Source organism: Tamandua tetradactyla, chromosome 14 (assembly GCF_023851605.1).
Source record: "Tamandua tetradactyla isolate mTamTet1 chromosome 14, mTamTet1.pri, whole genome shotgun sequence".
Classification (NCBI taxonomy): Eukaryota; Metazoa; Chordata; class Mammalia; order Pilosa; family Myrmecophagidae; genus Tamandua; species Tamandua tetradactyla.
The window spans coordinates 19,248,036-19,527,946 of record NC_135340.1 but is presented as its reverse complement, the minus strand read 5'-3'; the positions used below and the strand labels follow the sequence as shown (position 1 = coordinate 19,527,946).

The following is a 279,911-nucleotide window of genomic DNA, read 5'->3' as shown; positions in this document are numbered from 1 at the left end:
GAGGTGGTGACCCAAAGCAGGGATTGGTGAACAGACCATGTGCCATGGAGTTTAGAGAGCTAGCACCAGCAAACTGCACCAGAAACCCAGGCTCTAGCCCCCACTGCCGCCCACCTCATGCCAGTGGGAAGGGGTCTGGGAGCTGCTGCAGGCAGGGGATGCTCACCGGTATTCATCACAATTTACCATCCTCTTCTGCCCACCCTTCCCTGGATGTCGTACAGTGTTCCCCTGGACTCCAAAGTTAGGGTCAACATCAACATGGTGACATAAAGCATCCTATTATGGAAAGGTCTCCCCTCAGGAACTACTGATAAGAGGACAAATCCCACTTGCTTAGAACTCTGGAGGATGACCAAGACTGGAAAAGGACTCCACAAGTGCTGAATCAATGAAAAAGAGGAGTAATCTCCAAGATAAGGGAGGTGGTTTTCCTCCCAGAACCACCATTCTGGACCCCTCCTCACTCAGTCCCGCACAGCTTGGGAGTCTCAAGGCAGCACAGCTTGGGTCCCTCCTGCCACAGATGCAGACCATAGAGCCATGCACAGCAGTTGAGTCAGAGCCCCACGCATGTCCAGGCATAGGGCCCCAAGGCCATGGAGGCCCAGGATGGAACACAAGCCACCGAGGAGTACCACATACAATGAGCACAGGGGGAAAAAGAGAGATACTGTGGGAACTGCTGGCAAGAGGTGCACATACCCAATCCAATCTCTGTGTGCTGAACCACTTAAACACAGACAGACCATTCTGGAGTGACCCCATCTGGATTCCCAGGTTGGGATACCCTAATGGGGAATTAACTGGAAGCAGAAAAGCCACATGGGGAAAAAGGGGGAAGACCTGAACTTCTTTAAGACAGGAGCGTCCCTGAACTGAAAAGTGTAAGGAAAAGGGGACACTAGAAAGGGAAAGAATTTAAACAAATGATAGGATCTTCTGGGGAGAAAATTTTGGACAGAAACCAAAAGGACAGACCAAGATTTCTAGAGAAGGAACAGAGAAAAGGAAGCTTTCTCCTGGAGGTGAAACAACATAGCACAAAAGTGAAATCTTAAATATTGTATTGTATATCCAGGGCAAGAAATGAGTGGGGAAGAGGTGAGAAAATCTGAACAGTTAAACATGGGTTGTTCTAAAGGCCCAGAGTAAGTTGGACCAAGCATGACAGAAGAGCCTTAACACACAACCAACCAACAATAAAACCCTAGACAGGACGGAGAAGCTGACCTTTAGCTAATACATCAAAATAATCAGATACCCAGACAGCAAAAAATTACAGGCCTAACTAAGAAATGGGACGATATGGCTCAGTCAAGGGAACAAATTAAAACTTCAGAGGAGACACAGAATTTGGAAAAACTAATCAAAGAAGTTTAAACAAATATCCTAATTCAATTCAAAGAGAGAAAGGAAAATATGGCTATAGAGGTAAACGATAGTAAGAAGACAATGTGTAACCATGAGGAAACCCAACAGAAACTATGGACGTGAAAGGCACAATAATGGAAATTTAAAATACACTAGATGCAGGGGTGCAAGGCTAGTACAGTGGTAGAATTCTCATCTGCCATGCAGGAGACCCGGATTTGACTCCTGGGTCCATGCACTCCTCCCCCCACCCCCCAAAAAAGCAAAACAAACGAACAAAAATTCAACAAATGGTGTTGGAATAATGGGGTATTCACATGGAAAAATAATGAAATGTGACCCTACCATTCAGCATACAGAAAAATATATACTAGATGCATACAAGAAATCTGAACAGGCAGAAGAAAGAACCAGTGAATTGTAATACAAGGCAACTGAAATCATACCGTCAGAATAGAGAGAAAAAGTAAAATCAAGTATTGAGCAGTGTTGCAGAGATCTGTGTGACAGCATGAAGTATACAAACATACATACCCACTGTGACGGTTTGAATCTTGTGTACCCCAGAAAAGCCAAGTTTTTTAATCATCGTTCAGTATTGCTGGATGGGAGCTCTTTGATTATTCATGGAGATGTGACCCATCCTATTGTGGCTGGTAACTTTTGATTAGATGGTTTCCATGGAGATGTGTCTCAACCCATTCAAGGTGGGGTTGCTTGCTGGAGCCCTTCAAGAGGGAACCATTTTGGAAAAAGCTACAGAGCCCATGCAGTCAGAGACCTTTGGAAATGAAGAAGGAAAATGCCCCCAGAGAAGCTTCATGAAACAGGAAGCCTGGAGAGAAAGCTAGCAGATGTCACCATGTTCACCAAGTGCCTTTCCAGTTGAGAGTGACATCCTGAACTTCATTGGCCTTCTTGAACCAAGATATCTTTCCCTGGATGCCTCAGATTGGACATTTCTGTAGACTTGCTTTAATTTTGACATTTTCATGGACTTAGAACATGTAAACTTGCAGCTTAATAAATTCCTCTTTTAAAAAGCAAAAAAAAAAAAAAAAATTCGCTTATGATCTTAGAAGACTGCTGTGAGCAGAGAAGCCTTTTTGTCTTCAAAAACCTTGGTGTAGTTGAACTGAAAGTTACTGTGTTGTGACCTGGAGTCACCCAATCAAACTTACAGAATTTCATTTGGTTATAAAAATTATTGTTGGTAAATCCTATGCAATATATCTAAATTGAATAATGGTACCAGATTAAAATTATAGAGGGGAAATGAAGCTTTTGTATCATCCATTATCATGTGTAATCAATAAACAACTTAATATCCTCTTGAAAACAAAAAGAAAGAGAATTGCAGTGATGAGGGTAAAGGCTTTTTGCATTACCTAAAGATGAAGATCATTCTTTTATTCGAAACACATTGGCTAAAGGCAGGTTGCATGCAAGTCTGGACCATCTGTGTAGACCACTCTTGGGATGCTCAGGTAAAAGCTACTGAAGGTGCAAGGTTTATTTCTAAATAAATATTATTTATCATAATATTGTAGAAAGGAAAGCTGCCTTTGCAATTGGTTATATTATGGTTACATTGCAGATACAGATTGTTAATAAGCCAGAAACTTTATATATGATTCAATAAATTAATTCTGAAACCAAAAGCTGATCGCTGAAAAGCTGAAGTTCTTTTATAAAACAGCTTATAACAGTAAAAGCAGAAAGGAGACCACTCTAGCTCTACTACCTCGACCCCTGCAAAAACTGACATTTCTATAAATGTCTAGGAATCCTGAAGGAAGCAGAAGCATACCAGCCTGGCAATTTAAAATCCTGGGAACAAGTAAGACTTAAGAAAAGCCACTTAGCTTGATAGCCTTGAAAAAATGATTCATGCTTACACTTGTTGCTATTCTATACTTGATACATCAACAAAGATGGATTATACATCAATGAAGGTGGGGGGGTTGTTGTTACTGTTGTTGTTGTTTTGTATGCTGTGTGATGGGGGTCACATTTCTTTTTACATGTGAATATCCCATCATCGCTGCACCATCTGTTGATTTTTTAATTTTTTTTTTTTTTGGAGTGCATGGGCCGGGTAGCGAAACCTGGAGTCCCTCATGGCAGGAAAGAATTCTACCACTGAACTGCCCGTGCACCCTGAAAGTAGTTTTAAGAGGCTAAAATTCATTTGCATTTGGTATTGCTTCTTTTAGACTCTGTGAAAACTGAAGTTGAGAAATCCATGACAATTACTTACCTGTTCACATCTTATTCAAGGAAATCCCACAGAGCATCAGCACATTTTCCCAACACGCCTCTTGCAAGGAGGTAGCCCTGAGAGCATACCTTCCAGAGTGAAAAGAGAGGCTTTGGTTTTAATGTCTGGGCCAGAGATTCTGCAAGAAGTTCAGGCGATGACTTCACACCTTACGTTCTGTGTGAAGCCTCAAATTAGCCAATTTTGACACATATGCAAGTAACCTCCCCTCCCCCCCCCCCACCATTCTCCCTCTTTCTGCTGACAAAGCAATAATATGAGCCCAAAGCTTTAACAGCCCTCCAAATTCTGATGACATGTTGGTCTGGTGACAGTTGGCGCTGGTTACCTCCATCTTTTATATGTTGAAACAATTGCAAATTGGGGGTGAATATCTCAATGGCTCAATATTGTGTGCAGGGACTGGCAATATGAAGAAACTTTTCAAAGCCTCAGCTCTCAAGAAGCCTACAATTCTGATAGTAAACAAAGGAATGCATGACCAACCACCAGCTTCACAAAGGAACATTCCTGCTTTACTGTAATATGAGCACTGAAAAAGTAATAGTTAGGTTGGACTAATAAAGTAAAAATTTCCCTGTCATTGATCAGACTAAGATAACAGACACAGATAAAGGCAGCTGTAAAATTAACCACAAAGTATCTCTCTCAAGGACACATTACCACCGTATAAGTTTGTAAATGTTTTCATTTATAACTTTCAAGCATGAGTTTATTGAATATTTTCCCCACTACCTATTTATAGTCATATCATAAATACTGTACTATATAAAATATGATCATAGTCAGCATTTTGGAACTCGACTGGACTTTCATATGTTACAACACTGTTCTAGCCTATCTATGCCATCTATTCCTAGCACCTGGCAAATCTCTTGTACATAGGGGATGCTCATTTAATGTTGACTAAATGAATCAATGAATGAAAGGAAATTAGAAGCAAGGAAAGCTATTGTCACTCTTCTAATGGTCTACAAGGTATGAAAATAACCTGAAATCAGTGTGGCTAAAAGGACAAGATAGATGTGCATGGGATGTTTGAAAGAAAGAATATGAAAAAAAAATTTTTAAGGTTTGATAACTAAGTGGAAGTGGAAACAAAGAATAAGGAATTAAAGAAAATTTTTAAAAATTTTAATCTAGGCAGCTAGGAAGAGGCTATACAGTTGGCATTAAAGGAATCCTAGAGTAGCTATTTTGTTCAGTTTTAGATAAGTAGGTCTTGAGAGGCCCTAGGGAAAATCCAATAAGCTTTTGGACACTCAGAATTGGAGTCAAGGCTCAAAACAGATTTGGAAATCATTAGCATTGAGGCTGAAACTTTTAAAAAGAAAAGGTGGATGCGCTTTCTGAGGAAGAGGCTATGTATTGAGTACCAGATGGAAGGATAACTTGGAGAATGAAAAGGTCTAGGAAAATTAGGAGGAAAAAGAATGCAACAAAGAAAAGAGAAGCATCCAGAAGTGATCATGGAGGAAGGCAGAGCATGTCCAGGATACGAAAAGGAAAAAGAAAGAATTTTTCTAGGCATAGTCCCAAAAGCAGAACCATAAGAAAATTATTAGTAGACGTAATTCTGAACAAACCTGATTCCTAGGGCCCAAGTTAAATCATGTCCCCCTCCAAAAGCAGGTTCAGATCCCTGGTCCTGTATGTGTGAATATATTTGTAAAAAGTAGCTTTGAAGATGTTATTAGTCAAGGAGGGCACAAACTGCATGAGGGCAGGCCTTAATCCAATATGGGTAAAGACCTTATAGCAAAGGAAATTGGACCCAAAAAGAAAAGCCACAAGGAGGGGCCAGAAGTTGGAAGTCAACAGAATCTGGAAGAGAAAGAAGACACCACCCTGTGCATTGCCATGTGATGGAAAAGCCAAAGAACCCCGAAGATTGCAGGCAAGCCAGAAGATACTGACCTTGGGAGGAAACAAGCCTTCTAACTGCTGAAAAACCAGAGCCAATATAAACTCCCTGTTGTTAAATCAACCCATTGTATGGTGTTTGTTTTAAGTAGCCAGGAAATTAATACACCACATACCCAGTCAGTCCTTAGGTCTGAGATAAGGCCTTCGTAGTTTTTCTCTCCCTTTATTAAGATATTTCCATCCCTTGTATGATAAGGGCCCTCATCTGTATTTGTTTATACCATCCCACAATGGCTGAATCCATACTCTAGATTCTCAAATTCCATGACTACTAAAAAGGCTTTGAATTCAGCAAGCTCTCAGCCCTGGCTGAAAAATAAGATCAAAAGAACAACCAGACCATGGCTGGTGCTGAGAAGTCAGAAGCCAAAATTCCACACAGTGAGCTTGTTTGGGGCTGGAGTTGTACCAGCCTTAGAAGTAGCAGCTCCACACACCCCTTAAGCAAAAGCAGTGACTACTGTTGCCTGCACCATCTCAGCCATCCTGCATAATCTCTGAGATCTGCTTCTTTCCAAATTATTTTTTTGCACACTGAAATTTGAGAAGTACTGCTCCAAGAGCTCCTTTCCACTCCCCCTCAGTCCAGAGGAGGCCAGTTGAAAAGCTGAGACTGCAGTTGGGTCATATTCCATAAGTATACAGCCTTGACAGAATGGGGGCGGGGCGGGGGTGGGATGGGACATAGCAACAGGTTTTTGCATTAGGAGGAAAGTTCTCTGGCTTGCTTTTTCCTCATTGTGCTTTAAAATAAAAATAAAAATAAAAATAAAACAGTCCTCCACCATGATTCTCAAACTTCAGCTTGCATCACAGTCACCTAGAGGGTTTCTTAAAAATATTGCTGGATGTATGTACTTGGAGGAACTAAGAATAGGGACATGAATGGCTATTTGCAGACTGCTGCTTATAGCAGGCAATGTTTGTGATTTGCTATGGATGAAGGTGGCCTAAGGGTACATCAACTGAGGAATGGAAGGGGGAACTGTGGTGTATTCATACAATGGACTACTGAGGGACTATGAAAACAAATGAAGTTGTGAGGCATGCAACTAGGTGAATGAATCTGAAGGACAATATGTTGAATAAAATGTCAGAAACAAAAAGACAAATATTATCATGCCTCACTCATATGGACTAACTATAATATACAATCTCAGAGAATTGAAATCAAGAACCTCAGGTTGAGGCCTACTGTAAAGGTTCGTAGATTGTAAACTGTTAACAGCCGTCACATCTGTTCTGGAGTTATAATGGTTACTCCTAAATTCTGAGATGCTAAGCTATTTGTGTATAACCTGGTTGTTCCCAGGAACTTCAGGTATTTGTGTGACACCTTAGACTCAGAAAATCAGCATTACCCCACACAGCAACTGTTTGAAAAGTTGAAAAGTGATCAGACTTGAAACTAGAGATATGAATGAAGCTGATCTGGATAGGACTAAGGTAAACCAGAATACAGGGTAAAGGATGATATGCCCCATATTTTCAGACTTCAACCTCTGTGTGAGACCAAAGAAAGAGATGTTTATTTGGTGCAAAAAATTATTTTTGGTAGCACACAATCTAATTTAATGTGTATGGTCAGTTTATTTGAACACTATAATTATATGTAATCTTGAATAGAGAGTGAGATCTTGTTGGTTTGTACAGGTTAGTGTGATGCCCTGATACATCCAGAGTAATTTGGGCAGAGAATAAAAAGTATTTGTAAAGTCCGTTGAGGGAATGGGAAGAAAGGAGGAAATAATGTTAATGTGCTATATTATATTGTGATGGTTTGAAAAAGTTTATTGCCCTAGAAAAGCCATGTTTTAATCCTAAGCAGCCTTGTGGGAGCAGCCATTTCTTCTAACCCTATTCAGTACTGTATGTTTGAAACTTTAATTAGATCATCTCCCTGGAGATGTGACTCAATCAAGAGTGGTTGTTAAACTGGATTAGGTGGAGACGTGTCTCCACCCATTCTAGTGGGTCTTCATTACTTTACTGGAATCCTACAAAAGAGAGATTTGGAGAGAGCGAAGAAGAAGGAAAGAGCCACAAGAGAGAACACTGCAGAACCACAAAGCAGAGAGTCTACCAGCCAGAGACTTTTGGAGATGAAGAAGGAAAACGCCTCCCAGGATGCTGGAGAAGAAACTAGCAGATGATGTTGTGCTCACCATGTGCCCTTCCAGTCAAGAGAGAAACCCTGACCATGTCCACCACGTGCCTTACCGGATGAGAGAGAATTCCTGAACTTCATTGGCCTTCTTGAACCAAGATATCTTTCCCTGGATGCCTTAGATTGGACATTTCTATAGACCTGCTTTAATTGGGACATTTCCACAGCCTAAAAACTGTTAACTTGCAACTTATTAAACTCCCCCTTTTTAAAAGCCATTCTGTTTCTGGTATATTGCATTCCGGCAGCAAACAGACTAGAACATACCTTAATTGCTTTTCTTGTGTTGAACCACTGTTGCATTCCTGGCATAAACCTTACTTGGTCATGATATATAATTCTTTTAATGTGTCATTGGATTTGATTTGCTAGTATTTTGTTAATAATTTTTGCATCTATGTTCATTAGGGAGATTGGTCTGTAGTTTTCCTTTCTTGTAGCATCGTTATCCAGTTTTGGTATTACTGTGTTGTTAGCATCATAAAATGAATTAGCTGGCATTCCTTTTTCCTCAATTCTTTGGAAATGTTTTGAGCAGGATTGGTATTAGTTCTTTTTAGAATGTTTCATAAAATTCACCTGTGATGACATCTGGTGCTGGGGTTATGTTGTGGAAAGATTTTTGATGACCAACTGAATTTCTTTACTTGTAATTGGTTTGTTGAGATCCTCTACTTCTTCTCAACTCAAATTTGTGTGTTTCTAGTAATTTGTCAATTTCATCTAAGTTGTCTAGTTTGTTGGTATATAGTTGTTCATAATATTCTCTTATGATTTTTTAAAAATTTCTACATAATCTGTGATAATGACCCTCCTCTCATTTCTGATTAGGTTTATTTGCATCCTCTCTCTTTTTTTATTTTCTAGCTAGGGGTCCTTTGATTTTATTGTTTTTCTCAAAGAACCAACTTTCAGCTTTGCTGATCCTTTCTGTTGTTTTATTGCTCTCCAGTTTGCTTATTTTTGCTTTAATCTTTGTTATTTCTTTTCTTTTATTTTGGGGTTAGCTTGCTATTCTTTCTCTAAATTCTCCGGGTGAGCAGTTAAATCCTCAAGTTTTGCTGTTCTTTATTTTTAATATAGAAATTTAGTGCAATAAATTTCCCTCTCAGCACAGCCTTTGCCACATCCCATAAGTTTTGATATGTTGTATTCTCATTATCATTCATCTCCAGATATTTACTGATTTCTCTAGCAATTTCTTTTTTTTGGCCCACTGATTATTTAAGAGTGTGTTGTTTAATCTCCATATATTTGTGAATACTCTGGGTCTTCAGTGACTATTAATTTCCAGCTTCATTTCATTGTGGCCAGAGAAACTGCTTTGGATAATTTCAATCTTATTAAATTCATAAAGACTTATTTTTTGTTCCAGTCTATGATCTATCCTGGAGAATGTTCTATGTGCAGTAGAGAAGAATGTACATCCTGGTGTTTTGGGATATGATGATCTATATATGTCTATTAGATCTAATTCATTTATACCATTATTTAAGTTCACTATTTACTTGTGGATCCTTTGTCTGGTTGTTCTGTCTATAAATGGAGAGTGGTGTATTGAAGTCTCCCACTATTACTGTTGAAATGTGTATAGCTCCCTTCAATTTTGCCAGTGTTTGCCTCATGAACTTTGGAGCTCCCTGATTGGGAACATAAACATTTATGAAAGCTATTTCCTCTTGGTGAGTTGTACCTTCTAGTATTATATAGTGTCCTTCTTTGTATCTTATGATGTCTTTACATTTACAGCCCATTTTATCTAATACTAGTATAGCTACTCCTGCTTTCTTTTGGTTACAACTTGCATAAATCTTTTCCATCCTTTCACTTTCACTCTAATTGTGCCCTTGAGTCTAAGATGTGTCTCCTATAAGCATATAGATGGATTCTGTTTTTTAATTCATTCTGCCAGTCTGTATCTTTTAACTGGTGAGTTTAGTCTATTAACCTTCAAAGTAATTACTGTAAAAGCAGTTCTTGACTCTACCATCATATGCTTTGGTTTTTGTCAGATCTATATTTTACTTCTCTCTCTTTTTATCCTTTAAATTACCATTACTCATATTCTTCAATTCTGTATTCTCCTCCAGACCTCCTCCTCCTGTCTTTTTTTTCAGCTAGTATTTCTTGTTGGGAAGGTCTCTTGTTGACTAGTTCTCTCAATCTTTGCTTGTCTTTGAAATTTTAATCTCTCCCTTAATTTTGAAGGTAACTTGGCTTTATAAAGAATTATTGGATGAAAGCCTTTCTCATTCAGGATCATAAAATATATCATACCACTGCCTTCTTGCTTCGATGTGCCTGATGAGTAGTCCAAAGTCAGCCTTACGTGTTTTCCCTTTTATGTAATAGATTGCTTTTCTCATTTTAATAGTGCTTTCAGAACTATTTCTCCTCAACATTTGACCATTTGATTAGTATGAATGTTGGAGTAGGCCTATCCAGATTTATTCTATTTGGAGTTCATTGGGGCCTCTTTGATTTGCATATTACATCTTTTATAAGGGTTTGGAAGTTTTTCCCCATTATATCTTCAGCTAAGTTTCCCAGCCCATTACTTCTCTCTTCTCCTTCTGGGACACCAATGATACTTTTATTTGTGTGCCTCTTATTGTCTATCATTTCCCTAAGATCCAGTTGCATTTTTTTTCTTTTTTCTTTTTTACATGGACAGGCACTGGGAAACAAATCTGGGTCCCCAGCATGGCAGGTGAGAATTCTGCCACTGAACAACTATTGCACACTTCAGTTGCATTTTTTTTTAAATCTTTTTTTGTGTGTGTTAGTTCAATTGTTCTGTCTTCTAACTCACTTATTCCTTCTTCTGCTTATTTGAATCTGCTATCATGTATCTTTAGTATATTTCTTATTTGGTCTACTGTATCTTTCAATTCTGTGAGATCTGCCATTTTTCTATTTAATCTTTTGAATTCTTCCTTATGCTCTTCTAGAGTCTTCCTGATATCCTTTATTTCTTTATAAATATCCTTGAGTAGTTGTTCCATATTCTGTGTCACCCCTAGAGTTCTGATTTCATCATTTGACTGGTTCATTTCTGCTTTGTGATTTTCTGTTGTGTTTGGGGCACTTGTTTATTTTAATATGGTTATTTTGCTAGTTGGTTTCCTTCACTCATCTAAAGTTTTGAAAAGTTCTTTTAACTTTTTTATTGTATAATATAACATATATACAAAGCAAAGAAAGAAAAATTTATTTTGAAATTTATTTATTTATTTATTTATTTGGCATGGGCAAGCTCTGGGAATCGAACCCAGGTCTTCAGTATGGCAGGCGAAAATTCTGCCACTGAACCACCATTGCACCACCCTGCTTTTTTTAGCATATGTTATTTTTCACAAAAAAGAAGAAGAAGAAGAAGAAGAAGAAAAAGGTAGACTGTAATGATAAAAAAAAAAATATATTTCTAGCCTCCAATGTTCTGGAGCAGCTAGAAAGAAAAATCTAAGAGGATGATATTGTAGCCCATGACAAACTCTGGGATCTGTCCTGAAACTACTTGTTGAAAAGAACTTTGAAAACTATTGCTTTTCTGTTTCTCTGCTTTGTACATGTTTTATTAAACAATTTAAAAAGTTAAAAAAAAATTGTCCCTTACTATAAAGCCGTCATGATAGTAAGAGTGTGGCACCAGCATGAAAACAGCATATAGACCAGTGGAATAGAACTGAGAGTTCAGAAATAAATCAATCTCTGTACAAATGATTCTTTACAAGGGTGCCAAGTACATTTGGAAGAAAAAACAATGTCTTCAACAAATGGTGCTAAAACCACTAGATTAACTCCAAATAGAAAAGGACCTAAACATAAGAGCTAAAACAATAAAATTCCTAGAATGGGGGGGGGGGATCATCATAACCTTGGATTTGGTTGTTACTTCTGGATAAGACACCAAAAGCATGAGTAACAACAATAACAAAAATAGATTAAATGGAATGGTGGGCCATGGTGGCTCAGCAGGCAGAGTTCTCACTAGTGCATCTCCTAATATAACTTATGTACATAGTTGATTGAACACCTTAAGTACATTGAACTTTGTATAGGACATGAAATTTTGTTGGTTTGTCCAGGTGATGCCCTGATGAATCCCAGAGTGATTTGATCAGTGAGTGGAAAAATATTTGTAAAGTCACCGAATGGTGAGAACGGGGGAAAACTCAACTTCCCCAAATTGAATTCTTGATATTCTCACAAGCAGTGTGGACAACCAAAGCTATAGGCTGAGCCCCCAGTCTTGGGGTTTGTTCATATGAAACTTAACCCCATAGGGGATAGGTCAAGCCTACTTAAAATTAAGCCTAAGAGTCACCCCCAAGAGAACCTCTTTTGTTGCTCAGATGGGGCCTCTCTCTCCAGCCAACACAGCAAGCAGACTTACCACCCTCCCCCTGTCTACGTGGGACATGACTACCAGGGGTGTGGATCTTCCTGGCAGCATGGGACAGAAATCCCAGAATGAGCTGAGATTCAGCATCAAGGGATTGAGAAAAACTCTAGAATGAGCTGAGACCCAGCATCAAGGGATTGAGAAAACCTTCTCGATCAAAAGGGGGAAAAGTGAAATGAGACAAAGTGTCAATGGCTGAGAGATTCCAAACAGAGTCGAGAGGTTATCCTGGAGGTTATTCTTATGCATTAAGTAGATATCACCTTGTTATCCAAGATGAAATTTTGAGGCTGGAGGGAACTGCCTGAAAATGTAGAGCTGTGTTCCAGTAGCCATGTTTCTTGGTGATGATTGTATAATGATATAGCTTTCACAATGTGACTGTGTGATTGTGAAAACTTTGTGTCCGGTGCTCCTTTTATCTACCTTGTCAACAGATGAGAGGAACATATGGAATAAAAATAAATAATAGGGGGAACAAATGTTAAAATAGATTTAGTTTGAAATGCTAGTGCTCAATGAAAGGGATTAGTAAGGGGTATGGCCTGTAAAATTTTTTTTCTGTTTGTTATATTTTTCTGTTGTCCTTTTATTTCTTTTTCTGAATTGATGCTAATGTTCTGGGAAATGATCATGATGATGAATATGCAACTATGTGATGATATTGTGAATTGCTGAGTGTATGTGTTGGGAATGTTTGTGTTTCTTGTAATTTTTTTTAATTAATACAAAATTAAAAAAAGATATTAAAATGTATGGTGTATAAGAAAAAAGTACAAGACAAGCAAACAAACAAACAAAAAAAACAGGAAATGATGGCCCCTCCAAAGGAAAAGGATATAAGTCCAGAAAACACCAAAGAAGAAGACCAGAATGTGGACATAAGGAACAAAGCCTTTAAAACAGTGATCTTAAAAATGTTAAAAAAAGGGACTTCCGGAGAAGATGGCAGCTTAGTAAGACACGCAGGTCTTAGTTCCTCCTCCAGAAAAGCAACTAAAGAAACAGAAACAATACGAAACAGCTCCCGGAGTCACGACAGAGACCAAAAAGACAGCATACCCCATTCTGGAACGGCTGAACGGGCAGGGAGAATCTGCTGCGGTGAGATACCCGAGGGGCGCGCGTTTTCCCGGCCGGGGCGGCTGGTGACTGGGGTCCCCTCCACGCACGTGGCTCCCCGGTCTGACTGGGAACGTTGGATAGCGGGGCCCTCCCGTCAGGCTTGGCGTTTCGGGCCAGCTGGGCAATTTGGACCGCCACTCCCCCAAGCTGCGGCCAGCGACCCCCGCCTCCACGCGCGGTTTCCCGGCCGACTGCCCCGCAGACAAACGACCGCCACGAGCGCCACCTACTGGGCAGGAAAAGAAAAACAGAGCCCAGAGATTCCACAGAAAAACCTTTCAACCAGCCGGGTCCCACACCCAGGGAAATCTGATCAAATGCCCAGACACCAGCAGAAAATAATGGACGACGTTCGGAAAATTGAAGATATGGCCCAATCAAAGGAACAAACCAATAGTTCAAATGAGATACAGGAGCTGAGACAACTAATGCTGAATATACGAACAGAAATGGAAAAACTCTTCAAAAACCAAATCAATAAATTGAGGGAGGACATGAAGAAGACATGGGCTGAACAAAAAGAAGAAATAGAAAATCTGAAAAAACAAATCACAGATCTTGTGGGAGTGAAGGACAAAGAAGAAAAAATGGAAAAAACAATGGATACCTACAATGGTAGCTCTAAAGAGACAGAAGCTACAATTAGTGAACTGGAGGATGGAACATCTGAATTCCAAAAAGAAACAGAAAGTATAGGGAAAAGAATGGAAAAACTTGAGCAGGGAATCAGGGAACTGAATGACAATATGAAGCGCACAAATATACGTGTTGTGGGTGTCCCAGAAGGAGAAGAGAAGGGAAAAGGAGGAGAAAAACTAATGGAAGAAATTATCACTGAAAATTTCCCAACTCTTATGAAAGACCTAAATATACAGATCCAAGAAGTACAGCGCACCCCAAAGAGAATAGACCCAAATAGGCGTTCTCCAAGACACTTACTAGTTAGAATGTCAAAGGTCAAAGAGAAAGAGAGGATCTTGAAAGCAGCAAGAGAAAAACAATCTGTCACATACAAGGGAAACCCAATAAGACTATGTGTAGATTTCTCAGCAGAAACCATGGAAGCTAGAAGACAGTGGGATGATATATTTAAATTACTAAAAGAGAAAAACTGCCAACCAAGACTCCTATATCCAGCAAAATTGTCCTTCAAAAATGAAGGAGAAATTAAAACATTTATAGACAAAAAGTCACTGAGAGAATTTGTGACCAAGAGACCAGCTCTGCAAGAAATACTAAAGGGAGCACTAGAGTCAGATACGAAAAGACAGAAGAGAGAGGTATGGAAAAGAGTGTAGAAAGAAGGAAAATCAGATATGATATATATAATACAAAAGCCAAAATGGTAGAGAAAAATATTATCCAAACAGTAATAACACTAAAAGTTAATGGACTGAATTTCCCAATCAAAAGACATAGAATGGCAGAATGGATTACGACCCAGCAATACCACTGCTAGGTATCTACTCAAAGGACTTAAGGGCAAAGACACAGATGGACATTTGCACACCAGTGTTTATAGCAGCATTATCTACAATTGCAAAGAGATGGAAACAGCCAAAATGTCTATCAACAGACGAGTGGCTAAACAAACTGTGGCGTATACCTACAATGGAATATTATGCAGCTTTAAGACAGACTAAACTTATGAAGCATGTAATAACATGGATGGACCTAGAGAACATTATGCTGAGTGAGTCTAGCCCAAAACTAAAGGACAAATACTGTATGGTCCCACTGATGTGAACCGACATTCGAGAATCAGCTTGGAATATATCATTGGTAACAGAGACCAGCAGGAGTTAGAAACAGGGTAAGATAATGGGTAATTGGAGCTGAAGGGATACAGACTGTGCAACAGGACTAGATACAAAAACTCAAAAATGGACAGCACAATAATACCTAAGTGTAATGTAACTAGGTTGGAACACTGAATGAAGCTGCACCTGAAATATGGTTTTTTGTTTGTTTGTTTGTGTGTTTGTATCTTTTGTTTTTGTTTTTTCTTTTTCCTTTATATATATATATATTTTATTAGTATTATTATTTTAATTCTCTTTTCTATATTAACATTCTATATCTTTTTCTGCTGTTTTGCTAGTTCTTTTCCTAAATCGATGCAAATGTACTAAGAAATGATGATCATACATCTATGTGATGATACTAAGAATTACTGAGTGCATGTGTAGAATGGAATGATTTCTAAATGTTGTGTTAATTTCTTTTCTTTTTTTTGATTAATAAAAAAAAATTTAAAAAAAAATGTTAAAAAAAGATGAAGGAATGTACAGAGAAAGAACTAAAAGGTATCAGGAAAACAATGAACGAGCAATGTGGGAATCTTAGTAAAGATAAATTTAAAAAGGGAACCAAATAGAACTATTGGAGTTGACCACAATAATGGAAGTGAAAAATTCTCAGAAGTGTTTCGACAGCAGATTGGATCTGGTAGAAGAAAGAATTAGTGAATTCAAAGACAAGATACATGAAAGGAGTCAAGCTGAGGAAGAAAAAGAAAAAAGAATTATAAAAAGTGGAAAAGGCCTAAGACACTTCTGGAACATATCAAATGTGCCAATGTACACATTATGGGAGTCCCAGAAGGAGAAGAAAGAAAGGGGCAGAAGGAATATTCAAAGAAACAATGACAAAGAAATAACGTCAACAAACTTGGCACACACACACAAAAAAAAAACTTGGCAAAAATGTGCACATCCAAGAAACCCAGAGAATGCCAAATAGGGTACACATAAAGAAAAATATGCCCCATCATATACTGATTACATTATTGATCAAATGCAAAGGACAAGAGAATTCTGAAAACTGCAAGAGAAAAGCCATGTATTATGTGCAAAAGAGTCTCAACTAGATTGAGTTCTGATTTATCTTTAGAAACCATGGAGGCAAGAAAGTAGTGGGTTGAAGGAAAAGAACTGCCAACCAAGAAAATGACACTTTCTTTTTCAAATGAGGGAGGATTAAGATATTCCCAGATAAACAAAACTTGAGGGAGTTCATCACCACTAGACCTGCCCTACATGCTATGTTAAAGGGAGTTCTTCAGACTGAAATGAAATGTCACTAGACCATGTTTCAAAGTAGCATAAAGAAATCAAGACCTGCAGTAAAAGTAACTATTTGGCTAATTATAAATCAGTTATTACTGTAGTGTATTATTTGGTATATAATTCCATGTCTCACTTCCTACAGGTGCTAAAATGCAAATGTATGAAAAATGATAAATTTATGGTTTTGGACATACAATGTACAAAGACAGAAATGGTAACAAGTACAAAACAAAAGGTGAGGGGCAGAGGGGTATAGGAAAAGTGTACCTATATACTATTGAAATTAAGTTGTTTTCAAACCAAATATGATTGTTATATATGTAGGATATTAAATTTTATTCCCGTGGTAACAAGGAAACAGATAAATGTATATATATTCAGACAGAAAGAAGCAGGCACTCAATATGGTATAACACAAAAAAATCATATGAATATAAAAGAAGGCATTAACAGAAGAATTGACGGACAAAAATGGTATAAGACATACAAAGGCTAATAGAAAAATGACAGAAGAGTTCTGCACAATCAGTAGTGATTTTAAATATAAATGGGTTAAACTCTCTAGTCAAAAGGCAGAGATTGGTAGAATGGATAAAAAAGAATGTCCCAACTATATACTATCTGCAAGAGACTCACCTAAAATTTATAGATACAAGGTCAAAAATGAAGGGATGGAAGAATATATACCTGTTCTAGTTTGCCAGCTGCCATGATGCAATATACCAGAAACAGAATGGCTTTTAAAAAGGGATTTAATAAGTTGCTAGTTCAGTTCTAAGTCTGAGAAAATGTCCCAATTAAAACAAGTCTATAGAAATGTCCAATTTAAGGCATCCAGGGAAAGATACCTTGGTTCAAGAAGGCCAATGACGTTCAACATTTCTCTCTCAGCTGGAAGGGCACATGGCAAACATGGTGGCATCTGCTGTCTTTCTCAAGGCTCTACCAAAAGGGACTCTCTCCAAAATGTTTCCTCTTTTAAAGTAAGCAACTCCACCTTCAATGGGTGGAGACACACCTCCATGGAAATCATCTAATCAAAAGTCACCACCCACAATTGGGTGGTCACATCTCCATGGAAACCATCAAAATGGTCCCACCCAGCAATATTGAATGAGGATTAAAGTACAGGGCTTTTCTTGGGTCCACCATAGATTCAAACTAGCACAATACCATACAAGTACTAACCAGAGAAGAACCAGGGTAGCTATACTAATGTCAGATAAAATAGACTATATAAGTCCAAAACAGATAAAAGGGACAAAGATGGTCATTATATACTGATAATAGGGACAATTCAACAAGTAACAGTTATAAATATACATGCACCTAACTCACAGCAGAGCCAAAAAATATATGAAGCAAATACCAACAGATTTGAAGGAAGAATTGATGGTTCCATGTTAATAGTAGCAGACTTTAACATATGACTCAATAATGGGGAGAACATCAAGTCAGAGGATCGATAGGGAAGTACCAGATTTGAATGATGCATTATGCCAACTAGATATAACAGACATGTATAGAACACCACACTGAATGAAAACAGAATACTAATTCTTATCAAGTACACATGGATCATTTGCCAGGACAGACCATATACTGGGTCACACACAAAATAAACTTCTCAATAAAATAAAAAATATTGAAATCATTTAATGTATATTGTCTGACCCCAAAGGAATGAAGCTAAAAATCAGTAACAGAGGGAGAAATGGAAAATTCACAAATATGTGGAAATTAAAGAACATGCTCTTAAGTAAAACCAATAGATAGAGAGGAAATCACAAGTGAAATTAGGAAATTTCTTGTGGCAAATGAAAATGGAAATACAACATACCAAAACTTATGGAATTCAGTAAAGGCAGTGCTGAGAGGTGAATTAATAACTCTAAATGCTTACATTAAGAAAGAGGGGCGGTTTCAAATCAGAAAGCTAACCTCAAAAAGGGAAGAACTAGAAAAAAGGAGACCAAACTATACCCAAAGCAAGCAGAAGGAAGGAAACACAAAGATTAGAGTGGAGATATATGAAAGAGAAAAATAAATAGAAAAAATTCAACAAAGCCAAAAGTTGGTTCTTTGAAAAGATCAATAAAATTGACAAGCCTTTATAGCTAGACTGACCAAGGGGAAAAAAGAAAGGATAGAAAAATCAGTAATGATAAAGGGGACATTAATACTGACACAGCGAAAATGAAAAGGACTATAAGAGGATACTATGAACAACTGTATGCCAGTAAATTAGATAACCTAGATGAAACGGATAAATTCTTAGAAGTACACAAACTACCTACACTGACTTAAGAAGAAATAGAAGATCTCAACAAACCAATCACTACTAAAGAGACTAAACCAGTAATCAAAAACCTTCCAACAAAGAAAAGCCCAGGCTAGATGGTTTCACAGGGGAATTCTAGCATTCCAAGAAAACTTAAATCCAGCTCTGCTCAAAGTCTTCAAAAAATTGAAGAAAAGGGAACATTTGCAAGTTCATTCTACTAAGCCAACATTTCCTTCATATTAAAGTCAGATAAAGATATCACAAGAAAAGAAAGATTTTATACTTTTAATTGGAAGAATTTGGGAAATAAGAGTCAGCTTACTGAAAAGTGCTTTGTAGTTAACTTTACCTATTTCATAAAATAAAGGACTGCAATCTAAATGAAAATGATGTTGCCTAGAATTTGCTTTAGTTACGAGAAAAATAATTCTTGCAGTTTCCTAAGTCCCATAAACCAATCTATTAATAGATAGTAAAATCTGTTACATTATTTAGAATTATTGAAATTGTTAATTATGAGTACAATAAGTTGGCAATCTGCTGCCAACCTTTCTCCCCGCCTTCTGTTATACTAAGTAGAATTGATTTATCCATTTGGCACTGTAGGCTGAGTGCCCAGCACCTACAAACTTTTCTAGAGCACAGGAAAAGATCTGAGATCATGGAAGGAAGAGGAGGGGGAGATGATGAGGAGGGGGAGATGGTGAAGTTCTAAAATAAGAAAATAAAACTACAAAATTAAAATTAAGAAATATTCAAGTAAATTCATACATAAACCATTATTTATTTATTTATTTATTTTTGTATGCTGTATGGCAGGTTCACATTTTCATTCTTTTTCCATGGGAGTATCCCATTATTGCAACACCATTTGTTGAATTTTTGTTGTTGCTTGTTTTTGTTGGTTTCTTTTGGGAAGTACAAGGGCTGGGAATCAAACCTGGGTCTCCCGCATAGCAGGCAAGAATTCTATCACTGAACTACCCTCGCACCCCAAACCATTAATTTTAAACTTAGAACATATACGAGTTTCATCACATTTGAAAACAATTAGGTTAGATTTTTTACATTTCTCAAGAATTCTCATGTATGTACAATGATAGCTAAGAAATCATAGCCAACCATAAATAAGTCATAATCAAATTACTTCAAAAAGAATCTTTTTAAAAATTTCACACACAAAAAAATCAACATTAGAAATGGGAGCATCTTAATATTTGATATGATACAGTCCCTAACAGCCTGTCTCCTTCAGTTCCAAATCATCAATAATGGTTCAGAGCCCAGGACAGTGGCTACTATAAGGAAGGACTGCAGGGTTGTAGATGTAAAGTTTCTAGGAGTTGAGAGGGGATCAGAGAAGCAAGCACAAACATTCCATGTATAATATACATAGAAACATACATCATATTACACTGATATAACTTGTACTCTGAAAACTTAAGGGAAAGATTTAATACTACATATATTTTCACATCTAGAGGTATAAATCAAACAACCTGTAGAATTTAGTTACCCAAGCCTTAAGGTAAGATGAAATTAAGCCATAGAGAAGTGGAGCAGATAGATCACTACTATGGCCCAAGGTGTCTCTCATGGTTTTACTCACGGCCTTATAACTCCACCCCTTGAGTATGGCAGTACCTGTGACTTAGTTCTAGCCCAAAGAATATGATAAAGTTAAAGAGACTTTACGGATGTAATTAAGGAACCAAATTCAAGTTACTCAAAAAAAAAAGATTACCCTAAGTAGGCCTACTTAATCAATGAAAATCTTAAAACCCTAAAAAGAGGCCCTCTCTGAAAGACTGTATTGCTGGCTTTGAAATAGTCATCTGCCACCTTACGAGAGAGCCTTTTGAGCATGGCCTCTAGGAGTAAAGAACAGCTACTGACTGACAACCAGCAAGAACACAGCAATCTCATAAGCAGGTGAATTCCGTGAATAACTTGAGGGAACATAGAAGTAGATTCTTCTCCAATCAAGTTTCCAGATAAGTGTGCAACCTGGATGGAGGGGCCAAGATGGCAGCTTAGCAAGGTGCGCATTTTAGTTCGTCCTCCAGAACAACTACTAAATAATCAGAAACAGTACAGAACAGCTCCCGGAGCCACGACAGTAACCAGACACACAGCGTACCCCAGTCTGGACCAGCTGGACCGGCTGCAAGCCCCACCAGAACCGTGAGTTCCCCAAACAACGGCAACCAGTGCCCAGCGCCCCTCCCCCACAGGCGGCTTCCCAGAGGGAAAGGAAAGACACTCTAACAGTAGCAGGGACTGAGTCCAACCAAACACCAATTGTGGCATTAATTAACAAATTCTGAATACTAAAAATAGGCTCACAATCAGGTGAACCTGGTCAAGGGGGAGGTCGCTGATTGGGCTAACCGAAAAAGAGGAAAAGGGACGAAATGGAGGTTTTTGTGGCTGTCTCTATGGAGGCTTGGCTGCCTCTGGATTCAGTGGCGGGACTACTCAGGCTGCAACTGCCCCAGGCATAGGCAGAAACGAACTGCTTTCAGGGCTGTCTCCAGCCTATGCCTTCCCCAGGGGAGGGGTGAAGCCCAACTCAGGTAGAATCCCTCTCTCAAGGAATTCAGAACCCAGGGCTCAGCAATTTGAAGCCATTAAAACCAGCCTACAACCTCTCCTCTGTCTCCACCATGCCCCCAGCAGGGAGAGCCTTCCAAACTTAAAGGTGCCACAACATCTTTTGCTGGTGGGACCCGCAGGCAAACAAGCACCACATACTGGGCAGGATAAGAAAAACAGAGCCCAGAGACCTCACAGGAAAGTCTTTTAACCTGCTGGGTCTCACCCTCAGGGAAAACTAGTGCAGGTGACTCCTTCCCCCTGATAGGAGTCCAGTTTAGTCCGGGAAAATGTGGCTGGAGTCTATATTACCTATGTAGACCCTCCTAAGGGTGGGGAGAGAAAAGGTACCTTACAAGCAGGGCAAGAAACAAGAAAACAAGAACTGAAAAATTATCCTCTGTTAAACAAAACCTAAGCTAGAGGTCCAGAAAAAGCTGAACTGAAGGTCAAAGAACAGATAGACAACAAACGTATCTAGCAAGAAAACCCTAGGTAAGATAAGTGAAAGAAATCTCCAGAATAAACTAATTAAGGTAATTAAATGTCTAGACGCCAACAAAAAATAACAAATCACACCAGGAAAATTTGAAGATATGCCCCAGTCAAAGGAACAAACCAATAGTTCAAATGAGATACAAGAGCTGAAACAATTAATTCAGAATATACAAGCAGACATGGAAAACCTCATCAAAAACCAAATCAATGAATTGAGGGAGGATATGAAGAAGGCAAGGAATGAACAAAAGAAGAAATGGAAAGTCTGAAAAAACAAATCACAGAACTTATGGGAATGAAAGGTACAGTAGAAGAGATGAAAAAAACAATGGAAACCTACAATGGTAGATTACAATAGACAGAAGATAGCATTAGTAAACTGGAGGATGGAACATCTGAAATCCAAAAAGAAACAGAAAATATAGGGAAAAGAATGAAAAAATATGAGCAGGGACTCTTGGAATTGAATGATAATATGAAGTGCACAAATATACGTGTTATGGGTATCCTGGAAGGAGAAGAGAAGGGAAAAGGAGGAGAAAAACTAATGGAAGAAATTATCACTGAAAATTTCCCAACTCTTATGAAAGACCTAAAATTACAGATCCAAGAAGTGCAGCGCACCCAAAAGAGAATAGATCCAAACAGACGTTCTCCAAGACACTTACTAGTCAGAATGTCAGAGGTCAAAGAGAAAGAGAGGATCTTGAAAGCAGCAAGAGAAAAGCAATCCATCACATACAAGGGAAACCCAATAAGACTATGTGTAGATTTCTCAGCAGAAACCATGGAGGCGAGAAGACAGTGGGATGATATATTTAAATTACCAGAAGAGAAAAACTGCCAACCAAGAATTCTATACCCAGCAAAATTGTCCTTCAAAAATGAGGGAGAAATTAAAACATTTTCAGACAAAAAATCACCAAGAGAATTTGTGACCAAGAGACCAGCTCTGCAAGAAATACTAAAGGGAGCACTAGAGACAGATATGAAAAACAGAAGAGAGAGGTGTGGAGAACAGTGTAGAAAGAAGGAAAATCAGATATGACATATAAAATACAAAAGGCAAAATGGTAGAAGAAAGTACTACCCAAACAGTAATCACACTAAATGTTAATGGATTGAACTCCCCAATCAAAAGACATAGACTGGCAGAATGGATTAAAAAACAGGATCCTTCTATACGCTGTCTACACGAAACACATCTTAGACCCAAAGATAAACATAGGATGAAAGTGAAGGGTTGGGAAAAGATATTTCATGCAAATAACAACCAGAAAAGAGCAGGAGTAGTTATACTAATATCCAACAAATTAGACTTCAAATATAAAACAGTTAAAAGAGACAAAGAAGGATATTATGTACTAATAAAAGGAACAATTCAACATGAAGACATCACAATCATAAATATTTATGCACCGAACCAGAATGCCCCAAAATACGTGAGGCAAACACTGCAAACACTGAAAAGGGAAATAGACACATCTACCATAATAGCTGGAGACTTCAATTCCCCACTCTCATCAATGGACAGAACATCTAGACAGAGGATCAATAAAGAAACAGAGAATTTGAATATTACAATAAATGAGCTAGACTTAACAGACATTTATAGGACATTACACCCCACAACAGCAGGATACACCTTTTTCTCAAGTGCTCATGGATCATTCTCAAAGATAGACCATATGCTGGGTCACAAAGCAAGTCTCAACAAATTTAAAAAGATTGAAATCATACAAAACACCTTCTCAGATCATAAGGGAATGCAGTTGGAAATCAATAATAGGCAGAGCGCCAGAAAATTCACAAATATGTGGAGGCTCAACAACACACTCTTAAACAACCAGTGGGTCAAGGAAGAAATTACAAGAGAAATCAGCAAATATCTCAAGGAGAATGAAAATGAAAACACAACATATCAAACTTATGGGATACAGCAAGGCAGTGCTAAGAGGGAAATTTATTGCCTTAAATGGCTATATCAGAAAAGAAGAAAAGGCAAAAATACAGGAATTAACTGTCCACTTGGAAGAACTGGAGAAAGAACAGCAAACTTACCCCAAAGCAAGCAAAAGGAAAGAAATAACAAAGATTAGAGCAGAAATAAATGGAATTGAGAACATGAAAACAATTGAGAAAATCAATAAAATCAGAAGTTGGTTCTATGAGAAAATCAATAAGATTGATGGGCCCTTAGCAAGATTGACAAAAAGAAGAAGAAAGAGGACACAAATAAATAAGATCAGAAATGGAAGAGGAGACATAACCACTGACCCCACAGAAATAAAGGAGGTAATAACAGGATACTATGAACAACTTTACGCTAATAAATACAACAATTTAGATGAAATGGACAACTTCCTAGAAAGGCATGAACAACCAACTTTGACTCAAGAAGAAATAGATGACCTCAACAAACCAATCACAAGTAAAGAAATTGAATCAGTCATTAAAAAGCTTCCCAAAAAGAAAAGTCCAGGACCAGATGGCTTCACATGTGAATTCTACCAAACATTCCAGAAAGAATTAATATGAACCCTGCTCAAACTCTTCAAAAAAATTGAAGTGGAGGGAAAACTACCTAATTCATTCTATGAAGCCAACATCACCCTCATACCAAAATCAGGCAAAGTTATTACAAAAAAAGAAAGCTACAGACCAATCTCTCTAATGAATATAGATGCAAAAATCCTCAACAAAATTCTAGCAAATCGAATCCAGCAACACATTAAAAGAATTATACAGACCATGTGTCGGGGCCAAGATGGCGGCTTAGTAAGGTACGTGCGTCTTAGTTCCTCCTCCAGAGCAACTACTAGGTGAACAGAAACAGTGCAGAACAGCTCCTGGGGCCACAGCAGGGAATGGACACACAGCGTACCCCAGTCTGGACTGGCTAGTCTGACTGCGAGACTCTGCTGCGGTGAGATCCCCGAGCAGCGCGCGATTCCCCGAGCAGCGGCAGCTGTGGCAGCCAGAGCTCCTCCCTCCCTCCTTCCTGGGCCGGCTGAGAGTCTCGGAGAGGCAAGTTTCCCAAGCCGCAGCGGCCGGCGCCCCTCTTTTGCGGGCGGCTTCCTGGACCGGCTACGAGTCTCGGATCAGAGGGCTACCCAAGCCGCAGTGGCCCTCCCCCGCGGGCGGCTTCCTGGTCCAGTGGCGAATTCCCCAGTCCACGGCGGCCGGCGACCGACGCCCCTCCCCCGCGGGCAGCTTCCTGGTCCAGTGGCGAATTCCCCGGGACCGCTGCGGCCGGCGACCGACACCCCTCCAGGGAGAGGACGGAATTTCCGACAGTGGCAGGGACTGGGTCCAACCAAACAACAATAGGGGAATTAATAAAGGAGCCACAGGGTACTCTCAAGCCGCGGCGGCTGACGCCCCCACCACACGCGGCCCCCCGGACCAACTGAGAGAATTGGATCGGAAATCCCCAGGCCGTGGAGAACGGTGACTGGGGGGATCCCTTCCAAACACGTGAGACAAACGTGTGCCACGAGTGCCACCTACTGGGCAGGATAAGAAAAACAGAACCCAGAGATTTCACAGAAAAATCTTACAACCTTGTTGGGTCCGACACCCAGGGAAATCTGACTAAATGCCCAGACGCCAGCAGAAGATAACGGTCCACGCTCAGAAGATTGAGAATATGGCCCAGTCAAAGGAACAAACCAATAGTTCAAATGAGATACAGGAGCTGAGACAACTAATGCTGAATATATGAACAGAAATGGGAAACCTCTTCAAAAATGAAATCGATAAATTGAGGGAGGACATGAAGAAGACATGGGCTGAACAAAAAGAAGAAATAGAAAAACTGAAAAAACAAATCACAGAACTTATGGAAGTGAAGGATAAAGTAGAAAAGATGGAAAAAACAATGGATACCTACAATGATAGATTTAAAGAGACAGAAGATAGAATTAGTGATTTGGAGGATGGAACATCTGAATTCCAAAAAGAAACAGAAACTATCGGGAAAAGAATGGAAAAATTTGAACAGGGTATCAGGGAACTCAAGGACAATATGAACCGCACAAATATACGTGTTGTGGGTGTCCCAGAAGGAGAAGAGAAGGGAAAAGGAGGAGAAAAACTAATGGAAAAAATTATCACTGAAAATTTCCCAACTCTTATGAAAGACCTAAAATTACAGATCCAAGAAGTGCAGTGCACCCCAAAGAGATTAGACCCAAATAGGCGTTCTCCAAGACATTTACTAGTTAGAATGTCAGAGGTCAAAGAGAAAGAGAGGATCTTGAAAGCAGCAAGAGAAAAACAATCCATCACATACAAGGGAAACCCAATAAGACTATGTGTAGATTTCTCAGCAGAAACCATGGAAGCTAGAAGACAGTGGGATGATATATTTAAATTACTAAAAGAGAAAAACTGCCAACCAAGACTCCTATATCCAGCAAAATTATCCTTCAAAAATGAGGGAGAAATTAAAACATTCTCAGACAAAAGAATTATACATCATGACCAAGTAGGATTCATCCCAGGTATGCAAGGATGGTTCAACATAAGAAAATCAATTAATGTAATACACCATATCAACAAATCAAAGCAGAAAAATCACATGATCATATCAATTGATGCAGAAAAGGCATTTGACAAAATTCAACATCCTTTCCTGTTGAAAATACTTCAAAGGATAGGAATACAAGGGAACTTCCTTAAAATGATAAAGGGAATATATGAAAAACCCACAGCTAATATCATTCTCAATGGAGAAAAACTGAAAACTTTCCCCCTAAGATCAGGAACAAGACAAGGATGTCCACTATCACCACTGTTATTTAACATTGTGTTGGAAGGTCCAGCCAGAGCAATTAGACAAGCAAAAGAAATACAAGGCATCAAAATTGGAAAGGAAGAAGTAAAACTCTCACTGTTTGCAGATGATATGATACTAAATGTCAAAAACCCTGAAAAATCCACAGCAAAACTACCAGAGCTAATGACTGAATACAGCAAAGTGGCAGGTTACAAGATCAACATTCAAAAACTTGTAGTGTTTCTATACACTAGTAATGAACAATCTGAGGGGGAAATCAAGAAACGAATTCCACTTACAATTGCAACTAAAAGAATAAAATACTTCGGAATAAATTTAACAAAAGAGACAAAAGACCTATACAAAGAAAACTACAAAAAACTGTTAAAAGAAATCACAGAAGACCTAAATAGATGGAAGGGCATACTGTGTTCATGGATTGGAAGACTAAATATAGTTGAGATGTCAATTCTACCAGATTGATCTACAGATTCAATGCCATACCAATCAAAATTCCAACAACTTACTTTTCAGGAATAGAAAAACCAATAAGCAAATTTATCTGGAAGGGCAGGGTGCCCCGAATTGCTAAAAGTATCTTGAGGGAAAAAAACGAAGCTGGAGGTCTCACACTACCTGACTTCAAGGCATATTATGAAGCCACAGTGGTCAAAACAGCATGGTACTGGCATAAAGATAGATATCTCAACCAATGGAATCGAATAGAGTACTCAGATATAGACCCTCTCATCTATGGACATTTGATATTTGATAAGGCAGTCAAGCCAACTCACCTGGGACAGAACAGTCTCTTCAATAAATGGTGCCTAGAGAACCAGATATCCATATGCAAAAGAATGAAAGAGGACCCATATCTCACACCCTATACGAAAGTTAACTCAAAATGGATCCAAGATCTAAACATTAGGTCAAGACCATAAAACAGTTTGAGGAAAATGTAGGGAAATATCTTATAAATCTTATCACTGGAGGCGGTTTTATAGACCTTATACCTAAAGCAAGAGCACTGAAGAAAGAAAGAAAGAAATGGGAACTCCTCAAAATTAAACACTTTTGTATATCAAAGAACTTCATCAAGAAAGTAAAAAGACAGCCTACACAATGGGAGACAATATTTGGAAACGACATATCAGATAAAGGTCTAGTATCCAGAATTTATAAAGAGATTGTTCAACTCAACAACAAAAAGACAGCCAATCCAATTACAAAATGGGAAAAAGACTTGAACAGACACTTCTCAGAAGAAGAAATACAAATGGCCAAAAGGCACATGAAGAGATGCTCAACGTCCCTAGCCATTAGAGAAATGCAAATCAAAACCACAATGAGATATCATCTCACACCCACCAGAATGGCCATTATCAACAAAACAGAAAATGACAAGTGCTGGAGAGGATGTGGAGAAAGAGGCACACTTATTCACTGTTGGTGGGAATGTCAAATTGTGCAACCACTGTGGAAGGCAGTCTGGTGGTTCCTCAAAAAGCTGAATATAGAATTGCCATATGACCCAGCAATACCACTGCTAGGTATCTACTCAGAGGATTTAAGGGCAAAGACACAAACGGACACTTGCACACCAATGTTTATAGCAGCATTATTTACAATTGCAAAGAGATGGAAACAGCCAAAATGTCCATCAACAGACAGTTGGCTAAATAAACTGTGACATTTACATACAATGGGATATTATGCAGTTTTAAGACAGAATAAACTTACGAAGTATGTAACAACATGGATGGACCTTGAGAACATTATGCTGAGTGAGACTAGCCAAAAACTGAAGGACAAATACTGTATGGTCTCACTGATATGAACTGACATTAGTGAATAAACTTGGAATATGTCGTTGGTAACAGAGATCATCAGGAGATAGAAATAGGGTAAGATAGTGGGTAATTGGAGCTGAAGGGATACAGACTGTGCAACAGGACTGGATACAAAAACTCAGATATGGACAGCACAATACTACCTAACTGTAATATAACTATGTTAAAACACTGAATGAAACTGCATTTGAGAATGATAGAGGGAGGAGGGCTGGGGATATAAATGAAATCCCAAAGAAAGATAGATGTTAAAGATTGAGATGGTATAATCTAGGAATGCCTCGAGTGTATAACAATAGTGAAATGTACAATGTACAAATTTTAAAAATGTTTTTGCATGAGGAAGAATAAAGGAATGTCATTATTGCAGGGTGCTGAAAATAGATGGTAATTAATATTTTAAAATGTCACCTTATGTGTGAGACTAAAGCAAAATATGTTTGTTTCAAAATTTATATTTTGACTAGAGCATTTCCTAATATAACTTATATAGTTTGATTGAACGTCATAAATACTTGGAATCTCAGGTAGGACATGAGATTTTGTTGGTTTGTCCAGAGTGATGCCCCCGATGAATCCCAGAGTGATTTGATCAGTGAGTGGAAAAGTACTTGCAAGCCCCCTTCGGGGAGTGGTGAGAGCGGGGAGAAATTCAACTTCCCCAAGTCGAATTCTTGATATTCTCACAAGCAGTGTGGACAACAAAAGCTACAGGCTGAGCCCCTAGTCTTGGGGTTTGTTCATATGAAACTTAACCCCACAAAGGATAGGTCAAGTCTACTTAAAATTTAGGCCTAAGAGTCACCCCCAAGAGAGCCTCTTTTGTTGCTCAGATGTGGCCTCTTCCTCCAGCCAACATGACGAGCAGTCTCACCACACTCCCCCTCTCTGCGTGGGACATGACTCCCAGGGGTATGGACCTTCCTGGTAACATGGGACAGAGATCCTGGAATGAGCTGAGACTCAGCATCAAGGGACTGAGAAAAACCCTAGAATGAGCTGAGAATTAACATCAAGGGATTGAGAGAACCTTCTCGACCAAAGGGGGAAGAGTGAAATGAGACTAAGGGTCAATGGCTGAGAGATTCCAAACAGAGTTGAGAGGTTATCCTGGAGGTTATTCTTATGCATTAAGTAGATATCACCTTGTTGTTCAAGATGTAGTGGAGAGGCTGGAGGGAATTGCCTGAAAATGTAGAGCTGTGTTCCAGTAGCCATGTTTCTTGATGATGATTGAACAATGATATAGCTTTCAGAATGTGACTCTGTGAATGTGAAAACCTTGTGTCTGATGCTCCTTTTATCTACCATATCAACAAAAGAGCATAACATCCATAAAAATAAATAATAGGGGGAACAAATGTTAAAATAAATTTAGTTTAAAATATTAGTGATAAATGAAAGCAAGGGGTAAGGGGTATGGTATGTATAACCTTTTTTTCTCTACTATCATTTTATTTCTTTTTCTGTTGTCTTTTTTATTTTTTTCTAAATCGATGCAAATGTTCTAAGAAATGATGAATACGCAACTATGTGATATTAAGAATCACTGATTATATATGTAGAATGGAATGATATCTTATTGTTCGGTTTGTTAATATTTTTTTTTAATTAATAAAAAAAAAATGCAACTTGACCAACAACTTAATATATAGCATTATGGGACCTGGAGTAGCGTACACTGCTAGGCTATGGCCAGAATCCTGACTCAAAAAAATTATAAGATAATAAATGTGCTTTGTTCTATCCTGCCAACTTTGTGGTCACGTATTATACAGCAATAGAAGAAAAAAAATACAATTGGTCAGGCTGATTAGGAAGGATTAGCTTCACTGGGATGGCCAAACCATAGCTGTAGGGCCACATGTTTATTTAAACCTTATTTAAATAGTAAATAATTTATGCTTCACTTAAACAGGAGTTGCGGCAGATTAGGGCCACAAGTGGTCCTTAAAAGGTTGATGCATAACTGTTTAACACTGAGAGAAAACATTTGCTATTACAAAACATGAGAAGGCTATACTGGAAAGCACTATGATTACTGAGTAATCTGAGATGCAATTACATTGTAGACAGCACCCTAAGAAAACAAAAGAACAGAAAAATACATTCAAAGCCATGAATTAAAATTGAGGTGGAAAAATTGTTGTAGCCCTCTCTGCTACAAACCCAAACAATATTCTCCACTAATTTTTCAATGATTAAAAATAAAAAGGTTAAAGGGACATAAAAATTAGTTGTACATAATTTTATTTTTTATTATTATTGTTTTTACATGGGCAGGCACTGGGAATCAAACCCGGGTCCTCGGGCTTGGCAGGCAAGCATTCTTACCTGCTGAGCCACCGTGGCCCACCTAATTTTATATTTTTTTATACTTAAATATATTATAGTCTAGTCTTGGGCCATTTTCAATTTTCCTCTTGTTACATCTTGATTTTCTACCTCACTTTTATTATTAAGTCATCTTCTCAGAGTAGAGTTCAAACAATGTGCTTTTGTAACATCTATTCTAGGTGATTTTTATGTTTAAGACTACTGAGAACTTCCCAAAAGAGATGGAGATGAGGGTGCAGTAGAGGTGGATTGTGGGATCTGGGAAGAAAGTGGGGTTTGCAATGATAGTAAGTCAGATGGACATCTTACAAAGCTACAAAATAGCAAAGACAGGGATAAAATAAACTGGAAGTGTTTTTCTATAACATAGAATACTAGAAGCATATATATTGCTTCCAATCAGATAGCTATCAACATGTTATAAAAATCATCAAATTTGCTAACTATGAAGATTTGGGGGATTCCCTAATACAGATTCTTTTCTCTGCCTCCAACCCATTCACAAACAACACACCACCACTAGTTCCAGTTCTCTCTACATGCAGCTTTTAGAAAGCACAGAAGGCAAGAAGGTGCTGAGAACATGTTTTCCCTAATGTGAACATGTTTTACTCTGATACGACACATATACGTATATGTATATGCATATGTCTATGCATATGACAATGTGTATATGTAAAGGCAAAATTCAAGCTTTCTTGAACTCTGACCTCTGGAGAATCATTTCATTTTATAAATTCATTTTATAAATGAGAAAAGAACAGCTGAAAGGAACAGATTCACCTGAGGTTAGTGTGGCAGAACATATATTAAAACACACTTCCCAGCTTCTTTCACTCTACCACTTCTTCTCCATTAGAGTAACAAGAGGACCCAAAGTTTTCTAATGTTGTTTCTGGGAATGGTCCAATCCTATCATTCTTAAAAAAACATAAAATGCAGAGATGCCTACATCACAATTTCCCCAAGCGACCACTAATGATTTTTATATTATCAATGCAAAAAGCAGCATACTTTTGTTGTGGCAACAGAAGACATATATGGTAGGCACAAGAAGTAGCAAAGATATTTTTAAACCTTAAACCAGTGAATGAGGTTGCTGTCCCTCACCATAAATTTCTAATTTTAAAATGTTAATTCATTAAGTTTAGAATACTGGTAAATTCAAGCCTTTTAGGGAAAGACCTGTAATTACTCAAGTAATCTGACAATACCAACTCCATGTAATTGTAACAGTTACTAAATACTGTTATCCATTCTAGGGAGTGGGGGAAATAAGGATACTTCTTAGCAAAAACAATACAGACAGAAGTTAGGAAACAGCTTCTAGTTTAATCACACCAAGGATTTCCAAAATAAAAATAACCTTCTGAAATAAAGAGTACTTATGACTCCAGAACTTCAATTCTAAAGGGCTTTAATAAATAAAAAGTCCCAGAGTTTCCAAACATCCATCAAAAGAGAATGAATAATCAGTCCCATCAGTGCTGGGGATAGTGGGCTAGGAGGAAACAGACGGAAGGTAAATAATCATCCTCTTTAATAAAGATGAAACACTGCTGCCTCAAATAACAACTCAAAACGTCACTTAATGGTATGAAAAGGCAGGAGAAAAATAACTGTCCATATTTGCCTTATATCCAGTTTTACACATTAAATGCCAACTGTGCTATTTAGGAATGGCTTGCTAAAACATTGAAAAAATGGAAGACTTCATCCTTATCGTAGACTGCCACTTCAGTAGAACATTCAGTGCACATGACTGGGTGATAGATTTCCTCCACTTCTGTCTCTGCCTGCTCTGTGGCATCTTCATGGCTGGATTTCATCTTCTTATGGCCCCGCCTCTTCTTCCTGTTCTCAGGGGTTTTGTATCTTAAAACCTCCTCTTTGTTTACAGAACAATTCATCACAAACATTGCTCTATATTGAGTTTTGTATGATTCATGCCTAAGAGGAAAATAAAATGGAGAATTTGGATTGTATGTTCTATTTTGGTATTTATTCAATTAGACAAAATTTGAGAACAAAAACTTACAGAAATATCAACCGAACTGAAGACACGGACAAGGTAGCAAATTTAAACAAATTTTAAGTGTTGTTTTTAAATATAGGAAAAAGTTTTCAAAGAATAATAGTATAGAGAATAAATGTATCTGCCTTTCTACTGGTATAAAAGTAATGTTCATCTCAGAAGAAAATATGATTTGCTCTTCAAACTTGGAAAAAGGAAAAAAAGTTGTTAGAAACCCGGCAGGTAATATTTAAATAATCTTTGACTATGTCTTTTCCTGTTATGGTCTGAGGCTCTGCCCTGCTCTCAATGCAGGTAGTTATAGTCTGGTTACCATTTTAGTAAATGCTACAGTTTTAAATGCTTAAAAAGCTTGATTTATAATATCTACTCTTGGCTTTACTCCACCAATCCAATAAATAAATAATGTTTTCTTTCCTCTCTTCTTACCTTTGTTATCTTCCTACCTCCTCACTTAGTACAGCACTCTTATTTCTTTGCTCTTAAACCTCATGCAACAGAAATCTGTATCTAGCTAAAAAGAGAGAACTTGGACTATCCATTCACTAGCTCCAAATTTAATCTCCAGCATCACAATTACCAGAAGTTTGGACTGTGCAGGCTGGCACTTCTCCAAGTACGACTACAATCCAACCTTTTAAAAATACATTCAATCATATTCTCCCATAGAGCCTCCAGAAGGAATGCAGCTCTGCTAGGCAGAATAGGCAAATCCATAAAGACAGAAAGTAGATTAGTGTTTGCCCAAGTTAGGGGCCGGGGTGGGAATGAAAAGAGAGTGACTGCTAATGGGTCTGGGTTTCTTCTGGAGGGGATGAAAATGCTCTAAAACTGCTTGTAGTGTTCATCACACAACTCTTTGAAAATTGAATATACTAAAAAACACTGGATTATTTACTTTAAATGGGTGAATTGTATGTGAATTATATATCAATACTCATTATATATTAAAAAAATATATTCAATCATAAATAGTTCTAGTTTCTTGTGCTTATGGTTTATGTACATGACTGTATCCATCTCATATCTATAAGCTCTTATCTCATGTTCACATGTGTATTTTCTTTTTTCTGTATTTCTTATGAATCAAAACAAATCATTTTTCTGAACTGTTTCCTTAAAGAATATTCCATTCTCCAGGATTTGTTTTTTCCTTATAAATCTTAAATCATTATTTCTCTAAACTTCAAAGTTTTGATTTAAGAAAAAAATTCACTTTCACTCCATCTTATTGAAATTCTGAATTAATATGAATACGATTATCACTGAGGTGAATTTCCACTGTCAGATCATAAAGCACTTCTTTTGGGTTGTAGGAAACCCACAATGTGGTTTAGTTGATAAGAGAAGCAACTTAAATACAAAGTCATTTTACTTTTTCCTTATTCTAGAAACATATTCCAGGTGTTACCTTATATGGAAAAAGCTTAAGAGTATATAAGGAGACCACAAAAATTAATTTCTATATATGGCCAGAAACCTCAAGCTAGCTAAAAAGAATAAACTAAAATTGGATTACCAATTAGTTCCCAGAATTAATCCACATCTATATCACTTAGTTTCAGTTAACTGCATTCAGAATATAGACTAAGCCAGGAACTTATAAGGCCACAAAAAAAGTGGGGGGGGAGGTAAGTCTGTATAGATTCGAAAGATTATGTCATTCACAGAATAGAAAAACTATTTATAACAAAACTATGTACAACCAAAATTAATTATATAAAGATTAGTCAGGTAGCACTAAGGATATGAGTACAAAACTTTATCAGGACTTCTGAATACTTCAAATTCTACTTCTAATTTAAATAAAGGCCATCAAGTTGTTCTTTGGTAGATATTACCTTTGGCAATCAAGGCATAGTGTGGTCATGCAGGCAGGGCAATTCAAGACAGCATCACTATTTGGAACAGGTTGTTGTTGATATGGCCGCTGTATTCCAAAACCATGGTAACTAGATCAAGAAAGAAAGGGAACATTAAAACCAGATCTTGTTTTTAATACCATTTTTCAATAAAAGGAATCAGTACTCCTGATTCTAGGGCTGGGACAGGGACTACACAAGATGAGCCTGGAGTATCATAGTGTAACAAAGTCACAAAGTAAGGAAGTGCTAAAAAAATTTAAAAGATGGGGCTATGTCAAACAGGCATAGCAATCAACCAAAGAGCTCTCAATGGCCAAAGGCGGCACAATTAAAGCAATCAAATAAAGTACTATTGAATTACAACCCAAAGTAAAAACAAATATCTTGAGTTCATGCCAATATAAATAAATGACTGAATAAGTGAGAGAGAACAGACAAATCTCCTACACAGAAGAATTCCAAATAAAGTATTTACATGCTCTACCCTCAAGGAGGTGGAGCATAACTGCCCACTCCTTAACTGTGAATTGCACATAATGACTTCCCTCCAGGATAGAGAGAGGGGAGGGAGTAACTTAACAGTGGAGAAAACTGACAAATGGTATCTCAGCCAGATCATTAAGGTCAACATTGTCACAAATCACATTGATAGTACATACTCTTGATATGAAATGATGAAAATGGTACTTTACCTCTGTGATCTTACTGACAAAAACTCATACCCCAATATAATCATGAGAAAAACAGCAGACAAATTCCAATAGAGGGATATCCTATAATAACTGACCAATACTCCTTTAAACCATTAAGATCATAAGAACAAGGAAAGTCTGAGAACAATCACAATCAAGTGTATGCCTCTAAGGAGTCTTAACAACTAAATGTAATATGGTATCCCGGATGGGATCCTGAATCAGAAAAAGACATTAGGTAAAACTAAAGAAATATAAATAAACTATAGCCTTTAGTTAATGTAATATATCAATATTGGTTCACTAATTGTAACAAATATACCATACTAATATAAGGTGTTAATATTAGAAGAAATTATGTATGTAAGGGGGTTAGGGGATTATATGGGAACTCTCTGTACTATCTGCTCAATTTTTTTGTTAATTTAAAACTGTTTTAAGAACATAAAGTCAATTAATTTTTTAAAACGAGCATTAAAGCCACATAAACAAAAAAGCATGTAAGCTCTAAGTGTATATGGATTTTTATTATACAAATTTTTCTTATTTCTCAATTCTAAGTGTCTGGCATATATAGTAAGTGTTCAAAAAAATATCAGAGATTGAAAGAATAAAGCATGAATCCAATTATAGAGGCATTAAAGTATTTAAAAAAAAAAAAGGCTTATGATAAACTCCTGAAAATACTGAACAACAAAAGCAAAGCATTAGGATTTAATTGACATTATATCCTAAACCCTTTCAATGTCTGCAGGGAAAATACTGAAAACATGTAGTACGGATTTTACAACTGTTGTTAAATACCTTGATATTTAACAAATTTCAAAGCCCAAACTCCAAAAAAGTACCTTATTCATTCACTCAACAGATATTTACTGTTTCCCCATTTAACGATATACAAGGTGCTAGGGATACAACATTGAAACATAATCACTCCCTTCATGGTACTTAAAATACAGTGAATTCATTATTAATCATCATTTAAAGTTGTTTTCTGTCATTTTAAAAAGCAACCATTCATGGGACATGACTCCCAGGGGTGTGGACCTTCCTGGAAACATCGGACAGAGATCCTGGAATGAGCTGAGACTCAGCATCAAGGGACTGAGAAAAACCCTAGAATGAGCTGAGAATTAACATCAAGGGATTGAGAGAACCTTCTCGACCAAAGGGGGAAGAGTGAAATGAGACAAAGTGTCAATGGCTGAGAGATTCCAAACAGAGTTGAGAGGTTATCCTGGAGGTTATTCTTATGCATTAAGTAGATATCACCTTGTTGTTCAAGATGTAGTGGAGAGGCTGGAGGGAACTACCTGAAAATGTAGAGCTGTGTTCCAGTAGCCATGTTTCTTGATGATGATTGAATGATATAGCTTTCACAATGAGACTCTGTGAATGTGAAAACCTTGTGTCTGATGCTCCTTTTAGCTACTATATCAACAGAAGAGTAGAACATATAGAATGAAAATAAATAATAGGGGGAACAAATGTTAAAATAAATTTAGTTTGAAATGCTAGTGATAAATGAAAGCAAGGGGTAAGGGGTATGGTATGTATAATCTTTTTTTTTCTCTATCATTTTATTTCTTTTTCTGTTGTCTTTTTTATTTTTTTCTAAATTGATGCAAATGTTCTAAGAAATGATGAATATGTAACTACGTCATGATATTAAGAATTACTGATTGTATATGTAGAATGGAATGATATCTTAATGTTTTGTTTGTTAATTTTTTTAATAAAAAAAGTTAAAAAAACAAAAACAAACAAAAAAAAGCAACCATTGCTTGAAGCACAAATGTAAGTAACAAATCAACAAAATTTATTTCTTCTCAAGTCTATGTAACAGCGAAAATACACCCCATCTTACTTCACCAACAAATTGTGTTACCAGTGTCAGCAGCTAGACTATGAGCTGCTTCACCATCTCATTATCACTTACAGCACTTATAATATTCATTTCACAAATGGGTGATAGAAAATATTTGCCAAATAAACGCAAGGAGCAGTTAGCTGGTGGAGGCAGTGAATGGGGGAAAGGAGAGGAGGTAAAAAAAGACAAGACGGGTAGTGGAGGTTAAAAGACAATATTCAAAGACTGCACAACAACATCAAAATTCCTCTGGGATTAATAAAAATACAGATTCTTGTATCATACTTGAAGCGAAAACCTCCTGGAGTAGGACCTAAGGGTCTGCATGTCAAACAATCTCCCCAGGTGATCCTGAAGCACACCAGGTTGGGAAAATACTGGGCAATGGTGATAAATTGCCTAGCTTTTTGTTTTATAATAAATCAGGCCCTAATTCAAAATCAAATTTGTTAAGAGCTAAAAAAAACAATTCAGGTGCTAATTAAACATTAACATTCAGTCTTCATCCACATAAATTCATAACCTCAAAATAATTTAAAATTTTGTCTATCTGAAAAAAAGTTAATTTTGTTTCTTGAATAGATTGATCACAGCAGTCTGAATTCAACAGAAGTTGTTTCAAAAATCAAATGTCTAACTGAAATTTGCTGATTATTTTCAAAACAAATGACTCAGCAGTTTTTCTCAAACTTCTGTGTTAATATGTGTGTTCATAAACAAATGTAAACATATACACATATATTCAAAATGTGAATGTTGTAAAAATCATGTTTTAGTCATTTTTTTCCTAAAGAATTTAAATATAACGTTTATAAGTTCTTACCCCCTTCTCTGTGCATCAACCCAGGCCTGATCTCTGTTATCTTTTTCGGGATCATAAAGTAATTCATCATTTGTTGGAATCCTGTGTTGTTTCTTTTTTTTCTTCTTAGTCACCTGTGCTAATTCTGAAAATGTTAAGGATATGGCTAAGTACCATGTCTAAAGTTAATATAGAACAAAGAATCTTCTTTAATACAGAACAAAGAATCCCATTTCCTAAATTACATATTTTTTCTTATTTATATTTTCCTAAAATTTTTTTAAAACCATTCCACCAAATAAAGTTCTTGTACATTAGTAAGACACTAATATGATATTGACAGAAGAGGCACAAAATATGTATTCACCAAACGTGGTAGGTATTTCAAGAACTGAGTTCAAATAATGAGAATTCAGAGTCTCAAAAAGCCAAGTATAGAAACTATTCTGAGATATCTAAGTTTCATATTGTAAAATGCTATTGAAATCTGAACAAAAATATTTGAAAACGAATGGAAAAAGAACTACAGCCATTCACACACTCAAATTTTTTAAATATATACTTTGGCAGATCAATATTTAGGTAATAATATAAAATATATAAAAATGTTACTTTACCATATAAATTTATCTTTGTATTCCAGTGTAATTACTGATAAAATGAAATTAGTTTTGGCTTGTATCATTTTGTTTGATTCCACTCGAATTTTATACTAATCAATTCTAAAGAACAGAGAAGCTGGTAGAAAATCAGCAAGTTAGGATTATTCTTCAGGACAGTAAAAACATAGAATGTACTTGCAAGAGTGAAAATAACTGTTGCTACTCTAAGGAACCTGAAGGAAGAAGCAGGCCCAGAGCCCTGGGGAGCAGAGGTACTGAATGAGGATGTAGGTTCCCTCTCTTCAAAGAGGCCCATGCAGGGCCCGTGTTGCTGCCCATGTCCTCACATGCCTGCATCAGCAACTAGTCTTAATTCTGCTTTTGCTTTCACATCAGTGATATGCAATTTCTTAGAAAGACAAAAGTCAGAGGGAATACTAATTTCAAATAATTATTAGGTAAATCTTTTCCATAAAATATAACTGCTAAATCTGATAAATACAAGTTATTTACCTGCTTTGTCTTCATCTTCAGAATCAGAATCAAAATATATATCATCATAGTACTTTGTAAGAGCGCCAACTTTCCCATTTCCTGAGGAAGGCCCTATTCAAATCAGAAGGGAAGTTTACAGACTAAACCATACATAATTCTTCCATTGCCTCCAAGTAGTAACAACTCCATCCCCAATCTCATTTGGATGAGAAATGCTTTCACAACAATGATTTATTGAATTCCTATGCTCTGTGCAATTATAAAGAACTCCATGTCCTTCCCTAAGTATTCCAAATCATGAGAAAACTATTCCCTCCCTTCCCATAAATCTAACAAAATAAATAGCCATACTTTCAGGTTACCGGCGTATCTCTACACTTCAGTCACGCAATGTGGAAATAGGGAATAAACATCTTGTTTTATGGGTCTTTAGGGAGAGAAGATTAGAACCCTACAGGAAGGCAGGAGAAATGAGTCAAAGGCACACTCTTCCTCTCCCCAGTTGTACCCAGCATCTAAACATTAAGTCATCACATGCCTAAATCCCCAATTATTCCTTGCAATTAACATCTGCTTTGGTTTTTTTGATGATGATAATGACGATGATTATGTATGTTTTCAGTTCTTAACAGTTAAGAACACACGGCGTATTAGGGGATGCAAGGGTAGTTCAGTGGTAGAATTCTCACCTGCCATGCAGGAACTCAGGTTCAATTCCCAGCCTATACACTTCCCAAAATCAAACAAACAAAAATTCAACAAATGGTGCTGAATTAACAGGATATTCACATGGAAAAAGAATGAAATGTGACCCCCGCCATACAACATACAAAAAATAATAATAATACACAGCATATTAACATGGAAACCAACACTGAGGCGTCTTACTTTCACATACCAGTTTTAGGGTCAGGTGTATTTTATATAAACACCAAGTATTAAAATAAAGCACTCATAGGTAAATCCACCAAACTACTCTTGAAGGAAATGCTCTACAGCCTGAAATGGAAGATGGCAACAACAGTATATAAGTTCCCCATGAGCACACAAATTTATAATAAAGTTAAATGCTAAGAACCAGCAACTGTGTGGCTTAATTCAGAAAGAATTTTTACTGGTTCTAGATTACCTAATGCCTTAAAATTCTAAATTATTTAAAAGTTGTTTCATTACTTACTAAAATGAGATAGGAATCTATGGTGACACATCATTAAATCTGCCATATCAGTGCTAGCTAACCCTAAAAATACTTCCATAAACTTGTATCTTTTTCATCCTGGAGTAAAAACTGCAAACAGATATTCTGTAAGTAAACAGTACAAAGCAGTTGCTTTCAAACAATACAGAAATTTTTTTTGCTAGTCATTCAAAGAAAATTCCAACTCAGACTGCCAAACTCAGTAAATATTTATGGAGGACTATGGTGATTTGGAACAGTATGTACCTCAGAAAATCATGTTCTTAAGGCTAATTCATTCCTGTGCGTGTAAACATATTCTAAGTAGAACCTTTTGTTTGTCTGTTTATTTGTTTGTTTTAGGGTGCATGCTCCGGGAATCGAACCCGGGTCTCCTGCATGGAAGGTAAGCATCTACCACTGAACCACCCATGCACACCCTTCTAAATAGAACCTTTTGATGAGGTTACTTCAGTTAAGGTATAGCCGAGAGTAGGTTTTAATCCTCTTACTGGAATCTTTATAAACCAGATGAATAAAGAGAGAGAGAGAAAGCCACAGAAGCAAGAAGCTAAAATTAACAAAACCCAGAGAAGGGAGAGACCGGCACACATCGCCATGTGACTTGCCATGTGACACAAGAGCCAAGAACTGCCAGCAGCCAATCTTTCAGAAAGAAAGCACTGCCTTGATGACACCTTGATTTGAACATTTTTCTCAGCCTCAAAACTGTAAGTTTGTGAGCTAATAAATTCCCATCATGAAAGCCATGCATTAGATGGTCTACTTTGAGCTGCCTAGCAAACTAAAACAAGCACCTACTAAAAGTGCTAGAGGTGCAACAGAGCACACATAGGCCCTGGTCTTCAATTAAATACATGAAGATTTGAAAATGTACCTGTTTCCAGGGAGGACAGCTTGTTCTCCATTGATTTTATGGTGGAATTTAATTCAGCTTCCATTTCTTTTTCAAATTCATCTTCACTAGATGATTCACTTTCTCCAGTGAGACATTCTCTGATAAGTTTTCGTTTCTGGTCAGGAGTTCCATGTAAAAGCACATCCACTTCATCTTCAGAACTAGTACACATTTAAATCAGAAGGAATATGAATATTAAAGAATTAAAATAATTTAAAACTCTCATAATCTCACTGCCCCATAATTTTAATATTTAAAAAATTACTAGGGCAGCACTAGCTTCCTATATTCTGGAGCAGCTAGAAGGAAAAATATGACAGGATTGTATGGTAGCCCATGACAAATTCTGGGATCTATCCTGTAACCACTTTTTGAAGAGTGCTTTGAAAACTACTGCTTTTTTTCTTTGTTTTGTATATACGTTATACTATACAATTAAAAAAAGTTTAAAAAAATAAGCCAGAAACAAAAAACAACAATGGTATGGTCACCTTTAGAAAACGCTTATAAGAAAACAGGGACCTAGATTGTAAGCTTTTAGAGCAGACAAATTAAGTCATTAAGTCCGGAGTGGTGATTATTATTTCTGGATTTTGAGGGCGTTTTATATATTTAACCTGATATTTAGAGATAAGAACGAAGCCAAACAGGTTGGGGTTAAAGTAATTCAGAACACAGGGATAAAGAAGACAGTGTTTATATTTTAGAACCACACATACTCTTTGAGACCAATGGAAGAAAGGTTTACTTGATCTGGAACTGAAATTTTCTGTAGTGCAGAAGCTAATTCAACCTATCTGCATAGCTCATTTGAACAACTGAAACACAGAGCACAGAATAAGAAAGAGGTCCTTTAATCCTGTATAGATTATTGTAATGCCTGGAAACATCCTAGAATATATTAAGCAAATACTCAAAAAGTACTGGCAAAGTCCCCTGAGGGAGGGAAGGAAGAATATGGAACTATTAAACCTTACCATCAGGGAATCCCCTGATATTGTATCAAACTTTAGGAATATCCAAATCAATAGGCCATGCCCTCCATCATGAAGCTACTCTTGTGAAGCTTATGTAGGTAGTGGAGAAGCTTAGACTACCTATAGGCATGCCTAGAGTTACTTCTGGAGGACCTCTGTTGTTGCTCAGATGTGGCCTCAGTCTCTCTAAGCTCAACTCTGCAAGTGAAATCATTGCCCGCCACCCTACATGGGACATGACATCCAGGGGTGAAAGTCACCCTGGCGACGTGAGAGATAACTTCCAGGGATGAATCCAGACCTGGCGCCATGGGATTAACAATTACATTCTGCCAAAAGGGGGACAAGAAGTGTAATTAATAAAGTATCAAGGGATTGAGAATGAGCTGAGACCAAGCATCAAGGGATTGAGAAAACCTTCTCGACCAAAAGGGGGAAGGGTGAAATGAGACAAAGTGTCAAGGGCTGAGAGATTCCAAACATAGCCAAGAGGTTATCCTGGAGGTTATTCCTACACATTAAGTAGATATCACCTTGTTATCCAAGATGTAATGGAGAGTCTGGAGGGAACTGCCTGAAAATGTAGAGCTGTGTTTCAGTAGCCATGTTTCTTGATGCTGACTGTATAAGGATATAGCTTTCACAATGTGACTGTGTGACTGTGCAAACCTTGTGTCTGATGCTCCTTTTATCCATCTTGTCAAAAGACGAGTAAAACAGATAGAATAAAAATAAATAATAGGGGGAACAAATGTTAAAATAAATTTAGTTTGAAATGCTAGTGATCAATGAAAGGGAGGGGCAAGGGGTATGGTATGTATAATTTTTTTTTCTGTTTTCATTTTATTTTTCTGTTGTTTTTTTACTTCTTTTTCTGAATTGATGCAAATGTTCTAAGAAATGATCATGATGATGAATATGTAACTATGTGATGATATTGTGAATTACTGATTATATATGCAGAACTGAATGAGCATATGTTAAGAATGTTTGTGTTTCTTTCTGGTAATATATTTTTTTAATTAATAAAAAAAAATTTATCTGGAAGGGCAGTGTGCCCCAAATAGCCAAAAATATCCTGAGAAAGAAAAATGAAGTTAGAGGTTTCCTACTGAAAACAAAATAAAATAAAATAAAGTATCAGTGGCATAGAGTTCAAATAGAGTCAAGAGGCTACTCTGGAGGTTGCTCTTACACAAGCTTCAGTTAGACCTTGCTACCTACCATAACATGCCAACCCCTAACTAGGACCATTCCAGCCAATCCTAAAGAACACCTAGGGCAATATATAAGATTCCACAAGGGTTCCAGACACTAGTGTAACTTCTCAGAAATCTACAACCTTCAGATGGGACCCTGCTGCAGATAAGTCCTGAAACCTAGCACAGCCTCTCCAGAACATCAGATAGTTCCATCTCCCTATCCCGTATTAGTGACAGACGCTTCCAAAATCAAAAATTTAGAATTGCCATAGCCCAAATACCCTAAGGAGAGGTATGGAAATTTCAAAGGTGATGGTGGAATTATATATAGAAGATAGGACTTAACAAATGAATATGAATGCTGAATCACTAAATTGATATCTCTTTTAGTCTGCAGTTATTTTAGAACAGCTAGAAGTAAAAACCTAAAATTGTGAAAGCGTAACCCACGTCAAAGTCTGAAATATGTTCTACAACTAATTGTGGTGCTGTGCTTGGAAATTTATAGTTTTGTACATATATTATTTTTCACAAAAAAAGAAGGAAAAAAGTCGACTGTGATGATAAAAAAAAGTATTAAGCCCTCTAACCTCCTATATTCTGGAGCAGCTAAAAGGAAAAATATGAAAGGATCATATGGAAGCCCATGACAAACTCTGGGATCTATCCTGTAACCACTTATTGAAGAGTGCTTTGAAAACTACTGCTTTTTTTATTTCTTTGCTTTGTATATATGTTACACTATACAAAAAAAAAAAGTTTAAAAAAATAATTACTAGGGCAGGCCATGTTTGCTCAGTGGCAGAGTTCTCGCCTGCCATACTGAAGACCAGGGTTCAATTTCTGGTGCCTGCCCATGCAAAAAAAAATTTACAAGATTGCATTTGATACATCTATCATACCACATGCAGCTTTTCTCACTTCATACAGCAACCATTTCTGCATATTTCAAAATATATTCTTTTTCCCTGTTCTTGAATTGTTTATACTCCTGTTAGACTAGCAGACTAGAAAAAATTTTAAACATAGTTTAAGGGAGGGTACCTAAAATATAGTTGTTTCATTCCACTCTTAACCTTGCTGCCAAAAATGTCCTTCCTAAAGAATTCTGATCATGTCATTATCCAACTTAGACCTTCAATTGGCCAAATCTCTGAGAATAGCATTGAAAACAGCCTTCCACAATCTGGCTCCAACTTATCTTTTCAACTTCACCTTTCACTATTATTCTTTCTCTACCCCAACTGGAGCAACTGGCAGAGATTGCAGCTAAATATTTCTCAATGCAAAGGACAGCCTCCCACAATCAAGAATTATCCAGACCAAATGTAAATGGAGTTAAAGTTCAGAAATTCTCACATGCCCTATACTGCAGTGTTTCCAAAGTGTTGGATGCAAGAGACAATTTTAAGCAGTACCAGGAACTAACAACTTACATGTTGATGGGAATGTAAAATGGTAGGCACTGTGGAAAACAGTTTGGTAGTTCTTTAAAAACTAACATGCAACTACCATACAACCCAGCAACTGCACCAACGGGCATTTATTCTAGTGAAATGAAACTTATGTTCACACAAAAAACTATTCATGGGCCTTGTGTGTGATGCTCCTTTTATCCAGGGTATGGGCAGATGAGTAAAAAAATAAGGGACACATAGATAACAGGGGAGACTGGGGGTAAAAAAAAAAATCAGATGGAAATACTAGTGGTCAATGAGAGGGAGGGGTAAGGGGTATGGGATGTATGGGTTTTTTTTCTTTTTATTCTTTTTCTGGAGTGATGTAAATGTTCTGAAAAGCTCTTTCGAGATACATATTTTGTCTTATTTTTTCTACCATACCCTAAGCCTGCAGAAGTTAAGGCTCTTGTGGCTGACCTCTGGAGTCAAGTAGTAAATAACAGGTACTCAAAGTCTGTGCAATATTCCTTATTCCCTCGTATTTCTTAATGGAAGTTTGGTCTTCAAGATGGGCATTTCATGCCCCGTGAACCTCACAACAAACTTACAACACAGTTACTGTATGTCCATTATACAGGTGAAAAACCGAGAATAAGTAACTTGCCTTAGGTCACTCCGCTAGCAAGCTGCAGAGACACGATTCGGTCTCACCGCTTTTGAAGATTTACACGTAGCCCCACCCCACCCCCCACCCCCACCCCCACCCCACCCCCACCGTGATTTCCGTAATATCGACCTGCCCCGCGGCGATATCGGCCCCGCCTCCCGGGGCTGCGCGATCCCCACCAGGAAGCTCCCTCAGTCTCCGACAGGAAACCGCTGGGCACGTCGGGCGACCGAACTCCAGGACCCAGAGTCCGCACAGGCCCAGCAGGCGCAGCAAGAGGAGGAGGAGGAGAAGGCCCGGCCGTGGTCGGAGCCTCGGGGACTGGGGCGGGACGGGGGCCCACCTGCTTAGAGCCGGCTCTTCGTCGCTGGGCTCTTCAACCGCATAGGGGTCATAATCATCCAAGAGCTTGTTCATGGTGGCCTCCACCCGCCGACACAGTCCACAGGCGGTGGGCAGAGGATGTTTACTCCGCCGTTCCCTTCCCTAAAGCGTCGCCGACTCCACTTCCGCCGCACGACCGCGTCCTTCCTGCGCACATGCGCAGACAGGCCCTGCGAGGGGAATCTGTCCCAGTGTAGCACGGTTATCCTCCGTGGGTTGTGCTTACAGGGAACTAACAATTCCCTTAATCCTCCCAAGATAGTCATTGGTACCCTCCTAAGTGGCAGTCTCTGAGGTAAACACTCGATATGTAGTGTCACATTTCACCTGCGTGAGGTGTCTTGAAGCAGAAATCTAGATGCTGAGGGATATGAACCCTGAAGCCAGTCGTCCCTAGATGCTGATACCCGATCTCTCTCTACACTCCTGGCCTCAAGCTCTTTCTTCTAGTTTGCTAACTGCCAGAATGCAACACACCAGAGGCAGATTGGCTTTGAATAAAAGGGGATTTATTTCATTAGTTCTTCAGAAGAAAGGCAGCTAACTTTCAACTGAGGTTCTTCCTTATGTGGGGGGCACATTTGATCTTGCTGGCCTTCTCTCCAGGCCTCCAGGCCAACAATTTACCCGGGATTGATTCCTTTCTGCATCTCCAAAGGCCTGGGCTGAGCTACGAGTGCTGAGATGAGGTATGCCAAGCTGCTTGGGCTGTGCTGCATTGTGCTCTCTCATTTAAGCACCAATTAATTAAGTCAAACATCATTCATTGCAGCAGGCATGCCTCCTAGCCGACTGCAGATATAATCAGCAGGTTCACCTACCATTGGCTCATGTCCACAGCAACAGAACTAGGTGCCTTCACCTGGCCAAGTTGACAGCTGAATCTAACTACCACACCCTTCTGCATTCTTTCACTGAGCAGCTTGCTGCCTCACTTTTACACTACTCACTCCTCTCTGTCTGACTTCAGCCCCAGCTGTCTACCAAAAAGTTGCTAGGCTGTCACCAGTCACCTCCATGGCCTTTTCTCAGTCCCAACCTTTTCTTAGCACTCATCGGATCCCATTCTGTACTTGAGAAGATGAGGCAGATGACAAACTCTTGATCATGAGATCACTTCCTTCTCTATGTCTGTACCAGCCTGTACTCAGTTTCCTGCCTTCTACCCAGACATTTCTCTTGCTCATGATCCCATCCAGATGACACATATCTTTGGTCCCTGTGCTCTCTTCTGATAATATCTTGGATTTTCAATTACCTGCTGCACCACTGGTAACTCAAAGTCCCATTCAAACCTGATTCAACATTTTCCACTCCATTCCAATTTCTCAGCCAAAAGTTACTTGTGACACATGATTTCTGCTCATGTCACTTCCTGCATCCTCACAACTACTATAAGCTGAAAGTCTTGAAATCGTGCTTGACTCCTTTCTCTGCCCCTTTATAGGTCCTCAATTCCCAAGTCTTGCAAATTTCTTTTCAGCCTGTCTCATCCACACCCCATTTCCCCACCCCTTACTGTGCTGGTTTGAAAGGATGTATGCCCCCTAAGAAAAGACAAGTTTTAATATAAATCCCATTTCCTAAAGGTAGAATAATCCCTATTCAATACTGTATGTTTGAAACTGTAATCAGATCATCTCCCTGAATGATGGGATTTAGTCAAGAGTGGTTGTTAAACTGGATTAAGGGACGACATGTCTCCACCCATTTGGGTGGGTCTTGATTGGTTTATTGGAGTCCTATAAAAGAGGAAATATTTTGGAGAATGAGAGATTCAGAGAGACTCAGAGAGAGCAGAGAATGCTGCAGCACCACGAAACAGAGAGTCCACCAACCAGTGACCGTTGGAGATGAAGAAGGGAGACACCTCCCGGGGAGCTTCATGAATTAGGAAGCCAGGAGAGAAAGCTAGCAGATGATGCCGTGTTCACCATGTGCCCTTCCAGCTGAGAGAGAAACCCTGACTGTGTTCGCCATGTGCCTTCTCACTTGAGAGAGAAACCCTGAACTTCATCGGCCTTCTTGAACCAAGGTATCTTTCCCTAGATGCCTTTGATTGGACATTTCTTTAGACTTGTTTTAACTGGGACATTTTCTCGGCCTTAGAACTATAAACTAGCAACTCATTAAATTCCCCTTTTAAAAGCCGTTCCGTTTCTGGTAATTGCATTCCAGCAGCTAGCAAACTAGAACACTTACCTTGACTGTTAATATAGTCTAATTGACAGCTTTGCTTTGTTCTTTTCCCCTCTACAATCCATGCTATTGTCCACTGGCAGAGTAATCCACAACACAGCTCTGCTCTGGCTGATTTCCCTCCTAAAAAGTCTTAATGTTTCACCTTTACCCGCTGAATCTGTTCACCTTAGCCTGCAGTATCCTCAGCCTTCCACTATATAGTTCAATTCATCCTGCCAAACTACCCACTACACCCCTATACATACCCAGTATGATTTTCTGATTCCAGAATATTTTATGCCTTTTCACCACTAAGTCTTTGCTAATGCTATTCCCTTGAAATACCACCCCTCCTACTTGTATTTTCAACTGTTCAAACCCTACCTGTCATCCAAGATCCACCTACAAGCACCAGATGGGTCAATAGTTGGATGGAATGACCATAAGGATACCTTCCACACTGTACCTCTTCTATGATGCCTTTTCAGATTCTCCTTCTACATGGGATCTTTTCCAGCTTTGAGCCTTTATAACATATTATACTACTCTCATGCCATGTATTTCTCTGGTTTTCAACTGTTGTTCCACCGAACTCTTTTGGGAGGTACAATATTCTCCCTTGAGTCACAGTGATGTGATGGAGCTACTTAGTGGGATGCCTTTTTTTTTTTCTGGGACTCCTGGCCCTATTTAGGGGCACATCCTTACGTTCTATAATGAATGAATCCATAAAAACGGGACCAGTTACATTCTTGCTCCCATCTAATTAAAATTAAGAGTTAGTGATTCTATATGACTGCTGTGTCATCATATTGATGTTTCTTTTAGTCTCTAGTGTCTTGGAGCAGCTAGAAAGAAAAACCTAAAATTGTGGAACTGTAACCCGTACCAAATTCTGAAATCTGTTCTGTAAAAATTTGGTACAATGTACCTTGAATTTTCTTTTTTTTTTTTTTTCACGTGGACAGGCACCGGGAATTGAACCCAGGTCTCGGGCATGGCAGGTGAGAGTTCTGCCGCTAAGGCACCGTCGCACTACCCTATACCTTGAATTTTATTGTTTTTTCTATATAGGTCATATTTCACAATAAAAAATGTTAAAAAAAAAAAGAGTTAGTGATTCTAGAGAATTGACTGGTGTTCCTAGGACTTGTAACAGGGCAAGTAAACTCAGGGGCTGAAGCTGCCATTTTGAGGTGGCTCTTTGGGGGTTATATGTGATAATGAGCAAGCAAAGAGAAGCAGGAAGATGGGACAGAGAGAAAAGCAGAGAGGTTTCCTGCAACTCCCTTGTCTAAAACAGTCCTTACCCCTAACTTCTACTCTGTAGCACATCTTCCAATCCCTTAATCTGCTTTTTTCCCCCTTTTACCTCATATTACTTATTTGTTTGCTTACTCTCTTGTCTTCTTGCTCTGCTGGTCTATTGCTACACAGAAAACCACACTGTAGATACCCAGGGCCAGAGCCCCTCCTCTGTATTGAGAATAAATCACTGAACATAGCTGCCTACATAATAACCAAGACAGAAATTAAGGCATCGACTCTCCTCGGGAGGAAGGGTGGAAAAATGTATACATGGTATCATAAACAAAGCATTAAAACTCCACTCCTTTGATCACTGTTTGTGTGAATATGTGATGATAAAAGAAAACCTTTTCATGCAATTTAGCTCTCCTGGCTTTCTTGGGTGATGTACGAATGGTGGAGGGGGTGGGCCCATTCAGAGAGTGAAGGGAGCACCCCCCAGGGAGCAGGAAGTGGAAACTCAGAAAAGGCCAGAGTGGAAGCAAGAGGAGAGATGTTCCAACTAGCTGATATTAAGTTTCCCTTTTACTTGATGGGGAGGGGGTCTTAGAAAGTGGGGAACAGATGTGCATTGATTACCATGGTCTGCTTATCTACTCTGATAAACTCTCTGGGACCCAAACTGGTTTATCCCCAGGTGTTGCCTGTCTGCAGTTCTGTAGGTGCCTCCCATTGTTCTGCCTTCTAAGAAAGACCTGCAGATCAACTGGTTTTGTCTTCTAGAAAAATCCTTCTTGGAAAGGGCTCTTCTCCCGGCAAAACTCTCCAGTGGCTACCACTGGTTTATTTTGTCAGGAGGGCTAGTAGCCTCCGTCAGTCATTTTGTTCCATTTTTTATTTTCATTTGTCTGGTGTTTCTTTTCGTGATTGCACTGAGGTTCATTGGGTAGCTGGCCCTTGGAGTGCAGTTACTCTCTCCAAGCTGGGATGTCCATTATTGTTACTTTCAGTCTCAGTTCACTAGAAAGAGCCCCACTGCTATCTTATTCTCCTTTCTTTGCTGACCTGTAAGGCTGGGAACCTGGAGCAGGCACCATTTGAGTTTTCTCCAGATGGTTCTTGTGCAGGTTTGAAAGGATGTATGTCCCCTAAAAAAGCCACATTTTAATCTAAATCCCATTTCAAAAAGCCAGAATAATCCCTATTCAATACTGTATGTTTGAAACTGTAATCAGATCATCTCCCTGGATGATGTGATTTAGTCAAGAGTGGTTGTTAAACTGGATTAGGTGACGACATGTCTCCACTCATTTCGGTGGGTCTTGATAAGTTTCTGGAGTCGTATAAAAGACGAAACATTTTGGAGAATGAAGGAGATTCGGAGAGAGCAAAGAATGCTGCAGCACCACGAAGTAGAGAGTCCACGAGCCAGCGACCTTTGGAGATAAAGAAGGAAAACTCCTCCCGGGGAGCTTCATGAAATTAGAAGCCAGGAGAGAAAGCTAGATGATGCCGTGTTCGCCATGTGCCCTTCCAGCTGAGGGAGAAGCCCTGACTGTGTTCACGGTGTGCCTTCTCACTTGAGAGAGAAAACTTGAACTTCACTGGCCTTCTTGAACCAAGGTATCTCTCCCTGGATACCTTTGATTGGACATTTCTATAGACTTGCTTTAATTGGGACATTATCTCAGCCTTAGAACTGCAAACTAGCAACTTATTAAATTCCTGTTTTTAAAAGCCATTCCATTTCTGGTATATTGCATTCCGGCAGCTAGAAAACTAGAACAGTTCTGTAAGTCTTGGCTCTGTAAGTCAACCTTAGTTCCCTAAAAGTGCCTGGTCACATCTGATTAAGTGAGCATCATTCTCCAGCATGGCCTTTCAGTCACAGCTTTGATTCTAGAACCCAGGTCTCCTGTTATGTCCTGTTAACTGGAAGGAAAGATTCTGACTAAACCTATGAGAATCATTATTTTGCCATAAAAATAAGAATATTCAATATGAGTTTCCAAATTCTGGAAGGTCCAGGAAGGGAGGAAAAGATGAACGTTTCATGAATTATAGACAGCCTCAGTGAAGAGAGTAAGGGATTCTGTGGATCTAGAAAATAAAATATCAACAATAATCCAAACAGAACTATAATCATGTTTTATCAGTTCCTTAGGTCCTGGGTAGTTAGTTCTCATTCCACTTGATCTTGTGTGAGTAATCTCATCACCCATCAACGTCTCCAAAGAATTCTGGAATCCTGGCTTAGCCCAGTGTTGGAGTCTCAGGTTATTTGAGTGAGGTCAGCAGAAGCCTGTGCCCAGAGTCCCTGGCATGGCCCTTCCCACGGGTCTCTGAGACAGTCCTTTTTCTTGAGACACCTGGCCTGCAGCTGATTGCTCATGTTGACAGGGAAGTATTAGAATGAAAACTGTCTGAAGGGCTTCCCAGCCCTGTGGAATTCCTTCAGGATGTGCTGCATGTCTGCACTGGCTTTACAGTCCTTTCCATCCATGGCGAGCATGCCCAGGTTTTTGGCCCTGAACTTGACAAGGTCTGTGATCTTGCCGTGGGCAATCCTTGCTGATTCAGACAAAATATTCCTGGTTTAGCTCTCTGAAGGCTGCCCCTTGGCGTTGTCAATCATGTGCATCTGAGCAATATCAGGAGCAAAGATCTCCACGTCCGCCCCTGCCGGCTCAGGCTGAGAAAGATGGCAGAGGTCTTGTGGATCTTGGTAGGATTGAAGACCCTGCAGCCGAACAGCACCAGCGTGACCCTGGGTCCCCGGATGAAATGGCGAAAAGAGTGCGTGGCCACTAGGTGGCAGCAGCCACAGGCAGCCGGGGAGCATCGCGAATGCAGAAGCCACCACCACCTGCAGCATCCGGTACGCCTTGACAGTCACCATGGCCACCCGGGAAAGCGGGATTGGGAGGTCACATGGCGGCGGAACCCTGCGCGATATGGGGCGGGTGCTTCTGAGTATCAGTGGGCCATTTGATCACTGTTTTTAACAAAACTTCTAACGTCTGTGTCAGGAGACCCTGCTGAAAACACCTTGTTCTAAAAACCTTTATAAGACCTTGCACTCCCCCCACACCTTAGGACGCATTAACTTTCATTTTCCATGGCCAGCTGCCACCGTGGAAGATCCTCTCCTGTTCCTAAGTCCTTATTCAAATTCACTTCTGACTCCGTACCTGAGTGTCCTTTGGTTTTCCGGCTGCCCTGACCTAAGCCCTCCCAAGAGCTGGATTGGAACAGTTGGCAAGCCAGCCAGGAGACCAAAGAGTGGTCGGCCGGTAGCATCTACGTGGAGAGGAGTAGTTATCTTTCTAACTTAGTACTCCTGCAGCAGGCTGCAGGGAAGTTAGGCTTTCATAAGAAAAAGGAGAGCCATTAGGCTGCCACAGCCACTGGACATCCCCTGTTAGGAGCTGCATGTACAGCCTTAGAAGAGGCCCTGGCCACTAAAGCTTCAGTTCACTGCCTAAAAGAGGAACTTACGTTAGAAAGGGACCGTCATATATGGTTGAATGAAAGGCTACGCTGTGTAGATGAGAGTTTAGAAATATTGGCATGCCAATATGCTAGAGTAAGAGGGTGTAGATTACCCAAGGGACAAGTGAGGTGTATTCTGACATTCCCTGACTGGGAACCGAAAATATGGGATCCTATTGATTTCTCTTCAGATGATGATAAGCCCCAGTCTGACTGGGGCACTGAAAATGCAAAAAGGAAGCTTGTTCATCCTCTGGGCCAACAAAAAGTTAAGTCAGAACATATTTAGTACCCTCACACCCCAGTCGGGGAAAGTGATGCTGAGGGTGCTGCTGTCGCTGTCACTGCCCCAGCACCCCCTTCTGACCAAAAGATCTTATTTACCATGCAGGACCATACCACCACTAAATTATGTGAAATTGGGAATCAGTACAGACCAAAGCCTAAGGGAGTCCTGCCAGATTGGCTACTACATCTTTTGGACACTGGTGCAGAGGGAGTGTTACTTTTAGGAAAAGAAATAAGCAAATTAGCCTCTTTACTACAAGGAATGAGCACTCGATTTTTTTTTTTTTTTAATTTAACTGTTTTCTTTAGTATTTCCTTACATAAGGCCAGTCAACCTGCTTTCACCTTCACCTGGGGGGAAAAAAAGGACTTTGTGCTCTTGCAAGGCTATTTACATAACCTATCTGCCATAGCCTGTTGGCAAAGGATTTGGTTAAGTGGAAAAATCTATTTCACTATATTGATGGCATCATGTTAACCAGTAACTCTCGGAACTAAAAGAAGCCTCAGGTTCACTGTTTTCTCCCCTTGACAGTTAGGGATAGGCAATCAATCACAACAACTTGCAATGCCTTGGCTGCCCTCTCAAATTATTAAGTGTTTGTATGATTGGGTAAGACAAAAATTATTCCTTCTGCAGTAATTAATAGGTAAAATGTTTTCCTATGCTGCATAGGCCAAAACAACTAATGGCTTTCATGGGACTGTTGGGGTACTGGAAATCTTGTGTTGCTCTTTAGACCCAAATGTTAAAACCTTTGTATATGCTAATTAGAAAATCTCATACTTGGAAATGGGATAACCGTATGTAGGCTGCTTTTGAAAAAAGGCAAACTGCGCAATAGCACAGGCACAAACACTGGGGCATAGCTCCAGACCTGCCCTGTGAATTGGATGCAGCCAGCACTGATAATCATTTTGGGTGGGGTCTATGGCAGAAGCAACATTTTAAAAAATGCCCCTCGGCTTTTGGTCACAATTATAGAAAGGGGCAGAACTGAGATTTGGTTGTCTCCAGTGCTCCCTTGCAAATCTATTTTCATTTATGCCTAAAATACTCTGAAAATCATCAGGGTATTACAGCAACTCATAACAGAATACTGACATCTCATTCCCTATTCTAGGTTCCATGTCAAATAAAGCTGAATTAGATTGTTTAAATAAACTAATCAGACAGGTAAAATCAGATAGTGTGCTCCAGAAAATTAAAATTTTGGACAAAATAAATCTCTCTTTCTTTGGCCTCACAAAGAAATTAAAGTCTTAAAATGCATACAATATTATCTTTTACCCTGTATTATGATTTACCTTAGTCCTAACCAGATCAGCCTCATTCACATCCCTAATTGAAATCTGATCTCTTCTTTTTTTTCAGTTTCTTTAGCATTTGCTACATGGAGTAATGTTATTCCTTCAGTACTTCCAGAGCTGGAGAACTCAGCAATACCCAAAGTTCCAGGGAGCTACCACGTTATATACAAAGAGCTAAGCATCTCAAAATTTAGAAATAACAGGTAAAGTTCAGGAATATTTAAATGCAATTGCTGTAATAACTTACAGTCTAGACCCTAATTTTCTTATAAACATTTTCTACATTAAGTTGTTTCCAGAAATAAAAACATTCATCAATTTTTATACTGGGTCATCAACTACAAATCATAGCAGACATTGTGTCCTAGCTCATCTATACACATTTACCAGTGTTACATTAACAGGTAGAATATAATTTATATAATGGCCTTGTTTCTCTTTTAAAGTTCCTTTTTGTTGAAGATGAAGTTCTGACTTATGGCTGACTACATGTACTTTGAATGAAGAATTAGAGCAAAGCATGTAGCTGTCAAGGACATCTGATCATTTCCGTGGTCTGTAATATTCTTCTAAGAATAATTAAATAAGTGTTTAGTTATATCATTTCCATGATCTGAACATTCTTCTAAGAGTAATTGAATAGACTAACACTTCACACTATTGTCTAACATCATGTAAATCAGTATCATATTATAACAGTGACAGTGAGAACATTGTCAAGTCTTTAGGAATTTTATGCAATCTCTAAATGTATGACTAACATTTTACCCATACACATTTAGCCAACAGAAAGTTTAAAAATCCCTTTTAATTTGGATAATACTTCCTGTATTAGTCAGGGTTCTGTGGAGAAACAGAACCAACAGGAAAGATCTATAAATATGAGATTTATAAAGGTATCTCATGCAACTGGGGTAATGGAAGAGCCCACTATCCATAGGAGAGGCAGTGAAGCTGGCAGCTCTGATGAAAGGTCTGGACGGACTTCACAGGAGAGGCTCGCTGACGGAAGAAGCAGTAAAAGAGTCTCTCTTCTTCCATAAAAGCCTTCAACTGATTGGATTATCTCATTGTGGGAGACACTCCTTAGTTGATCACAGATGTAATCGCCCACAGATGCAATCAACTGACTGATAAGCCAGCCTTCTGGTTTATCAGCCAGTCATGAAATATCCTTGCAGCAATGGTCAAGCCAGTGCTTGCCTGACCAGACTGTGGCAGGCAGGCCTTCCCCTCCTTCTAGTTCAGCTGTGCTCTCTGTGGAAAATCCCTAAACCCCCTCTCCTTGCAGGCAAGCGAGATAGGGCACATTTCCTGGTATAGAAACCCCCTCCCCTAGCCTTCAGGAACTGGTGAAGATGCACGTAGGCAAAAGAAGACATTCCTGGGGTGGGGGCCCCTCAACGGTTCAGCTCTGGGCCATTCTCAACTTAAATCAGCCAAATGTTTACCTTGTCTTTAACATGTCAAAAAGTCTATAAAAGCAAAGGTTGCCTTTTGTTCAGGGCTCAGACTTTCAGAGGCTACTCTCTGAGCCCTGTGGCCATAGCAAATAAAACCTGCTTCCTGAAACTACGGATCCTTAGTCTCAGCCTGTTCTAACTTCGCGGAGCGTTCCTGGACACCTGCGGTCTCATTCCTGGTTTTCACGCTACAAGACAACTGGGCATCATCACTTGGCCAAGCTGACACCAGAACCTAACCATCACCCTTCCTAAACACTGCTCATGTAATATATCAAACCAACTATAATTAGCACCTCACTTTTACAAGGTACAAAAACAAATCCTTTGCAACAGTTGAAATTGTTAGGTTGGGAGAACAGGGAAGGTCACCGTGACTCAAGCTGTGCAAAATGTGCCGCCCCTTCCGAATGTCACCTGACCCCCTTGCTTAAAAACTGCCCACATCAAGACCCAGGTGCGAACTCACCACCCACTACCTTGGGTTCTGTGAGCTCCACCAGACAGCGCAGGAATAAACCTCCTCACTCTAAGGTTTCTTTGTCTGCCTTTTCTCTCTTTCACCTCCTAAGCCTTTCAGAAGTAAAAAGATACCCTTTAGTGTTTGATTTTGGTAGGGCAAAATGACGAAAGTTGTTAGGTTTGAACATTATGTTAAACAGGAAAATGGGTTATTCTGAAACAATGTTTGGCTTCTTAATCAAAGTGACAAGAAAAAGCAAAATAGGAGTTAATATGATTGCAAGAAAAAGACTTAGTTTCTTTATGTGGTAGTTTGGAGCTATTATGTACCCCAGAAAAGACCATGTTCTTTTTTTTTTTTTAATGAAAATATCACTTTTATTGACAGTAAAAGCCACAATAGACAGTTTCACAGAATGGAAACGAGAGAGGCCCAAGACAACAGAGTGGATAAAATTGCAGCACACTGGTGCTTCACCCTCTTCCTCTCCCTCATCATTATCTGTTCCAACCTCCTAAAAATCCTTCTCAAGGGCAGCCATGTCCTCATGGACCTCAGAAACTCTCCTTTCTCCATCCCCTCACCCACGTACCAGTGAACAAAGGCATACATAAGGTCAAACTGGTGGTGCAGGCGAGCCCAGGCCTCAGCTGTGGTGGTGTTCAGCATGCACACAACTTGCTGGACCTTCACAAGGCCTCCACCAGGTACCACAGTGGGAGGCTGTTGCTTCCCACAGACCGGAACTCGAAGGATATTAAGGAATGACCAGAAAGAGACAGGATGAGGGGGTCTGACGATCAGTGATAACAGACAACAGACAACTTTATTCTTAACCAAATCCTGCTTATATACTGCAGGTGACAAAAGGCATGCATGCATTCTCTGAGGGAACAGAGTGCTTATCTTTCAGTGCTCTTCCTTCATACTTAAGATAACCATTTGGGGTAAACAAACATTCTCTTCCTCCCAGACTGTTCTACATAAAGCAGATAACAATCTCCACAGTTCACTGCTGCCACCATCCTGATGCCAGCTGCTCCCAACTAATTCCGGAGGTCTTGTTTTAACCCTAGCTCCTACAGGAGGCTAGAAATTAATGTTAACCTTGAAGCCAATGTGACACCAATCCACAAACTAGTCTTAATGGTAGCAATGGTGGCATTAACATCTTTGGGAACCACATTGCCACAATAAAACAGGCATCAAACCATGCATTTACCATGGCAAGGTTCACATTTTACCATCTGGTTGGCCAGCTCAAAGCAAGTGTTCTAATTTGCAAGCTTCTGGAATGTGCTATACCTGCTTTTTAAAAGGGGAATTTAATAAGTTGCAAGTTTACATTCTAAGGCCATGAAAATATCCAAATTAAGTCAAGGTTATAAGAATGTACAAATTAAGGCATCCAGGGAAAGATAACTGGGTTCAAGAAGGCTGATGAAGTTTGAGGTTTCTCTCAGCTAGAAAGGTACATGACAACATCAACTAGTTTTCTCTCCAGGAATCTTCAACAGCTTCCCCAGGGCCCCACCTGTTCTGTGGGCTGTATCAGTTCTAGTGGCTCTTTTGGTTCTGGTGGCTCTAAAGCTTTTTTCAAAATAGTTCCCTCTTAAAGGGCTCCAGTAAGCAACCCCTCCTTGAATGGGTGGAGACACATCACCATGGAAACTATCTAATCAAAAGTTACCACCCACAGTTGGGTGAATCACATTTCCATGGAAACAATCAGAAAGATTCCACCCAGCAATACTGAATGACAATTAAAGGACATGGCTTTTCCGGGATACATAACAGCTTCAGACCAACACAGCAAGCATCAGTAATCTCTGCTACAGTCGGCTATTCATGGTAGGCTTTCTCAGCAGAGATGACAAGGGCATATGTGGCCAAAGGAAAGTGGATGTAGGGATAGGGCAGCATATTGGTCTGGAATTCTGTAAGCTCAATATTCAGATCACCATCTACCCTGAGGGCAGCAGTAATGGAGGACATACTCTGGCTAAAAATACAGGTTAAAGTTGGTGTAAATTGAATGCTCAATATTGAGGTTCCTATGACAGAAGTGGCTGTCATCATCTACTATGAAGGCACAATCGGTGCTCTTGGGTGGTGTGGATGATGAGGATGAAACTGTAGGGCTTGACTACAGCTGTGGAAACCTGGGGGACTGGGTAAATGGAGAACTCCAGCTTGGACTTCTTGCCATAATCAAAAGAAAAACATTCCATCAGCAGGGAGGTGAACCCAGAACTGGTTCCCTCATCAAAGCTCTGGAAAACCAAGAAGCCCTGAAGACCTGTGCACTGGTTAGCCAGCTTGCAAATTCTGTTCAAAACCAGGTCAATGATCTCCTTGCCAATGGTGTAGTGCCCCCTTAGTTTTTGCCAGCATCTTCCTTGCCTGTGATGAACTGAGGGTGGAAGAGCTGGCAGTAGTGCCAGTGCGAACTTCATAAATGACTGTAGGTCACTGGGCATGTGATTGCCAGCACCTGTCTCACTGAAGAAAGTGTTGGAGGAGTCATCTCCTCCCCCAATGGTATTGTCACTTGGGTCTGGCCGTCAGGCTGCATGCTGTGTTCCAGGCAGCAGTACTCCTATCAGGCTTTGCCAATCTGGACACAAGCTGGCCAATGTGAATGGTGATGCACTCATGCATGATGAGGACTTGTAGGGGCAAGCAAAGCTGGAGAATACAAGGGGGTGGGCAACAAATCTCCCACTACCAAGAAGTCTGGGAGAAGTAATCAAGTTCATGTTCTTTTAATCCATTCCTGTGGGTGCAGACCTATTGTGGTTGGGACTTTTTGGTGAGGTTATTTCAAATGAGATATGACCCAGCCCATTCAAGGTGGGTCTTAATGCCTTTACTGGAGTCCTTTATGAGAAGAGAAAAGACACAGAAAAAAGCCAAGACAGCTCAGAGAGAAATACCCAGAGAAATCTGGAGAGGGGGAAAAAAAAAACCCTGGAGGAACTGAGAGAGGAAGCCACAGAAGCTAGAAGCTGAAAGCAATGAACCCTTGGAGAGAATGACCAGCAGATGTTGGCCATGTGCCTTCTCATGTGACAGAGGTGTTCCAGACGCCAGCAGCCTTTCTTTAGAGCAAGATATCATCCTATTGATACCTTAAATTAGACATTTTCATGGCCTTAGAACTATAAAATTGTAAGCCAATAATCCCCATTGTAAAAGCCAGTCCATTTCTGGTATATTGCATTCTGGCAGCTTTTAGCAGACTGAAATACTTTATAAGTGAGAAGACATGTCTTCTAAAATAGAGGATGATAAGATCAACATAAGCACTAACATGGATACTATTCTGAAATGACATAGAATCTTTGTCTTCTAGACAGAACAGACAGAACACTCAGATGGTTAAGAAAACTCTATAACTTTTCATTAAGTGCAAACCAATAATCTGCATTATTTTAACAGAGAGAAGACTAAACTTCAGCTTTGTATGAATACAGTGTGCTGGTTTGAAAGGATTTATGTACCCTAGAAGAGCCATGTTTTAATCCTAATCAATTTTGTGGGAGCAACTGTTTCTTCTAATACCTATTCAGTGCTATAGGTTGGAAACTTTATTAGGTTATCTCCATGGAGATGAGACTCATCAATTGTGGGTATTAAACTTGATTAGATGGAGATGTCTGCACCCATTCTACAGCAGGTCTTGATCAATTTACTGGAATCCTATAAAAGAAGTATGGAGAAGGCTTCAGAAAGCTACAGAACCATAAAGCAAGAAAGCCATCATCCAGTGACTTTTGGAGATGAAGAAGGAAAATGCCTCCCAGGTATCTTCATGAAGGAAGAAGCCTGGAGAGAAAGATAGCAGACACCACCATGTTCACCATGTGCCCTTCCAGCTGAGAGAGAAACGCTAAATGCCATCAGCCTTCTTGAACCAAGCTATCTTTCCCTAGATGCCTTAGATTGGACATTTCTATAGACTTGTTTTAACTGGGACATTTTCTGGACCTTAGAACTGTAAACTAGCAACTTATTAAACTCCCCTTTATAAAAGCCATTCCATTTCTGGTACATTGCATTTCAGCCGCTAGCAAACTAGAACACACAGTTTGACACAAAAGAATTATAAACAAACTGTTCTAGTTTGTAAGCTGCTGGAATGCAATACACCAGAAATGGAAAGGCTTTTAACAAGAGAAATTTATTAAGTTGCTAGTTGACAGTTCTAAGGCCATGAAAATGTCCAAATTAAGGCACCAACAAAAGATTACCTTCACTCAAGAAAGGCCAGTGAACTGTGATTGTGAAAACCTTGTGTCTGATGCTCCTTTTATCTACCATATCAATGGAAGAGTAGAACATATGGAATAAAAATAAATAATAGGGGGAACAGATGTTAAAATAAATTTCGTTTGAAATGCTAGTGATAAATGAAAGTGAGAGGTAAGGGGTATGGTATGTATAATCTTTTTTTTCTGTTATCATTTTATTTCTTTTTCTGCTGTCTTTTTATTTCTTTTTCTAAATTGATGCAAATGTTCTAAGAAATGATGAATATGCAACTATGTGATGATATTAAGAATTACTGATTATATGTAGAATGGAATGATATGTTAATGTTTTTGTTTGTTGTTAATTTTTTTTAATTAATAAAAAAAAAAAAAAGGCCAGTGAAGTTCGGTTCTCCCTCAGCAGGGAGGGCACATGGCGATGTCTGCAAAGTTTTCTCTCCTAGCTTCTTGTTTCATGAAGCTCCCCTGGGGACATTTTCATTCCTCAACTCCAAAGGTCTCTGGCTGTGTGGACTCTGTCCTGATTGCTGAACCATTCCAAAATGGTTCCTCCTTAAAGGGCTCCAGTAAGCAACCCCATTTTGACTGGGTAGAGACATATCTCCATGGAAACCATCTAATCAAAAGCTACCACTCACAATTGGTTGGGTCACATCTTCATAGAAACAATCAAAAAATTGCTAGTACCATCTAGCAATATTGAATGAGGATTAAAGGATGTAGCTTTTCTGGGGTACACAACAGATTCAAATCAGCACCCAAGCCTATCAAATTTTTGGTTAGCATTGGCTATAACAAACAAAACAAACCTTCACAAACTTACAACTTTCCATATCCACTCAGATCTTGTCTTCCACATTAAAACTAGCCATTTTACTTCAGGACAAAACTATCCTCCCTCAGACACGTTGATCAACTTTTAGTCAGCATTGATTATACAAAGAAATTTCATTTCCACAAACTTTCATAACTTCCCATACTCACCCAGGCTTTGTCATATGCATTCTTGAGAAGAAAACTACACACATTTCCTTAAAGCAAATCTTTAAAGCAATGGAGCCCAGAAGCAAGGGATCAGAAGATGCCAGTCACATGCCTTCTCAGCTGACAGAGGTGTTCCATTCTCACTGGCTTTTCTTGAAGTAAGGCATCTTTTCCTGGATGCCTTAGTTTGGACATTTTCATAGGCTTAGAACTGTAAACATATGACTTATTATTTTTGTTTTTTAACATGGGCAGGCACTGGGAATCGAACTCGGGTCCTCTGGCATGGCAGGCAAACATTCTTGCCTGCTGAGCCATTGTGGCCCGCCCAACATATGACTTATTAAGTTCCCTTTATAAAAGCTGCTCCAATTCTGGTATACTGCATTCCAGCAACTTAACAAACTAATAATACAAACCTCAAAAGCATCAAATCCTGGAAATATACTAAAATTGTTTAATTTGTCCCACAAGCAAAAACCCAGGAAAACTTTTCCATAACTCTTAAAGACATTTTCATTTACTTACTGAAAATTGGCAATTAACTTATTCAATGATCCCTATTCCAAGGCTATTTATATTTTAATAATGATTTGTTTATTGCAAAAGTATAAGATTACCATTGCAAAGGTATTATTGAAAACAAATAATTTTAAATTGGGAATTCTCACAGAACAAACATGGTCTATTCTGTAACATTTCCTCTGTGCCTACATTTCTAATCTCCAGGCCCAGTAGAAGGAATTCTAAACCAAGACCAAACCTACCCATCTTTCTGCAACCAAACTCTTCCTCTATAGCTGTTAGCTGATTCATTCATATTTGGCCAAGATTTAAGAGGACCCAGAGGCAGGAATGGGTGAGACTGAAAGAATGAGGTCTGGTCTGTTGAATTTGGTTTTAAAAGTTCTAACTGAGGGTGATGGGAGTTAAGACCTATAACGTGGTCTTAGCATTGATGACAGTTCCTATGCCTTTCTTTTAGTTGTTTCCAATTTTTAGATCTGTTTCACCTAACATGTGTCCCAGACATTTGGTAAAAGTTTTTGCCATTTTCTGAGGCAGCCCTCTGCTGCCTTTAGGAAATTCCAAGGGGGTGGTAGCAGTTTCTTTCTAAGGATCAGGTTTGTTTACAATACTTATAAATACAAAGGCTTTGAACCCTAGTACCTAGAGCAGTTCTTTTTTCTTTTGGGGGGGCAGGGACCCCCAGGAGTACACATACACACACATACATATACACACATGTACATATGTACTTATTTATCTTTAAGCAATTCAAACAGAACTCATTAGAGAATTTTTTTTTGTATGCTTCATGGCAGGGGTCACATTTCATTCTTTTTCCATGTGAGTATCCTGTTATTGTAGCACCATTTGTTGAATTTTTGTTTGGTTGTTTTTTTTGTTTGTTTACTTGCTTGTTTTTTGGGGAAGTGCATGGGCCAGGAATCGAGTCCAGGTCTCCCACATGGCACATGGCAGGCAAGAATTCTACCACTGAACTACCCTTGCATCCCCTCCTTTAAGGATTTTGTTTGTTAATTTTGCATTACCACTGAGGCAGTTTACAAGTTTTTACCTCAGTATTTTGTATCATTTAATTCATGTGTATCACCTCAATATTATTGTTGTATAACTTTATGAATTTATGTGTATTCCTGCATATCACCTTATGAATTTATGTATGAAATTATGTACTCCTAAAGTATGTAAAAAGCAGGGAGTAAAACAACATGTCTGCAGCAGCTGTCTGTCCTTGGTCACGTCCACAGAACCTGCCTTGGGTTATGTCCGCACACTCTGGTTCTGGTCATGTTTGCAGAACATGTCTGAGCATGTCCCATCTCAGAAAAAGAAATTCCGTACCTTTCCAGTGTTTACTGCCCATTCCCATAGTGACTTCTGCCTTGCTTATTAGTCTATATAACCTGGAAACTAAGAATATTCAGGGCTCAGACTTTGGATGGAGAGCTCTGCCAGTCTGCTGACAATAAAGTTTTGGCCACTTCTCAGAGGCTCAGGTGCTTTCTTGGGTGAATGGAGTTTTTACTACTTCACCATTGGGAGGCTAATATACACTGAGCAAACAGATACAAATAGAAAATTAGACACACAAGAAACAGAAACTGAAATGTAAAACTCACTAATTTGAACCCTACTTTTTCATTTACTTATTTTCTTCTCTGCTTGAATATTAGCCCAATTTGGGTTACAGGTTGGTAATATTGAAGTAACTAATCTACTTTCTTAAGGTCTTCTTTATAGAGTGGGGTATTATTTTCCCAATTATATAAATCTGATGTGGAGAATGGGGTATGCACATATACGAATCCTCTCAGGCATCCCTGTTTGTCTACTATAGGCACTTGCTGGACAGCTAGAAGTCTTGCAGGTGGCTTTGCTGCTGGTTTTAGAGAGCAGTCCTAGCCAAACTGAGTACCCTGGAGGGTATAGAAAGTGGAGACCATTTCTATCTCAGGCTCCCTTACCTCTGGTAATGGGGGATACAGAGAAGGAAGAGGAAGAGGTTGGGGAGTTTTCTTCTTTTCTGACCTATTGGCCCCTTGGTTATAGGGTGGAAGTGCTATACAGATGAAGGAGTTAATAAAGGTTCTATTGGATCTCTCAGATTTGAATCAAGGAAGACATTTTTTCTTTTCTCCACTAACATTCGCAGGTAAGATTTTATATATATTTTTATCAACATTGGCTTCTTCTTCTTCTTCTTCTTTTTTTTTTTTTTTTTTTGGTGGGATGGGCAGAGTCCAGTAATTGAACCTGCATCTCGCAACATTCGCTTTTGAGAGAAACTAATAAGGGATTAACTATACATCATCATATCCCACTTTGCTTTCTTTTGCAGAACAAATCTAATTGTAATACAGTGTTTTTTCTATAGAACCATTCTCAGGCCATTTCTTTCCTGATTCTAAATCATATTGAGGCCAGACTGTGTAACAGAAATAAACTATCTTTTGTATCTTCATAGGTTCATGGGCTGGTTTGAAAATATGATGTTCCTCAGAAAAGCCATGTTTTAGTTTTGATCCAATCTTATGGAGGCAGCCATTTATTTTTAATCCTGATTGAATACTATAGGATGGAAATGTTTGATTAGGTTATCTCCATGGAGAAGTGGCACACCAATTGTGGGCGTGACCCTTTGATTACAAGGAAATGTGACTCTATCCATTCCAGGCGGGTCTTAATCAATTTACTGGAATCCTTTAAAAGAGGGAACATTTTTCAGACAGTGAAAAATGACAGAAACAACAAAGCCAACAGAGAGGGAGCCAACAGAAACTTCAGAGCAAGGCCGACAGACGGAACACAGACACAGATGTCTGGAGATATTTGGAGCCCATCAGACATCACCATGAGATGTTGTGCTGGTTTGAAAGGATGTATGGACCCTAGAAAAGCCATGTTTTAATCAAAATCCCATTTTTGTAAAGGCAGAATAATCTCTATTCAATACTGTATGTTTGAAACTGTAAACAGATCATCTCCCTGGAGATGTGATTTAATCAAGTGTTTTGTTAAACTGGAATAGGTGACAACATGTCTCCGCCCATTTGGGTGGGTCTTGATAGTTTCTGGAGTCCTATAAAAGAGGAAACATTCTGGAAAATGAAAGAGATTCAGAGAGAGCCGAGCAGAACATCATAGCCATGAGAAGAAAAGCCCACCAGCCAGCAACCTTTGGAGATGAAGAAGGAAAATGCCTCCTGGGGTGCTTCATGAAACAGGAAGCCAGGAGAAGAAGCTAACAGATGACGCTATGCTTGCCATGTGCCCTTCCAGATGAGAGAGGAACCCTGACTGTGTTCACCATGTGCCTTCCAGATAAGAGAGAAACTCTGCCTGTGTTTGTTATGTGCCCTTCCACTTGAGAGAGAAACCCTGAACTTCATCGACCTTCTTGAACCAAGGTATCTTTCCCCCGATGCCTTTAATTGGAATTTTCTATAGACTTGTTTTAATTGGGACATTTTCTCAGCCTTAGAACTGTAAACTAGCAACTCATTAAATTCCCCTTGTTAAAAGCCATTCCGTTTCTGGTATATTGCATTCTGGCAGCTAGCAAACTAGAACAGGTGGGGAGGAAGGGGGCTGTGCTGTGTTAGAACAGGGGCCCATTAGGAATGCAGACAGTCTTAGTCCCTACCTTCGCAAGCTTCACTGAATTAGAACCTGCATTTTAACGAGATACCCCCTCCCTCCCCAATCGAGGAAAGTTTGAAAAGCACTGATGGAACATCCCACGTATGTTCTATCCCTGTGTTTCCACTACACCTGACTTTAAAAGACACGGCACAAAATAAAGTCAGAGCAGGTCTCATGGGCCTGGGTTAAGGTCCGGCGTCCAGGTGGCAGATAAATGTGTCCCCGCTGGCGACGTTGCGGCAGAGGCATGGCGTATGTAGATGAGCATGAAGCGCAGAGGCTGGTGGGGCCCACGCAGTCTGGGCTGCCGCATCTGGTGCTGTTGTGCAAAATCGAAATGTTCCCGAGGTGGCGCCAAGAGGGTCTTCTTTTTCTGGAGTGATGCGGCTGTTGAAAAGATGATCTTGGTGATGAATGCACAGCTATGTGATGATATTGTGAGTCATTGATTGTGCACCATGTATGGACTGTATGTGTGTGAAGATTTATCAACAAAAATATCTTTTTTAAAAAGGATACTTCAGCACAATTTCCTCTGCTCCTATATCCCCTAATTCTCTCTACTGCCCAGTTTTGCTCCACAGCACGGACGACCAGGAACGCACAATAGTTTAACCATTTTCCGTACATATGGGGAGGGTGCACACGTGACCACCGTTAATCTCTTCTCAGCCTGGAGAATGAATCCTCTTCGATGGTAGAGGAAAAGGCAAGTCCAGGTAACCCCCGGGGACAGAAACGTGGCACCTTCCGTTTCCGTTCACTTGATTTTCAGAGACTCTTCAACACCCCTCCTCGCTCCAGGATAGGGACTCTTTGCCCGGCTATTCTTCAAGTTTTCCTTTCACTGTTAATCGATTAGGTTACTACATAGTCTGAGTTTACAACATTCGAATTCAGGAAGATTCAGGAATGAGGGCTAAGAAAATTCCACGTTATGTTGGTGACGAAACTGATAGTAGTAGTTAACGTTTGACGCTCTGTTCGTGCGGATGAGTTTGAACTGACCAGAACGAATTGAGCTCAAGACTCTTTGCTGGACTGAAGACATTGCTAGGTCTCGGCGGGTCTTTCGTGGGCCTTAGTAGGTCGGGGTGGGAGAAAGACTGGAGCGTTGGGGTATCACGGCACGGGCGTGTCATATGTAGATGAGGAAAGCGCGCAGAGGCTGCTGGTCCCGTTCAGGTTGGGCCCATGCGCGGTGCTGCTGGGCAAGATCCGAATATTCCCGAGTTAGTGTTTCCGACTTCCGAGGTGAAAGAAAGGGGGGTTCGGCAAGTGGGGAGCGAAGGGCGCACATGTGAAGTGACCGTGTGTGCAGAGCGCGGCGGCCGCGATGGCGTGGAGCGGGGCGGGCGACTTAGTTTATACTTACCGGATAGCAGAAATATTGTCGTTATATAGGTTGTTCTTTTTTGGGTGAGATTTATCTATCGTACCTTGGGTATGTTGGTACTTGCAAATAACTGAAATGTAGGAAAATGGATTGCTCGATTAGTGCTACTGAGGCGCTGCGTTCGCGGTTTTTCCTGAGTTTGGTTACTTCAAGTGGGAGTAACACTCTAAGTTTATGAGGTGTTACCATACGTACGTTCTAGTAGGCGGTTTTCTACGCAGTGTTCAAGCGTTGCTCACTACGAAGTAGTTCTTCCTTGTTTGTTTTTATTTTGCCTGTTTTTTCGAGGCTTAAAAAGCTGTTTCTCACGGTGTTCCTTCAACTTCTATACGTTTTAATGGATTTTTTTGAAACGGCATCGGAAGAATACTCCACCTTTTCAGCGGGAATCCTGCCGGTTCCCACCTTACTGCCAAAATAATGGTCCTTGATCCATCGGCCATTTTAGTATTACGTGGTACTTGAGAATTCACTAGGCATGCTGATTTTTAGGCTTCATCCTTCTAAGGTACGTGTGTTCTTTTCTTGTACAAACATCTTAAACTACATGCTACAAAACGTCCGTTTGAATTCGAAAAGTTAGCGCAGCTCACAAAATTTTTCCTAAAGGACTGTTGGTCCCGGGGGAGGCAGACGGGCCGCCGTTGGGGGCAGTGCGGCAGGGGCGTGGAGTATGTAGATGAGCATATCGCGCAGAGGCGCCTGGTCCGGCTGCCACGTCTCGTGCTGAGGGCAAAATCCGAACGTTTCCGACATGGCGTTTCTGCCTTCTGGGACCGATGAAAGGGTGGTCGGGAACTTGGGGGCGCGGAGGGCACGCAGTTGAAGCGACCGCCTGTGTAGAGTGCGGCGGGGGCGAGGGTAAGGAGCAAGGCGAACACTGCAGTTCATACTTACCTGGCAGGAGAGATACTATGATCATGAAGGTGGTTTTCCTAGGGCGAGGCTTATTCATTGCACTCCGGATGTGTTGACCTCTGCGATTTCCCCAAATGTGGGAAACTCGACTGCATAATTTGTGGTAGTGGGGGACTGCGTTCGCGTTCTTCCCTGATTTTTCTGGTACTGCAACGTTAGACTTTACATTTTTTTCTGCTTTGGCTTTGAAAAGAAATCTGATTTCTTTTATTCTGGAAGTGTTGTTGGAGTTCGTGTTTTCTTGTGTTATGCAATGGCAGAAAGTTCTAAGCTGTGAAATACATTGCACTGGAAGTTAATTGTTGCAAGGAGAGTCATCTGCAGAGCGTTACGGTGAATTTAATCACTGGAAACTTTCAAAGGATTCGGAAGAAACAGGTTCTTGTTTTCCTGCTTTGGCTGGCAAGCCTTTCCTGTGGAGTTTGTCTAGAGCTTCCATAGGAATCATCGACTTCACAGCCTGCCCTGCAGGTTTTGGACTCTGCGTTCTCATGGTTGCGTGAGACACTTTTACAAGTTTTATATTTGCAAATGTTACCTGTTGATTCTGATTCTCTAGAGAACCGTAATACACACATGAGCCTTTCTTCTCCTTTCATTTGTTGTTCCTGCTCCCGTTTCACCTGCCTCATTTATTCCTTCCTACTTCAAGTTGATTCTGGGGAAAAGTAGGCAGTGATCTTTTGAACAGAGGGTTCTTTTGTTAGTTGAGTTCCCTCCAGGAGGAGACAAGAAACCTCTTTAGTAGGTAATGAATAACCTGCCCTGTTTGAGGACCCAGGTTTTTGTGTCTCCATCCTTGAGTCCACTTCACTTCCTGACTCAGCCCAGATTCCACCTCTGAGAGTCCCTTATCATACACACACCTTGAACTTACGAAAGCCGAAATGATACAGAGACATGATCAGGGAATAGCAATAACTGACAACTTGGATAAAAGCTTGTATCCTTTATGAAGGAAAAAGGGTCTAGAGTAACAGACACTAGGCACTTGAGAAAAGGCAAACAAAACCGTTATGCTAATACAGGGTTAAAAAAAAAAAAAACCAAAGTGTCACATAGTTCTACATCTTTCTTTTCTCAGTGGGAGAAAAATCAGTCCTTCTATTTGATTTGCTGGCTGAGCTGAGGCTATTGAGAAGGTACCCATATGCCCTAGGGCAAGCAAAGTAAGAATCCAGCTGCCCTTCTAACCACCTGATATTCATTTAAAGCCTTCTTTTCTTTTAAGCTGATATTTCCTGTCATACTCTTCAGTTTGTTTTGCACCTTCTGCTTCTTGGAACTCTGCAACCAGCAGACTTTGCTCTGTGATGGAGTAAGCACATGGAGGAAGATGACTGACGACATTGTGGGTGGGATCAGAGGAAGGGAAGCCAACTATCCATCACCTGCACAACTATGGGACAATTAAGAGCCCTAGAAACCCATTGAGAGGTGTTACTGAGGCCGTACTGAAGCCTTTCCACTAAAGATGAGCTAGGACAAATTGCTGCAATGTACCCAGAAAATGTGTGAGTCAGTCCCCCATTGAATTCCATCAGTGGTTTGAGGCTTTCTCAAGTTGTAATGGCATGGACCCCAAGGCAAATTGAAATCGTGCCAGTCTGGGCTTATCCACCTTTGTGTCTGCTCTCTTGCCAACTATCTAAACTGTAGTTAGAGAAAAAGTGCAAGATGGCAAGGGTTATTACCCAAATCTTAGCAGCAGCTATTCAGTTTTGGGACTGTCTAGAGAAAGACAAAGGAACAAATAAATTTAAAATGGCTGTGTTATCTTCTCTGTTAGAACTATTTACTAAAGAGATGATTGCTACCCTAGACCCTATGATGAAAGCAAAAGAAGGGAAAAATCATGTCATTGCAAGAAGCAATTGAAAAGGCTTCTTAGTCTCCAACTGCCCCAGGCAAGGGTGCAATTAAGCTTCTCTGAGACACAAAGTGGCTGGTCAAGTGAGAGGAGTTAATTCCCTGGAGGCTGTGCCTTCCCCTGGAGAGAGGTGGGGCACAACTCAGGTGGAATCCCTCCCTCAAGAGACCCCAGGGACTGGAAAACTACAGCAATTAAAGCCAGCCTATAATCTCTCTGTCTCAACCATGCCCACAGCATGGAGAGTCTGTTGACGTTAAAGGCACTGCATCACTTTATGCTTGGTGGGAAGCCACAGGTGGACAAGCACCACATACTGGGCAGGATAGGAAAAACACAGTCTAGAGGCTTCGTAGTAAACTCTGTCAACCTACTTGGCCTCACCCTCAAGGAAAACTGATGTAGGTGACTCCTGAGAGAAGGCCAGTCTGGTTTGGGAAAATCTGACTGGTGTCTATAATATCTGAGTAGACACTCCTAGAAAAAAAAAAAAAAAAAACTCCATGTTACCAGGGCAAGAAACAGAAAAACAAGAATTGAAAAATTTTGATCCATTAATCAAGACTTATGCTAGAGGTCTAGAATAAGCTGAACTGAATGTTAAAGAACAGAGAACAAAGGCATCCAGGAAGAAAATTCTAGGTAAAAGAGTGAAAACAATCTCCAGAATAAACTAATTAAGGAAATAAAATACCTAGATGCCAGCAAAAAATAATGAGTCATAATAGGAAAATTGAAGATATGGCCCAGTCAAAGGAACAAATCAACAGTTCAAATGAGATACAGGAGTTGACACAAGTAATTCAGGATGTTCAAACAGACTTGGACAATCTCATCAAAAATCAAATAATGAGTTGCAGAAGGATATAAAGAAGGCAATGGGTGAACAAAAAGAAGAAATCAAATGTCTGAAAAAATAATCACAGAACTTATGGGAATGAAAGGCAGAGGGGAAGAGGTGAAAAATAATGGAAACCTACAAGGATAGAGTTGAAGGGGTAAAAGAAAGGTTTAGTGAACTGGAGGACTGGACATCTGAAATCTGACACACAAAAGAAAATATAAGGAAAAGAATGGAAAGATTTGAGCAGGGTCTCAAGGAATTGAATGAAAACATGAAGTGCACGAGTATATGTGTTTTGGGTGTCCCGGAAGGAGAAGAGAATGGAAAAGAAGGAGAAAGACTAATGGAGGTAATTATTACTGAAAATTTCCCATCTCTTATGAAAGACATAAAATTACAGATCCAAGATACATAGCATACCCCAAACAGAATAGGTCCAAATAGACTTACTCCAAGACACTTATTACTCAGACTGTCAGATGTCAAAGAGAAAGAATTTTGAAAGCAGTAAGAGAAAAGCAATCCATCACATACAAGAGAAACCCAATAAGACTATGTGTGGATTTCTCAGCAGAAACCATGGGGGTGAGAAGGTGGTGGTATGATATATTTAAGATTCTAAAGGAGAAAAACTGCGGAACAAGAATTCTATATCCAGCAAAATTGCCCTTTAAAAATGAGGGTGAGGGGGGACTTCCAGGCCAAGATGGTAGCTTAACAATGTGCACATTTTAGTTCGTCCTCCAGAAAAACTATTAAATAACTAGAAACAGTACAGAACAGCTCCTGGGTCAAGTCAGTGACTGGACACACAGCATACCCCAGTCTGGACCAGCTGGACCGGCTGCGAGCCCCCCCAAAACTATGAGTTCCCAAAGCTGCTGCGGCTGGTGCCCCTCCCCCATAGACTGCTTCCCAGAGGGGACAGGAAAGAGAATTTACCAGCAGCAGGGGCTGAGCCCAACTAAACACCAATTGTGGAATTAATTAACAAGTTCTGACTACTAAAAATAGGACCTCAGCTCAGGTTAACCTGCTCAAAGCAGAAGTTGCTGATTTTTTGCCCCAGTGCCAAGGGGGCAGGGCTGATGGAAAAAGAAAAAAAAAGGAAACATAGGTTTTTGTGGCTGTGTTTCTACAAAGGCTTGACTGCCTCTGGATTCAGCGGCAGGACTTCTCAGGCTGCAACTGCCTCAGACATAGGCAGAAACAAGGTTTTTTGAGGGCTTGTCTGGAGACTATGCCTTTCCCAGTGGAGGGGGGCAGTCCAACTCAGGTGGAATCCCTCTCTCAAGGAATTGAGACCCCAGGGCTTGGTAATTTGAAGCCATTAAAAACAGCCTATAACCTCTCCTCCATCTCCACCACGTTCCCAGCAGGGAGAGTCTGCCAAAGTTAAAGGTACCACATCATCTTATGCTGGTGGGAGCTGTAGGCAGACAAGCATCACATACTGGGCAGGATAAGAAAAACAGAGTCCAGAGACTTCACAGGAAAGTCTTTCAACCTTCTGGGTCTCACCCTCAGGGAAAACCAATGCAGGTGACTCTTTCCTCCTGATAGGAGGCCAGTTTGGTCTGGGAAAATCTGGCCGGGGTCTATAATACCTAAGTACACCCTCCTAAGTGTGTGTGTGTGGGGGGGGAAGGCACCATACAAGCAGGGCAAGAAACAAGAAAACAAGAACTGAAAAAATCTTCTCTGTTAAATAAGACCTAAGCTAGAGGTCCAGATAAAGTTGAACTGAATGTCAAAGAACAGACAGACAACAAATTCATCCAGCAAGAAAACCCTAGGTAAAAGAAGTGAAAGCAATCTCCAGAATAAACTAATTAAGGTAATTAAATGCCTAGATGCCAGCAAAAAATAATAAATCACACTAGGAAAATTGAAGATATGGCCCAGTCAAAGGAACAAACCAACAATTCAAATGAGCTACAGGAGCTGAAACAATTCAGAATATACGAACAGATGTGGAAAACTCATCAAAAACCAAATCAATGAATTGAGAGAGGTTATAAAGAAGGCAAGGAATGAACAAAAAGAAGAAATCGAAAGTCTGAAAAAACAAATCACAGAACTTATGGGAATGAAAGGCATGGTAGAGGAGATGAAAAAAACAATGGAAACCTGCAATGGTAGATTTTGAGAGACAGAACATAGGATTTCTGAACTGGAGGATGGAATATCTGAAATTCAACAAGAAACAGAAAGTATAGGGGAAAAAATGGAAAAATATGAGCAGGGACTCGGAATTGAAGGACAATATGAAGTGCACAAATATACATGTTGTGGGTGTCCCAGAAGGAGAAGAGAAGGGGAAAGGAGGAGAAAAACTAATGGAGAAAATTATCACTGAAAATTTCCCAACTCTTATGAAAGACTTAAAATTACAGATCACCAAGTGCAGCATACCACATACAGAAAAGATCCAAATAGACATACTCCAAGGCAGTTACTAATCAGAATGTCAGAAATCAAAGGGAAAGAGAGAATCTTGAAAGCAGCAAGAGAAAAGCAATACATCACTTACAAGAGAAGCCCAATAAGACTATGTGTAGATTTCTCAGCAGAAACCATGGAGGTGAGAAGACAGTGGGATGATATATTTAAATTACTAAAAGAGAAATACTGTCAACCAAGAATTCTATATCCAGCAAAATTGTCCTTCAAAAAAGAGGGAGACAAAGCTATAGGCTGAGCCCCCAGTCTTGGGGTTTGTTCATATGAAACTTAACCCCACAGGGTATAGGTCAAGCCTACTTAAAATTAAGCCTAAGAGTCACCCCCAAGAGAACCTCTTTTGTTGCTCAGATGGGGCCTCTCTCTCCAACCAACACAACAAGCAAAGTCACCACCCTCCCCCTGTCTATGTGGGACATGACTACCAGGGGTGTGGATCTTCCTGGCAGCGTGGGACAGAAATCCCAGAATGAGCTGAGATTCAGCATCAAGGGATTGAGAAAAACTCTAGAATGAGCTGAGACCCAGGATCAAGGGATTGAGAAAATCTTCTCGACCAAAAGGGGGAAAAGTGAAATGAGACAAAGTGTCAATGGCTGAGAGATTCCAAACAGAGTCGAGAGGTTATCCTGGAGGTTATTCTTATGCATTAAATAGATATCACCTTGTTATCCAAGATGAAATTTTGAGGCTGGAGGGAACTGCCTGAAAATGTAGAGCTGTGTTCCAGTAGCCATGTTTCTTGATGCTGACTGTATAATGATAGAGCTTTCACAATGTGACTGTGTGATTGTAAAAACCTTGTGTCTGATGCTGCTTTTATCTACCTTGTCAACAGATGAGAGGAACATATGGAATAAAAATAAATAATAGGGGGAACAAATGTTAAAATAGATTTAGTTTGAAATGCTAGTGATCAATGAAAGGGATCAGTAAGGGGTATGGTCTGTACAATTTTTTTTTCTGTTTGTTATATTTTTCTGTTGTCTTTTGATTTCTTTTTCTGAGTTGATGCTAATGTTCTGGGAAATGATTATGATGATGAATATGCAACTATGTGATGATATTGTGAATTGCTGAGTGTATGTGTTGGGAATGTTTGTTTCTTGTAATTTTTTTTAATTAATGAAAAATTTAAAAAAAAGAAATAGGGCCATGTGAAGACAGACTTCATTCAGGGGAAAATATTTGCAAATCACATAACTGGCAAAGGATTTGCATCAAAAATTTATCAAGAACTCTCAGTATTCACCCTCCCTCCTATGTGGGACATGACTCCCAGGAGTATAAATCTCCCTGGCAGCATGGGACAGAAATCTCAGGATGAGCCAAGACCCAGAAGAAAAGGTTTGAGAAAGTCTTCCTAACTAAAAGGAGGAAGAGAGAAATGAGACAAAATAAAGTTTCAATGGTTGAGAGATTTCAAACAGTCAAGAAGTCGTCCTGGAGTTATTCTTATACATTATATAGATATTCCTTTTAAGCTTATGGTGTATTAGAGTATCTGGAGGGAAATACCTGAAACACTTGAGTTACGTTCCAGTAACCTTGATTCTTGAGGATGATTGTATAAAGATATAACATTTATAATGTGAAAAAAAAGTGGGAGAAATTAAAACATTTTCAGACAAAAAAAATCACTGAGAGAATTTGTGACCAAGAGACCAGCTCTACAGAAATACTAAAGGGAGCACTAGAGACAGATATGAAAAGACAGAAGAGAGAGATGTGGAGAAGAGTGTAGAAAGGAAGACTATGCATAAAGGTAAAAAGAAGGAAAATTAGATATGACATAAAAAATCCAGAAGGCAAAATAGTAGAAGAAAGTACTACCCATGCAGTAATAACACTAAATGTTAATGGATTAAACTCCCCAATCAAAAGATAAAGACTGACAGAATGGATTAAAAACCAGGACCCATGTATATGCTGCCTCTATTCAAAGGACATGAGGGCAAGGACACAAATGGACATTTGCACAGCAATGTTTATAGCAGCATTATTTACAATTACCAAGAGATGGAAACAGCCAAAAAGTCCATCAACAGACAGGTGGCTAAACAAACTGTGGCATATACATACAACAAAAGCCAGCAGAAACCATCCCGTGCCTTCCCACGTAAGAAAGAACCGCAGGTGAAAGTTAGCTGCCTTTCCTCTGAAGAACTAACAAAATAAATCCCCTTTTATTGAACGCCAATCAGTCTTAGGGTGTTGTATTCCGGCAGCTAGCAAACTAGAACAGTCTCATATTCCTGAACAATTAGATTCAGGTTACGCACTTTTGGCAGCAGCACCACAGAGGCGATGCTGCAATCTTCTCACTGCATCCCATCAGGAGGCACAGGCCGTTGATTAGTTGCCTTGCAGGCATTTTCAACTCGGATGATTTGGTTGTGAGTCTTCCAGGTGTCTCAGTGGCAAAGTTAGCATTGTACACCTTGGACTTCAGAAGTATCCTGTGAGGGTTGTGCAACGGGACTGATTGTAAAAATTCAGAAATGGATAGCACGATACTACCGAAGTGTAGTACAATAACTTTAGTATGCTGAAGGAAGCTTATTGTGAGAATGATAGGGGGAGGGAGGCTGGGGACACAAATGAAATCCGAAGGAAAGCTAGACGATAAAGACTGAGATGGTATAATCTAGGAATGCTTGCAGTGTACAGTGATAGTGACTAAATGTACAGATTAAAAAATGTTTTTGCATGAGGAAGAACAAAGGAATGACAGTATTGCAGGGTGTTGAAAACAGACGGTAACATTTTTAAATGTTAACTTATGTGTGAGACGAAAGCAAAAAATGTTTATTTGACACAAAACATTTTGACTAGTGCATCTCCTAATACAGCTTATAGGGACAGCTTAATTGAACACCGTAAGTGCATGGAACTTTGAGTAGGGCATTTTGAAGGTTTGTCTGGAGTGATGCCCCGATAAATCCCAGAGTGATTTGAACGGTGAATAAGAAATATTTGCAAAGTCCCCTTGGGGGAATGGTGAGAAAGAGGGAAAATTCAGCTTCCCCATTTGGAGGCCTGATATTCTCACAAGCGGTGAGGACAACAAAATCAATAGGCCGATCTCTCAGTCTTGGAGTTTGTTCGTAAGAAAGTTATCCCCGCAAAGGATAGGCTATACGCCTACTAAAAATAGGCCCAAGAGTCACCCCAAGAGAACCTCTTTTGTTGCTCAGATGCGGCCTGTCGCTCAGCCAACACGGCAAGCATACTCGCCACCCTCCCCCTCTCTACATGGGACACGACTCCCAGGGGTGTGGACCTCCCTGGCAACGTGGGACAGAACTCCTAGAATGACCTGGGACTCAGCATCAAGGGATTGAGGAAACCACCTCGACAGAAAGGGGAAGAGAGAAAGGAGACAAAATAAAGTGTCAGTGGTCGAGAGAGGTTTCAAGCAGAGTCGAGAGATTATCCTGGAGGTTATTCTTACGCATTATATAGATAACCCCTTTTTAGTTTAAGGTGTATGAGAGGCTAGAGGGAAACGCCTGAAACTGTAGAGCTGTGTTCCAGTAGCCATGTTTCTCTAAGATGATTGTATAATGATACAGCTTTCACAAAGTGACTGTGTGAAACAAGATGTGAAAACCTTGTTGTGGTGCTCCTTTTATCTACAGTATGGACAGATGAGTAAAAACCGTGGATTAAAAGTCAATAAATAATGGGAACAAACGTTTAAATAAATTGGGTGGAGGGAAGTACTAGTGTTCAATGAGAGGGAGGGGTAAGGGGTATGGTATGTAAGGATTTTTTCTCTTTTCTTTTTATTTCTTTTTCTGGAGTGATGTAGATTTTCTGACAAAGGATCATGTGATGAACATACAACTATGTGATGATATTGTGAGCCACTGATTGCAAACCGAGTATGGGAAGTTCATACGTTAAGAATGTTTGTGTTGTATGTTGATTGATTTTATTAATAAAAATTAAAAAGAAGAAGTATCCTGTGAGGAAACTATGTGTTCTAGTTTGCTAGCTGCTGGAATGCAGCACACCAGAGATGGATTGGCTTTTAATAAAAGGGGATTTATTTCATTAGTTCTTCAGAGGAAAGGCAACTAACTTTCAACTGAGATTCTTTCTTACATGGGAAGGCACAGGGTGATCTCTGCTGGCCTTCTCTCCAGGCCTGTGGGTTCCAACAGCTTTCCCCGGGGTGATTTCTTTCTGCATCTCCAAAGGCCTGGGCTGAGCTGCGAGTGCTGAGATGAGGTATGCCGAGCTGCTTGGGCTGTGCTACGTTGCGCTCTCTCATGTAAGCACCAGCCAATTAAGTCAAACATCATCTATTGCAGCAGGCACACCTCCTAGCCAACTGCAGATGTCATCAGCAGCAGGTGAGGTTCACATACCATTGGCTCATGTCCACAGCAACAGAACTAGGTGCCTTTACCTGGACAAGTTGACAACTGAATATAACTACCACGCTATGTAAATATCCCATTAGTCAACCAGCACTGTCCACTGGAACTCTGTGCGATGACAGATACGTTCTCTAATGAGCACTGTCTAGTACAGTAGCCTCCAGCCGTGTGTGGCTACCGAGCACTGGAAATACGGATAGTACAACCGCTGAGAAACTGAGTTTTTAAGTTTCATTGAGTTTTAATTAACAGACATGTGCAATTTAAATAGGTACACGTGGCTAGTGATTACAGTGTTGCATAGTGCAGCCATGCACTGATTTTAGCATCCATTGATGATTCTTGCCCGAATCAACTATCGTTATGTATTAACTATGATCTACTCATTATGTGTTAACTATTCATCAACTATTATGGTTTCCAAGTGGTGTTTTTCTAGTTCCATTGTCTTTACATTTGTAGTTGACTTTCTACTGTAAGGAAAAGCTTCCCCTTTTCCCCACATATACATTCACGTAATGTAAATGTTTTAAATTTGTCTTTACACGTCTCTACATTTAGATGGGAGTTCGTGTATTTACAGATGAACTTTGTAGAATACATCTGTGTCATTTTAGTCTTCTCGTAAAAACTGGTATACTTTATGTTAATACATATTTTAATGGCTGGAGCAGTGATTGAGCCTATTTAAAAAGCAATCAGAAAGTGTTGTGTAGTTTAACTTGGACAAAATATTTCATCCCCCACTAGAACAGGCTGAACGGTAGTATTGGTCTAGAGAGAAATTTATCTACAGAAGAATGGGATGTTGTTGAAAATCTTCTTGTGCGTGAATCGAATGATGTAATTTCTGTCTTTAAATCTTTGTTCATAATGAGTAGTTGTTTCCAAAATGCTCATATTTTAACAAGAAAACTTAAGAGTTATGTGATCGTAATGCTCTGTATTTTCAGAAAAGACTTCCAAACTGTTTGAACCCAACAGATTAACAGTAATATTCCCTTCCTTTTTAGGGTAACCTACAGTTACTGCAGAACTGCCTGGCAGTGTTAAATGGAGACACATAAACCACCCACTGCACCTTCCTGTTCAAAAGGGCTGCCTTCCTTCCAGTTTTATTTTCCTTTTCTTAATGACGTTAGGCATTTACCGCTCACCGGAAACAAAGAGAGACAGCTGACGTGCATACACTCTCCTTTTTTTCTGAGAAGCAGTGGAGAGGTGCCACCCACAGGTGGTTCCAGTCTGCATGGGGCAGTGCTGCACTCCTGCCCCCACGTGCTCCCCGGGACAGCTGTCGATCATCGTGCACTCTTCCTGTTCAAAGCCCAAGTTCAGACCTTTTTTACAGTAGCCTCTATAACCGTTTATTTTTTTAAATAGTGTTCTTTATGGCTGCCAATCTTACTTACCTTTAAGTAATTTCTAAGTTTAACCCTCTCAAAGTACATTATTCAAAAGAGGTAAAGAGTGCCACTACCCTTTTTTTTTTTTCTTTTTATTTTTTGGTTATTATAAACATTGTATACCACCTTAGTTCATTCATGTATCCTGGTAAAGAATCTTAATCAGACATTTTAAATTAAAAGTTTTGGGACAGACTTGACGTAAACTTTATAAGTATGATTTCTGAAAAGAAGCAAAAGCATTAGTATGCTTGCCTTAAACGTGTAGACTAAACCAATTGTATAATAAAGTGATAACAGTGATATCTTTTAACTCTGTGGTCATTGTATCACTCAGAAATTTGGAGTAGCTGTAATAAATCTACTCCTATATCATGCTTTACAGTGCAGGTCTTAGTTTTTCTTTTTTCTTATTTCTCCTTTTAAGATGGCATATTGAACCAAGTTCGAAAGAACGAGCTGCTCTCTGTGTGCTTTTAGTGCTTCATAGAAGGTGGAACTGGGCAGAGGCAAGTTAGAGACGGCTGTTTCTGAAATTCAGGAGCAGGGAGTAGAGCCTACTATAACGCCTTGAATTCTGTCCCTAGCTTGGCCAATTAACTGTGCGACCTGTGTCCTCTTGCCATTTGGTAATTATCTGGCCAGTGTAGAGACTGGTATGTACTGGAAAAAGAGAGGTCTGCTATAGGACGCAGCACTTGTTTGTGGAAAACAATTAGAATACTGGGATAAAAGTTGCTGGATAAAGAGGATACCGTCACTCAGTAGTTAACGTTACAAATGTTACTGGCCTTTCTAATGTGAATGAGCATTACGATGTCATTTGTAGTTTAAAGTTAGATTAAGTGATTGGATTTTCCCACTGTCTTTTGCTCACTTTTCTCCCATTAGGAAACCACGGGCTCCGGGCTCTGGGCTGGGGTTGGTCCGTCCTCGAGTGGTTCCTAGATTGTTTACATTTTTCCAAGCCATTCCTGAGGAATATCTGGTCTGGGCCTCGTCGCCAGTCACAATGATTCCAGCCTTTCTCAGCAGCACGTCCTCTTGCTTCACTGATCTGCTGGTTACTGTTTCGTCTCTTTGACTGACTTGTTTCCCGATGCCGTTGGAACTGTTGATTTTTCTGTTGTTGGCTGAGAGAGCTGCGTGTCTTGTCCTTCATGTAACCCTCACTCGTAAAAATATTCCTGTGCGATGCCCTTCAGCGGGTGAACATGCCCTCTTAGCCTTGGGCGGGTTCGTTTGACCTCTGCAATTTCTCTTAAGATAAAGGACATGTTGACCTACCTCACAGGGGTGTTGTGAGGATTAATAAATGTTGGTACTGTGCTCTGAAAGTGTTAAGATGTATAAATGCTAAGAAATAGGAAGTACAGGGTAAAGAGTTATACAGTGTTTTGCATACCCATCAGCTAATCTCTTTCGACCGAGGTGGCCGTTTTGGGGACGGGGGTAGAATGGTTGGTGGTGGCATTGTGTGTCCCTTTGCCTCTGGTTTATATTTGGCGGTAGCTGTGTGTGTGTGTGTGTGGTGGGGGGGTAGATTGGAAGCTGCGATTTACTTACTATTAAGGGCCTTGGGTGACAAGGCGGTGGGGGTGGGGAGCACTTAATAAACATCACTAATCGATTGCTTTTCTCAAGAGCCTTCTCATTAAGAAAACGAGAAACCTACAAATGAGGTTTTTTTAAAAAAAGTGTTACTCCCTCAAGGACATACCTAGGAAAGGCTCCACTTTTTGCTTCCAGCACAGGGTGAACACTGTTGCTCCACAGCTATTCTGTGATAAGAATAACCAGCCCTGCCTTTACAGCTTTTGAACTGAGGCGTTCATTAAGTGGTTATTGACCACCTTGTGCCTGGGTGGAGCCTGCAGACAGCTAATGGAAGAGACAAACCCCTGCAAGGACAATTACTCTAAAATTTAAGTATCGTGGGCCACGGTGGCTCAGCAGGCAGGAATGCTTGCCTGAGATGCCAGAGGACCCAGGTTTGATTCCCGGTGCCTGCCCACGTGAAAAAAAAAAAAGAAAGAAAGAAAGAAAAAGTATTACTAGGTCCCTGTATTTATTTCTCTAGAGAAACATAATCAGCAGGAAATATCTATAGATACAAAGTTTATATGTGTGTCGGGTAACCGCGGGAACCTAGAGTCCAAAATCCGCAGGGCAGGCTGTGAAGCTGACGACGCTGACGGAGGGTCTGGATGAACTCCACAGGAGGGGCTCGCTGACCAAAGCAGAAAGAGAGAGTGTCTCTTCTGAATCCTTAAAAGCCTTTCGGTGATTAGCTTAAGCGTCACTCACTGCCAAAGACACTCCCCTTGGCTGATTACAAATGCCATCAGCTGTGAATGCAGCCGACGTCATCGTGATTTAGATCCATGAAATGTCCTCATAGCAACAGACAGGCCAGCACTTGCCCAATCAGACAAACGGACACTCCCACCTGGCCAAGTTGACACGTGAACCTGACCATGACAGTCCTCTAGGAACCCAGAGCAGGAAGTTGTGGAAGTTCTAGGGCTTCCCTCAGATGATGCTTTCTGCCCCGAGGACAGGAGGAAGCGTGTTCCAGGGCAGGAGTAACGGCCTGGGGAGTGAGCAGGGTGGGAAGCTGGTAATGGATTATGCGGTGTGGGTGAAGAATGACTGGAGATGAAATCGCAAAAGAAGGTGGGTCAGTGAAGCCTAGGTGAATGGATAGACCTAGCTTGGAAAAGCTTAGGCAATCAATATTCTTAATGTTACCTAGTAAAACTAGAAGTCAAACGCAAACTGATCTTTTAGAAGCAGGGCAGTATACAGAAAACCGAGAAAGACTGGAGACTGAACCTGAGTGCTTTAAAGGAGACAGCTGTGGGGGAACAGCGAGTGCTCTAACAACACCTTAACGGAGCGAGGTGCTGTTTGTATACGAGTAGATAGTGGAACACGTCCACCTCCACACACACGTCATTTTCTGTCGAAATGACATGCGGTATAAAAGTAGGGGGAGGCTTTTATATACATTAGGTTGGAAATAGCCGTGGCTACAAGTCACTAAAATAGATGGACAGCGTAGCCAGGGTTTATTTTTCTCACACAGGATTTCAGAGGTAGCAGTTTGGGGCTGGTTCAGCTTCTTACCAATGTTCATCAGCTCTACCATGTTGAGTGTAAGCTCTCCCTTGCACCACTCCTTCAGGGTACCAGTTTGGCTGCTCAATCTCCAAGCTTCAGCCCTTACTTCCAAGTACAAGAAGCAGGTTGGGGGAAAGACTTTCAAAAGGAGCTTGGCCGTTTTATTTGCCAAGAGATGCCCTCCCTGGGAACCTCCACCTCTATTTCATTGGCTGGTTCCTCAGGTGACCACGGAATCGAGAGTTCTGTTTGTTTGTTTGGCTTCGCAATTTTCCCGACAAAATCAGGATCTATTAGAAGTAAGGATTGAATACTGCGTTGCCAGTGGTCCACCCAGCACTTGTCTTGCTCTTTGCAAAATGGGGACTCCCCCTGCGCCGGAGAGGGCCTTGCAAACGGAGGTCAGTGCCCCGCCTGGATCGGGCGGCACCGACCTACCAGGAACAGAGCATCAAGCACGTGTCGCTAAGAAGAAAGTAAGAAACCACTTGCCTAAGTAACGGAAACGTTTCAAGGCTCCTTTTGCAAGCTAAAGAGGACGCAGATGCAGCATTGGCATCACAGGAGTAGATTCAGAGATTTCAGAAACTCACTAATTCACGTGGCTGGACCGGTTCCCATCCTACGGGAGAGCGCACCCTCGGCTTTTGCACAGGCCCGAAGTCATACGTACTGCTTCCACCGGCTAGGCGGGCACCTCGCTAGCGAAGCCAGGAAAAAAAAAAACCTTACGTCAACACCCGTGTGAACCGCAACCCCACCTGCAGTTTCGTAAGCAGCCTTTCTCGTTATGTGTCACGCCTCGGACGACACCGTCTATCAGAAATCAGAATTAGCTAACTTTAGGAACACCAAAAACATCAGGGGAGAGCGCGAACGCAGTCCCCCACTACCACAAATTATGCAGTCGAGTTTCCCACATTTGGGGAAATCGCAGGGGTCAGCACATCCGGAGTGCAATGGATAAGCCTCGCCCTGGGAAAACCACCTTCGTGATCATGGTATCTCCCCTGCCAGGTAAGTATGAGTTGCGGTACCCGCCTCGCTCCTTGCCCCCGTCTCCGCCGCACTCTACACAGGCGGTCACTTCACCCGCGCGCCCTCCGCACCCCCAAGTCCCCAACCACCCCTTTCTCCGTCCCAGAAGTCAGAAACGCCACCTCAGAAACATTCGGATTTTGCCAACAGCACCAGACGTGGCAGCCCAGGCTGCGCGGGACCAGATGCCTCTGCGCGCCACGCTCATCTACGTACGCCACGCCCCCTCCGCGGTGAACTCCCACCGAGACTCCACCCCCTGCGGGAGCCTGGAAGACGCGGCGGGCGCGGTTCCGACGTTCTGCGGACCTGAGCGGGAGGCGGGAGGAGACAGGATCTGGCGGGCTCGGCCGCCCGCCCATCCAGGGGCCCGCGAGGGGTATTACGTCAGGCCTGCGGTTTGGTCTCACCTTCATTTCAGCAAAAACGTGGTCTCAGTCCGTTTCGTTTTCGCTGGCCGAACTCATCCTCAAGTAATCTAAACCGCCCTTAATACAAAATCGTGATGAACGTTCGTGAGTGGCGCTTCCTGAGGCAAAGTGGCATAAGCCTCTTCAGAATATGTGGTAAACTAATCTACTAACGCTGGGACGAAAACTCAGGATTCTCACTTGGAAGAAAGAAAAACCAGCGTAAAGCGCGAACCGGCCCGCCTCAGCCGCCGCCACGCGGCATCTCCCCCCACCCGGGAACCTCAACGCCGAGGGAGCGGGTGCCCTGCGGCCTCGTCCGCCTGGCGCTCTCCGGGCCGGCGCACGGACAGGTCCCCTTCCCACCCACCCCCAGTCCCCAGCCCCCAGCCCCCAGCCCCCACGAGTGCCCTCTGGTCCTTTTTTTGCCTGGACCCACGAAATTGCCTAAATTTTGTGTTCAAACCAAGTAACCCTGGGTGAGCCGTGGCTCCTGGCCCCTCCGTTTATTTTTTCATCGCTTTGATGACGTTGAGCATTTGTCCATCCCGCGACCTTTCTTCGAGCGCCTATCCCGTGCCTGACGGGTTCGGGCCTGTGTGAACAAAACGCCCTGGAAGAGCTCACAGTCTAGTTAGGGGAGGGGGAGCGAGTGCCGGGAGAAAGCCGGCAATGGACACGTTCCGTGGGGTAAGTTAATAGGTTTCTTAGAAGGTGCTAAGTGCTACGGAAAAGAAGAAGGAGAAGGAGAATCAAATGGGGAGGGGAAGGGGGATCAGGAATGTGGATAAGGGGCAGGTTATTAAATAAGGGTGGTCAGAATAGGCCTCCTTTGGAAGGTGTCATGTGAGCAAAGACATGAAAAGTGAGGCGGTTAGGATATCTGGAGAAGAGCATCCCAAGCGCAAAAATCAGCTGGAGGAAAACCTAGGTAGGGCTATGGAGAGGGTAAGGGGCCCTGTGTGTAGAGTGAAGTTAATTTAGGGAGACAGAGTTGTACAAAATTAGGTCGAGAGGTCTTGTAGACCATTGTAAGGCTTTCTTTTTTCTTTTCTTTTCTTTTTTTTTATTGTGAAAAATAACACATACACAAAAAAGCAATAAATTTCAAAACCCACTGCAACAATTAGTTATAAAACAGATTTTAGAGTTTGATATGGGTTACAGTTCCACAACTTTAGGTTCTTTCTTCTAGCTCCTCCAAGACGCTGGAAACTAAAAGAAACATCTGTGTAATGATTCAGCAGTCATACTCATTTGTTAAATCATGTCTTCTCTGTTATAACTCCACCTTCTGCTTTGATCTTTCTCCCAGTCTTCAGGGGTATTTGGACTATGCCCGTTCTTTTTCATCTTGGAAAGGTCTGTCGATAATTGGGGATAGGGGGATGGAACTAGCTAATGTTCTGGAGAGGTGGTCCCCTCTGGGTTGCAGGACTTATCTGGCCTAGGAACCCAACTGGAGCTTATAGGTTTCTGGAAAGTAACCACAGTGCATGGAACCTTTGTAAGATCTCAGATAAAGCCGTAGGTGTTCTAGGGTTGGCAGGAATGGTTTTGGTTGGGGTTTGGCAAACCATGATAATTAGCAATGTCTAGCTGAAACTTGCGTAACAAGCTCCCGGAACAGACTCTCTACACTACTGATAGATACTTCTTTCCTCACTTTTGGTCAGGAAGGCACTGCAAATCTCACAGAGTCAGGGTCAGGCTCATCTTTGGGAGTCATGTCCCACGTAAGGGGGAGGGTAATGATTTTACTTGCAGAGATAAGCCCTACCATTTCTAAATAAAAATTTTAAGGGGGAAAACAAAGACACCAAAGAAACAGGGGCACAGAGCATTTAAGACTTGGAAATATTTGCAACCACAATCGCATTCCAGTCTCAGGAAACTGTCTGTTAAGTTTCTTGGGCTCAAAGATACTGTACTCAATTGAAGAATTTCCTCCACTCTCTCCTAGCTTTCTAGCCATCAGAAGTGGCCGAAGTATTGAAAACACCAATATTGTGTTGAATGCAACATGAAACAGCAAACATTGAAGGTGTGTATCTGTATAAGATAAGAGAAAGGGAAAAGTTCAAAGTGTTCAGGCCTATTTGTGAATGTTAGAGGAGAAATCACGTGGTTTTGGCCTTGACAACTGGCTCTGTCTCCTGTTCATACTCTGTTTCTACATAGGCTCGTTTTCTCTGCAAAGGTCCTTTCGTAGGTGCTTTGCCTTTGTGTTTGTCACTCAGGGCCTTTTCCTCTTCCTCACTGGACAATCTCTGATCCCAATCTTCATCACTGCTGACATCCAGTTTATCCATGTCCTCAAAGTCACTTACCTCACTCTCGTCCACCTCATCATCTTCCACAAATTCTTTTTCCCACATCTTCTTCATCTTCCTCTTCATCATCTTTTTCCTCAGCATCCGAAGAGCCACTCTCTGCCTCCTGCTGTTCCAGGGCCTTGTCGAAGGGATGAATGGGGAAGTTGTAGATGTCGCCATAAGTATCTTGTTTCAATCTCTCCAGTAATTCCTTTTCAGTGGCATTGTCCTGCTGAGCAGCTCTCAATGCCTTTTCCTCTCTCCTTTTCTCCCTCCGTTCCACCTTCTTACTCAAAGGAACAAGTTTTCTCTGTCGCTTTAGTGTAAGTTTTCTAATCCGAATTAGGTACCGGGTAGTCTTGGTGAATCTCTGTTCACATTTATGTCTAATAAGACGGGGCCAGTAAATTAGGTTTTCATCTGTTTGCTCCAGTGCTTTCTCATAGTTTTTACTGAGCCGAACTCATTCCCAGAGACGCCTAGGAAAAGCAGCTCGTTCTACAACCTTCATATACAAGTAGCATTGTCCTTTTTCTTCTTTGATAGTGGCATGCTGACTGTTTGCCAGGGGACAGGATGACCGATTACATAATCCAGTTAGGCTGTATTCATTTCTGCAAAAGCTCTGAGTCTTGGTTCTTATTTTAAAGGAACAAAACTGTTTCCTAGTGTATCCCAGATGACGTCATCTGACTGCGTGTTGTCCACGGCTCAGCGCGCCGCGCCAGGGCAGACCCATTGTAAGGCTTTTAATCTGAGTGAACCAGAAGGTTTTGAGCAGAAGTCAGGATCTGAGCGATATTCAAAAAAAAAAAAAAAAAAAAAAAAAAAAATCACTGGCTGCAACAGTGAAAGCAGGAGACCAACTAGGAGGCTCTTGTATAATCCACCTTCTTAGTTTCCTAGGGCTGCCGTAACAAAGTACCACAAACTTGGTGGCTTAAAAAAAAACCAGAAATGCAGCGTGTCTAGTTCTGGGAACTAGAAGTCTGAAATCAAGGTGTTGATAGGGCCATGCTCTCTCTGCAATCTGTATGGGAGGATCCTTCCTTGCCTTTCCCTTGGCGTTCCTTGGCTTGCAGCTGCAGTACTCCAATCTCTGCCTCTGTTGTCACATGGTGTTCTCCCATGTGTCTCTCTTTTCCCCTTATTAGGACACCATTCATGCTGGAATAGGATGGGCCCTTAACGTAACCTGTTTCATCTGTCATGACCCTCTTTGCAAATGAGGTCGTATTCACAGGTAGTAAAAGGTAGGGCTTCAACTTATCCGGTTTTTTTTTTTTTTTTTTGGGGGGGGGGGGCACAATTCAACCCATAACACCGGGCAAGATAGTGGTGCCTTGAGCCAGAGTGAAGCAGCGGAGGGGTTGAGATCTCAGACTTACCCATAATAATGCCCATTCATTAAGCCCTAATTGAATAAATAGAAGGGGCAGGCATATGAGAAAAGGAAGGTGCCCACTCCTGACTTGTACTTTCTGATCTCTGTAAAATGATCACATTCTCCCAAAGAAAGTGAGAAGGGGCTGAATGAGGCTGCGTTGGAGGGTGATGGATTCTTTTTCCCGTTACGCTCAATAACCAATTCCTGAGGCACCGGGGTTTCAAAGAGAGAAAGAGTTTGTTACTAGGCACATAGTAGGAGAGCAGACGGCCTAAGTGGTCCAAAATCTATCTCCCCGAACTGCGGTGATCCGGATAGTTTTATTAGAGAAAAGATTAGAGAAAAGCATGAGCACAGTGGCCCCAGATGATGTAATTAGAGGTGATCTGATTATTGAGCATGTGCGGATTGATTACTTGCCTAATCACAGAACGCGTGTAAGAAAATGGCAGAATGACAAACTCAGTCCTGCTACCTTGGGATAAAGTGTGAAGTAACAGAAAGTTTACAGACTTTGGGGTCAGGGAAATATCGGTCAAGTCGTATCTATTTTTAGCTTTGAGTTTTGGTAATTTATGTTAATTTTGTCAGACTCCACGTTTGAAATAACTATGAAAGTGGGGTAATATTCTTCATAATGACGGTGTAAGATTATGTTGGCTAACACACATGAAGTTTTAAATGGCATGTGGCATAATAGAAATTCATATTGAGTCTTTATAATCTTTCCTTTATTATTTGTTTGTCTTTGCTCAGATGCATTAATCTGGCCACATTGGAACACTCTGCATTCGTCAAACATACTCTCACATCCTATTTCTTCTATAGATTTATTTCTCTTAACTCCTTGCTTAGTATGTACTTTCTCCTTTACTTGCAGCTCCACATCTTCCAAATGTTTCACAGTCTATTGAGGAAGATTTGTAGACCTACTAACATTCAGGATTATTTTCTTTTTATTCCCTGTTCTTATATTTCTCTCTGTACTTTGACTGTATTTCAAGCTATCCTGTACCCTACCCTAATATTTCCTCTTTATGAACTAGGTTTTCCGTTTGACTGAGGCCAAAGATTATATACTATCTCTTTTTTTTTTTTTTTTCTGCTTTGCATCTTATTCTATCTAGCACTGTGTCTGGCACTAAGTAAATGTTCACCGAAGAGGGGGGAAAAAAAAGAAAAAGAAAGAAAGAAAGAAAAGAAAATGACAGAACGAGGTATAGAGATAGATCACTTGTAGGTTAAAGCCTAAGCTACTGCGCGTGTCAGATGGGCCCATTTTGATGAGCTCCAGTCTTGGTTATCAAGATCACTTAGGACTTGGGGTGGGTTATGAAAGGAAAGTGAAGGAGAGTAGAGGAGGAGGATGCATGAAAAGAAGGAACGGGCAGACCTCAACGGACCAAGGCATGCTTTATTAGAGAGCTTGAGAGGGACGGCCCGAGGAGCAGTCAAGCTGACCGGACCAAGAGCCGTGCTAAGGGGAAGGAGAGTGGCATATTTATAGAGCAGGGTTTATTGAAATCAAGAAAAATAAAAAACAAAAGAACAACGTATCTTGGGGTTACACGTCTGTGGTTAAATGTTTGATATGCTTCGGAGGTTGTTAGGAATAGGCAGGTGGGGCTCTCCAGTTCGCCAGGGTAGGTGAAGTTCAATCAGCCACGACAGGTTAGGTCAGTTAGTTCCATCATTCCAGACTCTGGAGGAGTATAAGAAGGGAGGAGCGGGGCGACTTCGTCGTATGTGGCTGCTTCCTGCTGACGGGGGGAGGGGGGGGGGGGGAGGCGTCGTGGGGGGAGGTCTTTGGCGAGCCTGGAGGAGGAACATTGTTTTCACGTGATCTGGAGTTGCGGCTCGGGAGATGGCAGTGATTCGTCCGGCAAGAAACTTTTGTAGGAGATTAACAAAGCAGGGAAGGAAAGAGAAAATTAATATGAGACATATGAGGGGAGTTATAAGGGGTATGAGCCAAGAGGGGAGATAACCTAGGGCCCATAAGGAGCTGGGCGAGGCTTGATCCCTGATTTTCGCAGCTAGGTCTCTAAGGTGTTGGGCTCCATCTCGGACTAGGTGGGATTGGTTAGTATAAAAGTAGCACTGTTCTTGGAGTAATGCACAGATGCCTCCGTGTGCAGCTGTTAAGAGGTCGAGCCCACACCTGCTTCGTAAGACTACTGCAGCTAAGGAGTCTACTTGGTTCTGTAGCGCTATAAGCTGTTTTGAGATTTCCTGGAAGCTTGAAGCCAGTTGTCATGACAGGATGGTAAAGCTGTGTAATGACACACCTAGTCCTGCTGTTCCCGTACTTACCCCAGAGAGGACCCCAAGTGTGGCTAGCAGGGGGATTAACGGGATGGCTCTTTTGATTTTAGGGGGGATGTTTTGGACCAGGTTTGTGGGATTAGGGGTGTTGGGGGGAATTAGGTTTATTTAGGGTGATAAAAGGGCTAGTATGCATGTTCCTGTCCAGTTGGTGGGGAGACACAGGAAGGTATTCGAACCACATATCCGGAAGAGTCCAGATGTGTAGGTAGGCCAGGCAGGGAAGCAAATTAACGCTGGAAACTGGGAAGAATTTACCTGCTCCTTGGTGTTTTCTCTGGTGTGCCAGAAGGAGATGGGGTGTCCAAGGGCCATGGCTGTAAGGGGCTGAAACTTTGTTAGGGCTGAAAGGTTTGGGGGTGGTGGGGGTGGTGTTCTTGTTGCGAATTGATGTTTTGGAGCTTAATAAGGACAGGGGAATGATGAGAAGCAATTCGAGGATGGTCTGTGTCCCAGATGGCAGGGTTGATATGGGGGTCAGATGGGTTGAGGGGGCTCATGGGGTCTAGAGGTTTGGGGAGTGGGGAGTCAGTCCGGGATTGTTGTCCTGGTTCTGCTGTTTGGAGCACGAAGATGGCAGTTTTGTGTAGGGGTGGGATGTGGAGGGAAGCTCGAAGCTTGTGGCCGATATCTCTTCCTAAAGGGGGGACTGGGCAGGTGGGGATGATAATGAATGAGTGAGTGAATGTGAGGTCCTCGAAGGACCAGAGGAGGGAAGGGGTTTTGTGGGGGTAGGTAATAGTTCCTGATACTCCTACTGTGGGCTGGGTTCCTTTTATTGTGGGCCCCTTCCACATATTCAGGAGAGCGAGAGTTACCCCAGCGTCGACCATGAAGGAAACGATATGGCCGGCCACCGTCCCTACTACCCTGGGCTCCCTGGGATTGTCACGCTCAGTGGCAAGGGCAGTGGAGTCCGGGCTCCCTCATTCCAGTAACTGCGGAAAGGGGTTTTTTGGTTCTGTAAGCGGGAGACCCGAGGGGTGGGGTGTCTGCCCCTGAGGGCAAGCCACTTTCCAATGTCCCCATTGTCTGCAACTGGGGCATGGCTTGGAGGGAGGTTCAGGGTTTGGGCAAGCTTTTGCCCAGTGCGCCTGGTTGCTGCAGCGGAAGCAGGCCCCAGGTGGGTCTGTGGTTTTTTGTCCTGGGGAGATGGGAGGCCGGGGTGTGGGGCCATGTCGAGGACCCTGCAGGGCCGTGGCTAAGAGCTGGTATTTGCTCTTGAGGTTTTTCTCTCTTTCCCTCCTTGCCTCCTCGTCCTGGTTGTTAAACACCCAGAAGGCTACATTGAGGAGTTCCTGTTGTGGAGTCGGTGGGCCTTGTTCAAGCTCCTGAAGCTTTCTTTGGATGTTGGCGGCAGATTGTCTGATAAATTGTACATGTAAGAAGCGGGTGCCTTCTGGTGTGTTGAGGTCCAGATTGGTGTATTTTGTTACAGCCTCGGTTAGTCTGGCCATAAAGAGGGAGGGGCTTTCTTCAGGCTTTTGGGTAATTTCCCAGATTTTTTCGTAATTTACCTGGGTATGGGTGTTCTTGAGCATCCCTTCGAGTAAGCAGGCTATCAAGTGGTCCCTCTTCCGAATTCCCGGGTCCCCGGGTTGGTATGTCCAATCCGGCTCACTGGTGGGGAGTGCCAGATCTGCAACTGGGTTAAGGTTTCTGTTTTCACCATGAAGGTGGTCTGCGTGTTCTCGGGTGGATTGCCAAGTGCGGCTCCATTCGTCCGGGGTTAAGGTGGACGTGAGGATGTAATAAAGATCTGACCATGTAAGGAGGTAAGCCTGAGTAAGGCGGATGAATTCTTTGCGATATTTGGTAGGATTCTCGGAGAAGGAGCGTAGTTTTTCCTCAATTGGGGACACATCTGCCATTGAGAAGGGGACATGAACCCGAATTGGTCCCTCCACTCCCGCCACCTCTCGGAGGGGAAACATGTGGTGAGGTCGGTTTGGGCCTGAAGTAGATTTGGAGCGTGTGTAAGGAGGGGAGGGCCCGGCTGCCTGGGGTGTTGACGCTGGGGGTTCGATGGGGGTATCCAGCGGGGGGGAATAGGAGGGGGCGGGCTAGGGTTTTGGGGAAGGGGTCGGTATGGAGAGGGGTCATCAGCAGGGTCTGGGTTGGTGAAGGTGGGGGTGGGGTTGGGGGAGTGTTTCCCTGGTGCGTCGGAGGGGGTATCAGCCAGGAGTAGTTGGAGAGGAGAGCATGATTTACATAGGAGATAGATAGGAAAAGGTCTGGAGATACTCGCCCTTTCGATGGAGGAAGGAGTCTAGTTTCTTTAGAATGACAGGGTCAAAAGTTCTAAATTCTGGCCATCGATGTTGAGTGTCTAAATTGTATTGTGGCCAGGTCTGGGTTGAGAGTCGGAGGAACTTAGTGGCCTTTAAATCAGGCGTTAAGCCTAATGTTTTTAGATTTTTTATGAGATAGGCTAGAGGTGAGTCTGTCAGGACGGAGGTCCCGGTCCCCATTTCGAGGGCGGGATAGAGGGGAGGAAGGTTAATTCTGAGAGGCCAAAAGGCCGGGGCCTTCAACACCAGGCAGGGCGTCCCCTATCTGGTGAGGGGCCGGAACGGAATCCTTGTTGGGCCGGGAGGGCGTCCCCTACTCCAGCCAGCCGAGGGAACCCCCGGGGTCTGTGTCGGGGGAGAGAGAGATAGAGCTAGAGAGGGGAAGGGAGAGGGAGAGGAGCCCACAGGGTGCCTCTGTGGGTAGAGAGGGGGGAAGACTCACCCACCAGCGATGTCTGAGAGCGATTTTTAATCAGTCGGTGGTGGGTGCAGTGGCTGAAATGGCGAGGGTCCCCTGATCCGGAGGTTTTAATGAGAGAGCAGAGGGCCAAAGACTGCTCAGGCTCGGGGTTTGCCGAGAGGGCCAGTAAAGAACCGCTGGGGTCCTTGCAGCGCTCATATGGCAAAAGCCGTGCTCTTTTAAGAGAGGGTGGCTTTGGGTCGCTTTCCACCAGCCGTTTATCCTACAGTGAGCTCAGAGGGTCAGTCGGCCCCCGTGGAGCCAGGCATGAAAATGAAAGAAAAGGAAGGCAGGGCTTAAAGGGGAAGGGTTTGAATGGAGGGGGAAAGAGCCAGGGACTGGGGGGGTGGGGGGTGGGGGTGGGGGGTAGGGTCCCTGCCTTAGACCCCTCCCGAGTTTCGGCACCATTATGAAAGGAAAGTGAAGGAGAGAAAAGGAGGAGAGTGCATGAAAAGAAGGAATGGACAGACCTCAACAGATCAAGGCAAGCTTTATTAGAGAGCTTGAGAGGGACGGCCCGAGGAGCCGTCAAGCTAACCCAGCCAAGAGCCGTGCTAAGGGGAGGGAGAGTGGCATATTTATAGAGCACGGTACATTGAAATCAAGAAAAATAAAAAACAAAAGAGCGATGCATTTTGTGGTTACACGTCTGCGGTTAAACGTTTGATATGCTTTGGAGGTTGTTAGGAATAGGCAGGTGGGGCTCTCCAGTTGGCCAGGGTGGGTGAAGTTCAACCAGCCATGACAGGTTAGGTCAGTTTGATAGTTCCATCAGGTTACAGTTCTGGGCTGACCCAAGACCCTTCGTTAATAAACATTAGGGGCTGTCTTTGGTGACGATTACAAGACTCTAAAATTGAAAAACTGGATAATTCAGTACAGATGAAGGTCACAAGATTTTTACAATCACAGGGCAGAAGATAAGGGCTATACAATCGTTATCAGAGATCAAGGCAAGCTGGATTACAGTGTAGAGATTTCAGGAATCTGTCTACTTCAATATACCAAAAAGCAAAAAGGAATATCTGTATAATGATTCAGTAATCAAATCCTGATTTCTCGGGAGTGGACTAGTGGATCCTGACCCTGGACTCAGGGCTGTTTTGTTCTTTTGTTTTGCTTTTTTTAAAACAAGCAAACAAACGAACAAAAAAACATTTTTCATTGTGAAATAGAATATATATATACATATACCAAAAAAAAAAAAAAAAAAAAAGGCAATAAATTTCCAAGTACCTCATTAACAATAGCTTGTAGAACAGATTTCTAAGTTTGGGATGGGCCACAGTTCCACAATTCTGGTTTTTTCCTTCTAGCTGCTCCAAGACACTGGAGACTAAAGGAAATGTCAGTATAATGATTTAGTAGTCATACTCATTTGTTAAATCTTATCTTCTCCTGTTATAACTCTCCCTTCTCCCAGTCTTTAGGGGTGCTTGGGCTCTACCCCTCCTAACTTTTTTATGTTGGAAAGGGGTGTCGATGATATGGGATAAAGGCGTGGAAGTAGTTGATATTCTTGGAGAGGCTATTCCCTCTGGTTTCAGCACTTATCTGGCCTAGGAACCTATCCGGAGGTTGTAAGCTTCATGAAAGTAATGTTAGTACGTGAAACTTTTCAGAGCCCTGGGTATTCTTCAGGGTTAACAGGAGTGGTTTTGGTTAGGGATTGGCAAACCGTGGGAGTTAGCAATATTTAGCTATAGCCTGCGAAAGAGTAGCCTCCAGAATAGCCTTTTGACTCTATTTGAACTTTGTTAGTCACTCATACTGTATTTTGCTATTTTTTTTTTTTTTTTTTTTTTTTTTTTTTTCCCCCGATTCTGGGCTCCGAGTATCTGGGTGGTTTAAACGGTGTAACATTTCCTTTTAAGTTAGTGGCTATACAGGAAAAGGACCTACACGGGTGCTTTTCAAACTTCCGTCAGTTGGGGCCCTCTCTGCAGGGGAATCAGAATACGGGCGACACCCATCCCTCGATCAGGACTTTACAGCCTTAACCTAGTTCAACTTCACGGAAAAGCGGAGAGCCATTTCGAACAGTACCAACAACCACTTCCCAAGACCATCAAAAGAGTGGGAAGTAAGACCAAGTGTAATATGCTACAAAGTAGGATGAGGTAAGGGATGTTCTACCTGGAGCAAGGAACCTCACGCCTTCGCACAACAGCCAGCTAACACCGAAAAAAAGCCGCTAGTCTTAGAGCAAAGGCAACCCCTGCTCCAAGAATAAGCGACCACGGGAGCACTGTATAAACCAAAACCTTATCGAGTAAGTCTAACCTTATGATACCAGAAAGATCAGGGGAGAGCGCGAACGCAGTCCCCCACTACCACAAATTATGCAGTCGAGTTTCCCACATTTGGGGAAATCGCAGGGGTCAGCACATCCGGAGTGCAATGGATAAGCCTCGCCCTGGGAAAACCACCTTCGTGATCATGGTATCTCCCCTGCCAGGTAAGTATGAGTTGCAGCGCCCGCCTCGCTCCTTACCCTCGCCGCCGCTGCACTCTACACAGGCGGTCGCTTCAACTGCGCGCCCTCCGCGCCCCCAAGTTCCTGACCACTCTTTTCTCCGTCCCAGAAGGCAGAAACGCCACCTGGAAACGCCGGGACTTTGCCCACAGCACGAGACGTGGCAGCCCAGGCTGCGCCGGACCAGGCGCCTCTGCGCGCTATGATCATCTACATACGCCACGCCCCTGCCGCGCTGCCCCCAACGGCGGCCCATCTGTCTCCCCGGGGGATATCGGTCCTTTACTGAGGCTCTTTGTGAGCTGCGCTGACTTTTCTAATTCACATGACCTTTAAGACCGAGGAGCCCCTACAGGAGACGAATATATATGCAGCTTGCAAAGATGGGGCCCGAACATCCACATTCGTAACGAACTCCCAAGTGCTACGTAACGCTGAAATGGCTGGTCTACCCAGGCCCGCCGCTTGGGCAGGAAGGTGGGACGCGCAAGGCACCCCCGTTCAGAGAACAACTTCTTCGAAGTAAAATAAACGGCCTGCGCGCACAGGCGCGCTGACACACACGGTGAGCCGCTACGTGGTATACGTCCGCCGCCACATCGCACGCAGACTTGTCTTGACGGAGACGCTGTGGAAGGGGATGGAAAGAAAAGAACCGAGCCAAGCCCTGACCCCCAGCCGAGAACAAGGACAGCGAACGACGCGGAGCGACACGACACGGAAACATCCGCCACAGCAGGAAGGAGAAAAAAAAAAAAAAAAACGACGAAGGCCAGTCTTACATTAAACAAAGAAAACCAGGGGAGAGCGCGAACGCAGTCCCCCACTACCACAAATTATGCAGTCGAGTTTCCCACATTTGGGGAAATCGCAGGGGTCAACACATCCGGAGTGCAATGGATAAGCCTCGCCCTGGGAAAACCACCTACGTGATCATGGTATCTCCCCTGCCAGGTAAGTATGAGTTGCGATGTGCGCCCCGCTCCACGCCCTCGCGGCCGCCGCGCTCTACACACACGGTCACTTCGTATGCGCGCCCTTAGCTCCCCCACTTGCCGAACCCCCATTTTTTTCACCTCAGAAGTCGGAAACGCCAACTCGAGAATATTCCGATTTTGCCCAGCGGCACCGCGCGTGAGCCCAACCTGAGCGGGACCAGCAGCCTCTGCGCGCTCTCCTCATCTACATATGACACGCCCCTGCCGTGACGTCCCCAGCGCGCCCGTCTTTCTCCCACCCAGATCTGCTAAGGCTCACGTGAGACCCGCCGGGACCTAGCAATGTCTTCAGTCCAGCAAAGAGTCTTGAGCTCAATTCGTTCTGGTCAGTTCAAACTCATCCGCACGAACAGAGCGTCAAACGTTAACTACTACTATCAGTTTCGTCACCAACTTAACGTGGAATTTTCTTAGCCCTCATTCCTGAATCTTCCTGAATTCGAATGTTGTAAACTCAGACTATGTAGTAACCTAATCGATTAACAGTGAAAGGAAAACTTGAAGAATAGCCGGGCAAAGAGTCCCTATCCTGGAGCGAGGAGGGGTGTTGAAGAGTCTCTGAAAATCAAATGAACGGAAACGGAAGGTGCCACGTTTCTGTCCCCGGGGGTTACGTGGACTTGCCTTTTCCTCTACCGTCGAAGAGGATTCATTCTCCAGGCTGAGAAGAGATTAAAGGTGGTCACGCGTGCACCCTCCCCATATGTACGGAAAATGGTTAAACTATTGTGCGTTCCTGGTCGTCCGTGCTGTGGAGCAAAACTGGGCAGGAGAGAGAGCTAGGGGCTGTAGGACCAGAGGAAATTGTGCTGAAGCATGTTTTTTTTAAAGATATTTTTGTTGATAGATCTTCACACACATGCAGTCCATACATGGTGCACAATCAATGGCTCACAATGTCATCACATAGCTGTGCATTCATTCACCATGATCATCTTTACAACATTTGATCACTCCAGAAAAAGAAGAAAAAAAGAAAAAACTCACACATCCCATGCCCCCCACCCCTCCCTCCCATCGACCACCAGTATTGCAATCTACCCAATTTATTTTACCCTTTATCCCTCTATTATTTATTTCTTTATTAAGCCACATTTGTTTTACTCTGAAGTCTATACCCTGGACAGAAGGAGCATCAGACACAAGGTTTTCACAATCGCACCATCACATTGTAAACGTTACAGCTTCATAACATCATCTTTAAGAAACAAGGCTACTGGAGCACAGTTCTACAGTTTCAGACACTTCCCTTTAGCCATTCAAATACACCATAAACTGAAAAGCGATATCTATATAATGCGTAAGAATAACCCCCAGGATAACCTCTTGACTCTTTGAAATCTCAGCTACTGACACTTTATTTTTCTTCATTTCTCTCTTCCCCCTCTTGGTCAGGAAGGTTTTCTCAATCCCTTGAGACCAGGTCTGAGCTCATTCCGGGATTTCTGTCCCACACATTGCCAGGGAGATTTACACCCCTGGGACTAATGTCCCACATAGGGGGGAGGGCAGTGGGTTCACTTGCCAGTTGGCTTAGAGAGAGACCATGTCTGAGCAACAAAAGAGGTTCTCCTGGGGTGACTCTTAGGCCTAATTTTAAGTAGGCTTAGCCTGTCCTTTGCAGGAATAAGTTTCAAGCCCCAACATCGGGGGCTTGGCCTATTGATTTGGTTGTCTCCACTGCTTGTGAGATTATCAGAAATTCCCCAAATGGGAAAGTCGAATCTTTTCCCCCTTTCTCCCCATTCCCGCAAGGGAACTTTGCAAATACTTCTTTATTCACTGTCCAAATCACTCTGGGATTTATCAGAGCATCACAGTTACCTGGACAAACCAACAAACTCTTATGCCCTATTCAAGATTCCCTGTATTTATGCTGCTCACATGTTTAGTCTCACGCAGAAGTTGAAGTTTTAAGATATGAATGATATCATCCTTTAACAGTCTTCTGGTACACCTTAGTCCCACCCAGGTCAGCTTCATTCATATCTCTACGATGTCTCATCACTTTTTCAACCTTTTAGACAGATCCTGTGTGGGATTTTACTGATTTTCATAGCTTCAGAGCTCTGATTCTGAGTCTCAGGGTGTCAGATAAACACCCAAAATTTCTCGGTAAAAACCAGGTTTTATATCCAAACAGCTCAGTATCTCATAATTTAGAATTAACAATTACACCTTCTGAATATATGCGACAGCTCTAAGAGCTTACAATCTAGGACTCTTTACAATAAACCCCAACCACAAAACTCATGCTCTCAACTTTAGTTCACCAAATTTTTATAATGTTAGGCATGGGGTTGCTAAAGGATTTTGATAAAAACATGGCTTTTCTAGGGGACATACATCCTTTCAAACTACACAGCATGCAACCAGATGAATGAACTTTAAGAACTGTATGTTGAATGAAATGTCAAGAACAAAAAGCCAATTATTATCATTCCTCAATTATGGACTAAGTACTGTCAGGTATCAGATTATCCAACTTAATATACAAAATAGATTCTGTGACATGGGGCACCTTTAGTTTCTCTCCCTCAGCAGATCTTCTAACAGGAACTGATGTGACAGCTCAATAGTGGGCACAAATGTGCTATCACCCCACCTGCCAGAGGCCGGACAAGATAACCATAAGTGTGAAGTAATGATCTGGACCAGCCTTATATCTCCTGGGGATGCCTGTGGCCACATGTCACCCCTACCCCTTTTGGCACAGTTTTTCTATTGACACCACAAGCTGTCAGAGAGTTGGATCCATTTTTAAGGATGATATCGTCCATATCTTAAAACTTCAACTTCTGCGTGAGACTAAACATGTTTATTTGATGCAAAATTTATATTTTGTGTAATGCATTTCCTAATTTTGCTTGTATGGTCACTTTAGTTGAGCAGCATAAATACAGGGAATCTTGAATAGGGCATAAGAGTTTGTTGGTTTGTCCAGGTAACTGTGATGCTCTGATAAATCCCAGAGTGATTTGGACAGTGAATAAAGAAGTATTTGCAAAGTCCCCTTGCGGGAATGGGGAGAAAGGGGGAAAAGATTCGACTTTCCCATTTGGGGAATTTCTGATAATCTCACAAGCAGTGGAGACAACCAAATCAATAGGCCAAGCCCCCGATGTTGGGGCTTGAAACTTATTCCTGCAAAGGACAGGCTAAGCCTACTTAAAATTAGGCCTAAGAGTCACCCCAGGAGAACCTCTTTTGTTGCTCAGACATGGTCTCTCTCTAAGCCAACTGGCAAGTGAACCCACTGCCCTCCCCCCTATGTGGGACATTAGTCCCAGGGGTGTAAATCTCCCTGGCAATGTGTGGGACAGAAATCCCGGAATGAGCTCAGACCTGGTCTCAAGGGATTGAGAAAACCTTCCTGACCAAGAGGGGGAAGAGAGAAATGAAGAAAAATAAAGTGTCAGTAGCTGAGATTTCAAAGAGTCAAGAGGTTATCCTGGGGGTTATTCTTACGCATTATATAGATATCGCTTTTCAGTTTATGGTGTATTTGAATGGCTAAAGGGAAGTGTCTGAAACTGTAGAACTGTGCTCCAGTAGCCTTGTTTCTTAAAGATGATGTTATGAAGCTGTAACGTTTACAATGTGATGGTGCGATTGTGAAAACCTTGTGTCTGATGCTCCTTCTGTCCAGGGTATAGACTTCAGAGTAAAACAAATGTGGCTTAATAAAGAAATAAATAATAGAGGGATAAAGGGTAAAATAAATTGGGTAGATTGCAATACTGGTGGTCGATGGGAGGGAGGGGTGGGGGGCATGGGATGTGTGAGTTTTTTCTTTTTTTCTTCTTTTTCTGGAGTGATCAAATGTTGTAAAGATGATCATGGTGAATGAATGCACAGCTATGTGATGACATTGTGAGCCATTGATTGTGCACCATGTATGGACTGCATGTGTGTGAAGATCTATCAACAAAAATATCTTTAAAAAAAACATGCTTCAGCACAATTTCCTCTGGTCCTACAGCCCCTAGCTCTCTCTCCTGCCCAGTTTTGCTCCACAGCACGGACGACCAGGAACGCACAATAGTTTAACCATTTTCCGTACATATGGGGAGGGTGCACGCGTGACCACCTTTAATCTCTTCTCAGCCTGGAGAATGAATCCTCTTCGACGGTAGAGGAAAAGGCAAGTCCACGTAACCCCCGGGGACAGAAACGTGGCACCTTCCGTTTCCGTTCATTTGATTTTCAGAGACTCTTCAACACCCCTCCTCGCTCCAGGATAGGGACTCTTTGCCCGGCTATTCTTCAAGTTTTCCTTTCACTGTTAATCGATTAGGTTACTACATAGTCTGAGTTTACAACATTCGAATTCAGGAAGATTCAGGAATGAGGGCTAAGAAAATTCCACGTTAAGTTGGTGACGAAACTGATAGTAGTAGTTAACGTTTGACGCTCTGTTCGTGCGGATGAGTTTGAACTGACCAGAACGAATTGAGCTCAAGACTCTTTGCTGGACTGAAGACATTGCTAGGTCCCGGCGGGTCTCACGTGAGCCTTAGCAGATCTGGGTGGGAGAAAGACGGGCGCGCTGGGGACGTCACGGCAGGGGCGTGTCATATGTAGATGAGGAGAGCGCGCAGAGGCTGCTGGTCCCGCTCAGGTTGGGCTCACGCGCGGTGCCGCTGGGCAAAATCGGAATATTCTCGAGTTGGCGTTTCCGACTTCTGAGGTGAAAAAAATGGGGGTTCGGCAAGTGGGGGAGCTAAGGGCGCGCATACGAAGTGACCGTGTGTGTAGAGCGCGGCGGCCGCGAGGGCGTGGAGCGGGGCGCACATCGCAACTCATACTTACCTGGCAGGGAAGATACCATGATCACGTAGGTGGTTTTCCCAGGGCGAGGCTTATCCATTGCACTCCGGATGTGTTGACCCCTGCGATTTCCCCAAATGTGGGAAACTCGACTGCATAATTTGTGGTAGTGGGGGACTGCGTTCGCGCTCTCCCCTGGTTTTCTTTGTTTAATGTAAGACTGGCGTTCGTCGTTTTTTTTTTTTTTCTCCTTCCTGCTGTGGCGGATGTTTCCGTGTCGTGTCGCTCCGCGTCGTTCGCTGTCCTTGTTCTCGGCTGGGGGTCAGGGCTTGGCTCGGTTCTTTTCTTTCCATCCCCTTCCACAGCGTCTCCGTCAAGACAAGTCTGCGTGCGATGTGGCGGCGGACGTATACCACGTAGCGGCTCACCGTGTGTGTCAGCGCGCCTGTGCGCGCAGGCCGTTTATTTTACTTCGAAGAAGTTGTTCTCTGAACGGGGGTGCCTTGCGCGTCCCACCTTCCTGCCCAAGCGGCGGGCCTGGGTAGACCAGCCATTTCAGCGTTACGTAGCACTTGGGAGTTCGTTACGAATGTGGATGTTCGGGCCCCATCTTTGCAAGCTGCATATATATTCGTCTCCTGTAGGGGCTCCTCGGTCTTAAAGGTCATGTGAATTAGAAAAGTCAGCGCAGCTCACAAAGAGCCTCAGTAAAGGACCGATATCCCCCGGGGAGACAGATGGGCCGCCGTTGGGGGCAGCGCGGCAGGGGCGTGGCGTATGTAGATGATCATAGCGCGCAGAGGCGCCTGGTCCGGCGCAGCCTGGGCTGCCACGTCTCGTGCTGTGGGCAAAGTCCCGGCGTTTCCAGGTGGCGTTTCTGCCTTCTGGGACGGAGAAAAGAGTGGTCAGGAACTTGGGGGCGCGGAGGGCGCGCAGTTGAAGCGACCGCCTGTGTAGAGTGCAGCGGCGGCGAGGGTAAGGAGCGAGGCGGGCGCTGCAACTCATACTTACCTGGCAGGGGAGATACCATGATCACGAAGGTGGTTTTCCCAGGGCGAGGCTTATCCATTGCACTCCGGATGTGCTGACCCCTGCGATTTCCCCAAATGTGGGAAACTCGACTGCATAATTTGTGGTAGTGGGGGACTGCGTTCGCGCTCTCCCCTGATCTTTCTGGTATCATAAGGTTAGACTTACTCGATAAGGTTTTGGTTTATACAGTGCTCCCGTGGTCGCTTATTCTTGGAGCAGGGGTTGCCTTTGCTCTAAGACTAGCGGCTTTTTTTCGGTGTTAGCTGGCTGTTGTGCGAAGGCGTGAGGTTCCTTGCTCCAGGTAGAACATCCCTTACCTCATCCTACTTTGTAGCATATTACACTTGGTCTTACTTCCCACTCTTTTGATGGTCTTGGGAAGTGGTTGTTGGTACTGTTCGAAATGGCTCTCCGCTTTTCCGTGAAGTTGAACTAGGTTAAGGCTGTAAAGTCCTGATCGAGGGATGGGTGTCGCCCGTATTCTGATTCCCCTGCAGAGAGGGCCCCAACTGACGGAAGTTTGAAAAGCACCCGTGTAGGTCCTTTTCCTGTATAGCCACTAACTTAAAAGGAAATGTTACACCGTTTAAACCACCCAGATACTCGGAGCCCAGAATCGGGGGAAAAAAAAAAAAAAAAAAAAAAAAAAAAAAAAAGCAAAATACAGTATGAGTGACTAACAAAGTTCAAATAGAGTCAAAAGGCTATTCTGGAGGCTACTCTTTCGCAGGCTATAGCTAAATATTGCTAACTCCCACGGTTTGCCAATCCCTAACCAAAACCACTCCTGTTAACCCTGAAGAATACCCAGGGCTCTGAAAAGTTTCACGTACTAACATTACTTTCATGAAGCTTACAACCTCCGGATAGGTTCCTAGGCCAGATAAGTGCTGAAACCAGAGGGAATAGCCTCTCCAAGAATATCAACTACTTCCACGCCTTTATCCCATATCATCGACACCCCTTTCCAACATAAAAAAGTTAGGAGGGGTAGAGCCCAAGCACCCCTAAAGACTGGGAGAAGGGAGAGTTATAACAGGAGAAGATAAGATTTAACAAATGAGTATGACTACTAAATCATTATACTGACATTTCCTTTAGTCTCCAGTGTCTTGGAGCAGCTAGAAGGAAAAAACCAGAATTGTGGAACTGTGGCCCATCCCAAACTTAGAAATCTGTTCTACAAGCTATTGTTAATGAGGTACTTGGAAATTTATTGCCTTTTTTTTTTTTTTTTTTTTGGTATATGTATATATATATTCTATTTCACAATGAAAAATGTTTTTTTGTTCGTTTGTTTGCTTGTTTTAAAAAAAGCAAAACAAAAGAACAAAACAGCCCTGAGTCCAGGGTCAGGATCCACTAGTCCACTCCCGAGAAATCAGGATTTGATTACTGAATCATTATACAGATATTCCTTTTTGCTTTTTGGTATATTGAAGTAGACAGATTCCTGAAATCTCTACACTGTAATCCAGCTTGCCTTGATCTCTGATAACGATTGTATAGCCCTTATCTTCTGCCCTGTGATTGTAAAAATCTTGTGACCTTCATCTGTACTGAATTATCCAGTTTTTCAATTTTAGAGTCTTGTAATCGTCACCAAAGACAGCCCCTAATGTTTATTAACGAAGGGTCTTGGGTCAGCCCAGAACTGTAACCTGATGGAACTATCAAACTGACCTAACCTGTCATGGCTGGTTGAACTTCACCCACCCTGGCCAACTGGAGAGCCCCACCTGCCTATTCCTAACAACCTCCAAAGCATATCAAACGTTTAACCGCAGACGTGTAACCACAAAATGCATCGCTCTTTTGTTTTTTATTTTTCTTGATTTCAATGTACCGTGCTCTATAAATATGCCACTCTCCCTCCCCTTAGCACGGCTCTTGGCTGGGTTAGCTTGACGGCTCCTCGGGCCGTCCCTCTCAAGCTCTCTAATAAAGCTTGCCTTGATCTGTTGAGGTCTGTCCATTCCTTCTTTTCATGCACTCTCCTCCTTTTCTCTCCTTCACTTTCCTTTCATAATGGTGCCGAAACTCGGGAGGGGTCTAAGGCAGGGACCCTACCCCCCCCCCCCCCCCCCCCCCCCCCCCAGTCCCTGGCTCTTTCCCCCTCCATTCAAACCCTTCCCCTTTAAGCCCTGCCTTCCTTTTCTTTCATTTTCATGCCTGGCTCCACGGGGGCCGACTGACCCTCTGAGCTCACTGTAGGATAAACGGCTGGTGGAAAGCGACCCAAAGCCACCCTCTCTTAAAAGAGCACGGCTTTTGCCATATGAGCGCTGCAAGGACCCCAGCGGTTCTTTACTGGCCCTCTCGGCAAACCCCGAGCCTGAGCAGTCTTTGGCCCTCTGCTCTCTCATTAAAACCTCCGGATCAGGGGACCCTCGCCATTTCAGCCACTGCACCCACCACCGACTGATTAAAAATCGCTCTCAGACATCGCTGGTGGGTGAGTCTTCCCCCCTCTCTACCCACAGAGGCACCCTGTGGGCTCCTCTCCCTCTCCCTTCCCCTCTCTAGCTCTATCTCTCTCTCCCCCGACACAGACCCCGGGGGTTCCCTCGGCTGGCTGGAGTAGGGGACGCCCTCCCGGCCCAACAAGGATTCCGTTCCGGCCCCTCACCAGATAGGGGACGCCCTGCCTGGTGTTGAAGGCCCCGGCCTTTTGGCCTCTCAGAATTAACCTTCCTCCCCTCTATCCCGCCCTCGAAATGGGGACCGGGACCTCCGTCCTGACAGACTCACCTCTAGCCTATCTCATAAAAAATCTAAAAACATTAGGCTTAACGCCTGATTTAAAGGCCACTAAGTTCCTCCGACTCTCAACCCAGACCTGGCCACAATACAATTTAGACACTCAACATCGATGGCCAGAATTTAGAACTTTTGACCCTGTCATTCTAAAGAAACTAGACTCCTTCCTCCATCGAAAGGGCGAGTATCTCCAGACCTTTTCCTATCTATCTCCTATGTAAATCATGCTCTCCTCTCCAACTACTCCTGGCTGATACCCCCTCCGACGCACCAGGGAAACACTCCCCCAACCCCACCCCCACCTTCACCAACCCAGACCCTGCTGATGACCCCTCTCCATACCGACCCCTTCCCCAAAACCCTAGCCCGCCCCCTCCTATTCCCCCCCGCTGGATACCCCCATCGAACCCCCAGCGTCAACACCCCAGGCAGCCGGGCCCTCCCCTCCTTACACACGCTCCAAATCTACTTCAGGCCCAAACCGACCTCACCACATGTTTCCCCTCCGAGAGGTGGCGGGAGTGGAGGGACCAATTCGGGTTCATGTCCCCTTCTCAATGGCAGATGTGTCCCCAATTGAGGAAAAACTACGCTCCTTCTCCGAGAATCCTACCAAATATCGCAAAGAATTCATCCGCCTTACTCAGGCTTACCTCCTTACATGGTCAGATCTTTATTACATCCTCACGTCCACCTTAACCCCGGACGAATGGAGCCGCACTTGGCAATCCACCCGAGAACACGCAGACCACCTTCATGGTGAAAACAGAAACCTTAACCCAGTTGCAGATCTGGCACTCCCCACCAGTGAGCCGGATTGGACATACCAACCCGGGGACCCGGGAATTCGGAAGAGGGACCACTTGATAGCCTGCTTACTCGAAGGGATGCTCAAGAACACCCATACCCAGGTAAATTACGAAAAAATCTGGGAAATTACCCAAAAGCCTGAAGAAAGCCCCTCCCTCTTTATGGCCAGACTAACCGAGGCTGTAACAAAATACACCAATCTGGACCTCAACACACCAGAAGGCACCCGCTTCTTACATGTACAATTTATCAGACAATCTGCCGCCAACATCCAAAGAAAGCTTCAGGAGCTTGAACAAGGCCCACCGACTCCACAACAGGAACTCCTCAATGTAGCCTTCTGGGTGTTTAACAACCAGGACGAGGAGGCAAGGAGGGAAAGAGAGAAAAACCTCAAGAGCAAATACCAGCTCTTAGCCACGGCCCTGCAGGGTCCTCGACATGGCCCCACACCCCGGCCTCCCATCTCCCCAGGACAAAAAACCACAGACCCACCTGGGGCCTGCTTCCGCTGCAGCAACCAGGCGCACTGGGCAAAAGCTTGCCCAAACCCTGAACCTCCCTCCAAGCCATGCCCCAGTTGCAGACAATGGGGACATTGGAAAGTGGCTTGCCCTCAGGGGCAGACACCCCACCCCTCGGGTCTCCCGCTTACAGAACCAAAAAACCCCTTTCCGCAGTTACTGGAATGAGGGAGCCCGGACTCCACTGCCCTTGCCACTGAGCGTGACAATCCCAGGGAGCCCAGGGTAGTAGGGACGGTGGCCGGCCATATCGTTTCCTTCATGGTCGACGCTGGGGTAACTCTCGCTCTCCTGAATATGTGGAAGGGGCCCACAATAAAAGGAACCCAGCCCACAGTAGGAGTATCAGGAACTATTACCTACCCCCACAAAACCCCTTCCCTCCTCTGGTCCTTCGAGGACCTCACATTCACTCACTCATTCATTATCATCCCCACCTGCCCAGTCCCCCCTTTAGGAAGAGATATCGGCCACAAGCTTCGAGCTTCCCTCCACATCCCACCCCTACACAAAACTGCCATCTTCGTGCTCCAAACAGCAGAACCAGGACAACAATCCCGGACTGACTCCCCACTCCCCAAACCTCTAGACCCCATGAGCCCCCTCAACCCATCTGACCCCCATATCAACCCTGCCATCTGGGACACAGACCATCCTCGAATTGCTTCTCATCATTCCCCTGTCCTTATTAAGCTCCAAAACATCAATTCGCAACAAGAACACCACCCCCACCACCCCCAAACCTTTCAGCCCTAACAAAGTTTCAGCCCCTTACAGCCATGGCCCTTGGACACCCCATCTCCTTCTGGCACACCAGAGAAAACACCAAGGAGCAGGTAAATTCTTCCCAGTTTCCAGCGTTAATTTGCTTCCCTGCCTGGCCTACCTACACATCTGGACTCTTCCGGATATGTGGTTCGAATACCTTCCTGTGTCTCCCCACCAACTGGACAGGAACATGCATACTAGCCCTTTTATCACCCTAAATAAACCTAATTCCCCCCAACACCCCTAATCCCACAAACCTGGTCCAAAACATCCCCCCTAAAATCAAAAGAGCCATCCCGTTAATCCCCCTGCTAGCCACACTTGGGGTCCTCTCTGGGGTAAGTACGGGAACAGCAGGACTAGGTGTGTCATTACACAGCTTTACCATCCTGTCATGACAACTGGCTTCAAGCTTCCAGGAAATCTCAAAACAGCTTATAGCGCTACAGAACCAAGTAGACTCCTTAGCTGCAGTAGTCTTACGAAGCAGGTGTGGGCTCGACCTCTTAACAGCTGCACACGGAGGCATCTGTGCATTACTCCAAGAACAGTGCTACTTTTATACTAACCAATCCCACCTAGTCCGAGATGGAGCCCAACACCTTAGAGACCTAGCTGCGAAAATCAGGGATCAAGCCTCGCCCAGCTCCTTATGGGCCCTAGGTTATCTCCCCTCTTGGCTCATACCCCTTATAACTCCCCTCATATGTCTCATATTAATTTTCTCTTTCCTTCCCTGCTTTGTTAATCTCCTACAAAAGTTTCTTGCCGGACGAATCACTGCCATCTCCCGAGCCGCAACTCCAGATCACGTGAAAACAATGTTCCTCCTCCAGGCTCGCCAAAGACCTCCCCCCACGACGCCTCCCCCCCCCCCCCTCCCCCCGTCAGCAGGAAGCAGCCACATACGACGAAGTCGCCCCGCTCCTCCCTTCTTATACTCCTCCAGAGTCTGGAATGATGGAACTAACTGACCTAACCTGTCGTGGCTGATTGAACTTCACCTACCCTGGCGAACTGGAGAGCCCCACCTGCCTATTCCTAACAACCTCCGAAGCATATCAAACATTTAACCACAGACGTGTAACCCCAAGATACGTTGTTCTTTTGTTTTTTATTTTTCTTGATTTCAATAAACCCTGCTCTATAAATATGCCACTCTCCTTCCCCTTAGCACGGCTCTTGGTCCGGTCAGCTTGACTGCTCCTCGGGCCGTCCCTCTCAAGCTCTCTAATAAAGCATGCCTTGGTCCGTTGAGGTCTGCCCGTTCCTTCTTTTCATGCATCCTCCTCCTCTACTCTCCTTCACTTTCCTTTCATAACCCACCCCAAGTCCTAAGTGATCTTGATAACCAAGACTGGAGCTCATCAAAATGGGCCCATCTGACACGCGCAGTAGCTTAGGCTTTAACCTACAAGTGATCTATCTCTATACCTCGTTCTGTCATTTTCTTTTCTTTCTTTCTTTCTTTTTCTTTTTTTTCCCCCCTCTTCGGTGAACATTTACTTAGTGCCAGACACAGTGCTAGATAGAATAAGATGCAAAGCAGAAAAAAAAAAAAAAAGAGATAGTATATAATCTTTGGCCTCAGTCAAACGGAAAACCTAGTTCATAAAGAGGAAATATTAGGGTAGGGTACAGGATAGCTTGAAATACAGTCAAAGTACAGAGAGAAATATAAGAACAGGGAATAAAAAGAAAATAATCCTGAATGTTAGTAGGTCTACAAATCTTCCTCAATAGACTGTGAAACATTTGGAAGATGTGGAGCTGCAAGTAAAGGAGAAAGTACATACTAAGCAAGGAGTTAAGAGAAATAAATCTATAGAAGAAATAGGATGTGAGAGTATGTTTGACGAATGCAGAGTGTTCCAATGTGGCCAGATTAATGCATCTGAGCAAAGACAAACAAATAATAAAGGAAAGATTATAAAGACTCAATATGAATTTCTATTATGCCACATGCCATTTAAAACTTCATGTGTGTTAGCCAACATAATCTTACACCGTCATTATGAAGAATATTACCCCACTTTCATAGTTATTTCAAACGTGGAGTCTGACAAAATTAACATAAATTACCAAAACTCAAAGCTAAAAATAGATACGACTTGACCGATATTTCCCTGACCCCAAAGTCTGTAAACTTTCTGTTACTTCACACTTTATCCCAAGGTAGCAGGACTGAGTTTGTCATTCTGCCATTTTCTTACACGCGTTCTGTGATTAGGCAAGTAATCAATCCGCACATGCTCAATAATCAGATCACCTCTAATTACATCATCTGGGGCCACTGTGCTCATGCTTTTCTCTAATCTTTTCTCTAATAAAACTATCCGGATCACCGCAGTTCGGGGAGATAGATTTTGGACCACTTAGGCCGTCTGCTCTCCTACTATGTGCCTAGTAACAAACTCTTTCTCTCTTTGAAACCCCGGTGCCTCAGGAATTGGTTATTGAGCGTAACGGGAAAAAGAATCCATCACCCTCCAACGCAGCCTCATTCAGCCCCTTCTCACTTTCTTTGGGAGAATGTGATCATTTTACAGAGATCAGAAAGTACAAGTCAGGAGTGGGCACCTTCCTTTTCTCATATGCCTGCCCCTTCTATTTATTCAATTAGGGCTTAATGAATGGGCATTATTATGGGTAAGTCTGAGATCTCAACCCCTCCGCTGCTTCACTCTGGCTCAAGGCACCACTATCTTGCCCGGTGTTATGGGTTGAATTGTGCCCCCCCCCCCAAAAAAAAAAAAAAAAAAACCGGATAAGTTGAAGCCCTACCTTTTACTACCTGTGAATACGACCTCATTTGCAAAGAGGGTCATGACAGATGAAACAGGTTACGTTAAGGGCCCATCCTATTCCAGCATGAATGGTGTCCTAATAAGGGGAAAAGAGAGACACATGGGAGAACACCATGTGACAACAGAGGCAGAGATTGGAGTACTGCAGCTGCAAGCCAAGGAACGCCAAGGGAAAGGCAAGGAAGGATCCTCCCATACAGATTGCAGAGAGAGCATGGCCCTATCAACACCTTGATTTCAGACTTCTAGTTCCCAGAACTAGACACGCTGCATTTCTGGTTTTTTTTTAAGCCACCAAGTTTGTGGTACTTTGTTACGGCAGCCCTAGGAAACTAAGAAGGTGGATTATACAAGAGCCTCCTAGTTGGTCTCCTGCTTTCACTGTTGCAGCCAGTGATTTTTTTTTTTTTTTTTTTTTTTTTTTTTGAATATCGCTCAGATCCTGACTTCTGCTCAAAACCTTCTGGTTCACTCAGATTAAAAGCCTTACAATGGGTCTGCCCTGGCGCGGCGCGCTGAGCCGTGGACAACACGCAGTCAGATGACGTCATCTGGGATACACTAGGAAACAGTTTTGTTCCTTTAAAATAAGAACCAAGACTCAGAGCTTTTGCAGAAATGAATACAGCCTAACTGGATTATGTAATCGGTCATCCTGTCCCCTGGCAAACAGTCAGCATGCCACTATCAAAGAAGAAAAAGGACAATGCTACTTGTATATGAAGGTTGTAGAACGAGCTGCTTTTCCTAGGCGTCTCTGGGAATGAGTTCGGCTCAGTAAAAACTATGAGAAAGCACTGGAGCAAACAGATGAAAACCTAATTTACTGGCCCCGTCTTATTAGACATAAATGTGAACAGAGATTCACCAAGACTACCCGGTACCTAATTCGGATTAGAAAACTTACACTAAAGCGACAGAGAAAACTTGTTCCTTTGAGTAAGAAGGTGGAACGGAGGGAGAAAAGGAGAGAGGAAAAGGCATTGAGAGCTGCTCAGCAGGACAATGCCACTGAAAAGGAATTACTGGAGAGATTGAAACAAGATACTTATGGCGACATCTACAACTTCCCCATTCATCCCTTCGACAAGGCCCTGGAACAGCAGGAGGCAGAGAGTGGCTCTTCGGATGCTGAGGAAAAAGATGATGAAGAGGAAGATGAAGAAGATGTGGGAAAAAGAATTTGTGGAAGATGATGAGGTGGACGAGAGTGAGGTAAGTGACTTTGAGGACATGGATAAACTGGATGTCAGCAGTGATGAAGATTGGGATCAGAGATTGTCCAGTGAGGAAGAGGAAAAGGCCCTGAGTGACAAACACAAAGGCAAAGCACCTACGAAAGGACCTTTGCAGAGAAAACGAGCCTATGTAGAAACAGAGTATGAACAGGAGACAGAGCCAGTTGTCAAGGCCAAAACCACGTGATTTCTCCTCTAACATTCACAAATAGGCCTGAACACTTTGAACTTTTCCCTTTCTCTTATCTTATACAGATACACACCTTCAATGTTTGCTGTTTCATGTTGCATTCAACACAATATTGGTGTTTTCAATACTTCGGCCACTTCTGATGGCTAGAAAGCTAGGAGAGAGTGGAGGAAATTCTTCAATTGAGTACAGTATCTTTGAGCCCAAGAAACTTAACAGACAGTTTCCTGAGACTGGAATGCGATTGTGGTTGCAAATATTTCCAAGTCTTAAATGCTCTGTGCCCCTGTTTCTTTGGTGTCTTTGTTTTCCCCCTTAAAATTTTTATTTAGAAATGGTAGGGCTTATCTCTGCAAGTAAAATCATTACCCTCCCCCTTACGTGGGACATGACTCCCAAAGATGAGCCTGACCCTGACTCTGTGAGATTTGCAGTGCCTTCCTGACCAAAAGTGAGGAAAGAAGTATCTATCAGTAGTGTAGAGAGTCTGTTCCGGGAGCTTGTTACGCAAGTTTCAGCTAGACATTGCTAATTATCATGGTTTGCCAAACCCCAACCAAAACCATTCCTGCCAACCCTAGAACACCTACGGCTTTATCTGAGATCTTACAAAGGTTCCATGCACTGTGGTTACTTTCCAGAAACCTATAAGCTCCAGTTGGGTTCCTAGGCCAGATAAGTCCTGCAACCCAGAGGGGACCACCTCTCCAGAACATTAGCTAGTTCCATCCCCCTATCCCCAATTATCGACAGACCTTTCCAAGATGAAAAAGAACGGGCATAGTCCAAATACCCCTGAAGACTGGGAGAAAGATCAAAGCAGAAGGTGGAGTTATAACAGAGAAGACATGATTTAACAAATGAGTATGACTGCTGAATCATTACACAGATGTTTCTTTTAGTTTCCAGCGTCTTGGAGGAGCTAGAAGAAAGAACCTAAAGTTGTGGAACTGTAACCCATATCAAACTCTAAAATCTGTTTTATAACTAATTGTTGCAGTGGGTTTTGAAATTTATTGCTTTTTTGTGTATGTGTTATTTTTCACAATAAAAAAAAAGAAAAGAAAAGAAAAAAGAAAGCCTTACAATGGTCTACAAGACCTCTCGACCTAATTTTGTACAACTCTGTCTCCCTAAATTAACTTCACTCTACACACAGGGCCCCTTACCCTCTCCATAGCCCTACCTAGGTTTTCCTCCAGCTGATTTTTGCGCTTGGGATGCTCTTCTCCAGATATCCTAACCGCCTCACTTTTCATGTCTTTGCTCACATGACACCTTCCAAAGGAGGCCTATTCTGACCACCCTTATTTAATAACCTGCCCCTTATCCACATTCCTGATCCCCCTTCCCCTCCCCATTTGATTCTCCTTCTCCTTCTTCTTTTCCGTAGCACTTAGCACCTTCTAAGAAACCTATTAACTTACCCCACGGAACGTGTCCATTGCCGGCTTTCTCCCGGCACTCGCTCCCCCTCCCCTAACTAGACTGTGAGCTCTTCCAGGGCGTTTTGTTCACACAGGCCCGAACCCGTCAGGCACGGGATAGGCGCTCGAAGAAAGGTCGCGGGATGGACAAATGCTCAACGTCATCAAAGCGATGAAAAAATAAACGGAGGGGCCAGGAGCCACGGCTCACCCAGGGTTACTTGGTTTGAACACAAAATTTAGGCAATTTCGTGGGTCCAGGCAAAAAAAGGACCAGAGGGCACTCGTGGGGGCTGGGGGCTGGGGGCTGGGGACTGGGGGTGGGTGGGAAGGGGACCTGTCCGTGCGCCGGCCCGGAGAGCGCCAGGCGGACGAGGCCGCAGGGCACCCGCTCCCTCGGCGTTGAGGTTCCCGGGTGGGGGGAGATGCCGCGTGGCGGCGGCTGAGGCGGGCCGGTTCGCGCTTTACGCTGGTTTTTCTTTCTTCCAAGTGAGAATCCTGAGTTTTCGTCCCAGCGTTAGTAGATTAGTTTACCACATATTCTGAAGAGGCTTATGCCACTTTGCCTCAGGAAGCGCCACTCACGAACGTTCATCACGATTTTGTATTAAGGGCGGTTTAGATTACTTGAGGATGAGTTCGGCCAGCGAAAACGAAACGGACTGAGACCACGTTTTTGCTGAAATGAAGGTGAGACCAAACCGCAGGCCTGACGTAATACCCCTCGCGGGCCCCTGGATGGGCGGGCGGCCGAGCCCGCCAGATCCTGTCTCCTCCCGCCTCCCGCTCAGGTCCGCAGAACGTCGGAACCGCGCCCGCCGCGTCTTCCAGGCTCCCGCAGGGGGTGGAGTCTCGGTGGGAGTTCACCGCGGAGGGGGCGTGGCGTACGTAGATGAGCGTGGCGCGCAGAGGCATCTGGTCCCGCGCAGCCTGGGCTGCCACGTCTGGTGCTGTTGGCAAAATCCGAATGTTTCTGAGGTGGCGTTTCTGACTTCTGGGACAGAGAAAGGGGTGGTTGGGGACTTGGGGGTGCGGAGGGCGCGCGGGTGAAGTGACCGCCTGTGTAGAGTGCGGCGGAGACGGGGGCAAGGAGCGAGGCGGGTACCGCAACTCATACTTACCTGGCAGGGGAGATACCATGATCACGAAGGTGGTTTTCCCAGGGCGAGGCTTATCCATTGCACTCCGGATGTGCTGACCCCTGCGATTTCCCCAAATGTGGGAAACTCGACTGCATAATTTGTGGTAGTGGGGGACTGCGTTCGCGCTCTCCCCTGATGTTTTTGGTGTTCCTAAAGTTAGCTAATTCTGATTTCTGATAGACGGTGTCGTCCGAGGCGTGACACATAACGAGAAAGGCTGCTTGCGAAACTGCAGGTGGGGTTGCGGTTCACACGGGTGTTGACGTAAGGTTTTTTTTTTTTCCTGGCTTCGCTAGCGAGGTGCCCGCCTAGCCGGTGGAAGCAGTACGTATGACTTCGGGCCTGTGCAAAAGCCGAGGGTGCGCTCTCCCGTAGGATGGGAACCGGTCCAGCCACGTGAATTAGTGAGTTTCTGAAATCTCTGAATCTACTCCTGTGATGCCAATGCTGCATCTGCGTCCTCTTTAGCTTGCAAAAGGAGCCTTGAAACGTTTCCGTTACTTAGGCAAGTGGTTTCTTACTTTCTTCTTAGCGACACGTGCTTGATGCTCTGTTCCTGGTAGGTCGGTGCCGCCCGATCCAGGCGGGGCACTGACCTCCGTTTGCAAGGCCCTCTCCGGCGCAGGGGGAGTCCCCATTTTGCAAAGAGCAAGACAAGTGCTGGGTGGACCACTGGCAACGCAGTATTCAATCCTTACTTCTAATAGATCCTGATTTTGTCGGGAAAATTGCGAAGCCAAACAGACAAACAGAACTCTCGATTCCGTGGTCACCTGAGGAACCAGCCAATGAAATAGAGGTGGAGGTTCCCAGGGAGGGCATCTCTTGGCAAATAAAACGGCCAAGCTCCTTTTGAAAGTCTTTCCCCCAACCTGCTTCTTGTACTTGGAAGTAAGGGCTGAAGCTTGGAGATTGAGCAGCCAAACTGGTACCCTGAAGGAGTGGTGCAAGGGAGAGCTTACACTCAACATGGTAGAGCTGATGAACATTGGTAAGAAGCTGAACCAGCCCCAAACTGCTACCTCTGAAATCCTGTGTGAGAAAAATAAACCCTGGCTACGCTGTCCATCTATTTTAGTGACTTGTAGCCACGGCTATTTCCAACCTAATGTATATAAAAGCCTCCCCCTACTTTTATACCGCATGTCATTTCGACAGAAAATGACGTGTGTGTGGAGGTGGACGTGTTCCACTATCTACTCGTATACAAACAGCACCTCGCTCCGTTAAGGTGTTGTTAGAGCACTCGCTGTTCCCCCACAGCTGTCTCCTTTAAAGCACTCAGGTTCAGTCTCCAGTCTTTCTCGGTTTTCTGTATACTGCCCTGCTTCTAAAAGATCAGTTTGCGTTTGACTTCTAGTTTTACTAGGTAACATTAAGAATATTGATTGCCTAAGCTTTTCCAAGCTAGGTCTATCCATTCACCTAGGCTTCACTGACCCACCTTCTTTTGCGATTTCATCTCCAGTCATTCTTCACCCACACCGCATAATCCATTACCAGCTTCCCACCCTGCTCACTCCCCAGGCCGTTACTCCTGCCCTGGAACACGCTTCCTCCTGTCCTCGGGGCAGAAAGCATCATCTGAGGGAAGCCCTAGAACTTCCACAACTTCCTGCTCTGGGTTCCTAGAGGACTGTCATGGTCAGGTTCACGTGTCAACTTGGCCAGGTGGGAGTGTCCGTTTGTCTGATTGGGCAAGTGCTGGCCTGTCTGTTGCTATGAGGACATTTCATGGATCTAAATCACGATGACGTCGGCTGCATTCACAGCTGATGGCATTTGTAATCAGCCAAGGGGAGTGTCTTTGGCAGTGAGTGACGCTTAAGCTAATCACCGAAAGGCTTTTAAGGATTCAGAAGAGACACTCTCTCTTTCTGCTTTGGTCAGCGAGCCCCTCCTGTGGAGTTCATCCAGACCCTCCGTCAGCGTCGTCAGCTTCACAGCCTGCCCTGCGGATTTTGGACTCTAGGTTCCCGCGGTTACCCGACACACATATAAACTTTGTATCTATAGATATTTCCTGCTGATTATGTTTCTCTAGAGAAATAAATACAGGGACCTAGTAATACTTTTTCTTTCTTTCTTTCTTTTTTTTTTTTCACGTGGGCAGGCACCGGGAATCAAACCTGGGTCCTCTGGCATCTCAGGCAAGCATTCCTGCCTGCTGAGCCACCGTGGCCCACGATACTTAAATTTTAGAGTAATTGTCCTTGCAGGGGTTTGTCTCTTCCATTAGCTGTCTGCAGGCTCCACCCAGGCACAAGGTGGTCAATAACCACTTAATGAACGCCTCAGTTCAAAAGCTGTAAAGGCAGGGCTGGTTATTCTTATCACAGAATAGCTGTGGAGCAACAGTGTTCACCCTGTGCTGGAAGCAAAAAGTGGAGCCTTTCCTAGGTATGTCCTTGAGGGAGTAACACTTTTTTTAAAAAAACCTCATTTGTAGGTTTCTCGTTTTCTTAATGAGAAGGCTCTTGAGAAAAGCAATCGATTAGTGATGTTTATTAAGTGCTCCCCACCCCCACCGCCTTGTCACCCAAGGCCCTTAATAGTAAGTAAATCGCAGCTTCCAATCTACCCCCCCACCACACACACACACACACAGCTACCGCCAAATATAAACCAGAGGCAAAGGGACACACAATGCCACCACCAACCATTCTACCCCCGTCCCCAAAACGGCCACCTCGGTCGAAAGAGATTAGCTGATGGGTATGCAAAACACTGTATAACTCTTTACCCTGTACTTCCTATTTCTTAGCATTTATACATCTTAACACTTTCAGAGCACAGTACCAACATTTATTAATCCTCACAACACCCCTGTGAGGTAGGTCAACATGTCCTTTATCTTAAGAGAAATTGCAGAGGTCAAACGAACCCGCCCAAGGCTAAGAGGGCATGTTCACCCGCTGAAGGGCATCGCACAGGAATATTTTTACGAGTGAGGGTTACATGAAGGACAAGACACGCAGCTCTCTCAGCCAACAACAGAAAAATCAACAGTTCCAACGGCATCGGGAAACAAGTCAGTCAAAGAGACGAAACAGTAACCAGCAGATCAGTGAAGCAAGAGGACGTGCTGCTGAGAAAGGCTGGAATCATTGTGACTGGCGACGAGGCCCAGACCAGATATTCCTCAGGAATGGCTTGGAAAAATGTAAACAATCTAGGAACCACTCGAGGACGGACCAACCCCAGCCCAGAGCCCGGAGCCCGTGGTTTCCTAATGGGAGAAAAGTGAGCAAAAGACAGTGGGAAAATCCAATCACTTAATCTAACTTTAAACTACAAATGACATCGTAATGCTCATTCACATTAGAAAGGCCAGTAACATTTGTAACGTTAACTACTGAGTGACGGTATCCTCTTTATCCAGCAACTTTTATCCCAGTATTCTAATTGTTTTCCACAAACAAGTGCTGCGTCCTATAGCAGACCTCTCTTTTTCCAGTACATACCAGTCTCTACACTGGCCAGATAATTACCAAATGGCAAGAGGACACAGGTCGCACAGTTAATTGGCCAAGCTAGGGACAGAATTCAAGGCGTTATAGTAGGCTCTACTCCCTGCTCCTGAATTTCAGAAACAGCCGTCTCTAACTTGCCTCTGCCCAGTTCCACCTTCTATGAAGCACTAAAAGCACACAGAGAGCAGCTCGTTCTTTCGAACTTGGTTCAATATGCCATCTTAAAAGGAGAAATAAGAAAAAAGAAAAACTAAGACCTGCACTGTAAAGCATGATATAGGAGTAGATTTATTACAGCTACTCCAAATTTCTGAGTGATACAATGACCACAGAGTTAAAAGATATCACTGTTATCACTTTATTATACAATTGGTTTAGTCTACACGTTTAAGGCAAGCATACTAATGCTTTTGCTTCTTTTCAGAAATCATACTTATAAAGTTTACGTCAAGTCTGTCCCAAAACTTTTAATTTAAAATGTCTGATTAAGATTCTTTACCAGGATACATGAATGAACTAAGGTGGTATACAATGTTTATAATAACCAAAAAATAAAAAGAAAAAAAAAAAAGGGTAGTGGCACTCTTTACCTCTTTTGAATAATGTACTTTGAGAGGGTTAAACTTAGAAATTACTTAAAGGTAAGTAAGATTGGCAGCCATAAAGAACACTATTTAAAAAAATAAACGGTTATAGAGGCTACTGTAAAAAAGGTCTGAACTTGGGCTTTGAACAGGAAGAGTGCACGATGATCGACAGCTGTCCCGGGGAGCACGTGGGGGCAGGAGTGCAGCACTGCCCCATGCAGACTGGAACCACCTGTGGGTGGCACCTCTCCACTGCTTCTCAGAAAAAAAGGAGAGTGTATGCACGTCAGCTGTCTCTCTTTGTTTCCGGTGAGCGGTAAATGCCTAACGTCATTAAGAAAAGGAAAATAAAACTGGAAGGAAGGCAGCCCTTTTGAACAGGAAGGTGCAGTGGGTGGTTTATGTGTCTCCATTTAACACTGCCAGGCAGTTCTGCAGTAACTGTAGGTTACCCTAAAAAGGAAGGGAATATTACTGTTAATCTGTTGGGTTCAAACAGTTTGGAAGTCTTTTCTGAAAATACAGAGCATTACGATCACATAACTCTTAAGTTTTCTTGTTAAAATATGAGCATTTTGGAAACAACTACTCATTATGAACAAAGATTTAAAGACAGAAATTACATCATTCGATTCACGCACAAGAAGATTTTCAACAACATCCCATTCTTCTGTAGATAAATTTCTCTCTAGACCAATACTACCGTTCAGCCTGTTCTAGTGGGGGATGAAATATTTTGTCCAAGTTAAACTACACAACACTTTCTGATTGCTTTTTAAATAGGCTCAATCACTGCTCCAGCCATTAAAATATGTATTAACATAAAGTATACCAGTTTTTACGAGAAGACTAAAATGACACAGATGTATTCTACAAAGTTCATCTGTAAATACACGAACTCCCATCTAAATGTAGAGACGTGTAAAGACAAATTTAAAACATTTACATTACGTGAATGTATATGTGGGGAAAAGGGGAAGCTTTTCCTTACAGTAGAAAGTCAACTACAAATGTAAAGAGAATGGAACTAGAAAAACACCACTTGGAAACCATAATAGTTGATGAATAGTTAACACATAATGAGTAGATCATAGTTAATACATAACGATAGTTGATTCGGGCAAGAATCATCAATGGATGCTAAAATCAGTGCATGGCTGCACTATGCAACACTGTAATCACTAGCCACGTGTACCTATTTAAATTGCACATGTCTGTTAATTAAAACTCAATGAAACTTAAAAACTCAGTTTCTCAGCGGTTGTACTATCCGTATTTCCAGTGCTCGGTAGCCACACACGGCTGGAGGCTACTGTACTAGACAGTGCTCATTAGAGAACGTATCTGTCATCGCACAGAGTTCCAGTGGACAGTGCTGGTTGACTAATGGGATATTTACATAGCGTGGTAGTTATATTCAGTTGTCAACTTGTCCAGGTAAAGGCACCTAGTTCTGTTGCTGTGGACATGAGCCAATGGTATGTGAACCTCACCTGCTGCTGATGACATCTGCAGTTGGCTAGGAGGTGTGCCTGCTGCAATAGATGATGTTTGACTTAATTGGCTGGTGCTTACATGAGAGAGCGCAACGTAGCACAGCCCAAGCAGCTCGGCATACCTCATCTCAGCACTCGCAGCTCAGCCCAGGCCTTTGGAGATGCAGAAAGAAATCACCCCGGGGAAAGCTGTTGGAACCCACAGGCCTGGAGAGAAGGCCAGCAGAGATCACCCTGTGCCTTCCCATGTAAGAAAGAATCTCAGTTGAAAGTTAGTTGCCTTTCCTCTGAAGAACTAATGAAATAAATCCCCTTTTATTAAAAGCCAATCCATCTCTGGTGTGCTGCATTCCAGCAGCTAGCAAACTAGAACACATAGTTTCCTCACAGGATACTTCTTCTTTTTAATTTTTATTAATAAAATCAATCAACATACAACACAAACATTCTTAACGTATGAACTTCCCATACTCGGTTTGCAATCAGTGGCTCACAATATCATCACATAGTTGTATGTTCATCACATGATCCTTTGTCAGAAAATCTACATCACTCCAGAAAAAGAAATAAAAAGAAAAGAGAAAAAATCCTTACATACCATACCCCTTACCCCTCCCTCTCATTGAACACTAGTACTTCCCTCCACCCAATTTATTTAAACGTTTGTTCCCATTATTTATTGACTTTTAATCCACGGTTTTTACTCATCTGTCCATACTGTAGATAAAAGGAGCACCACAACAAGGTTTTCACATCTTGTTTCACACAGTCACTTTGTGAAAGCTGTATCATTATACAATCATCTTAGAGAAACATGGCTACTGGAACACAGCTCTACAGTTTCAGGCGTTTCCCTCTAGCCTCTCATACACCTTAAACTAAAAAGGGGTTATCTATATAATGCGTAAGAATAACCTCCAGGATAATCTCTCGACTCTGCTTGAAACCTCTCTCGACCACTGACACTTTATTTTGTCTCCTTTCTCTCTTCCCCTTTCTGTCGAGGTGGTTTCCTCAATCCCTTGATGCTGAGTCCCAGGTCATTCTAGGAGTTCTGTCCCACGTTGCCAGGGAGGTCCACACCCCTGGGAGTCGTGTCCCATGTAGAGAGGGGGAGGGTGGCGAGTATGCTTGCCGTGTTGGCTGAGCGACAGGCCGCATCTGAGCAACAAAAGAGGTTCTCTTGGGGTGACTCTTGGGCCTATTTTTAGTAGGCGTATAGCCTATCCTTTGCGGGGATAACTTTCTTACGAACAAACTCCAAGACTGAGAGATCGGCCTATTGATTTTGTTGTCCTCACCGCTTGTGAGAATATCAGGCCTCCAAATGGGGAAGCTGAATTTTCCCTCTTTCTCACCATTCCCCCAAGGGGACTTTGCAAATATTTCTTATTCACCGTTCAAATCACTCTGGGATTTATCGGGGCATCACTCCAGACAAACCTTCAAAATGCCCTACTCAAAGTTCCATGCACTTACGGTGTTCAATTAAGCTGTCCCTATAAGCTGTATTAGGAGATGCACTAGTCAAAATGTTTTGTGTCAAATAAACATTTTTTGCTTTCGTCTCACACATAAGTTAACATTTAAAAATGTTACCGTCTGTTTTCAACACCCTGCAATACTGTCATTCCTTTGTTCTTCCTCATGCAAAAACATTTTTTAATCTGTACATTTAGTCACTATCACTGTACACTGCAAGCATTCCTAGATTATACCATCTCAGTCTTTATCGTCTAGCTTTCCTTCGGATTTCATTTGTGTCCCCAGCCTCCCTCCCCCTATCATTCTCACAATAAGCTTCCTTCAGCATACTAAAGTTATTGTACTACACTTCGGTAGTATCGTGCTATCCATTTCTGAATTTTTATAATCAGTCCCGTTGCACAACCCTCACAGGATACTTCTGAAGTCCAAGGTGTACAATGCTAACTTTGCCACTGAGACACCTGGAAGACTCACAACCAAATCATCCGAGTTGAAAATGCCTGCAAGGCAACTAATCAACGGCCTGTGCCTCCTGATGGGATGCAGTGAGAAGATTGCAGCATCGCCTCTGTGGTGCTGCTGCCAAAAGTGCGTAACCTGAATCTAATTGTTCAGGAATATGAGACTGTTCTAGTTTGCTAGCTGCCGGAATACAACACCCTAAGACTGATTGGCGTTCAATAAAAGGGGATTTATTTTGTTAGTTCTTCAGAGGAAAGGCAGCTAACTTTTAACTCAGGTTCTTTTCTTACGTGGGAAGGCATGGGATGGTCTCTGCTGGCCTTCTCTCCAAGCCTCTGGATTCCAACAACTTTCCCCAGGGTGATTCCTTTCTGCATCTCCAAAGGCCTGGGCTGAGCTGTGAGTGCTGAGATGAGGTATGCTGAGCTGCTTGGGCTGTGCTACACTGAGTCTCTTATTTAAGCATCAGCCAATTAAATCAAACATCATTCATCACAGCAGGCATGCCTCCCAGTCAACTGCAGATGTAATCAGCAACAGATGAGGTTCATGTACCATTGGCTCATGCTCACAGCAACAGAAGTAGGTACCTTCACCTGGCCAAGCTCACACCAGAATCTAACTACCAGAGGGACAGACCCAAACTAAGAGACATTCTGTAAATAAACCTTTCTTCTTCAAAAATGTCAGTGTTATGAAATACAACATCAGGAACCTTTCAGATTAAAGAAGCTTTAAAAAGACATGTGGACTGAAAATAACATTATCCTGGATTTCCTTTTACTATTAAGGACACTATCCGGAAAACTGGTGAAATGTGAATAAGGTTTCACGTGGATTAGATAATAGCACTGTGCCAATATTCATTTCCTGATTTTTAAAACTGTTCTGTGGTTATATAACCAAAGAAACAATTACTTTGTTTTAGGAAATCCATACTGAAGGGTTTAAGTGAAGGGATGTCAATATCTGCAACTTAATCGTAAATGGTTCAAGAAAAAAATAGATGTGTAAAAAAAGTGCGTGTCTAGTGTGTAGAGAGAAGGAAGGAGGAGGGGAGGGAGAAAGCAAATATAACAATATGCAAATTGAAGCACCTTGGTGAACAGTATCCAGGAACTGTGTGTACTTTTCTTGCAATATTTCTGAAAGCCTGAATTGACTACTGAAATTATGTGAACATATATATAGTTTCAAAATTAGGTGTTTAAATGGTTATCGAAATTTTCCAGTATAACAGAGCTGTGACAAAGACTTTGTGTCTATGTCTGTTTTTTTTTTTCACGGTCAGGCACCAGAAATCGAACCTGGGTCTCTGGCATGGCAGGGTGAGAACTCTGCCACTGCAGCACCATGGCCCGTCCTGTAATTATATTTTAAAGAATAAATGCACAACCCAGGTTGAAGGTCAATATTTAACTTCTAAGGAGAAAAAAAGTGTGATTAGAAGCCAAAAATCTCAATATCTTATCTACACCAATGCTCATAGCAGCATTATTCACAATTGCCCAAAGATGGAAACAAGGCACATGTTCAACAACAGGTAAATGGATAAATAAAACGTGGCATATACACACACAACGGCACATTATTCAGCCATAAAAAGGAGCTTTGATGCATCTATGATATGGATGAACCTTGAAAACATGCTAAGTGAATAAGTTATATGTAGGAGCCAGGGTTAATGGAAAACCTGCGGAACTTATTGGGAGCAACTGGCTTCAGAGTGGCATCGGCAGTAAACTGTGGAGACTGTTATCTGCTTAATTGGAGGACAGTCTGAGAGGGAGAGAATGTTTGTTTTTTCTTAAACCTCAAGGTCTTTTTAGCTATCTCTTGTATGTAGGGAGTAATATACTGAAAAGCAGACACTCTCTTTTATCACGAAATGTATGCATGCTTTTAGTCACGTAAACCCTGCAGTATATAAGCAGGAACTAGTTAAGAATAAAGTTGTTATTTTTACTGCTAAAGCTTCAGACCCCCTCATCCCTTTCTCTCTCTCGTTTTACTTTAACACTCCTTAGGGTCATAACAGAGGCCAACAGTTATACATGAAAGGACAAATATTGTAGGGAATCACTTATTTAGAATAAACACATTCGTAAAGAAAGTAAATTAGAGGTTGCTGGGGGTAGGGAGAATGGGGGGTTGTTTTAACAGACAAAGAGTTTCTGTTTGGGATGATGAAAAGTTTTGGTAATGGTTGGTGGTAAAGTAGTACAATATTGTTAATGTTATTATGACTATTCAACTGTACATTTAAAAACAGTTAAAGTGGGAAGTTTTATGTTATATATATAAATGCACACACACACATGTTGCCACAATTAAAAAAAAACTATCTTATGCATACAAAAAATACCGTAAGAAGAAATGTGTATGATAATCATTCCATGCATGCAATGAGAGGGTAACAATATTACAAAAAGCTTGCTGAGGCAGATGGATGGGTGGGATAAATATTTATTTTAGCCTTAAGGATATTAGCCTAGAGGAGTGAAGATATACAAGGAATATTAGGTATTCAAACATCCAAAGGACTAAACTATAAAAGAAGTATTAAACTAATCTTTATTATATCAGATGACAAAACGTTGGTTAAAGTCACACAGAAGTGGATTTGTGCTCATTATAGGATATTCCAAAAGCCTTACTAGAGTTATAAACTTTAAACTTAAGAAGTGAAAATGCTATAAATTTACCCAAAAACATCATTTAAAAGTTCATTTACAATTTTGTAATACTTATCTAGTTTGGGGAATTTTAAATAATACGTTTAAGTTTTTCAGTCCCTCTGATTACAGATGGCAAACATTAGATATATTTCTAAATGATGTTTTTATTAAGACAGTTCTTTTTTTAAACAACTAGTCAAAAAATGATACTGGTTTCCCAATGAAGTACTAGATTCCTGTAGAGCTGACCACTGGAGACACTGCAGATGTTACTTTTGCTTGCATTAGATGATCTTTAAAATCCCACTCAATTCTAAGATTCTGTTTTTCAAATTACTATAGGGTTTATGCTACACTTTATCCTTGTATTAGACATAAGAAGGGGCTTAATTCGAAGTAAACAAATGCTACAGAAGACTGAAAGAAGAATCAATTATTTTGAAGTACTGAAATAATCTTGGAAAATGTAATTCCAATTCAGAAACACTTCTTGTAGATTCCTTTAGAAGGCAACTGATATTAAAGGATTATCAATTTCATAATCGACTCATTTCTAAATGAGAAATCACTTAAATGATGACATTACCTTGGCATGCTTCAGTTCTAACTCTGCCAGTTCCACTAAGTTTTTTCTGAATGCAGCAACTCTTCTTGTCTTGAAATCTATAAGTTCTGTGAACAAGAGAAATTAGGACTAACTAGTTTATTTACATAGTCTAAAGCATACCTTATGAATAAAAGTAAATATAACCCTACCTTGTTTTGCAGATTCAGATATTTTTTCAAATTTCTGACAACATAATTGTTGGGAAGTTTCAGCTTGCAGAACATCTTTATTTTTCGCTCTTGCTTTATCGAGTGCTTTATTAGCGTTTTCATAATCCACTAGTGATCTAGACCTTCTATAAAGGAGATCCTATAAAAACAGAATGTTTCACAGTAACATCTACTGCATGCGTCTATCAGTTATACACTCAATCATCGCCAACATTATCATATCATTGCAATGTGCCAGTCACTTCTAATTTTTTATTAACATGTAGATTTGAGATATAACTCACACAGCATAAAATTCACCCATTTCAAGGGTAAACTCACCGATTTTTATTATTCTCAGAGTTGTGTAACCATCACCACAATCAATTTTAGAATATTCTGATCACCCCACAAAGACACTCCATACTCATTAGGAATCACTTTGTTTTTCCCTCACAAGTCCCTCTAACCCTCCACCCTAGACAATTACAAATCCACATTGTCTCTATACACTTGCCCACTCTAGACATTTAATAAACACAGAACCATCTAGTATGTGACTTTTTGTGTCTGGCTTCTTTCACTCAGCAAGTTTTCAGGGTTCATCCATTTTGCAGCATGAATCAGTACTTTGCTCTGTTTTATAGATGAATAATATTTCATTATACAGATACACCACATTTAATTTTTGCATTCATTAGTTGGCCATTGAAGGCTGTTTCCACTTTTTGTCTATTTTGAATGCTGCTGCTATGAATATTTGTGTACAAGTTTATCTATGGACACATGTTTTCCTTTATCCTGGATATATATCTTAGAATAGAATTGCTGGGCCAAGGGGATAACTTTATATTTAACCTTTTGAGGCACTGCTAAACTGTTTCCCAAAGTGGCTACACCATTTTTCATTCCCACCAATAAATAAAAGGCCTCTGATCCCTCTACATCCTTGCCAACATTTGTTATTATCCTAAAGCCACCAAGAAGCATAAAGTGGATCTCACTGTGGTTTTGATTTGTATTTTTCTGATGGTTAATGATGTTGGGCAGCTTTTTTTGTTCTTTATTGGCATTTGTCTATCTTCTTTGGAGAAATGTTTATTTAAATCCCTTCCCAATTTTAGAAATTGGGATTTTTGTCTTTTTTTTGAGCTGTCAGAGTTACTAATTGTTCTAGTTTGCTATTTGCCGGAATGCCATATACCAGAAACAGAACGGCTTTTAAAAGGGAGAATTTATTAAGTTGCAAGTTCGCAGTTCCAAGGCCGTGTAAATGTCCTAATTAGAGGAAGTCTATGAAAATGTCCAAATTAAGGCACCAGGAAGAGGTTACTTTCACTCAAGAAAGGCAGATGAAGTTCAGGATCTCTCTCAACTGGAAAGACACATGGCAAACATGGCGATGTCTGCTAGCTTTCTTTCCAGGCTTCTTGTTTCATGAAGCTTCCCTGGGAGGCATTTTCCTTCTTTATCTCCAAAGGTCTCTGGCCAAATGGGCTCTCGGCTCTTATGGAGCTCAGGGCTCTCATGGCTCTTTCTCCAAAATGTTTCCTCTTTTAAAGGAGTCCAGTAAACTAATCAAGACCCAACTGGAATGGGCAGAGTCACATCTCCCTCTAGTCAAAGGTTAATACCCACAATTGGGCGAGTCACATCTCTGCGGAGATAATCTAATCAAGTTTCCAGCTTATGGTACTGAATCCCTGCTCATCTAAAGTAAATAGCGTAAGATATAATCTGATTTAAAATAATTTGATATAGACATTATATTTACTAGTAACTAAATACTCAAAGTTAAAAGGGCTATTGATAAGGCAAAAATGCAGGAATTAACTGTCCACTTGGAAGAACTGGAGAAAGAACAGCAAACTAATCCCAAAGCAAGCAAAAGGAAAGAAATAACAAAGATTAGAACAGAAATAAATGAAATTAAAAACATGAAAACAATAGAGAAAATCAATAAGACCAGAAGTTGGTTCTATGAGAAAATCAATAAGATTGATGGGCCCTTAGCAAGATTGACAAAAAGAAGAAGAGAGAGGATGCAAATAAATAAGATCAGAAATGGAAGAGGAGACATAACTACTGACCTCAAAGAAATAAAGGAGGTAATAACAGGATACTATGAACAACTTTACGCTAATAAATACAACAATTTAGATGAAATGGACGGGTTCCTGGAAAGACTTGAACAACCAACTCTGACTCAAGAAGAAATAGATGACCTCAACAAACCAATCACAAGTAAAGAGATTGAATTAGTCATTCAAAAGCTCCCTAAAAAGAAAAGTCCAGGACCAGACGGCTTCACATGTGAATTCTATCAAACATTCCAGAAAGAATTAGTACCAACTCTCCTCAAACTCTTCAACATAATCGAAGTGGAGGGAAAACTACCTAATTCATTCTATGAAGCCAACATCACCCTCATACCAAAACCAGGCAAAGATATTACAAAAAAAGAAAACTACAGACCAATCTCTCTAATGAATACAGATGCAAAAATCCTCAATAAAATTCTAGCAAATCATATCCAACAACACATTAAAAGAATTATACATCATGACCAAGTAGGATTCATCCCAGGTATGCAAGGATGGTTCAACATAAGAAAATCAATTAATGTAATACACCACATCAACAAATCAAAGCAGAAAAATCACATGATCATCTCAATGGATGCAGAGAAGGCATTTGACAAGATTCAACATCCTTTCCTGTTGAAAACACTTCAAAAGATAGGAATACAAGGGAACTTCCTTAAAATGATAGAGGGAGTATATGAAAAACCCACAGCTAATATCATCCTCAATGGGGAAAAATTGAAAACTTTCCCCCTAAGATCAGGAACAAGACAAGGATGTCCACTATCACCACTATTATTCAACATTGCGTTGGAAGTTCTAGCCAGAGCAATTAGACAAGAAAAAGAAATACAAGGCACCAAAATTGGAAAGGAAGAAGTAAAACTATCACTGTTTGCAGACGATATGATACTATATGTAGAAAACCCAGAAAAATCCACAACAAAACTACTAGAGCTAATAAATGAGTACAGCAAAGTAGCAGGCTACAAGATCAACATTCAAAAATCTGTAGCTTTTCTATACACTAGTAATGAACAAGCTGAGGGGGAAATCAAGAAACGAATCCCATTTACAATCGCAACTAAAAGAATAAAATACCTAGGAATAAATTTAACCAAAGAGACAAAAAACCTATATAAAGAAAACTACAAAAAACTGCTAAAAGAAATCACAGAAGACCTAAATAGATGGAAGGGCATACCGTGTTCATGGATTGGAAGGCTAAATATAATTAAGATGTCAATCCTACCTAAACTCATCTACAGATTCAATGCAATACCAATCAAAATCCCAACAACTTATTTTTCAGAATTAGAAAAACCAATAAGCAAATTTATCTGGAAGGGCAGGGTGCCCCGAATTGCTAAAAACATCTTGAGGAAAAAAAACGAAGCTGGAGGTCTAGCGATGCCGGACTTTAAGGCATATTATGAAGCCACAGTGGTCAAAACAGCATGGTATTGGCATAAAGATAGATATATTGACCAATGGAATCGAATAGAGTGCTCAGATATAGACCCTCTCATCTATGGACATTTGATCTTTGATAAGGCAGTCAAGCCAACTCACCTGGGACAGAACAGTCTCTTCAATAAATGGTGCCTAGAGAACTGGATATCCATATGTAAAAGAATGAAAGAAGACCCGTATCTCACACCTTATACAAAAGTTAACTCAAAATGGATCAAAGATCTAAACATTAGGTCTAAGACCACAAAACAGTTAGAGGAAAATGTAGGGAGATATCTTATGGATCTTACAACTGGAGGCGGTTTTATGGACCTTAAACCTAAAGCAAGAGCACTGAAGAAAGAAATAAATAAATGGGAGCTCCTCAAAATTAAACACTTTTGTGCATCAAAGAACTTCATCAAGAAAGTAGAAAGAAAGCCTACACAATGGGAGATAATATTTGGAAATGACATATCAGATAAAGGTCTAGTATCCAGAATTTATAAAGAGATTGTTCAACTCAACAACAAAAAGACAGCCAACCCAATTACAAAATGGGAAAAAGACTTGAACAGACACCTACCAGAAGAGGAAATACGGATGGCCAAGAGGCACATGAAGAGATGCTCAATGTCCCTGGCCATTAGAGAAATGCAAATCAAAACCAAAATGAGATATCATCTCACACCCACCAGAATGGCCATTATCAACAAAACAGAAAATGACAAGTGCTGGAGAGGATGCGGAGAAAGAGGCACACTTATCCACTGTTGGTGGGAATGTCAAATGGTGCAACCACTGTGGAAGGCAGTTTGGCGGTTCCTCAAAAAGCTGAATATAGAATTGCCATACGACCCAGCAATACCATTGCTAGGTATCTACTCAAAGGACTTAAGGGCAAAGACACAAACGGACATTTGCACACCAATGTTTATAGCAGCGTTATTTACAATTGCAAAGAGATGGAAACAGCCAAAATGTCCATCAACAGAAGAATGGCTAAACAAACTGTGGTATATACATACGATGGAATATTATGCAGCTTTAAGACAAGATAAACTTATGAAACATGTAATAACATGGATGGACCTAGAGAACATTATGCTGAGTGAGTCTAGCCAAAAACTAAAGGACAAATACTGTATGGTCCCACTGATGTGAATGGACATTCGAGAATAAACTTGAAATATGTCATTGGTAATAGAGTCCAGCAGGAGTTAGAAACAGGGTAAGACAATGGGTAATTGAAGCTGAAGGGATACAGACTGTGCAACAGGACTAGATACAAAAACTCAAAAATGGACAGCACAATAATACCTAATTGTAAAGTAATCATGTTAAAACACTGAATGAAGCTGCATCTGAGCTATGGGGTTTTTTTTTGTTTTGTTTTTCTTTCTTTTTTTTTTTTTTACTATTATTAATACTTTTATTTCTTTTCTCTATATTAACATTTTATATCTTTTTCTGTTGTGTTGCTAGTTCCTCTAAACCGATGCAAATGTACTAAGAAACAATGATCATGAATCTATGTGATGATGTTAAGAATTACTGAGTGCATATGTAGAATGGTATGATTTCTAAATGTGTTAATTTCTTTTTTTTTTCTTTCCGTTAATAAAAAAAAAAAAAAAGGCTATTGATAATCTGATGAGGAACAAAAGAACACTGTTCAAGACATCACTGACCAGTTGGAGTTTCTGTACAATATCTCAATCCATAAATAACAATGATTTTGGAGTACTCAAATTTCCTGGACTTTGAGGATGTTTCTGTTAACATGTTTTGGGTATTAGTAAAAAGTTTTAGTCTTGCAGATAGGCACTTCCAAAAGGGAATTTGGGTTGCCTTAAAATAAAATGTTATTTCGTGACTCTCTTCACCAATAAAGGACTTATGAATATCAAATTAAGCATCGCTTACTTATACAACTGCTACCTGGAGGTTTTATTTTTGTTTTTTGCAGGCATTTGTACCTGAAGAAATGTAATAAACTCAGTAGACAACATACAAAAAGTCCCAAGCTCTACTGTAACTAAAGTTTATAGAAGGAAACTTTATGTGGGGTTCCCTGACCTACAATTTCTAAAAGAAAAAGGTCACACTTGAAAATGTAATTTAAAATCAAGAGATAAACCACCATTAACAATCCTAAATCTAATAACTGCTAAAGAGAGGCTTTTCATAAAATATCCCATTAAAAAAAGCAATGAACATAAAGTTACCTTAGCAGCTTGTGATTCTCTTAAGTAATATTTTAAAAGGTCAGAAAGTTTGAGGTCCTCATCAGCAGACACTCGTGCTTCTATTTTCTAGAAAATAAAATCAAATTAGGTAGTCAGAAATTATATTCTTCTTTTAACTTCTTCCTTCTTAATAATCATTGTAAAAAAAGTTATAATTAACTACTGTATAATTATAATACCCATCCCTAGTTTCCTGCCCCCCTTCTTCTTATTAGCCCATTACTTTCCTTTGCAACTCTGGTAAAAAAAAAAAAAGAAAAAAGATGAGATCAAATGAGGTAATTTAGGCAAGGACTATATCTGATTCAAGTTCTTGACCATGAGTTTCAATATCATCTTTCATTTTCATTTTTTTAATTGTGAAATATAGCATATATATATAAAATACATCTACACATTTCTTTTTTCTTTCTTCCTTTCAATGGCAATTATAGCACACCAGAATTACATATATTTTAAAGTAATAAAGGCTAAAAATGATTAACGAGGTATATCAAACCAATCCCTGTGCTGAGGATAAACAGAAAAGTTAGTCAAAGAGTTAAAAAATGTGCTTGAGGACACTAAAGGGTAATAAATACATGTGGTAGATTTGAGGTGGGAAATAGCCACGTCAGACTAAATAGATGAGAATTCTTCAATCTGAAGATAAATAAACAAAGATGTACCATATTAACCAAATGCTGTATGCGGAACTTCTATGGATCTTGACTCAAACCCTACTGTAAAAAGCCACTGATGAAACAGTTGGAGAAAACTGTGTATTAGATATTTGATGACATCAAGGGGAATTACTGCTGGTCTTATTAGAGATGATAATATTGGATATTAAAAATAATTCTTATCTTTTAAAAAAATAGAGATGGCATAAAATAGCATGAACATGAACTTTTGGAAAGTGTTCAAATAAAGGAATTTTAAGAATGTGCGAAAATGTTAACATTCAGGAAATCTGAGTCAAGTGTCAATAAAGAGTCTTTGTACTATTCTTGCCACTTTTCTGTAAGCCTGAAATTAGTCAAAATAAAAAGTTAACATATTCTTAGCAGCACTATTTGTAGAGACCCAAATTATAAACTATCCAAATGCCTACCAACAGTAGAATAGATACATTTTGGTATAGTCTTATAATGGAATACTATCCAACAGTAAGAATGAAGGAACTACACCTACAAGCAATAAACGGACAAATCTTATGAGCCAGACATAAAAAAGTAAATACTGCATAATGAATTTATATAAAGTGTAAAAACAAGCAAATCTAACCTCTCCTGTTAGGAACTAAGATAGTGGTTACCTTTGCAGGAGGGGGTAACTTAGAAGGTAGCTGAATGGGGAAGGGAGGAATCTGGGTTGCTGGTAATGTTCTATTTCTTATTCTGGGTAATGTTAAGTTTGTAAAAACTCACTGAACTGTACACTTCTGATATGTGCGCTCACATTATACTTCAATAAATAGGAAAAACTTAAAGCACCTTAAAATACATTACTTTATAGAGAAATAAACGCATAGAACTTTTTACTAACAGATAAGAGTATAGACACAGTCTACTGCTCAAAACTGATTTCGATAAATGAGTCAATAGTAGCTGTTCTAAAATATGGCTATTATCCTTCCCCTGATAATTAGGATCTGCATCCCATCCTCTTGAATCTGCTTGACTAACATGGCAGAACTGATGCTATGCCAATTTCCAGAATGAGACCTTAAAAAACTAGCAGTGTCCCACTTCCTGTCTTGTGGGATACTCACTCTTAGAATCCAGCCACCATGTTTTGAGGAAGTCTAAGCAGCCCCATGACAAGGGCATATGTAGGTGTTCTGGCCAACAGCCCTAGCAAAAGTTCCAGCTAATAGCCAGACTTAGAGTTGAATTAATGAGCCTTCACAGCTGCCCAACTGAGGCCTCAGACAAAGTGAAACAGAGGTGAGCCATCTTTGCTGTATCCTTCTGAATTCCTGACCAAATAACTTATTAGCATACTAAAATTGGTCGTTTCATGCTACTGATTTTGGCATAGTTTGTTATGCAGCAATAATAACCAGAATTACATGCTAATACTAATGGAAATGAGAACTGCAGTAGCCATGGAAATGTGCTACCCAGATCTTCTGGTTTACAAAGTTTCAGAAGTAATTACTCTTCACAAAAGTAAATCCACTCTCTGTAATGAACATGTATTCTGATCAAGAATATGCATTTTTACAAAAATACCAAAAGCCCACAAGACTAAATTTCCTGAAAGATTCTCAATGGAATCTAAATGTCTCTTCATCCAAATGAAGTATAACCTACATTTCTCAATAAAGTTAAACACAATCATAAGTTAAGTACTACTGCATGCAGAGATTTAGATTCCCTAAGTTAATTAATGGTACTTACTCTTGTTTTATCAAACAGTTCTGAAACTTTGAGGAAAAACCTGGAAAGGAAAAATATTTTCATCCTGAAATAGTTTTCCATTTCAAATGTTCAGAAAATATGCCCCCAACCGATATTAACAAGGAACATTCTTGTCTCATTTCAGTAATATTTAATGGCCTTGTTAGCTGCAGACTTTAGTTAAAAAAAAAATCTCATTTCATTTCAAGATGGCATATAAGCCATATATTAAACTTAAAAATTTATCTTGATTTCTGGAAAGCAATTATATCCAAAAGGATAAAGAGTTGACTTAAAAGAAAAACGGTTGATTTAAAAGAAAAACACTGAAGTTTGGGGCAGTTTTTAAAGTTTCTGACAGTTACTGATATAGATAGTATCCGATAGTTATATTTTAAACATTTCCAAAGATAGCTGGCTTTGTTTTAGAAAAGAATAGAAATGAACTACTGAAAAACTAATTTCTGTCTTAGAACCTTCATTTTTAACTGGTCTATATGTCAAATGCTAATACTAATGAAAAAATATTCAAATGCAAAATAATTAAAAAGTATTCTGCAAAATACAGACACAATGATTGGATTAGAGCAAAACGCTACTGAAAGCAAAACCACAATTTCATGAACTCTGCTCTACTGAAAAGAACTTGCTCTGCCACAAGTGTATGTTAGATGATGGCAACACTGAATTTTTTTCTTCTCATCAAAGACAAGAATTAACTCTTTCAGAGATAACACGTCAATTAGTATAAGCTATAACACTGTGCTTTGCTTAAAAGCTTGGATCTTAAATTTCTACAGAGTCTGGACATAGTAGAGAAAAGTTCAAGGTTGTGGTTTGGAGAAAGGCATGGACTATGAAAATAGTGGCCCCATTAAAGTTTTTAAAAAAATACTTTCAACAGTTAGATTTTAACAATATTACAGGAAGCAACTCAAACTTAACTACAATTAGTTCTTCATTCTAAAATTAAAATTAAAAACTAGCATAAAGTAAAGAAAAGACAGCCATGTAAGCAAACTTCAACAGAGCTTTTTTACGCTAATATCCCCCAAATCTTCCCCACAGTTCGTAGGATTGTCCTAGGATTCATTTAACTATAAAATCTAGAATTGCAAGCATGTTCAAAAAGTTCAAATTGGTAGTATTAAATTTTACTTTAAATATCCATTTGGCCTCCAATGAAATGCCTTAAATATAAACACACGCACATTCCCTACATTTATACAGTGAGAATATTTATGTATATACTGACAGAACATATATATTCTAGTAATTCCAATTTAGCATTTCTGATTTATGATAGTTTTTCAAAACCTTTCACAGAAAGTCACTCCCTCTCTCACATACATCAATCAGCTCATTTTCATCCAATAAAATGTTATAAATGTTAAAATTATATCTTAAAGTCCATTTTTATTCCTCAGATTAAAAAAATATAGGAGAGAAAAGACGGGGGGGAAATGACACTGACCCAAGTTTATGAAAAAGCTCCTTATTATCAATGTGTTTTGACAAAAATATTTCAAAATGCCTACTTGGGTTAGGAACAGTATGTGCACCCAGACTACCAACAGAAATTTATTTCTGCTTTATTTATAATTAATGCTTTCAAAATCCTTACTTGCATATATCTGTAGAATCCTGAGTTCCTAAAGCGTATAACGAAGAACCAATCCTATTGTAATCATCTGCAGCACCTATGGAGAAAGTTTTGAGGATTTAGTATTTATTCACTGGTTCAAAAATACTGAGTGCCTACCTGACAAACAACGTGTAATATGGGAAACCCAAAATCTAGTGAAAAAACAACACAAGTATAATAATAATTTCATAAATTTTGTAATAGAGGTAGGTACAAGCTGCTTTGAGAAAAGGGAGAACAGATGATTCCACCTAAGTAAGTCAGGGAATGATTTATAACAACTCCAGAGTGAGCTGGGGCTTGTAGGATGAGAAAATCTTTACCAGGAAAAGTGGTGGGGGAAGCATTCTGGATAAAGAAAGGAACAACATATGTAAAGGCCAGGGAGACATAAAAGAACATGGTGTATCTAGAGAGCCTTGTGGAACTACAGAACTGTAGTGTACATAAAGTACATAAAGTGGGCAGAACTGAAGATGGGAAAAGTTAAGAACCATCTTGGTAAAGAAGGGGCTTGTAAGCCATGACGGGTTTGGATTTGATACTGTGGGAATGTGTGTGTATTATTAACATTTTAAAATCATAGTAGGCGGGCCAGTGGCTCAGCAGGCACGAGTTCTACCCTGCCATGCCAGAGACCTGGGTTCAATTCCTGGTGCCTGCCCGTGCAAAAGAAAAAATCATACTAGTGGCATAATCAACATGATAAGGTGTTTGGTTCATAAATTCTGCTGACCATAAAAAAGACTGAAAGCAGAGAGACAGAAAAGGCAGAGTGACCAACTACAAAGCTGTTGCAATGATCTGGTGACAGATACTAAGGGTCAAGATCAAGATTTAACGGGAACAGAGAGGAGCTGACAGAGCCTTAACTGCTCTGTGCCTCAGTTTCTTCATTTAGAAATGGGGATAATAATGGTATCCACCTCATATAATTAATTAGAGAATTAAATGATTTAAAATGTTACTAAGCACATGGCACATAATAAATACAACACTGTATAAATGTTTGCTATTATTAACTATTAATGTTTTGCTACTATTAATCCCAGACACAGACTTACACTTATTTTGTATAGAAATTCCCACCTAACTACTAGTATATTTACAAGGCTTTAAATGTATTTATTTATTCCCTAGCAAAACAGTACTCATTATTTTATACTTGTTCATGTTGCACAAAATTACATTCAACTAATAAGGCTCAGATTTGGTGACTTTATTTACTTACTGTTCCCAAAGCAGAATCACTCTGGAAAGTTTTTCTTTTTTTTTGGTATGCTGTGCAGTGGATGACACAGCTCAATCCTTTTCCACGTGAATATCCTGTTTACCACAGCACCATTTTTTGAAACATTTTAAATTTATTTTTGCATGCATGGGTTGGTAATCGCACCCCATGTCAGGCGAGAATTCTACCACTGAACTACCCATGTACTCTGAAAAGTTTTATAGAGAAACTCTGAAACTTCAGGGTCTCAGACGACTTCTATGTATGATTCTTTACTGTCATCTTAATCTAGTTCAATTAAAATATTTAATAATACTTAAAAATCATTTAAAGGTTGATTTACTGAGATAGGACTCAAAAAGTATTTTTGTATTTAATGTCAAACACATTAATATTTTTTTAATTTTTTTATTAATTAAAAAAATTAACAAACAAAACATTAAGATATCATTCCATTCTACATATACAATCAGTAATTCTTAATATCATCATAGTTGCATATTCATCATTTCTTAGAATATTTGCATCGATTTAGAAAAAGAAATAAAAAGACAACAGAAAAATAAAACGATAATACAGAAAAAAAAGACTATACATACCATACCCCTTACCCCTCGCTTTCACTTACCACTAGCCTTTCAAACTAAATTGATTTTAACATTTGTTCCCCCTATTATTTATTTTTATTCCATATGTTCTACTCTTCTGTTGATATATAGCTAAAAGGAGCATCAGACACAAGGTTTTCACATTCACAGAGTCTCATTGTGAAAGCTGTATCATTGTTCAATCATCATCAAGAAACATGGCTACTGGAACACAGCTCTACATTTTCAGGCAGTTCCCTCCAGTCTCTCCACTACATCTTGAACAACAAGGTGATATCTACTTAATGCATAAGAATAACCTCCAGGATAACCTCTCAACTCTGTTTGGAATCTCTCAGCCATTGACACACAGACTCATTTCACTCTTCCCCCTTTGGTCGAGAAGGTTCTCTCAATTCCTCGATGTTAATTCTCAGCTCATTCTAGGGTTTTTCTCAGTCCCTTGATGCTGAGTCTCAGCTCACTCCAGGATTTCTGTCCCACATTGCCAGGAAGGTCCACACCCCTGGGAGTCATGTCCCATGCAGAGAGGGGGAGGGTGGTGAGACTGCTCGTAGTGTTGGCTGGAGAGAGAGGCCACATCTGAGCAACAAAAGAGGCTCTCTTGGGGGGTGACTCTTAGGCCTAAATTTTAAGTAGACTTGACCTATCCTTTGTGGGGTTAAGTTTCATCACATTAATATTTTATGCTTAAACTGACCCTGAACTTACTTATTTTATATAGAAAGAAACTCCTACATTTTAATATCCAGTTCTGAGAACACTATCTTCTTTAAATATTACACTGGGAGGTGATAAGGGAAAATATGCAGATTGCTCAGATTTTATATACCAGAGCTCAAAAAGTTTAAGTTTGCATAGTCAAGGCTAATTCATAATAAAAAAGTTTATAATTATTATTTTATAAAGTAGGTTCCCTATTACCTCTGTGGAGGTTTGAAGCTGTATGTACCCCAGAAAAACATGTTAACTTTAATCCATTCCTGAGAGTGTGAACTTATTGTAAGTAGGACCTTCTGATGAGGTTACTTCAATTAAGGTGTGCGTGGCCCAGCCCAATCAAGATGGGTCTTAATCCTATTACTGGAGTCCTTTACAAGCAGAATGAAATTAGACATGAGAGGAAAGACGCAGGAAACAAGAAGTTGAATCCGGAACAGACCAGGAGATGGCGCCATGTGCCTTGGCATGTGATAAAATAACCAAGGGTCACCAGTAGTCAGCCCCAGAATACCCTAGCCTTTGCAAAGAAAACATTGCTTTGATTTGGACATTTCCCCAGCCCTAAAACCAGAAGCAAATAAATTCCCATCGTTTAGGCCAAACCATTTCATGGTACTTGCTTGAGCAGCCTAGAAAACTAAAACCACCTGTGTTCTGTTAAAGTAGTCTTCCATTTGGACAAACACATCAAATAAGAATCACTATTTTCTTCAATTCTGCTAACACTTTTGTAGTTACCTATGTTCCCATAGCACTAATACATATCTCTATAATAGGACTTATACAACATATTGTAGTTTTTTGGTCTTCATGCTTATCTTCCCAGTAAAACTATAAACTACCTAAGGGCAGAAGACTACATTTTGTTCACTTTGAAATCACCAAAACCTAACATGGCTACCACATAAAAGGTATGCCAGTATTAATGAACTAAATAATCTTTTTAAGAATTAAAAGTATAGTAGGACTCTATTTGAATTCATCAGATCTAAACTTAAAGGCATTCTGTTAGATAGTAATTTCTACTATCAATACTGGTATGTACTATTTTTTCGAGAAAGGATTAAAAGTATGAGAAATTTTTTCTTCAATGTCATTTTATAAACAAAACCAACACAGACCAATTATATGGCTTGCCCAAGACTCTAAAGCAAATCAGTAATGAATCTAGGAAGGAATTCAGGTTTCCCACACTTTACTTAATTATGGAACAGGCAAATATAAACTATCACTACATTAGAAGAAATACACAAATTACAAAGATATAAGAAAATAAAATATAAAATAACTCTTAGCCTTCTTCAAAGAATGACACAAAGAATAGAGGTTATCAGGGAAAAGACTTCTTTATACTGTTAAAAATTACTCAGGCTCTCAAAGAATTTTATGTATGTGGCTTATTGATCTATGAATATTTATTGTATTAAAAAGCAAAACAGAGAATTTAAAAATATTTATTAGTTCACTTAAAAACAACATTAAAACGATTACATGTTAACATAACTTCTTTTTTAAATTATATGGGCAGGCACCAGAAATTGAACCCAGGTCTCCAGCATGGCAGGCTTCAAAAACTGCCACTAAGCCACCATGGTCTGCCCTAACATAACATTTTTAAAGGAAAATAACTATGTATTTTCTAAAAAATTAGTGAGAAGAATGACAGTTATATTTTTGCAAATATCTTTAGTATCTGACTTAATAGAAGATAGCTGGATTCTCATATCTGCTTCTGCATTCAATCACCTATGATACACTGTTTTTGTTGGCATACTGAAGAAAATCTAGCCTCAAACAGAAAAGTAGCTGGAAAAGGAAGAGGCAGTTTACGAATCTTTCAGGTAATTGTGGATATTCTTCTTCGATACCATACCCAAACTCAACAAGTAGTGTTTTTTTAAGGGTTAGTTGCAAAGTGGAATTGAAAATATATCGATGAACTTTTTGTACTGTTATATTAAAACTCAGGAATGCAAGCCTGGATTGACATGTGACAATCAACCAATGTAACTGGCCCTATTAAAAGACTAAAAAATCCCCAAGACACCATATGATCACCTCAATAGTTATAAAAAGAGCATCTAACAAAATCCAACATTCAGTGCTGATAAAAACTACTCCTAACATCATAATTAACAGTGAAAGAATGCATACACTCCCCATAAGAGAAGGATATTCACTCTAACCACTTCCATTCAGCATTGTACTAGAGGTTCTTGCAAGTGAAATGGGGCAAAGGAAAACAAATAAATGGCATCCAAATCAGAAAGGAAGAAGTATAACTGTCTTTATTAGTAGGTAACATACTCATCTATGTAGAAATCCTAAGGAATTTACAAAATAGTTACTAGAACTAGTACGTGTATATTAAGCTTGGTTGGGGAATATAAGATCAGTATTTTAAAATGCCCTGTATTTCCATGTATTAGCAAACAAACTGGAAATTGAAATACTAAAACAAAACAAAAACCCACACCACTTACAACAGAATGAAAAGTAAGAAATAATTAGGGATAAATCTGATTAAACATGCATAGCACCTGTACACTAGAAACCATGAAACATTGCTGAGGGAAAATAAAGGTGACAACTAAATTGAGAGATGCCATATTTATGTACAGAAGAATTAGCATTATTACAATGTCAATTCTCTCCAAACTGTTCTATAGATTCTATACAATCTCTATCACAGTTCCAGTAAGTGCTTTTGTAGAAAGTGACAAGCTAATTCCAAAATTCATATGAAAATGTAAAGGATCTAGAGTGGCCAAAACAGCTTTGATAAAGAAGAACAAGGTGGAAGACTCACATTACCTGATTTCAAGACATTATTAAGCTACACTAATCAAGATAGTGTGGGATTGGTGTAAAGATGCCAAGTGATAAGGCCTAAACATCAACAGAAAAGGACAGATAATCTAGAAACAGACTCAAGCATATATGGTCAATTCATTTTGACAAAGTTACCAACGCCATTAAGTGGAGAAAATATAGTCTTTTCAACAAATGGTGCTGGAACTACTGGATAGCTTTATGCAAGTAAAAAATAATAATAAAACAAAATAATCAACTCAAAATGGATCATTGACATGGTGTAAACCTAAAACCATAAAATGTCCAGAAGGAAACAAAGGAGAAAAAATCTTTTTGACTTTAGGTTAGGGCAAAGATCTATTAGTTATGACATCAAAACCATGATGCACAGAACAGAAAACTGGTATTAGACCACATTAAAATTAACTTCTGGTCTTCAATACTATTAAGAGGGGATACCAATGGGGAAATATACTTGTAAATCACCTATCTGACAAAGGACTTATATCCAAAGTATAAAAAGAACACTCTAAACTAGGGTTTGCAAACTATGGCCTGTGACCAAATCTAGCCCAACAGTTGTCTTGTAAATAACAATTTTATTTTATTGGAACACAGCTATGCCATTCTTTTACATACAGTCTGTGGCTGCTTTCATGCTCTAGGAACAGAGATGAGTACTTGCAACAGAGATCATATGGTCTATAAACAGAATATTTACTATCTGTCTCTTTATAAGAAAAGTTTGTGTTGACCTCTGGTCTAGACTCAATTAAAAAAAAAAACATAAATTTTTAAAACCCGATAAAGAAAATGGGCAAAAGATGTGAACAGACACTTTACCGAAGACATACAGATGGCAAATAAGCACAAGGAAAGATGCTCAACCAAATTAGTCATTAAGGTAATGCAAATCAGAACCACAATGAAATACCTCTACAAACCCATTAGAATGGCTAAAATTTAAAAGACTGACTATCCTTGTCAGCAAGGATGTGGAGCAATTGGAACTCTGATGCATTCCTGGTGGGACTGTAAAATGGTGTAAGCACTTTGGAAAGAAGTCTGGCAGATTTTGAAAAAGTTAAACATATACTTACCACATGACGGAGACATTCTATTCCTAGGTATTTAAATAGATGAATCACAAAATAATTTTGCTGAGTAAAGGAAGCTAGCCAATAAAGAGTACACAGAACACGATTCTTATTTATATGAAATTTAGAAAATGCAAACAAATCAATAATGACAGAAATCAGATCAGTAGTCGCCTCCGGACAGGGGCAGGAAAGCGAGAGAGGGATTACATGGGGTCATAAAGAAACACTTTTGGGAGTGTCGGATATGTTCATTATCTCGATTGTGGTGATGATTTGATTTCATGGGTGAAAGCATATGTCAAAACTTATCAAATGTACACTTTGAATACATACAGCTTATTGACATTAATTATACTTCAAAAAGCTATTTAAAAAATCCACTGGGAAAAAATAAACACTGGTCAGTCTTGCATTTTGACAGGATCTTTTATAGACATGATTTCTGTAATATCATGTACTGGACATTTAGAAAATATTGGTTCAATGAATAAAGTAGCTCTTCTAAACACTGGCACATTTTGGCATGCAAGATTGGAAAAACCACAATTAACATTACTGCCCATCTCATCAGAAAAATCTTTAATTATTGGGAAGCAAAATCAGTGAAGTTAGAATTGCAAAATTCTAATCACTGCTTGAAAGCTTGAATTTCATTGTAGGTAACAGTATATATCCTGTTAGTTGTTTTACTTGAAATGACAATCTCAGTTCATTTTTTAATATAATACTCAAGTCTGAGTAATAACCATAGGTCTTCTGTCAGTTCTTGCAAATAAAACTGTTCTATGAAAAAAAGCAGCTATTTTAGTCATAACTCAATTGCTAAATGCTTTTCTAAAGAGAACCATCATACTTTGATATGCAACAAGTGTTTCATGCATACTTCCCATTTCATCACTTAGAATATAAAAAGGGTAATTAAGGCTGAGACTTATTACAATTAATAATTTTTACTCTTTCATCAAGGATATTCTTAAGTCATATTTACTTTTTTTTTTCTTTTTTTTAAATCACAAGTGTCTGGTGGGAAAGAATACATGACTACTAGTACAGTTTGATACCACCACTTGATTTGTGCTACGGTGCTAGCAGCTTTATCCAACATTGTTTCTGCACCCCCAGTGTAATGTCAACATGAGAAAAAGACAAAAAAGCATCGTAGTGTTATCAAGGAAACTGTTGCCCCTCACATACTCCCTTTTTAAAAAAATTTTATTTATTTATTAAATTAAAAAAATTAACAACAAACGAACAAAAACACTCTTAACATATGATCATTCCGTTCTACATAATCAGTAATTCACAATATCATCACATAGTTGCATATTCATCATCATGATAATTTCTTAGAACATTTGCATCAATTCAGAAAAAGAAATAAAAAGACAACAGAAAAAGAAAAAACAAAAACAGAAAAAAAAAGAGATTATATATACCATACCCCTTACTCCTCCCTTTCATTGATCACTGGCATTTCAAACTAAATTTATTTTAACATTTGTTCCCCCTATTGTTTATTTTTATTCCATATGTTCTACTCATCTGTTGACAAGGCAGATAAAAGGAGCATCAGACACAAGGTTTTCACAATCACACAACATACTCCCTTTTTAAAAAAGCCCTGAGGACCCCAAGTCCTCACAGACCACAGTTTGAGAACTGCTGCACTATATCCAAACTTTTACAAACACAGCAACTTTTAAACTATTATATTAAAAATTTAAGTTTTACCCATGGAGAAAAATCTTACTTTTGTGTGATCGTGTCATCCTATCAGATTTAGCAGACGCATCCTTAACTCTGTTATGATATTCTAAAAGAAATGTTCGTTCATGCTCAAAGAAGTCATCAACATCCTACAGAATCAAAAGAAAATATGAATTTTTTCATTTTTTGTTTTAGTAAAATATATAAATTATTTCATCATTGTAAATATTAAGGATCATCAGTAAAATAGCAAGCTATCTTCTAAAAATCAGATGTTATATTTATTTTATTTCACAAAGGTAACACACTTTAAATAGGCATGCATTTCTGTCAATCAAATAAAAAATCTTCTATAGTTTTGTAGCTGCAGGCTGACAGTTTCCCATATGGTTCATGTTCACATGTTGTACTCTGAAACATGTTCCTACTTGTGCTCTGCCTCTCCCAACAAATGCATTACTGACAGTGGGAGTGATCACTTACTTTTGAGAAAAAAGGAAAAAATTCTGATAGAAGAAGTGAAATAATCTATTTTTCTTGGTTTATTATGTATTCTGTGGGCCATCCCTGAAGGCTGCCTTTCTGAATGCTCTGGGGAACCTGGCCAAACTGGCCATGTGGGATCAATTATATGATTAATCCTTTCTGATCCTTTTTTAGAACAAAATTAAAATAAAAAAAATAAGATAATTATTAATAGCACTCCCACCCTTCTAAACTAGCAACCATTTATTGAAAAAAAGGCATCAATTAACATGATGCAATTTGAGACAAAGCAACAAAACACAAAAAAGCAAAAGTCGGTGCTGACAGAAATGTCATTTACAATCTGTAATTCATATATATATCAGTTTTCTGAACCAGAAAAATGGGGACAAAACTACCTAACTTGCAGGGCTGTAATAAAGATTAAAGAAAATGTGGGCTACTGATCAGCACACTGCTCAAGTTCAAAAAGTTAGTTATTACTTTATTAATAAAATTATCAAATCCTAATTGACATAGTGGTCTACACTTAATGTCTAAAAGAAACGCTTAAAACTGATGCATAAGCAGCATCAAAATGGAAGTAAGCTCAGTCCTTACTAGAAACCACAATATATGTATTATTGACTTTCAGCCTTGTATCTGAAAAATCAGAATAGAGTTCAAAGAAATAATACTCTACACCCAAATTCTGTTGTTAGTTTATCCATAAAGGTAGGCAATGATGACAAAGCAACATTATCTCTTTCCTGGTTTTTGCTTGATAATGTAATGGAAACATTTTTCTCTGACATTTTAATGGTAAAGAGTCTTAAGAAAAATCAATTCCTGTAACATTTTAGGAAAAATTTTTGTATTATTTAGGTAAATAATTAAAGTAAGTATTTTCTCATTCGATCCTTCTAACAATCCTGTATCTAGGTGGCATTATTAATCCCATTTTGAAAACAGAAAAACTGAGATTTGGAGAGAGGAAACGACTTTCCCAATATCATGTAGCTACCATAAGACAAGACAAAAACCTCACCGAGTTCTTCTAACTCCAAATCTGAATCCAAGTCTGTCCCTAATATTTGCAAGGCCAAGGTAAAGTACAAATGGAGGAGGCCCCATCTTCTAGCCCTGCCTTGCAGCTCTGTTCCATACCAAGAAGGACCTCATATGCATGTGGATGGACATCCCAGCCTATCTTCTCCTCTGTGCCCACCATCTGATCTATGCGCTTCCCTTGATGATGGTCATCCCATGGCGTGTACACCAACAGTACAGTCTCCCTTCTGGAGAATGACCTAGGGAAGAAGCCCATGCAGAATCTGAAAGAAGACCTGTGATATGGGCAGCGAAATATAGGATTCTGAATACCACATGGTCTGGTTTGGAGGAAAGAGATGTGGACTCCAGGTAGGCACATTTTCTTTGTCCAGCAGACTTCTTACTCCTCAGAGAAGGGAATCCTCTGAAAAGTAGAGCTCAGGGCAGGGACCCTGTTTTCCAGGTCTAAGAATTTTATTGTCTAAACCTCTCTTTTACACCAATATAATCTTCTGAACATCTGAAATCTTAATCTCATTCCTTCTTAAAAAAAAAAAGCCAATTCTCAAACTAATACCCTTGAACTAAATAAAATCTTACCTTTACTCCTGAAACAATTACTCCATCTGCTGATTTAACCATATTTTTAAAGAAATCTTCAAGTTTTTCTTTTTTATTTTTTCCTCGCACACTCAACTGAAAAGAAAGGTAATTTAACTTGACATTTTCTTTTAGGTTATAAGTTATCATCAAAATGGCAACCTCAAAAGAATTCCAGTTTTTAAACTTAATAAAGTGGCAATAAATCATGTATATCAGTGATTTTCACAGAGTATAAAAAGAGGAGTATGTTAATAATATACATACCCAGGTCTCAGTCCCAAAGATTCACAATCAGTTGATCCACAGAAGGCCTAAATATCTCAATTTTTACAAGCACACTGATAATTCTGTTGCAAGTAGTGCTCTCACCATACTTTTCTGAAACTCCATTATACAACAGAGAGACAACTAAAAGTGTAATTCAGAAGTTCCTTTAAACATGTGAAACTCTTTTGGGGTACAATAAAATATCAAATGATTCTATAAAACTTCTGAAAACTATGAAAATATGTTCTGCAAATTCCTCACTCTGATCTCACTAAATACCATCTCTTGTCCTGTTTTTGGGGTCGACATTTTATAGTATAAGGAACACAAAAGTGACTTTGAATAGCATATTTGGTTCTATCCAAGGGCAAACTGAAAGGCACCCGACATTTTGGTTCCTATCACTTGCTACATGAGGGTGACTGTGAAGAAATATCCCATGTAATTTCCTGATCTACTGTTGTAGCTTCAATATCCATCCTTTATGTGAATGATTCAGAAATCTCTTATCACTATTCCTAAACTCTTTACTGAACCTTATTTGCAACTGTCTATATTATATCCTTACATAGACCACTCTGCTAACCTCATTTGAGTCTAAAACATTTTTCATTATAATTAATGTCCAAATTTCTTCTCCTACGGTTCCCTATCCCTGATTCATGGTTCTTCCATCTGACCAGAGTATTTGGGAAAAAATCCTATGCAAGAAATTGAGAAGTAGCCAGAGAGTTAAGGAAAAAAACTCAGGAAAGAATGGTGCCACAAAGCTAAATAAAGAATTTCAGAAGGAAACAGAGGTCAATGTGTCAAATTCCAGAGAAAGTCAAACAAAATGACAGAAAAGTGTCATTTGGACTTAGAAACAAATAGAAGAATGACAGTGTGGTATAAATGGTTTTAGTAAACAGTTGATATTAAATGACTGAGGGAGGAATCCAGACTTCAAGTTGAATGTAGAGAATGAGGAAAGGAAATGGAAATGAATGAGTTTTTGTTTGGATAGGAAGAAAAGGAGAAAGAATGGCAAGTAGTCTGAGGTAAACTAAGGTAGGAGAAGGATTTTATCAAGATAGGAGAAACATAATGTTTATAGGTTATAGGAAAAGGGGAAGAAGTTGACAATCAGAAGAGATTCTACAGACCCAAAGAACATGGGATAATGCAAACCTAGAAAAATAACTTAGAATGGAAAGGTACAAAGTAATATACCATATTAATAGAATAAAAGACAAAAAACACATGATCATCTCGAAAGACACAGAAAAAGCATTTGGCAAAATCCAACATTTTTCAAGATAAAAACAATCAACTAACTAGGAACAGAACAAAATTTCCTCAACCTGATAAAGGGCAGCTATGAAAAACTCATGGCTAACATTATACCCAATGGTGTAAGACAAACCTTTTAACTTAAGATCAGGAACGGGTAAGGATGCCTGTTTTCAGCACTGCTATTCCATACTGAATAGGAATAAGGAAGAAGAAAGCTATAAGGATAGAAGGCTGTACTGGAGGCCATAAAAGAACTCAGAAGTAAAGTAGTTCAGGGTGATGACAATGTCCTGAATGAGGCCACTGATGTAGGAAGCAACTGAATGGACACTGGGGTGTTAAACACGCCTAACAGACTTGGATTGCATCCTACTGAAATGGAGAAAGTACACAACTACATAAGTAAAGTAATAGTAAAGACAATGACTCATTACAGCAATGACCATTTCTCATACAACTAAGTGCCAGAACAAGCTTTTCTAGGCCACCCATATGCTCACATGGCCTTTTTAGACACTAAGGCAACCTAGCTCTACTTCAACAGCTTTTCTGTTCCATCCCCTCTGGAAACCTAGCCAATGCAGTGGCATATAAAAATTTCTTTTCCAGCAATGAAATGGGTAAAGATTTGAATAAACAGCATTAGAAACAAGACTGAAATTTAAATTGTGAGTCTATAATCTTCTATAATGTGTTAACAAAATTCACGTTAATTATATAAAGAACACTTGCAAAATATTTTCCAGTCCATATCATTGTTTTAGGCTTTCTCCAAAACACCATTAAAAGGGTTACTGTTTGTTTAAAACGTTGAAAAGGGGATCAGACTTCGATGAAAGATATAAATGAAGCTGATCTGGATAGGATTGGGGTAGATCAGGATAGGACTGGGGTAGATACAGGGTAAAGGATGATATTATCCATACTTTAAAACTTCAACTTTTGTGTGAGACCAAAGGGAGAAATGTTTAGCTGGTGCAAAATTTATATTTTGGGTAGTACATTACCTAATTTAACTTGTATGTCAGTTCAATTGAACACCATAAACACATGGAATCTTGAATAGGGTGTGACATCTCTTGTTTTGTCCAAGTTAGTGTGATGCCCTGATATATCCCAGAGTAATTTGAGCCGTAAATAAAGAAATTATGCAAGTCCCCTTGGGGGACTGGGGAGAAAGGAGGAAATACTCAACTTCTGCATTTGGAAAATTTCTGATATTCTTGAAAGCAGTGGAAACAACCAAATCAATAGGTCAAGCCTTCGATCTTCAGGTGTGCCCCTATGAAATTTATTTCTGCAAAGGATAGGCTAAGCCTACCTAAAATTATGCCTATAAGTCACCCTTAGAGAACCTCTTTTGTTGCTCAGATGTGGTCCTCTCTCTCTCTCTCTCAGCTAAATCTGTGGGTGAATTCACTGCTCTCCCTTCTATGCGGGACATGATTCCCACATGTGTAAATATCCCTGGCAGCATGGGACAGAACTCCTGGGATGAGCCTAGACTCAGCATCAAGGGATTGAGAAAGGCTTCTTGACCAAAAGGAGAAGAGAGAAATGAAACAAAATAGTTTCAGTGACTGAGAGATTTCAGACAGAGTCAAGAGATTATCCTGGAGGTTATTCATATGCATTATATAGCTATCCCTTTTTAGGTTATGGTGTATTGGAGTAGCTGGAGGGAAGCACCTGATACTGATGAGCTATGTTTCAGTAGCTTTGATTCTTGAAGATGACTGCACAATGATAAAACTTTTATAATGTGACTGTGTGATTGTGAAAACCTCGTCTGATGCTTTTATCCAGGGTATGGACAAATGAGTAAAAAAATATGGATAATAAATAAATAAATAAGGGGTAAAATTAATTGGGTAGATTGAAACACTAGTGATCAATGAGAGAGAAGGGTAAGGGATGTGGTATGTACAAGCTTTTTCTTTTTATTTATTTATTTATTTTTCTGGAGTGACAGCAAATGTTCTAAAAATGATCATGGTGATGAATACACAACTATGTGATGATATTGTGAGCCACTGATTGTACACCACATATGGACTGTATATGTGTGAAGTATGGACTGTATGTGTGTGAAGACTTGTCAATAAAAATTTTTTAAAAAGGAGTTATTCTAATGCATCATCATCTTTATCATTATTAAGCATATTTTTGTTTGTGAGGAAGAAATAAATCTACTTTGGTAGGAGAAAAATGATGAAATCTTAAGATATTTCTAAAGCTATTTATAAGGCTGAACTAACCATTTAATATTCTTTCCTTATTAATTCCACAAATATTTACTGAACTATTTGCCAGGCACTATGCTAAAAGAGTAGGGACACAGCAGTGAAAACTTAAAGCTCTTGCTTTCGTAGAATTTACATTTTAGTGGAATGAGTCAGATAATGAATGTAAAAACAAATTTCAAAAATACAGATATATTATTTCAGACAGTACTAGGTACTGTGGCAATGGATTAGAGTGCTTGGAGAGTAAAGCTACTCTAGCTAGAGTGGCCCTCTAGTGATATAACCATGCATCACTTCATACCTATGCTGCTTTATCAAATTATTATTAAGCTTTTAGCCCAGGCCATAAATAAAGCCCAGCAAAAAACCAAATTTATAAAGTTAAGAAAATAATGATACATTAGCAGCTATGTAGCAATTCTTTCCATACGTTCTTTAGCAATTCTACTCATGAATCATTTTCAGCTTCTTTTTTTAAAATATTTTTATTGCTAAAACAACATACAAACAAAACATTCTTTTTTTCCCCTAGGATTTCAAAATATAATTTATTAATTTTAAATTTAGATATTTGTAATACACAAGCATACAGAGGAACTCTCAAAAGTATTTAGAGTACCTTCATGGTTTTATATTAAATGTTACAAATTTTATTTTTAAATAGTTTAACAGAACTCACCCTCTACTATTTCAAAATAAAATCTGTTGTATCAAAATCTTGTGCATTTAAAAAATTGTAGAAACCATGATTCAAGTCAACAATTTAGTGCTTTGAGATTCCGTGGGTAAATGTGATTTCATTTGTCTATGAAGAATTTACTCTGTTCCCTTCTGGCTTTTTCAAGGCTTTCAAAAGTGATCATTCCTCTTGGCAGCTAGCTGCAACTTACTCTTTTCTGTTTCCAATATATTCTCTGCTTCACCTTTCATTCTTTGTAGAAGGGTTCCATAGCCCAAGTCATACTGGTAAGTGAGGATAAAGCCTAAAGGGGCAATAGGGAAGAGGAGGGCTGGCTTCTTTTTCACTGCTCCAGCTGTTAAAGAGATGGCTGCCATGCCAAAGAAAGTCCCAAAATATCTGAGGAATTCCCGAGACCAAGCAATTTGCATGCCCATTTGTCTTTCCCTCATTTCATTCTGCATCATTAGCTGCCTTTCCAGCTGAAGTCGTGAATTCATAAGCATGAACTCCTGTTGAGTTTTCAAGTTTTCATTCATAGATTTTGAAAATATAAAACCCATCTTGACTGGGCAGAGGGTGACGGAAGCGAGGGGACACGGCGATCTTGACCGCTGCCTCCAGGCCCGCGGCTCCAAACAAAACATTCTTAACATACAATCTATATACATGGTATACAATCAATGGCTCACAATATCATCACATAGTTGTATATTCATTATACCATAATCATTTTTTTAGAACATTTATATCATTCCAGAAAAAGAAAGAAAAAGAAATAAGAAAAAACTCACATATACAATACCCCTTACCCCCACCTCTCTATGACCACTAGTATTTTCATATACCCAATATATTTTAACCTTTGTTCCCCCTAGTATTTATTTTTTATCCATATTTTTTACTTATCTGTCCATACCATAGATAAAGGGAGCATCAGACACAGGTTTTCACAATCACAAAGTCACATTGTAAACGTCGCTTCATACAATCATCTTCAAGAAACAAGGCTACTTTTCACAATGTGACTGACTGTGTGATTGTGAAAACCTTGTGTCTGATGCTCCTTTTTATTCACCTCGTCAACAGATAAGTAGAAACATGGAATAAAAATAAATAACAGGGGGAACAAATGTTAAAATAAATTTAGTTTGAAACGCTAGTGATCAATGAAAGGGAGGGGGGTAAGGGGTATGGTATGGTTTTTTTTTTCTGTTTTCGTTTTATTTCTTTTTCTGTTGTCTTTTTATTTCTTTTTCTGAATTGATGCAAATGTTCTAAGAAATGATCATGATGATGAATATGAAAAAAAAATGATCATGGTGATGAACACAAAACTATGCGATACTGTAAGCCATTAATTGTACACCATGTACCGAATGTTTGTATGTCAAGAATGTTTGTACGTTTGTTAAGGTTTGACAAAAATTAAAAATAAAAAAAAAATCTATCAAATAAAAAACCAAAGAACTAAAAAAAGAAAGAAACGAGGCTACTCTAACCAGCTTTACAGTTTCAGGTACCTCCCTCCAGCCACTCCAATACACCATAAACTAAAAAGGGGATATCTACATAATACATAAGAATAACCTCCAGGATCAACCTCTCAACTCCATTTGAAATCTCTCAGCCACTGACACTTTTTCTCATTTCGCTCTTGCCCCTTTTGGTGAAGAAGGTTTTCTCAATACTTTGATTGCAGGCCCCAGCTCCACCCCGGATTTCTGTCCCACGCTGTCAGGGACATTTATACCTCTAGGAGTAATGTCCCACGTGGGGTGGGGGTGGGGAGGGCAGTGGGTTCACTGTCATATTGGCTTAGAGAGAGAGGCCACATCTGAGCAACAAAAGAGATTCTCTCGGTATGCCAGTTTCAATGTGTGGTGGACCCCAGAAAAGCATATCCTTTAATTCTCATTCAATATTGCTGGATGGGAGTTTTTTGACTGTTCCCATGGAGATGTGACTCTACCCAACTGTGGGCATTAACTTTTGAATAGAGGGAGATATGACTCCACCCATTCCATGTGGGTCTTGATTAGTTTACTGGAATCCTTTAAAAGAGGAAGCATTTTGGAGAGAGTCATGATGCAGAGTCGACCAGCCACCAACCTTTGGAGATGAAGAACACACCCAAGGGAGCTTTATGAAGCAAGAGACTTGGAGAGGCAGTCAGCACATGTCACCCATTCACCATGTGCCTTTCCAGTTGAGAGAGAAACCCTGAACTCCATTGGCCTTTCTTGAGTGAAGGTAACCTCTTGTTGGTATTTTAATTTGGACATTTTTATAGACTTGCTTTAATTGGGACATTTTCATGGCCTTAGAACTGTAAAGTTATTAAATTAAATCATTATTAAGTTCTCCTTTTTAAAAGCCATTCCATTTCTGGTACTTTACATTCTGACAGCTAGCAAACTAGAACACTGGGGGTGATTCTTAGGCCTAATTTTAAGGAGACTTAGCCTATCCTTTGCAGGAATATGTTTCATAGGGGCTGAACCCAAGATTGAGAACTCAGCCTATCGATTTGATTGTCTCCACTGCTTGTGAGAGTATCAGAAATTCCCCAAATGGGGAAGTTTGAATCTTTCCTTCTTTCTCCCCATTCCCCTAAGGGGACCCTGCAAATACTTCTTTATTCACTCTGGAATTTATCGGGACATTACACCAACCTGGACAAACCAATGAAATCTCATGCCCTATTCAAGACTCCCTCTATACTTATGGTGTCCAACTAAACTGACCCATACAAGTTAAATTAGGAAATGCACTACCCAAAATATAAATTTTGCACCATACAAACATCTCTCCCTTTAGTCTTACACAGAAGTTGAAGTTTTAAGATATGATATTATCTTCCTTTAGCTAGTCTTCTGTTATACCTTAGTCCTATTCAGATCAACTTCATTCCTATCTCTTCTTGATGTCTGATTACTTTTTCAACCTTTTAAACAGTTCCTGTATGGAGTACTACTGACTTTCATAGCTTCAGAGCTCTGACTCTGAGTCTCAGGTGTCACATATATACTTGATTTTTCAGCCTCTTATAATTCATGACACACCCAATATTTTTCACAATTCCTAATTATAAACTACCACATTCCAGTACCACATACCATATTGATGTTTGTGAAAGGATCCATGCTTAAAGTTCTAAATTTCTATGATCTTGAATTACTTTGTACTCTGTTTTATAAACAATTTATTTCCTCCATTAGATGTAAGACATTTTTATTGTCATATCTATCAAAATCAAACCAGAAAGGCAAATTTATATACACAGTGCTCTTTGATCTTAGTAAGCAAGTACTATGCTGTATTTGTTTCCCTCTAAAATTATTGGTTAATCTTGTCATTTAAGTATAGGTCTTAAGATCTATTATCACCCTCCACCAGAAAAATTTTTTGTCATCACTATGAATGAGAAATCTTTCAAGCTCAACCACCTCAATGTCTCTTCTTGTACTATAACAGACTTTTCAGGTAGGGAGGGAAGATAGAAGCAAAATTAGAAGCAAAAAGGACTGAAGGTCAGTTAAACCCATCAAGAGACAAAAATCTGCCCAAAAGTAATCTGAAATTCTTTAGCTCAAGCACCTCCCTGGAATTCTCTACAAGGTTCAGAATACTCCATACTCAAGTTCAAAGAAACACTCAATCTGGTAACTTTATTTTTTGAGAAGTTCATAATTCAGGATGGCAAACAATCCCTCCTTACGTAGTAACATGATCTACCAATGTTTCTTCAATGTACTCAAGTTCTACTGATAACCGTATCACTACTGAAAAAGTATCATTTTAAATTGCCCTGAAAAATAAGAGCACTCTAAAAAGGCCTTCATACATGTTCAACTATTTCTGTCTTTGCCAATGACTCTAAAAATAAGAGGGCTTGATTACTGCTTAATTGATTCAATTTAATACTCACATCTTGATTATATTCCAAGAAGACATGGAAATTTAAATCTTTTCTTAAAATTGGATGTGCTGCCACACGGCACAGGAATACTTCATGCATTGCAACTGTCTTCTTGAATATTGCCAAATATTCACTAGAAACAACACACAAAATTAAAGGTGAAAAATATGTATCAACTAGAAAATTATTTGCTATAAAACTTTTCAGCAAATACTCCCTGGATTATTCCCAATGCAAAATTAGAGATACAAAAATTAATGTAAAAAAAGGTTTGGATTGAACTGTTAATGAAATATATATACAATCCAGCTCTGAAAAGACTTCATACTAGTTAACAGTATTATATTTAAGTGTTAATATCTTTACGTTTTAGAAACCTTTCTTATTATGCAAGTAGATGATAAAGGTAACTATGGGGCTGTGTGTTTTCAGCTCCAAAGAAAAACTATTTGATCCAACCTTAGTGATTCAATTTTAAGATAATTACTGCTTCTAAACACTTGGCACAAAAAATATCAAAACCAAAACTACCCCAAGCACATTTTCAACATTACTGTAATATAATGACCCAAACACACAAGTAAGAAACATATCACGGAGGCTAATTTTTGCCACTATGTTGAAGAACTGTGTTTAAATTATTTTAATACATCATCAATGAATTACAGTGACCAAATAGTAATACATGTCAGTTTGAAAAAAGAAACACTTAAGGAAAAGGCTCAATACTCTTGCTTCAACTATGTGCAAGGAGGATTAAGTTTTACATACCAGCAAACCAGCAGCACCAAGGTTGGGAGAAGTTTGATCTCTGTGAGGGTAGTCATTCAGTGAAGACAAAAAAGAAGGATGCAGAGGATGGAGGTAGCAGTAGAATAAACCCAAGGTTCTCTGTTATCCAACCCCTAACCAGACCACAAAAGAATCATGATCAGGGCCACTGGAAAATCACAGATTCTTCAATATTAATGTGCCCCACTAATTTCCAGTTTTCAGACTTATAATCTATAAGCATGTATCTGTCTTCTATCAGACTACTGCTTGTATACAAGCTCTGATAGAATTCTTAAATATCTGTCATCTCAGACTTTGCCAAAACCTATTTTGCTAATTTATCTTTTCAAGAGAGTTTAGAATTCTGAATAGGAGTCTAGTAGTAGTATGAATATGCAGTTGAAAACTGAAAGTGGAAGGAGAGAAAAGGAACTGCATGAAGGGGAGAAATGACCAGAAAGGAGTGATGGAGATGATAGGGCAAGGAAAATGATTTCCTTGTACAATCTCAAAATACAGATAAACAACATAGAACAAATCTAAAACTGCTTCAAATGTTTAATAAAAGGGGAAAAATTGTTTTTCACCCAAATATGTTAAAAATGAAATGTAAAACCACAATTTTTTCAAGGATTTAATACACTTCTAGAATATATGAAATTAATAATCATTTAATTTTAAACATTTAAAAATTATTCTACAGTTATCTGGTTCCTATTCTTTCCCCTCTGGCCAGAAACCATAAGCGGGGGGGGGGGGGGGGGGGGGGAATTACACAGGCACATAATGTACATATTTTTTAAGAACACAGAATATATGCAAAGAGTTGCTCAGTGCATACTTGTATGAGAAACAGAAGTTTTAGTAGTACGCACATGTTAAAAAGGAGAACTAGATTGATAATAACTAAGGCTTTGTAAATAAAGAAAAAAAGAAAACATAATTTACATTCTTTGTTAAAAAGTTTTATTTCCCCTTCTATATTGTTCTGTAAATTTTTGGATGCCCTGTTTTCAACTTTCAAAGTCTAATTAAAATAATAATTTAAAGAATTTTATGATTCAGAAAATTATTCTATAATTTTCCTGTAGGCTCTGATCATGATCATTAACACTAGTTATGTGGCTTAAACCTGTGTCGTTCAAAAAAGGTCAGGATGGTGAAATGATTAAAAGGATGGGATATCAGAGAGAACACACACTCACACAAAGGCTTTAATACAATGACAATGAACAAAAGCAACAACAGAATCACATACGCTTCCAGTTCCTGTTTCATCTTTGTGAATTCTTCCTTTGTCATCGACCCTTCTCCTTCTCCAAGCTTCTGTAGTTTTTCCCTTGAAGCATCAAAATCAGGTCTTGGTGGTGCTGGTGGGATCTGTAACAGCACCAGACCATTAATTTTTTTTTTTTTTTTAACTTTCTTTATTGTATAGTATACATGTATATGAAGGAAAGAAATAAAAAAGCAATAGTTTTCAAAGCACTCTTCAACAAATAGTTACAGGACTTCAGAGTTTGTCAGAGACTACCATACCATCCTCACAGTTTTTGCCTTCTAGTTGTTTCAGAATATAGGAAGCTTGAAGGCTTAAATAATTTTTTTATCATCACAATCAACTTTTTTCCTTTTTTTTTTTGAAATATAACATATATACAAAAAAGCTATACATTTCAAAGCACAGCACCACAATTAGTTGTAGAACATATTTCAGAGTTTGACATGGGTTACAATTCCACAATTTTAGATTTTACCTTCTAGCTGTTCTAAAACAGTGAAGATTAAAAGAGTACAATTTAATGATTCAGCATTCATATTCATTTGTTAAATTCTGTCTTCTCTGTATAATTCCACCAACACCTTTGATCTTTACATCCTTCTCTTTAGGTGTGTCTGGGCTATGGCCATTTTAAATTTTTCATACTGAAAGGTTCTGTCGCTATTATAGGGTAGGGAGAAGGAACTATCTGATGTTCTGGAGATACTGGGCTAGGTTTCAGGATTTACCTGGACCAGGGACCCATCTGGAGGTTGTAGGTTTCTGGGAAGTTGCTCTACTACATGGAACAAACCATTAATTTTAAGGGACTATTTCCTTTCTTGCAGCAGCTGTACTACTGCTGTTACAGAAGACTATGTCTGGGAGAACTAAAGCCATCAGGAACTAAAGACATGTATGAACTAAACCTCAGGAATACCTTAACTATGACTAGAGAATCTGACTAGTCCTAGACATTATTAAGACTGCTGAGGTCCTTCACACAAGAAAGAAACAGAGCATAGTATAACTTTTTGGTATTAAAATAGTAATTCCCAAAATAAAAACGATAAAGAAAAACAATAAAATAAAACTGAAAACAGTAATTCCCAAACTTCAAGCTGTAGAATTCTATGTGATAATCTAGAGCCCTCAAATTCATATGTGTACTAAACTCTGACAATAGCTTAAAAGAATATGCCTAGCAAATAAGTGTAACATTTTTCAAAAGATACAAATGGTATGATTAAATATAAGTATATTTAAAAAAATTAATGAATTCAGAGTAGTTTTATGCTATTATGTATTTTTTTAAATGAATGAATACTAACAATGCAATCCAGTAAGGTATGTTAATAAGGGTCCTAGACTGGAAGAGTCAATCAGAAGCAGAAAAAATTGCCTCAATAGGAAAAAAGACACAGATTAACGACTAACCTCATTCTATTTACCCATAATAAGGGAGTAAGTAAGATCTAGACATATCATTCAAGAGAAAGGTATAAGAAAAAGATTTATCTCAGGAGGAAAGGCCTATAACAACTGCAAAGGAGAAAACAAATGAAAATAGAGAGCAACTGTGTGCTTACTGGAGCTCTTTAAGAGAGAACCATTTTGGAAAAAGTTCTAGAGCCCACACAGCCAGAGACCTTTGGAGATGAAGAAGGAAAATGCTTCTGGGGGAGCTTCATGAAACAAGAAGTTGGGAGAGAAAGCTAGCACCTTGTACCCTTCCAGGTGAGAGAGAAACCCTGAATTTCATTGGCCTTTCTTGAGTGATGGTAAACCCCTCTTGTTGGTGCTTAATTTGGACATTTTCACGGTCTTAGAACTGTAAACTTGCAACTTCATAAATTTTCCTTTTAAAAAGTAAGAAAAAAAAACAGCAAGTGAGATAAAAAGAAGAAAGGATAAGTAGGGAAAAGTTAAAGTAAGAATGACCATAAGAAAAGGGTTACACTAAGGAAAGTAATAGGGAAGAAAGCATCAAGTATTGTTCAGCACACATTCATAAAGCATCCACTATATGCCACGCATGACATGTAAATAAGACAAGGTCTTGGTCTTTGAGCAGTATTCAGTCTATGGAGGGAAAACATACCATGAAAGTACCATCAGACAAGAAAGTAGGAAAAAAAGGTGAAAACAGAACGGGAAGAAATGAACGCATGTTGTGGTCCACGAAAATCAGAGTTGTAGAAAGAAAAGCAGCAAATGATAGAAAAGGAGACAGAATCAGGAGGATGATTTTTAAAAATCAAGTGAAACTAAATTTCAGAAATCTTAATGTGGTCAACAACTGAGGCAGGATAACCATCTATTCTTGATTACAACACCTGGTGCATGTTTAAATTAGATAACCTTGTAATTAGCAATTAAAAAATCTATCAGTTCACTGAAAATGCTAAACAAAATTTCAACATGTTAATAAAGCATGGAATGATTTCTAAATGTTGTGTTAGTTAATTTAAAAAATAAGCATAATAAATGTTCTGTAGAGGAATGATTATACATAAAAATAATTAGCTATGCCTAAGAGAAAATAATTGGATTTGAAAGTAAATATCAATATTAAGAGCAATGGTAAATGATTTTCATTTTCTTCTTTGAATTTTGTTGATTTCTAAACGCTGTGTAGTGAACAATTAGAACTTCCATGAAAGTGTCACACTTTAAAATACAAAAACACAGTGTGGCATGCTAAAAAAAAAAAAAAGTATCTAAAACACTCCTGGAAAATGGGATTAAAATGGAACCTCAATACTTACAATGTAACCTGCATAGTCTTCATTTTCAATGAAGGAATCGTGAAGCCAGATAAATTCCTCATGTTGTCGAACAACAGAAAATTCATTTTGTTTAAAATTTGGCAATGAACTCTGCAAACATAAGTGATTCTCTTGAACAAAAATGAAAAATTATACTACAGCTTTTAATACACATTTTATAACTTATCCTTAAAATTAGTCTCCATATGAAAGACATTAGTGCCTTTAAGCTTTAGTATGAAAATCGTGAAATGCTCTAACAAAAATTTCCTGAAATCATTGAGAAAATAAGTTAACAGGCTCTTAATATTTTGTACTGCTAAGCATAATTTAAAGTTATTCTGTTGATACATATTAAACTTAACTAAGCAAAGGAAAATAGATTTGTAATCTGAAAATGTCTTAGAACTGAAATCTAAACTGGACAATAGTTCGTAAGACAGTAGTATGATTAATTGAATATAACAAAACTGAAAATGATCAAAGATATTAAAAAAACTCTAAGGAAAACTGAATTAATATTATGTCAGGATTCTATGATTAATTCTTAAAATGCTAACCTTAAAAAAGTACATTTCCTTACAATTTTCTTGTTAACATAGCATTAAAGTATAAATTAAAATATAGTCTCTATGCTCAAAATCAAAGTTTCAGACAACACACTATCACATGTTAATATTAGCACAGTAAGTGGATAAAATATTCCAGAATACAAAATCACATTTACCTTTGTGTGAACAGTGAATTTTACTTTATCCCTCTCACTAAGAGCATCAGAAATGTCCACTTGCAGAGCAGCATCACTTTGAAGATCTACATTTATTGCTTTAAGCTTAAAAAAAAAAAATCCAATATCTTAATGAAAATTCTTTGTGCTTTTTAATCATTTCATTTTTTGTCCAGATAGTAAAACAATGCAAAAGAGAAAACAAAACAAAAATATAATAATTTTAAATCTAAAGAAACTATTCCAAGTTCATTTAGTCTACATATATGTTTTGGGGAAAGCTAGCATCTATTTAATACTTGTTTTATGCTGTTCAACTATACTTTGCTTTTCATAAGTCACTGAGTTAACTATGATTAACTCATCATAGCTTCACCCAAAAAGCAAACTGTTATTCACGAAGACGGTCCATTAAAGTTCAAGTGTTCTAAAATTAAGGTACGTGTCTACCTTTAAGAACAAGAAAAAAATGCTAAGAAAAACGTTAACATGTAATAAATACTCAAGTAACTCTTGTGATATGAATTAACTTTCACATTTTACTCTATTAACTAAAATACATTTGAACAACTAGTACATTTAATGCTTCCATTACAATTCTTACCAAAATTCTACTTACAATTCTTACATTTCATTCATTTGTCTTCCCCTTTAAACAATGAATCCTGTAACATTTTGGGTACTTTAGAGATTTACAAAAGAATCAAATAGACTAAAAGACAATGTCTTAGCTGGCTTCAAAGACAGGAAATATGTAAAGCCTAATTAACTAGCCTGTTTCAAATACTCTAGTTGTAAGATCCAGGACTTATTTCAGGACTCTCACCTAGTCATCAGCATTGGGTTGGACTTCCAAATTTGAATTACAGTGTAAATGAAAAATTTTGCTAGAGGCAAAATTGTTGATACTCTTAGGATAGCAATTATGCATTTTTTAATTTCATTTTTTCAATTATATATTCTTTAAACTTTTTTTATTGTTCATTATACAATCGTCTTCAAGAAACATGGCTACAGGAACATAGCTCTATGTTTTCAGGCAGTTCCCTCCAACCTCTCCATTACATCTTGACTAACAAGGTGATATCTATTTAATGTGTTTAGAATAACCTCCAGGATAACGTCTCGACTCTGTTTGGAATCTCTCAGTCATTGACACCTTATTTTGTCTTATTTCGCTCTTCCACCTTTGGGTTAATAAGGTTTTCTCAATCCCTTGATGCTGAGTGTCAGCTTATTCTAGGATTTCTGTCCCACATTGCCAGGAAGTTCCACAGCCCTGGGAGTCATGTCCCATGTAGACAGGGGGAGGGTGATGGGTTTGCTTGTTGTGTTGGCTGGAGAGAGAGGCCATACCTGAGCAACAAAAGAGGTTCTCTTGGGGGTGACTCTAAGGCCTAATTTTAAGTAGGCTTGACCTTTGTGGGGTTAACTTTCATGTGAACAAACCACAAGACTGGGGGCTCAGTCTATTGCTTTGGTTGTCCCCACTGATTGTGAGAATATCAAGAATTCAACTTGGAGAAGTTGAATTTTCCCCCTTTCTCACCGTTCCCTAAAGGGGAATTTGCAAATACCGTTTTATTCACCATTCAAATCACTCTGGGATTTATCAGGGCTTCACTCTGGACAAACCAACAAAATCTCATGCCCAACTCAAGGTTCCATGTACTTATGGTGTTCAATTAAGCTGTCTACATAAGTTATATTAGGAAATGCACTAGTCAAAATATAAATTTTGTACCAAATAAACATTTTTTGCTTTAGTCTCACACATAAGTTAAAATTTTTAAATATTAATTACTATCTATTTTCAATAGCCTACAGTAATGACATTCCTTTGTTCTTCCTCATGCAAAAACATTTTTAAAATTTGTAAATTTAGTCACTATCATTATACACTCTAGGGATTTCTAGATTATACCATCTCAGTCTTTATCATCTATCTTTGTCTGATCTCATTTGTGCCCCCAGCCCTCCCCCCTCTATCATTCTCACCTTCAGCTCCATTCAATGTTTTAACATAATTGTGTTACAGTTAGGTAGTATTGTGCTATCCACTTCTGAGCTTTTACATTCAGTCCTGTTGCACATCTGTATCCCTTCAGCTCCAATTAGCCAATATCTTACCCTATTTCTATCTCCTGATGTTCTCTGTTACCAATGAATTTCTCCAAGTTCATTCACTAATGTTAGTTCATATCACTGAGACCATAAAGTATTTGTTCTTTTGTTTCTGAATAATCTCATTCAGCATAATGTTCTTAAGGTCCATCCATGTTGTTACATACTTCATAACTTTATTCATTATTACAGCTGCATAATATTCCATTATATGTATATACCACAGTTTGTTTAGCCACTTGTCTTTTGATGGACATTTTGGCTGTTTCCATCTCTTGGCAACTGTAAATAGTGCTGCTGTAAACAATGCTGTGCAAATGTTCATTTGTGTCCTTGCCCTCATGTCCTCTGAGTAGATACCTAGCAATGGTACTGCCGAGCCATATGGCAATTCTATATTTAGCTTTTTGAGGAACCGCCAAACTGCCTTCCACAGCGGTTGTACCATCTGACATTCCCACAACAGTGGATAAGTGTGCCTTTCTCCACATCCTCTACAGCACTTGTCATTTTCTGTTTTATTGATAATGGCCATTCTGGTGGGTGTGAGATGATATCTCACTGTGGTTCTGATTTGCATTTCTCTAATGGGCAGAGAGGTTGAGCATCTTTTCCTGTGCCTTTTCACCCTTTGTATTTCCTCTTCTCAGAAACGTCTGTTCAAGCCTTTTGCACATTTTGTAATTAGGCTGCCTGTCTTTTTGTTGTTGAGCTGAACAATCTCTTTATAAGTTCTGGACACTAGACCTCTACTGATAAATTGTTTCCAAATATTGTCTCCTACTTGGTAGGCTGTCTTTTTACTTTCTTGATGAGGTTCTTTGACGTGCAAAAGTGTTTAATTATGAGGGGTTCCCATTTCTTTCTTTCTTTCTTCAATGCTCATGCTTTGGGTGTAAAGTCTAGGAAATCGCCTCCTAGTATAAGATTTATAAGATATTTCTCTAGATTTTCTTCTAACAGTTTTATGGTCTTAGATCCATTGCTTAGGTCTTTGATCCATTTTGAGTTAATTTTTGTATAGAGTATGAGATATGGATCCTTTTCCATTCTTTTGCATACGGATATCCAGTTCTCTAGGCACCATTTATTGAAAAGACTGTTCTGTCCCAGGTGAGTTGGCTTGACCACTTTATCAAAGATCAATTGTCCACAGATGAGAGGATCTATATCTGAACACTCTATTTGATTCCATTGGTCAGTATATCCATCTTTACACCAGTACCATGCTGTTTTGACCACTGTAGCTTCACAATACACCTTAAAGTCAGGTAGTGTGAGACTTCCACTTCATTTTTTTACCTCAGGATATTTTTAGCTATTCGGGACACCCCACCCTTCCAGATAAATTTGGTTATTGATTTTTCTATTTCTGAAAAGTTTTTGGAATTTTAATTGGTATTGCACTGACTCTGTATATCAATTCTGGTAGAAGTGACATCTTAATTATATTCAGTCTTTCAATCCATAAACATGGTATGGCCTTCCATCTATTTAGGTCTTCTGTGATGTCTTTTAACAATTTCCTGCAGTTTTCTTTGTATAAGTCTTTTGTCTTTTAAATTTTTTCCTAAATATTTTATTCTTTTGGTTGCAGTTGTAAATGGAATTCTTTTCTTGATTTCCCCCTCAGATTGTTCATTACTACTGTATAGAAACACTACAGATTTCTGACTGTTGATCTTGTTGTAACTTGCCACTTTGCTGTACTCATTTATTAGCTCTAGTAGTTTGGCTGTGGGTTTTTTCGGGGTTTTCAACATATAGTATCATATCATCTGCAAACAGTGAGAGTTTTACTTCTTTCTTTCCAATTCTTATACCTTGTATTTCTTTTTCTTGTCTAATTGCTCTGGCTAGAATTTCCAACACAATGTCGAATAACAGTGGTGATAGTGGGTATCCTTTTCTTGTTCCTGATCATGGGGGAAAGTTTCATTTTTTCCCTGTTGAGGATGATGTTAGCTGTGGGTTTTTCACATATTCCCTTTATCGTTTTGAAGAAGTTCCCTTCTATTTCTATCCTTTGAAGTGTTTTCAACAGAAAGGATGCTGAATTTTGTTAAATGCCTTTTCTGCATCAATCGAGATGATCATGTGGTTTTTCTGCTTTGATTTGTTGATATGGTGCATTACATTAATTGATTTTCTTATGTTGAACCATCCTTGCATACCTGGGATGACTCCTACTTGGTCATGGTATATAATTCTTTTAATGTGCTGCTGGATTTGATTTGCTAGAATTTTGCTGAGAATTTTTGCATCTAAATTCCTTAGAGAGATTGGCCTGTAGTTTTCTTTTTTTGTAATATCTTTGTCTGGCTTTGGTATGAAGGTGATGTTGCCTTCGTAGAATGAGTTAGGTGGCTTTCCCTCCTCTTCAATTTTTTTGAAGAGTTTGAGCAGGACTGGCACTAATTCTTTCTGGAATGTTTGGTAGAATTCACACGTGAAGCCATCTGGTCCTGGAGCTTCTTAATGACTGATTCAATTTCTTGTGATTGTTTTGTTGTGAGGTCATCTATTTCTTCTCAAGTCAATGTTGGCTGTTCATGCCTTTCTAGAAAGTTGTCCATTTCATATACATTGTCATAATTACGAGCCTAAAGTTGTTCATAGTATCCTGTCATTACTGCCTTTATTTCTGTGGGGTCAGTGGTTACGTCTCCTCTTCCATTTCTTATCTTATTTATTTGCTTCCTCTCTTCTTCTTTTGTCAATCTTGCTAAGGGTCCATCAATCTTACTGATTTTCTCATAGAACCAACTTCTGGTTTTGTTCATTTTCTTGATTGTTTTCATGTTCTCAATTTCATTTATTTCTGCTCTAATCGTCATTATTTCTTTCCTTTTGCTTACCCTGGGGTTAGTTTGCTGTTCTTTCTCTAGTTCTTCCAAGTGGACAATTAATTCCTCAATTTTTGCCCTTTCTTCTTTTTTGATATAGGCATGTCGGGGAATAAATTTCCCTCTTAGCACTGTTTTTGCTGCATCCTAGAAGTTTTGATATGTTCTGTTTTCATTTTCATTTGCCTCAAGATATTTACTGATTTCTCTTGTAATTTCTTCCTCAACCCACTGGTTGTTTAAGAGTGTGCTGTTGAGCCTCCACCTATTCGTGAATTTTCTGGCACTCTGCCTATTATTGACTTCCAACTTCATTCCTTTATGATCTGAGAAAGTGTTTTGCATGATTTCAACCCTTCTGAATTTACTGAATCTTGCTTTATGACCCAGCATATAGTCTATCCTTGAGAATGATCCATGAGCACTTGAGAAAATGGTGCATCTTGCTGTTGTGGGGTGTAATATTCTATAAATGTCTGTTAAGTCTAGTTCATTTATTGTATTATTCAAATTCTGTTTCTTTATTGATCCTCTGGTCTAGATGTTCTGTCCATTGATGAGAGTGGGGAACTGAATTCTCCAACTACTATGGTAGATGTGTCTATTTGTCTATTCTCTTTTCAGATTTTGCCTCATGTATTTTGGAGCATTCTGGCTTGGTGCATAAATATTTATGATTGTTATGTCTTCTTGTTGAATTGTTCCTTTTATTAATACATAGTGTCCTTCTTTGTTGCTTTTAACTGTTTTACATTTGAAGTCTAATTTGTTGGATATTAGTATAGTGACTCCTGCTCTTTTCTGATTGTTATTTGCATGAAATATCTTTTCCCAACCTTTCACTTTCAACCTATGTTTATCTTTGGGTCTAAGATGTGTTTCCTGTAGACAGCATATAGATGGGTCCTATTTTTAAAGCCATCCTGCCAGTCTATGTCTTTTGATTGGAGAGTTTAATCCATTAACATGTAGCGTTATTACTGTACAGGTATTACTTTCTTCTACCATTTTGCCATTTGGATTTTATATGTCACATCTAATTTTTCTTCTTTTTACCTTTACTGATAGTCTTCCTTTCTACACTCTTCTCCACACCTCTCTCTCCTATTTTTTCGTATCTGCCTCTAGTGCTCCCTTAAGTATTTCTTGCAGAGTTGGTCTCTGCAAGAGAAACAAAATCAACAGGGAACACTCGCAAATATAAAATTTATAAAAGTGCCTCACGTGACCATGGGAACGCAGAGTCCAAAATCTGCAGGGCAGGCTGGGAAGCTGACGATTCCGATGGAGGGCCTGGAAGAACTCCACAGGAGAGGCTACCCGAAGCAGGAAGAACCTGTCTCTTCTGAATCTTCCTTAAAAGGCTTCCAGTGATCAGATTAAGCATTACTCATTGCAGAAGACATTTCCCTTTGGCTGATTACAAATGGAATCAGCTGCAGATGCAGCTGACATGATCATGATTTAATTCTATGAAATGTCCTCATCCCATCAGACAGGCCAACACTTGCCCAACTAGACAAATGGTACCACCACTTGGCCAAGTTGACACATGAACCTGACCATGACGGCAATTTAAATATAACATCCCACTGTCTTCTCACCTCCATAGTTTCTTCTGAGAAATCTACGCATAGTCTTATTGGGCTTCCCTTGTATGCGACGGATTGCTTTTCTCTTGCTGCTTTCAAGATTCTCTCTTTCTCTTTGACATCTGACATTCTGACTAGTAACTGCCTTGGAGTATGTCTATTCGGATCTATTTTCTATGTGGAACGCTGCACTTGGGGGTCTGTAATTTTAAGTCTTTCATAAGAGTTGGGAAATTTTCAATAATTTTCTCCATTAGTTTTTTCTTCTCCTTTTCCTTTCTCTTCTCCTCCTGGGACACCCACAACATGTATTTTCGTACGCTTCATATTGTCTTTCAATTCCCTGAGTCCCTGCTCATATTTTTCCATTCTTTTCCCTATATTTTCATTTGCTTGTCAGATTTCAGATGTCCCGTCCTCCAGTTCACTAATCCTATCTTCTGCCTCTTGAAATCTAACATTGTAGGTTTCCATTGTTTCTTCATCTCTTCTACTGTGCCTTTCATTCCCATAAGTTCTGTGATTTGTTTTTTCAGACTTTCGATTTCTTCTTTTTGTTCATTCCTTGCCTTCTTTATATTGTCCCTCAATTCACTGATTTGGTTTTTGATAAGGTTTTCCATCTGTTCGTATATTTTGAATTGTTTCAGCTCCTGTATCTTATTTGAATTGTTGGTTTGTTCCTTTGACTGGGCCATATCTTCAATTTTCCTACTGTGATTTGTTATTTTTTGCTGGCATCTAGGCATTAAATTATCTTAATTAGTTTATTCTGGAGATTGTTTTCATTTCTTTTACCTAGGTTTTTCTTGCTGGATGAATTTGCTGTCTGTCTGTTCTTTGATGTTCAGTTCAGCTTATTCTGGACCACTAGCTTAGGTTTTGTTCAACAGAGGAGAATTTTTCAGTTCTTGTTTTCTTGTTTCTTGCCCTTCCTGTATGGTGCCTCCCCACCCCCATCCCCCACTCTTAGGAGGGTCTACTTAGGTTATTATAGACCCCAGCCAGATTTTCCCAGATGAAACTGGACTCTTGCTAGGAGGAAAGAGTCACCTGCATCAGTTTTCCCTGAGGGTGAGACCCAGCAGGTTCAAAGACTTTCCTGTGAAGTCTCTGTTTTTCTTATCCTGCCCAGTATGTGGCGCTTGTCTGCCCGCAGGTCCCACCAGCATAAGATGATGTGGTACCTTTAACTTTGGCAGACTCTCCCTGCTGGGGGTGGGGTGGAGACAGAGGAGAGGTTGTAGGCTGGCTTGAATCGCTTCGAATTACCAAGTCCTGGGGTCTGAATTCCTTGAGGGAAGGATTCACCTGAGTTTGGCCTCACCCCTCCCCTGGGGAAGGCACAGGCTCCAGACAAGCTCTCAAACAAGCTTTCTTCTACCTATGTCTGGAGTAGTTCGCAGCCTGAGAATCCCTGCCGCTGTATCCAAAGGCAGTCAAGCCTTTGTAGAAACACAGCCACAAAAACCTGTTTCCTTTTTCTTTTCCTCTTAGCCCTGCCCCCTTGACTCTGGGGCAAAAATCAGCAACCTCCACTTTGACCAGGTTCACCTGAGCTGGGGGCCTATTTTTTAGTAGTCAGAATTTGTGAATTAATTCCACACTTGAAACTTAGTTGCACTCAGCTCCTGCTGCTGGTATAGTCCCTTTCCTTTTCCCCTCTGGGAAGCGGCCTGCGGGGGAAGGGACACCAGCCACCGCAGCTTGGGGATCTCATGCTTCTGGCAGCGGGGGTGGGGGGGCTTTCAGTCAGTCCACCTGGTCCAGATTGGGGTACACTGTGTGTCTGGTCACTGATGCGGCCCCAGGAGGTGTTCTGTACTGTTCCTAGTTCTTTAGTAGCTGTTCTGGAGGACGAACTAAATTCCATACCTTGCTAAGCTGCCATCTTGGCACCTTCTCCCTGTAGGAAGATTTTTGATGACTGATGAATCTCTTTACTTGTGACTGGTTTGTTGAAATCTTCTATTTCTTCCTGAGTCAGGGTAGCTTGTTTGTCCCCAGGAATTTGTCCATTTCATCTAAGTTGTCTATGTTGTTGGCATATAGTTGTTCATAGTATCCTCTTATGATTTCTTTTATTTCTACAGAGTGTGTGATAACACATCCCTTCTCATTCCTGATTTTGGTTATTTGCATGCTCTTTTTTTCTTTGTCAGTCTTGCTAGTGGCCCATCAATGTTATCAATTTTCTCAAAGGACCAACTTTTGGTTTTAGTGATTCTTTCTATTGTTCTCCCATTCATTTATCTCTGCTTCAATCTTTCTTATTTCTCTTCTCCTATTTGCTTTGGGGTTAGTTTGCTGTTCTTTCTCAAGTTCCTCCAGGCTTGCTGTTATGTCCTTGATTTTCTCTTTCTTGTTCCTTAATATAGGCTTTTATGGCAATAAATTTCCCTCTCAGCACAGCCTTTGCCACATCCCATAAGTTCTGATAAGTTGTATTCTCATTTTCATTCATCTCCAGATAGCTACTGATTTCTCTAGCAATTTCTTCTTTGACCCACTGGTTGTTTAAGAGTGTGTTATTTAATTAACATATATTTGTGAATGTTTTCGTTCTTTGGTGGTTACTGAGATCCAGTTTCATACCACTGTGATCAGAGAAAGTGCTTTGAATAATTTCAATGTTTTTAAATTTATAAAGACCTGTTTTGTGCCCCAGCACATGATCTATCCTGGACAAAGTTCCATGAGCGCTAGAGAAGAATGTATATCCTTGTGCTTTGGGGTGCAATGACTTATCTATGTCTCTTGGGTCTAATTCATTTATGAAGTTATTTAACTTCTGTATTTCCTTGTTGATCTTCTGTTCTATCTATAGAGGAGAATAGTGTATTGAAGTCTTCTACTATTACTGTTGAAACATGTATTGCTCCCTTCAGTTTTACCAATGTCTGTCTCACGTGCTTTAATGCTCCTGGATTGGGAGCATGAGTATTTATGATTGTTATATCTTCTCGGTGAATCGACCCTTTAATTAGTATATAGTGTCCTTCTTTGTCTCTTATGATGTCTTGACATTTCAAGTCTATTTTGTCCAATATTACTATAGATACTCCTGCTTTCTTTTGGTTACACCTTGTATGGAAACTCTTTCCCACCTTTTCACTTTCAATCTACTTACAGGCACAAGTAAATTATGCCTGTAAACAGCATATAGCTGGATTACGTTTCTTAATACATTCTGCCAGTCTATCTTTTAATTGGTAAGTTTAGTCCGTTAGCATTCAAAGTTATTATGAAAAGGCATTTCTTGATTTCATCATCTTATCTTTTTGTCAGATCTATATATTCTTTTCCCTCCTTCTCTTTGTATTCTTTTAATTACCCTTAGTGGTACTATTCAATTCTGTGACCTCCTCCAGACCTCCCTCTCCTGTCTTTTTTCTTCAGCTGGCAGAACTCCTTTTAGGGCCAGTCTCTTGCTGACAAATTCTTCTTTGTCTTTGAAAACTTTACGTTCTACCTCAATTTTGAAGGAAAATTTGGCTGGGTACAGATCTCCTGGCTGGAAGTCTTTCTTTTTCAGGATCTTGAATAAATCATACCATTGCCTTCTTGCCCCCAGGGTTGAGTAGTCTGAACTCAGTCTTATTTGGTTTCCCTTGTATGTGGTAGATCGTTTTTCTCTTGCCACTTTCACGATTTTCTGCTTCTCCTCAACATCTGACAGACTGATTAGTATGTGCCTTGGGGAAGGCCTATTTGGATTTATTCTGTTTGGAGTTCATTGGGCTTCTTCAACTTGTGTATTATATCCTTTATCAGGGTTGGGAAGTTTTCCCCCATTATACCCTCAATTACTTTTCCTAGCCCTTTACTCCTCTCTTCTCCTTCTGGGACACCAATGACTCATATTTGTGTGCTTTGTTTTGTCTATCACTTCCCTGAGTTCCAATTAAATTTCTTTCTGTCTGTTTTGCCATTTGCTATTTTGAGTCTTCAAAATCAATTCTCCTGTCCTATCACTTATTCTTTCTTCTGTTTCTTTAAATCTCATGTTGTGTGCCTCTAGTATGTTTTTTATTTGGGCAACAGAATCTTTAATCTCTGTGATATCTGCTATTTTTCTATTTATTCTTTCAAATTTCTCTTTATGCCCTGCTCTTGTCTTCTTGGTCTTCTTTATGTTATTTGCTATACCACTTATTTTATTAAGTAGAGTTGTATGAACATTTTGACTAGTTGTTTCAACATCTGTGTCTCCTCTGGTGTTTTAATTTGGTCATTAGGCAGGGCTATATCTGTCTGCACTGTGGTATGCTTAGTGAGCTTCTGCTGTCTTTGTGGCATGTAAATATTTTGATCAATTTACTTCAGGAGTTGATTTCTTTCAGTAGTCTAAGGCCTTGTGTTTGCAGGATGGTTGTATAGCAGGGAGCAGGGCACGGGGTAGAGCACTCAGTACGGTAATTTGTTTTAGGGCAGGTCTGGGCACAGGTTGAGGATGTTACACTGATGCTTGTGAATGGGGCATCAAGTGGCCAGGGAGGATGTAACTGTGAGGGTGCACTGGTCTGGGGGGTGTAACCCTGGTGTGTGCTGGTCTAAGGCATAGGGCACTTTGTGTACATACATAGAGCTGTCACAGTAGGTCGGTGTTATGCCTTTGTGGATTGGGGGCAGATGTGACCCAGCTGCTTAGGTCAGCACTTTCTCAGAGCTGGGAAGTGAGGCTGAGGTCTGTGCGCATGTACGGTTCTAGAACTGCTGTAATGTGCAGTTCCCAGAAATGAATAACGTGATTGGGGACACGGGCGCATGCATGGGCCTGGGAGTGCCATAGAACGGATGTGCTGAGCTCAGTGAGGGTGGGGTGAGGCTGTGTGACACTATGGGCAGGGGATGGGGGTAGCCTAGGTATGGAGGTTAGTGCCCACAACCTTTATGTGCAGGCAACAGCTTGCAGGGAACAGGGAGGGGGAGATAGCACTCAGGAGGGGTGGAGGAGAGGTGGGTTGGGCTACACTTGGGGTGGGGGTGTGGGGCAGGTTCATGCACTGGGGATTGGTGGGGTGAGGGTGCCTGGAGCGTGGAGAATGGGAGCGGGTGATGGGGTTCAGGTGTGTGGGGTGTGGGGTGAGTAGCCGGTCACAGGGCTGCGCTGGTGAGGGTAATGCACCCAAGGAACACAGCCTGGTTTACTTCCTAGTCCCACACTCCTGTCCATGTACCCTCACAGGCTCTGCAGCTCCATGCCAGGCTCCAGCTTTCTGTCTCTCAGTTCCTCAGCCTCTGCAACGAGGGTTGCTGCATGTGGTGCAGAAGCCTCTCCCAGGTCAGCCACACTCCTGAATCGCCACCTCAGTCACCCTCCTGTCCCTTCTCTAACTTTTCTGTGGAGCAGGGCTAATCTCAAGCTACTCTAGTCAGCCATCTTCCCGGAAGTCCCTCTGCAATTATATATTTTAAAATATATAAAGGCTTACAGGAAATACACCAAAATGTAAAGTGCAATGAATTTTCTTCTTTATTCATTCCTATATTCTCCCAATTTTCCACAGTGGACAAAACAGCATGGTACTGGCATAAAGATGGATATACTGACCAATGGAATTGAACTGAATGTTCAGAAATAGACCCTCTCATCTATGGACAACTGAACTTTGATGAGGTGGTCAAGCCAACCTAACTGGGACAGAGGAGCCTCTTCAATAAATGGTGTTTGGAGAACTGGATATCCATATGCAAAAGAATGAAAGAGGATCCGTTATCTCACACCCTATACAAAAACCCCAAATGAGTCAAAAACCTAGTCATTAGATCTAAGACCATAAAACTTTCAGAAGAAAATGTACAGAAATATCTTAGAAGTCTTGTGATAAGAGGTGGTTTTCTAGACCTTATATCCAAAGCACAAGCAATGAAAAAAAATAGATAAATGGGATCTCCTCAAAATTAAACTCTTCTGTGCATCAAGGAGGTTTGTCAGGAAAGTTTAAAGGCAGCCTATGGAATGGGAGACAATATTTGGAAATGACATTATCAGATAAGGGTTTAATAATCAGAATAAATAAAGAGATACTACAACTCAACAACGAAAAGATAACCCAACTAAAAAATGGGCAAAAGACACGAAACAGATACTTTTCAGAAGAGAAAATACAAATGGCTAAAATGCATAGGAAAAGATGCTCAACTTCACTGACTATTAAAGAAATAGAATTCACACCACTAGAATGGTCATTATAAAAAAAAAAACAGAAAATGACAAGTGCTGGAGAGGATGTAAAAAAGAGGCACACTTATCCACTGTTGGTGGGAATGGAAAATGGTGCAACTGTGCTGGAAGGTAGTTTGGGGGGTTCCTCAGGAAGCCAAATATAGAATTGCCATATGAACCAGCAATCCCATTTCTAGAAACATATTCAGAGGAACTCAAGGCAAGGATACAAATAGACACCTGCACACCAATGTACATAGCAGCATTATTTACAATTGCCAAGAGATGGAAACAGCCCAAATGTCCATCAACAAATGAGTAGCTAAACAAACTATGGTATATACACACAATGGAATATTACACAGCTGTAAGACAGAATAAAGTCATGAAGTATGCAACAGTGTGAGTGAAACCTGAGGACACTGTACTGAGTGAAATTAGCCAGAAATAAAAAGACAAATACTGTACGGTTTCACTAACATGAACTAGCATTAATATGCACTTTGAGAGTTAAAGTTCAGGACACAGGTTATCAGGAGATAGAAAGGGTAGAGATTGGGCATTTAGTGATGAGAAGTACAGAATAGGCAACAGGACTAAATGTAAAACTTCAGAAATGGATAGCACAATTCTAACTGATAGTAGCTCAATAATGTAAGCACACTGAATGAAGCCGAATGTGAGTATGGTTGAGGGAGGAAGGGTGTGGACACATATGCCACCAGAAGAAAGATAAAGGATAAACACTGAGACAGTATAAATTAGGAATGCCAAGAATTATGATAGTGATTAAATGTTCAAATATAAGAATGTTTTTCCATGAGAGAAAGCAAATGACAACATTGCAAGGTGTTGAAAATGGGATGATAATGCAGGAAAAAAATACAATCAATGCAAACTAGAGTCTATAGTTAACAGTAACAATGTAATATGCTTTCAATGACTATAACAAGGCATTATGCCAAAACTAAATGTCAATAAGCAGGGGATCTGGGGAAGGGGCATGGGATTCCTTGTAGAAGAAAAGGAAATGTCTTTATATAGATTATGTGGTGAAGACATAGCTATGTGATTATACCAGCAATCATTGATTTTTCTTTTACCTAGGTCAGATTGTATGACGTATGGATAAAACTATTCAAAAATGAACACAGAGAAACTAGTGCTGCAGAAAATGTGGAGAGATACATCTATTCACTGTTGATAGGGAAGCTGAGAGGTGCAGTCCCTTAGAGGGCAGTGTGGTGGTTCCACAGGAGGCTGGGGGTGGGATTGCCATATCATCCTGAAACCCTGTTCCTCTGCAAATACCTGGAGGAACTCAGTGTGGACATGAACAGACATCTGCACCTGGTGTTTATGGCAGCAGTGTTTGCAGTATTCACAATCCACAACGAATGAGGTGGCCAAAGGTATAATGAGTCAAGAATGGAAGGAGAAACTATGATGCATACATACAATGGACTACTGAGTACAAGAAGGAATTACGTTGTGAGGCTGGGTGTATGAACCTTAAGGACAGTATTTTGAATGAAATGCTAGGAACAAAAAGACAGATATTATCATGCCTCAATCATATGGACTAATTATAATAGAAAAACTCGGTGAACTGAAGTTGAGAACATGGGTTATCAGACTGGGGCTTATTTTAAAGAGTCCTAGATCGTAAGCTCTTACAGCAGTCACATACATTCAGAGTTGTAACTGTTATTTCTAAATTCCGAGATACTGAGTTCTTTGTATATAACCTGGTCGTTCCCAGAAACTTCAGGTATCTATATGGCATCTAAGACTAAGAACTAAAACTCCAAAGCTATGAAAGTCAGGAGTCCCCCATATAGGAACTGTTTTAAAAGCTGAAAAAGTGATCAGACTTCTCAAAGGTGATGGTGGAATTATAAAGATAGGATTTAACAAATGAATATGAATACTGAATCATTAAATTTATCTCTTTTAGTCTCCAGTATCTTACAGCAGCTAGAAGTAAAAACCTAAAATCATGGAATTGTAACCCATGTTAAACTCTGAAATATGCTCTACAACTAACTGTGGTGCTATGCTTTGAAAAATATTGCTTTTTTGTATATATGTTATTTTTTCACCAAAAAAGAAGGAAAAAAAGGTGGACTGTGACGATAAAAAGTATTTAATTAAGCCTTTTAGCCTCCTGAAGGAAAAATGTGAGAGTATCATATGGTAGCCCATGACAAACTCTGGGATCTGACCTGTAACTATTTGTTCAAGAGTACTTGGAAAACTATTGCTTTTCTATTTCTTTGCTCTGTATATATGCTATACTATACAATAAAAAAGTTAAAAAAAAAAAAAAAGTGACAGCAGAGTTTTCTTGCCTGCCATGCTGGAGACTTGGGTTGGCTTTCTGGTGCCTGTCTATGCCAAAAAAAAAAAAAAAAAAAGATGAGACTTCGACTAGAGATACGAAGCTGATATGGATAAGGTAAAGGAGGTAAATGAGAATAGAGGATAAAGGATGTTATGTCCATATTTTAAAACTTCAACCTTCCATGTGAGATCAAAGAAAGAGATGTTTAGTTGCTACAGAATTTATATTTTGGATAGTGTGTCATCTAGTTTAATTTGTTTGATCAGTATATTTGAACACCATAATTACATAGAATCTTGAATAGATGTGAGAACTTGTTGGTTTACACAGGTTAATGTGATGCCCCAACACATCCCAGAGTAATCTGGCCAAAGAATAACAAATATTTGCAAAGTCCCCCTTGAGGGACTAGGGAGAAAGGAGGAAATATTAAATTTACCCATTTGGGGAACTTCTGATATTCTCACAAGCAGTGGGAACAACCAATTCAATAAGCTGAGCCTTCAATCTTGGGTTTTGCCCCTATGAAACCTATTCCTGCAAAGGAGAAGCTAAGCCTATTTACAATTTTGTCTGAGTCACCCTCAAAAAACTTCTTTTGTTGCTCAGTGTGGCCTCTCTAAGGCAACTCTGCAGGTGAAATAATTGCCCTCCTTTCTATGTGAGACATGACTCCCACAGGTGTAAATCTCCCTGGCAACGAGGGACAGGGCTCCTGGGATAAGCTGGGACCTAGAATCATGGGATTGGGAAAAACTTCTTGACAAAAGGGGGAGGAGAGAATTGAGACAAAATAAAGTTTCAGTGGCTGAGAGATTTCAAACAGAGTTGAGAGGTTATCCTGGAGGTTATTCTTATGTATAATATAGATATCCCTTTTTAGGTTATGGTGTATTGGAGTGGCTAGATGGAAGTACCTGAAATTGGTGAACTGCATTCCAGTAGACTTGATTCTTGAAGATGACTGTATAAGTATAAAGCTTTTACAATATGATCATGTGGCTGTGAAAACCTTATATCTGATGTTCCCTTTATCCAGGGTATAAAGAGGTGAGAAAAAAAAATATGGACAAAAGGTGGGAAAAACTGGGTAGATTGAAATACTAAATGATGGTGATGAACACACAGCTATGTGATGCTATTGTGAGCCACTGACTGTATACTTTCAATGGATGGTATGTGTATAAAGATACTTCAATAAAAATATTTTTTAAAATTTTATTTGGAAAGGTAAGGGGCCCCCTGAATAGCTAAAATCAACTTGAAAAAGAATGATGTTGAAGGACACTTTCCGACTTTAAAGCATATTACAATGCTAGAATGGTCAAAACAGCATAATACTGGCATAAAAATGGATATAATGATTAATGGAACTGAATTGAGAGTTCAAATATAGACCTGTACATTTATGGTCAATTGATTTTTTTTTTTTTTAATTTTAAAGTATGGTTTTATCAATACACTTTAAGCCAAGTGCCATTTCTATGCCACCTTTTTCTGGAAGAACAATGCCAAATATAAATAAGCAAAATTTGTAGTAGACAAATTGTGTGTATGTATGTGGTTGTTTCATTTATGCCAACTGTAACTACAAACTCACATCTTGAGTTTACAACCAATAGTAAGAAACAGTATCTTCTAAAATTTTCTTTAAGGCAGACCTTTTCAGAATGGTATGTGTTACTAACATGGTAAACGTAGTTTTAGCAAATTTAACTGTTTTGGTTTCTCAGTGACAATAATACGTGTAGTCAGAAGAGGCAACAAAATCCATCTATCTGGCCAACATTTTAAAAACACACATATATTACTGTATCAAAATACATTTTAACAGACCTAACATTAAAGCTTCAGTTTAGTGTCATTTGCATGAAAAATTTCTAATATACAATGCCCATTTAGAAAGAATTCCACACTGGGATTCCAATGCTTTCTATCAGAAATGCAGAAGTCCTTTTTTAATATGTCTGGCATTTTAACTCTGTTATGTTTTTCTTTCAAAGGTTTCCTAATTTTACTTTTGGATCATCATTTTTGTATGTGTTACTTATTTTCTTTAGTATATTGTCAAATAAGGCAGGTTATTATCTGTGTAAATAACCATATGGGCAAAGATAATAAACAAGGTGTTCTAACTCATTCATAGACGGTCAACTAAATGGTAAGAAACTGCAAGATAAGAACAGCATCCAGAACCTGCTACAAGGGGATAATTATTATAATTCCAGTGCCAAAAGGTTTTGGGTAGATAACTTTTGATTAAGTGGTGTTCTGGTACAAAGACATGAAAAGTTTTTCCAGATGTGCTAGTCTGAAAGGATTATGTACCCTAGAAAAGTCATGTTTTAATACTGACCCATCTCGTGGAGGCAGTCTCTTTTAGTCCCTATTCGGTATTATAGGTTGGAGACTTAAGTCATCCCCACGGAGATTAGGTTATCCCCACACCCAATTGTGAGTATTAACTTTTCATTACATGGAGATGTGATTCCACCCATTACAGGTGGGTACTGTTTAGTTCACTGGAACCCTTTAAAAGAGGAAACATTCTGGAGAGAGCCCCAGGGCCACACAGATCCCTGAGAGATGAGAGAGCCCATGGAGCGAGAAAGCTTTGGAGATGTAGAAGGAAACACTCATGGGGGAGCTTCATGAAACGAAAGCCTGGACAGAAAGCTAGCAGACATCACCATGTTCGCCATGTGCCTTTGCAGTTGAGAGAGAAACCCTAGACTCCACTGAGCTTCCTTGAGTGAAGGTAACTTCTTGTTGCTGCCTTAATTTGGACATTTGCTTTAATTTGGTCTCACAGCCTTAAAACTGTAAATCTGCAACTTAAAATTCCTCCTTTTAAAAGCTGTTCCATTTCTGGTATATTGCATTCTGGCAGCTAGCAAACTAGAACACCAGTGGTATCTCTGGACTCTCCTTGCGGTAGAACGAAGTTGTATGTACCCCAGAAAAGGTCATGTTCTTTTAATCCATTCCTGTGGGTGTACACATTTTGTGGTCAGGACCTTTTGGAGATATAAATGGTACAGCCATTGTAGAGGACAGTTTGGCAGTTCCCCAGGAAACTAAGTATAGTACTGCCACATGATCTAACAATCCCACAACTAGGTATACTTAGAAGAAATGAAAGTAGTAGAAGAACAGACATTTACACACCGATTTTCATAGTGACATTATTCACAATTGCCAAAAGATGGAAACAATCCTTGTATCCATCAACTGATGATGGGATAAACAAAATGTGGTATATACGTACAACAGAATATTATGTAGCTGTAAGAAGAAATGAAATCCGAATGCATGCAAAAACATGGATGAACCTTGAGGATATTATGTTGAGTGAAATAAGTCAGACACAAAAGGACAAATATTTTTTGATATCACTAATATCAACTCATGGAGTTAATATATCTATAATACAGGTAACCAGAAGACAGAATGAGGGTAAAAAATAGAAATGGATAGAGGTGATGGTAGCACATTATTGTGAGTGTAATTAACAATGCTGAATCATGTGTGTGTGTGACTACGGTTGAAAGGGGAAGTTTAGGGTAGTATATGTCACTAGAAGGAAAGCTTAGAGGATGAAATGGGATGGTGTAACATAGTGAACCCTGTTGTGGACAATGAAATGGTTGATAGTACAAACGTAAGAATGTTCACCCATGAACTAGAACAAATGTATATCATCATTACCAAGTATGAATAATATGGTGGTATATGGGAAAAAATACACCTAATGCAAACTATGTATTATACTTAACAGTAATATTATATTATTTTTCCATCAATTGTAACAAAGCTCCTACACCAATGCTAAATGTCAATAATAGGGGGGTATAAGGGATGTGGGGTTTTTCCTTTTGGAGCAATGAAAATGCCCTAAAATTGACTACATGAAAGCACAACTCCATGATTATGCTGAGAACCACTGACTGTATACTCTGGATGGACTGTATGGTGTGTGAATAAAACTACTTAAAAAAATAGTTCAGAGTGATTGAATAAAAAGTACATGAAGGTCAGTAAAAAGAATTAAGTTGAGATAGGTATGGCCCAGGCTTTGGAAAGCTTTGAAATCCATTTTAAGGAATTTGTAAATGGCAAAGAGCCAGCAGCATGGTTCCAGACACGTGGTAAATGCATATGCAGATGACTTTAATCCTTAACCCTAAATGACTGCAAAAGAATGAAAAATCTCAAGTGAAACTGCCAAGGTGAGTCCAGACAACCCATAGAAACATGAGATGATAAATAATTATTGTTTTAAGTTTCTTTCTTTTGGGGTGCTTTGTTTGGTAGCTATAGATAACCAGAACATAAACACTGCAGTGTAACAAATTAAATCACAGTCTCTGCCACAATTCCCATGAAGAGATCAGGCATATTGCCTCTCCCCTTGAATCTGGGGTGATCAGAGAGTCCTCTGACCAACTGGGTACAAGAGAAGTGTTACAGGGCCAGCTCGGATTTCCTGTCTTTAAAGAGGATCGACAGCTTCCACCTTGTCTCTTGGAGCACTGAGCCACTATGCAGGAAGTCTAACAACTCTGCTGGAGAGACTACAAGTAGAGGTCCAAAGGCTATGAGAGGGAAAAGGGATGAGTTGGACCCCAGTATGTGAGGCTGGGCCCATCAGAGCAGTCTGGTTGTCACCTGAATATCACTGAGTGGCCCCATCAAAATCACATGGAGCAGGGCAGGCCATGGTGACTCAGCAGGCAGTTTTCACCTGCCATGATGGAGACGCGGGTTTGCTTTCTGGTGCCTGCCCATGTTTAAAAAAAAATAAAAATCACATGGAGCAGAAGAATCGACTAGCCAAGTCTCGCCTAATTTCCTAATCTAATAAAGTTGTGAAATACAAATTTCAAGCTATTAAATTTTGGGGTAATTGTAATGCAGAAATAGATAATGGGACAAGTAGTTTCTCCAAATATATGTAATATTACAAATGATAAATTCTGAATATAAGTCATAAAGCAGAAAAATGCTAATCTAAATTACTGATAAAATGTTTTTCAAGCAACCATTCTAGAGGAAACACTGGATTACTTTTCTATTCTCTCTGTGAAAAACACCACAAAGCTCCTATCATATAAAGATATCAAAGAACAAGCTACTAAAAAAATATGAAAAAAGTATAGAGTTTGAAAAACACACCTTCCAGGGATTTCTACGTGGGAGCATCTGTTAATTTAGACTAATTTAGTCTTCTAATTTAAGATTACTCCCACTTATTAAAATATTTGTCACTTCAATTTCCTTACTCTTGTATACCAAATACACTGCCCTCTCACCCCCCTTTTCTTTGACAACACTTGGCTTTTTTGCGGGCAGGCACCAGGAATCGAAGCCGGGTCTCCGGCATGGCAGGCGAGAACACTGCCTGCTGAGCCACCATGGCCTGCCCAACACTTGGCTTTTTTATTGCAAAAGTTATCAATATAAAATATTCCTGCATTATACATTTTGTACTTTTGATCTTGGATTCAATTTTTCTGGTATAATTTATGTACAATAAAATACAGAATTCTAAGTACAAAGTTTGAAGAGTTGTGACATACACACTCCCATTCACCATCATAATAATCAAGATATAGAACATTTCTACCACCCTAAAAAGTTTCCTCATACCCCTTTAACAACTTTACTTTTACACCTCAATTTCTTTATTTTCTAACTCTGTTCTCTCTTGCATGCCTTATTAAAGCATGCTATCCATTCAAATATTGCTTAACAATTAATTTGACCTATTATTTGTCTTCTTCATTCTTTTAACATCTGATATTCTAGAACTGATCTCAGGAACATGAACATGAATCACAAATGTAATCATAGCAAACTGCTGATTATGAGATTCTGACTTCTTTAATTTACATTCTTAAGTTCAAAAAATCAGGTAAAGTGTTTATTCTGATAGTGCATCATCTTATAGTCAATTCCTACATACTTTTCACACACCAAATAATTCTTTCCCACTTCCTGAGCCTTTCGAGAAAAGTAGGTATAAAGGATTTTTTGTGATAGTAAGATTAGCTTCACATGCTCTGGCTTTTTAAAAACAAGTCCTATTTCTAGTAACTAAGATATATAGTGGACAAACCAGACTATGAAAAGAAGTTTTCCTCCAAATAAGTACAGGATTTTCACTGAAAATTAATATGCTGTCATATTTTATCAATTCTATATGCATATTTCTTCACATTTTAACATTTCTGATTAGGGATATCTTTCAATTGATTGCAAATTATGGTCTAAATGGCAGTATTTTTCTTTCCAGTGGGAGATAAAAAAAGATTTATCCTCAAGGTCCACTGCACCTTAGATTTGATAAAATATTATATCATTTAACAGTATAATAATCCTTTGTTAATTACACAAAAATACACAAGTTTTCCAGATAGATTTTCTTCTGTTTAAGGAACAGTCAAAAACTTCAAAGAGTTTTTATTAACGGAAAAAGTCAAAGCAAACAATTTATGATTCACAGACATTTAATTAACTTTCTGTAACAACTGAGTTCAGTTTGTCTGAAGAAGTTTCTAATTAGACTACATTCACTTGTTTAATCCTTATCTGGGTTAATAAACTTTATGCTTTCTTTTGCCAGAGACTGAGAGGTTAAAAATTTATGTCACTGGTCAAAAGACACTAGGACAGAGAATTTGAATTGAGTAACACAAACAGAATATCATTATCAGAAAAAATGAAGACACTGCCTTGTTGCTGATAAATTCTTAGCACATAATTAGCAAAGAAGACATTCACTACTACTCACTATACTGACCAGTTTACTAAAAGGTACCTACCTTAGAACATTCCAAAAAAATTAGTTGTTTTTAAGTCCTAAAACCCAGAGAAGCCAGCCTCTCCAAGAACAAAATGAAAAAATTAGAACGGGCATAGCCCAAATATCCCTAAAGATTGGGAGAAGGATCAAAGGAGGAGGAGGAGTTATAACGAGAAGATAGGAGAAAATAGTTATGTCTAAGAATTACTTCTGGATATGGTGTCTCTCTCTCTCTCTCGGACCAGGGATGAGACTGGTCCTAACACCATGGGATCAACATGCCATCCTGACCAAAAGGGGGGAAAGAAGTGTAATAAATAAGGTATCAGTGGCTGACAGAGTTCAAATAGAGTCATGAGACTACTCTGGAGGTCACTCCTACACAAGCTGCAGTTAGACATTGCTACCTGTCATAACTTGCCAAACCCTGACCAAAACCATTCCTGTCAATCCTAAAGAATACCTAGGGTGTTATGTAAGATTCTAGAAAGGTTTCATGCACTAGGGTGACTTTCCAGAAACCTACAACCTCCAGATGGGTCCTTGGACCAGATAAGTCCTGAAATGCAGAGGGCCCAGCTTCTCCAGAACATCAACTAGTTCCACCCCCCATTCTATATTATCAACAGTCCCTTCCAACACGAAAAAGTTAGAACAGGCATAGCCTAAATACCCCTAAAGAGTGAAAGATCAAAGGTGATAGTGGAATTATACAGAAAAGTTAGGGTTTAACAATGAGTATGAGTGCTGAATCATTATACTGATATTTCTTTTAGTTTCCAGTACGTTAGAGCAGCTAAGTAGTAAAAACCTAAAATTATGGAACTGTAACCCATACCAAACTCTGAAATCTGGTCTACAACTAACTGTTGTGATACACTTTGAAATTTATTGCTCTTTTCTATATGTTATTTTTCACAAAAAAAGAAAAAAGAGAGGGCAGGCCACAGTGGCTCAGTAGGCAGAGTTCTCGCCTGCCATGCCGGAGACCTGGGTTCGATTCCCGGTGCCTGATTATGAAAAAAAAAAAGAGTCAATTGTGATGATAAAACAAAAACAAAAATAGAAAAAACTAAGGGGTTCCCACTTGAGAAAAGCCAAAGTCTAAGAATAGCCCACTAAGCCCTATAAAATCTGCACCTGACATCATCTCTCCGACTAATATACTATTCCTTTTGGCCCACTGCAGTCTCACCAATATGGTCCTTTTTGTCCCTTGAACACACTGGCATACTCCTATCTCAGGAGTCTTTGCACTTCCTACTACCCCTGCCTGGAACACATCTATCTGCATGGCTCATTCCTTCATTTCCTTCAAGTCGTTATCAAGTGTTGCCTTCTCTGTAAGTTTTTCCTGGACACTACCTAAAACTGCAACTAAACCAACCTAAAATTGCAATTCAACCTCCTTTCCAAACAAACTCTTTATTTTCTCATAGCACTTATACACCATCCAATATATTTTACTTATTTTTTTTAACTGTTTTTTGTTTGTTTGTTTGGCACACACAGGCAGGCTCTGGTAATCAAACCCGGGTCTCCAGCATGGCAGGTAAGAATTCTGCCACTGAGCCACTGTTGCACCACCTTACTTATTTTTTTTGAATGTTTCTTCCTGAGTAGAATGTCAGCTCCTTAAGGACACAGATTTTGTCTATTTTGTTTATTGCTATTTTTAAATTTATATTTGTCTATTTTGTATAGTCCCAATGGTGGCCCTCAACAAATATTTATTGAATGGTAGGGAACAAGGGTAGGTAAGAAAGAAAGATAGTAACCTTAACTGGGCTAAGAAACTGTTTTCAGATAATTGCAGTACAATCACTGAAAATTCTATGAGACAGACAAAAGTAAATTCCATTATAAACTCAAGAATTCAGGCCAAATTATATACCTATCCAACTCCTAGACCACCATAATTCTGGAAGTCCAGCTTTGAAATCTGTTCTATAACAACTTGGTAAAGTGTACTTGGAAATTTATTGCTTTTTTGTATATATGTTATATTTCACAATAAAAAACATTAAAAATTCAGTTTATCTTTTGCCAGAAAAGCAAATATATAGATGGATATTTGCCCTGTTTTCGATTACTTATGTATGCCCTTGGCAATCAAATCAATGGCTGATTATATATACAATTTCAAGAAATTGGCACTTGCAACTACAAATTTCTTCTCACTTACCACACCAGAAACAACAAAACATTACTACACAAGGTCACACTTCATCTGTATTACTAACACATACCAATGTGTCTACCAATCTGTTTCCTGGATATCAAAGCTAACACTCTTTGTAAAACAAATGTCTAATTTCACTCTCGAGGCAATCTACTAACAGGCATTTACTTCATAAACTTTTTTCAATGGACTTACATGTAAACAACTGTGCTAGGTATTATGGAGGATATAAAGGGACCAAGAAACCCTGCCTTCAAGAAAAGTATCTGTAGGAATACAGTAACATTTATGTAATAAAATACAAACATCCCCACCCACATATCCAAATCTACCAACTTATAACATTTTGCCATATTTGCCATATAATTCTATCTGATCTATTTATTTTCTAAACACTTGAGTAGGTTGTAGGATGTACACATCATGCTCTTTGAACACTTCCTACTTCCATGTATTTTCCTTTTCCAAGTGACTACCTCATTAGTGCAGCATTATTTGTTGATTTTTTTGGGGGGAGGGAAGTGCATGAGTTGGGTCTTCCGCATGGTAGGTGAGAATTCTACCACTGAACTATCCTTGGCACCCCCTACATAATCTTATAGTTATAAGATTATAAGATTATAGCTCATAGCCTATAATTCAATTTTTTTCATGTCCCAGTAATATCCTTTTGGGTATTTTCTCCTCCATGGTTAGATCTAGCCTAGGATCATGTATTGCTTTAGTACAACCTTTTTATTGTACTGTTCTTTTTTAACCGTGGAACCATATAACATGAACTTTCCCATCTCAACCATCCCCAAGCATCCACTACATTGGGATTAATCATGTGCACAATGTTGCGCTATGCTTGCCAATGTGTTTCCAGAACTTTCCTATCATCCTCAACAGAAACCCTGCACCTCTTTCCTCTCCTTCCCACCCCACCATTAATGTGTACCCTACTTTCTATCTCTATGAATTTGCATATTCTAGCTATTTAACATAAAAGAAATAATTTATCTCTTTCTTTTTGTCTGACTTACTTCACCCAACATGACATCTTTAAGGTTCATCCATGTAGTAGCATATATCAGGACTTCATTCCTTTTTAGGGATGAATAATATTCCATTGTACGTATATATTACATTTTATTTATCTATTCATCTGCTGACGGACCTGTGATGAATAGGTCTTTTGGCTATTGTGAATAATGCTGCTATGAAAACTGGTGCACAGTATTTGTTCAAATCCCTGCTTTCAGTTCTTGTGTGTATAAATGTAGAAATGGGATTGCCAACTCAGATGGTAGCTCTGTGTTTAATTTTTCTAGGTACCACAACACTGTTTTTCACTGCAGTTGCACTATTTTACATTCCCGCCAACAATGAACAGGAGGACCTCGTTTTAAACAAACGCAACACAAGTGAATTCAGATACATGCCAGGCAATTTTTAAAAGGCACCAAAAGAGAACTAAGATTAAAAAAAAATATTTCTATGATTAATTTTGTTTACTAATGTGACTAGAGTGTTTGCCTTATTTATAAAAAATGTTGGGTAGGTATGTTTATATAAGAAATACTTATGGGCGGGCCACGGTGGCTCAGCAGGTAAGAGTGCTTGCCTGTCATGCCCGAGGACCCGTGTTCGATTCCCGGTGACAGCCCATGTAAAAAAAAAAAAAAAGAAATAAATACTTATAACGAGATTCGCTATTAAATGCAATTTTCAACTTACGTGAAGGTCTTGGAATATACTAGCCGGATAAAATGAGGTGGTACTGTACTAAGATTCCCATTTCTCAACCTCACTAGCACATGATAATTTGTTTTTTTTAAAATAGCCACTTTAGTGGGTGTGAGGTAGTATCTCATTGTGGTTCTCCTTGCTTTTTCGCCATATCTGGCTTGCAAAAATTCTCATGCTCAAGATCAATGTGACCATCAACTTCTTTTACTTTTACATTTGAGCAGTTGAGTGTGGCTAGAGAAAAGTCACATAATTGTTTGGACTGGCCCATACAAATTAATGGTCTCTGAACCATGTTAGGTTCTTAAAATACTCAACAGTCCCGAACTGGTGGTCTGCTCCACTCCCCTTTTTTAATCCCTTCAGCAACTTTTCCAAACTTGTAGCACCTCAACCTTCAACAACATTTCTAACCCCTCTCAACCCATATTCAAGAAATAAATGGCTAGTAGCCATTCTACCCTGAGACCCATCAACAACTTTCTACAAATTTAGCCTCACTGCCCCTTCCACCTGGTGCTTGATTTCCTATCTGCTCTATGACCTGCTTAATCTACTGTTTTTCAAGTTTGGCTTTCATCCTGCAAAACCTTCACGTAACAACTACCTAATTTCCAAATCAATACCTTTCAGTCTTCTTGACCTCTCCTTGGTATTTTGCCTTGAAGATCATTCCGACTGCTCTCTCCCTAAAATTCTCTTCTCTCAACTTTTTGGAGTAATCTTCTCCTCTCTTTCCCCCTCCTATCTTTCTTAGCCTTGTCAGTTAGTTCTCTGTTTCCCCTTTATCCTTATGTCAGTTTTCTCTGGGTGCTACCTAGCCTTGGCAATCTCAGCCACTCTTGATTACAGTTCCTAAATTTGTATCAACAACTCAACTCTTTTGTTTTAAATTCCCAATCAGACTTTCAAGTCACTACCTCGACTAACCCAACTGTATTTAATCACTTATTAAACAACTGTTTGAGTGGCTTCAATGTGCCAAGAACAGTCCTAGGTGCTAGGAATACAGCACTGAAGAGATACAAATCTCATCCTTACTACTCTTACATTCTAGCTGGTTGTGTGGTGTTATATACCTCTTAGACCTTTTAAAGTCAACATATCTGAAATCAAATTCATTTTACCCTCTTAACCCTGATCTTTTCTCTCCTCTATTCCTTATTTTCTACTTCTCCCCTGCCTAGTCTATGTTCTTATTCATTCACTATGCTCTGCTAATTCTACGTCCGAACGTTTATTTGCTGGGTTCCCTCCTTCATCTTCACTTCCAATCCCTTAGCTACGGCTTCATCATTTTTCACCTGGACTGTCACAATAACCTTTAAGTGGTTTCTGCTTATTGAAAGGAAGCATCAATCCACCCTCCACATTAGAATAAACTTCCAGAATGCTATTTTCATTTGGGCATGTCTTTCTGAGTTTAAGACCCCTCAGGGGTTCCCACTGCCTGAAGTCTTCATCATTACGTGCTTTACAATTTATCTGTAGTACCCATATCTACCTTCGCAAGTCCAGCTCCCAGTAAGAACAGGTGCTCCAGGAAGAACCAAATTACCAAATTTGCTGACAAGCCCTTCCTTCTTCACTCCCTTTCCTGAGAGCCTAAAAATCTCCTGATCAAAGTTGAAGACTTAGTTTTTTTGTTTTGTTTTGTTTTTTGGTGCATGGTCCCGGAATCGAATCCAGGTCTCCAGCACAGAAGGTGAGCATTATACCACTCACCCACCCATGCACCCTAAGGCTTGGTTTTTATACATACAGTTCTATAATGGAAAACTTCAGTGGATTAAAATTCAACTGAAAATTTCTCAGGCCATCTCTCTCTAAGCCAAGTTAGCAGGTGAACTCACTGTCCTCCCAATTATGTGGGACATGACTCCCAGGGGTGTCAATCTCCCTGGCAACATGCAGCAGAAATCCTGTGGTGAGTTGAGACCTGGGATCAAGGGATTGAGAAAGCCTTCTTGACCAAAAGGGGCAAAAGAGAAATGAGACAAAATAAAGTTTCAGTGACTGAGAGATTTCAAACAGAGTTGAGAGGTTATCCCAGAGGTTATTCTTACGCATTATATAAATATCCCTTTGTAGTTCATGGGTGTATTGGAGTGGTTGGAGGTAAGTACCTGAAACTGCTGAGCAGTGTTCCAGTAGCCTTGATTCTTGAAGATGACTGTACAACGATATTTTTACAATGTGACTGTGTGATTATGAAAACCTTGTGTCTGATGCTTTTATCCAGGGTATGAACAGATGAGTTAAAAAAAAAGGATAATAAATAAACAATAGGGGGGATAAGGGGTAAGATAAACTGGGGAGACTGAAATACTAGTGGGCAATGAGAGGGAGGGGTAAGCAGTATGGGATGAATTTTATCTTTTTATTTCTTTTTCTGGAGTGATGCAATGTTCTAAAAATGTATTCATCATATGGTGATGAATACACAACCATATGATGATATTGTGAGCCACTGATTGTCAGCATATATGGACATTGTCAGCATATATGGACTATATGTCTGTGAAGATCTGTCAATAAAAATACATATATATAAAAATTCTCAGGCCAAGTCTGTATAAATGATAAAGTGTCTGAATCAGTGTTATTGTGCTTTTATTTTTAAAAATAAAGTTCAGAGCTTAGCTCATTTAGGTGGTAATGCTTAATGCATAATGCTTAAGAGCTGAGGCCCTAGACTAGACTACTTGTGTTTGACTCCAGCTCATACTGGCTGTACGGCCTTAGACAAGTTACCTAATTTCTCTGAACTTAAATTTTCCTTCCCAAAGTAGAAAAAATACTAGCAGCTATCTCATAAGGATCTGAGAATTGAGTTAACAAATGGAAAGTTCCTGGCATGCAGTAAACACTATGTTAAGTGTGTAGCTATTATTATGTTTTCACAATTACCCCTTCCCCCATAGTTAAACACTCCCTCCTTTGTATTTCCATAGCAGTCTATAACAGGGTATTGTAACGGTCTCCCTCCTGAGGGTCTCAAGAAGTCTTGTTCATAGGCAACACAGTCACATTTTCATCTGAGATAACTATCAATAAATGTGTATTTTTTTCAAGCTGAATGCTGTACAGGTACAAAAGAAAATGCAAACATTTTGGCCAAGTCTTGAGAGAGAAGTCAGATTTTAAGGGAAAGAAAAGGTGAGAGGAAAAAAAAAGCTAAAATACTGAAACAGCATGTATAAAGTAGACGAAAGGCAGACCATGGTGGCTCAGCAGGCAGAGTTCTCCCCTGCCATGCCCAAGTCCCGGGTTCAATTCCCGATGCCTGCCCATGCAGGAAAAAAAAAAGTGGACGAAGTGCAGAAGTGCTTAGGCAATGACAACTAGGCAATGACAAGTAGTGCAGGGTGTTCCAGGGGAACAAACTGAGAAATGAAGCAACCAGAAAGAGTATTACATGGCTAAATGCTAGTCTAAGGTGTGTCTGGACCTTATTCCAAAGGAAAAGGATCTATGTTAGTCCTTCTGACTACTGATGCTAAATGATTTAATCATTCTAGGTAACTAGAAATAATGTCTAGTTATTTCTGGACTGGAAAGTAAAGACCGGAAATAAGAAACCAACAACGGGTACTACTATAACCCAGGTAAGAAGTAGGAGACCCTTAATTGGAGCCATGCAAATTAAAATGAGGGAAACATAAAAGCAACATTTTGGAGGTGAAATGAACTGGCCTCAGTGGCTGTTGTGATGTAGGGATGAAGGATATGACTCAGAGATTTCTTGCCTGTGCAAATGGAAAATGATGCCATTACTGAAGATAAGAAATACAGATAATACAGATAAGGATAGGAGTTCAGAAGATAATTCTCTAAAATAATTCTTGAAAACAATAAACATTATTTAAAATTAAAATAAAATGCTAAGAAAGAATAATGACATCCATTGGCATATACTGGTCTTGTTTGACAAGCACATCAGAGCAAAATGGTCCAGTTTCAAATGCTTATTTATTTACTAAATAATAGTTACAGTACTTCATTTTGGAAAGAAAAAAAACAAAACAAAACCCTACTGTGTAGAGGTATGGCTGAAGAGATCAAAAAGTATCCAATAATTTTTAATACTGCATAATTTTAAAGCTTCTTTTTAAAATTTCTCACAAAACAGTACTTTCTTAAACTCTAAGTAAAACTAAATCAGATTCTGTTCTGACCCAAATATCATGATTAAAATTTAAGGCTGCCTAAATATTTATTTAAAAATACCGACTCTAATTTTGTTTATTCACCAGTTTGCATAAAATGCTTGCATTATTATTTTTGATTCTGTGATGTCCCTTCTGCAATTCAAATCAAATATGTACTTCATGTTTTTTTTCTATCAAGACTCTTAAGAGGTGGAAGAAGATAATCTAAACTAAAAGTGCAATGCCTAAAAATTCTCATTATACAATCTAGTTATATCAGGACAAACACAATATAAGGAAATTTAAACAGGCCAGATATTTCTGTTCTTGAAATGAGGATGTCATAGGATAACATTGTGCAGTAGTAAACAAACTTCAGGGCACAACAGAATCTACTTGGCGTTTCTTTAAGGAGAGTATCTACCCTTCTCCCATCCCAAGAGATTCTGACTTGGTAGGTCCGGGCACCCGGAAAGGTCTTGTTTGTTTTGGATTTGTTTTAAAAACACCCCTAAGTAATTCTGCTGCAAATATTTCAAGCCCACATTTGGAGAAACAAAGTCACAGGCTCTGAAGTCAGAGAATTGTGGTTTAAAATTCAGCTCTCCCACTCACTGGCTGTGTGACCTAAGATTAATTACGCAGCTTCTCTGAGGTTCAGATTTTTCATGTAAAAGGAAGGTACTAAAAGCTTTATAGGGATGATGAGAGGATAAAATAAAAGTGTTTATACAATGCTTAGCACAACACCTAGCTATAATTATTATTATTATGATTCATCCAGTTCTACAGGACAAAGCAAGGAAGAACTGGACATGTATACACATTCATTATGACATTCCCAAAGCTTTCTAACTCATGGCAATGCTTTTTCCATTTTCATATTAAAATTTCCTCAACAGTATCCTACAAGAACGTCCTGGTCAGGCATGCTCTTTGTCTCCCTCTTCCTTTAATTTTGCAATACATGTAAAAAGTTTCTGACACATTATTTAAGTGCTTCCAGTTAGTTCTATAAGCAAAACTTATCAAAGGCATAAAAACATGAACAAAAATATTCATCAGAAAATCCTTGCTTTACTTTCCATATTATCAATATACTCAAAAAATTATTTTTACTGCACATTAGTCAGATTTTATAATAAAGCAAATCCTGTTCGCTTTTCCTGGTAGACCACAAAAAGACACAAAGCTGTTATCTAAATAAAGAAGTTCAGTTTTAAAAAAATCAGAGTGTTAATTGCACTATAAGCAATTCATCTTATTTCATTAAATAACTGCTGGTTTCTCCAATTTTAAAGCTTAAAATACAATTTATAAATGGTCGTCTAGCTCCATGGTCTTATCCCAGAAGATACATACACACAGTTTCAGTCACTCACACATACATGTTGTTTTCAAATTCATTACAAACGAAAATTTTTAGGAACTAAAAATTCTAAACGGTGATTTTCTGGAAGCAGGGAAATTTAAAGAAATTAATTCAACATGCATAAAACAAAAGTATGTAGACATCCTCTACATCTTTCTTACCTGAAAGCCTTATAAAGGTCATAAATCTCATTAAAAACAGTAATATCCTACATTAGTATTTTATCTCTTAACAAAAATCCACAGAAGCTTTCTCATCACCTAAAAGGGTAAGTGAAAGCAAAATGGGAAACTAAAGTGTAGGCTGTTAAAATGTGAAGGAAGCATGGAGCCTTGCTGAGCGGCAATGATCATATATCAACATTTTTCAAGTGTTCACTTGTACCAGGCTCTATACAGATTACTCCTCAGCCAACACAAATGGGGGGGGGGGGAGAGGGAGAAATTGGAACCCTGAAGGTCCTTTCTGAAGTGTAAGGCAACTCCCCTCAAAACCAAGGAATCTTTCAAACGCTCTATTTTTCGGATGTTGGAGAAAGTACAAAACACCATGGAACACCAGCGTTTTGCAAAACCTCCTAGGATACTGCAGAAGAGTTAAGATTCGCCGACTGTAGACATCCTTGCAATAGGGTAATTTAGAATTAGCCTGTACTGTACCTGTTTTTAGAGGGACAGAGGGTGAGGAGTGGGCTCGAGAGGTCCATATGAGGAAAAAATTAAGGGCGCAGCCAGGAATATCTGATAACGGGTTTTCAGGCCCCCAAAAAGGCGGGGATGGGGGCGTAGGAGCTCTGGCCCCATCTTCACTTTCCAACTGCACCCCGACTGGGTCGGGGAAAAGGTCCGCCGGGACCGCCGAGGACGCGGAAGCGGCCGCTGGTCCCCGCGAAAGCGAACGGAGCGGACCCGAGGGAGGAAGGGCGGCAGGAGGGCGGGGCGCGGCTGCGGCGAGGAAATCGAAAGGAGAACGGCAGAGAGAATTTGCCTCGAGGCCTGGGATCCCTACCCTTACCACACCCGACGCCAAGGCGGGGAGAAAGGGTCCCGCAAGTGAAAAGAAGACACAACTTACTCCGCGGTCCTCCTCGGAGAGGAAGTCGGGGCCGTCGTCCAGGCCTTCCTGCGGGTCAGCGGGGCCCGGCGCGCCGGAAGAGAGGGTGGGGTGGGGGAAACACAAAGGGAGACATTAATGCCAGGCGGGACCTACCCCTGCGCCCACCCCGCGCCCACCGCCCCCACCGCGCGCCCGGGGCTCGGCGCCGCGGAGAACACGCACCATCATGGCTGCTCTGAGGCCAGGGCCAGCGCAGGCGCGCACCTCTCCGCGGGCCGGAGGGAGCGGGCAGCAGAGGGAGGAGGCGGGGCAGGATGGGCGGGGCCTCAGAGCAGCCCCGCCCCGCCTTGGCGCTTGGGGTCGGGGGTCCACTAGCAAAGAAGGCAGTGGACTGAGAGGCCCTCGCCCGAGATGGAAACACCCAAGCTCAGGGAGTGCGCGAAGGCCCAGAACCACGTGACTCGGAGCAGTTACCTACTGGCCGGCTCTGACCCTGGGCCACCCTCGGGAACTGTCCAATTCCTTAGCCCTGAGGATTTTGAGCGAGAACCCTGAACGAGAAACCAAGCAGGCATTCTTCAGAAAACCACAATAGATCTTCTAGTCTTTGTAGTTGCCACGCGACAGTTAATCACAATTAATAGCGTTTTTGCCCATGGAAGTTAAGGGAACCAAGGGCCCTCACACAGTCAGCAGTCAGGGGCTGTAATCAAGCTTTTAACTGCTGATGAAGTAATAAGTACTTCAGCTTTGGGGCGCTAATAGGTTTGGGCACTATAAAAGTGAGCTGTTCGCATTACATGAATATTCGTTTCATTTATAGGAATAAATCTCCCTTCTAACTGTCCAGCAAGATGGTTCCACACAGGTATACACTTCAAACCAGAGAAAATTATTCCCTAACCCTTTTCCCTTTCCCCTACCCCCTCCCACCACCTTCTATACACACGCATCAAGCAATTCTGATGCTTCCATTCCACATCTCTAGATGTTCAGGCCAGAAACCACAAAGTCCTATCCAAATCCTTCCTCTCCCTTCCTCCTTACAACCTATCATTCAGTAATCAAATCATACATACTGCTTCTATAATTGATTGTCTGCCTTACCTCTTGAATTGATTCCATCTTTTCTGCTTCCACAGCAATTAACCACAGCACCTCTTTTCTGGACCTTTACAGTACCCTTCTAACTGGTTTTCTTATTTTCCATACCTGTCTTCTCCATTTTACACACTGCTGGCAGTTTTCCTCCTAAAACACAAATAGTGATGATTATGCTACTTCTCTGTTCAATAACCTTTACAAGCCTCCATCACATAAAGGTGCAACTCTGCAGCCTATAATTTCAGAACCTCTATATTTGAATCTCTACCCACTTTACCAGGCCTGCATCCTATTTTATTGAATTGAAGCTTTCAAGACAATATTGTGAAACATTGATATTTTCATGAGAACTTCTTGTAGCTTTCTGTCTTTTTTTTTTTTTTTTTTTTTTTTGCATGGGCAGACACTGGGCATGGCAGGCAAAAACTCTGCCTACTAAGCCTGTCCTTAGCTTTCATTTTGTATGAAAGAAGAACAGAGGCAGAGAGAGGTTCAGGCACTACCCCAATCAGGGTTATTCTCCAGTGTGTGGAAGGGACAGTGTTTTTTGTTTTTTATTTCTTGTGTAATAACTATTAGAGTAGTGTTATCACAGTGCGGTGTGATCAAGTGTCAGGAGGAATGTTCCAGTAATTTGTTGCTAGTAAAAAGTGCCGATATTTCCTAATGAATTTTTTCAATTGAAGGTAAGCCCTTTAAAGCTCCACTTATCAGTGGAGAGAGAGAAGTATAGTTATAGTTAATGAGTAGGATTTATGCTCGAGTGGTAGGAAGGTCAGGTGTATCCTTGTGGACAAAGGTTGAGAGGTGCTGCAAAAAGCCTGCTTCAGATGTCACTTATTATTAACCAAAGGTTTTAAATTTCAGCATTTAAACCAAGTCCAGAAACATTGTGGAGAAATAGTGAAATTCTCAAACACCAAAATTTTAAAATCACTAGTTTTATGAAAAAGACAAGATTTAAAATATGAGTGCCACCTAAAGTTATCAACAAACACATATAGTAATTACTGCAGCTACAACCAATAGCTGAAAACTTACATGAGTAGAGAACCCAACCTTGAAGAGATAAAGTTGTTCATTAATACCTGAGCCTTCCTTTTTGAGAAAGGTCTTAAGCTGCCCCTAATTTCTCAGCTACTAAAACAAATATCATGCAATGGGTTGGCTTAAACAAGGGGGACTTATTGGCTCGTGATTTTGAGCCTAGAAGAAGTCCAAAATTGAGGCATCAGCAAGGCAACCCTTTTTCCCTGAAGATCCTAGCATTCTGGGGCTGACTGCAGGTGATCTTCAGGGTTCCCTGGCTTTTCTGTCATGTGGTGATGTCCTCTCCATTCCCTTCTGGTTTCTATTGACTTTCAGCTTCTGGCTGCTCCCCATGGCTTCTCTGTGTTCAATTTCTTTTGTTTATAAGGACTTCTGCCATATTCGATTAAGGCCCTCATTCAGTTTGGGGATACCTTAACTAATAACATCTTCATAGGTCCTGTTTACAAATGGGTTCACATCCACAGGACCAGGCATTGGGATCTAAACATGCCTTTTGTGGGGGGCATGATTCAATCCCAAACAGGGTTCAAAAGCAGATTAGAGCTGACAGAAGAAAGAATCGGAGAACTTGAAGATAAGACCATTGAAATTGTTCAGTCTGAGGAACAGAAAGAAAAAAGAATGAAGAAAAATGAACAGAACCTGAGGAACCTATGGGACACCATCAAGCATGCCAGTATATGCATTGCAGGAGTTCCAGAAGGAAAAGAAAGACAGAAAGGGGCTGACAGAACATTCAAAGAAATAATGGCTGAGAACTTCCAAAATTTAACCAAAGATATCCAAGATGATCAAATAGTCCAAACAGGATAAACCAAAATAGCCACATCCTGCAAATTATTGTAATCAAACTGTTGATTAATAAAGATAAAGATGGAATTCTGATATCTGTATGAGAGAAGCAACATGTTACATATAAGGGAGCTTCAATAAGATTAAGTGCCAATTCTTCATTTGAAACCATGGAGGCAAGAAGGCAGTGCAATGATGTATTTAAAGTGCTAAAACAAACAAACAAAATTTGTACCTAAGAATTCTACATCAGGCAAAACTTTTTCAAAAATGAGAGAGAGATTAAGACATTCCCAGATAAAGAAAAGCTGTGGGAGTTTGCCACCACCAAACTGGCCCTATAACAAATCAAAAGAGAGTTTTGCAGGTTGAAAAGAAAGAACAATGAACAATACATAAATCATGAAGGAATAAAGGTCTCTAGTAAGCATAATGCCAGAATTATTGTATTTTGATTTGTAGCTCCACTTTTTTTTATGAGCCTACTTTATTTTAAAAATGATTCTGTGTTGATGACATTACAGAATAAATATATGTGTACATTTGCACTTATACTTTTAAAAATTTTTTTAAATTTTATTATTAAAACCAATAAACATACAATATGAACATTCTTTTTTTTATCACGTAGTTGTATATTCATCATCATGATCATTACTTAGAACATTTGCATCTATTCAGAAAAATAAAAAGAAAACAGAAAAAAGAATTCATACATACCATACCCCTTACCCCTCCCATTCACTGATCACTAGCATTTCAATCTACTAAATTTATTTTGACATTTCCCCTATTATTTAATATTTAAAATAAAGCAATTTTATTTGTGGGGTTAAGTTCTCTGTATGGTGTTTTATTATTTTATGTAACTGTCCTGTAAGTATGAAAGTATTTCAAAATAAAGTTTTTAAAAAGTTTTAAGAAATGTTTTTAATTAACTTTGCATTTAAAATTTAGTTTATATGGAATGTATGAGGTTTTTTTCTTTTTCTGAGGTGAGGCAGATGTTCTAAAAATGATCATAGTGAAGAATACACAGCTATGTGATGATATTGTGAGCCATTGATTGTATGATATGGTTGGACTGAACATGTGTGGATGTTCTCAATAAAAATATTTTTTTTAAATTTAGTTTATGATTTTTTGACTCATAAAGTTTTTCAATTAAAATAGTTATATCCATTAATCCTCTCTTTTAGGATTCTTATTTTAGTTATAATACTAAAAAAAAAACCTGCCAGTCCCAAGATTACATAAATATTGCTCAATTTTTAAAGTCACTTTCTGAATTGACTATTACTGACTTCACTTAATGAACCAAATCAGCAATAACAGAAAAAATTGTCAACATTATTGCTCCTTAATCCTCTCCCATAACGTAGGAGTTACAAAAATAAAAGCAAACCACACTACATTTAAATAAATTAATAAACAAGCAAACAACACAGTACCAGTGTGGAAGGTAAAAACAAGAGTAGAAAACCTAACACTCCAGAGATAAAAATTATCCTTAGAGAATCAATCAACTCCCACTTCCCTGGGGATCAGCACCCTTGGTGAGCCAGCTCTTGATCTTGGTACCTGGGGACCAAGGGAAGGAATGACACTTACTTTTGCAGAAACAAGACTCCAGGGCAATGCGGATTCATTGATTAATGTCAATGTCTCTAATTCTATCTGGAAGAATAAAGGAAATAAAAAATTATTAAACTGAAGTCTAATACACTTTCTTTTGCCTATTTTTAACATGAGTTCTTAAAAGGAGAACTGTAGAGGATAGTTTAATTTTGCTCCAGGCTTATAATGATAGAGATAATTTTTGTTTAAAAAGCAAACAAAGAAACAGCAAACTGTCAAATATCTAAAATATTTAATTTCCAAAAATTCCATTTTAAGTCAGATTTTCAGAAACCTATCTATTGTGCAACACAAGTTGGAGCTGTATTTAAAAAAAAATCATAAGCAGGGAGGATTTCAAAAAATTGTACAAGATTACTGAATTCTAAGTAGGACCTAATCCATTTTTCTTTAGTTAAAAATTTCTACCTTCAGAATAAAAAATGTGTTTCCAGCAATAGTTCTCTAAGTTATTTCCCTTTTTCTTTCTCCTGTGTGTGTGTTAGCAGGCGTATGTGTGTACGAAGCTTTTTCACTTCCATTTTTCCCTGTAGTTTGGATTCCAGCATATGCATGTTAGTCCTTTTCTGCAAAGAATTTTGATGACTCAAGATGTCTCCAAAAAAGTAATACAAAAACAAAAGCTTAGCAACTTCATATCATTTTTGGATACTTCCTCTACTCATAGTGTGTCCTCATCATTTGCTGAAGAGGGAATTCAGGAGTTGAAAAACCCGTTTTCTCATAATTATATCATCGTAACTTTTAGAGCTAAATCCTTTTATTCTCTCAGTCAATTAACAGATAATCTTAATTTTGACAGTTACAATCCCTATGCTGACAAACAAAGTTTTTACAATTTTTCGATATCACGTGAATTTTTCAGGATAAAATTTCAATTTGATAATTGAATTGAGAACTTTTACACATAACTAAGTGAGGGACTGTAGTTTTCAAAACACAAATTTCTATGGCAGGACTATTAGCAAGTTTCTGTAAACATGTTTCCTAAATCATCTGCTATAAAGTGCTCAACCAGATATTTATTTATTTATTTTTTTAGGAGAAAGATAAAAAATCAACACATCTTTAAATGGTAGGAGTCACCTAACATATAAGTGTATGAATAGTTGGGGGGCAGGGAAGGAGTAGGGAAGAACTAAGACTCTTACTTCCAAAGGATTGAAACAGAAGAGCTGCCAGACTCTAAGAAGCGAAGGGGAATAGTCAGATAGGAAACCAATTTTTACCCAGCTCTTAGGTGGGTTGGAGGTGGCTAGTACCTGGGGAGAGGAGTGTTTGTCTGGAAACTTAAAATTTGGCTAAGCTTAGAACAGAGGGAGAGGAACTGGACACTTTCTAAGGCCTGTTGGGCCAGCAGGTAGCTGGGTCAGTAGGATTCATTGCAGCAATGGCTCAATAGAAAGCATTAATGATTTTATATAATAATGAAAATATTTAATAAAAGAATTGCAAGATCTGTGCATCAAAGGACATCATCAGAACAGGAGAAAGTTTTTGCATATCATGTATCTGATAAGTGATTCATATCTAGAATACATAAAGAACACTTACAACTCGTGCTGGGTTGAATAGTGTCCCCCCAAAATTCATGTTCACCTGGAACCTCAGAATGTAACCTTATTTAGAATACAGTGTTTTTATTGCTTGGTCCGCCTTCCAGAGGCTCAACCCGTGACTCAGTACAGCCACTTACCCCTAGCCATCAGCTAACCAGCCATCAGCTACCCCACAGTTTTCAGTATAATTGGTTAAGATAAGGTCATACTGGATTAGGGCAGGCTCTAAATCAAGTGTGACTGTTGTCCTTATAAAAGGGAAATTTGGACATAGAGACACAAGCACCAAGAGAAGATAGCCATGAGAATATGGAAGGCATATGTGCTGGTCTGAATCTGTGGTGGACCCCAGAAAAAGTGGACCCCCTTTGATCCTCATTCAGTGTTGCTAAGTGGGAGCATTTTGATTGTTTCCATGAAGATGTGACCCACTCAATTGTGGGTGGTAACTTTTGATTAGATGATTTCCATGGAGATCTGTTTCCACCCACTTTTTGAAGGTGGAGTTGCTTGCTGGAATCCTTTAAAAGAGGGAACATTTTGGAGAGAGTTCCTTTTTGGTAGAGCCATGAGAAAGCCAGTGGACACCGCCATGTTTGCCATGTGCCCTTCCAGCTGAGAGAGAAACATTGAATGTCGTCGGCCTTCTTGAACCAAGGCATCTTTCCTGGATGCCTTAATTGGACATTTCTATAGACTTGTTTTAATTGGGACATTTTCTCAGCCGTAGAACTGTAAACTAGCAACTTATTAAATTCCCTTTTTAAAAGTCATTCCGTTTCTGGTATATTGCATTCTGGCAGTTAGCAAACTAGAACAGCATAGGTTAGAGTTATGCTACCACAACCCAAGGAGCACCTAGGGTTACCAGAAGCTGGAAGAGGCAAGGGAGTATCCTTTTCTGGAGGCTTCAGAGGGAGCATGGCACCGCCCACACCTTGGTTTTGAACCCAGTTTTAAAAGTGGGCATAAAAGCAGCCGAATGGACGTTTCTTCAGAAAGATACACAAAAGGCAAATAAGTACATGCAAAGATATTCAATAACATAAGTCATCAGGAAAACACACATCAAACTACAATGAAATACCATTTCACATCCACTGAGTGGCTTCAACCCGAAAGATAATAACAAGTGTTGAAGAGGATATTGAAAAACTGGAACCCTCAGATGCTGCTGGTGGGAATGTACAATGGTGCAACTGCTTTGGAAATAGTTGGACAGTTCCACAAAAAGTTAAGCATAGAGTCACCTTACTACCCAGCAGTTCCACTCCTATGTATATACCCAAGAGAAATGAAAACACATGGATACACAAAAACTTGCAAATGAATGTTTGTAGCAGCATTATTCACAACAGACAAAAGTGGAAACAATCCAAAATCCATCAATTGACAAATGAATTAATAAAATATGGCATATCCAGAAAAAAATATGGCATATCATACAATGGAATGTTATTTGGCAACAGAAAGAAATGAAGTACTGATTAACAAGCTGGATAAACCTTGAAAACATTATGCTAAGTGAAATATGCCAGACATAAAAAACCACATATTATTTGATTCTATTTATACTAAATGTCCAGAATAAGAAAATCCCTAGAACCAGAAAGTAAATTAATAATTGCCAGGGGCTGGGGAGTAGGGGAATAGGGAGTGATTGCTAATGGGTAGGGGGTTTCTTTTGGGGGTGAAGAAAACATTGTGGAATTAGATAGTAAAAATAGATAAACTAAAAACTACTGAATTGTATAATTTAAAAGGGTGATTTTATGGTATGGGAATTCTATTTCAAGTAAAAAAAAAAGAATGAGGTGACCAGGTGTGGTAGTTAGGTTCAGGTGTCAACTTTGCTAGGTGAAGGTGCCTAGTTCTATTGCTGTGGACATGAGGCAATGGCATGTTAACGTCATCTGCTGCTGATTACATCTGCAGTGGGCTAGGAGGCATGCCTGCTGCAATGAATGATGTTTGATTTAATTGGCTGGTGCTTAAATGAGAGCTCAATGTAGCACAGCCCAAGCAGCTCAGCATACCTCATCTCAGCACTCCCAGCTCAGCCCAGGCCTTGGAAGAGTTGTGCTGCCTCAGGCTTTGGAAAAGGTACAGCACGCTCCTTGGGAACTGGGGAGAGCCTGGCTGCCACCACATGAAAGGGTTGAGCGTGTGCCGGAAATGGCAGAGAGCCTAGGTGTGGGCCCGATGCCTGGAGAGGGTGGAGCCGAGAAACAGGTGGTCTCCTCAATGTCCCCTGAAGTTGATTCAGAAAGAGGCGGCCCACTGCATAGGCCCTTGGAAAGGGTGAGTCTGCTACTTTCTAAAGTTGACGGATAAGTGACTTTCAGACTTTGAAATCCAATGGTGTTTGCCCTGCAGGTTTTCGGAACTGTTTAGGTTTTATGACTCTTGTGTTCCTTCCAATTTCCCCCTATGGAAATGAAAACCTGTTTCTCCTTTGTGTATTGGCACCAGATAACTTGTTTTCAGATTCATAGGTCCACAGCCAGAAGAGAGATTTTTGCACTTTAATATGTTTAAGGTGATGCGTGTAGTTGCCAAGTTGACAGGGGTGGGAATGGGGTAGTTAGGTTCAGGTGTCAACTTGGCTAGGTGAAGATGCCTAGTTCTATTGCTGTGGACATGAGCCAATGCTGTGTGAACCTCATCTGTTGCCGAATACATCTGAAGTTGGCTAGGAGGGGTGCCTGCTGCAATTAATGATGTTTGATTTGACTGGCTGGTGCTTAAATGACAGAACTCAATGTAGCACAGCCCAAGCAGCTCAGCATACCTCATCTCAGCACTCATAGCTCAGCCAAGGCCTTTGGAGATGCAGAAAGGAATCACCCTGGGGAAAGTTGTTGGAACCCAGAGGCCTGGAGAGAAGGCCAGCAGAGATCGCCATGTGCCTTCCCACATAAGAAAGAACCTCAGTTGAAACTTAGCTGCTTTTCCTCTGAAGAACTACACGTTAACTAAATAAATCCCTTTTTATTGAAAGCCAATCCATTTCTGGTGTGTTGCATTCTGGCAGCTAGCAAACTATGACACTGGGGAACTTTTTTCTTAGGAATTTATGCTTAGAGTTTTTAAGAAATGTATTCCAAAATGTCACTGCAATTTTTATTGAAAAGATATCTGCATGTTTGCCTAAAGGAGGGTGAATAATATATATAAATACGTCCCTTTGTTTGGGAAACCTGCTGTCTCACCTTACTGCTTTGGCTTTTCTAGAAGTAACTTGTCCTTTTGTTTAAGATCTAAGATTAAAGAGTCATTTTCCAGGGCTTTTCTCTCTCTGTGGCCTTCTCTATAACGCCTCCAATAAAAGGATTAAGATCCGTCCTGATTTAGATGGGCCACACCTTAACTGAAATAACTTCACCTCATCAAAAGGTACTGTTTATGATGGGTTCACACCCACAGGAATGGATTGAGATTGAGAATTTATTTCTTTGGGTTATTTGACTCCAAGCCACCACAATATGCCTCCTGATTTTGGAGGCATATTGGCAGCATACGCTGAAGTCTAAATTATTAAATGTATTTCTTTCCCTTTCTTGAATTTAACTGAATAACCACCTTGTATAAACTTGGTATGGGAGGGTCTCAGGAAGATTGGTAAAAACTACCATCACCTGTGATAGGAGTCACTGCTGAAGGCTTGAGGGGAACTCTCTCTAGTCTTTGGGGCTCCCTGGTACACTGCTCTGCAAATCCTACTCAACTTGGTTTTATCAAATTCTCCACTCCATCTTTTCAATTCAGCGAAACCTCAGGGATCCACCTGGGCTCCTCTCTCTGCTGGTGCCTAGAAACTCTCTCCAAGCTGTAAACTGAGGCAGTCATAGGGCTAATCTCTTTTGTTTACCATTAGGGATCACTGACCTGTGCTGCCTGCTTTCCAATGACTGACATCTACTGTTTCAAATATTTTATCAGTTCTTTAAGTGAGGAGAGCAAATCCAGTTCCTGCTACTCATCATGATGAAAGCCGAAATCCCAGGAGCCACATTCCGACTACAAACAGGCTATTTTTCTCCATTAGTTAACCTCTCAGGTCTCGCTTCCTGTATTTGCACTCATTGAAAAGGATTTTTCCTGATACTTATATGTGTACAATACAAACATTAGTTGTATAGATGTCCCCAAGTACTTTTTTTTTAGTTGTATAGTATAACATATATACAAAGTAAAGAAATTTAAAAAGCAATAGCTCTCAAAGCACTGTTCAACAAGCAGCCACAGAACAGATCCCAGAACCTGTCATAGGTTACCATATGATCCTCTCATATTTTTCCCTCTAGCTGCCCCAGAATATAGGAGGCTAGAGGGCTTAAATATCTTTTTATCATCACAATCGACCCTTCTTCCTTCTAGTTTTGTGAAAAATGACATTTATACAACAAAGAACCAACTTTTGGTTTTATTGATCCTTTCTATTGTTCTTTTGTTCTCCCATTCATTGATCTCTGCTTTAATCTTTATTTCTCTTCTCCTCTTTGCTTTGGGGTTAATTTGCTGTTCTTTCTCAAGTTCCTCCAGGTCTACTGTTAAGTCCTCTATTTTTGCTCTTCCTTGTTTTTTAATATAGCCATTTGGGGCAATAAATTTCCCTCTCAGCACAGCCTTTGCCACATCCCATAAGTTCTGATAAGTAGTATCTCATTTTCATTCATCTCCAGATAGCAACTGATTTCTCTAGCAATTTCCTCTTTGACCCACTGGTTGTTTTAAGAGTGTATTATTTAATCTCCATATATTTGTGAATGTTCTGGTTCTTTGGTGGTTATTGAGATCCAACTTCATCCCATTGTGATCAGAGAATATTGCCCCCAAGTACTTTGATGTTCAAATAACATTTGGTTCAAATACCCGTTCCCAGTGTCTTTGAGGATAGTGGGGGGGGGGGTATAGTGGGGGGCTTCCTGTTGGAGTCCTCTGGTTCTAGATCTTGCTTCCAGCAACTCTCAAACTCCACTGTTCAGTGTTCCTCTTCTCCTTTCCCCATCTCATCCCCCCACTGGAGACAGTTTCAATCTCTTTTCCTTCGAAGCACCTTCATCAACACTGCATATGGGCATAAATTATTGAAGGAATAGAGCCATGGAAGGGATGGTATTCTAGGACAGAATGGCCAGCCATTTAAAATTGGATTTTAACATTTCTGAACTTAAAAATCCCGGTCCATTCTCTCCTAGGGGGAAATCATCCTGTATCCCATCCACTCAGGCTATCCTGCTTGGAATTCTGCTGTGCCCCTCTTAGGGTCTCCACTGACCCCTTTGTGTACATTTAGAAAAAGGCACCCCTCCTTCCAAGGCCTAGCAACTCACAACTTGACATTAGAATATGGGCTGTATTTCAGCTCCACTGCCCCTCGCCCTGCTTTAGCATCTTCCTTTCCTTTGCTTGTCCTCAATCCCCCAAATTCTCATTCATTTCTTATAGAGCAGTTGAACTCATTCTTCATTGGTTCTAGGCCATCCAAGTTAGTCACAAAGGGGCTTGATGATTAATCTTAAAATATGCTTCTAAACTACAGCAGTTCTAACTCTAGAAGGAACACCGTGGTTCGTTTTATTTTTATTTTTCCCTGATTCATATACACCATTATGATGGTAATGGTGATGGTGATGATGATGATGAAGATAATGACAACAATCCTTAAGTAAATATGAAGAGAAAAATGGCTTTTTCCAAGAAAATAAATAGTCTTTTCTTTGACATGTAGGAAATTGCAATATTATATCCTGTTCAGTACAGAATAGAATTCTCTAGGATAGAGGCTCTAAAGTTCTTTAAGCTCTCAAAATAAAAAATGCTTACTTCTGCAGATGCACTTTGTAAATGTATATGTATGGCAGAAAGCCAGCAAGTCTCTGGAAGACAACAGGATGTCAGGTCAGCTTTATAAAGCACATGTATTGTCAGAGTCATCATATTCTCTAATAGACCATGGGGAAGCAAGAGACATGGGCTACATCTTTGACTTAATGTATTTCTCCAATTCTAAGATGCACTGACGGCATTTGGGGGAAACAAAAAAGGCAGGGTGTTAAATATTCACACAACTATAAGCTACTTCCTGATTTCAAACTTTTAGATAAGAAAAATAGAGTTATGGAGTACTGCACTTTCTGTTTAGATCCTCTGCTGCACATTCCTTTATACCCTGAAGAAAATGTCATTTAAAATATGGTTGCTAAATAAATACATTGTAGTCTTCCAAATAGAACACAGATAATCAGTACATTCATAAGGTTAATTGGATAGCTTCTAGGCTGGACTCTATAAACAATGGGATATAAAGGATTTGGAGAGGAAATGATTAGAAGCGACCAATCTCTCTAAGCCTCAGTTTCCTCATCTAGAAAATGAACAAAGCAATACTATCACCTACATAAGGTTGGTATGAAGATTAAAAGAGACAATACATGTAAAATGCTTAGTGTAGTAGCTGGAACACAATACTGCTTACTATTCTACAGAAATTCAGAAAGAACTGCAAAGAGAAAGCTGGGGGATTATTTACTCCTGGTCTTATTCAATTCAATTTTACAAATATTTAATGACCATCTACTTTATGCTAAGAATCGTGCTGGTTGCTGGTATAGGAGTGTTATGGTTAGCTTGTCTTAGGAAAAGAGAGGTGAGGAGAGATACTGGGTGTATTTAATTTTAGATATTGGGTCTTAGGTTTATTTATTAATCTTGAGCATATCATTTTTTCCCATTAAACAGTTTATTACAACACTATATCTATTGCAATCAAAGTGGTGCTGTTTACAGATATTACCATATGAACGTTTTTAGCAAGAAGAAACTGCTATAAAAACAAGCATTTTCTTGACTTTTTTTCCAACTGCTTGCACATTGTAATAGCCAAATGTATATAACCAGTAATAAAACTGCAAAGCTATAATTTTTGTGTGTGTGTGTGTGTGCACGGTCCAGGAATTGAACCCGGGTTTCCTGCATGGAAGGGGAGCATTCTACCACTGAACCACCTGTGCTACCGCAAAAGCTGTAACTTTTTAAATCACAGAGGTTTCCTTCAATAAAACAGTTAAGCAACATAAGAAGTAAAAGTAGAGCTATTGGTTGCTGTTTATGTAGATTTGCTTTATCTAGATCTATTCCTGTTCATTTTTTTTATCTGTGAATCCTTACAGGTTCAGTTCAATCAAGAAGCAATCTGCTGGACAAGCGTCATTTCCCCCCATGAAGACTGTTTGTCTTGGAAGGTGTTCTTCTTCCTTCAGCTTCTCTAGCGGTGGTCGTACTGGTGCTCTCGGTCACAGTCTCGGTGTCTCTCTCATTCTCTGCTTCTTTCTCTATAATAGTCATCATGACAGTCTCTACTACAGGATTTATGATGCCTACTTTTTTCCTCGTAATCTACTATGGTCCCTCTCTCTTGATTTTTCACGTTTTGATCCCAAGCCATAAAGCTTAGACTTAATTGCATGAAGGCAATCTTGCAAAGAGCTAATAAGGACTTTGCAAGGATCATTAGCAGGCACTTTAGATTGTTTAATTAAGGAAATTGCAGTTGCCAATGTCTCAATAGAGACTCCCATAATCACCAGCACTAATATCAGACATAGTTCTTGAAATGGCACTGTTTGAGATTGCCCTATTTCTATTCATGATTTCTTCAAACTCAGCTTTACTCAATGGTAGTATTCATTTCCCTTCCAGGGGGCCTATAGTCACCCCTATCATATGGTGGGGGTTGGCCATATGGATCCGCTGGTGGTAGACCCCAGCTATCTGATGTAGGCATGCCACTGTTAGTTGGTGGAGGAAAGAAAGCCGGGTTCACATGTGGAGCTGGAGGTGGGGCACCTGGAGGTGGTCCAGGAAGATGTGGAGGAGAAGCAAGAGTATGGGGTGGCCCAAGAGGACCAGGCAGGTAAGGTGGAAAGGGGCCTGGAGGTGGAGATGGTCCCTGTTGTGGAGGTGGTGACCCAGGAGAGGGCCTGTAGCCTGGAACTGGAGGTGGAGGACCAAGTGGAAGTGGACCCAATGGAGGCTGCCCAAAAGGTTGCCCAGGAAAAAGAACTGGTGGTGGAGGGCGATTGCCTCGATTAGGAGGCCCAGGAAGTGGAGGACCTGGTGGACCAGCTGGTCCTGGAGGACCTAAAGAGAGATTTGGTGGAGTCTGTCCAGCTCTTAGGCCAAAAATGGATATTTCCTCTATACTGTGCCCCATATGCCATGGAATCCTAGTTTCCAGGAACAAAGGCCAAGTTCCTTTAACAAAGATGCTTGATCAAATTTCCTGGAAAAGGTGGGGGTGGCCCTCCTGGTCCTGCTGGCCCAGGAAATCTGTCCCCACTGGGAACAGTCCCTGGAAAATGGCCCTGTCCTCTACCACCTTGTGGAAATGCTGCATGTGAACTGCCTCCTGGATGACCAGCTTTACCTTCCCCAGACATTCGTCCTGACGGCATAGTTTTCCCTGATTGCGTTTCAAATTGACTCAGGAACTGTTTATTGCATGGAGTTAGAGAAGGATTCTGACCAGGCAGTTCTCTTTTAGGTAACAGATCCATTAACTTTTTTAAAGATACTTCAGATCCAACATCAACAATCCAACCCCTTGGACTGGCCATTTGCCAAATTTTCAAAAAATTTTGTTTCTAAAATATCATTTACTCCCAAAGAATGAAGTGCTTCAGCTATGTCTTCATCTGTTGTCTACCATGTTAGATTTCCAATATATAATGCAATTCCCTTTCTAATATATGTATAGACAACATTTGGTGCTGCTCCTTTACCCACATAATTGCCAACAGTTGTTGGGGGAGTATTCATATAATCCCGGTCTTCAGGGGCATCTCCATTATTTGCAGATGGAGAGATGACGTCATCATACAAATCCATCTGCTCATGCCCACCATATTCAGCTTCCTGGTTAAACTCTTCGCCCACATCCGCATAAATGTCTATGTGGTCCATACCATCCACCAACTTCCTTCGGGCTCTGCTGCCCCTGCCACCTCCTGCTAATCAGCCCACCACGGCAGCAGCAGCGGATCTAGTGGTAGGCTTGAGTATATCATTCTTAAATTATTGAACGAATAACTCAATATTAAGCATGTTATGTTACTGTAAAACTACATACTTAATTTATATACGTATATGAACAGCTCATTATCTCAGAATTTAGAAATAACACTTACAACTCCTGAATATATGTGACTGCTGTAAGAGCATACAATATAGGACCGTATAATAGCCCCCAACCTGACAACCCATGTTCTCAGCATCAGCTTACCAGGTTTTTATATTACAGTTAGTCCATATGAGTGAGGGATGATAATATTTGTCTTTTTGTCTCCGACATTTCATTCAGCACACAGTCCTTAAGATTCATTCACCTAGTTGCTTGCCTCACAACTTCATTCCCTCTTGCAGCCACTCAATAGTCCATTGTATGTATACACCATAGTTTCCCCTTCCATTTCTCAGTCGTACCCTTAGGCCACCTCCATCCACTGGGAATCACTGAACATTGTAGCCATAAACACCAGTGTGCAAATGTCCATTCCTGTCCCCACACTCAGTTCCTCCAGCTGTATAATGAGCAACGGGATTTCAGGATCATGTGGCAAACCCACACCTAGCCTCCTGTGGAACCACCACACTGCCCTCCAAGGGGCTACACCTTTCATTTCCCTACTGACAGTACACAGATACATCTCTTTGCCTTTTCTGTAGCACTTGGTTCTCTCTGCTCTTTTTTTTTTGTATGCTGGGGGTCACATTTCATTCTTTTTCCATGTGAGTATCCCCTTATTGCAGCACCGTTAGTTGAATTTTTGTTTGTTTGCTTGTTTGCTTGGAAAGTACATGGGCTGGCAATTTAACCACCTCATATGGCAGGTGAGGATTCTACCACTGAATTATCCTTGCACCTCTTGTTCATTTTATTTTAATTTTTTTCCTTTATAAAAATAATCTGTTGTTTTTTCCCCTATAATTTATTTTTATTCCATATGTTTTACTCATCCGTTGATAAGGTAGATAAAAGGAGCATCAGACACAGGGTTTCACAATCACACAGTCACATTGTGAAAGCTACATCATTATACAATCATCTTCAAGAAACATGGCTACAGGAACACAGTTCTACATTTTCAGGCAGTTCCCTCCAGCCTCTCCATTACATCTTGATTAACAAAGTGATATCTATTTAATGCATAAGAATAACCTCCAGGATAATCTCTCTACTCTGTTTGGAGTCTCTCAGCCATTGACACTTTATTTTGACTCATTTCACTCTTCCCCCTTCTGGTCGAGAAGGTTTTCTCAATCCCTTGATGCTGAATCTCAGCTCATTCTAAGATTTCTGTCCCATGTTGCCAGGAAGGTCCACACCCCTGGGAATCATGTAATACACATAGACAGGGGGAGGGCAGTGAGTTTGCTTGTTGTGTTGGCTGCAGAGAGAGGCCACATCTGACAACAAAAGAGGTTCTGTTGGGGGTGGCTCTTAGGCCTAATTTTAAGTAGGCTTGACCTTTGTGGGATTAAGCTTCATGTGAACAAACCACAAGACTGGGGGCTCAGCCTATTGCTTTGGTTGTCCCCACTGATTGTGAGAATATTCAACTTGGAGAAGTTGAATTTTCCCCCTTTCTTACTGTTCCCCAAAGTGGACTTTGCAAGTATATTTTTATTCACTGTTCAAATCACTCCGGGATTTATCAGGATGTCACTCTGGACCAACCAACAAAATCTCATGCCCTACTCAAGGTTCCATGTACTTATGGTGTTCATTTAAGCTGTCTACATAGGTTATATTAGGAAATGTACTAGTCAAAATATAAATTTTGTACCACATAAACATTTTTTGCTTTTGTCTCACACATAAGTTAGAATTTTAAAATATTAATTACCATCTATTTTCAACACCCTGTAGTAATGACATTTCTTTGTTCTTCCTCATGCAAAAACATTTTTTAAATTTGTACATTTAGTCACTATCATTATAAACTTTAGGCATTCATAGATTGTACCATCTCAGTACTTCTCATCTTTCTTTCTTTCTGATCTCATTTGTGCCCCCAGCCCTCCTCCCTCTATCATTCTCACATTCAGCTTCATTCAGTGTTTTAACATAATTGTATTACAGTTAGGTAGTATTGTGCTACCCATTTCAGAGTTTTTATAATCAGTCCTATTGCACAATCTGTATCCCTTCAGCTTCAATTACCCAATATCTTACCCTATTTCTATCTCCTGATGGTCTCTGTTACCAATGAATTTCTCCAAGTTCATTCACTAATGTCAGTTCATATCAGTGAGACCATATAGTATTTGTTCTTTTGTTCCTGACTAATCTCACTCAGCATAATGTTCTTAAGGTCCATCCATGTTGTTACATACTTCATAAGTTTATTCCGTATTATAGCTGCATAATATTCTGTTGTACATATATACCACAGTTTGTTTAGCCACTCTGTTGATGGACATTTTGGCTGTTTTCATTTCTTCACAATTGTAAATAATGCCATTATAAACATTGGTGTGCAAATATCCATTTGTGTCCTTGACCTCATGTCCTCTGAGTAGATACCTAACGATAGTATTGCCAGGTCATATGGCAATTCTATATTTAGATTCCTGAGGAACCGCCAAACTGCCTTCTACAGGAGTTGTACCATTTGACATTCCCACCAACAGTGGATAAGTGTGCCTCTTTCTCCACATCCTCTACAGCACTTGTCATTTTCTGTTTTATTGATAATGGCCATTCTGGTGGGTGTGAGGTGACGTCTCATTGTGGTTTTGATTTTCATTTCCCTAATAGCTAGGGAAGTTGAGCATCTTTTCATGTGCCTTTTGACCATTTGTATTTCCTCTTCCGAGAAGTGTCTGTTCAAGTCTTTTGCCCATTTTGTAATTGGGTTGTCTGTCTTTTTGTTGTTAAATTGAACAATCTCTTTATGTATTCTGGATACTAGACCTTTATCTGATATATCATTTCCAAATATCGTCTCCCATTCTGTAGGCTGTCTTTTTACTTTCTTGATGAAGTTCTTGATGCACAAAAGTGTTTAACTTGAGGAGTTCCCATTTATTTATTTCTTTCTTCAATGCTCGTGCTTTGGGTGTGAGGTCTAAACTGCCTCGTATTATAAGATTTGTAAGATATTTCCCTACATTTTCTTCTAACAGTTTTATGGTCTTAAATCTAATGTCTAGGTCTTTGATCCATTTTGAGTTAATTTTTGTATCGCGTGTGAGATATGTATCCTCTTTCATTCTTTTGCATATGGATATCCAGTTCTCTAGGCACCATTTATTGAAAAGACTGTTCTGTCCCAGGTGAGTTGGCTTGAATGCCTTATCATAGATCAATTGTCCATAGATGAGAGGGTCTATATTTGAACACTCTATTCTATTCCATTGGTCAGTATATCTATCTTTATGCCAGTACCATGCTGTTTTGACCACTGTAGCTTCATAATATGCCTTCAAGTCAGGTAGCATGAGACCTCTGACTTCATTTTTTTTTTCCTCAGGATACTTTTAGCTATTCAGGGCACCCTGCCCTTCCAGATAAATTTGGTTATTGGTTTTTCTATTTCAGAAAAGTAAGCTTTTTGGATCTTAATTGGTACTGCATTGACTCTGTAAATCAATTTAGGTAGAATTGACATCTTAACTATATTTAGTCTTCCAATCCATAAACATGGTATGTCCTTCCATCTATTTAGGTCTTCTGTGATTTCTTTAACAATTTCGTGTAGTTCTTTTTTTTTTTTTATTTTTATTTTTATTTTTTTATTTTTTTATTAACGGAAAGAAAGAAAAAAAAAGAAAGAAATTAACACAACATTTAGAAATCATACCGTTCTACATATGCACTCAGTAATTCTTAACATCATCACATAGATGCATGATCATCATTTCTTAGTACATTTGCATCGGTTTAGAGGAACTAGCAACACAACAGAAAAAGATATAAAATGTTAATATAGAGAAAAGAAATAAAAGTAGTAATAATAGTAAAAAAAAACCCTATAGCTCAGATGCAGCTTCATTCAGTGTTTTAACATGATTACTTTACAATTAGGTATTATTGTGCTGTCCATTTTTGAGTTTTTGTATCTAGTCCTGTTGCACAGTCTGTATCCCTTCAGCTCCAATTACCCATTATCTTACCCTGTTTCTAACTCCTGCTGAACTCTGTTACCAATGACATATTTCAAGTTTATTCTCGAATGTCCGTTCACATCAGTGGGACCATACAGTATTTGTCCTTTAGTTTTTGGCTGGACTCACTCAGCATAATATTCTCTAGGTCCATCCATGTTATTACATGCTTCATAAGTTTATCCTGTCTTAAAGCTGCATAATATTCCATCGTATGTATATACCACAGTTTATTTAGCCATTCTTCTGTTGATGGACATTTTGGCTGTTTCCATCTCTTTGCAATTGTAAATAACGCTGCTATAAACATTGGTGTGCAAATGTCCGTTTGTGTCTTTGCCCTTAAGTCCTTTGAGTAGATACCTAGCAATGGTATTGCTGGGTCGTATGGCAATTCTATATTCAGCTTTTTGAGGAACCGCCAAACTGTCTTCCACAGTGGTTGCACCCTTTGACATTCCCACCAACAGTGGATAAGTGTGCCTCTTTCTCCGCATCCTCTCCAGCACTTGTCATTTTCTGTTTTGTTGGTAATGGCCATTCTGGTGGGTGTGAGATGATATCTCATTGTGGTTTTGATTTGCATTTCTCTAATGGCCAGGGACATTGAGCATCTCTTCATGTGCCTCTTGGCCATCCGTATTTCCTCTTCTGGTAGGTGTCTGTTCAAGTCTTTTTCCCATTTTGTAATTGGGTTGGCTGTCTTTTTGTTGTTGAGTTGAACAATCTCTTTATATATTCTGGATACTAGACCTTTATCTGATATGTCATTTCCAAATATTATCTCCCATTGTGTAGGCTGTCTTTCTACTTTCTTGATGAAGTTCTTTGATGCACAAAAGTGTTTAATTTTGAGGAGTTCCCATTTATTTATTTCCTTCTTCAGTGCTCTTGCTTTAGGTTTAAGGTCCATAAAACCGCCTCCAGTTGTAAGATTCATAAGATATCTCCCTACATTTTCCTCTAACTGTTTTATGGTCTTAGACCTAATGTTTAGATCTTTGATCCATTTTGAGTTAACTTTTGTATAAGTGTGAGATGCGGGTCTTCTTTCATTCTTTTACATATGGATATCCAGTTCTCTAGGCACCATTTATTGAAGAGACTGTTCTGTCCCAGGTGAGTTGGCTTGACTGCCTTATCAAAGATCAAATGTCCATAGATGAGAGGGTCTATATTTGAGCACTCTATTCGATTCCATTGGTCAATATATCTATCTTTATGCCAATACCATGCTGTTTTGACCACTGTGGCTTCATAATATGCCTTAAAGTCCGGCATCGCGAGACCTCCAGCTTCGTTTTTTTTCCTCAAGATGTTTTTAGCAATTCGGGGCACCCTGCCCTTCCAGATAAATTTGCTTATTGGTTTTTCTAATTCTGAAAAATAAGTTGTTGGGATTTTGATTGGTATTGCATTGAATCTGTAGATCAGTTTAGGTAGGATTGACATCTTAATTATATTTAGTCTTCCAATCCATGAACACGGTATGCCCTTCCATCTATTTAGGTCTTCTGTGATTTCTTTTAGCAGTTTTTTGCAGTTTTCTTTATATAGGTTTTTTGTCTCTTTGGTTAAATTTATTCCTAGGTATTTTATTCTTTTAGTTGCGATTGTAAATGGGATTCGTTTCTTGATTTCCCCCTCAGCTTGTTCATTACTAGTGTATAGAAAAGCTACAGATTTTTGAATGTTGATCTTATAGCCTGCTACTTTGCTGTTCTCATTTATTAGCTCTAGTAGTTTTGTTGTGGATTTTTCCGGGTTTTCGATGTATAGTATCATATCGTCTGCAAACAGTGATAGTTTTACATCTTCCTTTCCAATTTTGATGCCTTGTATTTCTTTTTCTTGTCTAATTGCTTTGGCTAGAACTTCTAACACAATGTTGAATAATAGTGGTGATAGTGGACATCCTTGTCTTGTTCCTGATCTTAGGGGGAAAGTTTTCAATTTTTCCCCATTGAGGATGATATTAGCTGTGGGTTTTTCATATATTCCCTCTATCATTTTAAGGAAGTTCCCTTGTATTCCTATCTTTTGAAGTGTTTTCAACAGGAAAGGATGTTGAATCTTGTCAAATGCCTTCTCTGCATCAATTGAGATGATCATGTGATTTTTCTGCTTTGATTTGTTGATGTGGTGTTTTACATTAATTGATTTTCTTATGTTGAACCATCCTTGCATACCTGGGATGAATCCTACTTGGTCATGATGTATAATTCTTTTAATGTGTTGTTGGATACGATTTGCTAGAATTTTATTGAGGATTTTTGCATCTATATTCATTAGAGAGATTGGTCTGTAGTTTTCTTTTTTTGTAATATCTTTGCCTGGTTTTGGTATGAGGGTGATGTTTTGGTATGAGGGTGATGTTGGCTTCATAGAATGAATTAGGTAGTTTTCCCTCCACTTCGATTATTTTGAAGAGTTTGAGGAGAGTTGGTACTAATTCTTTCTGGAATGTTTGATAGAATTCACATGTGAAGCCGTCTGGTCCTGGACTTTTCTTTTTAGGGAGCTTTTGAATGACTAATTCAATCTCTTTACTTGTGATTGGTTTGTTGAGGTCATCTATTTCTTCTTGAGTCAGAGTTGGTTGTTCATGTCTTTCCAGGAACCCGTCCATTTCATCTAAATTGTTGTATTTATTAGTGTAAAGTTGTTCATAGTATCCTGTTATTACCTCCTTTATTTCTGTGAGGTCAGTAGTTATGTCTCCTCTTCCATTTCTGATCTTATTTATTTGCATCCTCTCTCTTCTTCTTTTTGTCAATCTTGCTAAGGGCCCATCAATCTTATTGATTTTCTCATAGAACCAACTTCTGGTCTTATTGATTTTCTCTATTGTTTTCATGTTTTCAATTTCATTTATTTCTGTTCTAATCTTTGTTATTTCTTTCCTTTTGCTTGCTTTGGGATTAGTTTGCTGTTCTTTCTCCAGTTCTTCCAAGTGGACAGTTAATTCCTGCATTTTTGCCTTTTCTTCTTTTCTGATAAAGGCATTTAGGGCAATAAATTTCCCTCTTAGCACTGCCTTTGCTGCGTCCCATAAGTTTTGATATGTTGTGTTTTCGTTTTCATTCGCCTCGAGGTATTTACTAATTTCTCTTGCAATTTCTTCTTTGACCCACTTGTTGTTTAAGAGAGTGTTGTTGAGCCTCCATGTATTTGTGAATTTTCTGACACTCTGCCTATTATTGATTTCCAACTTCATTCCTTTATGATCTGAGAAAGTGTTGTGTATGATTTCAATCTTTTTAAATTTGTTAAGACTTGCTTTGTGACCCAGCATATGGTCTATCTTTGAGAATGATCCATGAGCACTTGAAAAAAAGGTGTATCCTGCTGTTGTGGGATGTAATGTCCTATAAATGTCTGTTAAGTCTAGCTCATTTATAGTAATATTCAGATTCTCTATTTCTTTATTGATCCTCTGTCTAGATGTTCTGTCCATTGATGAGAGTGGTGAATTGAAGTCTCCAACTATTATGGTATATGTGTCTATTTCCCTTTTCAGTGTTTGCAGTGTATTCCTCACGTATTTTGGGGCATTCTGGTTCGGTGCATAAATATTTATGATTGTTATGTCTTCTTGTTTAATTGTTCCTTTTATTAGTATATAGTGTCCTTCTTTGTCTCTTTTAACTGTTTTACATTTGAAGTCTAATTTGTTGGATATTAGTATAGCCACTCCTGCTCTTTTCTGGTTGTTATTTGCATGAAATATCTTTTCCCAACCTTTCACTTTCAACCTATATTTATCTTTGGGTCTAAGATGTGTTTCCTGTAGACAGCATATAGAAGGATCCTGTTTTTTAATCCATTGTGCCAGTCTATGTCTTTTGATTGGGGAATTCAGTCCATTAACATTTAGAATTATTACTGTTTGGATAATATTTTCCTCTACCATTTTGCCTTTTATATTATATATATCATATCTGACTTTCCTTCTTTCTACACTCTTTTCCATGTCTCTCTCTTCTGTCTTTTCGTATCTGACTCTAGTGCTCCCTTTAGTATTTCTTGCAGAGCTGGTCTCTTGGTCACAAATTCTCTCCGTGACTTTTTGTCTGAGAATGTTTTAATTTCTCCCTCATTTTTGAAGGACAATTTTGCTGGATATAGGAGTCTTGGTTGGCAGTTTTTCTCTTTTAGTAACTTAAATATATCATCCCACTGTCTTCTAGCTTCCATGGTTTCTGCTGAGAAATCTACACATAGTCTAATTGGGTTTCCCTTGTATGTGATGGATTGTTTTTCTCTTGCTGCTTTCAAGACCCTCTCTTTCTCTTTGACCTCTGACATTCTAACTAATAAGTGTCTTGGGGAATGCCTATTTGGGTCTAATCTCTTTGGGGTGTGCTGCACTTCTTGGATCTGTAATTTTAGGTCTTTCATAAGAGTATGGAAATTTTCAGTGATAATTTCTTCCATTAGTTTTTCTCCTCCTTTTCCCTTCTCTTCTCCTTCTGGGACACCCACAACACGTATATTTGTGCAGTTCATATTGTCCTTGAGTTCCCTGTTACCCTGTTCGAATTTTTCCATTCTTTTCTGGATAGTTTCTGTTTGTTTTTGGAATTCACATGTTCCATCCTCCAAATCACTAATTCTATCTTCTGTCTCTTTAAATCTGTCATTGTAGGTATCCATTGTTTTTTCCATCTTTTCTACTTTATCCTTCACTTCCATAAGCTCTGTGATTTGTTTTTTCAGTTTTTCTATTTCTTCTTTATGTTCAGCCCGTGTCTTCTTCATGTCCTCCCTCAATTTATTGATTTCGTTTTTGAAGAGGTTTTCCATTTCTGTTTGCATATTCAGCATTAGTTGTTTCAGCTCCTGTATCTCATTTGAACTATTGGTTTGTTCCTTTGACTGGGCCATATTTTCAATTTTCTGAGCGTGATCCGTTATCTTCTGCTGGCGTCTGGGCATTTAGTCAGATTTCCCTGGGTGTTGGACCCCACAGGTTGAAAATTTTTTCTATGAAATCTCTGGGTTCTATTTTTCTTATCCTGCCCAGTAGGTGGCGCTCGTGGCACACGTTTGTCTACAGGCTCCACCGGTAAAAGTTGCTGTGGGTCCTTTAACTCTGGAAAACTCTCACCATAGGGGAGGTTTGGCAGCCAAAGCGTCTTGGAAGAGTGCCAGCTGACCCGGGGGTCCGAACACGGGGAGCGTTACCGGCCGCCGCAACACGGGAGAGCGCCCGACCGAATTTCCTAGTCAGCCCGGGGCGCCAAGCGTGGTGGAAGGGCGCCAGCTGTGCAGCCCGGGAGAGTGCACTGTTCCCAGCCAGACTGGGGAGTCACGTGTTTGGAAGGGACCCCCTGGTCACCGTTCTCTGCAGTCTGGGGATTTTCAACCCAACTCTCTCAGTTGGTGCAGGGGCCCTCTCGTGGTGGGGGCGCCAGCCGCTGCGGCCCAAGGGGACCGCCTGCCCAATTCTGCCAGCTGGCCTGGGAAGGAGGAAGGGAGGGACTCCGGCCGCTTGCCGTCTCGCCCAGGAAAACCCGCGCCCCTCGGTGATCTCACCGGAGCTGGTTCTCCCAGACAGTCAGCCGTTCCAGGATGGGGTACGCTGTCCCTTTGATCTCCGTCGTGGCTCCGGGAGATGCTCTGTATTGTCTCTACTCCCCCAGTAGCTGTTCTGGAGGAGGAAAGGTGAGCGTGGCGGAGGAGCCGGTGAAGGCAGAAGAGGGCATGGTGGTGGTTGGAGAGCCGCCGGAGCAGGAGGGGGAAGAGGGGAGGGCGGGCGGGTCGGCTGCTGCGGGGCGTGGGCACCGCGCGGCGGGCCGGCGGACAAAGAAAGAGGGGAGAGGAGGGCGGGTGGGTTGGCTGCTCCGTGTAGTTCTTTTTTGTATAGGTCTTTTGTCTCTTTAGTTCAATTTCTTCCTAAATATTTCATTCTTTTGGTTGCAATTGTAAATGGAATTTTTTTTCTTGATTTCCCCCTCACATTGTTCATTACTAGTGTATAGACACACTACAGATTTTTGAGTGTTGGCCTTGTAACCTGCCACTTTTCTGTACTCATTTATTAGGTCTAGTAGTTTTGCTGTGGATTTTTCAGGGTTTTCAACATGTAGTATATCATGTGCAAGCAGTGAGAGTTTTACTTCTTCCTTTCCAATTTTGATGCCTTGTATTTCTTTTTCTTGTCTAATTGCTCTGACTAGAACTTCCAACACAATGTTGAATAACAGTGGTGATAGTGGACATCCTTGTCTTGTTCCTGATCTTTTCTCAACCTTTGACTTTCAACCTATGTATATCCTTGGGTCTAAGATGTGTTTCCTGTAGACAACATATAGATGAGTCCTGTTTTTTAATCCATTCTGCCAGTCTATGTCTTTTGTTTGAGGAGTTTAATCATTAACATTTAGTGTTATTACTGCACGGGTAGTACTTTCTTCTACCATTTTGCCTTTTGGATTTTATCTGTCATATCTAATTTTCCTTCTTTTTACCTTTACTCATAGTCTTCCTTTCTACACTCTTCTCCACACCTCTGTCTTCTGTCTCTAGTACTCCCTTTAGTATTTCTTGCAGAGCTGGTCTCTTGGTCACAAATTCTCTCAGTGATTTCTTGTCTGAAAATGTTTTATTTTCTCACTAATTTTTGAAGGACAATTTTACTGGATATAGAATTCTTGGTTGGCAATTTTTCTCTTTTAGTAATTTAAGTATATTATCCCACTGTCTTCTTCCATCTATGGCTTCTGCTGCGAAATCTACACATAGTCTTATTGGGCTTCCCTTGTATGTGATGGATTGCTTTTCTCTTGCTGCTTTCAAAATTCTCTCTTTCTCTTTGACATCTGACATTATGATTAGTAAGTGTCTTGGAGTACATCTATTTGGATCTATTCTGTTTGGGGTTTGCTGCACTTCTTGGATCTGTAATTGTAAGCCTTTCATAAGAGTTGGGAAATTTTCAGTGATAATTTCCTCCATTAGTTTTTCTCTTCCTTTTCCCTTCTCTTCTCCTTCCGGGACACCCACAACACGTATATTCATATGCTTCATGCTGTCATTCAATTCCCTGAGTCCCTGCTCATATTTTTCCATTCTTTTCCCTATATGTTCTTTTTCTTGTCGGATTTCAGATGTCCTATCCTCCAGTTCACTAATCCTATCTTCCACCTCTTGAAATCTGACATTGTAGGCTTCCATTGTTTTTTTCATCTCTTCTACCCTGCCTTTCATTCCCATAAGTTCTGTGGTTTGTTTTTTCAGACTTTCAATTTCTTCTTTTTGTTCATTCCTTGCCCTCTTTATATCCTCCCTCAATTCATTGATTTGATTTTTGATGAGGTTTTCCTGGTCTGTTCTAACACTCTGAATTAATTGTTTCAATTCCTGTATCTCATTTGAATTGTTGGCTTGTTCCTTTGACTGGGTCATATCTTCAGTTTTCCGAGTGTGATTCATTATTTTTTGCTGGCATCTAGGCATTTAATTACCTTAATTAGTTTATTCTGGAGATTGTTTTCACTTCTTTTACCTAGGGTTTTCTTGCTAGATGACTCTGTTGTCTATCTCTTCTTTGACATTCAGTTCAGCTTTTTCTGGACCACTAGCTTAGGTTTTGTTTAACAGGGCAGAAGTTTTCAGTTCTTGTTTTCTTGTTTCTTGTCCTGCCTGTATATTGCCTCCCCCCTCACCTTAGGAGGGTGTACTTAGGTATTATAGACCCCAGCCAGATTTTCCCAGACCAAACTGGCCTCCTGTCAGGAGGAAAGAGTCACCTGTGTCAGTTTTCCCTGAGGGTGAGACCCAGCAGTTTGAAAGACTTTCCTGTGAAGTCTCTGGACTCTGTGTTTTTCCTATCCTGACCAGTATGTGGTGCTTGTCTGCCTGCGGGTCCCACCAGCATAAGGTGATGCAGACCTTTAACTTTGGCAGAGTTGCCCTGCTGGGGGTGTGGTGGAGATAGAGGAGAGGTTGTAGGCTGGCTTGAATAGCTTCAAATTTCTGAACCCTGGGGTCTGAATTCCTTGAGGGAGCGAATCCACCTGCGCTGGGCCACTGGGGAAGGCACAGTCTCCAGACAAACTCTCAAACAAACTTGTTTCTGCCTATGCCTGGGGCAGTTGCAGCTTGAGAAACCCTGCTGCTGTATCCAAAGGCAGTCCAGCCTTTGTAGAAATACAGCCACAAAAAAGAAAGAGAAAAATCATTCTCAGAGCAGGACCCCCATTCCTCAGGTTTGCCAATCAAGAGCATTAGTTGGTATGTTGCTTTGTGTACCTTCAGATCCCATGTGCCCCCTCATTTCCTTCAGGGCCCAGATCCTTTCATGTATTATGTGCTATCCGATTCAAAAAACCTCTGTTTCTTTTTCCATCAACCCCTTCAGCTCTGGGGCAAAAATTAGCAACCTCCGCTTTGACCAAGTTTAACTGAGCTGGGGGCCTATTTTTAGTAGTCAGAATTTGTGAATTAATTCCACAAGTGAAGCTTAGTTGTGCTCAGCCCCTGCTGCTAGTAAAGTCTCTTTCCTTTCCCCTCTGGAATGCAGTCTGTGGGGAGGGGTACTGGCCACCATGGCTTGGGGGACTCACGGTTTTGGGGAGGCTTGTAGCCAGTCCTGCTGGTCCAGACTGGGGTACGCTGTGTGTCCGGTCACTGATGTGGACTCAGCAGTTGTTCTGTACTTTTCCTGGCTATTTAGTAGCTGTTCTGGAGGATGAACTAAATCCCACACTTGCTAAGCTGCCATCTTGGCATTCTTTACCTGTTGTTCTTTTTTTTTTTTTTTTTTTTTAACCTGGGCAGGCACCGGGAACTGAACTCAGGTCCTCTGGCATGGCAGGCAAGCATTCTTGCCTGCTGAGCCACTGTGGCCCCAGTTGTTCATTTTAAAGAGTTTTATTAAGACATCATGCAATCCAACTTGAGTATATGGACATGACTTCATGACCATATTATATATGAAGATACTTCTTTTCTTCCACAAAGAATCCATACTCCTCCTCCATCCCCACCCCCTTTTGACATTTAGTTAGTTATTATTTGTTTGGTTTTTTTTTTAGTTTTCAAAGAAGTCTTCAACAAGTAGTTACAGGACAGATCCCAGAATTTGTCATGAGCTACTATACCATCATCTCAAATTTTTCCTTCTAGCTGCTCCAGAATATAGGAGACTGAAAGGAATAAATATATTTTTTTATCATAATAATTGACTTTTTTATTTTTGTGAAAAATAACATATTTTCAAAAAAGCAATAAATTTCAAAGCACAGTACAACAATTTGTTGTAGAATAGAGTTCAGAATTTTGTATGGGTTAAAATTCTATAATTTTAAATTTTTACTTCTTACTACTCTAAGATACTGGAAAATAAAAGAAATATCAATTTAATGATTCAGAAATTATATTCGTTTGTTAAACCCAAACTTCTCTGTTTAACTCCACCATCACCTTTGATCTTTCTATCCCATTCTTTAGAGGTATTTGGGCTATGGCCATTCTGATGTTTTCATGTTGTAAAGGGCTGTCGATAATATGGGGTAGGGAGATGGAACTTGCTGATGTTCTAGAGGGCTGGGACCTCTAGGTTTTCAGGACTTATCTGGTCCAGGGACCCATCTAAAGATTGTAGATTTCTGAAAAGTTGTTCTGGTACATGGAAACTTTGTAGAATCTTATATATTACCCTACATGTTCTTTAGGATTGACTGGAATGATTTTGGTTGGGGTTTGGCACATACTTTGCTGTTTTTTGTTTGTTTGCCTTTTTTTTTTTTTTTTTTGGCATGGACAGGCATCAGGGATCAAATCTGGGTCTCCGGTATGGCAGGTGAAAATTCTGCCACTGAGCCACCATCACACTGACCCATACTTAGTTTTTGTGTGCACTGTTTTATATGGAATGACTTAGAGATAATTTTGTATTTGCCAGTATACACTAATAAAAATAATGTTTTAGTTTCAAGTACGACTAACTCTTGCTTCCCAAACAAAATTTAAACAAATGAACCAACATGAATAGAATTCTCACCTCTAATTACTGAGCCTCAGGAAGTGAATGAATCCATTAAAAACTATTTCCTACCTCTGAAATAGCAAACTTGGAGATGTGCTAGGACATGGTAGGTCCTTGATCTTAATGACAAGGGTGAATGGCCTTGTAGAAGACTTTATGCTTTATTGAACTTTATCTTGGGTGTGAGTAATAGCTAGTTGCCAAAATGACCCTTAATGATCCTCACCTCCTGGGATTCACACCCCTTTGCAGTTGACTCCCATATTAACAGGGTGGCCTGATATGATCAGTAGAATACAGAAGATGTGAAGGTGTGGGCCTTCCAAGGCTAGGTCATAAAAGCAATTGCAGCTTCTGATTTGGCTTCCTGGATCACTCACTCTGGGAGAAGTCAGCCACATTTCCATGAGGACTCTCAAGCAGTCCTATAAAAAGGCCCACATGGAGAGGCTCTAAGGTGCCCGACCAACAGCCAGCAGTAACTTACCCATCATGTAAGTGAATTACTTTGGAAGTGAGTCCTTCATTCCCAGTCAAGCATTCAGATAGATAACTGCAGACCCAGCCAGACTCTGATTGTACCCTCATGAGAGATCCTAAGCAAGAACTTTTACTTTTCTGTTTTTCATCTCTTTATTTTTTTGGAAAATTTCTCCATTTTGTTTTTTGGTCCTTCTTTTGAACTTTAAAAAATTTTTGCCATTATATTTTTAATTTTAAAAAAACTCTAACTTATTTTGTTTCTTTTTATAGCATTCTGTTTTTTTTTCCCTAGCTGAATTATCTTCTGTTGTGAGACTATTAATAATAACCTTCTTCAGTGTTCATTTCATTTCCTGCATTGTTTCATTTCCTATGAATTGCTTTCTCTTTCTTCTTTTTGTTTTGATCTCTGTCTTCTATCTTAGGGGCATTCTTCAAAGTCTGGGAATCTTTGGCTATCTTCTGATATATTAGAGTACGGCACCAAAAATCTGGGTTCCAGGGTAGAGCTAATTAATTGATGAGCTGCACTGTAGTGTGATTGCAAAGGTACATAAAGTTGAAAAGAGCTCCTCTTCTCCTGTTTTTGATCTCTTTTCCCATTCTCTGAAATATGTCTACAAGCTACTCTATTAAACTGAGACCCCATGTAATCATTCAAAGTGTACAATCAATTGTTCACAGTATCATCATATAACTGTGCTAAATGATGATATATCTCTTAATTGTGGAAACACACATGCAACATAAATGTTCTCATTGCAATCATTTCCAAGTATACCATTTAATGGAGTTAATAACATTTATGATGACACGGTATCCTCACCACCAACAGTGACTAGAATTTTCCCATCACCCCAAATAGAAACCCTATGTTCACTGTCCATTAATTCCCCACCTCCCTGCCCCTACCATTGGTAACCTGTATTCTACTTTTTATCTCTATAAGCTTTCATATTTTATGATATTTTCTTTACAGTTACCATGGGGCTTAAATTTAACAATCTGTATCTGTAACAGTCTAATCTCCTTTGATACTGTTTTGGTTTGCTAATGCTGCTGGAATGCAATGTACCAGAAATGGATTGGCTTTTACAAAAGGGATTTATTAGGTTACAAACTTACATGTTGAGGCCACAAATATTTCCAAATTAAGGCATCAGCAAGAGAATACCTTCACTCAAGAAAGGCTGATCATAATAAAGAGAAGAAAAGAAAGGCTGATCATGTCTGAGATATCTCTGTCACATGGGAAGGCACATGGGCAATGTTTGCCGTCCTTCTCTCCTAGCTTCTGGTTTCAAACTGTTCTTTCAAGTCCTGGGGTCCTTCTGGCATCGTCTGGGGTGTTCTACTGTCTGCATTTCCAAACATCTATGTCTAGGTGATTGCTCTCTTGATCAGCTCTGAACTCTTTCTCTGTGAGTCTTTTAAGGACTCCAGTAAACTAATTAAGATCACCTTGAATGGGTGGGCTCACATCTCCACGGAAATAATCTGATCAAAAGGCTACACCCTACAATAGGTCTGATACCATAAAATTGGATTAGGATGAAAAGAACACAGCTTTTCTGGGGTACATAACACTTTCAGACCAGCATAGGTGCCAACTTAACTTCTTTAGCACACACAAACCAATTTCTTATATACCTCTGTAACCCTACCTTTATGTGGTTCTTTTCACATAACTTCCTTTTCATAATTTCCATCTCTCTATTGATATTCTCTTTGTGTTCATCTATCATTTCCCAGATTTCCTTTAGTATTTTGTTGTTGTTGTTTTGTCCATGTATTCCTTTAACCCTTTGAGCATATTTAGGACCATTTTTTAAGTCTTGTCTAGTATATCCCAGGTCTGGTCCTCCTCATTAATTGCGTCTAATGTTCTGATCTTCTCCTTTACCTGAGGCATTGCATCCTGTTTCTTTGTATGTTTTGTAACCTTTTGTTTAATGTTATTGCTGGAATTTACATTCTGAGGCATCTGTCCCTTAAGCTTGTATTCAGCAAGTATTATTACAGCTTTCCTTAAATGTCAGGAGTTGACAAAAAGAAGAAAAGGAGGTAGAAAAGGAGAAGGAAAGAAAAGAAGAAGAAGAAAAAGAATACACCATTCCCTGTCTTTGCAGATTGGCCTGAGTGAGTTCTTTGCTTCAGAATTTGCCATGCAAGGAGTTTAGAGAATAGCTAGAGGGAAATGTATATTGTCCCTCTTGGTCTTTTGTGTTCATGCATCTTGTCCTGAGCATACCCTGTGTGACCCTAAGAATTCTCCCATTTACATGGATCCAAATTTCTCCCCTTCTTCACGGTCCCAGGCCTTGTTTGTCCCGCAGCCTGCAAACCTTTGCCCCAGGCAGGTGTGATTTGACTCTTCTCTTACATCATTCTATAGGCGAGCTCTATGAACTGCCCTCTACATGCAGGATGAGTAACCTGGTTCAGCCCTTCAGGCCACTGCCAGACAGATTGCCCCAGACATACATGTCCTTGGTGTGTGCACAAAGGTTACTCTGCTCTTTCCGGAAGCGAGATCAGAGATCTGCACTGGGAGTGTGGGCCAGTGCTACCGGACAAAGGCAGTGGATTCTTTTCCTGATGTGCTCAAATGACCAATTCCTGCATCACTAGGCTTTCAAAGAGAAAAAAAAACTTATAACTAGGCATGTAGCAGGAGATCAGATGGGCGATCAGCCCAAAATTTGTCTCTTGAACTGTGGTAATTCTGATAGTTTTCTCAGAGAAAAAGATGGACAGGGTTTAGTATAATGAGCACAGAGATGCCCAGATGATGTAATTAGAGTTTATCTAATTATTGGGTGTATGTGGATTGATTTCACACTTAGTCACAGGACTTATGTAAGAAAATGGCAGCCTTAATATGATGATGGGCATGATTTTTTAGTATTGTAATTAGGTATAGATGATTTATAGGGTAAAGTCTAAGCTGCTGCACATGTTAACAGGCCCACTTTAGTTAGATCTAGTCTTGGTTATCAAAATAATAACTTTGGGCTTGGGGTGGGTTAGTTCTGGACTGACCTAAGACCCTTCATTAATAAACATTAGGGGCTGTTTTTACTGATTACAAGATTCTGAAGTTGAAAAACTGGATATCTGGGTACAAATGAAGGTTAGTCACAAGGTTTTTATAATCACAGGGGCAGAAGATAAAGGCTGTACAATCGTTATTAGAGTTCAAGGCAGCTGGATTACAGTTCAGAGATTTCAGGTATTTCCCTTTGTCTGCTATCAGGGTAAAAAGTGGATTGGGGAGTAAATAGGCAGTTTGAGTCCCCTTGACCTAGGCCTGGATTATGCTTCCAGAACAATCCCCCTTGCTCTGACCTCTAAATCTTCTGCTTTCTGGATACCATACTGTACAGGGTTTGAGTCCCTGACCTAAATTTGTCTATTAAGTATACTCCTAGAAAATAAATAACCCAAAGATTAATTGATATTTAATTAAATTTAGTAGGTCTGTTTAAGTGCTAGCCTACATGTTACCTAGCTATAGTAAGAGTTTATGTTTATTTAATTAATGTGTTAGGCATTAAATGCCTGCTTTGTTAATTGGTGTATTCGGTCTAGTTATTAATTGGCAGTGTTACTTAAATATATTAAGTGTTAAGTGTCTGTTTAAATTTGTTAGTTGGCATATTCCTGCATTTGTATTGCTCAACTGTTCCAATTGGTTAGTGATTATGGAAATCCTTTAAAAAGGGAACCTTTGGATTATATTAAAAATTTAAAAGATTTTGGGTATGAGTCTATAAAAGGGTTTATTTCTGTAACATAATCTGGCCTCAAAATGATTTAAAATGAAAATACTACCATTACAGTTAAAATGAAAGATATTACAGTTAAAATTATTCTGCAAAAAAGGTAGAAATAGGATGAGATAATGTATATTCAATCTTTTAGTTGTCCCTCTCAAAGTATTTCTGTGTTTCTATTTCTTATGTAACTAACTTTCCATTTCTGTCTGTCTGCCTCTGGAATGTATATACTCACACCTCTGGAATGTAATAGCAAATTAGTAAAAAAAATTCTTAAAGACCTCTATTTGAACTGCTTAGGAATAATTAGGCATTTTATATAAATATGTAAATCGGTACTTCTGAAATAGAAAAGGAGGGTTCTCTGAGCAGCAGGATTCAGAGCCTTAGTTTGTGATCACTGTGAACAAACCTGGACATCGGAGGGAAATTATCACTGGGGTTTCCCTGAGGATCAGTAATTCCTGCGATGCCAGAACGAATTATGTTTCACCCCTGGGAATTATGTCCCACTAGGGTGAAAGGTCAAAGTTTGGCTTAGAGAGAGAGACCACATTTGAGCAGGAGCAGAGAATTTCTGGAGATGACCCTTAGGCACTAATCCGAAGTATGTTCAGTTTTCTATTACAGAACTAAGTTTCCAAAGGGCAGGCCTCAAGATTGAGACCTTGACCTATTAAATTGAGAACCCTCTTGCATTAGAAAATTTCAGGAATTCTCCACATGGAGAAGTTCAATAGTTCTATTATTCCTAGTCCCTTAAGGGACTTTGCAAACACTCTTCCATTTTCTGCCCAAAATATTCTGCAATGTATTATAGTGTAACATTTGCTTGTACAGAATATCAAGATCTTATTCCTTATTCCCAGTTCTACATCAAATAAAGCTGAATTATGCTGTTTAAATGAACTGACCAGACAGATTAAATTAGATGGTGTGCTACTTTAAACTTTGGCCAAAATAAACATTTTTTCTTTTATCTCACACAAACTTAAGGCTTTACAATACAAATTATATATATATATATATATATATATATATATATATATATATATATATATATATCTTTAATTTTTATTAATTAAAAAAATTACAAGAAACAAACATTCTCAACACATACACTCAGCAATTCACAATATCATCACATAGTTGCATATTCATCATCATGATCATTTCTCAGAACATTAGCATCAATTCAGAAAAAGAAATAAAAAGACAACAGAAAATATAACAATCAGAAAAAAAAAATTTTACAGGCCATATCCCTTACTGATCCCTTTCATTGATCATTAGCATTTCAAACTAAATCTGTTTTAACATTTGTTTCCCCTATTATTTATTTTTATTCCATATGTTCCTCTCATCTGTTAACAAGGTAGATAAAGGGAGCATCAGACACAAGGTTTTCACAATCACATAGTCACATTGTGAAAGCTATATATCATTATACAATCATCATCAAGAAACATGGTTACTGGAACACAGCTCTACATTTTCAGGCAGTTCCCTCCAGCCTCTCCATTACATCTTGGATAACAAGGTGATATCTACTTAATGCATAAGAATAACCTCCAGGATAACCTCTCGACTCTGTTTGGAATCTCTCAGCCATTGACACTTTGTCTCATTTCACTCTTCCCTCTTTTGGTCGAGATTTTCTCAATCCCTTGATGCTGGGTCTCAGCTCATTCTAGAGTTTTTCTCAATCCCTTGATGCTGAATCTCAGCTCATTCTGGGATTTCTGTCCCACGCTGCCAGGAAGATCCACACCCCTGGGAGTCATGTCCCACATAGACAGGGGGAGGGTGGTGAGTCTGCTTGCTGTGTTGGCTGGAGAGAGAGGCCCCATCTGAGCAACAAAAGAGGTTCTCTTGGGGGTGACTCTTAGGCTTAATTTTAAGTAGGCTTGACCTATCCCCTGTGGGGTTAAGTTTCATATGAACAAACCCCAAGACTGGGGGCTCAGCCTATAGCTTTGGTTGTCCACACTGCTCGTGAGAATATCAAGAATTCAACTTGGGGAAGTTGAGTTTTACCCCGTTCTCACCATTCCCTGAAGGGGACTTTGCAAATACTTTTCCACTCACTGATCAAATCACTCTGGGATTCATCAGGGCATCACCTGGACAAACCAACAAAATCTCATGTCCTATGCAAAGTTCCATGTACTTAAGGTGTTCAATCAACTATCTACATAAGTTATGTTCGGAGATGTACTAGTCAAAGTATAGAGTTGTACCAAATAAACATTTTTTTTTTGCTTTAGTCTCACACATTAGTTGAAATTTTAAAATACTAAGTACTGGGCGGGCCGCGGTGGCTCAGCGGGCAAAGTGCTTGCCTGCTATGCCGGAGGACCTCGGTTCGATTCCCGGCCCCAGCCCATGTAACAAAAAACGGAAAAACAAAATACAATAAAACAAGAAAATGTTTAAAGATGTTTCCCTTTCTTCCTTCCTTCCTTCCTTCTATCCTTCCTTCCTTCTCTCTGTCTTTCCTTTAAAAAAAAAAAAAAAAAAAAAAAAAAAAAAAAAAAAAAAAAAAAAAATACTAAGTACTATCTATTTTCAGCACACTGCAGTAATGACATTCTTTTGTTCTTCCTCATGCAAAAATGTTTTTTAAATTTGTACATTTAGTCACTATCATTATACACTCTAGGCATTCCTAGATTACACCATCTCAATCTTTATCATCTATCTTTCTTTGTGATTTCATTTATGCCCAAGCCCTCCTCCCTCTATCATTCTCATATACAGCTTCATTCACTGTTTTAACATAATTGTATTACAGTTAGGTAATATTGTGCTGTCCATTTCTGAGTTTTTATATTCAGTCCTGTTGCACAATGTGTATCCCTTCAGCTCCAATTACCCAATATCTTACCCTATTTCTATCTCCTGATGGTCTCTGTTACCAAGGAAATATTCCAAGATTATTCACTAATGTCAGTTCATATCAGTGAGACCATACAGTATTTGGCCTTTTGTTTCTGACTAATCACACTCAGCATAATGTCCTTAAGGTCCATTCATGTTGTTACATACTTCATGACTTTATTCTGTCTTACAGCTGCATAATATTCCATCTTATGTAAATGTCACAGTTTGTTTAGCCAACTGTTGATGGACATTTTGGCTGTTTCCATCTCTTGATAATTGTTAATAATGCTGCTATAAACATTGGTGTGTAAATGTCCATTTGTGTCCTTGGCCTCGTGTCCTTTGAGTAGAGACAGTATATAGATGGGTCCTGTTTTTTAATCCATTCTGCCAGACTATGTCTTTTGATTGGAGAGGTTAATCCATTACCATTCAGTGTTATTATTGCATGGGTAGTACTTTCTTCTACTATTTTGCCTTCTAGATTTTGTATGTCATATCTAATTTTCCTTCTTTTTACCTTTACTCATAGTCTTCCTTTCTACACTCTTCTCCACACCTCTCTCTTCTGTCTTCGTATCTATCTCTATTGTTCCCTTTAGTATTTCTTGCAGAGCTGGTCTCTTGGTCACAAATTCTCTCAGTGATTTTTTTGTCTGAAAATGTTTTAATTTCTCCCTCATTTTTGAAGGGCAATTTTGCTGGATATAGAATTCTTGGTTGGCAGTTTTTATCTTTTAATAATTTAAATATATTATCCCACTGTCTTCTCACCTCCATGGTTTCTGCTGAGAGATCTGCACATAGTCTTATTGGGCTTCCCTTGTATGTGATGGATTGCTTTTCTCTTGCTGCTTTCAAGATCCTCTCTTTCTCTTTGACCTCTGACATTCTGACTAGTAAATGTCTTGGAGTATGTCTACTTGGATCTATTCTCTTTGGGGTATGCTCACTTCTTGGATCTGTAATTTTAAGTCTTTCCTAAGAGTTGGGAAATTTTCAGTGATAATTTCCTCCATTAGTTTTTCTCTTCCTTTTCCCTTCTCTTCTCCTTCTGGGACACCCACAACACGTATATTCTTGCGCTTCATATTGTCTTTCAATTCCCTGAGTCCCTGCTCATATTTTTCCTTTTTTTTCCCTATAGTTTCTGTTTCTTGTCAGATTTCAGATGTTCCGTCCTCCAGTTTAGAGATCTTATGTTCTGTCTCTCGAAATCTACCATTGTAGGTTTCCATTGTTTTTTTCATCTCTTCTACTGTGTCTTTCATTCCCATAAGTTCTGTGATTTGTTTTTTCAGATTTTCAGTTTCTTCTTTTTGTTCTTTCCTTGCCTTCTTTATATCCTCTCTCAATACACTGATTTGGTTTTTGATGAGGTTTTCCATGTCTGTTCGTATATTCTAAATTAATTGTTTCAGCTCCTGTATGTCATTTGAAATGTTGGTTTGTTCCTTTGACTGGGCCATATCTTCAATTTTCCTGGTGTGATTTGTTGTTTTTTGCTGGTGTCTAGGCATGTAATTACCTTAATTAGTTTATTCTGGAGATTGCTTTCACTTCTTTTATCTAGGGTTTTCTTGCTGGATGAATTTGTTGTCTATCTGTTCTTTGATATTCTGTTCAGCTTTATCTGGACCTTTAGCTCAAGTTTTGTTTAACAGAGGAGAATTTTTCAGTTCTTGTTTTCTTGTTTCTTGCCCTGCTTGTGTGATGCCTTCCCCCCCCACACACACACTTAGGAGGGTCTAATTAGATATTACAGACCCCAGCCAGATTTTCCCAGACCAAACTGGCCTCCTGTCAGAAGGAAAGAGTCACCTGTGTCGGTTTTCCCTGAGGGTGAGACCCAGCAGGTTGAAAGACTTTCCTGTGAAGTCTCTGGACTCTGTTTTTCTTATCCTGCCCAGTATGTGGCGCTTGTCTGACTGCAGGTCCCACCAGCATAAGGTGATGCAGTACCTTTAACTTTGGTGAACTCTCCCTGCTGGGGACCTGGTGGAGACAGAGGAGAGGTTGTAGGCTGGTTTTAATGGCTTCAAATTACCAAACCCTGGTGTCTGAATTCTCTGATGGAGGGATTCCACCTGGGTGGGGCTTCACTCCTCCCCTGGGGAAGGCAAAAGCTCCAGATAAGCCCCCAAAAGAGCTCACTTCTGCCTATGCCTGGGGCAGTTGCAGCCTGAAAAGTCCTGCCGCTGTATCCAGAGGCAGTCAAGCCTTTGTAGATACACAGCCACAAAAACCTCTGTTTCCTTCTCCCCTCCCCCTGTTTCTGTCAGTCCTGCCCCCTTGCCGCTGGGGCAAAATTGAGCAACCTCTGCTTTGATCAGGTTCACCTAAGCTGGGGGCCTATTTTTAGTAGTCAGAATTTGTTAATTAGTTCCACAATTGGTGTTTGATTGTGCCCAGTCCCTGCTGCTGGTAAAGTCCTTTCCTTTCCCCTCTGGGAAGCGGCATGTGTGGGAGGGTCACTGGCCGCCGCAGCTTTGGGAACTCAGGGTTCTGGGGGGTGCTTGCAGCCGGTCCAGCTGGTCCAGACTGGGGTACGCTGTGTGTCTGGTCACTATCGTGGCTCCGGGAGCTGTTCTGTACTGTTTCTGGTTATTTAGTAGTTGTTTTGGAGGACGAGCTAAAATGCGCACGTTGTTAAGCCGCCATCTTGACCAAATTATATATTTTTTATCTTGCATACTCCTTTACCTTAGTTTTAACCAGATCCTTTTCATCAAAAGTTTGATCTTTTTTTTTTAACAGTTGCTGTATGAACTTGTGTTGAATTTCAGAGCTGGAGAACTAAATCCGAGTCTTAGGTGTCACAAAGATACTTAAAGTTCCAGGGAACTACTGGGCAGTACAAAGAGCAAAGCATTTCAGAACTTAAAGATAACAGTTAAAGCTTACAATCTAAGCTCTAATTTTTATAAGAATTTTCATATGAAGCTGCTTTCAGAAATAAAACATTAGACAGTTTTATATTAGTAAACCATAGCAAAGGTTTTGTTCTGGTTTACTTTTACATGTTTACCAGAGTTAGGTTAATTAGCAGATAAAATATAATTTATATAATCATCTTGTCTCTCTCTTAAAGTCTTTCCTTGTTACAGACGGAGCTCTGACCTCATAAAGTGTAAGAGAAATATTAGAGCAAAGCAGTGCAGCTGACAATTTGCCTGTTTCTATGATCTGTAGCTTTTAATGAAAAACTCAAACTATGACTAACAACACCATACCATTGTTTAACATCATACAAATTGGTATCAGCATATGACATGGACAGTGAGAACATTGTCTCTAAATATATGAATAATATTTTACCGGTACAATTATTTTTTTTCTTTTTTAAAAAATTTTATTGGAGAAATTGTGGGTTTACAGAAAAAGCATGCATAAAATACAGGATTCCCATATACCACCCTACCCTATTAACACCTTGCATTGGTGTGGTACATTTGTTACAATTGGTGAAAGCACATTTTTGTAACTGTACTATTAATGTTAGCCCACTATACTTAGGGTATAGTGCAGTTTCATGAAAAATAACATTTTCTCTTTTAACGACATTCAGATACATATTTCAGTGCTGTTAATTATGTTCACAATGTCATGCTACCGCCCCGACCATCTGTCACCAAAGCATGTCCATGGTTTCAAGTAGACCTAGCTGTAAGCTTTTAAGCCACCATAATTGAGGAAAATAAACAAGGGTTACAAGGATGAGTGTTTAAAGAACAAGATGAGAATCTATACACAATAGAGATGAGCACCAATCACAAGGTTATAGAATCACGTTTTGGAGTAGACATCACGTAAGGGAACCCAGCCATTGTTATTACACTCCTCTGGCTCTTATAGGTCCAACGTATAATGGGGACCCTCATGCTCAGAAAGTAAATGTTTGGGAATGGAATGCCAATAGCTCTGTGATGTTCTCCAAGTAAACCTCAGTCACTGTGCTGCTGGCATAAAAAACCAGGGTTCTTGAAGGCAAAGGTCTTGGCTGTAGAACTACTACTGCATGAAAAGTTCTCCTACAGCTGCCACCTTTAATAACTTGCTATTTAGGGTCTTTAACACAACCTTAAAGTAACAATTAGCTGTTCTTCCCTAGGCTTAAAAGTAAAGCCAGGGTGCACAGGTGGTTCAGTGGTAGAATGCTCGCCTTCCATGCAGAAGACCTGGGTTCGATTCCTGGATCATGCACCCCCCCCAAAATAAATAAATAAAGAAATAAAATAAAACCAACAAACTAGGACCTTATATAGATAGATAAGGTGAAAGATTCAAGCTTACACAGAAAGAAAAATCTCTTAGTCAACATTTATTTCAATACCTGGAAACATTCAGACTAGTTAAATGGTACTCTTGCAATTTCTTAAAATACATAAATATAAAATTTTCAAAAAAAAATTTTGAAAATGTTGACACAGATTTTTGAAAGCAATGGCTATTTAAAAGAAAATAAACACAAATCTGTCTTTACACTTTGGGAGTTTGTTCAACTCTGCTTCATAAAATAATTGAGGCATCTTTTCTTTAAGTATTTTATTTCTAACATTAAATTACATTTTCTAAATATTTTTATAAAGTAATGAAAAATGCCACATACTACTGTTTGCCACAAAGTCAGATACCATAAAGCAAAATACAACCAACTAAATTTATCCATGTTTCCTGATAATCCAATATGACTTTAGGTGTTTTTCTATATACTTTATTCTAATTTATTTATGCATATAAAGGAAACTGATTTATGAGTTGCTTTCATCTTGAAAATTTCCTTCTATATACTGATCTTCCTTTACAGCAAATCCAGTGCCAGAGGCCCAAAGCAATTTGTAACCTTAATTTCCCAAATATCAATGTCAAATTTCTGCCTACATAAACAAAAGACTCATGCAGCCAAAAATCACATCGTTAGCAGGAAGGAAAATATATGAGATGAAGATTATTTAACTAGAACTTTATTATTTATGCTTTTCTCCCAAGCTACAGGGACTCTTTAGTCTGGCATGGAACATACACGGCTATAGAGTTTAGATTTTTTCAGGCACATAATTACATGAAAAATAAATAACTTTCAAGTTCTCTCATAGTTGAACTGGCTCTTAAATATTTTCAAGGAAGGGGAGTCCCAAGAATTTTGTGTTCTTTAAGAAATTGGTATATATAAATGAACTACTATATGTTCAACTAAATCTTGATGAAAGCTACAGAAGTTTTTTTTTCTAAAAGTACAATGCAGATGTGCATGGCCACCACTGTTCACATAGTGAAAGGATGGAATGGTAAAGGTAGACGCAACCTCCTATTAGTGTACAGTTGCAAGCAAATCTGAATGGAAAAAACAAAATGAAAAACTCAACACTGACAACTGTTTAAAGGGAAAAAGAACACATCAAAACAAAAAAAAAAGCCGGAGAACAAGAGTATCTCCTCTTAAGGAGAAAAATGTTATCCAACACAAAAATGAGAACTACAGATGTTTCTTTGACTTAAAATACAAAAAAAATAGTGGAAGGAGGAAGTCAAGACCATTTAAAATTGAGGCATGTTTATGTACAAATGGACTAGAGAGTACAAGGATTTCACCTCATGAAGGAAATGACAGAAATGAAATTTCACGTCTTCATGTCTATAATAAACTATATTACTGTAAAAAATCAATGCACAATTATCAAAAATACAAAATCTGGATGTTTTTCCTCTTAGATTTATAATAGACTACCAAACCTCTGTTTAATACATTTACTTCTGCAAGCTTCTCTGTTTAGCAGCACATGCTATACAAGGGCCTACGTACATACTGGTATTTTAAGAACGATGCCTCATCTCAAACTTTTTATCCATTATATACATATGTTTTATTTCCATCATGAGAAACTTAAGACCTTTCTAAGTGGTACATTTTAGAATGCTTTGAAAGAGTTTTTAATTAACATATTACATAAAAACAATCTTGATTTTTTTTTTTTTTTTTTTTTTTTTAAAGGAAAGACAGAGAGAAGGAAGGAAGGATAGAAGGAAGGAAGGAAGGAAGAAAGGGAAACATTTTTAAACATTTTCTTGTTTTATTGTATTCTGTTTCTCCGTTTTTGTTACATGGGGTGGGGCCGGGAATCGAACCGAGGTCCTCCGGCATAGCAGGCAAGCACTTTGCCCGCTGAGCCACCGCGGCCCGCCCCAATCTTGATTTTTAAATGAAATCTTCTTAGTACCGTGGCATGATGAGTTTAATTTAACAGCTGGAGCATAAATATAGTAATTACATTGTACTGTTTAAACTAATTCACAGCTACAGGAAAATGATTGATTTGTAAAATATCACCTACATGAGACTGTGTGGTTATGAGCAGTGAAATACAAGAAAATAGTGAATGAGAAAATAAGATGTTTTCTCAGCAGTGGCCATTCATTATTTTGCTATTAGGAACCTGGAAGAAATCATCTTTTACTTTCCAGTGTTCTGGTAATTCTAGTCATTTCTTAGCTTTTTCAATATCACCTGAATTGCTGAAATAAGTGATTGTAAAGAATCAAAAGTTCTTTTCTGGTCTGAGGTAACCCTCGATGGCCACATTGAGCATTTCCCTATTGAAGTCCTCTTTGAAGGTATGTATGATGTGTGTTTCCATGGACTTTTCCATATTTTTGTAGTATGGGTTCCATTCTATGTTCACCACCATCTTATTGACACTTCTACTTCCAACACTAGCCCAACCGTAATAAATGCCAGTGGATAAATCAGCTGGAAGAATGATCAACTACTTGTTCAGGGAAGTTAGCAGTAGGATTGCCCAGGTGCTTGGAGCCCTGACGAAGTCCCGCACCTCTTGGCCGCATCAGAAGTAGGGTGGGTGCCTCATGACACCACCCACTTGCTGCACGGGGTCTGGCGGGGTTGCCCCCTAGGTGGTGCCCAGACCCTCCCGGACTGACCGGAGGGCACAGAAGAGAGCTTGGTCACTCGGGCACATAACTGGACTGGGTGGCTACGATGACGCTCCGTGGTGGGTCCCTCACGGCACTGATCCAGTGGAAGCCACCAGGTGCCTGAAAGGTGATGTCTCTACCTGTACAAATTGAACCAGCAACAGGATAGAAAATCCTTTTAACCACTGTAATACTTCCTAAACACCTACTATGCAATAGGTTAAACTATTTTAGCAACTTACTCACACAAGGCGAAAGAATAAATTATCTATAACAGTTTTTCCCTTAACAATGAGAAGACTTGACTTCTGAAGTAAAGGATGAGGCCAGTGAAAACATTAACAAGGACATTATTTTTATGTAAAATCTTTGTTTTCTAGACAGAGTACTCAGATGATTAAGAAATTAAAAAAAACCCTTTCATTAAGAGCAGACTAAAAATCCATGTTATTTTCACAGGGATAGAACTATAAACTTTAGTTTTGTATGAATATCTGGTTTGACATAAAAGCTGTCTTTTTCCAAACATGATAAATTGGCTTATTCAATTTTAGTCAGCACTGACTATGACAGAGTTCACTTTCATAAGCTCCTTTCTTTCAACTCCATATTTTATTCATAGCCTATAATCAACAATGACTATAACAAACAAAGTTTACCTTCTTCAACTCTACAACTTTACTTTAGGGCTTATAGTCTAACAATGACTATAACAAACAAACTCCATTTCATTACAATTTCTATCACCTTCCACATCCATTCCACCTATAGTTTTTATCTATCCAGACTGCATATAATCAGAAATAAATTCCTTTTATACAGAAAAAACTCATGTTTTTCTCAACATTATTCCCAAGTGCTAAATAATTTCAGGAATGTATTAGTTTATAGAATTAAGTTATAGCTTCTATAAAGTTAGTTCAGAATTCTATTAATTTAAATGTGACTTTCTTTTTTAAAGTTCTTACAAGTGTCTTCTCTTCTATGAGGTCTTTTTCGGCCATTCTTGATCTATCTGATTTTTAAATTCTTCCAGCATTTTTATTCCTTCGTTATTACTGTCTTACGCTGTGCCCTTGTACAAGTATATTCTAACTAGAATGTGAACTCCCTGAAGCTAAGAATTAGGTTTTCCCTATTTATGACACCATTTACTGACAAAAATGTACTGATTGACATTAACAAAACCATTACAAATTCAAATTCTTCCACATGCTGAGGTTACAAATGGCCAAGTAAACAAAAGCCAGATTATGTGAAATCCAGGTGTGCTGGTTTGAAAGGATTTATGTACCCTAGAAAAGCCATGTTTTAGTCCTAATTAATCTTGTGAGAGCAACCCTTTTTTCTAATCCCTATTCTTAACTATAGGTTGGAAACTATAAACTATAAACTTGATTAGGTTATCTCCAGGGAGATGTGACTCAATCAGATGTGGGTAATAAATTTGATTAGATGGAGATATGTCTCCACCCATTCTATGTGGGTCTTAATTAGTTACTGGAATCCTATAAGAGAGGAGGCATTCTGGGGAGAGTTCCTTTTGAGAATGAGGAGAGAGCCACAGAGCTACAACAGAATGACGAGAGAACTACAGAGTCCACCAACAGTGACCTTTGGAGATGAAGAAAGAAAATGCCTCTGGGGAGCTTCATGAACCAAGGGGCCTGGTAGAAAGCTAGCAGATGCCGCCGCATTCACAATGTGCCCTTCCAGCTGAGAGGAACGCTGAACGTCATTGGCCTTCTTGAACCAAGGTTTTTATCACTGGATGCCTTAGATTGGACATTTCTATAGACTTGTTTTAATTTGGACAATTTCACAGCCTTAAAACTGTGAAATTTTTATTAAATTCCCCTTTTAAAAAGCCATTCCATTTCTGGTTCATTGCATTCTGGCAGCTAGCAAACTAGAATGCCAGGTAATAAAGTTTATAAAAAATCCACTTAAGTATAATCTAGGAATGCCTAGAGTGTATAATGATAGTGACTAAATTTGCAAATTTAAAAATGTTTCTGCATGAGGAAGAACAAAGGAATGTCAATAATGCAGTGTGTTGAAAATAAATGGTAATTAATATTTTAAAATTTTAACATGTGTGAGACAAGCAAAAAATGTTTATTTGGTACAAAATTTATATTTTGACTAGTGCATTTTCTAATATAACTTCTGTGGATAGGTTAACTGAACACCTTAGTACTTGGAACCTTGTGTAGGGCATGAGATTTTGTAGATTTGTCCAGTGTGTGATGCCCAGATATATCCCAGAGCGATTTGGACAGTGAATAGGGATTTATTTGCAGAGTCCGCTAGGTGGAGTGGTGAGAAAGGGGGAAAATTCAACTTCCCCAAGTGGAGAAAGAATTCTTGATATTCTCACAGGCAGTGGGGACAGCCAAAGCAATAGGCCGAGCCTCCAATCTTGGGGTTTGTTCATATGAAACTTAATCCTGCAAAGGATAGGCTAAGCCTACTTAAAATTAGGCCTAAGAGTCACCCCCAAGAGAACCTCTTCTGTTGCTCAGATGTGGCCTCTCTCTCTCTCTCTCTCTCTCTCTCTCTCTCTCTCTCTCTCTCTCTCTCTCTCTCTCTCTCTCTCTCTCTCTCTCTCTCTCTCTCTCTCTCTCTCTCTCTCTCTCTCTCTCTCTCTGCAGCAAGCAAACTCACTGCCCTCCCCCTCTCCACGTGACTCCCAGGGGTGTGGACCTTCCTGGCAACGTGGGACAGAAATCCTAGAATGAGCTGGGACTCAGCACCAAGGTATTGAGAAAATCTTCTCTCCCAAAAGGGGGAAGAGTGAAATGAGACAAAATAGAGTGTCAATGGTTGAGAGATTCCAAACAGAGTCGAGAGGTTATCCTGGATGTTATTCTTATGCATTAAATAGATATCACCTGTTTAGTTAAGCTGTAACGGAGAGGCTGGAGGGAACTGCCTGAAAATGTGGAGCTGTGCTCCGGTGGCCGTGTTTCTTGAAGATAATTGTATGATGATAGAACTGTGGCAGTGTGACTGTGTGGTTGTGAGAACCTTGTGTCTGATGCTCCTTCTGTCAACCTTATCAACAGACAAGTAAAACAGATGGATTAAAAATAAATAAATAATAGGGGGAACAAATGTTTAAATTTAGTAGATTGAAATGCTGGTGATTGGTGAAGGGGAGGGGTAAGGGGTATGGTATATATGAATTTTTTTCTGTTTTCTTTTTATTGCCTTTTCTGAATTGATGCAGATGTTCTAAGAAATGATCATGATGAATATACAACTATGTGATGATAGTGTGAGTTATTGATTATATAACAAGAATGGAATGACCATATGATAAGAATGTTTGTATGTGGTTATGTATTATAAACAAAAAATAGATAAATTTTTAAAAATTCACTTAAATTTCTTACTAAACTTAATTGATTTCTTCAATAGAAAATGTTTTAAGCATTAGCATATTTTAAAGTTGATTATACAAGTGTTATTATTATCAGGTACATTGCTCAGTTCATGTAAACTAACCTGTCAGTTAGGCTATTTTTTTTTTGTATGCTGTATGGTGGGGTCACACTTCATTATTTTTCCATTTGAACCATTAACTATGGCACCATTTGTTGAATTTTTACTTGTTTGTTTGTTTTTGGGAAGTGTGTAGACCAGGAATCGAACCTGGGTCTCCTGCATGGCAGGGGAGAATTCTACCACAGAACTACCCTTGCACCCCCTACTTAAGCTATTTTTAAGAGGCATATTGAGACTGTACTTATAATACTAGCTTATTTTATTAGTAAGCTTGTATAAATTTAGGGAGAACAAACCCAAGTAGAATAAAATTGCATTTGTTCAATTCAAAATTTATCATAAAATTCCTTTTATCAGAGGTTGAAAAAAATATGTTTTTATGGTATCTTAAAATACAAACAGTTTCCTAAATACATTGACTATCAAGTTCTGGAAAATATACTGCAATTGTTTAATTTGTCCCAAGCCTAAATCCAGGAAAACCTTTCCATATCTCTCAATCAAACATCTTTCATTTTACTTACTGAAATTTGGTAATTAGATTTTATTCAAATTACTTCTATTGCAAGGCTATTTATATTTTAATAATGATCTGATTACTACAGTTACCATTGCAAAGGTATGATTGGAAAAAAATAATATTAACAAATATAACCTATTCTGTAACATTTTTTATGCTTATCATTTCTAATCTCCAGGCCCAGAATAAAAAATTTATGCTAAACCACACCTCATCCTATCCTTCTGTGTCTAGCCCTCCCACTATAACTGCGTTAGGTGATTAGGCCTCAGGGCAGAATGAAGCCTGGTTGATTGAAAGTTTTCGGTGATGGCCATGGAATTGAGAGAGTTCCTATGTCTTTCTTTAATTATTTCCAATTATTAGATTTATTTTACTAAAAACTGTGACTAGGACCATTGGAAAAGGTCTTTGCTTTTTCAGAGGTTGCCCTTTGGCTGCTTTCTGCAGGGACTCAAACCTGTGCAGTGTTGTACTCAGAAAGCAGAAGATATAGAGGTCAGAGCAAGGGAGGGAGATCATTCTGGAAGCATGACCCAGGCCTAGGCCTATTTATTCCCTAATCCACTTTTTACCCTGATGACCTCCTCACCCAATCAGATGTCTGGACGTGGAACTGGAAATGGTTTCTCTCTTTGAAGCTTTTTTTTAAGGTGCCACAATTCTCTGGAATGCCAGCAGAACAGAGAACCCCAGTTGTGGAGCCCCTAGGCTAAATTCAGCCCAGTGGCTGCAAAAGGTTCAGTTACCTGGCCTACCTGCTCTGCTGGGGCTCCAGAAATGCAGGCAGTCATCCTGGAATGTCGCCAACTTGTTACTGGACAACAACTGTGGATTCTCTTGCCTGGCGCTCAAGAACCAATTCCTGAGACACTGGGGTTTCAAAGAGAGAAAGAGTTTATTACTAGGCAAATGGTAGGAAAGCAGATGAACTAGCGGCCCAAAATCTGTCTCCCCGAGTTTAAGGGCTTCAATGTTTTTAAGGATTTTAGCAAGGGGAGAGATCATTTTGGATAGCAAGTTCAGAACAGAAAACGAACCAGTGTTATTATTATTTCAACAGGAGAACATAAGTTGAAAGGAGGGGAGGCAGAGCTATCACTTCAAAACTAAAGGTGTTGGGGACTTCCGGAAAAGATGGCGGCTTAGTAAGACGCGCGGGTCTTAGTTCCTCCTCCAGAAAAGCAACTAAAGAAACAGAAACAATACAAAACAGCTCCCGGAGTCACGACAGAGACCAAAAAAGACAGCGTACCCCATTCTGGAACGGCTGAACGGGTAGGGAGAATCCACTGCTGTGAGATACCCGAGGGGTGCACGTTTTCCCGGCTGGGGTGGCTGGCGTCTGGGGTCCCCTCCACGCACGTGGCTCCCCGGTCTGACTGGGAACATTGGATAGAGGGGCCCTCCCGTCACGCTTGGCGTCTCGGGCCAGCTGGGCAATTTGGACCGGCACTCCCCCAAGCCACGGCCAGCGACCCCCGCCTCCACGCGCGGTTTCCCGGGCTGACTGCCCCGCAGACAAACGACCGCCACGAGCGCCACCTACTGGGCAGGAAAAGAAAAACAGAGCCCAGAGATTCCACAGAAAAACCTTTCAACCAGCTGGGTCCCACACCCAGGGAAATCTGATCAAATGCCCAGACACCAGCAGAAAATAATGGATGACGCTCGGAAAATTGAAGATATGGCCCAATCAAAGGAACAAACCAATAGTTCAAATGAGATACAGGAGCTGAGACAACTAATGCTGAATATACGAACAGAAATGGAAAAACTCTTCAAAAACCAAATCAATAAATTGAGGGAGGACATGAAGAAGATATGGGCTGAACAAAAAGAAGAAATAGAAAATCTGAAAAAACAAATCACAGAACTTGTGGGAGTGAAGGACAAAGAAGAAAAAATGGAAAAAACAGTGGATACCTACAATGGTAGATCTAAAGAGACAGAAGCTACAATTAGTGAACTGGAGGATGGAACAACTGAATTCCAAAAAGAAACAGAAACTATAGGGAAAAGAATGGAAAAACTTGAGCAGGGAATCAGGGAACTGAATGACAATATGAAGCGCACAAATATACGTGTTGTGGGTGTCCCAGAAGGAGAAGAGAAGGGAAAAGGAGGAGAAAAACTAATGGAAGAAATTATCACTGAAAATTTCCCAACTCTTATGAAAGACCTAAATATACAGATCCAAGAAGTGCAGCGCACCCCAAAGAGAATAGACCCAAATAGGCGTTCTCCAAGACATTTACTAGTTAGAATGTCAGAGGTCAAAGAGAAAGAGAGGATCTTGAAAGCAGCAAGAGATAAACAATCTGTCACATACAAGGGAAACCCAATAAGACTATGTGTAGATTTCTCAGCAGAAACCATGGAAGCTAGAAGACAGTGGGATGATATATTTAAATCACTAAAAGAGAAAAACTGCCAACCAAGACTCGTATATCCAGCAAAATTGTCCTTCAAAAATGAAGGAGAAATTAAAACATTTATAGACAAAAAGTCACTGAGAGAATTTGTGACCAAGAGACCAGCTCTGCAAGAAATACTAAAGGGAGCACTAGAGTCAGATACGAAAAGACAGAAGAGAGAGGTATGGAGTAAAGTGTAGAAAGAAGGAAAATCAGATATGATATATATAATACAAAAGCCAAAATGGTAGAGGAAAATATTATCCAAACAGTAATAACACTAAAAGTTAATGGACTGAATTTCCCAATCAAAAGACATAGAATGGCAGAATGGATTCAGCTTTAAGACAAGATAAACTTATGAACCATGTAATAACATGGATGGACCTAGAGAATATTATGCTGAGTGAATCCAGCCAAAAACTAAAGGACAAATACTGTATGGTCCCACTGATATGAACGGACATTCGAGAATAAACTTGAAATATGTCATTGGTAACAGAGTTCAGCAGGAGTTAGAAACAGGGTAAGACAATGGGTAATTGAAGCTGAAGGGATACAGACTGTGCAACAGGACTAGATACAAAAACTCAAAAATGGACAGCACAATAATACCTAATTGTAAAGTAATCATGTTAAAACACTGAATGAAGCTGCATCTGAGCTATAGGTTTTTGTTTTGTTTTGTTTTGTTTTGTTTTGATTTTACTGTTATTACTTTTATTTTTTTCTCTATATTAACATTCTATATCTTTTTCGGTTATGTTGCTAGTTCTTCTAAACCAATGCAAATGTACTAAGAAATGATGATCATGCATCTATGTGATGATGTTAAGAATTAATGATTGCATGTGTAGAATGGTATGATCTCTAAATGTTGGGTTAATTTCTTTTTTTCCGTTAATTAAAAAAAAAAAAAAAGAGAAGGGATAATTGGAGATGAAGGGATACAGACTGTACAACGGGACTGGATATAAAAACTCAGAAATGGACAGCACAATACTACCCAATTGTAATGCAATTATATTAAAACACTGAATGAAGCTGCATGTGAGGTATAGGTTTTTTGTTTTTGTTTTTTCTTGTTTTTTTTCTTTCTATTATTGTTTTAATTCTTATTCTGTTGTCTTTTTATTTCTTTTTCTAAATTGATGCAAATGTACTAAGAAATGATGAATATGCAACTATGTGATGTTATTAAGAATTACTGATTGTACATGTAGATCGGAATGATTTCTAATTGTTTTGTTAATTCTTTTTTTAATTAATAAAAAAAAAAAAACTAAAGGTGTTCACTTTAAAACTAAAGGTGGTATTGTGCTGTCCAAAAAAAAAACCAAGCAAAAAAAAATTAAAAAAAAAAACTTTGTTCAGTCGAACTGCAAAATTTACTATGTTTCTGTTATTGGCCAGACTGAAAATTTACTTTTACGTGATTTACAGATTATTTTAACTACAAGGTGAGTGAGAAAATGTTAAGCTTGTCAATGGAGCAAACTAATGAAATGTATTAACGTACACTTACGTATATTAATTATATACATGTTATTATAATTTGAGGAAAAATACAAAAAATTCCCGTGGGAAAAAAAAAACAAAAAACTAAAGGTGTAAGCCAAAAGGAAGGAAGACAAGTTATCTTCCAATAGTAGACTCTAGCTGATATGATTTACAGATGTCTGGGGCAAATTCTTCATTACCTTTAGGGCGTTTGTCCTATAAGAAAATGACCAGAGAAGAGGAGAAACAACTCTTAGTCACTAGGGCACAAGAAAAGGGCTTTTACAATCATTTCAGCTCTCAGGGCAGCTGAATTATAGTTTAGGGACTTCAGGTATTCCTCTCTGTCTACTCTAATATCCCCATAGCAAAAGGAATATGATTCAGTAATCAGAATCATCCCTTAAATCCTAATTTCTTGGTTACAACTCCTTCATCTACTCCACCTCCTCTGTATTCTTCTTTATTGAAGGAGAAAGAGCCTGAGATAGAAATGGTCTCCCCCTCCCATACCCAGCATGGTACTCGGTTTGGCCTGGGCTGTTCTCAAAAACTGGCATCAGGGCCATCGAGAAAATGTTTACCCCTCCAGCAAGTGCTTATAGGGCTAAATGAACAGGGAGGCCCCGGAGGATTTGTACATGTGCACCCCCACCCCAACTCACCACATCGGATTTATGTAACTGGAACAATAATACCCCACACTATAGAGAGGACCCAAAGAAATTAGAAAGCTTAATTGCTTCAATTTTGCAACATATAACCCAAATTGGGCTGGTATTAAATGCCCTGGTAACAGGAGAACAGAGAATGGTAATGGAAAAGGCAAAGTAAGAAGCAGATTAGAAACAGGGAGAAAGTCCTGGCAACCCAGTATATGCTGGAGCAAGTTTTAGCAGTACCAACCAGGGATCCTGAGTGAAATCCAAAGGATGCAGGTGACCGGGCTAAATTGGAGAATCACAAAGGGTGCATTGCGGTAGGTCTGCAAAAAGGGATCCCTAAGGCTATAAAACCTACAAAAGATAAATGAAGTAATGTGGGGTCCAAAGGAAAATCCCTCAGCTTTCCTTGAAAGAATTTATATTACTTTTCAGAGGTTAACACAGACATAGATCTGGTATGTTCAGAAAATGCCAGAAATTTCAATATGACTTTTATTACTCAGAGTTTTCCTGATACAAGGAGAAAGCTATAGAAAATTGATACAGGACCAAGATTGCCTATCTTTTGGCTGATTGAAATCACTTTTAAAGTTTGTTAACAACAGGGACCAAGTTAAATAAGACTGGTTCTTCTAAAAACAAGCAGTGCTTGAGGATCGAAACCTTAAGACGCAAATGGCACTTCTCCTGGCTCTCAGGAATAAAAAACAACCAAGATGAGGTAACAGCACAAAGGTAAGACCCCTGGGCCCCCATCATGGGGAGGAATTCCTAAGGAATTAGGAAGCAATCAATGTGCATACTGCAAGAAAAAAGGGCACTGGAAAAAGGGATTGTCCTGGCTGCCCCCAGGGAAAACCACCAAGGGAAGCTACAGGACCCAAATCCCAGATGCCCCAATGAGATGAAGATGCAACCCACAGGGACTTGGAATGAAGGGGCCCAGGAGCTCTAAAAGAAGAAACACAACTTCTCTCAATCTCCCACCAAGAGCCTTGGGTAACAATATAGGTAGGAAAACAATTAATTCACTTTCTTGTTGATACAGGAGCCACATACTCAGTCTTATATAAGACCTAATGCAATTTCCAACCAATCAGCTACTATAATGGGAACATCTGATAAAAGAGTAAATAAACCATTTTTACAGTCACTAAACTGCCAAACTGGAACTAAAAATTTAAAGCACAGTTTTCTGTATGTACTGGAGTGTCCAGTTCCCTTGCCAGGAAGGGACCTGTTAACCAAGCTAAATGACAAGATTTCTCTGGATTGTTTGTCAATAGAGGTGCCTCCAGGACAAGCCTGTGTATTGCAAGCTGCCCTGCTGTTTACTGAAGGAGATAAGCAGACCATACTTATGCCGAAGAAATCTTGAATGCTGTAAAGCTGGAGGCATGAGCTGATGGAAAACCTAGACATGCAAAAACTGTAAGATTGGTCCAAGTGAAACTTTAAAAGCCAGGCACTGCACACCGTGTTAAGAAATACCCACTCAAAGTAGAATTGAGAGAAGGAATTGCCCCATTAATAGAGATGTTTTTGAAATATCAATTAATACGAACCTGTCAATCTCCATGTCATGCTCCAGTATTGCCTGTACTTAAGCCAGGCACCTTAAATGAATACGTTTGTGCAAGACCTCCAGGCCATTAATCAAATTGTAGTTCCAAATCCATATACTTTACTTACTATATTATCTGGAGATCTCTGTTGGTTCACGGTCTTAGATTTGAAAGCTGCCTTTTACTGCACACCACTTGACCCAGGATCTCAAGAACTGTTTGCTTTTGAATGGGAAGACCCCTTCAGTAATCCAAAAACAATATTGTTGCACTCTTCTTCCAAAAGGATTTAAAAATATCTCCCACAATATCTGGAGAAGCATTAGCCAGAAACTTAAGGGATTTACACTTACACAAAGGTGTATTATTACAGTATGCAGATGACATACTAACAGCAAGCTGTACCAAAAAGGCATCCGATAAGAACATTGTTCAAATTCTGTATTCCTTAGCAGACTGAGGGTCTCTAAGAAAAAGGCCCAAAATTCTAAAAAGTCAGTAAAATATTTAGGTTTTGAGCTATCCAAAGGATAGAGAAATCTTATGCCAGATTGGAGAGAGAGGATTTAGCCTGAGTGGCAGAGCCACTTAAAAAAAGGCAGCTTTGAGGATTCCTGGGGATGGCAGGATTCTGTCCAATTTGGGTACCTAATTTTGGACTCATAGCAAAAACCTTGTATAAAACCTTGAGAGGATCTGATCAAGAGCCTCTCATTTGGACTACTGAATATAAAAATGCCTTCCAGAAAATAAAGGAAACTTTTAACAGCCCAAGCCCTAGACCTCCCAGACCCAAGAAAACATTGTGACCTTTTCATATATGAAAGACAAGGGATTGGATTAGGAATGCTTACTCAAAAATTAGGAAATGCCAGACACCCTATCGCCTATTTTTCTAAACAGCTAGACAGTACTACCCAAGGATGGCCAATATGACTAAGGGTTGTAGCAGCCTCCTGCGACATTCTTAAAGCAGCTAAAAAAATTACTAAAAGACAACCATCCATTATGCACACTGTGCTGGTTTGAAATGATGAATGTTCCCTAGAAAAGTCATGTTTTAATCCTAATTCCATTTTGTAAAGTCAGCCGTCTCGTCTAATCCCTATTCAGTATTATAGGTGTGAAACTGTAATTAGGTCATCTCCCTGGAGATGTGATTTAATCAAGAGTGGTTGTTAAACTGGATTAAGTAAAGCATGTCTCCACCCAATTGTGTGGGTCTTGAGAGGTTTCTGAAGTCCTATAAAGGAGGAAATGTTTTGGAGAATGAAGGAGATTCGGAGAGAGCAGAGAATGGTGCAGCACCATGAAGCAGAGAGTCCACAAGCCAGAGACCTTTGGAGATGAAGAAGGAAAATGCCTCCCAGGGAGCTTCATGAAACGGGAAGCCAGGAGAGAAAGCTACCAGATGACTCCATGTTCACCATGTGCCGTTCCAGCTGAAAGAGAAACTATGACTGTGTTTGCCATGTGCCTTCTCACTTGAGAGAGAAACCCTGAACTTCACTGGCCTTCTTTAACCAAGGTATCTTTCCCCAGATACCTTTGATTGGGCATTTCTATTGACTTGTTCTAATTGGGACATTTTCTTGGCCTTAGAACTGTGAACTAGCAACTTATTAAATCCCCCTTTTAAAAAGCCATTCCATTTCTGGTATATTGCATTCTGGCAGCTAGCAAACTAGAACACACATGCCACACTATGTACGGCCATTATTAGAACAGAAAGGCCAGTTGGCTCACCGATGGATGGTTAGGTAAATATCAAGCTATTCTACTAGATAATCCTAGCATTATTCTAAAAGCTTCTTCTAGTCTAAACCTGGCTACCTTACTTCCAAGTAGAGAAGGAGAACCTGTGCATGACTGTATATAAGTAATTGATGATGTCTATTCCAGCCACCCAGATTTCATCAATCAACCTTCAGAACATCCAGACACTGAGATGTGCACTGATGGAAGCAGCTTCATGGAGAGAGGTTAAAAAGCCAGTTATACAATGGTAACTCTACAAACAATACTAGAGAGTGAGGCCCTTTCACCAGGTATACCGGCACATGGGCAGAACTTATTGCACTTATCAGAGATCTACATCTGGGAAAGGGACAGTAGATAAACATATATATATATAGATAGAGAGAGAGATTTTAAGTATACTTTTTTCCTCCAGAGGATATTTTTTTTAATTTTTTTTAATTTTTTCTTTTTTTATTAACGGAAAGAAAGAAAAAAAAAAATAAAAAAAAAAATAAAAAAAGAAATTAACACAACATTTAGAAATCATACCATTCTACACATGCAATCAGTAATTCTTAACATCATCACATAGATGCATGATCATCGCTTCTTAGTACATTTGCATCGGTTTAGAGGAACTAGCAACACAACAAAAAAGATATAAAATGTTAATATAGAGAAAAGAAATAAAAGTAGTAATGATAGTAAAAAACAACAACCAAAAAACCCTATAGCTCAGATGCAGCTTCATTCAGTGTTTTAACATGATTACTTTACAATTAGGTATTATTGTGCTGTCCATTTTTGAGGTTTTGTATCTAGTCCTGTTGCACAGTCTGTATCCCTTCAGCTTCAATTACCCATTGTGTTACCCTGTTTCTAACTCCTGCTGAACTCTGTTACCAATGACATATTTCAAGTTTATTCTCGAATGTCCGTTCACATCAGTGGGACCATACAGTATTTGTCCTTTAGTTTTTGGCTGGATTCACTCAGCATAATATTCTCTAGGTCCATCCATGTTATTACATGGTTCATAAGTTTATCTTGTCTTAAAGCTGCATAATATTCCATCGTATGTATATACCACAGTTTGTTTAGCCACTCTTCTGTTGATGGAGATTTTGGCTGTTTCCATCTCTTTGCAATTGTAAATAATGCTGCTATAAACATTGGTGTGCAAATGTCCGTTTGTGTCTTTGCCCTTAAGTCCTTTGAGTAGATACCTAGCAATGGTATTGCTGGGTCGTATGGCAGTTCTATATTCAGCTTTTTGAGGAACCGCCAAACTGCCTTCCACAGTGGTTGCACCCTTTGACATTCCCACCAACAGTGGATAAGTGTACCTCTTTCTCCGCATCCTCTCCAGCACTTGTCATTTTCTGTTTTGTTGATAATGGCCATTCTGGTGGGTGTGAGATGATATCTCATTGTGGTTTTGATTTGCATTTCTCTAATGGCCAGGGACATTGAGCATCTCTTCATGTGCCTCTTGGCCATCCGTATTTCCTCTTCTGAGAGGTGTCTGTTCAAGTCTTTTTCCCATTTTGTAATTGGGTTGGCTGTCTTTTTGTTGTTGAGATGAACAATCTCTTTATAAATTCTGGATACTAGACCTTTATCTGATATATCATTTCCAAATATTGTCTCCCATTGTGAAGGCTGTCTTTCTACTTTCTTGATGAAGTTCTTTGATGCACAAAAGTGTTTAATTTTGAGGAGTTCCCATTTATTTATTTCCTTCTTCAGTGCTCTTGCTTTAGGTTTAAGGTCCATAAAACCGCCTCCAGTTGTAAGATCCATAAGATATCTCCCAACATTTTCCTCTAACTGTTTTATGGTCTTAGACCTAATGTTTAGATCTTTGATCCATTTTGAGTTAACTTTTGTATAGGGTGTGAGAGATGGGTCTTCTTTCATTCTTTTGCATATGGATATCCAGTTCTCTAGGCACCATTTATTGAAGAGACTGCTCTGTCCCAGGTGAGTTGGCTTGACTGCCTTATCAAAGATCAAATGTCCATAGATGAGAGGGTCTATATCTGAGCACTCTATTCGATTCCATCGGTCGATATATCTATCTTTATGCCAATACCATGCTGTTTTGACCACTGTGGCTTCATAATATGCCTTAAAGTCAGGCAGCGCGAGACCTCCAGCTTCGTTTTTTTTCCTCAAGATGTTTTTAGCAATTCGGGGCACCCTGCCCTTCCAGATAAATTTGCTTATTGGTTTTTCTATTTCTGAAAAATAAGTTGTTGGGATTTTGATTGGTATTGCATTGAATCTGTAAATCAATTTAGGTAGGATTGACATCTTAACTATATTTAGTCTTCCAATCCATGAACACGGTATGCCCTTCCATCTATTTAGGTCTTCTGTGATTTCTTTTAGCAGTTTTTTGTAGTTTTCTTTATATAGGTTTTTTGTCTCTTTAGTTAAATTTATTCCTAGGTATTTTATTCTTTTAGTTGCAATTGTAAATGGGATTCGTTTCTTGATTTCCCCCTCAGCTTGTTCATTACTAGTGTATAGAAAAGCTACAGATTTTTGAATGTTGATCTTGTAGCCTGCTACTTTGCTGTACTCATTTATTAGCTCTAGTAGTTTTGTTGTGGATTTTTCCGGGTTTTCGACGTATAGTATCATATCGTCTGCAAACAGTGATAGTTTTACTTCTTCCTTTCCAATTTTGATGCCTTGTATTTCTTTTTCTTGTCTAATTGCTCTGGCTAGAACCTCCAACACAATGTTGAATAATAGTGGTGATAGTGGACATCCTTGTCTTGTTCCTGATCTTAGGGGGAAAGTTTTCAATTTTTCCCCATTGAGGATGATATTAGCTGTGGGTTTTTCATATATTCCCTCTATCATTTTAAGGAAGTTCCCTTGTATTCCTATCTTTGGAAGTGTTTTCAACAGGAAAGGATGTTGAATCTTGTCAAATGCCTTCTCTGCATCAATTGAGATGATCATGTGATTTTTCTGCTTTTATTTGTTGATATGGTGTATTACATTAATTGATTTTCTTATGTTGAACCATCCTTGCATACCTGGGATGAATCCTACTTGGTCATGATGTATAATTCTTTTAATGTGCTGTTGGATACGATTTGCTAGAATTTTATTGAGGATTTTTGCATCTGTATTCATTAGAGAGATTGGTCTGTAGTTTTCTTTTTTTGTAATATCTTTGCCTGGTTTTGGTATGAGGGTGATGTTGGCTTCATAGAATGAATTAGGTAGTTTTCCCTCCACTTCGATTTTTTTGAAGAGTTTGAAGAGAATTGGTACTAATTCTTTCTGGAACGTTTGGTAGAATTCACATGTGAAGCCATCTGGTCCAGGACTTTTCTTTTTAGGAAGCTTTTGAATGACTAATTCAATTTCTTTACTTGTGATTGGTTTGTTGAGGTCATCTATGTCTTCTTGAGTCAAAGTTGGTTGTTCATGTCTTTCCAGGAACCCGTCCATTTCCTCTAAATTGTTGTATTTATTAGCGTAAAGTTGTTCATAGTATCCTGTTATTACCTCCTTTATTTCTGTGAGGTCAGTAGTTATGTCTCCTCTTCCATTTCTGATCTTATTTATTTGCATCCTCTCTCTTCTTCTTTTTGTCAATCTTGCTAAGGGCCCATCAATCTTATTGATTTTCTCATAGAACCAACTTCTGGCCTTATTGATATTCTCTATTGTTTTCATGTTTTCAATTTCATTTATTTGTGCTCTAATCTTTGTTATTTCTTTCCTTTTGCTTGCTTTGGGGTTAGCTTGCTGTTCTTTCTCCAGTTCTTCCAAATGGATAGTTAATTCCTGAATTTTTGCCTTTTCTTCTTTTCTGATATAGGCATTTAGGGCAATAAATTTCCCTCTTAGCACTGCCTTTGCTGCGTCCCATAAGTTTTGATATGTTGTGTTTTCATTTTCATTCGCCTCGAGGTATTTGCTAATTTCCCTTGCAATTTCTTCTTTGACCCAGTCGTTGTTTAGGAGTGTGTTGTTGAGCCTCCACGTATTTGTGAATTTTCTGGCACTCCGCCTATTATTGATTTCCAACATCATTCCTTTATGGTCCGAGAAAGTGTTGTGTAAGATTTCAATCTTTTTAAATTTGTTAAGACTTGCTTTGTGACCCAGCATATGGTCTATCTTTGAGAATGATCCATGAGCACTTGAGAAAAAGGTGTATCCTGCTGTTGTGGGATGTAATGTCCTATAAATGTCTATTAAGTCTAGTTCATTTATAGTAATATTCAGATTCTCTATTTCTTTGTTGATCCTCTGTCTAGATGTTCTGTCCCTTGATGAGAGTGGTGAGTTGAAGTCTCCAACTATTATGGTATATGAGTCTATTTCCCTTTTCAATGTTTGCAGTATATTCCTCACGTATTTTGGGGCATTCTGATTCGGTGCGTAAATATTTATGATTGTTATGTCTTCTTGTTTAATTGTTCCTTTTATTAGTATATAGTGTCCTTCTTTGTCTCTTTTAACTGTTTTACATTTGAAGTCTAATTTGTTGGATATTAGTATAGCCACTCCTGCTCTTTTCTGGTTGTTATTTGCATGAAATATCTTTTCCCAACCTTTCACTTTCAACCTATGTTTGTCTTTGGGTCTAAGATGTGTTTCCTGTAGACAGCATATAGAAGGATCCTGTTTTTTAATCCATTCTGCCAATCTATGTCTTTTGATTGGGGAATTCAGTCCATTGACATTTAGTGTTATTACTGTTTGGATAATATTTTCCTCTAACATTTTGCCTTTTGTATTATATATATCATATCTGATTTTCCTTCTTTCTACACTCTTTTCCATATCTCTCTCTTCTGTCTTTTTGTATCTGACTCTAGTGCTTCCTTTAGTATTTCTTGCAGAGCTGGTCTCTTGGTCACAAATTCTCTCAGTGACTTTTTGTCTGAGAATGTTTTAATTTCTCCCTCATTTTTGAAGGATAATTTTGCTGGATATAGGAGTCTTGGTTGGCAGTTTTTCTCTTTTAGTATTTTAAATATATCATCCCACTGTCTTCTAGCTTCCATGGTTTCTGCTGAGAAATCTACACAAAATCTTATTGGGTTTCCCTTGTATGTAATGGATTGTTTTTCTCTTGCTGCTTTCAAGATCTTCTCTTTCTGTTTGACCTCTGACATTCTAACTAGTAAGTGTCTTGGAGAACGCCTATTTGGGTCTAATCTCTTTGGCGTGCGCTGCACTTCTTGGATCTGTAATTTTAGGTCTTTCATAAGAGTTGGGAAATTTTCAGTGATAATTTCTTCCATTAGTTTTTCTCCTCCTTTTCCCTTCTCTTCTCCTTCTGGGACACCCACAACACGTATATTTGTGCGGTTCATATTGTCCTTGAGTTCCCTGATACCCTGTTCAAATTTTTCCATTCTCTTCCCTATAGTTTCTGTTTCTTTTTGGAATTCAGATGTTCCATCCTCCAAATCACTAATTCTATCTTCTGTCTCTTTAAATCTATCATTGTAGCTATCCATTATTTTTTCTATGTTTGCTACTTTATCCTTCACTTCCATAAGTTCTGCGATTTGTTTTTTCAGTTTTTCTATTTCTTCTTTATGTTCAGCCCATGTCTTCTTCATGTCCTCCCTCAATTTATCGATTTCATTTTTGAAGAGGTTTTCCATTTCTGTTCGTATATTCAGCATTAGTTGTCTCAGCTCTTGTGTCTCATTTGAGCTATTGGTTTGTTCCTTTGACTGAGCCATATTCTCAATCTTTTGAGCGTGGACAGTTATCTTCTGCTGCTGGCGTCTGGGCATTTATTCAGATTTCTCTTGGTGTTGGACCCAGCAAGGTTGTAATATTTTTCTGTGAAATCTCTGGGTTCTGTTTTTCTTATCCTGCCCAGTAGGTGGCGCTCGTGGCACCCGTTTGTCTGCGGGTCCCACCAGTAAAAGGTGCTGTGGGACCTTAAACTTTGGAAAACTCTCGCCGTCCTGGGGATTCGCTAGCCGAAACGGCTTGAGCCGGCCCGGGGTCCGAACGCAGGGAGGGTTGCTGGTCGCCGCAGCCAGGGAAAGAGCCCGTCCGAATTTCCTAGTCGGCCCTGGGCAACAAGCGTGGTGGGAGGGCGCCAGCGGCAGCGGCCCGCCTGAGAGAGTGCACGTTCCCCGGGAGTCACGGGTTTGGAAGGGGCCTCTCCCACCCGTCACCGTTCTCCGCGGCCTGGGGTTTTCCGATCCAATTCTCTCAGTTGGTCCGGGGGCTGCGCGTGGTGTGGGCGCCAGCCGTCTTTGTTTCAGGGGACCGCCTCTCCAATTCTCCCAGCCGGCCCGGGAAGGGGGAAGGGAGTAACTCTGGCCGCTTGCCACCCCACCCGGTAAGGCCCGCGCGCCTCGGCGATCTCCCAACCATTTCTTTTAATCCTTATTCAGCACTGTATATTGGAAACTTGATTCGATTATCTCCACAGAGACCGGACACGCCCATTTGTGGGTATTAACTTTTGATTAGGTGGACATGTGACTCCACCCATTCCAGGTGGGTCTAGGTTATTTTGTTGGAATCCTTTAAAAAGAGGAAACATTTTGGGAGCCACGGAAGAGCCACGAGAACCATGAGAACCCACACAGCCAGAGACCTTTGGAGATGAAGAAGGGAGCTTCACGAAGCAAGAAGCCTGGAGAGAAAGCTAGAGACGTCACTGTGTTCGCCATGTGCCTTTCCAGTTGAGAGAGAAACCCTGAATGTCAACGGCTTTCTTGAACCAAGGTATCTTTCCCTAGATGCCTTAGATAGGACATTTCTATATCCATGCTTTAACTTGGACATTTTTCACGGCCTTAGAACTGTAAATTTGCAACTTAATAGATTCCCCCTTTTTGAAAGCTGTTCCATTTCTGGGGTATCACATCTGGCAGCTACCAAACTAGAACAGGGGGTTTTTACATAAAAATTTCACCGGCATTGTCTAGAAGCACTGAAAATACATTGGGAATTACATGTGTCTTGGAGACCACAATCTACTGGAAAAATGGAGAAGATAAATCATACCCTAAAGAAGATGGTAGCAAAACCTTGCCAAGAATCTATTTCTCATGAGAAAAGTTACTTCCAGTGGGTCTGACATGGGTAAAGGTAGTGCTCAGAAGCAAGCTCCTTTTGAGCCCATTTGAAATGGTATATGGGAGACCATTCCTAAAACAAGGTGGTATGTATACCTGGATGGAACAAGTCCAAGAATTGGAAACTAAGAGATGTATTCAGTCCCTGCGGGCCACACTAGAGGTAATTCACCACTATGCCTCAAGTCAGTTCTCTTTTCCTACAGATATTCCTTACATAATTTTTACCCTGAGGACTGAATTCTTTTTTTAAAAATGGAGCAATCAATATCCAACAGAATAGTTGGAATCTATTTGGGAAGATACCTATGAAATTTTATTAACTCACTCTTCTGTCAAATTAATGGGAGTGAAACCATGGTGTTTTGGTTTGCTAAAGCTGTCAGAATGCAAAATACCAGAAATGGACTGGCTTCCACGAAGGGCATTTATGAAGCTACAAGTTACAATTCCAAGGCCATGAAAATGTGCAAATTAAGGCACCAAAAGAGGATACCTTCTTGGAAGAAAGGCTGCCTGCATCTGGAACATTTTTGTCAGCTGGGAAGGCACATGGCCGATGTCTGCTGTCCTCTCCTAGCTTCTGGTTTCAAACGGCTCTCTCAGGTCCAGTGGTTCTTTCTGGCTTCCCCTGAGGCATCGTCCTTCTGCATCTTCAAACATGTGCATCTAGACATTATCTCTTGGTATCGGCTGTCAGCTCTTTCTCTCTCTGTGAGTTCTTTCCAAGACTCCAGTAAATAAGACCCACCTTAAATGGATTGGGCCACATTGCCATGAAGATAATCTAATCAAACGGTTGTACCCAACAACAGATGGGACTAAAAAACATGGCTTTTCTGGGGTACATAACAATTTCAAGCCAGCACACGTGGAACAACATAGTAGGGTAAAAATAGTACACTCTAACCAATTTTTCCTTCCTAGTCTCCTTCACAGGAGAAATACTGAGAAAAAAACTGCCAAGAACTCCAAAGAAGAAGGAAAATGACACCAGCAGGCGACTATCAATGAAAACCCTTAGGAAATTTAAAATACATCCTCAGGAAAGCAGATAAGAAGTGCTAAATATTAGAACATTTGTTTTATCTGAATACCATTAAGTATATGTGGCGAAATAGATTGATTACTTTCTAAGTTATTAGGCTCCTCCCAACATGCAGTTGTGGCTTATTTTGTATCTCTGCCCAAGGAACGGACATATCAAATACTAATGTTTTCTTAGAATGGATACACTCCTATGCAGCTTCTACGAATCAATCTGATTGCTGGGTATGGGGCCAATTACTTATATCTAGTGTTTCTGAGTTACATTGGTGAGTATCACCCCTCCAGGGAGGTGAATGAAAGAAACTAAGAAAACTGATAAAAAAAGATGCATGAACCAAAAGGGATTCTAGATAAGTTAAACATAACTAGTGCCGATCTGAAGAAATGGCCAACTAATTTAGAAATTCCAGGACATCGAATTTCATTTTCTTATAGTATAATAATGGAGAGAGCCATTTAACGTGTGAAACAGTTAGACAGTAAGGCATAGCCTTCAATAATTGGAGAAAAAAGAAGGGCATTTACAATTCTGGGACATGTTCTGGCAAACACCTGGGAATGGTAGAGTAAGCCAGGCAGCCCCTCTATGTTAGGAACAACTGAACCACTCCCTTCAATACAAGGAAAGTGGGATGACCAGAACAGTGTCTCCATACCATAGCATTACAGGAGCCCAGGTTGGATTGGCAGATGCCCTTTGGGATTACCCTGGGCTCAAGGAAGTATCCATAAAACTCTACCATCAGGAGCAAATCTACCATTGTTAAAGGCTGGATGGGACCAATCAGTATTTCATTAGTATCATCACCTAGCCACTACATTTCTGCCTTCATTAGGCATTGAAGATGTCATCCTTAGGATAGAGGTACTGAGCAATTTTATAAAACAAGCTTTAAATGATAGCCTCAACAGTATAGCTTTTTTTTTTTTTTTGCATGGGCAGGCGCCAGGAATTGAACCCAGGTCTCCAGCATGGCCGGCGAGAATTCTGCCATTGAGACACTATTGCACCACCTAGTATATCTCTTTTAAACCCTCACATGACCCAAAAGAGTAAAGCAGTACTACCACATCAAACGGCTTTTGATGTCGTTAACAGCTTCGCAGGGAAGGACATGTGCTATAATAAAATCTGAATGTTGTACCTGTATACCTGATGAATCTGATAATGCAACTAAAGTGTTAGAACATATGAAAAGTCAAATTAATGCCATAGACACTGACTCCACCTCCTCAGGTATATTTGATTTATTTAGCTGGCTTCCTACAGGAATAGAGTCTAGGCTTCAGTCAGTATTACAAGCAGGACTTCTGACATTACTACTGTGCTGGTCTGAAAGGAAGCATGTCCCCTAAGAAAAGCCATGTTTTAATATAAGTCCCATTTCATAAAGGTAGAATCATCCCTATTCAATACTGTATATTTGAAACTGTAATGAGATCCTCTCCCTGGTTGATGTGATTTAGTTAAGAATGGTTGTTAAACTGGATTAGGGGATGACATGTCTCCACCCATTTGAGTGGGTCTTGATCAGTTTATTGGAGCCCTATAAAAGAGGAAATATTTTGGAGAATGAGAGATTCAGAAAGATTCAGAGAGATTCAGAGAGAGTGACACTACGAAGCAGAGAGTCCATCAGCCAGCGATCTTTGGAGATGAAGAAGGAAGATGTCTCCTGGGGAGCTTCATGAAATAAGAAGCCAGGAGAGAAAGCTAGCAGATGATGCCATGGTCGCCATTTGCCCTTCCAGCTGAGAGAGAAGCCCTGACTGTGTTCGCCATGTGCCTTCTCACTTGAGAGAGAAACCCTGAACTTCATCAGCCATCTTGAACCAAGGCCTCTTTTTCCTGGATGCCTGTGACTGGACATTTCTATAGACTTGTTGTAATTGGGACATTTTCTCGGCCTTAGAACTGTAAACTAGCAACTCATCAAATTCCCCTTTTTAAAAGCCATTTCATTTCGGGTATATTGCATTCCAGCAGCTAGCAAACTAGAACAACTACTAATACTTGCAAGCATATTCATCTTTAAAACATGTCTCTGTCTCTTATCCCAGCCTTGCTGTGACTGAAATACTGGAAAAACCTTATTCCAACAACAACTTGAAATTAAAAAATATATACAACCGCAATCTAAGAAGTTTCATTTCCCCAACGCCTAGAGTCAATGCTATAAAGCAACCATCGTCCAGATATCCCTCAAAATTGGGGAATTATCAAACAACAGAGAGGAATTATAAATGATTATGATTACTGAATCATTATATAGATGTTTTTCTTTTTATATAATAGAATAGCCAAAAATTAACACCTGAAATTACTGAGACTCAACCAGCCTCACCCTTATTTATACTTATTACTTTAATAGTAACAACCCCATCTCCTCTTGTTTGAATCCATAAAAACCTTGAACCCCTTAGACTTGGGGAGAAAGATTTTGGGGCTGTTACACCCTGTAATTTCCTGCTTTGCACCTAGCAATATACTCTTTCTTTCTTTGAAACCCTGGTGTCTCAGGAATTGGTTATTTGAGCCATTAGGCAGAGAATTCACCACCTTTGTCCAATAACATCACTGTTGCCTTTTTCTTGATTCAGCGCTCGTCCTGTTATTGCAATCTTTAACAGTTTTCTGGAGCTTTGAGAAAGATGTCTGCCGGTTCTTTCTGGTTATTCAAAGTGTCTCTGGTGGTGGGGTGGGGCTGGGGCAGGTGGGACAGTGGAATGGAGACCTTCAAGCATCTCACTTTGCTATCTTGATGGGTCAAGGCCCCCAAAGCTTGCATTATAACACCCAGGATTCCCTTCCTTTATTTCTTTGAGGCAGGTCCTACCCATCACTTAATACACCCATTAAGAAGTACAAAAAAACTAGTTTGGAAGAGAAAAGTATTGAGTTCAGTTCTAGAAAGATAAGTAAATTTTGGACACATGGAGAAGCACTGACAGTGCATTATAGGAGGATAAAACGGATTATCAAAGACACGGAAGGAGACTGAGGGTTGAGAATGGGCTATACAGACAACACTTTGGCTAAAGCATAGGGCATATGAATCAAAAATGGTGGGAAATATGTCCAGAATGGGAAACTGAGGCCAAAGTTACCATTGTGACTTGCCATAAAAAAGAGGCATTTAACTTATGCCTCCTCCAAACCTTCCACTTCTGTTCCCTCTGCAAACCTGTGCTGATATGCATGCCTTTCATGAGCTGCTGGGCCACCCATGCCCCTTCTCATAGGCCTCTAAGTCCTCCCCTTGGAACCAGTGCGTGCATGCAGTCTGCCATTATGGCTCTGACTCCAAGCACTGCTTTCCCTCTTTGCTGGGTAGGACTCGGATGAATTTTCCAGCTACTTGTGTAGACGTGGAAAACTATAACACTTTCATTTTTCAGTCCCTAAATACAGAGTACAAGCCACTGTAAGATTCACTCTCACCCAGGATAGGATGTGTGGTATGAGTTGAGGGCACTTGGGAAGGCTGCTCCCAGTCAGCGTCCCCATTGTTTGTCCACAGAACCTGAGATCCCACCCTCAGATGATTCCCTCATTTTATCAATGCATCCTGACTCCAGGAGTCCCTTACTAAATCATACACAATCTCTGTGATGGATAGCTTCCCTTTGCCCTCCAGATCCACCTAGTCTTCTTCACGCTGCTCTGTATCCAGGAGACTGACCTGTGTGGACTAGGCAAATGTCTTTGGTTTCCAGTTGGGTTCAACCAATGAAGACCTCCAGCAGGGATAAGAGGAAGAGAGGACTGTGAGGGTGGGGTTTTATTGCCCAATTTCATCCCTGAAAAGTCACCTTGGGCTAGGTAGATTCCTTGACCATAGGTCATCACGCCTCTCAATGCAGGCCTCTCTCTGCAACTTTCTGAAACAGCTGCCCTCTTCCTGCATCCTTTCAGGCCAAGAAGAGGTAATAGCCCTGTTACTACTATCCCTTGTGGTTCCCCTACACACGGCATGCATTGGTATAAATAATCTCTTTATTAAACCCTCTTTGCATTATCCTAATTTGAGCATGCCATCTGTTCCCCCCTGGGACCGCGACAGACATACTTTGATAGAAGCAATTTACTAAGCAATTATTGACCATAAATATCCAATTATAAATTAGTTTATGATGTTGCTTTTCAAAGTATAATTACCCAAGGTTGGGCTCAGAGGGAATGGGACATAGGACAATGTCTTCCTAAATATGAAAGTGAAACTACACAAAGCAACAGAAGAGGCAAGAGGTTTGAAACCAGGAAATCTCAGTTGGAGTCGTGGGCCTTATTTTTCTTATCTGTAAAATTAGGTCAGAGGTCAGCCAGCTTGAGGCGCCCTTTCAGGGAGGGGGTCAGGTGGGAAGGACTCTGCCCTCACAGCCTCTGTTCCTCTCATCTCGGGTGTTCGATCGGATGCTTTGAATCTGTGTTCTGTAAACCCCACAGTTCCAGAGCGATAACTCAGCGTCCGCCAAACTAGGAAGGGAGAGATGTAGAGAACACAGGAGGAAAGAGGCAGATTCCCATCCCTGCTCAACATGTTACATGTAACAGGATAACCACAGACGTGACCAAACAGCCCAGCCCTTGGGAGATTCCTGAAGTCATGGATGTAAATGTGGGTGTTCCAGTTGCTAGTCTTCTCAGGGGAGGGGGGCTTTGGTTGTGAGAGCGACAGAGACAGAGAGGGAGAGAGAGCTTGTGTTTATATGTGTTTAAAGAACAGTTTGGGATTTTTTTTTCCTTTGTGTGTATAATTCTGGAGAGAAGGACATTCCTCCCTCCCTTTTTTAGGTCCTACTGCAGCTGTCTCTGAGTGGGCTAGGGAAGCAATTCAGGTCAATGTGGCTGGGAGTGATGGAAACCAGCCCGAATCTGAGTTCCTGTACTCCCTGCAGTGGCCAGAGGACAAGCTTCCCTCTGGGGTTCAAGGATTTATTACAGAGAGGAATTTTGGGGAGGGGAAAAGAGACATACTCCTGGGGTGGGGGCTCAGAGTCGTTTAATTTTAATGCTAAAAGGAATGTAACCATTATTTTCTACCTCATTTTGGACTCCCACCTGGTAGAAGCAACATATTCATGATATAGAGACAATGTGTAGCACATAATCAGTGCTTAATTGTGGAATAAATAAATGGATGGATGATAATATATTCTGGGTAGTATTTCATTAGAAGGTAAGGATTCTGCTGTTAAAAACTTGTATGAAAAATGGCAAACTAGTTCCCATTAGAAGACCTCATCAGCTCTGATGCTTAATAAATGGGCACACTTAGTCTTTCTGGGTCCTTGGAGGTCCTCAGAAGACTATTAGGAAGGGTTTATGACCACCAGCAAGAGGAGAAGTAGGGAAAGAAAAATAACAGAAAATACAAATTTACAATGATGCACATTTTCTATCCTTGTCTTTGGCATCTTCTTTTATTTATGGTTCAGTAAGCTCAAAGGAAGATTTAAATGAGCTAAAGCCACAAAATGAAGATTTTTTTGAAAGTTTTTTATTTTGAAATAATTGCAGCCTCACAGGAAGTTGCAAAACTAGTACAGAGAGATCTGTGTACCCCTCAATAAGAGGTTTTAAGAACACAGAATGCAGTCAGATATTTTGGGCCACTTTATTCCATTTAATTTTTCTTCTGAAATGCCGATTACTTTAGATCTTGGGATCCAACAGACAGAATTGATCACATTTACAATGTCATCTCAGACAGACTTCTGATTAAGGAGTCAAATTGGCATAAAAAAAGAGTCATTGCTCTCTCTTTTAGACTATAAAGCTTAAGAAGAGGGTCACTCAATAGGGGAATTGCAGGAAATAAAGGCTTATATTTATGGTGTGATTTAAAAAATTTGAGTCCTCTGTAAAACCTTGAATTTGCTGCACGACTTTCTGAAAGGTAACCACTAGAGGGCACTCAAGGCTTTAGAAACTGTAGAAAATGCACATGGCTCCTTCCAGAACACACCGTTATCTGCCTTAATTTTTATTCTTCTAATCTTCCATAACATACTTTCACTTTATTATGAGTCTGCCTGATGAATGACTGCAGAATAATTTTCTTGGTAGGAAAAAAAAACAGATAATTCACTGCACTAAAACTTCTAAACTCCCAAATAGCCATGTTAATGAATATTTCACAAATAATTGAAAAATAATCCAATGTTCTTGCGTCAGTATTCCCCTACTGTTCAGCTTGTTCTTTGAACCAGTCACTCAATGATACATGATTCTGGTAAATCACATACCCAAGATTACCAGGATTTCTTAATCGTGAACACTCTTGTCTGAACCCAAATGCAATGCAGATGTAGTTTTGCATCAGCCTTTCATTAACCCTCGAAAACACCGACAAGGTTTGAGCAGCCTGACAGGAGAGCAAAAAGCTCTCTTTCATATATTATAAACAGTGTATGATGTAGGGCTATCATTCTCCCACAAAAACCCAGATATAACTAGAACTTCAAGAGGAATAAATTTGTATGTGCTTCAGATGCAGAAAAGTTCCTCTGGATGTGAGAGGAAATCAAATACTTAATGAAGACCTAGCTTACATCAGTCATTTGCCGGGTGCTTTGCCTGTTCAACCTCATTTTGCTTTCCTATCATTGTGCCTACGTTGGCCGGGGAAACTAAAGCTGCCCAAGGGCATCCAGCTGGCTAGGGACTGCAGTAGAAGCAAATCCAGGTATTTCCAGCTCCATGTGCCTTTTTTCCTCAGGGGAGCTCTGAGGAAAAAAATTGTCTGATCTGTTTTCAGACAATCTGCCACAATCTTCCTTGGTACTTTCTGGGACTGCAGTCCATAGTTTGGGTTCATCTTCAGTGGTTCCTGATTTTCTATATTTTGGAATTTGCTTGTTGCTTGCAATATGCTTTCTGTAGTTATGAAACTGCCCCAATAATAACAATAATAGCGGTTAATAAAAAGAAGAACCTCTTTATGGGAGCTGAGAGGTGGGAGAGGACAGGTGGGCAAAAGCAGGGAAAGGAGATTGCTTTTTACTCTCTGTAGCTCTGAAATGTTTTAATATTTTATGATTAAGATGTATTCGTGCATTACTCTTTCTTTTTTAGAGAGGGTAAAAAGAATCTAGACAAATATGAAAAAAACAATTCAGAAAGAGCACAATGCAGTGTATATTCTATTTTTGTAATATATTTATAGTAATTTGAAGATAAAGCCCCTCTTTTGAGAAAGGAAAAAAGTTGACTAAGCTTTCATTTTATGTCTATTTTCTCCTCTTCTTCCCTAACACCCCCCACACAAAAACACCAAAAGTCTCTAATTGTTTCCCTAGATGGAACAATGATGACTAAGTGACTGAATAAATCATCTAGAGTCACCAAAACTTCTTTCCTTGTAATCTGACACCATTTAGGGAATACTATGTAGGAAATTTGCAGCTGTTAGCATCCCCACTCCCTTTAAGAATTAAAGGATTTAAAGAATAGGAAAGGAGAAATCAATAGTCCCTAAATGAAATATGGATATTTCAATTAAACAGGTATACCATTAATTTGAGGGCAGAAATATGCTTCCCCCTTCCTTCTCCATAACTCTGGCACAGACCGCTTTGATAATAAAGTAAAGGAAAAAAGCTTAAAATTTTGAGGGTTCAATTTGTAAATGAAAGCCTGTTGAATTAATTTATGATCATTTAAAAACTCTAGAATAAAGATTGTACTGATAAACTGAAGTGCTGTGGGGCTAATGTCTTAGACATGAATCAGGGTTTAATTTCACACTTATGATTCAGTATCTGGGGAGAAAAGTTTACCACAGAAACACAGGACAATAGAAACACTGCCCCCTCCTCTATTACTCACACTGCTTTGAAACCTTAATAAAACTGGTGCATTGTGAAAGTTCCACACTTATTCTAATAAAATCCCCTTGTTGGGTGGCAAGAGTATTTCAAACCTCCAAATGTCTTTTCACCCTTCCACAGTTGGCATCCTACTTTCCCTTACTCGGACCACCTGAAGAATCAGGAATATCCATGTTTGAATCAATGCCTCTTCTGTGGGGCAAATATTGTATATATGGAGAGGGAGAGAGAGCGAGAGAGCGAATACTTGAGTGCTACAGGACAAAGGCTGCAGATTCTTTTGCCTGACACCCTCAATAACCAGTTCCGGAGACACTGGGGTTTCAAACAGAGAAAGAGTTTATTACTAGGCGTGTAGTAGGAGAGTAGATGGCCTAGCGGCCCAAAATCTGTCTCCCGGAACTGCAGTGATTCGGGTAGTTTTATTAGAGAAAGGATGGGCAGGGTTTAGGATAATGAGCATAGTGGCTCCAGATGATGTGGTGAGTGGTGATCTGATTATTGAGCATGTGCAGATTGATTACATGCTTTGTCACAGAATATATGAAACAAAATGGTGGAATGACATGTAGGTGACTGGTAGGTTAAATCCAAGCTATTGCGCATGTCAGGCAGGCCCACTGTGCTTAGATCTGAGCTCCTTCATCAGGATAATTTGGGACTCAGGGTCGGTTAGTTCTGGGTGGACCCAAAACCCTTCATTAACAAGCAGGGGCTATCTTTAGTGATTATAAGACTCTAAAGTTGAAAAAACTGGATCACTAGGTACAGATGGTACAGATGAAGGTTAGTCACACGATTTTTACAATCACAGGGGCAAAAGATAAAGGCTATACGATCATTATCAGAGCTCGAGGCAGCTGGATTATAATTTAGAAATTTCAGGAAGTTTCCTCCAGCTACTCCAATATACCATAAAGCAAAAAGGAATATCTATAATCTGATTCAGTAATCAAAACCATCCCTTAAATCCTGATTGCTTAGTTAGATGAGGTGTCTTGTCTTAAAGAATTAAGGGCCTACACAGCAGATTTTCCTTTCGTCTGACTTTCTAGTTTTCTCTCTAATTCTTTAAAAATCTCTGGATTACTGGCTAATATCCTTGTTCATTACAAACTTTTGAACGTTCATTACAAAATTTTGACATGTATGATTTCTATTTAACAGGTTGAGTGGATATGCTGCAGTTGTGTCAATGTTATATTCATCTATTTAATATTTTTACTTCATTCCATTGGCTCTTGAGACTTACTGGTAAATATATATTTTTAGGGAGTTTGTTAATTTACCAAGCTAGGTTGTCTCTCTTTCACTCTCTCTTTTTTAATAGTAAAGAAATTTATTATTTTACATAGTAAAAAGTTCACAGGTGAGCGGTGTTTTGGAGTTGATTAATTCAGTGGCTCAGTGTTGTCAAGGACACATTCTTTCCATTTGTTCCTTGGCTGTCCCAACTGAATTGGCTTTTGTCTCCCAATTTGTCCCCTATGGTCTCCTCAGTAACTTTTTCTGTTGATTATTCTTGGATTTTTTTCCTCCCACGGGTCCCTCCCAGCTCTGGTTTCCTTACCTAAAGGAGTCTTGTCTCAGAAGTTCTGAGGCCTGGGGCTTTGAACCTTCAGACTGGCCTCCACCAGGTTAACTGATCTGATTCCAGCTGACAAAGTTCCAGGCCTGAGGGCTGCTTTCCTGCCCCATGTCTTGAGAATGAACTGGCATCTTGAATTAAAAACCAAAAGGAGGTGGAATTCATTGTTTCTTCCTCATTACCGTATACCTCACTCTTTCCTTGCTTCCTAGCACATCTGATCCCCCTGGTTTTCTAGCTCTCCAGCAGGCCCTGCTGCTTTTCCTCTGGCTTGGAACTCTCCCAATGTTCGGATTTGGCCCTTCTCACAGAACATTCCCTCCTCTGGGAAAACTCCCCTGCTCTGTGGCTTCCCCTCTCTCCTCTCTTTGTACATGACTTTGAGATATACTGATGTAGTCCTTACCTAGGGAGAGATTCAGAATTCCATCTTCAATCAAAATTACTGGTCTTGACACCGGGATATTCTGTCATTCCTTTGAATTTAATACAGCCCAAGCCGAATGTCCCATTCCTTCCCTGCCCACACCTGTCATTGTGTATATGATATTAACATATATTATCCTATTTAAATATTGTTTAAAGCTAAGAACTGAAAAAAATAGTGGGGCCATATTCAGCACACACCATCTTTTTTTTAAAAAATATAAATGGTTCAAAAATGAAGATGAAAAATTGCTGCGGACAGCAGGTAGATATGAGACCAATTATATATAAATAAAAATTAATAAGTTCCTGCCCATGCACTACCCAAACCAATGAAAAATCAAACTAAAAATCCAGCAAATGGTGCTGCAATAAGGGGATACTCACATGAAAAAATAATGAAATGTAACCCCCATGATACAGCATACAAAAAGAAAAAAAAGATTAACAGGGAAACAAAAGCTCTAGCTCCAAAGGAAGAAGGGCTAAGTTTCACAGGTGACTAGTTGAGATATGACAATTAAATGCAATGTTCAATTTTTTTTTTCTTTTTGGTTCCTGGACTTAAAAAAAGAAAAAAAAATACTATAGGCTCTTCTCTTTCACCTGAGGCAGAGGATCTGCTGGGCCCTGGACAAATCCTTCAGCAGCCTTAGGCTGTCCTTGAGGACGACAGTCCGTGTGTCTGCTCTTGGGGAACTGTCATCATTGACAATAAGCACTACCATTTATTCAGAAATTGAGGGAGGGCGAATTTTGTGTCATGAGCAGCGGGACTGGGGGGGCCCAGCGAGAAGCAGACATGCATCACCTCTTCCGTCACCCCAACGTCCTTTGCCTTGTAGCTTACAGTCTGAGGAAGCAGGGCTCTAAACACAAGGCCTGGCAGCTGCTACCCTTCTTCCAGAGAGGTATGCTGTTGAATGAACTAGAAGGTTGGAGGACAAAGGCAACTTCTTGGCTGAGGATCAAATCCTATTGCTGCCACTGGGTATGTGCAGAGACCTTGAAGACATTCAAACCAAGGGTTCTGCCCAGGGGATCTGAAGCCCATCCACATTTTGTTTGGAGATGAAGGGCAGCTGGTTTCAATGGACTTAGGTACCATGAATCAAGCATGCGTGTCTGTGGAAGGCTCCTGCCAGGCCCTGGCCCTGCAAAACTGGGCCGTCCAGCAATGCACCAGCTACTACTGGGCCCTACAGCTCTTCTCTATGCGAGCCATGGTGTCATCGGTAAACAGACTGATCACCTGGTCCCTAGGCTGTGTGTTATGATGTTTGGGGAAGGCCCATAAAACATGGTGTTTCAGAGATATGACAATGTGGCCTTTGCTGTGCAGAACTAACTCACCATCCCATTAAGCCCTGGAATTCTTCAGAAGGCAGCACACTACCTAGCTCCTAGCCAGCACACTACCCAAATCTGAAGAAACCAGTGGTCATGTTGGAAAGGTGGACCCCGGTGCCTGGATAGAGGCTTCTTACCCCTCATTGGAATCTCTAGCCATTCTATCCAGAACTGCTCTCATATAGCTGGGGGAAAGGAAGGGTGGGGACAGTCATCTCAATCCTACATCTGCACTTCTGCTGTTTTGTGCCCTAGAGCTATAACTGGGCGACCTGCTTGACTGAGTTGGGGGGTGGGGGGCAGGAGAAAGGGAAACACTGAATATGGCACACAGCTCTGAGCAGGACTGCTGAGCTCAGACCATGGTCTCCCTCCAGATGTGGGAGCAAGAGAATGTATAAACAGAAGAAGAAAGCGATAGCAGGTTGGCACGGCTTAAAAAAAAACCTGCCAAGGATATTACTGGGACAACAGGGAAAATTTGAATATGGGTTGGACGTTAGATAATACTATTGTATCTAATTTACATTTTCTGGGTGAGATAATTATTTTATGGTTATGAAGGAGGAATGTCTTTATTCTTAGGAGATATAAGCTGAAGTATTTAGGTGTGAAGTGTCAGTGTCCGTAATTAACTGGTTAGTAAATTGGCTAGTCAAATAATTAATTGCCTAACTAACTGGTTAGGCAAAAAATAGCTGGAGAAGGCAAATGTGGTGACATTTAATGATAAATTAAATGAACAGTATATGGGCCTTGGCTCTACTACTTGCAATTTTTCTATGTTTGAAATTTTTCAAAATAAAAAGTAAGGAAGAAAAGCCATGACAGGTGGGGAAAAATCACTCTTCTGTTTCAAAGACAATGGGTGTGTGGGTGGGTGGGGTATTATGGTTCATATTTCTAATTAAGTTTATATTTAGAAACTTTAGAGGTATAATCATTCAAGATAGCAAATGAGGTCATTGTCTATTTAAAACCTCCATGGAAAGTCTGAACTGTTCTAATGGATAGAAGGGCTGATTAGGAATTCTGCCTCCTGAAGGCAGGGTTGTGTCAGTGTTCTCTCTGTATACCTCCACCCCTTGGCACAGAACGCTGGTCACTGGACATAAGCCCATGAGGAAAATGGGCTGGCATCTATGCAGAAATCATGGTCAGATATAGGAATGGTTTACTTGCTCTGCTGGGATTGGGTCAGCATGGGAGGTATGAAGTAACAGACTTAAACCTGCCTCTGTTCCAGATTTTCATACATATCATCTCATTCAACCTTTACAGCCTCGTGGGGAGGGAGGTAGGAATTATCATCCCCAACTACAAATGAGAAAAATGAAGCTCAAGAGTGGTTAGGATTTTTTTTCTTCCTCCTTGATTTCTCCTGCGTTAACTGTCCCCACAATTTATACCAGTGGCAAACACAAAGTCTCCACATTCATGGAGTTCACATTCTGTTGGAATCTTCCATAAGTTCCAATTTGATTTTGTTAGAGTGAGAACTTAGAGACACAAAACAATCTGTGTCCAGAATTACCCTAAGAGGGTTATGATTTTTTCCCAGTCTTTTCCATATGGCTTTCCCAGGCCGGTTCAATAATAAATTAAGCCTTTTCAAAGCATACAATTTAAGTTTTCATAGGAACAAGGAATATATTTGTATTCATATTTCATTGGTTTTCACAATAATGAACTTGCATAATCAGGATTACCAAGTACAGCAGGCAGAAATGGGTTTGGGTACAAACAGCACTGACACCCAGCGAGCACCCAGTCAATCTGAGGGAGCAGAAGAACCTGAGAGTGCCTCGGCTAGTTGAGTATCTCACATGCTGTGGGCTTAGTGGGTCTTAGGGAGGAAATGGAGAGGGTCTGTTAACCTGGTGACTTGGTTAGGTGGAGGTCAGTTCCAAGAGCTTCTGCCACCCCGGCTCACCTAGCTTCTTCAGACCAAATGCATATTGGACTTCGATGGTAGCTTATGGCACTCCTTTAATGAAGACTCAAATATTTGTTCCAAAGCTCTACAAAGGTGGGGGAGGCAGGGAGTTGTACCTTTGCTTAGCTAAGGTTTTCCTTTAAATAATATTCATAAAGGAGAAAATGTTCCTCTGTGTTGCCTTTTTGGGGATATCTTATGTGAACGTTCTCCAAGAAGTGGTTAGGTTTTAATGCAAAGCTGGTAAGTGGCAGAGCTGGGATTCAAACCTGGTCTTTCCACTAAGAAAACCTGACAATTATTACAAAGCCTACCTGACTCTATGCTGCCTTGACGAGAACATGACAAGAAAACTTGGAATAGCTTATAAAATTATCTACTGAATTTTGGAACTAACTTGCCAGTTTACTATGGAGAAGTCAAAGTATTCTGTGTCCATCAACTGGAGGGTTATCTAGGATTCCACCTGGTCATCATGGTGTTTCACACAAGTACAATGTGACTAAATAATTTCCTGCTCACATTCGCTGCGCTTAAGAGTTCTTGAGATGTACTCCTCCAGCAGCCGCAGAGTGTGTTAGTCCATTCAATGCCTGCTTTCTCATCTCTCTTTAGCTGATCATCTTAGGAATTTTTTTGGAAAGTGCTCAGGATTAATTTCCTGAATTTCAATGATCTTGCTTCCTACAGGCAATTCTCCAGGTCTGGTACTCCACTTTTTCAACATTCTAAGTGTGACTTCAAAGTTTTTTTTCTTGAAGAAAATATAATTGAGGAGCAGCTTAGTCTACCTATAGGTATGCTCCTCCAGAGGACCTCTTTTGTTGCTCAGATGTGGCCTTTCTCTCTCTAAGCCCAACTCTGCAAGTGAAACCATTGCTCTCCCTGCTGTGTGGGACATGACATCCAGGGATGAAAATCTTCCTGGTGACATGGGAGGTAACTCCCAGGGATGAGCCTGGCCCTGGCAAAAATGGGAAAAGAAGTGTTACAAATAAGGTATCAGTGGCTGAGAGAGTTCAAATAGAATTGAGAAGCTATTCTGGAGGTCACTTTTACACAAGCTTCAATTAGACATTGCTACCTATTATAACTTGCCAACCCCCAACCAAAACCACTCCTGTCAACCCTCAAGAATACCTAGGGCAATATATAAGATTCTACAAAGGTTCCATGCACTAGGGTAACTTTCCAAAACCTACAACTTCCAGATAGGTCACTGGACCAGATAAGTCCTGAAATGCAGAGGGGCCAGCCCTTCTACAACATCAACTAGTTCCATTCCCCTATCCCATATTATCGACAGTCCCTTCTAACATGAAAAAATTAGAGTGGGCATAGCCCAAATACCCCTAAAAAAGTGGGGGAAAGATCAAAGGTGATGGTGGAGTTATACAGAGAAGTGGTGGTTTAACAAATGAGTATGAGTGCTGAATCAGTATACTGATATTTCTTTTAGTCTCCAGTATCTTAGAGCAGGCAGAAATAAAAACCTAAAATTGAGGAATTATATCCCATACCAAACTCTGAAAATTGTTCTACAACTAATTGTTGCAATATATTTTGAAATTTGTTGCTTTTATGTATATATGTTATTTAAGAGGAGGAAAAAAAAACAAAAAAAAAAAAAGAAAAAATAAAGAGAAGGAGGAGTATAACAGAGAAGATAGGATTTAACAAATGAGTATGACTGCTGAATCATTAAATTGATATTTCTGTGGGTCTCTGGTATCTTGGAGCAGCTAGAAGAAAAAATGAAAAATTGTGGGACTGTAACCCTTACCAAACTTTAAAATTTGTTCTATAACCTCTTGTTAAAATGTACTTGGAAATTTATTGTTTGTTTGTATATATGTTATATTTCACAATAAAGAAAAAGTTAAAAAAAATTGACATAGATTTTGTTTTTTATGCTTTTCTTTCCCAAGGAAAGCTCTTTTTTTAATAACATTATTATCAGATCAAAATCTATAACAAGAGCTGCTATTTATTGATACGCCAGACATTGTGCTAAGTGATTTACATGCTGTAGTAGTTTGGATCTGTATATAGCCCAGAAAAACATTATTTTTAGAGATAATCCATTCTAGGGGATGTGAACCCATATTCACATGGGTTCACATGTGAAAAGCAGGACTTTTTTATGTGGTTACCTCAGTTAAGGTGTACCCAGCCTCATTCAGGATAGGTCTTAATTCTATTACTGGAGTCCTTTATAAGCAGAATAAAATTCAGACACAGAGAAAGAAACCACAGGATGCAAGAAGCTGAAATTCAGTGGGATACAGTACTGAATGGAAAGGCCAGGAGAGGTTGCCCAGTGCATTGCCATGTGACAGATGAGCCAAGGACCAAGGATTGCCGGCAGCTAAATGCCAGTCTGTGGGAAGATAATGTCACCTTGATGATATCTTGATTTGGACTTTCTCTTAGCTTCAAACTGTGAGCTAATAAATTCCTATTGTTTTAAACTAACCCATTGCATGGCATTTGCTTCAGCAACCCAGGAAACTAAAATCATGCATTTGCAAAAACCTTACGGGTAGGTATTATTCTGACTTCTAGGGGAGGATAGGTAACTTGTCCAATTTACTCAGCTAATAGGAGGCAGAGGCAGAACTGGGACTGGAACTCAGATCTAGTTAATGCCAAAGTCCATATTCTTAAATACAACTGCCTCCTGATTACAGAAACATATGTAGCTATTGTAAAAAAAAAAAAAAAATTGGAAGCTACAAAGAATCTGAAAAACTAAAAATCCCCTGAAATCTTCTAACAAAGGAAATCACCAGTAACAGTTTTCCAGCCTTGTTATCTAAATATATATATTTTTACATATATATAATAGATATTTCCAAATAATGTTACGTGAAAAGCAGACAAAAAACTTGCATTGATTTAATTCAAATTTTAACAAATGTGGAAATCATACATAATTAGGGTGCATACTCCATATTCATGTTTTTAAATCTAACATTATGTAATGAATGCTAATATAATTAAATATTACTCAGAAACATGATTTTTTTTGAAAACTCAGAAGTTTCTATTGGTCACCCATTCCCCAAAGGGCACCCTGTGTCTACTGCCTAATGCCTCAGACTTTGGTGGTGTTGGTTTCAGATACCACTTTGCCATCCACGATCCTGACGGTGGTGGTCTTGTGGATGCTTTGCATGGAGTTGCTGCTGTCCAGGGCATCATCGAGACTGAAGTCCTCCCCATCTTCTAGCAGGTGGTGGTAGGTGGTGATCTCAGCCTCCAGCTTGACTTTGATGTTCAGTAGGGCCTCAGACTCCCCTCTCCCTGGGTCTGATTCCAGTGCAGCCAGACCCTTTGAGCCACTTCATCATTAGGGCATAGCAGACTTTCACCACTGCCCAACCTCCTGCCTCAGGCTGTTCTCCAAGCTGGCCTTCAGATTTCTCATGGAGTCCAGGTTGATTTCCAAGGATGGACGGTATGTCTCAACTCCCTAAGTGTCATCTCAGCAGGTTCTATCTCAGCAGACTGAGAGGTGACCACTGTGGTGCTCTCTTCAATCTGCTGAGACCGGAACTTGTCAAGCTCCTTTCAGTTCTTCTGAACCAACTCGTCATATAGGGCTCAGATGTCTGCCATGATCTTGCTGAGGTCCTGAGACTTGGGGGGCGTCCACTTCCATGGTTAGCCCAGAGCTGGCAATCTGGACTTGTAGGGCCTTTACTTCTTCTTCATAGTTCTTCATGAAGAGCAGCTCCTCCTTGAGAGCCTCAATCTCTGTCTCCAGCTGCAGCAGAGTGACATTGGTGTCATCAGTGTCTTTGTAGAGGCCATGGATGTTGTTCTCCACAGACTGGCACATAGCCAGATGGGTCTCATACTTGACTATGAAGTGATCAGCAGCCATTGGGCATCGTCCATGAACTTCTCAAAGATCTGAGCCTTCAGTTCCTTGATGGTCTTTAGGTAGTGGCTCCAGTCCCTGACTGGGGTCCCTTCTTCTCCAGGTGTTCCTGAATTTTGCCCTCCAGCCTCCAGTTCTCAGTCTGCAGGCTCTTTACCCTGTCCAAGTAGGAGACCAGGCAGCTGTTCAGGGCCTGCATAGTCTCCTTCTCACCCTGGATGTCCTCCATTCTTGCTAGACCCCCATCCATCCTGTTGGCCAAGTCCCCAGCCCCCCAGCCATCCTGGGAGCTAGAGGAGTGGGACACAGAGCTCCTGGAGCCCGAGCTGCCAGTGCCCACAGAGACACTGGCCATGCTGCTGGCTGACCAGAACTGGTGGCTGTGCAACTGGACAGAGCCCAGGGATTGGTAGTTGGTGAAGAAGGTGGTGGAGCAGGTGGTGAAGCTCATGCTGTCTGGAGAGGAAGGCAAGAGGTTGGAACTCAGGATATGACCACAGATTGGAGACATGATTTATTTATTTGTTTATGTTTTGGGTGCATGGTCTGGGAATCAAATCCAGGTCTCCTGCATGAAAGGTGGGCATTCTAACCACTGAACTACCTATACAACCTTGTTGGAGACATGATTTTTAATGGCTACATAAATCATTGTGTGAATTTACTATAATTTAACTTTTATATAAGTTCATTTTTTTCTATCATAAATAAAACAGTGATGAACATCTTCTACATAAATGCTTGTTCTGTTCTAAGACTGATCAAATGTATATTGGGCTTCTACTCTGTGCCAGCTGCTATGCTAGATATAAGAGAGACAATGATAAGCAAAAGAGGCATGGTCCCATCATGTGAGGGAGATAATCCACTGCACACAAATTCATAAGTAAATACTGTGATTAAATAAAAGGAAGGTATATGATGCTAACAGTGCATACCATCAGAGAGAGCTGTCCTTGTGTGGGGGATTACGGAAGATCACTCTGAGGAAGTGATATTGGGCTTCAGATCTGATGAAAAGTAGGAGTTAGCTGAGCAGAGAGGCTGGACAAGAGCATTCTAGGCAGTGGGAAGAGTGAATGCAAAGGCCCTGTGATAGGAAGCAGCACAGGGCTTTTTTTTTTTTTTTTACATGGGCAGGCACCAGGAATTGAACCCGGGTCCTCGGGCTTGGCAGGCAAGCATTCTCACCTGCTGAGCCACCGTGGCCCGTCCTGCACAGGGCATTTGAGGAACATTCAGTGTAGCTGTTGTATCTCTAGTCCAGAAAGCAAGAGAGCATAGGAGCTGTGGGGGTAAAGGGGAGGGACTAGGCAGTGCAGGTCACATTAAAGGTCTTGATCTTCATCCTCAAGTGAAAAGCAATTGAAGGATAAAAACGAGATGAAATCTGAGTTTGGGAAAGATTCCTCTGGCTGCAGTGTGGAGGACAGGTTGGGGATGGGCAAGACTGAGCAGTACCTTAACAGTAATCCTGGTGAGAGATGATTGTGGCCTGGACCCAGGAGAAAGGGAAGAAGTGAACCAATCTGAGAGAGATTTTAGAACATAAACTCTTGAGCACTGGTGATTGATTGGCTAAAGAGGTTAAGGAGAAAGTGTCAGGATGCTGCCTGGTTTCTGGCTTGCTGAAGTGAACGTACAGTCTCTGCGTAAGGAATCCTGGCGGAGAAGCAAGTTTGAGGGAGGGGGTACTTTCAGGAGGTGCACTTAGGAATTTCTCTTTTTAATAAAGAACCAATTTTCACAATATCAGTTTAACTGAAAACTAAAAATTTAGGAGCATTTAATTTCCACCTATTTGTGAATTGCCAAAATTTCTGTTATTAGTTTCTAATTTTACTCCATTGTGATTGGAGAACATAGTTTGTATGATTTAAATCCACTGATTCAAACCACAAAAGCAAAGACAATTTTTAAAATTTATTCTGTTTTCCCTTAATCTTTTTTCTTTCTTTCTTTTTTTTTTTTGTAAGGGCAGGCTCCGGGAATCGAACCTGGGTCTCTAGCACAGCAGGCGAGAACTCTGCCACTGAACCACTGTTGCCCTTTCCCTTTGCTTTTCATGAACATAGCATGGCATATGGTGGGGTAAATAGAAGGACCAATACCACCCCACAGAAATACCACCCCACAGATTAGTTTACTGGTTGTAGAGGAAGAATGCAACTTTATAATGGGAGGGATCTGATGTGAAGCCTCTCTCAGCACTGATCAACCCTTGGCTCACTGCTGTCAGGCAACCAGCTATTGTGTGGACCTGGTATGATGCAGCAAAGACATAGCATCACTAGTGAAGTGTTCTTTTTCTCCTCTCTATGTAATATTCTTACCAAAAATGTTTAATCTGAATCTAATCAATCTTTTCAGATTTAACTTCCAGTTTATAGGAAATATAAAGGACAGAGGAAAAAGAGAAATGACATCATAAGGAAACGATTGGACAAATCAAGAAGGTGAGACATTGAATAGGACAAACTAATATCCTCTCTTCAATAAGTCAATGGCGTTAAAAAGGGGGGGGGGTGTTAGGGAATTGTTCTGGTTTCAAGAGACTTAAGAGTAACAATCAAATGCAGTGTATGGGCTTTGCAAGAAATTGTTAATTTTGTTAGTTGTGATAATGGTATGGCTATGTAAAAAATGACTTGTAATACTATAGGATAACTCAGTCATGGCAAACAAAAACAAAAACAAAACAGATACAGTTTTTTTAGGTAGCATATTATCAGTTCAAACTGGCAAAAAGAAGTCCACATTAGCAAATGAGCTACACAATACCCCCATTGAATTTGATAAGAAATGGAAGGAGATAAGCTCCGTGGTCCCTGCCTGGAGGCCAGAAATTTAGGCTGGTTGTTTTCAACTCTGGCTATGCATTTATTTAACATTATATTAGATAGTCATTAAGCTTTTAGAAATGCAGGTAACTGGACTCAAATACAAGAGATCCAAGCCCAGTCGTTTTAAAAAGCCCTGCAGTTCCCTCTGACTCACAGCCAGGGTTTACAACCTCCCAAGTGGTTCTGTGGGAGGCTGACCTAGTGTCCACAATACTAAGTGTAATCACAGTCTTCCTCAATTTATCTCAGATGTGTGGAGAAACCTCTGCTACAGGAACATCTCTGAATAAGAAGTGGCTGTTAAAGGTCTGATGCCTGAAAATTATGGTTGGCAGGTCTGGAATTCACAAAAATTCCCAGAAGTCCCATAGCTTCTTGGGAAGCATGTGGATTTTGCTGGAGTGAAAATTGTTCTCCCAGGACCCAATGTTAGGATTGACTCTTGCAAACAGTAGTAGGTAGGGTCATGGACTGCTCTACTTTTCACAATTTTCCGAGAAGGTACTGACCCCTCTGCAATTGCATTTTTAGCAAAACTTCAGTTTTGGTCAGTCCTTTTTCAAATCTCCTTCCCCATCTCTGCTCATACTGTCAAGTCCTCTCCTACACACTAAATGTAGGGATGTGAAAAAGCCTGCATTAGGATATAAGATTTCTTATTTTGATAGGCTTGCTTGTATATTGTACAAGCTGAAGTTTCTGCCACATTAAATAAATTAGTTGGGATGGTTTGGATCTTGCCTATTTTCTTTTCTGTTAATTTACCTATTTATAAAATCCATTTTGCTTTTAATATTTATCACTCTAATGAAATCAACCACAAATTGGACAGCTGGATCACTAGTTTGGAAGCCACCTACCTGGTGCCACTGAACTTGGTCCAGGAACACTATGGAAAGTGAGGTTCATACATTTTATTTAGATCTCATGTCTCTTAGCCTGATGTAGTGCTGACCCAGATCCTAAATAACATTCTAAGTATTAAACAGAAGAGGAAAGGAGGAAACTTGCATTTATTGAATAGCTATTTTGGCCAGGCAGTACACCAAAATTTTATTCATATTCGCTCATTTAATTGGGGACCAATACAGAGTAGTAGTTAAGAGGCCTGGATCTACAAAATGAAATCAGAGAAGTAAAGTAAATGGCAAAATATTAAATTGAACCTAGATGGAGGGTATACAACATTTTATTCACACACACATGAATGATTATCCTCAGAAAGCTAAACATAGAGTTACTGTATGACCCAGCAGTTCCATTCCTACATATATACTCAAGAGAAAACTTGTACAAAGGTGTTCAGAAAAGCTTTATTCACAATACTCAAAAAATTGAAACAACTCCAAAGTCCGGCACCTGATGGATGAATAAACAAAATGTGGCATATCCATACAATGGAATATTACTTGGCAATAATAGAGAATGCAGTTTTGATACATGCTACAACATGGATAAACCTTGAAAACGTTATGCTAAGTCAAAGAGGCCGATCACAAAAGACCACATATTTTGTGATTCCATTTATATAAAATGTCAAGAATAGGCAAATCAATAGAGATGAAAAGTAGATTAGTGGTTGCCCCAAGGGCTGGGAGTACAGGGGTGAAGGTTGGAGTGACTGCTAATGGGTACAGGGTTTCTTTTAGAAGAGACAAAGTATTCTAAAATTAGATCGTGGTGATGTTTGCACAACCCTAAAAATATACTAAAAATCAATAAATTGTACACTTTAAATGGATGAAAATTGAATGGCATGTGAGTTACATCTTAATAAAAGCTGGAAAAAAGAGAGAGATGACTCATAGAGTCAGACTGCCTGGATTTGGATCCTGTCGCTACCACTTTTATAGTCATGTGACCTTGGGCAAGATATTTCATCACTAAGCTACAGTTCTAAAATTTCTGAATAGAGAAGTAGTAGTGGTACTACTACTAGGGCTGTTTTGGGGGATAACATGAAATAATCTCTGTTAAGTGCCCATAGTAAATGTTAGCTGCTATTATCATTGATTATCCAACAGCTCTAAAGATTGTATTTTCCCCATTTTACAGAAGAGAACTCTGAAATCAGAAACATTAATAATTTGCCCAAGGCCATGCATCTAGAATACAGTAGGAGTGGACATTCTGATGACACATCTGACTCCAAAAGCCAGGATTTCCCATCATGTAATTCTGTTTCCTGTGATGTATCTTTTTCGGTGTACTATGCATTTATAAAAGATGTTTTCAGAATTACATAACAGCATATAAGAAATAAATACGTTAAAAATTCACTTCTAATTTTGACACAGATTTTTAATACCTAAGTGACATTATTTATTTTACATTCACCAAACTTTTCAAGCTTATTTGACACAAAGAGAATCAAAAAAGATCACAATTTGTCTTTGTGACCTAAGGAAAGGGACCTTTCCTTCTAATCATGTGGTATTTCTGAATAGCCCTGAGCTATTTACAGTTAGATAGATGGAATTAACAAATTACTCTCTAAAGTTGACACTGAGAATAGCTCCCGGAGCCACGATAGTGACCGGACACACAGCGTACCTCAGTCTGGACCAGCTGGACCGGCTGTGAGCACCCCCTGAACCGTGAGTTCTCAAAGCTGAGGCGGCCAGCACTCCTCCTGCACAGGCCGCTTCCCAGAGGGGAAAGGAAAGGACTTTACCAGCAGCAGGGACTGAGCACAATCAAACGCCAATTGTGGAACTAATTAACAAATTCTGACTACTAAAAATAGGCCCCCAGCTTAGGTGAACCTGATCAAAGTGGAGGTTGCTCATTTTTGCCAAGGCGCCAAGGGGGCAGGACTGACAGAAAAAGGAGGGGGGGGAGAAGGAAACAGAGGTTTTTGTGGCTGTGTATCTACCAAGGCTTGACTGCCTCTGGATACAGCGGCAGGACTTTTCAGGCTGCAACTGCCCCAGGCATAGGCAGAAGTGAGCTCTTTTGGGGGCTTAACTGGAGCTTTTGCCTTCCCCAGGGGAGGAGTGAAGCCCCACCCAGGTGGAATCCCTCCATCAAGGAATTCAGACACCAGGGCTTGGTAATTTGAAGCCATTAAAACCAGCCTACAACCTCTCCTCTGTCTCCACCACGCCCCCAGCAGGGAGAGTCTGCCAAAGTTAAAGGTACTGCATCATCTTATGCTGGTGGGACCTGCAGTCAGACAAGCGCCACATACTGGGCAGGATAAGAAAAACAGAGTCCAGAGACTTCACAGGAAAGTCTTTCAACCTGCTGGGTCTCACCCTCAGGGAAAACCGACACAGGTGACTCTTTTCTCCTGATAGGAGGCCAGTTTGGTCTGGGAAAATCTGGCTGGGGTCTATATATCTAAGTAGACCCTCCTAAGTGTGTGTGTGTGTGGGGGGGAAGGCACCACACAAGCAGGGCAAGAAACAAGAAAACAAGAACTGACAAATTCTCCTCTGTTAAGCAAAACTTGAGCTAAAGGTCCAGATAAAGCTGAACGGAATGTCAAAGAACAGATAGACAACAAATTCATCCAGCAAGAAAACCCTAGATAAAAGAAGTGAAAGCAATCTCCAGAATAAACTAATTAAGGTAATTAAATGCCTAGATGCCAGCAAAAAATAACAAATCACACTAGGAAAATTGAAGATATGGCCCAGTCAAACGAACAAACCAACAATTCAAATGACACACAGGAGCTGAAACAATTAATTCAGAATGTATGAACAGACATGGAAAACCTCATCAAAAACCAAATCAATGAATTGAGGGAGGATATAAAGAAGGCAAGGAAAGAACAAAAAGAAGAAACTGAAAATCTGAAAAAACAAATCACAGAACTTATGGGAATGAAAGACACAGTAGAAGAGATGAAAAAAACAATGGAAACCTACAATGGTAGATTTCAAGAGACAGAACAGGATTTCTGAACTGGAGGATGGAACATCTAAATCCGCCAAGAAACAGAAACTATAGGAAAAAAAATGGAAAAATATGAGCAGGGACTCAGGGAATTGAAAGACAATATGAAGTGCATGAATATACGTGTTGTGGGTGTCCCAGAAGGAGAAGAGAAGGGAAAAGGAGGAGAAAAACTAATGGAGGAAATTATCACTGAAAATTTCCCAACTCTTAGGAAAGACTTAACATTACAGATCCAAGAAGTGCAGCTTACCCCAAAGAGAATAGATCCAAGTAGACATACTCCAAGACATTTACTAATCAGAATGTCAGAGATCAAAGAGAAAGAGAGGATCTTGAAAGCAGCAAGAGAAAAGCAATCCACCACATTCAAGGGAAGCCCAATAAGACTATGTGCAGATCTCTCAGCAGAAACCATGGAGGCGAGAAGACAGTGGGATAATATATTTAAACTATTAAAAGAGAAACACTGCCAACCAAGAATTCTATATCCAGCAAAATTGCCCTTCAAAAATGAGGGAGAAATTAAACATTTTCAGACAAAAAATCACTGAGAGGATTTGTGACCAAGAGACCAGCTCTGTAAGAAATACTAAAGGGAACACTAGAGACAGATACGAAGACAGAAGAGAGAGGTGTGGAGAAGAGTGTAGAAAGGAAGACTATGAGAAAAGGTAAATAGAAGGAAAATTAGATATGACATATAAAATCCAGAAGGCAAAATAGTAGAAGAAAGTACTACCCATGCAGTAATAACACTGAATGGTAATGGATTAAACTCTCCAATCAAAAGACATAGTCTGGCAGAATGGATTAAAAAACAGGACCCATCTATATGCTGTCTCTACTCAAAGGACACGAGGCCAAGGACATGAATGGACATTTACACACCAATGTTTATAGCAGCATTATTAACAATTACCAAGAGATGGAAACAGCCAAAATGTCCATCAACAGACAGTTGGCTAAACAAACTGTGACATTTACATAAGATGGAATATTAATACAGAATAAAGTCATGAAGCATGTAACAACATGGATGGACATTAAGGAAATTATACTGAGTGTGATTAGCCAGAAACAAAAAGACAAATACTGTATGATCTCACTGATATGAACTGACATTAGTAAATAAATTTGGAATATTTCCTTGATAACAGAGACCATCAGGAGATAGAAATAGGGTAAGATATTGGGTAATTGGAGCTGAAGGGATGCAGATTGTGCAACAGGACTTAATATAAAAACTCAGAAATGGACAGCACAATATTACCTAACTGTAATACAATTATGTTAAAACACTGAATGAAGCTGCATATGAGAATGATAGAGGGAGGAGGTCTGAGGCATAAATGAAATCACAAAGAAAGATAGATGATAAAGACTGAGATGGTGTCATCTAGGATTGCCTAGAGTGTATAATGATAGTGACTAAATGTACAAATTTAAAAAATGTTTTTGCATGAGGAAGAACAAAAGAATGTCATTACTGCAGTGTGCTGAAAACAGATGGTACTTAATATTTTAGAATTTCAACTTATGTGTGAGACTAAAGCAAAAAATGTTTATTTGGTACAAATCTATACTTTGACTAGTGCATCTCCTAATATAATTTATATAGATAGTTGATTGAACATCTTAAGTACATGGAACTTTGTATAGGACATGAGATTTTGTTGGTTTGTTCAGGTGATGCCCTGATGAATCCCAGAGTGATTTGATCAGTGAGTGGAAAAGTATTTGCAAAGTCCCCTTCGGGGAATGGTGAGAATGGGGTAAAACTCAACTTCCCCAAGTTGAATTCTTGATATTCTCACAAGCAGTGTGGACAACCAAAGCTATAGGCTGAGCCCCCAGTCTTGGGGTTTGTGCATATGAAACTTAACCCCACAGGGGATAGGTCAAGCCTACTTAAAATTAAGCCTAAGAGTCACCCCCAAGAGAACCTCTTTTGTTGCTCAGATGGGGGTGTGGATCTTCCTGGCAGCGTGGGACAGAAATCCCAGAATGAGCTGAGATTCAGCATCAAGGGATTGAGAAAAACTCTAGAATGAGCTGAGACCCAGCATCAAGGGATTGAGAAAACCTTCTCAACCAAAAGAGGGAAGAGTGAAATGAGAC

General features: G+C 39.8%; 3 protein-coding genes, 1 long non-coding RNA gene, 7 other non-coding genes and 6 pseudogenes across 15 annotated transcripts; 7 read left to right on the top strand and 10 right to left on the bottom strand.

Moving 5' to 3' along the window:
- Positions 1-32,090: 32,090 nt before the first annotated feature.
- EAPP (E2F associated phosphoprotein) lies at positions 32,091-45,928 on the bottom strand. 2 transcript variants are annotated; one of them, XM_077126974.1, is made up of 6 exons: positions 45,737-45,926; positions 41,127-41,308; positions 39,070-39,162; positions 37,976-38,099; positions 34,567-34,677; positions 32,091-32,640 (listed from the first exon to the last, which is right to left on the bottom strand). In XM_077126974.1, the coding sequence occupies exons 1-6, from the start codon at positions 45,808-45,810 to the stop codon at positions 32,364-32,366; spliced, it is 861 nt and encodes a 286-aa protein (XP_076983089.1). In that variant the 5' UTR covers positions 45,811-45,926; the 3' UTR covers positions 32,091-32,363. The 2 variants fall into 2 exon arrangements, with proteins under 2 accessions (XP_076983089.1, XP_076983090.1); XM_077126975.1 differs by lacking the exon at positions 37,976-38,099 and having other exon boundaries at positions 32,507-32,640; positions 45,737-45,928.
- Positions 45,929-51,802: 5,874 nt separating this feature from the next.
- On the bottom strand, positions 51,803-58,884 carry LOC143655261 (tubulin alpha-1C chain-like; annotated as a pseudogene).
- Positions 58,885-67,033: 8,149 nt separating this feature from the next.
- LOC143655659 (uncharacterized) lies at positions 67,034-79,249 on the top strand. Its single transcript, XR_013162206.1, has 2 exons — positions 67,034-67,555; positions 78,544-79,249. It is a non-coding gene; the product is annotated as an uncharacterized LOC143655659 (long non-coding RNA).
- On the top strand, positions 67,937-68,100 carry LOC143656600 (U1 spliceosomal RNA). Its single transcript, XR_013162517.1, has one exon. It is a non-coding gene; the product is annotated as a U1 spliceosomal RNA (small nuclear RNA).
- Positions 78,939-95,770, bottom strand: LOC143655658 (uncharacterized). Of its 4 annotated transcripts, none has more exons than XM_077126971.1 (3): positions 83,220-83,716; positions 82,653-82,760; positions 78,939-81,166 (listed from the first exon to the last, which is right to left on the bottom strand). In XM_077126971.1, exons 1-3 carry the CDS (start codon positions 83,511-83,513, stop codon positions 81,056-81,058), a joined length of 513 nt encoding a protein of 170 aa, XP_076983086.1. In that variant the 5' UTR covers positions 83,514-83,716; the 3' UTR covers positions 78,939-81,055. The 4 variants fall into 4 exon arrangements, 3 of the variants coding, with proteins under 3 accessions (XP_076983086.1, XP_076983088.1, XP_076983087.1); XM_077126973.1 differs by lacking the exon at positions 78,939-81,166 and adding an exon at positions 81,173-81,588; XM_077126972.1 differs by lacking the exon at positions 78,939-81,166 and adding an exon at positions 81,608-82,524.
- On the bottom strand, positions 82,921-83,084 carry LOC143656695 (U1 spliceosomal RNA). The gene has a single exon (XR_013162598.1). It is a non-coding gene; the product is annotated as a U1 spliceosomal RNA (small nuclear RNA).
- Positions 94,588-94,751, bottom strand: LOC143656683 (U1 spliceosomal RNA). Its single transcript, XR_013162587.1, has one exon. It is a non-coding gene; the product is annotated as a U1 spliceosomal RNA (small nuclear RNA).
- LOC143656707 (U1 spliceosomal RNA) lies at positions 95,560-95,723 on the bottom strand. Its single transcript, XR_013162609.1, has one exon. It is a non-coding gene; the product is annotated as a U1 spliceosomal RNA (small nuclear RNA).
- Positions 95,771-100,563: 4,793 nt separating the features above from the next.
- LOC143656588 (U1 spliceosomal RNA) lies at positions 100,564-100,727 on the top strand. Its single transcript, XR_013162506.1, has one exon. It is a non-coding gene; the product is annotated as a U1 spliceosomal RNA (small nuclear RNA).
- Positions 100,728-101,532: 805 nt separating this feature from the next.
- On the top strand, positions 101,533-101,696 carry LOC143656672 (U1 spliceosomal RNA). The gene has a single exon (XR_013162576.1). It is a non-coding gene; the product is annotated as a U1 spliceosomal RNA (small nuclear RNA).
- A 4,738-nt stretch (positions 101,697-106,434) lies between these two features.
- LOC143656466 (protein MAK16 homolog pseudogene) lies at positions 106,435-111,416 on the top strand (annotated as a pseudogene).
- Positions 111,417-113,198: 1,782 nt separating this feature from the next.
- Positions 113,199-113,362, top strand: LOC143656582 (U1 spliceosomal RNA). The gene has a single exon (XR_013162500.1). It is a non-coding gene; the product is annotated as a U1 spliceosomal RNA (small nuclear RNA).
- Positions 113,363-117,034: 3,672 nt separating this feature from the next.
- SNX6 (sorting nexin 6) lies at positions 117,035-191,015 on the bottom strand. The gene is made up of 14 exons (XM_077126970.1): positions 190,799-191,015; positions 190,595-190,642; positions 158,205-158,309; positions 157,478-157,588; positions 154,707-154,828; positions 152,684-152,807; positions 144,283-144,378; positions 142,208-142,313; positions 133,961-134,036; positions 132,337-132,376; positions 129,932-130,018; positions 124,168-124,327; positions 123,998-124,083; positions 117,035-117,740 (listed from the first exon to the last, which is right to left on the bottom strand). The coding sequence occupies exons 1-14, from the start codon at positions 190,802-190,804 to the stop codon at positions 117,687-117,689; spliced, it is 1,221 nt and encodes a 406-aa protein (XP_076983085.1). The 5' UTR covers positions 190,805-191,015; the 3' UTR covers positions 117,035-117,686.
- On the bottom strand, positions 144,399-149,566 carry LOC143655657 (plasminogen receptor (KT) pseudogene; annotated as a pseudogene).
- A 12,977-nt stretch (positions 191,016-203,992) lies between the features above and the next one.
- Positions 203,993-262,031, bottom strand: LOC143655259 (cleavage and polyadenylation specificity factor subunit 6-like; annotated as a pseudogene).
- Positions 262,032-262,313: 282 nt separating this feature from the next.
- Positions 262,314-265,301, top strand: LOC143655258 (serine/threonine-protein kinase 16 pseudogene; annotated as a pseudogene).
- Positions 265,302-270,255: 4,954 nt separating this feature from the next.
- LOC143654833 (keratin, type I cytoskeletal 18 pseudogene) lies at positions 270,256-271,495 on the bottom strand (annotated as a pseudogene).
- Positions 271,496-279,911: the final 8,416 nt, after the last annotated feature.

Coding starts and splice junctions, on each gene's coding strand:
- EAPP (XM_077126974.1), bottom strand. CDS start 45,810: ATGAACAAGCTCTTGGATGATTATGACCCCTATGCGGTTGAAGAGCCC. Junction 39,163..41,126: donor GCTGTCCTCCCTGGAAACAG/GTACATTTTCAA, acceptor TGATTTGAATAG/GGCCTTCCTCAGGAAATGGG. Junction 34,678..37,975: donor GTTGATGCACAGAGAAGGGG/GTAAGAACTTAT, acceptor TTCTTGATCTAG/TTACCATGGTTTTGGAATAC.
- LOC143655658 (XM_077126971.1), bottom strand. CDS start 83,513: ATGAAGGTGAGACCAAACCGCAGGCCTGACGTAATACCCCTCGCGGGC. Junction 82,761..83,219: donor AAAATCCGAATGTTTCTGAG/GTGGCGTTTCTG, acceptor TGGCTTCGCTAG/CGAGGTGCCCGCCTAGCCGG. Junction 81,167..82,652: donor CGGTCCAGCCACGTGAATTA/GTGAGTTTCTGA, acceptor TGCTTTGGTCAG/CGAGCCCCTCCTGTGGAGTT.
- SNX6 (XM_077126970.1), bottom strand. Junction 157,589..158,204: donor AATTCACTGTTCACACAAAG/GTAAATGTGATT, acceptor TTATGTTTGCAG/AGTTCATTGCCAAATTTTAA. Junction 132,377..133,960: donor GATTCTACAGATATATGCAA/GTAAGGATTTTG, acceptor TTTCCTTTCCAG/GTTTTTCCTCAAAGTTTCAG.